The sequence below is a fragment of the Xiphophorus couchianus genome, chromosome 18 (genome assembly GCF_001444195.1).
Source record: "Xiphophorus couchianus chromosome 18, X_couchianus-1.0, whole genome shotgun sequence".
In the NCBI taxonomy this organism is placed as follows: domain Eukaryota; kingdom Metazoa; phylum Chordata; class Actinopteri; order Cyprinodontiformes; family Poeciliidae; genus Xiphophorus; species Xiphophorus couchianus.
The window spans coordinates 16071942-16315734 of NC_040245.1; the positions used below are offsets into that span (position 1 = coordinate 16071942).

General features: G+C 39.2%; 3 protein-coding genes across 16 annotated transcripts; all 3 read left to right on the forward strand.

Moving 5' to 3' along the window:
• Positions 1–34217: 34217 nt before the first annotated feature.
• On the forward strand, positions 34218–48428 carry scn2b (sodium channel, voltage-gated, type II, beta). 2 transcript variants are annotated; one of them, XM_028044930.1, is made up of 6 exons: positions 34219–34471; positions 43041–43201; positions 43294–43510; positions 45232–45424; positions 46408–46464; positions 46619–48428. In XM_028044930.1, the coding sequence occupies exons 1-5, from the start codon at positions 34396–34398 to the stop codon at positions 46418–46420; spliced, it is 660 nt and encodes a 219-aa protein (XP_027900731.1). In that variant the 5' UTR covers positions 34219–34395; the 3' UTR covers positions 46421–46464; positions 46619–48428. The 2 variants fall into 2 exon arrangements, with proteins under 2 accessions (XP_027900732.1, XP_027900731.1); XM_028044931.1 differs by lacking the exons at positions 46408–46464; positions 46619–48428 and having other exon boundaries at positions 34218–34471; positions 45232–45428.
• Positions 48429–58166: 9738 nt separating this feature from the next.
• scn4ba (sodium channel, voltage-gated, type IV, beta a) lies at positions 58167–73703 on the forward strand. Its single transcript, XM_028044929.1, has 5 exons — positions 58167–58953; positions 63320–63483; positions 64967–65186; positions 65289–65418; positions 66607–73703. Exons 1-5 carry the CDS (start codon positions 58860–58862, stop codon positions 66698–66700), a joined length of 702 nt encoding a protein of 233 aa, XP_027900730.1. The 5' UTR covers positions 58167–58859; the 3' UTR covers positions 66701–73703.
• A 6570-nt stretch (positions 73704–80273) lies between these two features.
• Positions 80274–241971, forward strand: mecom (MDS1 and EVI1 complex locus). Of its 13 annotated transcripts, none has more exons than XM_027999039.1 (18): positions 80275–81319; positions 136042–136367; positions 212180–212314; positions 219703–219805; positions 219911–220024; positions 220854–220965; positions 221571–221718; positions 221842–222022; positions 224865–226257; positions 226366–226456; positions 227796–227822; positions 232866–233032; positions 233181–233258; positions 235524–235693; positions 236800–236944; positions 238553–238786; positions 239049–239253; positions 240223–241971. In XM_027999039.1, the coding sequence occupies exons 1-18, from the start codon at positions 81283–81285 to the stop codon at positions 240355–240357; spliced, it is 3801 nt and encodes a 1266-aa protein (XP_027854840.1). In that variant the 5' UTR covers positions 80275–81282; the 3' UTR covers positions 240358–241971. The 13 variants fall into 13 exon arrangements, with proteins under 13 accessions (XP_027854847.1, XP_027854849.1, XP_027854850.1 ...); XM_027999040.1 differs by having other exon boundaries at positions 226369–226456; XM_027999041.1 differs by having other exon boundaries at positions 221845–222022.
• Positions 241972–243793: the final 1822 nt, after the last annotated feature.

Sequence of the window (243793 nt, forward strand, 5' to 3'; positions counted from 1 at the left end):
GGGACAAGCTGGTGAAAAATGCTCTCCTTCAGGCTCAGAGTCTGAGGAGTAACCATAGATAAGCGTACCACTTTACCTAGAGGAAGAACATTGCTTCCACTTTTGGCCTCTTTTTCCTCCATCTCCCTGTCTTTTGCTATCACTCTCTTGTGGATAAGGGTGTAGAGACAGATCCTCTTTCATGCTCACTCTTTGCCTGTACCTTGTCTCCCTGCGTTTGCCTCGATTTGTCTTCTTTTTGTTTTCTGTCTCTCTTTGTCTCTGTTATGCTTACTTCTCTCTCCTCATCCTGCATTCCAAGGCAGAAGCAAAGATTTCACATACAACATAACCCCAAAAGCCATCTTATCTTTTTTTATACTGCTCTATTCTCGCTGAGTCTTGAACCTTTGGAAGGATTTTCGGAGCAATATTTGTCAGAATGTGTGTCAAGCTGGGTGGGTGCTGTCAACTTTTGCTTTTAAACTTAGCTGAGACTGAAACGCATCAAGCCTTACTTACTGTCACTCACACATAGGTAAACAGTGGAGGATGACACTTCTACAATGATGAGAGGGATAAATTGTTGCAGTCACAAAGTTGTAAACAACAGCAGAACAAATAAGTGAGAAGAAAAAATAAGTATGTATTCAGACTCGGACTTCTCAAGTTTGCCTATTACAGTGTGCGACCCGTTGCCTATCTGTCTGTTTTGTCCTATACAGTACATGGGCTCATAATTTTCCTATGTACTGTGTAGGACAAGTCCTGGACTATGCAATGGGTAGGATTACCTTGTTTCCTTCCCTGGCTGATTGTAGGAACAGATCTTGGCTATGTAAGTTAAAAGAAGCAACAATGAGTCCAACTTGGCTGGGGTTTAAGTAGAACTGAAGATGTTTTTTCATCAAAAATAGGGCTTCAGAGTCAAGGACATCAACAAGGTCAACAAAATCATTAGGAAAGCCAGTCCTGTTTTATAAAATGAACTACATTCCCTGGACTTGATGCTAGAGAGGAGAATGTTGTCCAAAATCAGGACAATGTAGAACTTTTCTTCACATCCCTTGCATCATCAACGGATCAATGGATTGATTGTTGAATCTGTTGGTTATTCAGATGGCCACAACATAAAAATTGGGCTGTAGAAGGAATCATTCCTGCCTGTTGCAGTGAAATTTTAAAACTAGAACCTATGTTTGTACTCTTAAATTTAGTTTTTAATCAGGTCAAATATTTCTTATTGTGGTTCTAACATCATCTGTGAAAAGAAAAAATTGATTCGCGCATTTGCCATATTTTAATGGCAAGTTCGGATCAAAGCGTCACAAAAGGTCATATTTTTTTTAGTCTTTTTACCTTTAACTGTTGTGCCTTTTTCTATTTAGGTGGCCAGTAGGTATGTCTTGTCGTGCCTTTAAAACACAGTAATGTGCTGTTTTTGAACAATTTCTGAATGTACTGTCTAAAGTGTTATTGGAGCTCTGAATCATACGGACATTAGTTACATAACAAAACATGCACTTAGTCATCTTTGCCTTTTATGCCCAGATCACGCACACACACCTACACACCCCATGTTGTTCTATCCTCACAGGGCCTTTGCATTGTCTTCCATTCATTCGTTCATTTCTATAGCCTAACCTTGACCCTGCCCTAAACCTAACCATTACCAGTACATACCTAACCCTAAACATATGGTAACTTAAACTCAATTCACACCTTAGTCCTAAACTTTACACTTAACCCAAAAACAGCGCCACTGCCTGGGCTTTGGACCCTATAAGGAGCAGTAGGTCCTTACAGCGTAGTATCTGTTGGAAAAACGGTCCTTACATTGTATCAAGTTCAAGGTCACACACACACACATGCAAAGTGGACATCCTCATGTGCTTTTTAGGGCACATGGGCTTGAGAGACGGAGCAGCAGCAATTAACAACTCACTGACATTTGCTTTTCCAGCTGTGTGGAGGGAATAAGGGGCATGGGGGAAAAAGAAATAAATGCAATTCATTCATGATAACCACACAGGGTTTGCCTGCCTCCTCAGTGGTATATATGTTTCCTTTTGGTGTGTGAGTGTGCTCTAACTTTTCTCTAAATGACCTTTGATGCTTTGATGTTTCAACTATGTGATACAAAAATACCCTCAGTTGCAGTTAGAAAACAACAGCATTTACTCCTTTTGATGCTCGCAAAAAAGCATGTGGTGCAAATAAAGACATGCATGGTTCTGTGATAAATCAATTATATTATACATTACAAATTTCATTATGAATCATCATGACTATGGCTGCGCTAAATTAGTGTGTCAATATGGTGCCTGTTTTGTGGGCACACAAAAACAGGCTCAGCCATGCTGCCTGGGCATTTGCTTAAGACGCCCCCAACACACGACATGCAGACATAAAAGACAAGAAACATTTTGGTTGCTCTGATATAATATCTATTACTGTTCAGTCTTAATTTGCAATTCAGTAATGCAATACAAAAAAGACAGCATTCGTACTTGGATTAGTGCACTAATATTACTGTTCACAGACACCACTGTGAATGAGAACATTTCCATCTTGCATACTGTGTCAATTTCTATGTTTTAAAAACACATTATGCAATCTAAAAAGTTAGTATTTAAATAAAAAAGTAGTAATTTATTTATTTTCTCAGAAATATGCAAAGCATATGACAAAATGAAATTCTCTTGTCCGGTACATATTAATAGAGTCGCATCATACATCACACTCCTTGGTCAGCAAGTTTGTCTGTGAGCCTGCATTCAGTTGCCATGGTAACTCCTGGTCTGGGTGACGGGCAATAGCCTCCCCCACATCTACATATTTAAGACTCAGATAACTAAATGTCATAGTCAGCTTTAGGTACACTTATAAAGGATGGATGAATTAAAACTAATATTCCCTTTTCTATTCTAATCCATACCTAGAAAACACATTAAAAAATGTAATATTTTCCCAGGCCTTTTAATATTATGTAGAAACCCTGACATTTAGGTCATCTATATCTTGTTGTACACTCACATTCTTCTCATGGGTTTGCAGCCTGTCTTATTCAACTAAAAGACATTTTTTGAAGGTTTTCCTTTGTTTTGGTATTTTAAACCATGGTTTGGCCACTGAAAAGTGATTCATTTAATGACTAATCCATGGTGTCCATGCTATTTTCCCCTTTTTGTGAAGAGCGGGGTCATAAAGAGGATAACGCCACATCAAAAATACATTACATTCATCAGAAGGAGAAACTTCAGTCAGAGAAAATAGGGCATCATGAGGAAAGGAAAGTTGACAAACTATATGAAAGAAACAGAGGGTGAGAGACAAGAAATAACCTTATAGTGGTTTACTCAGCCACTTCACATCCCACTGTGTCTCTTCCCCTCAATGTCATGGCCCTCTGCCACTGACAAGATGCTAATGCACATGTCATCAGATAGACATTTCCTCTTCCACCACCCTAAGCATCCACTCTCAGCATTCCTTTTCTCCATCATTTACATATCTGTCATAATGTCCTCACTCTTCTCTTCCTCAACTTCTTCCAGGATTCTTCCCTTGTCCACGCTCTAATCCAACTCCATCCTGCTGTCATTCACTGACCCTGAAGTCCCTTTCTCCATGTCTAATCTAACTGTCTTCCATGTTAAGTTATGAATTAGGTCAGCACATGTTGTGTTTTATTTCATTTCAATGATAAACTGTCATTGGATAGCATGTAAAAGCTAGAGGACAAGTCGTTTGTAAGTTATTCCTCTCAAAAAACTCATACAGTCTGAGGGAACTCACTCTTATAGTTGGATACCATCACCATTTATAAAGTTTGCAGTTTTGCCACATTTGTTCCAATGTCCCACATGTTCACGGCTTACTGTTCCTGTTTCACAACCTAATGGGCTTTACATTTCTCCATCTTTTTCCATGACCTTCATGAGGATGTTACTTAAGTTCACTGAGGTTCTCTAAACAGACCTTTGATGCCTTCATAGAGTGGTTTAATGTATGTTTAGATTATATCAAACACATGTGAATTTTATCTACTGATCATGTTACTTTTGAAGGCATTAGTTGAAATTGATTTTATTCAAGGGTATCAGAATAAGCTGATATCTCACACCCATGTTCTGACTAGATTCTTAGTGTAGAGGAATCCAAAGCACTTTACACTATGTTCAGTCTCCCATTCACACATGCATTTGCACACGGATGGTATGGCAGCCTACCACCAGCAGGCAAGGCAGATGAAGTCTCTTGCCAAAAGTCACAATGTCGGCTCAAGGAAACTAGAGGAACTCTCACAGTCATTGCCCCATGAAGCGATACAAAACAAGAGATATGTGCTTTTTATATCTTTATCAGAGAGTCTATCAAGTTGGGATGTTTATGATGTATTGTACTTATCAAATAATAAAAACATTAACTCTAAATGAATATAAGGAAATAGCCACAGAGAAAGCACAAGACATTCTAAGACTCAGTTGGTTTTAATTTTTGTAAGCCAAACTGAAATTTTAGCAAGTCTACAGTTGACCCTTTTGTAATTCATGATTGCACTTAATAGACATTTAAAAGAAATAATGAAATTTTGGCTCTGCCTGAAGATTTGTTCCTGATCATGACTGCTTATCTCGTGTTCGTGCATTAGAAAAGATGCGATTCTGGCACCCTGTGTGCTTAGTTGGGCTTGCATCACCCACATGGTGTATCATGTGGAGGCAGACCTATTTTAGACCTATCAGTGGGTTCGTGGGGATCCAGCATGACAGAGAACTTGTAGAAGAAGACATTATGGAAAACAGAACAGAATACATGCTGTTCAGTTTGGTGTGAGAAAGCTTTACAAAAGCACTTCAGCTAGACCTATTCTATACTTTCAAACAGTAAAGTATATAAAACTGTTGTAGTATGCATTTGTAAAGTGAAAAAGAAGACTGAAAAATGTTTACCATACACAAAGGGTTATTGGTTACAACTTTATTCTGCTACAATTATAAATCTTCTTGAATAACATATAGTGACAACAAATGTCTCTACTCTTGCTATTGCCAGGTCATATTTAGTAGTTCATAAGCCATTCCTGCATTTATGCAAACACCTGCAGGCTCTGAGCTTTCCTTGTCCTGAGGGAAGTTGTGAATATTACTTTCCCACCTCATCTTTGCTAAACTTAGTGTTTTCTCAGCAAGGTCAAATCTCAAGACACCTCGAAGCTGAACAAATTCTGCATATCCCTAAATATTTATCCTGCAAGAGTTCTGCATATAGGATTTATTTTTTGTCAAGACAATTGTCACAACAAAAAAACCTGACATTGTCACGACATTTTTCTTAAGGGGTTATATACATGTTAGATTTGCAGCAAGGTATTTGGTGTATTTGTTGATTTTTAAGTTCAAAACTGGCATGTTTAATCACTTAACATCTTAACATCAATCTTTTGTTAAATGAAAACAGTGTACAAATCAGATAGTAAATAATCCATTAAAATATTAAAATGTCAATAACTATTTTTAATTGACTGATCAGGTCTTTCTGAAGAGTCTCTTTGCCTGCTAAATCCATTTCTTCTTCATGTCTGATGGTCACACTCAAAAACTGGGCTGCTTTGAGCAAGTAACTGAGGATCTAAAGGAAGTAGAGGCTATAAAGCTGTGAAAAGATATCAAAGCACCTCTTGCTTGTAATTTCCACGGTCTAACAAATCATTAAGAAATGCCCTAGAAGGGAAACTGTGAAAGTTTAGACAGGATCAGAAGCGCCAAGGGAAAAGTTCAGAAATGGTTCAGAGACTTTGCATGACTCGGACTTCTCCACAAGATCTGGCTTAAACATTTGCGCATGTCAACATTGTGTGGTAATTTTATGTTTTGGTTTTGTTTTTTGTTTTTTTAGCTAACAACCAATGCAGACTCTCTGCAAAAGTGGTAATCTTCTTGGTCAGTGTTTGCATTAAGTATTGTGAGAACAACATTAAGGGAAGAAGTCACATAAAAACTAATTAGCAAAACTTGTAGATAATTCCATGTAGCGTTCTGTTTCTTTGTGGCAGCTTTATAAACTGAAATAGGGCTTTCAAAATTGCAAGACAAAGCATGTTTTTTTCAAAACAAGCTTGTTCCTATTTTACCTTTACCTTTTTTTGTGAACAAATAAAAGAGTATTTGTGTTGGTCTGTTCTTTTTTGTGTTTAGGTGTTACCATATTTTCTAACTACATCCCCATTAATTAACATATATATATATTTTTAATTTCCTTTGTTTTGTTATTTATTGTAAGTTGGCTTTTTCTTCCCAATAATGTAATTGGAAATACAGTGAATAATTGATGTCATCTGTGGCACCATGAAATGTCTATTTTTGTGCACTTCTATCTAAATCAGTCTTATAATATAAAAAAATTGTAATACTGGGGCTAAGTACATAAATAACATTGATAATATTAATAGTGATTTATTTCAGTTAAAATTGTTTAAAATAAAATAAAATTACTTTTTAACTAGTACATGCATTGCTTAATTTGAAAGTCAATCAGTTAGATAGGTAAAAAAATATATTGTTAGTGGCAACCTCAGTATCTCTGCTACTAAGCACATTATTATATCTGAGTAGGCATGGAAGGATCATGAAACTGAGTCTTTTTAAAATAAATATCCTTCCCTAGCAGAAATTTGAGCCTTGAAACCTCATTTTCTCCAACAGCACTTACAAATTTGAAATTCAGAGGTCTGGGTCAGTTAACTCATTTAAAACTTTAGTCATTGTTTCTTTATCTCCTTGAGCCTAAAACGTGCCTTTGTTCCCAATAAAAAACCTAAAATATCACCTTGCCAGAGCAGCCTTGAAGAGGAAATGCAATCTCATGAATGTGTTTAGTGAGGTAGTGCAACAGGGACCTCTACAGGACATATAGGGAATGAATTATTTCAGGAATCCGACAGGAGACAAAGAGCTGCATGCCTAAAGACGGTCCTCTCAGTCACTGTCACAGTTTCTCCCTGTCTGTGAGGAAGCTCATCAGCTGTCTAACAGTGACACACACACGCCGACAAACATGCCTCATTAATAAACACATCACACAAACAGTAAGCCTCCTTATTTGAATGTACGGTGGAAGGGACAGGGTGCATTGTAAATCAAAGGCCTAACCTTGCAGAGGAGAAACTCAAACAGAAGTTGCCATTTTAGGTTTTTTTTTTTTTTAGCTTCACCAAAGATCAATAACCGACCTATTAATAAGGAACTTAATATTCAGAATTTAAAGCAAAAGACAGATTGGATTAAAGTTTTTATGGTCTTGTCAATTTTGTCAAAATTATAGATGTTCAGAATAAAATTGGAAACATTTAGTGAAGAGCAGACCTTTTATTTTTATTGTATGTGTGTAAAATCTGCTTATTCCTTCTACTCTAAAATGCGGTTTGCAGCCTCAAGGTTATGACCTCTGAGAGTTGGCAAGACAACTTTGAAAGGTGATAAAGTGATTAATGAGACAATAAGAAGAAAAACAAAGTTTTTCCCTCTCAGCATTATGCTAATTCTGGAGTTTTTTTAACATATTAATTTGTCTGTTTGGGCTTGAAATTTTATTCAAATGAACCAATCTTTGACAGCAACTTGCTTTCTAGCTGCACTGCACACAACTATCTTGTGACAGTGTAAGCAATTGTCTCTTTTTCAAAGAGTCACAAAAAGGTACAACTAAAACTTCTGCCATTAATGACGCAGTTAGCTTACTCAGAAATTCATCTGCCTTTGACAAATTACATCTACCTATAAAGAGAGTTTCACTCTGCATGAGAGTGGTGTCTGGAGGCTTCAAATTGAAAACTGTCCAAGTGTATGCATTTTTCTTTGTCACTGATATGGAAAAGCTTTCATATATGCAGTTGTTTTGGGGGCACGTGTCCAGCATGGGGCACAATACTTACCTTTCTTGCACTATTTATATTATTAGCAACACAGATTGCGTATATAATATCATCAAGAGCTGGTATTTTGGAATTTAGACTATAGAAACTGCAGTTTATGTGAAGAGTCTGAAACTCTTCAAAGGATGACAAAGGTAACTGTAATGTAAAAATAGGCTTGGATAACTATTACCAAGTGCCAAAGGTAATTATTAGCAAAGTCAGTATGAGAATCCTGAAGCACATGAGAGCTCACATTATACGCCTGTCTTAAAATCTTCTCACTACCTTCCTGCAGTATATTACATGAACTATAAAATCCCGGTTTTGACATTCAGAGCTCAGCATGAGCAGGCGCCTCTCTATATCTGTGATTTGATTCAGCATTAGTTTCCAGCTTGTTCTCTGAGATCTTCAGAGCAGCAGCTACTTATTGTGCCTCACACTCAGTTTAGCACGTTCGCGTTTCCAAAATGTTTCTTTCATTGTGTTTTTACTATGAAGCACTTTGTGACAACTGTTTGAGAAAGGTGCTACATAAATTACATTTTCTTACTTACTTTGTAATTTTGATTAAAATTATCATGTTGGTAGTTGATATAATAATTGCTGTATGACATCAGATGTGGAAGACATTGTTGGATTAATTGAAAAATATACAACTGGGTTTAATTTTACACGGTTTATTCCAATCGACTAATCCTACTTTACTGAGTAACATGTCTTTTGTCTTCTCCTAGTTCATATGGCACTATAAATGAATGGTTTTGAATGTCTTATCCTCTACATGCACCTCTTATTTTAATGGTAAACAAGTGTCCACAAGGAAAGTTTCCAGTTTTGCCCCAAGTTTATGGAGGAGCAAAATCTTCATGAAAGTTAGCTGATTAGACCACTCCTGAACAGGAGACAGGCAAAAAGGCCATGAGTGTGCTTCTCGTTTTAATGAAAAGCTCACTTTGATGTTCGAGGCATATGTTGATAAGATAATTAAGGCATGGTATTTGGATATCTTTGGGAGAGTTTATTACGCCACGGCACTAGCTTGAGAAGATTTTCCTTGACTCTGTGTGACATTTGCCTTCATGTTTCCTTCTCCTTCGTTTTCATCTCTTCACCTTATGAAGAGGTATCTTGATTAGCTTAAGGTAAACAGACAACACTCACAGTTCTACATTTTTCTTTAGTTTTTAGATACATCAAACCTGTAATGCATCTAAAATTATAATACATTTTGCATGAATCTAAAGTGACAGATATAGAGATCTATTACAGTAAAAACTTTTTTGCCAAATTAAAAGAGAGGGTCATTTGTCTATTTTAATAAAGTTATGATTTTTAAATGTGAGATTAGGATATCAGAAAGCAATGGAAAGTTTTCCTTTTCTCTTGGAGAAACAGAGGTAGGCACATATTTCCACAGATTAAGCAACTTCTCTTTTATTTCTTAGAGAAATCTGTCTTTTCTGTTTGACAGACATAGTTAGTATTGGGTCATAAACCTCAAAGCGGAAGCCGGGGACTTTAACTGACTTACCTCCTAAATGATGCAGGCACTCTTTAAAGCAGATCTGATAACACTGAGGCCTAAACAGCTGTTTATAGTAGATAGTTTGGCAATATTGGAATGTGTGTAGGATGAGAAAAAGATTGATTGTGATTCTGATTGAGTAGTGTCAGTGTTGGTTAGTATGTGTTCGGATGTATTAAACAGATATTGGCATGTGCCACGGCAGAAACTGCAGCATTTTGCAGACATTTCCTATCTGTGATCTTTAGACTTGATGTTTTGCCGAAGATATGGACATAAGTAAATAATTTATGGGTTTGTGTGCTGCTGTGTGGGTGGATATCTGCATTACATTGCCTTACATCACTTTTTTTTGCCTTTTTGCACAAAACAAACCGCCTGAGCTTGACTCCAACTTGCATCTTTTCCCAGCCTTGTGAATGCTTTTCCCTCAGAGTGGCCCAAACTACTCAGTCTAAAGCACTTTGTCCTTCCCTGTATTCTCTTCATCTCTCAGAATCCCACTTGTCTCTGTTTCAGTACTTTCAAATCCAGCTCGTTTCGTTGTCTGAGCATTTCAAGACTGATAAACTGCCTAAAAGATCATAATGGTCTTTTATCTTGTTTTGCACAAAAGTTAAAAGTTCACTCACTGTCACCAAAAATGTGGGTTTTATTTAGATCAGAATCTTCAGTTTGAAACCCACGTCTGCTTTGCATGTATGGTTTTGCTTTGGTAGTTCTATTTGTAACTTTAAACACAGTCACAGTTTTGACATAGCATGATTGTGTTATAACATAAAATACCAGATCAGAGAAGACAAACACTCAATTTAAAAACCTTTTTCATGAGCAGGATTTATATCACTGGCTACAGGTACAGTTCCTTGAAAACGTTTTCGTACCTCTTTCATAATTTCCCATCATAATTCAGGAGGACTTGCAGAAATCTTCAGTTTTTGACAGGACAACTGGTAGATGTGCTGGCTTCATTAAATCTGGCTTTTATACAACAGTGGCAACAAGAAAGATGCTGTTCACAGCAAGCCCTACGTAGTTATGTTTGTAGAGTGCCACAAGAAATGTGGAAAAATGTACTCAAATTAGAAAACACCAAAGTGAAATATCTTGGAAAAGCAGTATGTGGCAGAACACAAAATCATGGTGCTGGATTGTTTCTTCTGTAGGATCAAAGACTATTGACAGGATGGATAGTGATAATTTCAGGGCCATGCCAGTGGGGGTGAGGCTCAAGGACAATAATTCAATATACAACCACAGCTACAACGGACTGGTTTACGTTCAAGGGGCAATATTATGAAAGATCAATTTTTCTATATTAAAATTGACTAATTATATCATATCAATTGTATTCTCTTGTTAAGAACATACCTGGAGTGTTGCTTTGATTCTTTCATGCATGCTTGAGAAATTCTTGAATCTTCTGTGGCAACCATTGAGCTGTGCAAAACGCCTGGGTGGACGGAGCCCCAGTTTCAAGGACAAAGCTCCTCCTCAGAGCTGAATATTTCACAGGTGGAATATGTCTCACTATCTCACCTCTGGCAGCCAGGCAGACCTGAAACTCAGGAGAAAGCTCTGATCCCTAGCACAGTGACCATAACACTGATGAATGCATAAGAAAACTGATGAATATAATGTAATTCCAATGAAATCTTAAAAGGAAAGCTTTAACATTGTGTGCAGAGTGTAGACCAACTATTGGTAAAGTGTTAATGGAGGAAGAACAATGTTGTGATGACTTCCTGAAGGGATAAAGGCCCAATTTCAAGGCATTAAATTACAAGGTCAATTTCTTTTAAGACATATTTGATATATAGCATCCAAACATAAGTTAATTGTACTATAAATAATACTACTTGGCTCTGAAACACATTGTACTGTCCCTTTATACTATATTGATGTGTCAGAATGGCAAAGCCAAAGTTTAGATCCACATTCAATTGCCAATCTGTTGCAAGACTTAGATTTTTGCAGTTGTATTTGCAGTGACTGGTAATTTTGCAAAGAATAAAGCTGAATATATGTGCACACTACACCATTCAAGCTTTAAATGCCACAAAAAAATCCCACTAGGTTAAAATAAATGACATGTCTGAATTTTTTATGTGACAGTGTGACAAATTAGGAATGCCATTACAAATACTGCCAAGTAATATATTAAACAATTTTGCCATGTTGTTTCACATGACAGAAGTTATTGATATAAGTCTGACAAAATAAGTCGCATTTGATGTGCATTGCACATCATTGAAGCTGTACAGATTATGCTGTGGAAACATCTTCTTCTGTTGTTAGTGTCATAGTTTGTAGTTACAGGCTCAGACAGTAGAGCAGGCGTTCAAGAGGAGTATAACATCACATGCGTGTTTGTTCTCCTGCCACTGAAAACATTGCATCAGGATTGCAATAGAGTCTCTAAACAGGCCTTCTTGGTTTACAGACTGTGTTTTATTCCTTCTTCATTTTAGCATTTGTAGAAATATATGACTTTTACTTATAAACTCTGATGAACCACTATAGCTTTGTGATTTATTTATTAATCCATATCAGAATAGCCTCTCAATTCCAGCTAACCTCCTCACTGCATGATATTCAGAGGTACAACCTAATCACAGCTTGTCCTTAAGACGATGGTGAGGAAGGTGGTAAAAGTTTGTCTATAAATCAGTACGTTGTTGGTTTGATTCCTGCTCCATCCGCAAGATACTTCACCCACCTTGCCTGCTGGTAGTGGTCAGAGGGCCCTTGATGCAGGGAAGCTGTGGCTACTATGCAGTAGCTTACAACCAACAGTGAGTGAATGACTGAATTTAGTTTTTTTAATGCCATGTTGGCAACTTTGAACATGAGACTTCAGTGCATAAACTGAAAACAAATGTAGCAGTGACGTGCAGTGAGGGGAGTCCTGGACCTGGACTTGTCACAGTCCAGGTCCCTTCATGCTTTTCTTTGCTGGACCATATTTCCTGTCAAAATAACCTTTCATTCCACCCATCTTGGTGATCCAAGATCTTCAAAAAACAAAAGGCATATGACCCTGAGGTGTGAAGCTCAAAAAATGTTTTGTCTGACTGCCTGTCAATATATGTCAAGTTGAAGGTTTTCAAATAATTTTATTTTGGTAATTGAGAAGGTTACTGAAAGTAAATTTAGAAAAGAAAATCAACAATTAGTCATAACTTTAAATATTGATTGTTTACATGTCAAAATGTAAATCTGATGTTTTATTTGATGGTTAAATGTTTTAGAAAATGTGTTGTGCATAAACAGACTCAGTAATGAGCTATAAAATCTTTTTTTATTTTTCCCCTTGAGTCCTTTCTTGGCATTTCAAGCACACCATATGGAGATTCTTACTGCCTCTATATGCCAGGGCAATTTTGCTTTACGAAAAAGATATTTCAAGATGGTGTCCTAACTGCGATAGACTTTAATAAATCGAGACTGCATCTGGCATCAAAGCAGACAGGCCACATTGATGGAACAGGAACGTATGTTTGTATGAACTTCAACCATTTGAATAATTATGTGTGTGAGCTTAGCTTAACGCAGAGCGTGAGAAAACTGATAAAATTCTTAACGACGGCAGATGGCATAGGAGGGACATAATTGATGTAAGAAACAATGGCACAGGTCATAATGTTCTGTCTAAGAAAAGCCACTTTAGCAGTGAACAGTAAAGGTGCACTCTTTTATCGTCATGATGATTTATAGGCCAGATGATTTCCGTAATTTTGGGAGATTGGTGATCGGCCAATACTTACATGTGAAATTCTGTATACAAAAAAGGAAAAACATCTGCAAGATACAGCAAGGATGCAAACCTTTATAATGTTTGAGTTTGTTGGGAGCAATAATGATTATAAAGTCTCAAAGTTGCTGCAAGGAAGGATCTGTGATAACGCTCCTTTTTCCACTTAGGATGTTCCAAATTACACTTTTCTTCATCCACCTGAGCAGACGCTCAGCATCTTTTAGGTTGCAGTTTGTAGGATGAAGGCCCCTGGCATAACAAGAAGGACAGCTGGAGTACCACAACCAAAACAAACATCCTGAATAAGAGTTCTGGGAGTTCCACTCATATTGTAGCTTGTTGAACTACCGGTAATTATTTGCAGGTGTTGATGCAACATGATCTGCTGTACCATTACAGAAATCAGCTTCACAGGAAGAACAGAAGACAGAAGAAGAGGGTTAGAGATTGCGCTTGTGGTAGAATGCAATCTCTACCCGAAGATCTTACTGAATATCAAGTGAATTACAGCAGTGTTTTTACAGTAGTCCTTTTTGGCTGTTGTTTTTTTTCCTTTTATTGAAATGAACTGTACATTACTTTTTCACGAATTGTACCTTTAACATTTTCAGTTAAAATAATCTGTGACCTTATGGTGAGGTCTTTGCTTGGTGGCCTCTTCAACATAACAATGAATGCACAGTCAACCTAGCAACTCTTTGAGGGTTAAAAAAAGTTAATAGATTCCCTAGTGCTACCATAATTGGTCAGAAACATTTCTAACAGGCTACTTCAACATGAGAACTTGATACTCTGAGAGTGAGCTCTTTATGCAGCGGCTGATGAGCTCCAATATATCTCACCTGTGGCAGTCAGGCAAAAGTGAAACTCAGGAGAACGCTCTCTCATGAAGGGGATCCCTGGAGATCAGTGACCATAACACTGATGCTTGTAATGCATAAGAAAACTGGTGAATATAATGCAATACCAATGAAATCTTAAAAAGAAAACTTTAACATTTTGTGCAGAGTGTAGACTAAAAGTTGCACTTTTAGTGACGCCTACTGAATAAAGTTTGTATGCCTGAGTAAGCATGACAAGCTATGACATCAGTGCTTCTACCTTGATGTCCTGCCACAGCAGCAACACTTTTAAAATGTATCAATATTTTAAAAGTCAGCTCAAGCAACAACTGTTCCATTATGCAGGGCTGTCTAAATGTTTCTGTATTCCTACGGACAATCAGAGAAGTCTTTAATGTGCTGCTGAGGTTGACTTGTGTGGAAAACAGAAAAATCAAGAAGAGTTGAATCACTGATTTCATCAGCAAATTTCCTTCTCTGAATTCAGTTCTGCTCTTGTCCTGGCACCATCATGCATTATGGATCAATATGCGATACAGACATAGACTTTGTATTGATTTGTCATTGTTTTTGTGTGATTGTTTCTGTGTTTGTGTTTCAATTTTATTTTTCTCCCACCTTGCTGCAAGAAAAAAATTTCTCAAGGGGACAATAATAAAGTGATATATTGTGATACGTTTTGTGATCCTCTGAAAAAGACCACCTAAATTAATAATACCTGCATCTCCAAGTTAAATTTTCTTACCACAATTGTTCTACCACCATTGTGTGGCTATGAATGACAAGTAAAAGAATCGTCTGTTTGTCCTCCAGCATTGTGAGCATGGGCAAAATTTCTCTGTGTAAACACTAACATTTAAAGTGCCTATGAAAACACTTGAAAAGATTGTTTTTTCTGGACATTGGGTAATTCTAACCTAACCCTCTCATGCTTGTTTGCCTTCTCTAAGTGAAATAATAATAAAAAAAAACTCTTTGAAGGCCAGATTGAAAAGAAAGGAAGCAAAGAAGGATGTTGAAAATCAGAGGAGGAGAAGTAAAATCGATATCAAACCTGAACAGAAGGCTAGTCTGTTCCTCTTTTAAGAGAACAGCAACGTCCGTGATGTAACACAAACAGCAGCCGTCAAGGAGAACTTTGAGCTTGTGTATGTGTCCATTTAGCGTTGCACTGCACCTGATGGGAGGACCAGCTGGTCATCCTGATGTGTGGGAGGCGGAGGGCCTGGGCAGATGGATACAATTTGCATTAATTTCAAAGGGAGACATTTAAATGCAAGGTGGAAACAGAATCACGTTCCAAAGCTTCTGGAGATCTACAGCAATCTATTTATTGCTGGTACCAAAAAAAGTACAAAGATTATAAAAACTCTTTCAAAACTATGCACTAATTTCCCAAAAGTCTTGAGGGATCATCAAGATGTGATTTGGCAAATTGTGTAACTGGCTTTGGTTTTAATTTTGGTCAGCAGTAGTTTTTACTTTGGAAGTCCCTCATGGACACAACATTTGCCCCCGTCTATTTCCTGTTGTTTAATCATAAACATTGACCTTTGCTCAGGAAAGTGACTGCTAAAAGCCTTTACTGTTGCTCTTACTTATAGTTGTTGACCTCTGGGATGAATTGTCAATGTGCTGCTGAAATCATTTTGGTAGATTGGACATTCCTAGAAAGTTTCTCCATTTGTTGATAAAGAGGGGAAAATGTTTTGTTCATATAGAGCCAGTTTGGTTGGGGTAATTTGTTTTCCCCTTAAAAAATTGAATCTTTCCTTGAAAATGCCTTTTTGTATTTAATTTTTATTTATTATTAATTTTATGTATTTATCTTGGCGTGGTATACAAATCTGTGGATCATATGAGAAAAAGAACAAAAGTAAGAAATCTGTAATGGGGCAATAATTAATTATTGTTGATAATTATATCACCACAAGAATCCTATCCTGGCCTCTGCTCTTCTCACTCTACATAGGAGACTAAATGAAGGTTTAGAGCATGCAGCATCTAAAAGGAAACAGTCCATTTTTATTTGTTTGCATTTTGTGGATTCTAAACTTTGCGAAATGTAATCTACTGGGCCTTTAGGCAAAGTAGTAATTCCTTTGTTATACTTTGACAGAGATGTAAATAAAACATGTAATGGGCTCTTATTTTCTTCCAGAAAGTATCAAGAGTATTTCTGTCAAGTAGGTAGACATGCTGCACTCATACAACTGAAAACAAGAAACAATAATTGGATTTTTTTTTTTTGGTCTTTGGTTGTACATGTGTATTAGGGTAATATATTACAGAATAGCAAGGGGAATTGATCAGTTGTTTTTTGTCTGATTTATTATTTGACATGTTGGGATTTGGTGTTATTAAGTTCACCATTGTATCACTCAGCTGTGAATACTTTCAATATTTTCAGTGTTAAGGGTGCTTTTGAAAAGCCACAGGCAAAATGAGAGAAAATCTATTTTCTCCAGCTAAATGAAATTTGAAGCATATTTTATACATACCTCTCCTGCACTCATTTGACACTTTACATTTTTCAAAGGAAGATAAACTTACTAAGAATGTGAATAATAAATGTTGGTTCACAAAACTAAACACACGCACATTGTTAATAAATAAAATAGTTTGTTTAACGTTTCCATAATTATGTGAAGATATTTTTTGCATGTCCCAAAAAGTAGAATCCAAGAATCAAGTACTACTATATATCATCATAAAACCAAAGCAAACCCAAAATACACAGGTTGCAACTTAATAAATGCATTTCAAAGATAGAAAAAAAGGACAAGCCTGAGACTTGCAGCACAGCTGGATCATCTAACTTTCTGAGGAAAGAAAGTGCATTAAACATTTACCTTCTGTTTCGCTTTAGCACTGTGTCTCTGTCTGAAGCATACAGCTGAGAATAACTGCAGGGCTTCCTTGTCTACTATCAAACAATTGTTTGTTCTCCTTATAACTCATTAATCCTGATCAGACTCAGTCCAAGTAGCTTTTTCACAATATATTTTTTTTTTCGTCTTCCTCTTCTTGGTCTCACTGGTACACTTTGACTCTAACAGATACGCAGAGACACACTATAAACCACCCAAACACACATACTGCTACACACACACACATATGCATTTGTTTGCTCTCCCTATTTATAATTCATAGATTGTGATCAGACAGAATGTTTGATAAGGCTTACGGTCTGGGCTTGCCCTCGCAGAGAGGGAAACAGCAAAAATAAACAGTCATAAATATAAACATGCCAATACCCAGTGGATCATGTAGGAGGAAGAGTTAATGTCATGATACAAGTGAAGAGTGTGATGCTGAGCTGCAAGAGGAAGAGACAGCCATAAGAATGTGCAGCTGAAGGTCTTTAACACTGCATTTTCTGAGAGGAATTTCCAGGAAATCAATACAAAGGGTGACACCAGCATTTTGAAAGCTGCACTAAAGGATTAAAAAATATTGTGTAACTGCGGCTCTTAATATTCACGTAAATCAACAGTTCCTGATTACGAGTCTTCTCTGCAATTTTTAATGTTGCCTAAAATCCCAAAGGGTCTGCTTATTTTTGATCAAACTTTATCACAAGTAGAGCTGTGTTAACAAATTAAAAAATATATTTTATTTGCAAAACACAAAATGACATGAATCATTTGGGGATGGCGATGAAAAAAATTAAAATTGGAAAGTTGCAGGAAAATGTTTTTTGCAGGAAAATGTTTCTTGCAGGACCTGTCAGCAACATTCTCCACCACGGCTGTGGTAAACTCTGCCAGTCTTTTACTTAAACAAAAATCTCTAAATTGATTGGCCTCTCTTGCATGTGCTGTTTTTTGAGTTCTATTTTCATCATTTTGATGACTTACGTATTTTCATTTTCCATTTTCTTTAATGCGTAATGTTTACCTAAGAATGGGTGATGTTGTCTTTCATCTTTAAAGCTGCTTTTGTTTCTTTTATTGACACCGATGCCATTATTATCATCATTTTAAGCAACTCAACGAGCGCTCACCCTACACAAATGAGTGAATTTTTAGCATTGAATTGTTTCAGCATTTGGAATCTGTACCTCATTTTGCACTTGTACTGTTGTGTCCAAATAAATCATTTTTACCTTGACTCAGTTGGAACTAAAATAGAATATACAACATTATCAAATGCATTAGACAGGAGTGTTGAACTAATTTTTACTTTTTGCCATATCACGATCACAAATGTCTACAAAGAGCTGGTTGTGAAAGAATGTATTGATAAAATTACCCATTAACAAGCTGTTAAAATATGAATTAATATCCATCTCTTCATTCGATCAGTACTTCTTTAAATTAAATATTTCACTTCAAGACACATTGATGTAATTTGGCAGTTTACAGATCTGTTTTGATTTGATTAATAAAATAACATTTAAACTTGTGATTTGGATTAAAATTACAAGGTCAGGGCACCACTTGATTATTGGAAAAATACTAGCCAAGTAGTTAAGTTTCAGTTATTATCTATAAATACCTGCCTGATAAGGCATAAGTTTTGAAGTAACTTTGAATAAATACATAAGCCAATTCTTTTCACACCAAGATAATAATAAACACAAACACTTCTCTCCATTATACAAGAGATCATTAAAAGAAAACATTGAACCTAATGACCTTCTTATGGAAATAAATCCCATTTACATGTGTTGTCCCTGGTGGCATTATATTTCACATTAAGTCCAGCAGTGTTCAGTCTAATTCCACAACTCACCGCTTACCAGTCATGAGTGATGTGGCCTCCCAGTATTGCAAGGTTTGATGTGTTTCTGAAATGACCCTAGCACATATTTTTGAAACATATTAGTAGTGTCTTGAAGCCAGAGAAAAACACAGTCAAAAATATACACATTTTGACTTAAATATAAAATTAAAACCCCGTAGAGTTTCATATAACAGCAGCGGGTAACTCTTAGCTTTGGCTCAGGCCCATCTGTGATCCACCAAATAAAAACATGAAGACCCAACAATAAAACAGAAAGGAAAATAGTGACAGTGATGTGCATGAATATGACATGAATGGAGCAAGACTGAGATTGATGGGAGAAAAGCAAACCCATCCCAAAAATAAAGGCTAATCCAATATGAGTCTGATGGATAAGTTGGTAAATTGAGTAAACAAACTCAAACCTCCCTTTATTATGAGGTGCCAGGAAAAATCTAGTCAGTCAAAATGGAATCCCAAACAAGACAGCCTTGTGCAGAGGGGGGGTAATGTTGGATAAACATGAGTGTGAGTAAGTAGAAGCGAGAGACACACAGAACACCCAATAAATGGCAATTCCAGCTCAGTTTGACAGACTTTGAACTCCAAAAAAGTTGCTACAGCCTGAGAGGGATGGAGAGAAATAAGGAGACAGATTAAGATGGACAGAAAGAGAGCAACCAAAACATATAGGAAAGAGGGCAGTGTGAACCAGCCACACTGAATTTTGTAAATTGAATTATTTTGGATTAGGTATTTAATCCTCTCCTTGGGCTGCCACCTTATCATGGTGGACGGGTTTGAGTGCCCCAATGTTCCTAGCAGCTATGCTGTCTGGGGCTTCATGCCCCTGGTAGGGTCACCCAAGGCAGACAGGTCCTAGGTGAGGGACCAGACAAAGTGCAGCCCGAAGACCCCAATGATGAACGGCACCATTGGACTTCGTGTTCCCTCGCCCGGACGAGGGTCACCGGGGCCCCACTCTGGAGCTAGGCCTGGAGGGGGGGCATGACGGCGAGCGTCTGGTGGCCGGGCTTTTTCCCATGGAGCCCGGCCGGTCTTAGCCCGAAGAGGAAACATGGGCGCCCCCTCCCATGGGCCCACCACCCGTGAGAGGGGCCAAAGGGGTCGGGTGCATTGTGAGATGGGTGGCGGCCAAGGGAGGGGATCCTGCCGGTCCGATCCGTGGTTGCAAAAGCTGGCTCTTGGGACGTGGAATGTCACCCCTCTGGTGGGGAAGGAGCCGGAGCTAGTGTGTGAGGTCGAGAGGTACCGGCTAGAAATAGTTGGTCTCACCTCGACGCATGGCTCTGGTTCTGGAACCAGTCTCCTTGAGAGGGGCTGGACATACTTCCACTCTGGAGTTGCCCAAAGTGAGAGGCGTCAGGCAGAAGTGGGCATATTTGTTGCTCCCCATCTCGGCGCCTGTATGTTGGGGTTTACCCCGGTGAACGAGAGGGTAGCCTCCCTCCGCCTACGGGTGGGGGGATGGGTCCTGACTGTCGTTTGTGCTTAGGGGCCAAACGACAGTTCAGATTACCCACCCTTTTTGGAGTCCTTAAAGTGGGTACTGGAGAGTGCTCCTCCTGGGGACTCCCTTGTTCTGCTGGGGGACTTTAAAGCTCACGTGGGCAATGACAGTGAGACCTGGAGGGGCGTGGTTGGGAGGAACGGCCCCCCCGATCTGAACTCGAGCGGTGTTCTGTTGTTGGACTTCTGTGCTCGTAATGAATTGTCCATAACAGACACCATGTTCAAGCATAAGGGTGTCCATATGTGCACTTGGCACCAGGACACCCTAGGCCACAGTTCGATGATCGGCCTTGTCATCGTTTCATCGGATCTGCGGCCATATGTCTTGGACACTCGGGTGAAGAGAGGTGCGAAGCTGTCCACTGACCACTACCTGGTGGTGAGTTGGCTCCGGTGGTGGGGGAGGAAGCCGGTCAGACCTGGCAGGCCCAAACGTGTTGTGAGGGTCTGCTAGGAATGTCTGGCGGAATCCCCTGTGAGACGGAGCTTTAACTCCCATCTCCGGCAAAACTTCGAACACGTCCCGGGGGAGGTGGGGGACATGGAGTCTGAGTGGACCATGTTCCATGCCCCCATTGTCGAGGCAGCCGATCGGAGCTGTGGCCGCAAGGTTGTCGGTGCCTGTCACGGCGGCAACCCTCGAACCCATTGGTGAACACCTTCGGTGAGGGATGCCATCAGGCTTAAGGAGTCCTACCAGGCCCTTTTTGGCCTGTGGGACTCCGGAAGCAGCCAATGGGTCCCAGCGGACAAAGCGGCATGCGGCTCGGGTGGTTGCTGAGGCAAAAACTCGGGCGTGGGAGGAGTTTGGAGAGGCCATGGAGAAAGACTTCCGTACGGCTTCGAGGCGATTCTGGTCGACCATCCGGCGTCTCGGGGGGGGGATGCAGTATGGCACCAACACAAGAGCGGTGTGGTTTTCGTCCTGGTCATGGAACACTGGACCAGCTCTACACCCTCGGCAGGGTCCTGGAGGGTGCATGGGATTTCGCCCAACCGGTCTACATGTGTTTTGTGGACTTGGAGAAGGCGTTCAACCGTGTCCCTCAAGGGGAGCCCTGTGGGGGGTTCTCCGGGAGTATGGGGTACCGGGCCATTTGATACGGGCTGTCAGGTCCCTGTATGACCTGCGTCAGAGTCTGGTCCTTCACAGCCACTGCTCCTTCACATCGAGAGGAGCCAGTTGAGGTGGCTCGGGCATCTGGTCAGGATGCCTCCTGGACGCCTCCCTGGTGAGGTGTTCCGGCCACGTCCCACCAGGAGAAGGCCCCGGGGAAGACCCAGGACACGCTGGAGGGACTATGTCTCTCGGCTGGCCTGGGAACGCCTCGGGATTTCCCTGGAAGAGCTGGAAGAAGTGTCAGGGGAGAGGGAAGTCTGGGCCTCCCTTCTGAAGCTGCTACCCCCGCGATCCGACCCCGGATAAGCGGAAGAAGATGGATGGATGGATGGATGGATGGATGATATTTAATTAACAGAGGGAAAATACACTTCCTTCTATTGCCCTATAAAATACTGATTTCTCTATATAAGTCAGATAAATCATGTTTCTTGGGGGAAAAAATATTCCATATTCTGTAAGGGTTCTGTAAAGTCACACATTTGTTTGGTTGTGGCTCAGAAGACTTTGAATAAGATGACATAGAAAAAAAAATATGAATGAAAAACAAGCATCAAGTTCATTAAAAAACTAAATGTCATAATTTTTCAGCGCTACTATACATTTTAAGAACTTTAAACTTTATATCTTACAAATTTTGTACAGTTCTTCCCTATAAAGTAAAAAAAGCATTATGACTGCAAGGTACTAGGAAGGCATGTAATTAATCCTGCAATGATATTGGCTGATAAATTCACATTTTCCTCGCTCATGCTGTTTTTTGTTATCAGATTGTTTTATTGCTCTCTGTGAGCTTTGCTTTCTTTGTTGCCGTCATCTAAACTAAGTGTGAGCATCTGTTGCAGCGACTCGATTCGACTAAGCAAATTTATCAACTTATACATGCATTGTACATTACCCAACCCAAGCAGTCCTTATGACACTGATATTGTGCAATGTAAACAATATAACAATATAGTATATTGCTTTAATTAGGGCCAAGCAGAAATGTAGAAAAACATGGAAGAAATTACAGAGGAAGGAAGACACTGTCTGAATGGGTGCTATTCAGTCTTTGTTTCAGAGTAAAACATTTCTCTGCATATTTTGTGATTGATTTGCACATCTCTATTACTTTATTTTGCAGCTATTCCTAATTCACACATGCACAAACAGACCCAGTCAAATACAGTTCACATAAACATTCCAAAGGAAAAGGTTCCAGTATTGAGGTACGCTTGCCAAAGATAATCTGCCATATGGAAATTCCTTATTTGAGAAAACTACAAAGTGAAGAAGATGCATATGCTTTTCAAAAAGCTGGTTTTACTGAGAAGGGAAAAAAAATCTAATTTTGTTATTTATTTTTGTTTGTTTCCTGAATATCTTGACTGTGAGGCAGAAATGCATTAGCGACAGAATAATTATGGGGAAAATAATTATTTTAGGTTTTTCCTATCGTTTACAGTTTGTCCCTTCAACAAAATTAGAAAGAATTGAGACTTGCAGAGAAGAACATGTAGCATATACTCAAGTGAAAACCTTAATTTAGGGTAGAGGATTGGCACCCCTTGTTTGACTGATATTAACATGCTGTCAGAGTGGCACTGGCAGAAGACAAGTGGAGCACACTTGGAAAGCACTGCTCACAGGAGAATTGCAGCATTTCCCTTCCCACTGGCCATCATGTCTGGACTGTGTTATAAGGAACTAATATATGAAATGAGAAAACAATCTTGATAAATGGGTTTTATAAACATTTAAGCCAGAGATTCCAACACATTTACTTTTGGCAAATTGTGGAGATGAAGAAAGCTATAATAGAATGGACAACAGCAGCACAATACTAAAGTATCTAACTGCCAGAATCTTTAAAAAAATATTAAGAAAATAACAAATAAATACGCCTGATATGTAAATCTTTAAGAAATATCTTATACTCTGCTCTGCAGCCACATTATGCAGTGATCTCTGGGCTTCTGAAAAATAGTTATCAGTGGTCAGTGTTTTAGTGTCTTACCTGCTGCAGTGTAGTTCACAAGTTTTCAGTAGGAGTTCAGATTATTTTTGTGATTACTGAGAAAAGTTATTGAGTCTATTACAATACTGTAATATTACAATAATCTGGTCTGGACTTACTGCTGTACCTCAGATGGCGCTACGATGCCATCAAAACCAGACTCCACTAGGGTTCATCAATAGTTTGCCCATCTGGATTTCTTATTTATGTTTCTTTTGGACATGGACATGAGATATAATCATGGGAGAGTAGTTCTGAGAGTGCTCCATAGTTTTACAGTTCACTTTCTCTCAGAATGCGAGAAGTCATTCCAGTGCCCACACTGAGAAAGGATCTTCCTTAGATTTGCTGAAACAATAAATTTCCTCCAAAGCACAAGATGTTCTGTTCTTAATATTCCTACAACACACTACAACATTTCTGAATATTTTTTGTTTGGGTTTTATTCAATTAAATATTTAAGATATTTTTTACACAATTAATTGTGCTTAAGACAAAAAATAAAATTTTCATTATATGCTGCTGGATCTTCATACATGGACATAAACATACACTTTAACCCATCAAACTTGTGCCAAGACTCTAATTTGAAACACTTTCTTAAACAGAGAAAGTTGTTGCAGAAAGCTAATGTGCCTGACTTCATAGAGTGCATTCTGCAGCTTAAAATAACTTGCTGGGATTTTGTCGTTCCTGTCAGCTATTCATTAACCTCTGGATGTTGTCTCTTCAGATTTTCATGCTTTGCTTGTGCTGCTGTGCGGAGCATCCAACCTTTTGTTCATCTTCCCTAACTTGAAGCACTCACATGCTGTAGACCCCTTTGACCTTTGAAAACTTTGGAATGCTTTTAGAGCTTATTTGTCAATAACAGCAATGCTTTATCCATCATTAATGTTTTCAAACCAGAGCTTGGATGAAGCTGACCGGTGACTGCAGATGAACTCAGCTGACATATGTAGCACACTTACACAATCTTCCATCATTGATGTTTTTTTTTTTTTTTTACTATGATGGAGAAATCTACTAGCCAGCATTAATTTGGCAGATTGCACTTTGGTTTAGACATGCAGGCAGTTTAAACTTTATGCAAGGAGGTCACTAAACCAATCAATATAAGCAAAAAAAAACCATCAGAGTATCATCTCTGATCTGGACGCTATCTGAGAGCTGACAGCGATGCATTGATGAGTTATGGACAAGAGGCTTTGGAGAAGCCTCTTGTCACAAGCCACAGATGTGGGATTATTCTCCCTCTGATCATGCAAACACTCCCTCAGAGTGTTTGCATGATTGGGTATCGTTCAGAGAGTCTTGCCGACTTCTGATCACTTTAGTTGATAAAAGGTTATCCTTTCAAACCTTTGTGACTGTAGAGAAAACGTTAAATGGCATGATGTGGATTATCTATTCTGCTTGTTGAATATAAAACAGAATGAAAATGAAATGCAATTAAATGGCATTATCTTTTTACTAATTAATAGGTAAAAATAGATTGACAGAGCTTTTTTTTTTCACTGCTCTGAAGTACAGACATTTTTGCCCTCTACCGCCATCTGTCTTCTTCCTTCTTCATCTTCAGCCAGAGTGCATGAGGTTTGGGTAGTAGGTAGTGTTTGGAACTGAAGAAGGCCCTTGGCGGACTTCTCGCAAAGTCTTTTCTAGCTTACGGGATTTCATTTAGTGGAGGTCGATGATGTACCTGGGGGCAGAATGCCTGAAAGTGAGTTAAAGTTGGATTGTGTCATGGCACCCCTGGCGAGATGCTGCCCTGGGCGGTTGCCCATGTCAGAAACTGCCTCTTCATGTGATGAATTGTTTCTTTCACCACTTTAAACTGTTAATGCAAAATTTTTAAATAAAAGTTTTTGCAGAAAAATGTAAACTAAGGTAAAATAGTGTCATCAGGGGATGAGGGACCCACTCATAGATAAAATCAGTTGTTATAAACAACCAAACAATGCTGTCACTTAGATTTACACATCCTGCATGCACAGAAGTAAACAAAAACATTATTAATGGTTCAATTCTATTCAGCTATTTAATTAGGAGATGTGATACCGCCTCCCTGATCTTGCTGCTTCACTTGAATAAATAACAGAAATCATTAATGTCAATATGATGTTTCACAAACCGTAACCCACTAAGCAAGAGACCTGATTTAAAAGCTAAAGCTACTCGTACAACTCATTTAGACATGAGTAAATGTCAGTCCTTTACATAATCCAGGTTTAGATATTTTTTATGTTTGTCATGTTGTGCATTTAGAATTTAGTGTAATTATTCACCAAAATCTAAACAAAATCTAAACTTCATATTGACAGTCAAGTATATAAATTCCACAAAAATGGCAAAAAGCACAAATTGACTTTTTTTTTTATTGTGTTGAAAAGTGTTTTTTTTTTCTTCAAAGATTTTTTTATATTTTTTATGTAATATACAATTAAATTGTATAATTTTGTGCAAAAATATCATATTTTGATTTATTTTAAAGGCAAAAATTGAGAGAATCTAACCCCATGTAAATATATTTATACATTGATGCTGTACTGGTAAATGAAAACATACACTTTTGTCTAAGATGTTAGAAAGCTTTTGGGTTCTTCTGAACACATTGGTGAGATGTTGGACATTGCTCCATGCCTGCTGCTTTATATACATCCATTATCTAACACGCTTATCCTTCCAGCGGTCAAAGGGCGAGAGGTACAGTACAACCTGGACAGGTCACCAGTCCATGGCAGGGCAACACAAAGACAAGCAGGACAAACAACCACGCACACACACATTCACAGCTAAAGAGAATTTAGAGAGACTGTGGGAGGGGAAACCCAAAGATGCACAGGAAGAACATGTAGAAAGATCCCAGGGTTTTAGTCCTTCTTGCTCCAAGGCAACAGTGCTATCAACCGCACCACTGTGCAGCCACTGCTTTATATATTAAAACCCTACTCAGATGTTGCAACCATCTAGTGCTTTGTGACACAAGTTTCACAGGCACAGATGGAGCCAAATATTGTAACCCCATGTCATACTGTTGGCTCCATGTAGTTTTGAGGAAAAAAAGACTAATCATATCTGAGTATTGTAGGAAGAAATCTTTGTTTAGAATGTGGCAGAAACAAGTGTGAAGTGGCAGAGGAAAAAGACATTTGCTATAAGGTTTTTTCAATTCATTTTACCTGCTGCGGCTGACTCCGGCTAGCATTGATAAGAAAGCACCTTTTTTATTTTTCTTCTTTCACAGCTGAGTGGAACTCCTACTGGCAGTGAGTGCTTGATCCTGAAATTAGATGTGTTTGTGCTTTCAGAAAAAAGCAGGTATGTTAAGTAAATATCAATAGACCGGCTTAGACAGAGGAATCTGACATCCATAGATGCAGTAAGTGCTGCAATTTCCTGAAGTGTTTTTAGCTGGAAGTTAAAAATGCTGATCATGGCATTTGCTGAAGTTGCTTTGCTGTGGACCTTTTAACCTCACACAGTGGCTGAATACCACAGAACCCCAGGAAATAAATTGCATCTCTGCTTGTCATTATCACATTAACTCTGCATCAGCCGTCAACAAAGAGCCACAGCACACTCAAACTCGCTCACAAACACAGCCTAGTCGTCTTTTCTTCTGCTTGACTCAACTCCAAACAAAGCTATGGATGTTAGCCTCTAAAATCCTTTCACTTTGAGTTTTATTGGGGAAAAAAAAAACCTTGGAGAAGAAGAAAAGAATGATGATGAATGTGAATAAAGACATGAAGAGGCAAGTGCCAGCCAACTCCTGCTGTGACTTCATTGATAGATGCAGAGTTTTTCAAAGAGGATGTTTGCCTCATTTGCAAATCTTTCCACAAAACTTGCAGACATTTTGTGTGTTTGAAAGTGACTACATGTGCGTGTTTTCAGTTATTCCGTGTTTTTGTGAGCATGCATAAATATACAAGATACTTAATAAAGTGCTGTGGAAAACTATTTACACTCTTGCAGATATCCACTCCTTTCTTTTTTCATGATTGCATGTGTTAGATTATTTCAAAGTGAGACAAAAATAACTTAAAGGAATTGATAAAGAGTTTGGAAATAATGCTTTAATTTATTATAGGAAAATAAATCGACCCAAACCAATCTAGCTCTTTTCTCCACCTTTTATACCTCTCCAAAATGTGTTGCTAGCTTCAAACTAGTGTCCTTTGTCTTTCAGACGTAAATGAATTGCTGACTCTTGAACTGACAGATTTGCTCTTCTGTGTTGGACCATCCATTTATGTAACTGCAGTTTAGTTTATCTAATGTAGAGTTATGAACATTTCTTGCTGTCCTGGACTGCACACGTTTCTGTATTCCAAACATTTCAAGGGAAGACTGCCATAGACACAAACTATGAACTTTTGTCTGTACAGCAGCACCAGTGTGCCATAATATTATTTTTATAACTCTTCTGCAAGATGTTGCTGTAGATCTCTGCTCTCATAGTGGAGTGGCTGTCAATATTAAATGTGATCTAGGAGCCCTTTATCTTCCAAATGCCCAGTTCTTATAAAACCCTGTTGTTTGAAGAATACCAAGCAGACTGACTGTGGGGCTCAATATATGTATACTAAATTGGTAGAGAGCAGTGTTGCTTTTAATCTATTTAATATAAATCTAATCTAATTTACAGCCAATGTTAAACATATTAAATAACCTCTTGCCGGACTATCCTGTATACATATATATATATATATATATATATATATATATATATATATATATATATATTAACATTAATTTAACCAACACTGAATGGACTAAAACTTTTCCTGGATAATATTGAGTTCCATTTTTCTGACCCACAATTTCTGATTATGAGTCTGTGACAACTCATGGGAAAAAATGTGCTCCATTTTCACTGGTAAAGGTAGTTTCGTCAACAAACTCGTGTAAATGTTTAAATTCGCAATAAAGTAGAAATCTGAGTTTGACGTCTAAGCTCTCATCACCCCATGGCCGTGGTGCTCAACATGTACTGAAGTGGTGAACTCATCTCTTCTCTGTAAACTTGACTTGTGCTTGTCAGAATGTGAGGAGGGGGTCCCTCACCTCAGAGCCCAAGAGGTGTGTCGGGGTCGTGGAGGGGCTGAAGAGAACCAAACTGAAGCTAGCAGCTTTAGCAGCAGGCATGCAGGATGCAGAGCATGCCATTTAGAGACCAGTAGGATGTTTTGGAGCTCATATAGACCCAAATTGTTAGGGTTTGCTTAATATATTCAGTAAAGTGTTTGAGTGAAAGATAGAGTGAATATCAGCACCCCAGCTAAAGCTAACTGCCTAACTAGTTCGCAGGCATTGTCTCATTAGTTTGAATAGAAATGAAAATGAAGAAATTACAAGTTTATACCAATTAATGCATCAAAGCATATATCCCTACACATTCAGATCTTCGGTCAAATAATTGGTACATCTCTAAAAAGCACAGATTTGCAAGATTAACAAAATAATACAAATTGGCCTATATCACAGTTTTGCAAGTAAAGCAAGCAGACAAAAATAGGTTGTAACTTCAAAAGATTTGTAGCTGCACAGCTTGCTGAGGCAAAAACGTATAAAAGTTGTTTGACTGAAATGGATCTGGTCCATTAAAAAAAATAACATTTAGTTCATCATAATAATGAGTGAAAGACAGATTTGAATGACAATTTCTTTGAATAAAACTGCAAAACTTAACCGAGTCCTGTTGCTTGCCTCTTTACTGCTTTACTCCTTCTTGGTTAAAAATGTGTAGAAGTATGGAAATGAACTGAGTATATTAAACATGGCTTTTCATATAATGTAATCCTTTCTACATCCAGCATTGCTAAGTGAAAATAAAAAGGGAATATGTATGCAATGTAACATGCATTCACACTTGTTATGAACCATTATTCACCACTTTACCCAAAAAATGGACAAGATGATCTCCCTCCTACAGTCCTCCTACATTCTCTTCATATCACTATTTCTGTCTGTTGCAGCGCTCTGTTTAGCAGATGGTGAAATAGGCCACCATCGTTGTGCATGTATGTGAATATGCAAAGCCGACACTGCTGCACTGCACGCTGCCTTCTTATCTTGGCATCATCAGTGTGTTCTGTTGTGGTCGAAAAGGTTGAGGCAGCATTAACAAGTCCCACTGTGTTTCTGAATGTATAAAGAATTCATTCCGATGTTGGTCTCTGCAGCCTTACCTGTAGCCACATCAAACTTTGCACTTAACCTCTGTTTGAACTCAAGAGGACACAGAGTAAATAAATCAGCAGTGGTATTTATGGTGAAAGAAGTTGGCAGCTGTACTTCTTGTCACCTTGACAGATGAATGACACGTCTCCTTGTTATCCTATTGAAGATCGCTCCTTTCATCATTCTTCTGCCTCTGCTTTATCCCCTGAACCTCTGTTCTCATTTGTCTTCATTTCTTCCTCTTGCACCGGGTCTCACTTGTATTCTTTATTTAGCTCTAATGAATTCTTCCTTATATGTTTCTCATTTCTTTTCCCTTCCCAGCTGTCTTTAGTTCTTACACTTCCTCTGTTTCCTTTTCTTTTTTTCTTTCTTCTCTGTGCTTTTGTCCTCACATCCTTTGGGCTGCTAGAGGATGTGGATCAGCGTCATGTCTCAGGCCACTGGAGGACTTTTAGAAGTCAACATGAGAGAGGCTGTCGTGCTCTCCGGGGTTCTCCACATGCATGCTAGAGCACCCCCGCCCCCACACACACACACGCGCGCCCACACGCCGACACATGCACACACATATTCTGTTACACACATATCCCTGCTAAGCTCTTGAATTTCCCTCAAAGAACCAGGCTCCCTGAAGGCAAGATGCCACAAAAAGAAAAACAAAGAGGTGGAATATTTTCTGTCTGTCCCCCACTTTCCATCTCCTTCGAACCTCCTTGCCTCCTGCTGCCATCTTTAGTGGTGCTCTGCAGTGCAGCACAATCATGCAGAGTGATCAAAGAGTCCTCGGCTTTAGAAGTGAGGGACAAGTTGAGCGTGTGTGGAAGATGAGATGAGAAAGGAAGGCAGGGGAACAAAGCTGTCAATCAAAACGCTATCAAACTTGTTGGGGGTTGTCTTCCCAGTGACATTCAATACCTGTGAAGGGCCACAAATACTACTATAACTGTACTTCTATATGCCTTAGTATCTTGATATGACAGAGAATGGGAAATGTTTGTGTCCAGTAACTCTCTCTCGATATATACATATATATGTGTGTGCAATGCATAAAATGCATATATACACTCTTAAGTGAAATAGTTATGTTATATGTTAATTAGTCTACCTGCCAAAGTTATGGCAAAGAGGATGCTCCTCTAAAAGCTTGTTGAGCAACTTTGGTTTGAACACAAGCTTAACTCCTTCTGAGTAAATTATGTTAGTTAACACAAGTGACTCACCATGGAGTCACAGCGCCCTCTCCTGGTTTTACTGTGAACTGTGTGTATATTTTTGTATGTATGTAATGGCCATGTGTGTCTTGTACTGTACAGTGCTGTGAAAAAAGTCTTTCTCCCCTTACAGATCAAGCTATTTTTAAAAAAATCTAAGGTAACCTAAGTATACACAAAAATAAGCTTTTGAAATAATAACTTTTGTTTACTAAGAAAAAGAGCAGTCACACCAAATATGTCTCCATGTGAAAAAATCCTCCCTGCAGATGAAACAGAACACACACAACAAAAAAACTTTTGGGATGTGTGTGTGTGTTCCTTTTGTCTTTTCAGCCCAAAGGCTGCAAAGATCTTGGAGATTATAAAGATGCAGTTTTAAGAATTGTAAGTAAGGCCTTTCTGTTCTGGAGGGTTTATAGCATTGAAATTTAGTAGTGATCATGTCCAGTATTTGACAGCTTAGCTGACAGGTAAAGGGAGACCTGCAGCAAATGGCATAGATAGGTTGGGTAGCAAGATGTGAGGCTGAGGTCTTTTGGGATGTAGGACTCGGTCGAAAACCTTCATTCATTTTGAGGTGGCATCAGCCATATTCTGTGGTGCAGACTGTTGGAGCGGCAGCTTATCTACAGGTGAGATGAGCTCATCGGGAAGGTCAGCTCTGTGCCAGGTGCACCTCTGACCCAGTTAGGTGGTGGGAGACAGAAGGATTCTGGCTAAAATAACATCACTGAGGAACAATGACTCCCAGCCATGATGCTGTTGCTGAGCTGGAAAGCTCTTTCAGTACCAGACAGCTGCATCCTAAATGCATATATAGAAAATCCTTCCTCCCAGCAACTATTAGACTCTATAACTATTACTGCTCCAAACAAACTCAATATGTGCTTACATGCCTGTTGGAATTTGAACAGTTTTACTCATTTCAAATAACATTTCTGCTGGTATTTGCACATCTTTTGCTTGCAAAGTTTTTTTTTAAAATTTATTTTCATTTATTGTAAAAAAAAATAATAATAATTTCTCTTCATTTGTGGAAAATTATCCTTCCCCATGCTAAGTTCTTGATGTGTGAAGTTGAAGAAGAGTCAGTGAGTTGAATTCAGGAATTCCACTTATTAATACCAAATACCAAACTACAGCTGGTCCATAGTTCATGCTATTCTACCAGAACAAAATGGCATCAAACTAAAGTTTTTTATTCTCTTTGTTAGCCTCTATCTAAACTACACCCTAAGAAGGGCGTTCCCTAGTGTGTCATATTCTTTAACCCTAGCTTTGAGGGCGTTTCCTAACATGTCATTTCCTTTAGCTTTAGCTTTGCAACTAGTTAAAAAAGATAGAAGGAAAACACAGAATTACTTATTCTGAACACAATGCAAAATTACACATGGACATTTTGTAAAAACTTTTTAAATATATCTTAGTCACTTGCACATTCCTTGGATCAGAGTACCGTACTATATATTTTTCACAAGTGCATAGTATTTTATGATACTATTGCTCCCTTCCTTCACAGTATATTATTCTTTGTATTATATATTTGTAATACTTTTGACTTAGTGTAAACGTTCATGCCATAATGTCCTGCCCCTTTGCTGCTTTTACGCCTGCATTTCACCACTGTGGGACAGTAAACAGGAGAAACTCCCATTTCTTTAATTCATAGTTAATTTTAGCAGGCTCAGGAGACTCTTATTCATCCACATGCTTTCTAACAAGCTGACATAATGCGAACAAAAAACAGAAAGAATTAATGAAACACTGTGCATGTATGAGAGCCAGTCTCAACATCTGCTGAATCACAATGGCTCTTAAAAGTGTTCACAGTTTATAGATTATTTAGATGGTCTCCACTTATGGCCATAATCTCTATGAAGAAGGAAGGCTTGAAAGCATTATTTTATAGCAATCAGTGGTGTGATAAAAGCAGAAGAGCAACCAGACCACAGACCACTCTGCTGCTAATGGCTTAATAGGCTCAACTTTAAGCTTAATTCCACTTATGACTTCCTTTCTCCTAGCTATTATATCTGGCCCAAAGCCAACAAGAAGCACAGGATAGATCTGTTAAACTCTGAGGTGGTAATGCATTCTCATTGCATCTGTACAAAGCATCTAAATTTGGATAATAGTAAAGGAAAAAGAAAATCTTGCCTGGTTTTCTCTCTCTCTCTATATATATATATATATATATATATACTGTATATATATAATGTGGAACAGAGAATGTCAGGCTCACACTGTTATCAGTATAACTCTAGTTTTTGACCTCAAGCGTAACTTTATTTTATTTTTCTGCATTGACCAAGGTCTGTACCACTATTCCAAATCATACTCAACTCCTTGTGAATTTAAAAGCCTTTTCAGAGCCTGTTTAGTGCTGTTAATTAAATGCAATGACATTACCACATAAACATGAATTTTGTGAGTTCCATCTGACCACAGTTTTGCACACACTGCAAAGAATAACAGCTGAGTGAGTTGATGCTTTCTGCGGTGCTTAATGAAGTAGGGAAGACATTTACCACATGAAACCCCGTAGTGGCTACACCACAAAATAAAATTTTATACTTCTGTCTGACATCCAGGAAGTGTGGGAAAGATTAAAGGTTGGGGATGGGCTCTGTTTAATTTTGTGTTTCACGGCATGTCAGACTGCTTCTGCTAAGCAGTGTGTTGCTTCCAAAAGAGGCCCAATGCTAAACATCCTTGTTATTGTTTACGTAATCTTTTTTCTGTATGGATTTCTTCCAGTCTACGCACCTCTTCTACTGTATGACTTTGCTGAACTATGATATTCTGAAAATGACATGATCTGAAAATTATATTTAGAAATTTTTATGATGTTATTGATTTTATGCTTCTGATATGTTAATTCATAATTAATTTTAATTGGAGAACATCTATGGATATATCTCTCAACATACCCACAGATGTGTGCCATCTTGCTAAGCTCTTCTTCTGTGTTGTGTAATGTGAAAACTCACTATTACACTATTGCCACAAAAATTCTCTCAGGAAAATATTTTGTTTTATTAACCATATCTGTTCAAAATTCGTAGGGCAGCCACCATGATGTTCGTCTAGGATGTCAGAATAGAATGTAAATATTATTAATAGGCAAAATATTATTATGTGACATTTAATTAATTATTTTTGTTTTCCCGTGAAGAAAATGTAAATTTCTGCCTAAAGACCAGATACATTCTGTCACACAGAGTTCCAGAAAAGTCAAGGGAAAAACATAAGATTACAATAACATAAATTATTTTCTTATTTTGAGTTGTATGGTGTAGAAGCACACAAACAATTTCTCAAAAAAAATATTTCCAACCTCCAGGAGGAGACATTCTCCATCTTAGCATCTGCTCTCGCTTCTGTTCTCCATCAGGTAACGGACCGACAACCATAAGATCAACCGTTCCAAGGCTACAGACACTGCCAGCCATGTTCTGCCTCGAAAAATAAAATACAGTTTTTTTTAGCATTTAAACGCGCATACCAAGATCAGTCTTGGGGGGGTATATTTAGTTTTTAATTTTTCCAATCACATAACAGGATTTTAAGGGGAAGGATAATAAAATGTCTTCGCCCGAGCAGGAGATGAGGTCTGGCGTTCAGCTGGTGAGCGCGCTGCTGCTGCTGCTCTCGCTCTCTGGTAAGACGCAAAAACAGAAAAGCATTTCACATCCCGACGCCGATAATTAGCGGATCAATCAGTCAATACGATGGCGTGGTCATTGTTTTTTTTTCACTGATATTTGATTGTGTGTTTCATTAGAAGGCTATGTGGAGACAACAGATGGATAGATGGATGGGGTGAGGGTAAATGCAACATAAGACAATGCAACCGAATGAAGCCATTTTATTTAATTAACCGACAAGGCCAAACATTAAAACCCAGTTGCCCCTCCATTGCTCAACTGAGCTGATTTTTGACCCTAATCAAGGTCCATATGCATAAATCACATCTTTATTTAGTCTTGCAGTTGCACCGCGTTTAAATGCAATTGTGACGCACAGCATGGCAAAACATACTTGTGTAATGTTGTTTTCTAACATAACTGAATATGAATCCACTGCTGTTGCATAGAAACACACACAATGGGATGAAGCAACGCAACAACACACTTGCTGTGTGTTATTACTCTGCATGTTTAGCCAGGGCCAGACCATGGCTGAATGGTCTGGCCACACACACATTTTGCTAGGGAGCCCAACTTAGATAAGACTACTGCTAAGCACAAAATGACCACTCTGTTTGCACAGAATTAATATATGAAAATTAGAGAAATCAACATTAAATCCTTTAAATTGACTGCATGTCAGTTAGTTTGCATTAGGCAGATTACAAGTCTCCAATCTTACACTTTTTCATTTTTCTGTGCTCGCTATCGCCAATTTGAGCAGTTTGACAGGTTTCTTTTCCACTAAAGGCTATTACTGACTTTTCTGTTCAGTCTGTCCTTCACTTCTTAATTGACATTAGGACTGCCATCTTCAACACATTTTAAAAGGCCTTCTCAATTTTATGACTTTCATGGCAGAAATAGGAGAAAACCTTAAGGAAAGCATTTTCTAACTTGACAAACATTATACCCTGTAACAACTACAGGTTTCATGTTCCTTGACTTACTCCCTGCTCAAATACCTGCAGATGTGGCATAATTTATGTTGTATTTTAATAGCTAAGACTTATTTATCTCCTTAAACCCAACTTCTCACTTTTTATACAGTGGTAAAAGAGTTTCCATAAAAGAGATTGCTGTGGTGGGTATGGAGAAATCTGTTCTTCCACTTTTGTTTGCCTCCAAAAAGAACATCAGTGTTTCCTGCAAAGATGATCCTTAAAGAAAATATGCTCACTGCAAACTTTTTCCTGCAATACCAATATCAACTCATGCATTACTCATGCATTCTGCAAATTTATATTAAAAGATCATTTTTTTGACTTGTATTACAAGCCTGGCAGGCCATCAGGCTTTTAATACACTGGGGGAAACATTGGCTTTAACTTACCTACACTCACATTTATGAACATGTCAAGTCTGGTTTCCATCTCCCATACCGAAACTGCCCTCATAAAAATCAACAGTCTCCTGCTGGTAGCTGTGGTCTACCTTCTATTATCATCCTCCTGGATCTGAGTGTGACCTTGGATACAGTTTCTCACTCCATCCTTGTCCACAGATTATTTTCAATTGGCATTGCTTGCCGCTCCATGATTACTTTCATTCCTAGCTCTCCATTCAACTGATGTTCTTTTGTTCCCATCCTTCCCCTGTCCCAACCGGTGTGCCCCAGGGCTCTATCCTGGGACCACTAGTCTTTATCAAGCTTCCTTTTGGCAATTCTGTGTAACCGTTAAATAAATGTTAAGCTTCAGACAATATTAGAATAGAAATATCTCCCATTGTGATAGATACCAGCTCCCTCTTTCATGTAAAGCCAAATGCCACACTCCCACTCTCTTCCCCAACCTCCTGCTTATCTGAAGTACAATCCTGGTTCTTCTCCAACTTCCTTAAGCTAAATAGCGATGAAGCTGAGATCCTCCTTGTCGGAATCAAATCTGTAATATCCAAAGGTGACAGTTTCTACCAATCACTTGATAGTTCTACATTCTCCCCTCACCTGAGATGAAAAGTCAGGGTATTATCCTCAACAGCACGCATCATTAATAAAACTCCCTCTTTTCACTACATGACCTCAGTCTTACAGCAGCTCCACTGGCTCTTTGTCAAATTCAGAATACATTTCAACAATTTCCTGTATGCATTCAAGGTTATTCATCATAACTTTGTTCCTCCCTACTTTTTAGATCTCATTCATATTTGTACAGCTTTAGGGCTTCCTTCTCTATTCAGCAGAGCGAGAGAAAGCTCTGCTCCCAAATTCTGGAATTATCTCCCTCCAGACAATATTGATACTCTGTTCAAATCCAAACTTAAACCTATCTAAGATTGCTTGCTCCCTGTGACTGCCTGTTCCTGTGTAACTGTTTATGTTTAGTGTTTTAATTTGTGTTTCCTGTTATTCGGCTTGTCCTGAAGTGCTTGAGTGCTTTAAAAACACTTCTAAATTTATTACTTTTACTCTGCTTTGGGCAACATAAGTTAGCTGAAGAAAACAATGCAGTTAGGCAATTTATTCTAATATTTTAAGGAGTACCCAGTGAGTTTACAGCCTCGTGCACAACCGAAGACAGCTATCATTCAACAAGCAAAACTGTTTATTCATCTTCAATGAATGAACACATCGCTTTAATTATTCAGGGTATTCCTTTATAATTCTGTCTAGGCATTTCAATAACATAATTCAAACAACACCAAAGTTTTAGTATTGCCTGCAGTCAGAAATCAAAGTGGCTGATGGCAAAACTGTTGGATGAATTTGTTTTTCATGGTCATCATCTAAACTTCGCTTAGCAACTGCAGAGTCACAATTCCTCAGACAATACACTAGAGGGCAGCAGCTCAAAGACATTGGCACAGTCAATAACTATTCATAACAGCAAGTCACTCAGCATATTTTCACATCATTGGGAACTATGCACTTTTCATATGTCATGGAAGTATTTTTGTAGTTGCTATTCATCATAGCCATTTATTTTTAGCAGGACGTAGGAACTTATACCTGAAATTGGAAATTAGAGGATAGCTGGAAGATGTCTACAGCAGAGATGGGGTTCTGCATGATGCTGGAAGTAATGGTGTAACTTGTGGAGATGTATTTAAAAACAAAACAAAGAATTTGCTTCCTGTAGTTATTCATATCACATTTTTAAAAAGCAACATAAACGCCAGGCAACTCAAAACACCTGCAAAGGGCTTTAAATGGTCTCTCAGTCCAGTTCTGAAGCCTACACAAACATGGGGAAGACTTCAGATTTGACAGCTGTCCAAAAGGTGACCATCAACACATTGCACAAGGAGGGAAACACACAAAAGGTTATTGCTGAAGAGGCTGGCTGTTCTCAGAGCTCTGTGTCCAAACACATTAATAGAGAGGCAAAGGGAAGGAAAAACTGTGGTCAGAAAAAGTGTACAAGCGATAGGGATCACCGCGCCCTAGTCAAGATTGTGAAAAAAAACCCATTCAAAAATGTGAGGGAGATTCACAAGGAGTGGACAGCTGCTGGAGTCAGTGCTTCAAGATCCACCACCAAGAGACGCTTGAAAGACATGGGTTTCAACTGCCGCATACCTCGTGTCAAGCCACTGTTGACCAAGAAACAGCGCGAAAACCGTCTCACCTGGGCTAAGGAAAAAAAGAGCTGGACCAAAGTCATGTTTTCTGACGAAAGCAAATTTTGCATTTCCTTTGGAAATCAAGGTCCCAGAGTCTGGAGGAAGACAGGAGAGGCACAGGATCCACGTTGCCTGAAGTCTAGTGTAAAGTTTCCACCATCAGTGATGGTTTGGGGTGCCATGTCATCTGCTGGTGTCGGTCCACTCTGTTTCCTGAGATCCAGGGTCAACGCAGCCGTCTACCAGCAAGTTTTAGAGCACTTCATGCTTCCTGCTGCTGATCTGCTCTATGGAGATGGAGATTTCAGGTTCCAACAGGACTTGGCGCCTGCACACAGCGCAAAATCTACCCGTGCCTGGTTTACGGACCATGGTATTTCTGTTCTAAATTGGCCAGCCAACTCCCCTGACCTTAGCCCCATAGAAAATCTGTGGGGTATTGTGAAAAGGAAGATGCAGAATGCCAGACCCAAAAACGCAGAAGAGTTGAAGGCCACTATCAGAGCAACCTGGGCTCTCATAACACCTGAGCAGTGCCAGAAACTCATCGACTCCATGCCACGCCGCATTAATGCAGTAATTGAGGCAAAAGGAGCTCCAACCAAGTATTGAGTATTGTACATGCTCATATTTTTCATTTTCATACTTTTCAGTTGGCCAACATTTCTAAAAAATCCCTTTTTTGTATTAGCCTTAAGTAATATTCTAATTTTGTGACACACGGAATTTTGGATTTTCATTTGTTGCCACTTCAAATCATCAAAATTAAATGAAATAAACATTTGAATGCATCAGTCTGTGTGCAATAAATAAATATAATGTACAAGTTACACCTTTTGAATGCAATTACTGTAATAAATCAAGTTTTTCAAAATATTCTAATTTACTGGCTTTTACCTGTATATATATATATATATATACAGTACAGACCAAAAGTTTGGACACACCTTTTAATTCAATGAGTTTCCTTTATTTTCATGACTATTGACATTGTAGATTCACACTGAAGGCATCAAAACTATGAATAACACATGTGGAAATATGCACTAAACAAAAAAGTGTCAAACAACTGAAAATACCCCTTATATTCTAGTTTCTTCAAAGTATCAACCTTTTGCTGTGATTACTGCTTTGCACACACTCAGCATTTTCTTGATGAGCTTCAAGAGGTAGTCACCTGAAATGGTTTTCACTTCATAGGTGTGCCCTGTCAGGTTAATAAGTGGGATTTCTTACCTTATAAATAGTCATGAAAATAAAGAAAACCCATTGAATTAGAAGGTGTGTCCAAACTTTAGCCAGTTTTATATGTACAACAAGGCCAGCATAGATGAGATTTGGGTATTTTTGGTGTTAGGTTAAAGCACTCAGGTCCTCACCACCCCTAATTGCCTACATTTAAATAATTGACATTGTCTGTTGAATTATCAACTTGCTCCAAGGCTCATATGTGTCTCTGTAATGGTCAGGGACATATAGATATATACTGTATATCGAAGCTCTTTAGTCAGAGTAACTTCCAGGAACACAAGCCTGGTATATTTTGAATATATCTTCTTGTGTGATCTAGCAGTCTGTTTAAAAAGGCTAAAGACCGAATCAAACGCTGGTAAAAATGTTTATTGTGAAGTTAAGTTGTTTTAAACTCCTAGTCTTTAAGTACAATGCAGTACAATAATTAATATTTTAAACTACGGAAAAAATATATAAAAACAACTTTTTGTAAACAAAAGTAGGGTGTTACATTTAAATTATGTCGGACAACTTGAGTACTAAAGAATTAAACACAATGGGTGCATATTTCATCAGAACAGTTTTGTGCTGTCCTCATATGTCACTGCTACTGATGAAAATACAGGTGGAGTGATTTATTCTGTCTCTGCATACTTTACCGCAACCTGTCCAGTATCTGCAAATATCACAAAGTGATGACGCACCAATTTGAACCAATATATTTGCTTCAAATATGCCAGCCAGCTGTTTGTGCAGACTATTTGTCATCACTTCAGAGGCATAACACCTGCAGGTTGTGTTCAAACCTCTTTTCCATGTTGATTCTGACAGAAAACATAAACAGAAAATAGAAAACATGTACAGTTGAAACCACAAGATTACTTACATCAAATAAAAACACACAAGCACCTTCTTTTCTCACCGTCTGAAGTTAAATATGACCAAACTTCTCTGGTTTTACGTGAGTGACAATATACAATTAGCTAAACTTTAATTTTCCTTTACTATTTTGCTGGAGTAGAATGTTGTGGATGAATGAACATTTTGAGCAACAAATGTAAATGCATCCAATTGCAGTCTATCCCTTGGAGTAATGTGTTCTTCCTTGCTGAGTGGTCTTTCAGGCCATGTCAGGAAGGGACACACTTCACTGTGGATAATGACGCTGTCTCATCAGCTTCAGACAGCATCTTCACAAGGTCTTTGACTTTTGTTCTGGGGTTGATTTGCATATTTCAGTCTAAAACACATTCATCTCTGGGACGACAGAAGCTAACGATTTAATTTCCTACTATGTCAAAAGCAGTTTGTTTGAGATGTGACTTTAAAAGACATTCAGAGGTATGCCTCCATTTTATTAGTTAACTTCCAAAGCCATGACGTCTTCAATTGATTGCTTAAAAATATAGTTATCATTCTGTATGCAAACTTCTGATTTTGAAACCTTTGAGAAATAAACCTCTGATGTAGTCATTCTCTCATTATTGTGGCATTTGGCAAATCTAAATAATTTAGATAATTCTAACTTACCTAAAACAAGAAAGGTTTGGGGTGATTTAACTTCATATAGCAAAGAAAAAAAGATTTCTGTGTCTTTTTATTTGATTTTTATATGTACCCTTTCAGTTTCAACTGTAAGCCCCAGCCTGAAATGGCTTCAAAGAGGCTGATTAGAAAAATCCAGGGGTTAACCCTCTTCATAATTTGAAGCATACAGAGGTCTGTGAATTCCATTGGAAGTGAACATCACTTCCAATGACTGAGTTGAGTGGAGGTAAACTGCTGTTGAGTTTCCAGCTTCCCACTTCATTTAGGGTCCTGTGTCCTTGTACCAAAAAGTCCAGAGGCACCACCAGGCAGTCTTTTTCTGACCTTTTCCAATTATGAAGCATAAAGAAGAACCAACTCAAAATATGCTGTCTCAAATGAAAAAAAAAACAAACATCATTATTAGTGGAATCCCTTACTATGAAAATCCTGATGTGAAAGGGAAAAAAAAAAAACATGTTACAGACCTGTCTTCTGATACAACTGAACATTTTAGAAATGCATAAGCTAAAGAAACGTAGGGAGTTCTGGAAAGTTCAGATGCTAATGGAGTGAGAGGGCTGAGGGCTTTAGAAAGCTTTCAGGATGGAGGTGAGAGGAGGAAAGGAAGGTGGACGAAGATGGGGAGAGTAAAAAGGGAGAGGCAGAGGGAGGGAGGAGCCACATGAGGGGGCCTCACTGCAGTATTTCATGTTAGGAAGTCTCTGCATTTGCCTCCCTTTTTTACTAGCCACATGACTGCTGAGTCAGCAGGAGTCTGAACCAAAAGGTTTCTCGTGCTGTATAGCTGAGCTAAACTGGCTGTAACAAGGGCACATATGTTTGCAGCACTTCACTTTGTGCAGTGCACTGACAGAGGTGTTTGCTTTAATGCATCACTGTGAGGTGTGTGTACATGTAGGCTTGTTTGCAAAGATGACATTGACATAGCACATTTAGAGAGGTGAGCTCACTGCTGATGATGCAGACCTAGAGGGTGAACTGTATGCATGTGTGTTTGTGTGTTAGAGTCCTCTAAAGTGCCCTGACCCATCACGTATGAAGGCGTGTGCATGTGTAAACTCTATATACTTCGAGTGGGTGGAGATGGGGGGTAGTGGGTTGTCTGACTGTGTGGTGCAGAGATGCAGGCTTATGAGTGGTGCAGCAGCTGTGGGAAGGGAGCCAGAAACACTCGACTGCAGAGGAGAGATTGGTGCAGAGTCCCATCGCACACAAACACAGCTGAGAGAACATGGGCTGGAGTTAGGTGGGGGTTGTGAGGAGGTCTGTGATGAGACAAAAGGCTTTCAGTAGAGGAACAAACTTGTACAGCTAACAATAATCTCAATTACTGTTAGTAATTACTTCTATTATCACAGGTAATCTTGAATTGGCATGCAGAGGTTTGGGTCACATAAAATATCTTGGATATCATTACTTAATACATAACGATATATAAATGATATCATGTTAAACACATCTTTCTTTCAGTTCAAGTGTGCTTGGGGTTCTCCTGAACACTTAAGTTGGGAAGTTTGTTAATCCCCAGAGACTATTTTGTATTTGTAAATTTGTTCACAAGGATGAACCATGCTTCTGAAGCTCCACACAATATGTGTTAAGATTCACATCTTACTGAATAAGACCTAATCGCTTCATCTTGTCCAGGTTTAAAGGCTATTTAACATTTGCCTCATGATGATGTGATGAAAAATAAAATTTATCCTACTTACCACTTATGTTCGACCATTCCTTGTGTCTGAAGAGTAAAAGGAAGAAAACAATTACTTCACTTTTGCTACATTGTGAAAAAGCACCAAAGACAGTCAGTCATTCTTTGTTTAATTTAAGTTAGATTTTGCCAGTAAAAATATTGACTAAGGTTTTTCTGCAGTGAATTTGTACTATATGTTCTTTACATTCTGGCTTCCAGTTACATTCCAGCATACTCCACTTTCATCTGAGTGCATTTGTGGGCCTGCCTGCCATCCATCTCACAGCGTACCTTGCTTCACACCTGATGGCTGATGGGCAGTATCCTGCAAGTTCACTGTTCTGCAGAACTGGCCAACCAGGCCCAATTCAACATAAGCTTTATGTTACGATGGCTGAACTATGGGTTTAAAATCAAAATCTTCATTTTTAAAAAGGCCACTAGTTTAAGAAATATTTTACTCTTATTTGAATCATTGATGTCATTTGTTTTTAAAACAGGTTGTTCGAGCATGGATGTACTAGTGTCCAGTTACATCAATGCACTCAATGGGACAACTGTCACAATCCCCTGCACCTTCACTTCCTGCTACAAGATTGACCGGACCAAGTTTGCTATGAATTGGACTTACCAAGAGACCCTAAACAATACAGAGGAAAAGGTGAGCTGCCAAATCCTTAAATACATTAATACCAAGAATACTTGCCTTCAAAACTTAAACCTGCATTTAAGCCACACTTTCTTTTCCCTTAGTTCATGACTTATGATAAGAATAAAGGAATGCAACCAGTACCTTCAAACCGGTTTGGAGACAGGGTTGTGTTTTCTGGTAACCTGGAGAAGAATGACTTATCGATCACGCTACAGGACGTTCAACTGGAGGACGAGGGGCTTTACAACTGTTATGTGAGGAACCCCCCAGATCGCATCCAAGGACATGGTGTCATTAACTTCAATGTTGTCACAGAACGTAAGATGTGACATAATATTCTTCTGTAAATACATAAAGCATAACCCTGTTTAACTGTTTCCATACTTTTCAGCTAATGACATAAAACAACATGGGCAGTGGTTTGTATCTCCAACTACCACTGCTTGATGTAGACAATTATTGAGCCTAAGTGACAATAAAAAAACATCTGGCCTCACTCTATGGTTTTTATCCATGTATGGTGACTATATGTAATAATTAGAGGAAAAAATACTCTTAAAATTCATTTCTAAAATTAATTTTGTTTTCACATATCACCTTTACACCTCTAACTTTGTTCATCTTAACACCTAGGTCATAAACTATGGCTCTGCAGGACATATTTTTGTGGTTCATGCAATAAATGTTTGTACATTGCAAGAGTGGCAAAACTGCATTTTTAGAAGATGTCAAACCTAAAAAAAGTTAAATTTACTTTCTGAGATATTTCATTTGTACAGTGATAATAAAAAATATGTACCCTTTTAAAGATTTTTTTGTAGGATTACATTTCAATATCAAACAAACATAATAAGACTAAGTACACAAAGCAGTTTATGAATGATGGACTCTTTGAAGGACAAAAGCTATCCAAACTAACCTGACCTTCTGTGCCTTCCTGTTATTATCAAATAAATTTCATAAGACTTACCCAAGTCTTGTTACTGGAATTACGATTTAATTTAAACAGATTCTGCTTAAGTGATCTGAAGTGAGATAAAAGATTTCAAAAAGCAACATAACAACTCCCAATATACGAAAATGTGAGCTTACATCTATCAAACTGGGAAGAGTTGTAATGTTATTTCAGAGGTTGTGGAACTGCAGCAAACCACATTTAGAAACATTATCCAGAAATGAAGAACATCTGGAACAATGGTGATCTTTAAGAAGAATGGCTGGCCTACAAAAATGACCACTTCAGAGTGCATCAAGAACTAACCAGTGAATGGCACCACACTCACACATCTACCCCTGGATGGCTGTAAAAAAAACGAGGCTTTAGAATGGCCTTGCTTTGACAGAGTTGCTTTGGCATATTCTTAAACAGGCTGTTTATTCCTGTAAACAGCTAGTTTATGCTAGTTGTCAATTTAGGATGATGTAGCAATTGCTGTTGAACATAGGATCAGCTTGGTTTGGATATTTTATTTATAGAAATTACCATATGCATATTGATTATGTCATATGGCTTTTTTTTGATAATCAAAACATTTAATTATGATTGAAAGCAAAAGCTGACAAAATCATTAAGGAGCCACTACTTTTCCACTGGACTGCAAGTTTTCAAATGTGACCTTTCAAACTTGGTCGCATTTGACCAAACGCGTCTGTTTTGTACAGACGCTTATAAACAGCGTCTGTTTTGTTTGCTGCAGACGGGTACTAAACATTACTTTCCATTTTCCATGACAGAATAATTTTCATGTGTATACATGCAATTCAGATAACATTAGTGTCTGAATGTGTCTGTTTTCCTGGAGAGTTGAGATCTACTTGTGATGAGTCAGCTTTTTACTTATTTATGACTAACAAGAAGTTAAATTTTGTGCATCACTCCTGCTCTTCCACACACATACACACACACAACCCACATCATATACAGGCTAACTCAACAGCACTTTCTTTCCACTTGTTTAATCAGAGCTTTTAGCGAGCGATGCACTTGACTTCATTCTATTTCTGCAAGAAAAGTTAACTCTCTCCTCTCCTTCTCTCAGTTCCCCCTCCAAGAGATTCAACCATTGCTGTTGCTATTGGGGCATCAGTGGGGGGAGCTTTAGCTCTGCTAATCCTTTCAATGGTGGTGGTGAAATGTCTTCGCCGACATCGGAAGCAAGAACTGATTTCAGAGGAAAAGATGGAAGAGGAGGGAAAGCTCGAGCCTGAAGCTGTTGCAGAGGAGGGAACCAAGTAAGAAATCAGAACATAAAATTCCTAATTTAAAAACTGAAGCAGCTTCATTGTCAAAGAAGAAGCTTTTAATCCATCAAATCTGTTAGTGCCATAATCAAATCTATTGTGGATCAGCAGCACCTGCTCTATGTGGATTTGCTACTTAAAAATGTAATTCAGCTGTGCGCACTCTAAGCCAGGACAACCATTAGTTCTACTGTATATCAGATTAGATACGTATAGAAGCTTAAAGGGGAAGTATTATGTACTCTGCAGGCACAAAGTGCTATTTTATAGCATATCATGTACCTATGCTATGTTTAGTTGTGATAAAAATTCTGTATATATTTCATAGAACTTTAAAAAGCATTTGACTTTGCAATTTAACTCCTTTTTCTTGTAAAGTGACAATGTTAAAAGTTGAATGAGGAATTAAACATTTTGTAAAACACAGTAGCCCTACATTCTTTCCAAACACAACCAAATAAAAACACTGAAAGTCAGATTTAGTTAGCCTCCATGTTTCTTATGAACAACATCTCAGCTATAGTTTGCAAACATTGCGCATCCTTATCATGTTGAGTTGACGGTGGCTCAACGGGATGAGTAGTGGTGTTTAAATAGGAGAGTTGCTGGTTCAATTTCAGTTTATCCCTCTGCCATTTGTTGATGTACTGCCTGGATATATCTGTGTATGACTGTTTAATACATTTGAATGACTGTTGCTCAAGGGATCTGATTGATCAGTATGTCTAAAAAAGTACAAAATGAATTTATGTAGACACTTTTTAACCAAATTTTGCCACTGTGTAAACAAAAAGTGACGTTATATATTTTTTAAAATTTGACAGTGGAACTTGGGTCTGAAAGTAATATGTATAGTTTAACTTTCATTGTACAGAAAAAAACACTTTCCTAAGTTTCACACTTAGGAAACTACCAAAAACAAAATAGCTTACTGCTAAAATGTCATGTTTTCCTTCTCTTTTACTTTATTTCAGATTACCACAGTAGTCCGAACCAGTCTCTGGATCTTTGACTTCCTGCTCCTTGTTTTGGTAAATAGATGTAATAAACATATCAAGATGAGTTTTTTTATTGAGCAGTAACTTATTTTTCCTAATTTGGGTTTTATCTTGAGGTTTGTGCATGCCGACGTTGAATTGGTTTCTAAAATCATAATGTTCTTTCTCTTCTCTTTTTTTATTTCAGAGCTTTGCACCACCTCCTTCCGAAACTATAGTAACCACTGCTTGAATCATCTCACTGGCCAAACCTATTTGCATGTGTCTGTCTTTGTGTGTCACAAGCACAAAAGAGAGAAAATCTTGTGTTTGTAAGGACTGAATGTATTGGTGTACATGTACATATTCATCAATGAAATGGCTGTTTTTGGCTTTCTTCCTTTAATCATGGACTAAAAACTCCTGAATTAGTTTATCTATATTTCCAAGATTTCATCAACAATAATAATGCATTTCCTGATATTTCCACATCCTCTTTCCCACCATTGTCAGGTCAATACTCGATAAGTTAGAATTTACAAATGACATTTCAACATGACAATATTTTTGCTCTTCCTTTGATTTTTCCAGCCTACACTACAGTAGTCTGGGAATGTTACATTTTACAACAGATATACATTTTGGTATTTCACTCCCAAATTAGCTAAATTAGATATACAAACTTCCAACCACTAGATGGTTCCAATATGATTTTTGGTATGTGTTGCATATGCATCGACTGTTAACAGTCGATGCATATGCATAAATCACCTTGGCTGTAGGGTAATTTGAGTCAAATTCAAGAAAACAGTGTTTGAGGACTCAAAGCCGGTTAAAAGTCACTAGAATGCAATAACACAGAAATAACATATCTTTTGGCTAAAAAATTATAATGTATATATTTATTTATTGTTCTTTATTTTATGGTACTCAAAGTTTACAGCAGAGTCTGAGGCATTACGTTCAGGTAAGGTTCAGGATAGATCAAGCCAAATGAAGAAAACCAAGATTTATTTTTATCCAGAAGCACTGCTGTTCAGATAAGACAAATTTCACAAGTACTTCAGAACAAAAATAGAGGTTTACATATCAGGCTAAAAGATTATTGGTGGTAAAAATGGCACTTCATGTTACCATAAACTGTTTTCAACCTCAAATTTTAGATCGTATTGCAATTTTAAGGAGAACAAATAAAAACATCAAAAGCTGTAATCTTACCAATGTCTGGTGATAGGCTTATGAAGGCAAAATGTTGATATTTTGAATTTACATAATATAAGCCCAAGGGATCCTACATTGTGCTCAGCTAAGCTTTTTTCAGTTCATGTCTAGTCATAGCTAATGCAGTTAGCGTTAGTATTGCTGACCGGCTGTAATTACAGCCGGTCAGCAGCTGCTTGACAGCTCAGCCAAACTATGTTTTTGTGCCAGTAATGTCTACTTATGTCTGAGCCAGAGATTATTCTCGAACATTCCAACAATTGTGAACTTTTGACAAATCGGATGCCTTTATTCATTTGGCCTTTTGAGAGGAAACAATTTGTTGTCACAGTGGAAAAAGCACAAATACAGCTAATCACATTTGCATCACATTTAATCAAGTTAATGATTATAGTACGCTCTTTGCACTCTCGCCTTTATCTTTGAGTCTTTAAATTGTTTAAGTGAAATAGACTTCTTACCTTTTTTAGATATTTAAAAAATAAAAATAATTTTAAAAGAGCACAGAAAAACTCCAGAGGTGCACTGTGTCTAATATAGGAGCTTTGAAGGTGGCATTTTAATGACGTTACTACAGTCAGCGGGAAAGAAGCAATAATAGGAAGAGACTAAAACTTTTTGGACCTGTATGCACTGTCTTCTTTCATTGTCACTTTTTATTAATTGCCTTTGTTAATGTTCATTCAGAGGTTAATGATACATTAATGTTTTTTATGTAATAAGTGACCTGGTTGATATTATATGAGTTGTGGTTCAGAGCACTTTATCAGATTTAATACAAACAGCAAAACAATGTCTATGATATTTCTGGTGAAGATTATTATTATTTATTATTTTATATTATTACATCATGGCCTAAACCCACCACACAAAAAATTCCCTTAAAGTTAGGGTAATTATTTTATAAAAGGAGATATAGATCTGGACAAATGTGTTGCCTGTCTTGTAAAGTTTTATATGAAGTCTAGAAGAAAATGAGCTTTTCCTGCAGGAATATGACCTTGCACTGACAAAAACAACCTCTATTTTGAATACATGGATGCAGTGGGAAACATATTATAGGATTATTCCCATAGTAGTAAATACAGTTAAGTTATTAATACTTAACTGTATTAAGTATTAATAACCTGTCAAATTTATTAAAAATTGTCAAATTTAGATATGAACTTTATTTATGATACTAAACAAAAAAATGCTCTCAAAATATAACAAAACAGTCTAAAAGATGATTCCTATAAATACTGTCCATCTTTTTACAAGGCATTTTGACCATTTATCTTTAGTAATGAACCTCAAGTTATCACTGTAATCTTGATTTAAATTGAGTCTCTGGCTGAGCCACTCTGAAACATTAACTTTCAGGCAGAAGAAATGTTGGTAAAATTATTGCTTCTCATGAACTAACTCTACCCCACAGATGTTCTCTGGGATTTAGATTGTGGTATCCGTGGAAGAAAGATTCTTTTGTGTACAGTAAATTATTTCTGTGTTTTGTGAGACCCAATGAGAACCAATTTTTAACTTTCTGGTAGAGTCCAAAAGATTCTTATTTAAAATATTTTGGTATTTCAATAAGTTCAGAAGAGAAACGGGCTAAATGGATGTCAGATCCTCTACTGTATTTGAGTGTGAACAGAGTGATATGTATTTTTTGTTTAATGACAAAGGGTGATTGTTGTTGAAAGGCTTGATTTCGGTCTCTTGAATTTAGCCAATTGGAAACATTAACATTTGTGATTACAACTCACACAACTAATTAACATGTACATAGTGTCTGACTTTCTTTGGACTAGTGATTTTGTCAAAAACAACTATTTACCTCCCTTCATATAAATGACTAAAATTAAAGATATGACTTTTACAAACCTTTCTATGACAGATGCTACTGCAACAAAAGATGAATTTATTTTAGGCCTTTTTGCAGAACTTTACAAGAGTTCCTTAGAAAAGACACATTTGTATGTGACAAAACTGATTTTACACAGTTATTTAAAGAACAAAACAACTTTAGAATATAAACTTACTATACTATTACCTGGAGGTTCACTGAATTTAACAGTCACATTATCATTTCACTCAAAATTATTCTCATTTGTTCTTCCAGGAAGGAGAAATATGTAGTGTCAGATTAAGTGAAATATTCAAAACCAGATTACTTTTTTTTGCTAGCCAGAAACATATCAAACAAAAAAAATGTAAATTGCGCCCACAATCATGTTTCATAATGGCGTTAATAAATGTCGTAAAATTTTATAAAGGTCAGGAAATAAAGACACATAAAGAACGGTTATTTAGTAATAACAATGCATATCAGGGACCCATAAGATCTTAGTACTAGCAGTGGTAATTTTACAAAACAATACCAAATGATGAACAGCAAAATGTTTTACATTCTGTTGATTAACTGACTGGAAAGACAGTGTAGTGCTAATAAGCCTGCATATCTGTGAGATTTAATTATCCACCAAAGCTAGTAAAATTTATTGTTTTGGCAGCTGAAGCATGCACATTTTAAAGCACTGCCATAAATGCATGTCACATTCCACATATCAAAAGAAATATCTAATATGAAGATAACAACACTTCTTTTTGATATACAGACATATAGCGATGTGAGTCACAGCATGTTTGCTTCAGCAGTCAGTGGTGCAGTTTATCACTCTTTGTAAATTTATTATTTATTTTTTTGACATGCATTAGCTGCACATATAATTTAGTGTCAGTAACTTATGTGCACTTTATTGTGATTAGTTTGCCTCTTGTAACTGTTACCTATGAAACTGAATATATTTGAAAATATTTAAAAAATCCTATGAGCTATATTGTTTATTTATTTTTAAAGACTGAAATAAAATGAGATTCATTGCAAAAAATCAGAAATGTATAAAATACTTGTGAAGTTCAGCTGGTAATAAGATATGGCAAGAAAATGTGAGCCAGGGGAAACTGGATTTGCAAAAGAGCAAATAGTTTAAACTTTACTGTTAGATTTGAAAAACTTGAACTGTAGTTCTAAGGGGGAAAAAAACAAGAGTTCAGTAGCTAAGATTAAAATAATCCTAGCTTCCTTGATTGATAGATTCTAAATGTTTTTATTACAAAGCCACTCCTCTAAGTATAGAAATAAAGACAAGTAGTTTAATAGCTGGTACACCCAGCTATTGTATTTAGTGACTTTATGAAATATCGACTGTTGTTCCATTAGAATCATCTTGGAACTATATGGTATCTTGTTGATGTCACTTGCTTATTAGCTGAATCTCAGTGATTTCTTGTTTTCTTGGGGTAAGGTGAAGTTTGGAGTTTAATAATAAGTCATTTGGAGCTGTTTTTTTTACAGGAAGAGAACACACTTTTCCATGGAGAGAAAATCTATGAGTGCAATTCAAAAAACAACAGAACTGTACACAATAAAAGAGAGCAGCTTTCTTCCCCCCCTATTTTTATGTAAAAACAATAGTAGAAAAGGTTGGGAAAATCTATTACTTGAAAAGTGGGTTGAACGTATGTATTTAAATTTGCACATTATGGTATAACATTGATATAGTCTTAATTACATGCAGTTTTCAAATACATCTAATTAACATTAGACAACTGAGCTGTTAGCAATCAGTACAGAGCTGTGATTTGTTGACATGTTGAATCGTTTCTGCAGAGTTGTTTCAGTAGGAAAAACTCAAATTTGTGTTAGCTTGAGGACATCGCTTCCAGTGTATCCACGCATGTTCTGTAGATCAGCTGGGGATGGCAGAATATTATGTGGAGTAAATGATTGTCTATAATGGCTGTATGATGTCATATACCATACTGTTTATGATGGGATGTCTTGTATTTCCATGCAGAAAGAAATAAAAAAATAAAAGATAAAATATTATTACTACGATAAAATTTTTTGGTTTTGTATTATTGTATCTCATCTCTGGCAATGAATTTCCACAAACTATTTTTTATTTTCACTTTGAATGTCACTTGACACCAAGGTAATGGTTGACTTGTGCTGCTTCTAAATAAGTTCCATCACATAATTAGAATGAAGATTAAGAAACATTCCTGTGATCATGTATTGTTACAAACACACCACTAGTTTCTCATGATACTCATGATGTTCAGTATTAAGCTAACTATCCTGGCCATTAACTTCCTGTGCAATTCCACTAAAAATAAAACAAAACAAAAAAACAAATTCTTGCTTCTAGCACAGTCTGGGCTTTCTCCCCTTGACTTTGATTGTCTTCAGTAGATTTTTTTTACTTGGCCAATCAGCAAAAAGAAGGAGAAGTTGTGAATGATGACGTTGATTTTGTAGTGAGCCTGTAGTTTTAGCAACGGCAGTGAAGGAAGTGAACGAAGCCGTTCAGTCCGTGTTGGTCACACTTCCAAATATTGACTGAACATTAACAGCTGTAGCTTGGCCTTTTCTCTTTACAGTGGAGGATGGTTGTTTACAGCGCAGAGAATTTTCAGTAAGTTTCTTATTGTCAAATTATTGGCAAATTACATACGTTACCGGCAAACATTAGCTATTGGATAAAATTTAAAACTTCAATAGAGCCCACGCCTCCAGGAAGCAGTCCTTTCTCAATAGTCTCTGTCTAGGCTAGGCTCTGTTCAGAGCGTAGACCCTCTGAACAGGGCAAATAACTTAGGGGCTGATTTTTACCAGACTAAGCTAACCAATATTCAGTTCCAGATGACTGGAAATATTTGTGCATTATGCTAAAGCAATATTATGTACCCAATTCAGTCCTGTTTTTTTTTTTACTATAAGCATTTATCTCCTTCGAAAGAGAAAATTGCACAAACAAAAATATAATTGCTGTAATTAAATAAATGAAATTAATCTAGACTCCACAAACAAGTCAATCTCGTTAGTGAGATACTATTTTTTTCCCCCAAACTGGTTACAGAGCTAAACCACAACCGACGCCTTTGTAGTACTCTTTCTATTCCCATAAGCTAAATACTGGGTCAAAATAACTATGTTAAAAACCAATTGATGTTTAAAACAATATTTATACATTTTCTTTAAACAGGTATTGTATGATAAATACTACATTAACTGAATAAAATGTGTCCCTGCCTGAAAAAAGCCTGCAAGTGGTTAATGACGTTCACTAATTTGGGAGTCTAAAAGTTTAGTGTGTAGTTTAATTCAATTCAATTCAAAAATACTTTATTGATCCCACGGGGAAAGTAAGGGACATTACTGTGTGATGGATTCCTTCACGTTGCATAAAAACTTGCTATCGGGTTGAAAATAAGACTCGATACGGTTGATGTTTGCACGGTATCGGTAAGACCTTTACTGGTGCATCAATAAGCATTCAGAGAGAGCTCTGAATTTTCTGTCTGTTCTAAGGAGGAACAAAGCAGTCGGTGAGGTTGGGAAGATTTATTTTTGTGCTGGTAGTTTATCAAACTCGGAGGTTCAGTGAGTAGAGTTGTGTGGCAACAGTGGCCTATTGTCCATGATCTGTACCCAAAACACACCAGCATTGATTGGTGATATGATAATTATAGGGGGGACTGGCTATGCTGACCTCATATGAATATTACAACCTTTTTACAACCATAGCAATGACAATACTCCAAAAACATTGCAGTGCCAAGAAAAAGCATTTGCATTATTTGTATGTTGCTTTTTTTTGTCAAAGCTGACTCTTAAATACAATGAGTAAATTTCTTTATATAGCCAATACAAACACTTTGTATTGTTGCTGAAAATATGCTATATACATAAAAATTACCTTTACCTTTATCTAAATTTCCTATTTAGTTCAATTCAGTATATTTGTACAGCACCAGTTCCCAACAGATGTAAGATACTATATAAACAAGTTATTTGTATTTTCCAATTGATCCTAGTTATCAAACACTGCAGTACGCTCAATTATTTAAAGTAGTTTAAACAGTTTCTAAGGAAAACCAGCAGATTGCATCAAGACATTAATGTGCAGTGTTTTTCCTCCTGAATAAGCACAGAGCAACAGCAGAAAATCAACTGCGTTGAGTCGCTGACTTTACAGTAATTCTTCATACTGAGCACTCAGGTAACGACAGTAAGAACAAAAACCTGATCTTTAACAGGAAAAAAACTCCAGCTTCAAACCTCCATTCTTATTTCCTTTAATAAGGAGAAAAGGTTCATCCTGGGCTTGTGAAAACATATAATTATCCCCTTTGCTAAATAGCAAAATAACTTTGAGTCACCTTTTTTTTGGTTCAACATAACTGGTGACCAGGCCTGATTACGACCAGACACGTAGAATAAAAAAAATCACTTAAATAGAATCTTTGGAAATACGAAACAGTCGTAAATCTTCGTAGGAATGACTAATCTACCAAAATTAGACCAAGATCACGTTTATGACTCAGCCACAAGATCTCAAAAACTCCACAACATCTAAAGACCAGTAGTTCTTGCCTAAGTTATAGTCAATGCTTATGAGTTTGCTCTTTCAAAAACTCAAATTCAAAGAGGTCAACAATGTGAGTGAAAAGTATTCAGATGAACAATAAAAGGCATGGTTATAAAATCAAAAATTATTAAACAACTTTGGAGTCCTGCTGGGTGTGAACTTTTATGCATAGTGTTCATAATCTAACAGTAAGAAAGAGATTTGGCAAAAATTAAATCTCCATTGCAGACTAAAAAGACAACAGAGAGAACATTTTGAAGTGACCTAGTCAAGGTGGATTGCAAAATAAATCATCATTTGACAACTAATTGTATTAACTCTGGTTATCTTTATTTGATATTAAAAATTGCTTGCTGATCGTGAGTTTGAAACCAGCAGTAAAACAGAAATGTGTAAGGGGGGCATGTACTTTTTCAGGACACTATGCTATTCGGCATGATATAAGACTACTGGGGTGAAGGACAAACCACAAAACAGGTAAGTAGAAGACAATCCTCTCTGCCAAAGCCTCAGGAAGAAAACAATTTTAGGGTTTTGCAGATTAAACAAATAACTTTATATCAAAGAAAAGTTAGCTGTGACTTTCATATTGCATCAGTCTAAATGCTACAGACTGGACCAACAGCACAGGTGCACAAGAAAAGTAGGACAGTCCACAGACATCAGTTTGAAGAAGAGAGTGCAAAAAAAACAAAATCTAAGCATGAATTTGAAGCGACCAACATAAATTATGCACATGAAATAAAGATGCCATACTTCTCAAGAAAATATATTACTCTATATTGAAATGTAAATATAGGTGTAGCTGTCATTACACAGCAAATTCCAGTGTTTTAACTGAATTATGTAATAAAAGAAGAATTCCCATGTCCTATCACCCTTGGTCTGAACATGCACAGACACCCTGCAATATAATACATTGACATCCTTTTGCCAAAAACTTTTGAGTACAAGATAAATTACAGGCGTTTTTTTAAATAAGTCCAAATCAAACCTCCAACTATGAATCTACAGCTGCAGATTTTTCTCATATGTCAGCACTAACATTGAGCACTTTACAACTCCAACTTCCAAAGTAGGTTTGAGAGTGCACTAACCATTAAACTTCAGATCTGCTCTTAATGTTGGACAGGACTCACCTCTGGTTGTTGTTTCCCATCGGCAGACACACAAAACGACAGATACAAACACAAAAGCAACACAGGACTGTGGTACAAAAAAAAGACACACAAAAATAGAACAACTGCCAATATGATTATTGGCACTGAAAAAAATTAAATGAGGTTAAAAAAAAAAAAAAACTGTTTTAAGAAATACATAGAGTGACAGACCGATCGTCACAGAGACATAAAAGAAGAACAAATGAAAAAGACAGGGAAAAACAGGCCCACCCTACTTGTTCTCAGATGCGTTGTGAAATCTGCTCACTCACCGGTTGGCGTTAAGAAAAAGAGACAGAGGAAAGGGGGAGGAGATAGCGAAGGTCGAAGTGTGGGGTGATGTGAAGGTTAATCAAGGAGGTGCAGATGGTGAGAAATGAAGGTATGAGGGGAAAAAAAGGAAAGTGCTGCAACTCTCTGAGCAAGTAGCTGTATACGGGCCAGCTCATCTGGTCGGCTTCACTGCAGCATTTCGCTGCTTTGGCCGTCCCAGAAACAGCTCCTCGACTCTCTACATCTCTCCGCCTCTAAACTCACCTCCCTCCTCTTCCTCCTGTCATCTCTCCTCCCCTGGCTCTAGTTGCCTCCATCCCCCCCACACTTCATGCTGCCCTGTCCACCCTTCTTTTTTTTTTTTTGTACCCATTCTGTCTTTACCCTGAACTCTTATTTTCCCCTTCTGACTCATATCATCCACTCTTGATCTTTTAATGATTTTTTCCCATCACTTAACATCCTTTTATACATAGGCTCCAAGGTCATCCTGTCAAGAGACAGGTGTTCACAGGCGACTGAGTCTGTGTCAGCATGAATATGCAAAGACAAATGCCCCCTCATTATTATGTGCAAGCATTTTACTGTCTTTATCTTTGTTATGCCAAGTGTTAGTACAATATAATATGTTTAGTTTCACCTTGTGTCTGCAAAATTGCCTGTAAGCTGCAAAAGGGAGTAAAGCATTCATGTCAGCATCTATCACTGCACTCCAAATACGCTTGAACTTGGAAATGACATTAAACTCCAAGAGATGGATTACCTGACAACTTATGGATGTGTGAGCTCGGAAGGTCATGAAAAGAAGCAAAGAAGAAAGTGCCTTGAAAAAGTATTAGCCTGGCCACTGGCTTCCTACCTACCATCCAGGTAGGTAGGATTGTAATCTTCCTTCTAAGCACAGTCTAGACTTCTCCCATTCATTTGGATTCTTCTGGCAGAATTTCAACCAGGCCAATCAGCAAACAAAAGTTGAAGTTGCGAACAATGACAACAACTTTCTATGCTCTTTTAGAATTGTAGTCTGCCTGCAGATTTAGCATTGGTTTTAAGTCAAACAAGGTATTCAGTCCGTGTTGGCCACGCCGCGCCTCCAAATATTAAATTAACATTAATGGCTGTCTTGTTGAGCTGGCCACTTCTTTCTTTGCAATGAGGGATGGTTGTTTACAGTGCAGGCCATTTCAGGTTACATCATAGCACCGAATTGGCGCATACGTACCTGACGGGCAAACGTCAGAGAGTGGATTATGTGGAATTGTTTCTCAATAGCCGAGAGTTCAGATCCTCTGTACGAAACGAAGCGCAGAAAAAGGAGCTGATTTTTTACCAGGTTGCAAAAGTATTAATAACTCCTGAACTTTTTCACATTTTGTCACTACCTAAACTTTAACATGCTATACACACAGAGCATTGTCTTTAGCTCTTTTGCTTAAAGAACCAAAAGAAAAATGGATGTAGTTCTGATGGAAGGGAAGGTGATATCATTACATCTAATCCAGTGAAATCATGGAACTCTTTGGTAGGTTTGCAGCTTTACCATATTCTTTGCATTTTCTGATGATGAATTGACAGTTTTCTGTGTTATTTTTAGATTTTGGAATATCATTTGCAATCTAATCCTGCCAGCCATCTGCTCTTTGTTAAATATAAATAAATAACTGTTGCAAGTGCCACCAGCTCTATAAAGTCAGAGGTTTGTTGATTTGAAATATATATCTAGATTTAAATATGGATTGCTATATTTGTTTGTTCTTGACAAACAAATATATATTATATAATATACTGCTCAAAAAAATAAAGGGAACACTTTAAGTGTTAAACACCTGTTTAAGTGTTCCCTTTATTTTTTTGAGCAGTGTATATATATTTGATATACAGTGAACCCTCGCCATATCGCGGTTCACCTTTCACGGTCTCGCTGCTGCAGGGATTTGCATCGTGCATTGTGTTCTGCATTCTGATTGGCTAAACAGTCTCTTCGCTTCTTCTCTACCTGTGTAGAACACCTTGCCAAATTTAACATAATCGATGGTGGCATGTCAGTGATAACGGTGATTGTAGATCCATAGTTACATAGTGATAAACTGATTATATAAATCTACATAGATTTATATTTGTAAAATTAAATTAATTATTTGCTGGTAAATTCTATCTGGTGCCATCTTTAGCAGGGACTTCTTAGGCCAATTTGAGACAAAAGTAAAAAATTAGATGAAGATCAAATGAAAACTGCATGCTGACACTGGAAGAATCAGTGTTGTGCTGGTGTCTACCAATTATGAAAGTAACAAATACAACTGAAGAGAGAAAAGAGAAACTGGAGATAAAACTTGATTTATTGTTTGAGAAAATGCCAGGTGACAAAATCAGAGCTTGCCAATGAATTATCCTGCCAACATAGGAGTACAGTAGAAGTGTGAAATGGGAGAAGTATGTAAGTGTTGCCATGAGTTAAGTGTCCAGCTAAAGGACTGGCGTGTTGTAAGGGAAAAGCACCCAGGTCACGTCCCACGGTGAGACCTGATTCAGCCTTACTCTGCAGGATAAGTACATGTGTGTGCCTCCATGTGGCAGCAGACGTCACCCCCTCACTCACACCGATTACTGTGTTCCCCTCCTTCTCTCTCTCTCTCTCTCTCTTGCTTTCTCTTCACCTCCATCTCTGCAGTAGCTATCTCTCTCTCTCTCTCTCTTGCTCATTTCTCTCTGTGCCGGCTTTCCGTGCACTTTCTGCTTTCCTACCCTCGCTGCTGGCTCTGCGCCAGCATCCCTCTGTGCCTCATGCATGCTCTCCTCCACCCGTCCTGCAGCTTATGTTTCCCCCAGTGAGGTTTGCTGGCCAGGCTGCTTCTCTAGCTGTTGCTGCTGCTGGAGCACAGGGGGCTACTTGATACTGCACTGTTAAGGCGCTGCTGCCGCCGCTCTGCCTCACGTCTCATTTCTGCCTGTTCCCTCACAGTGTGATTTCTTGGATTTTCAGCCCTCCCGACCAGCGGCAGAGGACAGAGAGGAGGGAGGGGAACAGACAGAGTCTCCTCGTTCTACTACTGCATTGTCCCGCCTGTCTTTTTCTTTTCCCTGGCTGCTGGAGAACAACTGGACAGAGGAGAGCTCTTCTCTTCAGTGCTTCCCATCTCTGCTCATTCCTGGGACAGGGTGCAGGGGAGGAGGAAAGAAGGAGGGACTGCAAACAGGAGTCCAGACTCTTGCTCTTAGCTGCACAGCTCAGTGTCCCACCTTGTTCTAGAGGCACATAAGTCCAACACAAAACCTATCACTGGTGGACAAGAAGGCAGCTTGTCAAGGACATACACTGTGGGCTTACAGAGGAACAGACGGGACCACAGTCAGACAGGCAGGTGGTGTCGGTGTCATGGCGTCAGTGGACAGCACCGGTTTGAGTGTCTCTGGTCGGCTGCGATCAGGGGATCTGCTCCACATTGGTCTTATACTTGTGCTACTGCTTGGTGAGTTGGACCCTACTCCCCTCTAAACATTTAAGTGACATGGTGTTCTTCTTTTCTAGACCTTTTTACTTTACACTAGAATATTATGTTTCTCTTTCTCTGTATTAGTGGGTTCAGATCAAGTTACTCAACCAGTTTGACTTCCCTTAATTGATTAAATCAAACTTGGCAGTCTGTTCTTAACCCCCATAACATTTATTCAGTTTGTTTTGGCCTTGATGAAAGTGGGTGGGAGGTTCACTTTTGTTGTAATGTATAATTCTTCATTATTCTGTGCTCTCATGCTGTGGAAGATGATCAGGACAGCGAGATGAAGAACATAAAACTTTGAGTCTTATCTGAACTTGTACATGCTGGAATTTAGTTGCCGAACTGTATTACCAACTGACTAAAAGGTTATCTTTGTATGTCCTTAATTCACAAGTGCTACCTGGTGAATATAAGAAAAGGGAAGCTAACTTTCAATACGCAGTGGATGACTAAGTGCAATCATATTACTGGTAGTGACGTAGTGGTGCAGTGATGTTCTGAGTTTTTGTTCATCCCCACCCTGATTTTGTTTTACATGTCCACCAGTGACCCCTCATCCCTAAATTTGAGATTTGAGGCAGGGCTTCTAGATCATAAAATATCTTATGATGACCTCATGAGGTAAAAACAGCCTTTAAAGATGGACTGACACAGCTGTGAAAATGAGAAGTTAAACCAGCTCAAACTAGCTGTTCATTTGTTTATGAAGTACTCTTAATTTTGCTGTTCTTAGATATAACAACTGCCTAAAGTCCCTCTCACTTCATAAAAACGCCAAGCCTTCTCAATTTTTGAAAATGTTTCATTAACATTACATCCCTATGCTCTGCTGTCCTACAGCACGTTCTGTTTATTGCAGTGTGAACATAATTTATTCACGTAAGGGTTCTCTTTTTTTTTTTTTTTTTACAAAGTTTCAATGTTGTTGTGTTTTGTGAGAGAGCTAATCGTTTTGCTATTTGGACTTGTTGTACCTTTGTGGCTTTGGTCACATCTGAGAAAGTTGGGTATGAAATAGGACTGACTACTGTGGGATGTTCCATAGCAACCATGTGTCATACCCAGCAGAAGGACATTTTATACCTAGTTTAACAACCTCCAGTTTGATGTTATTTTCTGAATTGTACTCAGAAATGTGTGTGAAATATATGGAAGTATATACATAGTTTGGTTAAAAGATACTTTCACCACCCAACCATCCATTCATATTTTTCCAGTTATCTGAGATCAGGTCGGGTCCCCAGCAACACAGTCTGACTTATTCTGTTATCCCAAGACATTCCCAGGTGAGAAGGAATACATATCTCGTCTTGTGTCTGTCCCACAGTGTCCTCTTAGTGGGATAACCTCATAAGGAACGTGTCCAGGAGGCGTCCTGATAACATGCCTTAAACACTTCAACTAATTATTTCAATGGGAAGGAGCTGTGGTTCTACCTTGAGCTCCCTTCAGGCGATCAAACATCCTTTCCCTAACGCTTGGACCCTTTTTCTCAGACATGTTCACACTTGTACTATATTTTTTATTGCTTTACTCATTTATTTATTACTTTTTACCCATGTAATACAAATAACAGAGGAGTTACTGCAATAACCAAGTATTTTTAGTTTTAATATCTAAACCTAGCTAAGCAAATCTCATTTTCTGAAATGGGATAGAAATTTTTTTTTTTTAGGCTTAGATTTTTGAAAAAGTTTCAAATAATTAGACTGTGTTCATGTGTTTAGTAATATTCTGTCAAACTGTCACAACATTTTATCAGCACTTTGTACGTTTAAGAAAAGTTTTTACTTTTTTACAAAAATAAATTATAAATAAAATATTCCAAATGTTTTTGTATTAAAATAGATTACATTATCAGTATGAGAAGCTACACTATCTATGAGTAGCTAGACGTGTACAGTAAATGTGATCTACTACATGGCGGAGGTCGTTTGTGCAGATATAATATTACACTCTCGTAGTGTGTTGATGCGATGAGTAAATGTGAACTTACCCTGTCCAACACCAGTAGTTCCAATTAAGCGAGTTACTTAGCTGCTGCTGCTGCTGTAATGATTTTGCTCTGTCAGTCATTCATTTTGGTAAACTTCCACATCCATTCCAATTCAGAGACTTCCCTCACACTGTACCACCTCCATTGCCTTTTATTCTCTGTTTGTTTATATTTTTCCTTGTCTTTCTCCCCTTTCCCAACATTCCTATCACTTCTGCCTTTTCTCTCCCTCTCATAGAAGTAATAGTGTCCTCAGCCAGTTCTCTATGGGTTCACTCAGAAATACATTAACCCTTAAGTCTTTGGCCTACTTGAGGAAAAAAAAAACTCACCTTGATATTCAGTGAAGGACACATGCACATACACACAGACAGCTGCATTTCCTCCCACCAGTGATTCACATATTGATGTTTCCCAACTGGGACAAGTAGATACTTGATAGTGGGGCTAAAAATATCAAACATGCCAGGGTATATTACAAATGTGCACAAGCTCATAACTGTGAATATATGTACTGCCTGTTCACACACATGCAAGTACGATCAGACATACTGTACTGATGATGTAAGTCTAAAGGTGATATCAGCACAGACTCTGAATAAGGCAGGAGAGTGCGGCAAAGAGAAAGGGAACAAGGAGATAAATGATAGTGAAAGAGCTCTGAAGCAACAGGGGCATGAAATCTATTTCTGAAGGGGTGGCACGCTTTTCACATATGTAAACGATAATGCTTCCACTTGATGATAAGGAAGAACTTATGTAAGACTTAAAAATTAGACTTTCGCTTGGTTTCTGATAGGTTTTCCCTCAAATGAAATTGTTTTTATTAATCATTTTGATTTCAAATCTGCTCCCAAGTCCTTTGCAAATAATTACTCCAAATGGAGAATTGCTCACAGCACATTTTAAAAGTGAGATCAGCTGCTAAGGCCTTTTTAGTCATCTAAAATCACTGACTTTAACTTCTCAGTATAATCTTCACCTTTTGTTTGTTAACAATAATTTCAAAATCCTTATTTTGCGATATTCACAGGTATTGTTTCTTAGGCTACATGCTACAAAGTAGAACATGCACAGTGTAAACAGGTATTTTGTAATAATAAAACTCTAAGTGTGCTTTCAAACAAAAAATAGACAATACACACCATATTTAAGGTAAATTAATTATATATTGACAAAATAATTTTTAGTAGTAACATTCATAAATCACACAGATTCCATTCATGAATAGAAGAGGAATCCCAAAAATCAATACCAATATGATAATTTAAAACATGTTATACAAGTTTATGCACAGGATGAAAAGACATCCAGACAACATGTTCTCTAAACATGTCCAAGTGCAACGTGATGCTGCACAGTTCAGTGTCGAGGACAGCATTTATAAATAGATCCATGAGAGTAGGAGAGACATCTGAGAAACAATCTGTCATACCAAAACCAACATAACATATCTGGCAAGACTTGAATGCCAAAAGAGTTCACCCAGCGCTTTTGGAAATTAGAGAAAAAAAACCCAAAAGCTAAACACCACAGTACCATAGGACATCAGCATAAATTTGTTTGCAGTTAATTCCTATTTCGGGGATTCTGATTGCTCATTTTTATGTCACTCCTGCAAGTTAGCATAATACACACCTTGACAAAAAGGTGGTCAGTATTCCCTCCAGCAATCCACGTCTATAGCAGCAAAAGTGGATTCCACATTTTCTGCTCTCAATAGGCAAGCTCTTTGAAGTTTCCACCATTATGGGAGAGGATGTTTGGATTTTGTGATTTCATTGCAGCTGTTGAACAAGTTCACATTAAGGGTGTTAAACAACACATCTTCACAGTAAGCTGTAAACATATCTTCTTTGGTGTGGTTTTCACTTCTAAGAGTGTATTTTGATTTTCTCTTTGAATTTAATCAGCTTATTATCTCATGTCATATTGTCTTCATTTTATGACTGTTAATTTAATTCTTGTTTAGTTTGTCACTGTGCAAAGCAGTTTGGGATGTACATTTTTCAGAAGTGTGAAATATTATGACCTGTGTTTTAAAAAAAGTTTATTTAAATCTAAACATTTAATATTACTTTGAGGATTTGTTGGAATAAAAGTTTCTGGTGAGTTGGTTGCTAGACCCTGGTTAGTATTACTTTTAGATAAAGAAATGTAGGTTGTGAAAAAATGTGACTCAATCTAAAACATTTAAAAATGTAGTACACAATGTGGGGTTTTTATACTCCAATAGCGATTCATACTTCCTTTTTTTTCTTCTACGGTTAAGTTTAGTACTAATCAAACTCTATCTTTAGGTATTGTTCTCTGAATGTTGTATTCCTGTTTGTCGTTCAGGTGCTTGGGGAGTTGGTGGACTGGAGGTTTCCACGGGTAAAGTTTCCTCAATAGAAGCAATGAATGGCTCCACAGTTCTGCTGCCCTGCACTTACTCATCTTGCATTGGCATCAAAAACCTCTACTTCAACTGGAAATACAATGACAATGGAACATTTTTAAAGGTATAACTAAAGATTATATGTACGTACAACCACTCAAAGTAAAAACTGCTTTTAAACTGAGACAGAACTGAAACTACAGGCCTGTTTTCGGCAAACACGTGAAAGTTGATTGCCTTTGAAATGTTTTCACTTCCTTTTACCACTTCTCTATGTTGTTTCTGCCTTACAACTAAATGTAGAACTGAACTTGGCTTTGACTAGACCAGGCCTTTAAAACATAGTACTCCATTTTGTTTTTTTGTTTTTTTTCTTTGCCTTCAAAAATATGGATATATTTACTACCATCAATAATCCTTTAAATTTTAACCTCATGTTCTAGATCTCAGTTATGTAATAATCACCACAACCTAATGCCACAACCAGACATGTCAAAATAAAATTCTTTTACTGGGGAATTAGTTAGTGCCACATGAGTTATTGTCCTTTTTTTAATTTTGAGCTCTGTTTATTGCAGTGGCTGTCTTGAAGGTACCTTTTTAAAATGCCAAGCAATACGTAGTAAATCATTTCAAACCCTTTTTTTGCATATAATGTGACACTTATTCTATATAAATCATCTGACGAACAATCTATTTGCTCAATCTCATTTCTCAAGTCCAAACATCCTTAAAGCAGAAGTGTCCAAAGTAAATCCATAAAGACTGGTATCCTGCATGTTTTAGTTCTCTCCTTGCTTCAACACCCTGGCCGTACTGAGACAACTAAAACATGGCGGATACCGGCCCTTGCAGACAGACTTTGGACGTCCCGGCATTAAAGTAATATTTTGATGATCCACATTGTAATTAATTTTCAACATTTAATCCTCTCACACCTAACACTAATAGTAATAAATATGATTTACCCAAAATAAAGTTCAGCCTATGTTGTGCTTGTATGTTTACATCTTGTATCATTAGCTGAAGACTAGAGATTACAAGAAAACAATCACAACAACAGACAAAGACATGATTATTTATTTTGTCATCACATGGATACACACAGAGTAGTTTTGATATTTGAGAAGACATAGTGTTTTTATACAGAAAATAAAATTATTGTTTTTTAAAGTTATGGTTCCCCTTTTGTCCGTTTTGCGATCTGAGAGTCCAGCCTGTCTATACCTGTGACATGTTCAAATCTTTCTAAAAGAACATTGTGATTGACTGTGTCAAAAGCAACACTGAGACCTAACAAGCAATTTTTAACATTTCTCTTCCAACAAATGTATTTGTTTATCATTGACTTGGACACGATAATTGTCATTTTATACAAGGGGAATATTTTTGAAATGATTTACCATGCCCTTTTTGTTGCATCACAAAAACAGGCATTTTAAAATACCTGTTTATACTTTTAAGTATTTCTTTAACCAGAATTCATGTTTAAGTTTTAAGTTGTAATATGCAAGAAACAATGCCAAGAAAACTTTAATTTTTTACAGTACTTGGAAATAAAGTGGATAACCCATGCTTTTTGTCTAAGTAGATGTTTATGTGTACAGTTGTGTGAAGCAGAGATTCCCACGGAGAAAGTGGAGCCAAAGGTCCATGTTTTCCATGAACGTGTTGAGTTTGTTGGCTCCTCAAAGACAAACAACATCTCTATCTTGTTGTGGAACATAACTTTTGAGGATGAAGGAGAATACACCTGTTTTGCCAGAAACCCAAAAGAGAAGAATCGCAACCACAGTGCTATCTTCACGCTTATAGTGGTCGACCAAAGTATGTGAAACATGTAGTGAGGTGCATACACCTGGAACACATAAATAAAGTTGTATCTATGACTTATAGAGTTAACGCCATTCTTTCTCTTGCTCTTTACAGTGAAGGAGGTCGACAATACATTGACAGTCATTATTGTCTCAGTTCTGGGTGGAGTCATTGGTTTAGTTATCCTCATCATGGTAATAAAGGCAGTGGTCCTTCATGTTCTACACAAGGGTAATGAGAAGACGTGAGTATGACACTAGCGTAGAGTCCACTACTTTGCAAAACTACACTTTTGCATGTTGTCACATTACTACCTCAAACTTGATTTTTCAGTTTATTTTCTTGTGGGTTTATATCTGGCTAACACAAAGTAGCACCTAATTAAAAGAAGGAAGAAGAAAAATAAAAAGTTTTCAAAGGTATTGTGCATATATTCAGCACATGAGCCAATCCTTTGTAGTCCCACTGTTTAACTTTAATTGTAGTTGCAAGTCTTTTGCCTTTTTCCCCTCGGGCAGCTGCACCAAGGCCTAAAAGTTTGCCTTTTGTCTTTTGTCTCTGCCAGCTTTGCACATGTAGATTTCTTTTTAGAAAAAACCTCAAACACTGTGAAATAGAATGGAGAGTGTCTCCAACCATCCATCGGTTGTCTCCTGCTGATCTGGGGCCGGATCACAGAGGCAGCAGCCTAAGCAGAGAAAGGCTGCTGCCTCTCATCCTAAGCATCAGCCGGGGAATCCTGAGGCGTTCACTGACCAGCAGAGAAATATAGTCCCTCAAGCATGTTCTGGGTCTTCCTACCTCGGGCAGCTGCATCGAGGCCTAATAGTTTTCATATACATGGATTGGCTGTTCTTTCTCTACACCATGCATCGCCCCGACTGGGCCGCTCTAACACCTACATTAGTTTTTAACTATCCATTGTGGTTTCAGCAGTATGTCTTTTGTCATTGTCTGCTAGTAGGTGAACCCATGTTGTCCCTGTTCCAAGTGTTTCAGAGTGCTAACCAAACTTTATGTCAGGATCTTGGGTTCTTAGAGTTGTTTTGGGTTTTGTAGTTTCTGTGATCTTTAGTTGCTTTTCTTGATTAAATCAGCCATGTTTCTATTTATATTTGGTTCAGTCCTGTCCAGATGATTCTAGTTTTATTAGGTGTCTTTCTTGTGTAGTCCTTTCTTAGTTTACTTTTATGTTTCTTATGTTTAGTCATTCTTTAATGTTAGATTAAATTCCTAGTCCCCAATGTGCCTTCCCTCACTCCCCTGTGTCACTTCCTCTTCTCTGACTCCCTTCACACCTGCAACCCATTAGCTCATCATTAATTTATTCTATCTCTACCTTCCTAGTCGTTGTTTTCAATGCAAAAGAAAAAGAATAAAGCCTTAATATCATGCTTGTCTTTTAACTTTTGCTTCTTTCTCTCTTCTGTAGTAAAGAGTGCCTGGTGAGCTCCTCAGGGAACGACAATACAGAAAATGGACTTTCAGGAGCCAAAGCTGACAACAAAGCTACACCAAAGGCTTAAGTGTAATGTAATGATTGTATGTTTGTAAATATGTTAGAGGATTATACATGCTGAAAGAAAAATGCTCTTATCAATGGACTGTTTTATCCTACTAGAATCTAAATAATGCAACTTCTGAATATCTATTTTAAATTGTGCTTGAGATTTGGGTAGTGTAGACTGTGCAAGAAGCTGGATCACTCTGTATCTATTGTGAAAGCCCAATAGGCACACAGTGTGCTGCCTGTTCTATAACTCATCTGTATATTAATGAATCCAAAGTTTGAGAGGTTTTAGTTATGGTTGTCTGTAATTGTAGAATTGCCCATTCCATTACTACTTTTATCCACTACATCTTAAGCTAGTAATCTGTTTAAATTATCATCATTTATATTATCACATCATAGCCACAGACATGGATTAAACTGTTAGTTTGAATTTATACCTTTTAATTGAAATTCATACTTGAATCCAGACAAAACTAACCAACACAGTCCACAAATCTGCTGGTGTTTAATCTATAAGTCATAAATAAGAAGAAACCTTTCTCAATCATTAGCAAAAATAATAAAATGAAGCGATACATGTACATTACTGCCATAAATGTTGTTAGCATTAACAACTTGATATTTTGCAACTGACTGAGAGTTTGAAACCATAACTTACTGTGCCAGTGAGTAATGGGGCAACTGCACATTTCTCTTTGGTTTTTCATGTTTACAACCAGGGGCAGGCGAGATCCACATTGATTTGCTTCACTAATGAGAGTGAAAGATTGACAGTATATCTGGCTAATCACTGTGGACAGCTCTTCTCGTGGGACAGAATGATCCAGTTGAGCACAGCTTTTAAGGTTTTGGTTTGGATAAACACTGGTGCCTGTTCTGCTTTTGCTCCCTCTGCTGATGGGAGGATAAAACTCATTAGCATCATCAAATTCCCCAAACCCTCCAAGACAATCCTGAGAGTACCATGCTCCCCATAAAGACGAATGAATTTAATCCTGCTGCTTCTAATACTCAATGCAATTTTGGCATGTGTGCATTTTGTATATTCTCACATGAGCGTATGCTGCACCATTACACACCAACAATAGTTTGTGCCTCATTTAGCATTTCCAAAACCGGCTTAATTGCTGAAATAAACACTTTACACTAATATAGGGTTATTTAAATTGTGAGAAGTCACTTATCCCCCATTTCTGTAAAACATCAGCCTATTGGAGGAGTGTCAGATGTTATTTTGGTTAGTTGATCTACATTTTTTCAGTCTGGATTCCAGCTTTAACCCTCAAAGAAAACCTAAACAAAACATCTTTAAAATACATTGCACAGCAGAAATTATTATTGAAATTCCAGTAAAAAGAAGGTCACTGAAAAACAATCTTAAAACTATCAAGTCATACAGTTTAAACATAGTTATTGTTCCCATTTCATGGAGAAGTTATATAAACTTTTTTTATGTTCTGAAAGGAATTTATAATCATACCACAGGGCCTGTGGGTGGTTTACTAAGAAAAAATAACATTCTATTTAGAGTTGACGCATTAACAGAAGCAAGATAGTATCTGGTGTCCATGAGAGTATGTGGTACCTGATGTGCACCAGATACTTTCTCGTTCGCACCAGATAGGGGAGCCCCAGTAGGAGCTTCTTAAAGAGACAGAAGCCAATTTCAAGGTGTCAGATTGTAAAGTCAAATTTCTTTTAAGTCATGTTTGATATATACAGCATTTTTATAACAACTGAAGGTAACACATTTACTTGATTGTGCTATAAAATGTTACTATATGCCTGGAGAGTACATAATAAAAGACAATAACAGAATAGAGAAAATTTGGGCTACAACTGTCACCATAAATACTAAATTATTTTTGTACAGTTTCACTGATTGGAGTAAATGTAAATAAGCATAAGCACAGGCGGGTGAGTTGGAGAAGAAAGCAATTACACTTTTCAGTTTTGCAAGTTTTTAGTTTTTTATTATCCAGCTTGAAAATTGTTTTATTTTTATAAATAATTTTGGTAGAGTGACATGTAATCTATAAATATAGTAAGAATGCAATAACCAAAGTACATGATGCACTTTCTGTATATTATTTAAATCAGAGGAGGTGGCTCCACTGTAGGCTACATCAAAACTTGGTATACGTTTGACAAAAGTCTTGTAGTAGAGTGGCTGTCCTCTCTTAGTTTACTGGGTGTGAAATTTTAGTCATTCAATGTTTACAGTATTTACACAAAAATTTGAAACACTGTCTAATCACTTTTATTAATAACAAAAAATAACAAGTACAATGTATCCTCTTCTAAAAAATAATACAACATATTGGTAGTTAAGGTTTATTGTTTTTACAATTTGATTTTGATAGACACAATTAAGCAAAAATATTGAAGAACTATTTTTCATATTTTATACCAGTTCCACAGTAGTTATTCAGCTAATTATGTTATCTTAGTTTGGCTTTCTGCTTTGGTAGCGACCCTGGAGTACGTTGCTTAACAGACCCGGGTCTTGTAACGTGAGTGATAGGCGTCACCACTTTTGTTCCTGGAAACAGAAATGATTCATTTAGCCATATTTTTCTTTCATGTAGGCAACAGAAAAATGTAGAAACTTTAATTTAGCTAGCTGACTGTCAGTGCACAGATGGGAGAATGGCAGTGCTGTGATACTTTATGCACCATAAAGTCATTTTAAGGACCCTAAACCATAAGAACAGTATGATGGATAATTTTAGTAGTTATGAAACTTTCACTTTTTGAAAAACTAGATATAGTTTGATATTCATATACAGCCCATGTTTCTAGCATATTCCACATTTCAGAGTAGTCAGTAAGTTTCATTGGTCAGTTACTTTAAAGTTTGGGCACTGAACATCACAAGAGGTTTCCTTTTAGGTTGTAATTATTATGTAATTAGTATCCAGTAAAATTGTAAACTTTTAGCAACTTTTGATGCTAAGTAGTTTGAAAAGTAAAAAACACAGAAATGCAAAAATGCATGCTGGAGCATGTCTTCGTAAAGTAATATTGACAAAAGTCCTATGAAACTGTACAGTCAATAAAATCTCCATTTCCCCCATTTCAAGGTTACCATAGCAAAACATTGTGTTGAAAGAATTTAGGAAACCAGAGAATCTATTTTTTTCTTTCAGATTTACAGCTTGAGGTCACTGCTCTGCAGCAGGCAGACTTGACCTGCTGAACACACATTCAAAACTTCAGCAACTGAAGGTCACACGCATACAGAAATCCATCCACACAAAGACTTGCATGCTCCTAGCCACTTTAATTCTACAAGATTGTAGACCGGCCTTTCAAAGAAAAAAATCATGCACTTTATTAAAGCAAAATGCAACTTTGTACAAAGTTATAAATGATGTTTATAATTTTTCCCCACATTGTATTATTTGATTTGATCATTTTGAATTCTTCATTTGTACCAGTTTTTTGCTCTCTTTTATGAGAGTGCCGCTCTTGCTTTCAATGGAAGCAATAAGGCAGACATCAGATTATGCAATAACCTGTTGTAAGGCACTTTATTGATGTGTCTGGACAGCCAGGCAGAGCTCTGTCTGTCCTCGGCATATCTCATTGCACCAATGTGTATATCGATACCACACAAATGCATTTTCATCTAATGTTCTGGTATTAGCATCAAATAGCTTGATTGATTTGTGCTAGATAAAGGAAACTGCATTCCATTTACACTTAGCATTAAATTCACTGTGCAGATTTAAAATCTGCAATTAGCCTCAAAGCCATAACAAGTTATAAAAACAAACCTTCTCATTGTTTCTTTATTGTGGAATTGGCATGAATTAAGATCTAATTGAACTGTGCTTCATGTACAGCTGCCAAGTAAATGGCTTCAAAAGAACTGATGAAAATCTGAGCTCATATACTTACATACTTTAACGCCACACAAAGCAGCCAATGTCCTGCTCTTGATATTATGAATGGATTGCAATTATCTGTTTCACTTATCAGAAGCCCATGTTGCTGAAGCAGTTAGCATTATTAATATCCAACTCAGTCTTGTAGTACGCCATTGACAAGATCCTGTTTGGCAATGTGCAATGCTGTATATTAAGAGGACTTTTTGTTGTGAATGTCTTGAGGAGACAGATGTGTTCACTTGAATACCATCTGGATAAATGTGTCTCTTACTTTCCTAAATTAGTTCAGGCAATCAGATTTCATTCAGCAACTGCATGCAACACAAATGCTTCAAGCACACGAGACGCGACAGGGTTAAACAAAAATGGTTTGGATTATCCCTCACTTGGCAGTTTTAAGTGCAAACTGTCTTTAGGTTGGAATTATTTTGCTTGGTGTAAATGGAAAGGAGAATGGTTGATATTCCTGAAGCAGTGATTAGTTGGATGTAACCAAATACTGCAAAAATTGTGCAGTTCTGTATGTAACAGTGTCCTTAATATGCTCTAAAATGTGAATGTTATGGATGTAGCGATGCTCTACTGACACACATACTAACATCCAGGCACAATTGTAAAACCCTTCCTTTACAGATCCCTCAAAAAATAAGGTGCATATCTACTTCCAATGTCTTCGTGCAGGTGAAAGCAATACTGGGGAGTTGGTGTGTTTGTTAGTGTTAGTTTACCCGATATGTCTTAACCTCTCATTAGCATTATGGATACAGTACTTGTTTTCACAAAAAAATACTGTTGTTCTATTTTTTATTTCATTTAGGGTTTCTGCAAGTTAAGGATTCTTGCTAGTGCAAAATGTAATTGTTGGATAAAATAAGGGGTAAAACAAAGAGCAAGTGAAAGCAGTAATGTGAGCACAAATTTAGAAAATAACTTAACAATTTCAGACTTGTAAAAAATAATCTGGATTTATTTATTTTTTTACTTTCTAAGGATCAAAATTCAGATTATTAAATTTGAAACTGTTGTGACCTGCCGAAACCCTGTAATCTTTAACCTTCATTGTGTGTCTTCTCGAATGAAGACTACTGGCTCCAGAAAACATGACCAAAATCTGCCCGTTATTCTGGACTTGTTTGTTTCATGTACACAATAATATTTTTATAGTGGTGCTCGGATTTAGCCAGACAAAATTACGCGCCTTGCTTTAAAATTAGTTCTGATTGTCAAAGAGCAGCCTCTATGTCTGTGGACTTTGTATCAACCTCCACGCTAATATAAGCAAAGTTATTTTGTTTTCTCATCCTGTTTTTGTATTCATGTTGGTACTTTGAGGTGTTTTCTCTTCTCCTCTGAGAAACATCTGCTCTGACAACAGCATAACTCTGTATGTCAACGACCTCCTCATATTGACTGCTGCAGTCCAGATAGTATTTGTTCAAAATTCCACCTCTGCAGTGGTGTAACAGAGCACAGAAAAAAAAGGAAAAAAAAAAAAACGATTGCCACCTCGTGGCAGAAAAATGCATAACATATCTCCCCTGAACGGCAAGCCAATGTGATATGCCAGGTGCATTTAGTGTATCTCAATTTGCAAAATTAGGATTGCAGCATGTAAAAAAGCGGTCATTTATAGTGCAAGCTGAAATATATGTTTAATTATCTATGTGATAAGATCACTGACTACTTCCACCACACTACACAGATATCCACAGTGTTGCATTTATTGCTATTGCTTTGTGTAATAATTCGAGTTAGAGCAAAAGACCCATTACTTTTTTATAATAAATTAAAGGAATATTCATATTTAATAAGTTTAAAAAGATGTCTAAGTTTACAGAAAATCCATTTAATAATACAGACATCAGTTTCTGCAAATGTTGGACAATTGGCAAACTGCTGCCATTTGACAGCTAAGAGTGAGAAATGAAAATTTGTAGACACCCTGGGGTCAGTGTCATGAGTTCTGAGTGGCCACTATAATTCCTTAGGGTTAGTATTGCTCTTACTGCCAGAGCAGCTGAAACTCGTACTGCCAGTCCAAGAGTCTCACGTCTGCTGTTGTTGCATCACTATTCCTACAACACAACTCTCAAACTACGTAGTTAAAAACCCACAGTAACACTGTCAGCTTCCGTATTGTATTACAAATATTGCTCAGTACAAACTGCTGCAGTATGAGCAGGTGAAAGTCTCACTGCCACGCCGAACATCAGACGTCTAATTCTCTGCCTCCCACATTCCAGTCCAGAGCTGCAACGGTTTGTGAGTTAATCCCTTGGTGAATTGCAGGAAAAAAGGAAACTGCCAAATATTTTAATTTGTGTTTTAAAACTTTGAGAAAATTAAGAAAAATATATTTTTCACGGTTTAGTAATGTCACTTTTATTTGTGACTCTTCCACAAACCTATTTATTATATAAGGGTGAAAATATTTAGTAATGTCTATTCTGTTTTGATAAGCTGTAATTGGCATTTTAGTCTGTTTTTGGACATTTAAAAGACCAAAAAGAGTAAGAAAAAGGTAAATAAATAGTACAGTAGTTGTACGTTGCAACTCTATTCCACAAAGATTAAAAGATTAAATCATTGATCTAATTATGGTTTAAAACATAATAACAATTTGCTCTTGCTTTAAGAGTATCATAAATGGAAAAGAAAAATATTAACTTTAGTAAAAAATAATAATAATAATACTGATAATAATAATAACAAAAGGAGAAACACACAGACCAAGGCAAGCTAGCTCAATGTATAAAAAAACAAGCACATGCTTAAACTGACCAATTCCCCTTTTCAGACAGCAGCTCTAAATTTTGGACTTCTTTAAAATCTTTTACATATCTATCTGAAGACAACAGTTTCATATATTCACAAGAGACCAAACACCTTGTAGAAATGTTAGAACTTAGGTGTATAGCTTGAAAATTGTTCATAGTTTAACACATGTAAGCAAAGCAAATCTGCAACTCTGTACCTCTGGGTCAACTTTCCTGTGAATGTTCAGCTGTTTGTCTTTGTGACCATGTTGCTCATGCTCCCTTCATGACTATGCACCTCAGCGTTTTGACTTTAAAGTAATACAAGCTGAAAATTATAATAAAAACTAAATATAATAATAAAACACTCTGGAGTAAAGTGTGGCTTTATTTTGTGTGATTTTCTTTTCAGTCTCTACTTTTTTCATGAGGTTATTGGAAAAAGAAATCAAAGTAAAGAGGATTTACAGCATATATTCCAAATATGTTGGTTTTCTTCTTGCAAACAGCTTTAAAAAGGTGTGTATGTAACCATAATAAGATTCTTGCAACAGCACAAATGTAGGAGTACAATTGTACGGTGACATCAGCTTTTTTATTCTGTGCCCTACGATTATGTTCTCAATTCATAAAGACCAACTCTTTCACAGTGAAAAGCAGAGCTATTTGTTAAGAAATAGCTTTACTTTTTTCCAACAGTAATCATTGAACAAAGCTGCCGGTCTAATTTGTTTATTGGAATTGTGCACCTGATCAGTTTGTTTTGGCTATTTCCTTACAGTTTACTTTTTCCTAAAATGCTTCAGAACTTGTGACTTTAATTATTGCAGAAAAAAAGTAAATTCCTCTACAGATTTGTGTACAATTGGCTGTACACAAATTTGTACATACTTCTTAAAGTTGTAACAATTTTTATACAAAAAAATGTTTTACATATTTGTTGAAAATGTCAGTATACCATTACAGTATGAGACAGATATTCTGTGAAAGAATTGAGCTCCTTCGTTAGCATGTTGAGCAGTGAGCACATAGGATGATTGACAACACTAAGGCCATTCTAATGGCTCTGATTGGTTGTTTTTGGTTGACAGTGGTGCATTTCTGCAGACGGCAATAGTATCTCAAGGAAGAGGTGGAGGAAACTGCTGTTCTCACAGATTATCTTTCTCATACTGTTACGACATGGTAAGAGTTTTTACAAATATGTAAAAAACATTTTTTTATAAAAGTTACATTTTGTAGTTTTAACTGTTTGCAATGTTTTGCTAAATTATGTCACAATTTGGTGGTGCGGTGTAGGGTGAGAGGTGGTGAGGCAGACGCTGTAGACCCAGGTAAGATGAATAAATGATTTTAATAAAGCAACCACAGTCCAATCAACGGGCAGCACGGCCGAGCAGAAGCCAGGGCTCGACGCCGGTAGCAACCGTTAACACGAATGGACAACACGACTGAAGGCACGCACATTAGACGAGGACCCGACAAAGAACAGACACACAGGTGACACTAAATACACTGGGGGTAATCAGGGAACAAGAAACACCTGGGAACTAATCAAGGGGAGAACAGGACAACACGGAGACACAGAGACACCGAAAACTCGAAATTAACACATAGAAAACACAGAACACGACAAATTATTGATTGTATTAGTATTCAGCCCTCAGGATATTAATTTGTAGAGGCACTTGAAGTTTGTCATTGCGTTATTTGTAGATTTTGAACATTAAGTTTTTGCCTATTCTTCTTCTTTGATCAGCCTGAGCAGTAATGAAAGCCCAGACTGCTTAGGTCATCTGCCTTGTTGGGTCTGGTGTCTGTCATTTCCCTCTTGACAACCCATAGACTTTCTATGGGGTTAAGGTAAGGGAACATCCTGGTCATTGAACCAGCCAGCTTTTGGCACTTTTGTTAATATGGGCAGGTGTCAAGTCTTACTGGATAATAAAAACAGAATATCCATGCAGCTTGTCAGCAGAGGGAAGAATGAAGTGCTCTAAAGTTTCCTGGTAGATGGCTAACCTGAATGTGGACTTCAGAAAACACAGTGGATCAGCACCAGCAGATCTTGTCACAAATATGGTAAAGAGGGAGCATTTTTAACATTTGGTTCAAAATAAGGTTAAAAAAAATTTAAATCTTACCATCCTATTTATTACTTGAAGCTCTTTGTCATATATATTGTCCCTTTATCTACTGCTCCTTTCTAATTGTGTCAAAAGAATATGCAGCACAATAGCAATCCACTTGATTACAAAATAAATATTATGTATTCATATTAGGTGATTAATGTAGTGGTGCAAAATCTTCCAAAGGGATGCGTTTCATTTTGTTAACCTAAACCTGGTAGATGAGTTCACACCTTTTTTAGCCCCTCAAACCTCATCTGACCATCTGACTTTTAAATAGCTCTTGCAGCACAGTGGAGCCTTCTTTTCCAAGTTTGATATGTGTGTACACTGAGAAAATATTTGGTTGCATGTTGAACCGCATGGATGCATATTGCATGTGTGGGTGCTCTCCAGATACACTCATTGTCCTAAGATATATGCATTAGGTTAAGAGTCCTCCTTTAATTGCTCTCAGTCATGTGTGTGAATGTGAGAGTGTGTGTGGTTATCTATCTTGTCTTGTGCTGCCCTGTGCTGCTGAAGTGGCATCCGTCCCATGATGCACTACTCTTCTTGCTAACTGACATCTAGAGACTAGCATCCAAAAAACAGCAGAACATGTTGTTATGAGACCACAACCAGCCTGGACAGTAAGTATGTACAGGAAATAAGTGTTAACTACTTATTTTATACAATACACAACATTTTATTAACTTTTTAAAAGGATAGATGCATGATACCAGGTTTTAGCAAAACATGCTAATTTCCACCTGAGGTCCTTGGACAGGTTTCTGGTAATCAAATATGATTTAACAGATTATGAATTGTTGAAAAGCCAGCATAACAATTAATTATATACATGTATAGTAATTCATTATTTACATCTCATAACCAATCAAACTACAATCCTACAGACAGTTCACAGAAACATTCCTTTTCCTTCATCAATAATGAGTGCAAATCTGCTTATTTAATTCCTGTTTTTGCCAAATGTGCAAACATTTTATAAATAGTACATGTTACAATTTCATTTGGCAAACTATTTCCATGACTTGTCAAGCAAAAGAGAAGGAAGTTTGATTAAAAACTGTCCTGCATTTTGTGATGTTGCGTTCACCTTTGGAGGTCACCGTTGTGACGCTAGTAAATTTATCTGATCACAAAGTGACAAACCTTGTTAAAGGTGGAGCAGACATGGACATGTCTGCAGCTTAATTTTTTCTTCCTGATGGAAAACAATTTAGTCAAGTGTGACATCACTCTGATCTCAACACATCTGGGACCAAGAAAACGAAGTACATGACAATTCACAAGTCGAGTCAAATTTATTTGTATAGCACATTTGAGGCAGTTGTCTAATTAATATTTTAGGCAGACCTGTGAAGACAGTTTTACAGTAATCAATGTTACTAAAGATAAATGCATGGATGAGTGTCTCAAGATCTTGCTGGGACATTAGTCCTTTAGTCCTTTAATCCCAGAAATTTTCTTAAGGTGATAAGGCCGACTTTGTAATCGTCTTTATGGTTATAGAAGCAGATGATTGCCATTTGTTCCAGATTCAGTGGTAAAAAGTAGTTTCCTCATCAAATACTACATAAAAACATATACCTTTATGTCCTGTTCCTTTATGTTCTAAGTTATCAGCTGTCAGGAGACAGTGACATACACTTGAGTATCAGCTAGTGTCTTACTTGAGTTTCTTAAGGATCTCATTCAGTTATATTACTCTTTAATTGCCTTGCAACCGGGAACTTGACATGATCAGGCTGTCTGCTGTTACTGGAAACTGGAGTAAATAACCCTGTTCGACTGTCCCATCGATTACTTGTCAAAGGCCTTTGTTGACGTTCCTGCAGGATGAGAAGAACCTCTCATCGAGCAGTCCTCAGAGATAAATATATCCAAAGCCAACACGAACACTGTCAATACTACTTCCACAAATTGTCTCTGGAGTGTATCGTAATCTGTCTTTCATAGTGGCACTGGCCACAGCCGTAACTGCAGTTTACATCCTCAAAGAGGCCCAGCCTGGTAGCCCTGGTAACCACTGATTGTTAATCTATTTGTATCTGTTGTGTTTCTGTAGTAATTTGACTTATCTAAAGTAAGTATCTAAAGTATTACTGTTGCATTACCAGCTGTTACATACAAAGGCTGTTCTTCACCTACAACACTGCTGATAGACATCCACAAGAGGGCAGTATAACATAAAGAATTCTCACTGACGCTCAGTGTTTTATTACAGTTTTTGACTCTTGCGTCTAATCGCTAGAGTGACGCAAAATAAGAAGAAATGAATAGACTGTGTACATATAGACCATATTTGTATAATGGTCTATATGTACCATAATGGTTTTCAGAATTTGTCTTTTTATTCTTCTTAAACTAATTGAATTACGCATTACATTCAATATTTGAGGTTTTCTGTTGTAAAGATAAATTAATGTTTTTATTCTAGTTACTGCTCAAGATTTAAACACAATGTTCTTTTAAAGCAAACAACCAAAGTCAGAGTGTTTCTTTTTTTATATGATACTCAGTTTTTTGTCCACAATGTTCATTAAATATATGCATTTACCTTGCAAATGTGCAGCCTATTTACAAGGCAATACATACATACAGTACTGTACGTACATACATAGTGTATAAACAGCCTACTACCTATACGCTATATTTTTATATAGCGTAAAAACTTTTATAGCGAATATTCACCTATATTTAATCTTCTGATTTTATTGGCTTTCCTGTCGTTTATTAGTTTCAGGAAGAAAAAGAACTAAGTGCATAACAACTAGCTTGTTTAATTTATTTGGCTCATCTTTTTGGGGGGGATTACTCACTGTCTTTACCTTTACCTTGCATGAACTCAGTAGCCCATGCATTAAAGTTTGTGGCGGAGAACTGGACCATTAATGACTGCAAACTGCCGCTTCTGATTGAACGGATTATTCTCCACAAAGGGGCAGCACGCATTAGACCAATAGATCCCTGCGGTATTTCTTTTACACCCACAGAAGTAAAGGAGTTAGAAGAGAAAATTAGAAGTGATTAATAGAATTTTTTTAAACAGTTTTACAACTAAACCACTGTCAAAAGGTATAACCAAGAAAAATAATACTATGGCTGAACCACCAATATGGCTTATTTGTGTGTCTTTTGAATATTTGATTTTTGCTTCCAGGAAAAGATTGGATAAAGCGGTGATAAATATCCCTGTTGATCATTTGATTGATTACCTCACCCAAAGGTCACGCAGGCCCGGGTAATTTCCTTGCGCCCGAGGCTCCCTTTTCACTTTTAGTCTTTCTCTGCTGCTCTCGCAGCGCAGGTCATGTTATTTTTTTTAACCCCTTCACAACTGAAGAATCTACAGGAAACAGATATCTGCTAACATACCAGTCGTTCTTTGAAACTTGCTAGACGGGGTTGTTTCGTTTATTATTGTTGTTATTATTATTATTATTATTATTATTATTAGACATTTCCAAACATGGGGATCTCACAACTCCAATTAATTTCCAATAATTGCAACCCACACGCAGGGCTCACGCACATGCACTCCGCTCCGCTCCACCGCCTTATCGTAATAAAACATTTATCTGGGGAAAGGGGAAAAGCAAAAAAAAAAAAAAAAGAAGGAAAGAGAGGAGGGAGTTATTGTGGTGAATGAAAACTGTTTCTATTCAGACTAATTGAGCGCTCTACAGTTAAACCTCCTCCCCCATTTTCCCCTGCGCTTGGTGGGAGTTTGTGTTTGTGTGCGCGCGGTGCGCCACCTTTTCAGACCCATCATTAATATTATTACAGCAGAGGTGCAACAGCATATAAAGTCCCAGTTTACTCGAGCTGCAAATAAGATAAAGATATTTCGGGAGAGAGCTCTATAGTTTATTTATTTATTTTATTAAGTAGACAGAATAACTTGCAAAAAATCATTTTGCACGTTTCATATTCGAATCTTTTTTTCTTCTTCTTTTTTTGTGCTCAGATAAGAAAGTCAGCTATAAAATGGAAGCAGAGGGTGCAGACACTATCTGAGGTGGAACTGGCGGTGATTTTTTTTTTTATGGCAGTCCAGAGGCGCCAACAAGGGGTTTCAGGAATCTGAGGGTGCAACAGCCAGCCCTTTGCTGAAATATGCTGCCCAGACCTTCTGCCCCACTTGGCCAGCCAGTTTCTTTATCATCCATAACCTTTTATTGATATGAATCTAAAACCTGGTAGAACACACTTAAAACAGTTATTTGTTGACTTGTGTTTTTGTCGCCATCACATAATGCCCATCATTCTCCCAACAACCTAATAAATATCCTTAACATCTTTTAAAGCTTCAGGTTCCCACGATGTGTGTCCCCCACCTGGCCACCCCTTTTGGAAACTTTCTGTCTCTGTTTCAGCTCTCGTGGGGGCTGAGCAGTTCGCGTTTGCACTGTCAGCAGCATCTCCAGCTGATGTCATTAATTGCCAATTACTTTAATTACATCCCGTCGATGCGTCTAGGCAGCCAAGCCACACCTTTAAGAGATAATGATTTAGCTGTATTTTAATAGGCTGAGGCAAACTCGTTAAAGAAGGCCGAAGCGGTAACAAAAAGGGCACATTGTATGGTGTCTGCATCTTATGAGTCTATGATGTATGAACTGCGGTTTACTGTGATTTCAGTGGCTGTGCCGATTATGAGTGAGATAACTTCTTATTTAAAAAAAAATAATAATAATAATAATAATAATAATAATAATAATAATAATAATTATTATTATTATTATTATTATTATTATTATTATTTGTATAAAAGGAACAAAACCGACCGAAACAAATCTCATTAAAAAAAAAAAAAAAGATTTCCTCTCTTAATGGATCTGCCCCCTTTTCAGGTCAGATCACGTAAAAACACTTTTTTTGAGCTCTGCGGCAATTAGCAAGTGATGGAATATACACACAAGCCGATACGTCTCAAATGGCCAATAATACTAAAAGAACTTAACATATTAATAATTGTCTGAGCAAAGAGAGAATGTAGAGGGAGGAAAACGAGGAAGAAAAAGAAAAAAAGAAGAGAACTCTCATATTTAAAAACATGGATGGAAAGTTTTCATTCATTTCCTGTGCTTCAGTGATTACAACGCAATTAAAACACGTGGAACCTCTTAATGGCTTTGACTGCGCATCTGTCATTTTTAAGACAACGTTGATTAATGTGACTTCATTTGAAGAGAAAAGGTGGTCTAGATTGTACCTTAGATCTTAGAGTCTGCAAAAACAGAAAAAAAATACCTGTCTTCATTCTGAGAACCTTTTATTAAGACACTAAAATTGCGTCTGTAATATTAACTTATTACATCCGTAATATTAGTTTTAAAAAGTGTTGTTAAAGATATTTTCATCATTGAAACATTTCTCTCTCTTTTTTAAAGTTGATGTAGGTTAATTTAAAGTTCGATGTGCAGAAGAACCAGGATCTATATTTATTTATTTTTCAGCTCCTCCCGCTCACTCTCATCTTAAGAAATAAGCACGGAACGAGATGTCCTCGAATCTTTCCCCGCACATCTTCACCCGATCGGTCCAATATCAAAGTAATAAATCGTCTCAAACTTTTTTCTTTTTTTTTTTTTCTCTTTTTTTTTTCTGGCACATGCTGCCCGGCAGATTCCGCGCTGTGCGCATGTGCGAAGGTGTCCAGACTGACAATGCCGGAGAGATAGTGCGTTTGGACCAAGAAACCCAGAGAAAAAGGGGACAGAGAAAAATCAAAAAAGAAGGAGGACAAAAAAGAAAAAAAAAGATTCAAGAAAACATCCAAACAAAACCCACGCCGCAGAGACTGGCACCATGAGGTCCAAAGGCAGGGCGCGGAAACTGGCCACGAGTAGGTGCAACATCCCTTTCTCCTTTTTTTTCCTTCTCAAAAATGCCATTTTATATACCTATAGGTTGTCGCTGTTATCAGTTCATACTTTCTGTAATGTCTTCATCTCCAAACAAAAGCGCGTAATCCTGTCTTCCTCCCGGTAGGAAAGAACACATCACGATGTGGTTGTGAAGTGAAATAATAATTTTAAAAAAAGAAGTCAGAGCGACTGTAGAGGAAGAGCAAAAAGTTAAAAAGTTGAAGGAGCGACGAGAGAACTTTCTGCCAGGCTCCGCTTTTAGCGCTTCTGCTTGCATGTAGTGGGCGCTGTAGCGTAGAGTTGAAAAGTCCCGTGTCCTGAGCATCGGCGCTTATTGCATCTGCTGCGCTGCTGCTGCGCACCTCTGTTTCTGCCTGAGGAAAGTTTTGGGGAAAAGGAAGTTAATGGGGAGAAATAAGGAGAAGATAATATTTCGAGGGTGAAGATCAAAGCAAGTTTATTTCGACTTGAAACAATGAACGTTAAGAGTTCGCGTGATCTTGAAAATGACCTAACTCCGTTTTTATTTCTCTATGCACAGCTCCGGAACTTACAGACTTCAATTTGCATGTAATCTCGTTATTGCAGTTTATTATTATTATTATTATTATTATTTTATTTTTATTTTTATTATTATTATTATTATTTTTGCAGAAAAAAAATATTTCGGGTAAATTAAAAGCTTGGCATGTTTATTGAAAAATGATAAAAGTTGCATATTTCGGATTAAAATCGATTTGAGAACTTACAACCAATTAGCTATATGTGAGGAGAAGAACGGTGCGTCTGCGGAGGCATTGATTTGCGGCAAGAAATTATGGCGCATGCTTTATTCCAGTCTGACGTTTTCTTAATCAGATTTTTCAGTTTGATTCATGGCGGGTGTGGCATTGTTGCTTTCTTGTTGTGTCTTTAATTGCTACCCCCCGAGCTCTCCATCAGGGACTCTTTTATTATTATTACTATTATTTCAGGTTGATCTGTCCCTGTCTTTATTTAACTCCGAAAAATACATCCTCAGTTGGAGTTTGTCTTCCAGACTTTCTGTACAAACCTAATGCAGTTGACTGACCCTGACAACTTTTCAACCACGTCAGGTGACGTTTTCATTTAGATGTCTTTTCATATATCACATTTCAACCACAATGTAAAGTTGTTAACATCTTTTTTTTAATGTCCTTTCCACAAGATGTTGCTCGGGGCAAGACAAGTTGTAACATGCACCACGTGAACGTTTGATTAAACGTTTAATATTGAAAAATACGTTTTCCCTCTAAACAACACAAGCATTTAGATGACTCCGACTTACACGTTTTAGTTTTGTTTTAAATGTTAACATTTTACTTTAACCACAACATTTATCCTTCTCTTGTTGAAAGCAGATTTCTATTTGATTTTTACTTTGAAATGATCAATAGAGCAGAGGTCAGAAAGTGGTTAGAATTCCTTCATCCCTTCATCTAATGCAGGGTGCCCAGTAAAAAGGTGATAAATTATCAATTAATTAAACAAATACAGAACACATCAGGCACATTAACAGGGGCCTAAGTAGAGTGGGGGCGGGGTGGGGAGGACTTAAAATTCGTTTGCTGATTTTTTGGGTGTAGAAATGCATCGATTTTTTATATTATTCTTGTAGAGACGAACAAGTATAACGATTGTGGTTTTGCAAAGAAAGAGAAAGAGTTCTGCTGGTATGTTTTAGAAGAGGGACAGTACGAAGCGGGCCCACCCTGGCCCTCAGCCAGCTCTGCACAGTGTCAGCGGTGAATATTTAAATTCCCAGAACCCTCATAAGGGGCTCTGCTGGTAAATGCGTTCAGTGAGTGCCTCCCCTCCTGTACAGAAAAGTCGTGTGATTAGGCAAAAAAGAAGAAGAAGAAAAAAAAAACTAGAAGGGTGTAATAGAGAAGGTGATGGAGAGGTGGTAAACGTAAGCGTGATAGATGGAGGCTGTCTGATTAGTCCGCGTGTCCAGATGTGATGCGGTGCGCCACAGAAAAACTTCCCACTGTATGCAATGCCAAGGCGAACAGGGCCGCACCCCGCGGTGAAGAGGGAAGAAGAGGAGGAGAGGGGGAGGAGGAGGAGGGTGGTCTAAAGTGACTCCTCCTGGGCCTAATTAAAACTCAGCACATTTGTGTTTCAGAAATATCACCGGTTTTTTATTGTCCAAATAAAATACGGTTACAATTATTAACTATTACAGTTCATTTTTAAGAAACTCTCCATTAACCTAATAAGAAAACTTAAGAAGCAGATGCAGCGGCTGTTTCCCATCCGCTTCAATCATCGTCACTCAGTTATACAAATATCCCCGGAATTTTGTCTTCTTGTCCATTTCTTATCTTAACAGCCGACATCTCTGATTGGCAGAGAAAAGGCGCGTCTATGCGAGTGAGAGCGTGTGTCGCGTCCGTCAGCGCGTCAACCTCTCTAATGGATTGTTCAATGGGCCATGCATCTCGCGTTTGTTTGGCGGAGCTCATTAAAACGCTTAATAGATCGGACCATTTGAAAGGTGAGAGGAGCGGCCCGGCGCGATGAAAGTGAAATAGAGAGCTCATTAAAGGGCGCTTGCTGTCCCGGAGCAGCGCTCTCTGTCCCTGTTTCGTGCCAAAGCTGCGTTAATACGAATGCCTTATATGTCCTTCAGGAATAATCGGGGTTTGATCTTTTTTTTTTCTTCTAAAAGCATAAATGAATTTTTATTTTAATTTTTTGTTGTTGTTTGTTTGATTCTTACAATTGACATATCAGTGTTTGCATCGGTTTGTAAGTTGTTTTTTTTTCTTTTTAAATTACTTTAATTGTAACAAATTTGGTTACACTGTGCGCATTACAGCGATTGACCAGATTAATACAAACGTCAGTAAATATACATGATGAAACTGCAATAACACAGGGCAAAGACTTTTTCTGTTGCTTGAGTTCAGGAGGCACCTTTGAGGTTATTAATGGCTGGTGCTGTTTTTTTATTTAAAGGTCTAATTTGATCAGTTATCTGTTTTGTTGCTGTTGTTGTTGTTTGCTTTACTCATAAAAAAGAAAAGACAAAAGAAATGTAAGGAATTACAAAAATCCTGCCCATTTATGTGTTAACCTTTATAATTTTTCATCAAATAAAATTGAACCAAATGTCATGCTCTTGGTTGAGGCTTTTCAGATAGGACGTGGTAATGTTCTTAGTTTCAATGCATTTGATTAACAGGAAATTGATTTTCTTGTATTTCACCTGCCGATCACTGATCAGAGAGAAAATTGACTGGCTCCATTGTCTGTCTCTAGTTGCAATGTCAACAACAATGAAGCAAAATAAAATGTTTTTTTAAATTGACTTTGACTATGCATTTTTTAAAAAAATTCAAAAGTGTGACTTGGAAAAAAAAACTTTATAAAATGAAGGGTTGTTGAAGTTTTTCACCAACCCAAAGCTCAAAATTCAATATGGCTTCCTGGCATTTATTATTTACATAGATACAGTAATTATTTGTACTCACTGAATGTTTCACACATAATACTTTACAATATCCTGTAGTAAATGGTGCTACAGTATTTTATATTAGCTTCAGCAGGTAGACAAGCCACTAAACATATAAGCTATCAAATCCTGTTGTTGTATTTTTGACTTGGAAGTGGATCAGTTTAGGCAGGGTTTGATGTAATTTCATGTCGGAGATTTGATTTCAATTTTAAAGTGGAAAGCATCCACTGCTGTCCCATTTTTCTTAGCCATTTTATTTTTCTTGCAAATAAATAATATCAAAATCTCTACTGAGTACCACTAAAGGCAGCACAGGTATCACATGTGGTGTTCATACCACAGTTTAATAAACATGTTTTAAGACTGTCAAACCCTTCTCTATGCATGTCAATGTGTTTAAAGGTATGTACATACACATATCTGGAAAGAGTCTTTATGTTATGTATTTAATTAGTTCTTTATGGGCTTGTGCACAGTGTTGCAGCAGCAGTTTTGACGGTCAGTTGTTGTGAGACCCAGGACTTTTTAATCTATCAACAATGTATGAAAATGGCTCTTTTGGAAGGTCTCTGATGTTAATGAGTCATCCAGGAATCAGGCTTCAGGCTATAAACAGAGAGCTGATGAGGTTAGTGGTTTGTTTGGGCGCTGTTGTCACCCATTTGAAGGATGGCCTCTGTCCTGAGCCACAAGGGAGCGTCATAGATCCCTCCCGGGGGATTCTTCCCCGTCTTTACTCCCCCTTTTCCAAAATGCAGTTCCGTCTCTCCAAGATCATTTTGTACTGGGGGAATTTCATAATTCATAAAATGCAATGTTTGGATATTGGTGATGATGTGTATTTGTGTTGGGAGGGTGGTGATGATGCTCTGACCCAGACAGGCCAGTGTGGGAACACTAAGGGCTGGATGCAGGGAGGGTGGTGGGGGTGTAGTTGTGCTGCAACATGTCAAGCCTGGGAACCAGTGTGTGTTTACAGCAGGGAAACTGTACCAATACAGAACAATGAGCGAGCCTTACCCCTTCTAAATAATAAAAAAGCAATTCTGCTTTCTTCCCCCCCCCTAAAGGTCACAGAGTTAGAGATAGAGAGTCAACACAAAAGCCTCCAGTCTGTCGGCAGTCTGGTCTGGCAGAGCGCGGTGCCAAGGCTGAGGTCATTATCAACAGAGCCGTCCCAGGCTAAACATATTTTTATAGATTGTGTGTGTGTTTTCTTGAAACCGTGTGCTTATTCTGTTGTAGTATCTACATGCAAGTTTTAATGCACATCTAAACAAAAAGCACTATTCAGACTGAACCGTCAAACTGTAAAATGTGAGACGTGCCAGCGCTTTCCCATCACAAATTGGTGCATGATTCATGGCAGATTGCTGAGTTTAAAAAAGTTTCCATCAAAGTGATTTGTGTGTCGTTATGATGTCTGAGGAGATATAACGTCAGCAGATTGCTGATGGCGCACTTCACCATCAGCAGAGATTGCTACAGTAGCATTGTGAAGTTAGCACTCCTCTGGCATGCTGTGAGGAGCCTGTACCTCTGTTAGCTAATTAAAGGTTCTCAATCATTTTATGTGCTCCAATCAATTACCTGGAGAAGGTGGTAGAAACAGGGCCCAGCACTCTGGCCTCATGTCTCACATCAGCTAACAAGCATCAGTTACTTTATTACTTTGTTGAGGGCTTTTATGGGAAGGAAAGCAAAACAAGATTTGAAATTATTTTTTATTGTTTGCTGCACTTTGATATTAATCGCAGTTGCAGCCATAATGTTAGTTTTACATGATAAGTGAAAAAAATGTAGCATGACCGGCTTACGGTGCCATGAAAAAGCATTTGGCGCCTTATATATTTCTTCTATTTTTTGCTTTTTGTTGAAGATTTGAAGATCAGGCAAAGAGAAAACGATGAAAAGATATATTAAAAGTTAAAGCTTTTTTGTGTCACGTTGTGTATAGATAGAAAGTGGACCAAAGTGCAAACCAGAGTGTTGATGGATATGATGAATTAATGTTTAATTAAAATCCAGAAAACCTCTTACATATGTTAGGACGAACACATAGGAAGCAAAGGAACACAGAGACCAAGTAACAACTAATGAGGTATAACGGACATAACCAGCAAGTGAGAGAGAGTTAGAGAAAGAGAGAGAAATAGGTAGAGAAAGAGAGATTTTAAGAGAGAGAGAGAGAGAGAGAGGCACAAAGGAGAGAGGAAGATTAAACACAAGCAGGGGAACTAGGTCTTCGAATTTTATGAAAAAACGACTAAGCACGGGGAAAGAAATAAACATAATTTAACTAGAACAACCAAGAACAGACTGGACTGAAGTAAAACAGAAACAAAGCTGATCTAATCAAATTAAGATTAACTGAGGAAAACAGATAAACCAAACTACAAACCCAGAAAAACCCTAACAACCCTACACAATGTGAAGAAGGCCAAAAGGTCTCACAAACCAACAAATCATGTCCTGATCTCAAGAAATTTAAGAACAGATAAAAGTCTGTCACATCTTTCAGTCTGGAAGTGGTTACAAACGCATTTCTGAGGCTTGGTGTCTCCAGCAAACCACAGTGAGAGTTAATACCAAATAACGAAAACAACACGGAACATTGGCGAAAGTTTCCAGGAGCGTCGAGCCTATTACAATTTCTCCAAGAGAATATCAACGACTTGTAATTCAAAAGTCACAAAGTATCCAGAATAAAATCTGAAGCTGTGCTCACAATTCAACAACAAAGAAAGAGAATAGTCAAAATGACATGCATATGAGACCAAAACTGCTGCTTAGTGTAAAGAATGCAAAGGCAAGTTTCATATTTACTTAAGATTAACCTTAAAACTTTTAGGAAAATATTCTTTGGAGTGAAGACACAAAATAAATCTTTTACAACTTTTTGAATGATCTGGGTGTTCAGAAAAAGTACATCATACCAACAGTCAGACATGATGGTGGTAGGTGGCAATATGTGGTTGCTCTATTGCTTTGGGACCCGGACAACTTGCTTTAATTGGTGGAACAATGCCCTTCTATAAAAACCCTAAAGAAAAATTCATTAAGACAATGAGAGAAAGCAAACCACCATGTGGCACACGCACACACACACACACACACACACACACACACACACACACACACACACACACACACACACACACACACACACACACACACACACACACACACACACACACACACAAAACCCCAAACAAAAACAAAAGAAACATTTTCGAAAGACCTAGTCAAAGTCTGGTCTTTCTGTGGCATGACTTCAAACAGAATGTTAAAATTCAAAAATAAGCCAAAATGACTAAATTAAAATAATTTTATAATGAATAGTTGACCAAAGCCCCTCCACAGAGACATAAAAGTCTTGATTGTCACAAATGTTTAAAGGCAGTTTGTTTCTTCCAAGCATAGCACAACCAGCTATCAGGTTTATGGAGTAGTTAGTTTTTCTTAATGCAGCAGGTTAGTTTGGAAAGTTAAAATTAATTAAAAATGCTTTGTCCATTTACTCAGGCTTTGCTTGATATGGAAATGAATCTGATCACTTGAAACATTTAAGTGTGACAAATGAGAAGAAACAGAATGGACATGTAAGCAAGCAAATACCTTTTCATAACCCCGAACCTTTTCTTGTAGTTTTGTGTTTTCCCCAAGTCCTTGACTTCGTTTATTCTTTATTTGCCATTAATTACAGTTCAATTAATGGCTTTATTGAACTGTAAATAGGCATGATACCGGGTGAAGAGAGAGGAGGAAGACATGCAGCAAACGGCCCGAGGCTGGTAATCAAACCCAGGACGACTGCGTCGCTGACTGTAGCTCCTGCACGTCGTGCGTTTGCGCTACCAGCTGAGCCACCCAGAGCCACCTCGGCCTCTTCTTTATGTGAAAACTGATTTGTGTTTACCTTACTCCAGCAGAGCATGCTTTATTGATTCTTCTGCGCATTTTGGAAGTGATCAGTGTTCTTTAAGAGTTGTAGGAACAACTTTATGCCTACAGATGGGATTAAATGGAATTCCTTGCTTGTGAACACATTTTGATGGTTGTCCTGGAGGGCTGATGGGGAAAACAGTGCTTATACACCAGAGGGAGTGCATAGCTATAAACAGGAATTACCCAACAATCGTTTTGTGAATGTGGTGATAACAGTGTGTTCCAGCACCGCTTGGGGATCTCCCTGGGTGGAGCTGGTTGGACCAATGAAAGGAGGTAATGAGAGGATCGTCATTTTAGATTATTAGTAAGGAACAAATAAGCTCACACAGGGAAACTAGAAGTGGGATAATGTTTTCATGTATGTGTTTGAAGGTCATGCTTATTTGATTTTGGTTCACCCTTTTATCTTTGCTGTAACTTGCACTCCTTCCTTGTGCTCCACCCTGAGGCTCATTTACCTGATGACCTCTCACCTCTGCAGGATGGGAGTATAAAGAGGAGAGGTGATCAAAGCTGAGGTCTTCCTCACGAAGGTTGGACTGCAGAACTTTCATGTAATAATACAAGAAGAAGGTTTTTAAAGAGGACATAGCCATGAAAAATCTGGACAAGCTGAGAGTGCAATATCTACCCAAGCAGAAATGCTCAAAGATCTGCAAAACAAGTAATGGTAATTTGGAAACACAATCTCCATTTCAGTAGGATTCAGGGAACCTTTTCACATTTTGTCATACTGCCTTCATTGGGATTTTATGTGATAGGTCACCACAATGTAGTGTCTGGTAAAGTGCAAAGGGAAGGATACATTGCTTTCAAAACCTTTCACAAAGAAATGTCAGAAATATGTTTTCAGATTTTTAGCTGTAATCAAAGCTAGAAGTCTTTTTGAATACTTTTCCACCAGCTTTACATCTCTGGAGACAGTATTTGTCTTTTTTTTTCAAGCTGAGCTGTAGCAGATGGATAGAGTCTATCTACATCAATTGTTGTGTTTTCTATGTATTCACATTCGGTGTGAGGTCTAGATTTTGACCGAACTGTTCTAACAGATTAATGTGCTCTAAATTAAACCATTCAATTGTTGCTCTGGTGTTATGTTTAGTTACTGAAAAAAACTTGCACAAAGGTAAACCTTCTGCTAGAGTCTCAAATCTTTTGTAGCCTCTAACAGGTTTACTTCTAGGATTGCCCTCATCTAGCTTTCCTGCCCATGCTGAAGATATACTTTTCTACAGCTCATTGCTGCCATCACCAGGCTGCATACCCTATATGGCTTGTTGCATTTTTCAAGCGGGACTTCATTTGGCTTTTCTGCAACACTGGCGTTCTTCCTGTTATTTCTCCATATAGGCCACATACCTGGAAAAGCATGACTTTTTGGACCAAAAAGTCTCCCATCGGACCTCGTCTTTTCTTCTCTGGTTAAAGTTCTTCTTACCTCATTGTTTTCTTACTATCAATGTAGGTAAATGGCCATGTCAATGTAGGCTATCAGTTGGGGGCATATTCCTTTAATTTTCCCTCAGTAGGCCACATGTGGTATGGCTTGAAGCAAAATACAAACAAGATTTTATGGATCTCTGCAACTCCTCCAAGGATATGGACTTGCACACTGCCTCTCTGCTCTGGCCTTGTTTTGGTTGGTTTTCCTTTGCTATTACTTTTCATTTTTTGATGATGGATTGAACAGTGATCTGGGAGATGTTCAAAGCTTAAGACATGGTTTATAATTTGTCTTTCTTACTCACCTGTCTGCAGTTGTTTGTGGTGTTTGTGGTACTGTTTGTTCACTAATGTTCTCCTAAAATAAAAAAACAAAAAAAAGCAAACGTTATTTAGTTACAAATTTTGAAAGTCATTCTACTACTTCACAGTTATAAACTACTTTGTGTTGGTTCGCCACATAAAATCCCATTAAAATACATTGCAAATTGTGGTTGTAATGTGACAAAATACTTCTGTTTCAGGCGTACGTTTTTATTTGACTTTGCACCACAACTAAGTAGATTCTTTGTGTTTGGTTGAGTACCTTGTTATCATTAGTGACACATTTGGTCCATTATTCTCCTTACTCATCCACGTTTTTCTCTGAGGAAAGGAAAATTCACATCCCTGCCCTTACAGTTATGTCTTGATGTCTCCCCAAGTATGTATGAGGCTCCTTGCTGTTTGTGTATGTGTGTGCACTGCGCACACGTGCTGCTGGTCATCCAGGGTTGTGGCAAAGGAAAGAACATGGACATGGAAAAGAATGTGGGACTGATTAGTGCCGCTTACCTGTGTGTGAACTGGATGCACCGGCGTGTGATGAGACCTAGGAAACAAGGGAACAATAGGACAGTAGAGATTCCTTTCCCTGTCACATACCAGCAGTCCTCTGGCCGAGGCCCCCCGCCTGGAGCTTTGATGAACCCTCCTCACCGCTTCCTGGGATTGTCGCTCCTCCACAAACACAAAAACACGAAGAAGGCCGACGAGCGGGACCGGGGAAGAGAGAGCACAGCCCTCTTCAGGATGTCCTGTTTTGATTAGTGTTAGCATCCTAAAAGCACCGTAGGAATATTATTTTAACACGGAGAAGAGCTTAATGGTGACACATACACTTCTTTCCACTCTGTGACCTTCAAGGTCAAATTCACTACAATGAGCTGGGAATCAAAGAGCTGCTCCTCACTCAGTTATTTTGTGGAGGAAATCAAGAGAGGAAAAGGAGTCGATAAAATGATAAGGAGAGGTTACAGGCTCTGTCAACAGGTGTAAAGAATTTGTCATTTCGGTGTTTGTAGAATTTTCGATGAATATTTAATTGTATATGAAAAGTGGAGATAAAAAGTGTACACTGGCCTTTTAAATAATTTATGAAATATTTGTCCTGTACAAATTAACTGGAAAAGAAATAAATCTGTTTGGAGGAAATTGCAAAAAAATTCCAAAATCCAAAAGTGTACAGTTAAGGTACACTTAAGGTTGAAGAACCTTTTGAACTTTAGCATCAATCTTCACAGGTTTGAGTCTACATCCCATATATTGACTTAATTTTTGCTCCCTCTACTTTGTGAGATTACTCCAAATCTGTTTTAACCATATCACTTGTCAGAAACCTTTTGAGTCATTACATAGATTTAGTTCTGGAATAGTAGAATACAAAAACCTTCATTTTCCTTTTATGAAGCTGTTCTTTTGTCGATTTGGATTCATGGTGCTAAAAAAGTAAAATCTCACTTTAATCTCAGCTTTCTAGCAGACAACTGAAGTATTAGGGTCTGACTATCTCATATTAACAATCATTGAACACACACAGCTTCACAAAACATTTACTTCCTTTCGAAGAAAATGTTTGCTACCACCACCATAGTTTACTGTTGGCGTGACATTCTCCTACAAGGTTTGGTGATATTTCAGCTTAGTCTGGATGGTTTGTTTTTCTTTAAAGATTTCTTTGGTATTAGCGGGCCTTTATTGAACAGTAGAGAGACAGGAATTAGATTTTAGAGAGAAGAGGAAGAAGTGCAGCAAGTGGCCCGAGACCAGGAGTCAAATCTAAGACAATATCACAGAGAACTACAATCTCTGGACATGGTTCACACGCTCTTCCAACTGAGCCACAAACAGGACCATCCCTGGTCTGGATGTTTTTGTTGAAAGAGTTTGGTTTTACAATCCATTTTCTTTGTTTAGAGATAAAGGTATAAAGTATGCATTAGGTTGTTCTCACAACTAGAACATGCCAGTATAACCTTTAGTGGTACTGTTGGCCTTTGGCTGCCTTCTGAACCAGTTCACATGTTTTCATTGATTTTCGTATAATGTATTGATCACTGTCTTCGCAGCAGCATGATATGTATACATACACTGCTGTTTAATTGTTTTGTGTCCTGTTGACTGAAACCTCTGTGCAGTGAAATCATTTTTAGCCATTGTAATTGTTAGGTTTTAAAAAAATACTGTGCATTTGTTTAATTAAGGAGATGTGAGTCAGCTGATTCTGCTCTAAGACATTTATTAGAAGGATCCACACAGGTGGTACTATACAAAAAGCAATGCATTAACAGTAACAGGTAACACTTTTATACCTTACTATGACATCAAAACCAAATTACAGTTGTGCGTTATTTCCATAGCTATTTCCTGACCTAATTTGATACATCTCCAATGCATTGCATATCCATTCTCCATTGATGCAATTCTTTACCAGACACTGCTCTGAACAACATGCCCTTGGAGAACTATTTTCTCTGGTTATGTCATAGAAACTACAAATCATCTAACGTCAATTTTGATAAGCACTGAAGTTTTGCAGATGACACATACCAATGATGAACCCAATCAATTCTCTAAAGAGACATATATTTATTCTAAGATTAAATCTGCAAACAACAAAAAAGTTAGTTTTATGTTTCAGCAATCAGACTCTTCTTTGCTCCAACTGTAAGTCCAGCAGTTTTTTATTCTAAAATCTGCATCTTCCAGCAGTCGCTGCTCCATCTTCAACGTGTCCTTTTGGAATCAGAAAGCAGTAAAGCTTTGCTTCATGGTCTGTTGTTCTGCGGGTGCTTGAGGACTTTAGTTTGACAGGAGGCCACCACTTTGTTCACCTCAGCATCCACATGTGACCCCGGGGGACCTGCATGTCTCAGTCAGAGCCTGCAGCAAGACCAGGGGCAACGGAGGGGCGGGGAGCACTGTGCTCACTGGGTCAGTGGACAAGCTAATCGATTTTATCTCAGTTTCAAACACCACACCAAACCCCTGTTGGCCTGATATTCACATGTTCATTGTTCAGAGGATTTCTTTTTCTCATGATCTCTCTTCTGATATTTTTTTAGTTTTGCATGAGTTTTTATTCCCTTCTGCACTCATGTTACTTTTCATGTTTTATCTTTTTCATCATTCTTTAACCATCTTTGATTCTTAAGGACATCTGCCCTTTTCTTAATTACCCACCTTTTTGTTTCCTTGCTCCTTCTCAGTGTACGAGTAAATCTATTTTTCTGTCAATACACAAAGATAAAGGTTGCAGTAAATTCATATAAGTATGCTTGTCCCTTATTGATAAGTTGTGTCTTATGAGATTTTGTTTTTTGAATAAATCAACTTTTGAACACATAAGATGTAGAGATACACATAAACTTTAGAGTAGATCCCACATTATCCTAATCAGAAAAATACTTGAAACCATTTTCTGTAACAAATTGGTAGGATTCCAATCCAGTTTTGTTTATGATACAGTTTAAACAACCACTGAGGATCAAGTAATACATACATACAGTAAAACAATTAGTTGATAATAAGCTGAACTGCAAAAACAAATTTTAGCTTAATTTAACTCTTAAATGAGTGCTACAATATAAACCCAGTCAGTAAAGTGAAAAGCCAATACAACTTTATCATACAGCAATTTACAAACTGACCAAAGTACACAACAGATATTAGACATAAGTAATAAAACACAAATCCAAAAATATACTTATATGGGAGAAAGATTCTAAGACATGTGTGCATTTTCAAAGATATGAAGATGAACTGAAGACCCATTAGCCTCCACTTAAAGTGCATCACAGTAATCCAGTCGAGTGGTAACAACGCCATGAATTAATAATTTTAGCCAGAGTTCTCAACTGAAAAAAGATCAATTTTACACTTTTCTGATTACATCGTCACAAGATCACCACGACTCTATTTGGACAACTCAGAAATGTAATTTTAAACATTTTCCAATCATTCCTGACTGATTAACTAACTCTGAAATTGCCCTTTTACTTATTGCAGATAGCAATAATAATAATACTAGCATTGTTAGCTCCTAATAGATAGTTAATTAGTTGTGACAACAAACTGTATTTTTGCTGGCTTTGTCGCTGTTTGTTTTGTCTCATGACTATCCAAATTGCTGTCACTCAAAAAATTCAAAAACAGTCTTTGGAGGCGTCTTCAAAGTGCTTGCTGTTGGCCATCCTCAAAAGACATCTTAGCCAACTCTTTTAACACTTCAAAGCAATGGAAGAATTACATCATTGTTACTTCAAATTAAGAGTCTCAATCACAGATACAATAGGGTGTCAGATTTCTGACATGATAAATGGAATGACAGAGCTGCTTTTAATACATTTACAAAACAAAACTTTGTTATTATCACTGCCTTACATTTTTAAATGATGACGGTGCAGTGCATGGTGGACTTACTAGGAATTGTTGATGCTTTAAAAAAAACTGAATCAAAGATGAATTTTCAATGCCTACTCAGAGTTTATAATAAAATCTTTAAATACCCAATCTGATGTTTACCTCTCAAATGTCATTGTTGGAGAAGCAATGACATTTTTATATACGTATAGTTAAACATAACATATGCAACATCAGGCTATAAAGCTTTCAGACCATGCTGGAAATTTATCCTCTGTGTTCCTCTGTTTGATTGTTCTCCCCTGCATGCTGGTAGTTGGGATGAGAAGTGGCAGTTTTCTTGTCGGTTCCCCTGGATAAGCATTGCAACAAGGGAGCAAAAGCTTTAGGAATGGTTTGGAAATGTTCTCTTCATCTGTGTAAGAAGATACTGCGCTGACAGTTAGCAGACTGCTAGCCAAGCACAACACGAGACAGGCCCTCTGGAGCTTAACAAAACGGACAAACCAGACGAAACAATCCACCCCTTGCTGTGCAAGGGAACAACATATTTTAGTTTCACGGGTATTTCTAGTTAAGGGATGAAGAGTCAAGAAGATGAATCACCACAGTAGCAAACACAGGCAGAGGCAACTGAATTTAATAAGTTCTTATCTAAATTCACAATTTTGGCAACTTTTCTATTAGCACTTGTTTAAAATAATTTGTGTTTAGAGATAATTTGCTTGTTCATTTGTTTGCCTGCTTAATCTTACTTTTGCATATATTGTGTATAGAGTGCCATGCAAAATGATTTGCAAAATTCAGTACATTATGGAAAGGTTCCATAAAGTATTGAATTTTAGGGGTGGAAAACCATTCTATGCTGTAATTTGTAGGCCTTTCCTTCCAACACTCTAATATTCATTTTTGTTGGTATATCACGTAACTATTCCAAGTAACCGATAGATGGTTTGGTTGTAAATTTATAAATGTAAAAATACTTCAAGGACAATGAATTCATTCTTGACTAAATGAAGGTATTTGGTCATGCGTGTTTGAGAATGATCTTTGAAAAAAATTAGCTTCTGCATCCTGTAATATTTGGACATTTAACTTAGCCAGAAAGATCTAAAATGAGATAGAGGATTGGCAGGACAGCTTGGACATTGCAGGTGAGAGTCCGTGTTCCTCCACCCAGCCATTAATCGCTCCCATCTGACAGTTCAATCTACAAGGGGGTCCAAGAGGAACAGCCGGCTGGTTACCACTGCAGGTTATTACAGAGCACGAAGTCAGCCAGTCGCATCAGTGATCAATGACAAAGGCGGGGCAAAAAAAGTGAAGGAGAAGTAGAATGAGGTACAGTTGAGAAAGATATAGGGTTAGAGAGGCAATGGGGATTCGAGGATGAAGGGTGCAGAGAGGGAGAAGAATGGCAGGATAATAGTACTTATGTAGCTGAAGGTCAGCTCTTGATTGTGGACTGGATGACAGACTGTTAGTTGCCAAGAAATAGAGATATTCATCCAATACTACTGAAACAGAAAACATGGCCCCCTGGCATGTGCACATGCATAAATGTACAAAGACACAGTGACTGCCAAAGCAGCTTGACTGAGACCAAAGCGATGGAGTTTATACCACACCTACAGTATGTTGGCACTTAGCAACTCCATTCTAATTTTGGATTTTGTTTAGGTAGATGTACAAATAAAATCAGTTGGGAAAAGCAAAGTATTTCTCTAAATGTCCCTGTAGCCTAACATGGTATCATCCGCCATGTTAATGTTTACCGAGCCTCAGGAAGCCGAGCGCCATTGGTGCCAAACCAAAGGAATTCCATATGCACTAACCATATGCACTTTCTATTTCACACTTAGAACATCATTTTCGCCTTCTCAGACATGTTTTTCTGTGACTTAGATAAACCTTAAGAGAGGGTTAATTGACAGTATTTGGCCAGATAAAACAACAAGAAGGTCTCCCTTGTGTCCCCAGAGGAGTGGAGCAGCTAAACTGGTTGTTTTTACTACTCTATCTACAGGCAGATCCACTGGCTCTCCCTCCCCAACAATGATTCACACACACACCCCTTCACACACACGCGAACCATCCCAGCATGGACACCACTGAGTGATGATGAGTCATTACAGAGCGACTGGCCTTTAGCCTCCTTCAGTCTTTATGGATCGTTCTCTGGCAGAAACATATTCCCTAATGCCAAGTTTGTGTCCATCTGCCTGCCTGTCTGTCAGACAGTCAGGCCCCTTAGTCTCTCCCGTTCTCTTTCTCCCCCTGACTTTCACACACGAGTACATAGCAGACATCTCGGCCTCTGTTTATTTTAATAACAAACCAGAGAAATATCTCCTTTTCCCATTATAGCTATACATGACAGAATTCATGTATTCCCCCATTGGGAATAATGGACAGAAGTGTTGATCTTTGTTCTAAGATAATTTTTAGAAGAGCTTGAGAAATGCTTCAAAAGTTTTCAGTTATCCAGAGGTGTAGTACTATGAAATATTAAATATATTCCATTTAATCCAAATTTCTATGATGACATTGGTTATAGAGAATCTAATAAGCTGAAGTCACTGTAATCCATCACATCTTCTTCATCTGTAGTTGTTAAAATTCCTCAGTGTACAGATGTGCAGCACAGCATCAGGGAAGCAAAAGAAAGAAGTCAGTTTGGATTTCTAAACATATTTTTCTCCTATTCCACATTACTTCGTTAATCCAATACTATCAGTCTGCCAAGAGAATGCTACGTAGCGCCGGCTGCTAATATGTTTGTTGTGGGTGCTACCATTTGATCCTTCTCTTGACAAATGCAATTTGTTTGAGCTGATTTGATCAGTTGCAGCAGCACATTTCGTTGCAGCCAGGACTTGGTAAACCACTTTTTTTTTTTCCAAAAGGGTGGTTTAAATGTTTTTTTCGCCTGTGACAGAGGAAACTCTATTACAGGTGTCTTGGGCCATGGGGCTCTGTTGGTTCTGATGAAATGCTCTTTGGGTGTTAATGTAATTCTGATTTTGCTTTGCCAGGAGACCAGCCATCTCTAGGGCTTTGAAACAGGTGCTGAGTGGCAGAAAACAAAATCTGGATATTTGCCCTACAATTACAAAGATGGAAACATTGAAGGATTTGTCTTAGATGCAACATTGTATATCTCAATAGGGATTCTGGAAAATTTATTTAAGAGATTTTTTTGTGGTGTATGTTAGCTGAGTGCAGCTTGTAATAGACTGATGAACATAGCCCACAATATATGCTTTGTATAGATTTAACAATAAATATGCTATATAAAAAAAACTAAGAGCTTTTGTGCAGTAGTTGTTTTTGATGGGTAATATGATTTACTACCCAGGGTCTTATTCTGTGGAGTCAGACATGGATAACAGAATTGTGTAGTGCAAAGGATGAGAACTATGAGAAGACACTGTTATAGGTTGTGGCTGACTTTGAATGCTTTGGCAGTAACTTCAAAATTACACAAATACCTAATTAAAATACTTTTCAATATATGGAAAAAAGTTGCTCTGAATTACAGCTGTAAACACCAAAATTCATGGCTGGTCCTGATACATTATCTATTGAAAAATGTTTTCTTTTGTAATTTGTGACTAACTGTGTTAGGTTCAGAGCGCTTTCTATTGCTTTTGAAAATCCATTTAAATAAGACCTAAGCATAATATTTATCAATGCCAGCTTGCCATCACACCTGGGGATTGTAAGATTATATCAAATGCTGTCTGCTCTAAGTTTTAAAAGAAAACGTAACTATGATTAAATATTCACAGAAAACTACATCTTTAAAACTGAACAATAAAATACAAGTCCTATCCCCAATAATTACCTAAGGAGGAATTAGGCACTTCTGGATGTCCCTTAACACTCAGATCTGGAATAGCATCTTAATAACGTTTTTAGTCATGTCGTGTGTCATTACTACAGATTAAATACACGTATGATTTATGTCCCCCGTCTCAGCCTACACACTGCATATTCGCTGGCGGTGGAATTGTTGGTCAAAGTCAACAGCAGCAGTAATTTGTCTCTGTATGTGTGGGAGGTGAGGGCAGAGGTCAGAGAAATGAAAATGACCAGACCTAGCTTAATTGTTGTATCTATTTGTGGTTTGAGACAGGATGTCTGTCTTAGGGTCCCTCTGTCTGTTCGCCCATGCGTCTTGCTGTTGTCCTGGCGCCATGTTTTGTGTCAATGGGTCGAGACCGTTCAGCTTGCACTTGGGCCTTTGTGGACACTGGTCAAATTGAGGCGGAGCTTAATGTTCAGCGAAGAGATCTCTTCAGAATGATAGCATCCCTATCACAACACTTTCTCATGGAAAGTATTCTTCAGTCTTTCCGGTCCTGTTTTTCTTTCCCACACAAGTTTGTCATTGACAGAATCTTACATACCAGATTGATATGAGCATGTACATTTGTATTCTGGTATAGTTGCTTTGAAAGCAGGAATTATTTTTGCTAATACTGTAAAATGCTTCAACAATGTTTTTGTCAACAGTTTAGTTTTTCTGACAAGGTTAAGCCTGTGAATTGAAGGGAGAAAGGCTTCCTGTGCTTGATGATTGTATTTATCTCGCGTAATTACAAAGCTCTGCTCTGTCTACACATCATGACCTCTGACCTGGAGTGTGACAGTTGTGGGCGGGTGATGCCAGACACCCAAATGTGCTGTCCAGGTTGTGCTCCTCCAGAAAGTCTGGTTTCTGTTGAAGGATCATGTGTCTTAGCTTGTCTTTTCTTTTTGTTGATTTGGAAAGCATGTTTGGGAGTCTGACTTTAAGTGTGAAGATTTGTTATTTCCGTGTCTAAAATATAAAATAATTAAGCAACACCAATCCACGTTAGCTTGTTCTGCTTACATGTACCTGGGTTAGCGTAATGATGTCTGTTTTATATTATCCTTTATCTCATCTGATTGCTGGTTAACTAACTGGACTTTGCAAACAAAAGTAACAATATTTGTGTATGGATTGCTATTATTTCATCAAATAATTAAAGCTGTTGTTTAAGTTGTTACTAAAAGAGCAAACTGTTCGACGTTTTTGCTCCTGCTCCTCTATTTCTCCCAGTATTACAAATATTCACAAAAACTTTTTAATCTGGGCTCTTTTTCCTAAAGACTGCCCTCACTTTTTCCTCCTTTCAACAATCTATTCCTCATTCTGTCTGCTTCTAAGACATTTCTTTTTCCTCTTCCTTTGCACTTGTGCCCTCTTTGTGTTCTAATTCCCACCTATTATTTCTGTCCCAGGCCTTCATTAGTCATGTCGCTGTCAGCTGCAGCCACACACACACACATACATTCGCACCCCAGCATGCAAAGATCTGCACATATTTCCCTGCACATGCACAGATATGGAAGTCATCAAGGTGGGGTCAAAGGTCTGGCTCATTACCCAGCTTTAGCAAAAACTTTTGCTGTGTTTTATGCCAGCATCAAAAAGATGGAGAAGGGGAGTCGGAGGAGGAGAAGTAGGGTGGATGACGGGTGTGAAAATGCAGAATAATGAACAGGACTCATTCGGCGTTATTTACACACTACTTAAAATGTCACTGATATAAAAAGAATTACACCATATGGATGTAAAATCATCAATAAAGGTATGCAGTAATCTGGTTTTTAACTAATACTTGTCAATAACAGTGAATGAAATTAACTTGAACTTCAACTTGTGTTGAAGGATTATTATTAAAAATTCTTTTTGTAATTTACATCCCATTTCGAAGCCATAGATTGCAAGTCGGAAACTATGCATTGTAGCACAGTGAAAGCAGTCATCTTCCCGGGGGGCAAGACTTCGGTGCGCTGAGACGGAGGTATTTAATTATTTCTTGCACGGTCCGGTACCAATTGGTCCACGGACCGGGGGCTGGGGACCACTGCTATACAGGATAAGTATGACCTTAAGTGTTAACAAAAGTTTATCTAAGCAAACATATATATATATTAAACCAGCATTTTAACCACATGTGAACGATCTTGGATCCACTTTGTAAATTTAGTGTTAAATATTCAATTTATTTCTACTCATACCCAGTAAGAAGATAAGAAAAAGCAAAGGCTCAAGTTTGATAATGCAGTCAACAGCACAGATTTAGCTGGAAGCATACACAACTTGTGTTTCCTGCTTATAAGCACATCATCTTTGAATAAATGCATAAGTAGCCCATTAGGTAATTAATTCATTGCCTTTTTTTTACACATGTGCACACAACCTCACTATGTCTTTTCTTCCTCAAATACAATCTCATGCCTACAGCCAACATCGGACATGATACGCAGAAAGCAAAGCAGGATCATGTGTGTACATCAAGTTCAGGCAAGAAAGTCAAAGAGGTGTGTGTGTGTGTGCGTGTGTGTGGGTGGAGGGTATGTCAGCTGCGAGCGGTCAGGGGGACACTGGTGATGCAGACTGACGGGGGACATAAACACTCTGCAGTGCACTGAATCAGTCCATTGTCTCAATTGCCGCCATGTCAGTCCCTCTGTGTAATAGAATGATCTTTTTCTGTGTGTTTGTCTAATTGGACAATCTGCCTCTGTTCTGACCGTCTTCTGATATGTCTATCTTACCACTTGACTGCCTCTTTCTTTACCTCATTTTTTTCCCCTCTGTGTATTTAGGCTTACATTTTGGGCATGAAGCAGACCTTCTTGTATCTAATGTCTTCAAGATGATCTGTCAGTTCATGAATGGATGTGTCTGTTTCTTCTGCATGTCTGCCTTTAAAGTTGGCGTGTGCATGCGTGTGTGTGTGTGTTTCTGTAACAGTGCTCCTTATTGAACAAAGTTGTGTCAGTCTTTAGGATGTACAGTCTAACACTAAACTTATGTATTTGCAGAAGAAACCACAGTGATAGACAGGGGTTAATTATATTTGCTATTCAAACCAAGATTTTACAATCATGGGCCATTAAAGAAGGTAAAGGTGTGTGGAGGATATGAGGTTTTAGGGGTTGAAGTGTTAAGATAGTGATGAGGTGTATCAGACTAATTACCTTTAGGTTGTAAGAGAAGCAAAGAAAGTAAAAGTGGGGAGATGAGGACATATGGGATACCATTAAAGAACCTTGTCTTCATATGTGCAGGTGTCTCTCAAAAAAGTACAAACATTGGGGTGTTGAAAACTATCACATTTATAGAAAGCAAAAAAAAAAACAGTGATGCTCTCTCCTAAAGTGGAGACTTAAAATCTTTAACTTGGTGGCCTGAAACGTCAACTTAAAATTCTGCTATGTAATCTGAAAAGTGTCTAAAGCAGTTTTATTCATTATGCAGTAACATTTCGTACAACCACAACTTGTTTTATGTGGGGTTTTTTTTAACAATTGTCAGTTCACAAAGCAGCTGCTGTGAACTTAATTTTGTGAGTTAGAAAGCCCAATATTTTTTTGTTGAAAGATGAAGATTGTTAAAAGCCACTTATGAAAACAAAAACATCACTTTCCTTATTTCCAAACAATTATTTTAATTATACTGTAGTTTTCAGGATATTGTTTTGCTAATACAAAAGACAAATTCTCTTTTATATATTGTACAATTATCTACCTTGATGTACTTCAAAACTTATTCCCCTCAATGGGAATGTAGTTTTGTGGGATATATTTGTATTTTATTTTGATAGAGCAACATAGTCGCATATAATTGTGGAGTAAAAGTAAAATTATACAGGGCTGTCAACTATTTATTTTTAAAATAGCAACAACCCCAACATTATTTTTCGTTTTCTATCTTAGGTTTTTTTGTGTTCTTTCAGTTATTCGATTCCCTGCCACCGCTAGGGGGAGTCTGTCGCTTTAATGGGATAAAGAAGGTTGGGCACACAGAAGAAGAATAAACCTTCCTGTTAGATGCTGACTAGTCTTTTCCATAACATGGGTCAGTAAAAATGTATTTAGATGCATACAGTTATCTTTAAGAGTTGAAGAGGCTATTAAATCGAGCGTCAACTAGTGAGTCACATTATTCAGTTTGTGATTTGCTAGACATATTTCTTAAAGCTAGTTAATGCTAGCTGGCTGACGTACTTCTGTGTTCACTTTGAACTTATATTTTAAATAGAGACGTTCATATTCTCTCTTTGGTCTCAGAGACCAAAGAGACATGATTTTGGTCTCTTTGTCATTTGAAAACCCTGTTTGATCATAAAAATCTGTTACTACAAGGCATGAATACTGTTTAAAAAATTTTCCTCTTCACAAAGTCACCTGCTAGAGGTGCTGGTATAGCCACATCCAGGAACAGAGAGGCATACAGAAGCCCAAACTGTAGCCTTAATCCAATTAGAGTAATAAGTGGCCCAGTGATTGACACTGAAGGAGTTTTTAAGGAACGTCTCTTGAAAGGCACATTTCCGTATGGTGGCCTCCTGTTCACACACTTATGCAAACACACAGACGCAGGACCACAAATGTCTATTTGAATGACTTCAGCTTAGTTTCTCGTTCCCTTTCAGTATTATGAGGTGTCTGTTTATTGTAGATGATTTGTGGATGTTTACACTATCAGGGGAGTAAAACAAACTAGTCTGAAGTGTGAGGTGACTCTAAAATTATTCACCCATCACCTTGGCACACTGACACTGTGTTTTTCCTACTTGTAATATTTGTTCATCTTGGGCTTAAAAATATACTTTGAAAGTGTACGTTTCCATCATATAAATAGTCAAGAAGCAGTATCGCAGTATCTCAAAAACTTTGACTATTGCGTAAAAGTGCAATATGTCTGGCCAGTCATGTCAGAAAATGAAACAGAGATTATAGAAATTTAGGGTAACACCAATCAAAACGGATGTTTTTAAGCGAAAATGTCAGTCTTCTGAAAAGTATGTAGATTAATACACAGTCAATAATTGGTTCCAATTCTTGCCTGAATTACTATATGAATGGACTGGCATAGAGAAAAATGTGACACTGCATATGTTTAATGGAAGGCCAGATTGCATCGATAATTACATTAAGGTTATCTGCCTTGTTGGGTGTGGTGTCTCTCATCTGCCTCTTGACAACAGTCCATAGATTATTTTATGAGGTTCCGGTAAATGGAATTTTCTGATCAATCAAGAATGGGAACATCATAGTCATTGAACTAGTTACTGGTACCTTTGGCAGTGTGGGCACATACTGTACATTCAAATTGATTTTGAAAACTTTTTATCTTCAATAAATAAATTGGTCTGATATTAAAATGACGTAGATGATCTGAAACGGTTTCAGTAAGTGTGACAAAGTAAAAGCTTTTTCTCAGCACTATAATATGCTGTAGTTTTTTCTACTACATAAACTGTGATTCAGTGTGTATAAAACTCAAAAACATTTTGCTGTACTTTGCCTATTAATCTAACAAATTTCTTTTATGTCAAAGTTTCACCAAAGTTGACTTAGTTTGTACAGTATAACACTTGGGGTCATCCGAGTAGGTTCTGGGGTTACAATGTATCATTAAATCTGAACAAATTTCTTTTCACACCATGTTAACTTCTTTTTTGTGTCCAAGCCTGTGCATTATTGTGCACATAAATAGATCATAGACGTTTAGACAATAGCCGAGGAGGGATGGATGTCAGTGGTGGGAGCAGATAAGAATGACAAAGCTTCGCTCTAAGCCACGTCACCAGCAGGCCTCTCACCTGCCTGTCTGTCACACAGATGCACTCAACCATCACCAGGGATTGTTCATGCCCATGTGTGTATATGTGCGTGTTTGCGTGTGATTGATGCGCTTTGCTTTTCAGCCCTCCATCCCATTCCACCTCGTCGTACTGCCCTCTCTGTCGTCCCACCTCTGTCTGGACTGTCAAAGAAACACGGGGGCCTTCGCAGATAGCGGCGCGCTCTCCCAGCCGGCCCTCTCTGTCTCTTTTTCTCTTACTTGTGCCAGTCACCTACTGCTGTGGGAAAAGCAGAGGAGATGAGGCCTTAAAAAACAGATCATTGTCCGCCTCCTAGATTAAAGCCATAGAATGTGAGCATTGTCCGGTGAATGGCTAAACCTTCCTGCTGTCACTCAAACGCAGCACTGAGCGCTACTTCATGTCTAAGAGGCTTATCTGCACTGAAAGGCCCCTGGCTGCTCCAGGGAGAGAGGACGTAATGAAGCGTGTTTTTTTTTCACTCTGTAGGAGGAACCTGCTGCTGCTGTGGGGGAAAAGGGTGGCAGTGGTGGAGGTGGTGTTGGGTGGCTGGGGATTCAGGGGGTGGACACAACCAGTAGGACAGCTGCAGTACCAGCTAGTCCCCCTTACTCCAGCCCAAATCCCTCCATCTCACTACCCTTCCTCGAAAGAAACGTTACTTATCTAGTCTCACGTGGGAGCAGGGTATACAGTTCTTTACCCAGCGCAAGATGGACGGGGGCGGTTGGGATATGAGGACATTATGAGGGGGACGTGCCTAGGGACCTGCCTGTTGTCCATGCTCAGCCATCTGTGGGGATGATCAGCAGGCCGCTGATGTGGTTCTCCCTTTGTGCTTTGCTGTTTGAAAAGGGTAAAGTTTAAGTGCTGCTTGTATTCAGCATTGAGGGCTGACGGTCGAGCTGCAAGAGTTAGCTAAGCCCTAAGGCCTCGCTCAGAGTGTCTTCAGTGTGTTCATAGTTCATAGCTCAGAGTAACAGATTTCTTTGTCCCAAACACTTTTATAATGGTTATGCCTTGCTATGACTGTTAAAAAAAATAATTTGTGCAGCACTGACAAGACATTTGCAAACTACTTGTGGATAGTGATAGTTTTCTTTTGGGAGCATTGGACATACTCAAAATTAGAGACTCAAAAAGACAGAAAATTGTCATGAGGTGGCAGTGATACCATCACGATCAGGGTTAGTGTTGCTTCCAGTGATGATGATGAAGAAGGAATACCTCCAAATTTCCATTCAACAGATATTTAAAATTTTTACACAACTGGGTGATCTAAATAGAGAATGACTGCAACCATACATCAGAATTCATAAATAAATTTAAATTGAATCTTTTAAAATAGTCTTGATCTCAAACCATACTTAAAATTGCGGTCTATGCTCTATTGTACAAATTTAAGTTAACTCATTTAACTTACCAATTTTAAGTTAACTCTTCCAGTGCTGGCAAATGGTTCAATAAATTTGTAGTTTCTCTGCATGAGGGGTGTATATTTGCGTCCAAGTCTGTATTTTTTGATGCGACATCTGAGAAGCAGAAAAATTCACAATAACTTTTTGAAAAAAAATTGAAGTTTTTTGTGATCATTCCACTCTAAAAAGAATGATTCAAATGTGTGTTTGTTCATTTCAGCATACTCACATGTTCCTACCAGAAATAAATGAAAAAGAGTATTTTTTTTTCTCAATTTTAGAAAGTTTCTCCAAAATGCTTTTTTGTTTTTTTTGTTACTGTGAACTCAATTTTACTCAGATTGGAGGGGTCTAGGGCAATAGACCACTCCAGTCTATTGATTTAGTTATTCATTTTCTGCAAGTGTTTCTGATGATGGTGTGACATGCCATGTGGATTTCTTCCCTTGAACTAGAGGTTATGTTCATGATGATGTACAGAAGCTCTGTTGTCCTGGTCTCTTTGCCCTCTGAGCTCCTGCTCATCTGTCTCCTTGTCATGACAGACACATCTGCATCCTTAGCGCCCCCTCTGATCCCTGATCAATTTTTGTTTTCTATAAACTGCAACATTGCCCCTCACCCTTCAATTTGAAAAGGGCTGCCAGACTTAACACAGCTCACACAGCTCAAGGTAAAAATGACCTCACAATGTTCTTTAGCCCCTTTTTCTAAACAGATATGTAGGTCGTAAAAGGACGACTCACTTTTACAAAGATGGCGTTTGCTTTCTTTTCCCTCGTCCAGACCACGGGCCTTGCGTGCACTCTTCAAATCTAACCTCTGACCTGGGCATCTTGTGGGGTTAGTGCTTCCTGCGCTTATTCTGTGGCGTGTCGGGGGGTCGAGTGGACTGGAGAGCTTCGCAGTCGAGTAGAGGAGTCATCACCGGAGGGGGGGTTGGGAGACAGATGTTAAGTGGTGTGGCCAAGCTGTGATGGGTGGCCCAGTAGTCCATTTAGAAATCCAAGCTCATGCTGGGACACGGTACATCCTGACAGGATGACTGGACTCCTGACCCTATCAAAAATATCTAAATATGAAGGTCAATTTGTTAGAACATCACTTGTGCAGCATGTTAAACTGGAAACTCCTTGTGTCCCGTGGTTCTCTATCAGTTGCTTGTCGGTTTCAGGGCATCAGTGCATCATCTAAAGCAGAGGCAGAACGACTCAGGAGAGAGGGAGGAGAAATAAAACAGTTTCATCTTCTCTCATCCTCAAAACTTCTATGGATGCACATTTGCAACAGAGCACCAATATTCAAATGATGCACTTCATGTCACAGAATGTTTTTGTCCACCTCAAGAGGATGTAAATCAGATTCTTAAAGGCTCTGAATATTAAAGAGAAAATGATTCATGGGAATGATCGCTACATATCACAGAGTTCCATAACACAATGTGTCCATGCACCCAAGAGTGATAGGTGCCACATTGAGAAGGAGATGGGAGAGTGGATTTGAAGGTTCTTTTTCAGTAAACATTTAAAAGAGTGGAGAAGTGAACAATGGCGTTAAGAAGGAGCTGTTTTGTTGCCCCTTTTTTAACCTAAATAGGCGGTCGGTCCGACCGAGGCCTCGGCTTCAAAGTATTATCCCACACATGCAATTACCATTTCTATCAACTGGGAGAAAGATTATGCTTTTTGGGTGTTCTTCTGTGTTTCTTCCAGTGGATTCACTTGGTGAATGTGACACGTTTTGTGTCCCCACACCCCCTATTGAATCTAAAAGTTCTCTATTCTCAAAGTGAGCCGAGGAGAGTCCTACATGCGGCCTGAATAGACACTAAATCTTTCAAGGTTAGGACTTAACCTTCTCTCCCTCTAATTCATCTTCAAACTTTAGTCTGAAACCAATCAATATCAGATGATTGGTAAACAATGTGCAGTGTCTGATAGGCAGGTACCAAGGACTCTCAATGGGATTGCAAATGCTTTGTGTGCTCAGTCGCTTTTGCTCTAAAGCACTGTCACAAAAAGTGAAATTACCATTCGCTTGGAATGATGCCATTCATCTTTGTCAGCGCGCCAAGCTCTGTGCGCTTGCTGCTCCCCTCAAATTAATTCCTTGTTTTGCATCAATTGAATTTGCCCAAATCCAGGAGGATGGCTCAAGCTGCCCCTTGACTGGATTTTTCTTTTTTAATGTGGCAATTCCAGATGATTTGACTATGCAGAAGGTGCGGCGCCTTTATATTATCCCTAATCCACAAAGAGAAGAGCTAGATATGAAAAGAAGTTAGGAAAATAAGACAAATTTGGGAGTGAAAATTTTCAGGCAGTGCATTCTCCGACCAGCAAAATTAGAGCTTTATGTGCATAGCCTCCTGAGAGTTTGGTGTGATGCTTTTGTCAATTTGTCATTTCATGTTACAAGAGCTCCAGCACAAAGGTAATATCTTCCCAGAGGCTCACACCCGTGTAGTGTAATGGGAAAACAGTGTAGAATGGATGTCTGAAAAATGCATTTGTTATCCTGCATAATGCGTATTACCACATGTCCCAACAGTTAAAGTGTAATTTAGAGACCAACACAGACGAAATGGTAAACAAAACACAATGATTTATTTTCTCTTTGATCAACTTTTTAATGTCCAACCACAGAGGAAACTGTAAGTTGCTAAATCACTCTAAGTTTATTCAGAAAGAAAAGAACTTGTGCCTGTCACAGTGCTCCTAAATATGTTAGGACCATTATTATTTAAATTTAAGACAAACACAAATTATTAAACGTAACTTAAAAACACTTTAGAAGTAAATGCAACGTTGTTATCATCAGTGTTTTCTAGTTCAGGGATGTAACCAAACTTTACTCACCTAACTTCAATGGCTTCCAAGAGTATGTTTCAAAAGTGTGGTGCAGTGTATGTGCTAGATCTTGCAGGCTTGGGTTGGTGCCTATCTCCAGGAGTTATCATTAGGCAAGAGGCAGGGTACGTCCTGGTCAGCAATCCATCACCTGTAAACACAGAGACACACAGGACAAACAACTAAGCATGTGAATACTTTTACTTAGGAGCAATTCAGAATGATAAGTTTGTCCATAAAGAAGAACCGTTGCTGCAAGGTAACAGTGCTATTAGCTGCGCCACCAGACAGTCCATTCTGCTTCTAGATATATAAAAATAGAAAAACAAAGAGTAATAGTTTTTTGTTCTATTTGTAAGGAATGGATATATAAATGTGAAAAAGAAGGTGCTGTAATCAAATTCAAGTCAAAATCTGAGCATATTTTAGACTTTTCAAAGTGTAAAATTAAGATAATGCCTTTTAAAGTTCTTGCAAAAGTCCTATGAAAAAATAAACATCTATTACTCTTGGAAAAGAGAAAAACCTTTTAAGTTTAATTTATTCCTGCCAGCTCTGAACTAGTGTCCAAACGCCAGCTGGCATTTTAGTGGTCAACCCTTTTCCTCTTGTTTGTTTTGTTTTTTTTCCTCTACAACTCATGCAGTTGCTGCCTTGGCGTTGTGTCACGGTGACCACAGTGACAGATGTGATGAGATTTTAAGAGAGGGTCATTTCACTGTCCTCTGCCTCTCCAGCTTCGTTGCTAAAAAAAAAAAAAAACCTTCGGAGGCTAATTTATGGTTGCAGATGACTGTGACCAGTGATTTGTGATTCCTGGTGTTTGTTTATGGAACATACAGGCTTGTTTTCTCCATCTTATCTGGCGGCAAACAGGACAGTACTGTTTGACAGGATTTATTTAGATGCTTGCAGTTTCCAGCAACAAAGTACGATGGCGTGCAATTACTAGGAACATTAACTGATGTCCCCTAGGGTTCAAAGGCCTTTTCCTGTCTCACTCTCTGTCTTGAGTGCACCAATTTTATGTTCAAAACGTTTTGTGTGTGGATATTTTCTACGTACATTTTAAGAATCAAAGTCTTTTGTGAGAACAGAGCAGGACTAAAAAGAGAGAAGAGCTGCTGGTGAAGAGAGGGTCAAGCCTGAGAGACAGCTCTTCACCTCAGACACCTGCATCTTTCCACAGATCCCTCATCAATGACTCACATTGTCCTAAGGCTCTGCCATTGTCCGATGAAGGACCCTCCAGACTTGCTCTGAATACCTGCATGCTCCATTCCAAGTAGACCCAACCCGGCTCTACCAGAAACAGACAAAACGGTGGATTCCAAAGAGCTGGCCTCTTGGCATTCCCCTGTCTTTGAGAGATAAAGAGCAAAATTTTGGCCTGATTCACTCTGCCACTCTTCATCCCTCTTGAGAGAAAACAGGAGATGAGGAGAAGCACTTGCAAGGGGCAGTGGAAGGGTGGTCTTAGGGTCACAGAGTGATTAGTGAGGAGTAGAGTTGTGCTTGCTTTTTGTTTTTCTTTTTCTCTATGGTCCTCCTCTTCTGTGGTCACTGAGAAATGACTTCCACTGGGTTTACTGGGGAGTGTGGGTGTAGAGGGAAGTGAAGGAATTATTCCCTTCTGTCTGTCTGGACTCTATATAACCTGCCTGACAAAATGGATGTTATTTTTAGGGAATCCCCTCCCAACCATCAGCACAAATGAAGCTATTGTAGTCTCTTTTCTGGTCTTCTCTTAGGCTTCTTGCTTACTGCAAAGGAAAACTTTATAAATAAAATTTGAGCTAAGAACCCAAACCATGTTTTAAAGAACCAGTGATGAATACTCCTGTCCACATTTGACTAGTCCATATTTTGCTGTGTTTATTCGTGTCTAATTCTAATGAGGTCCAAATGCCAAAAAAAATAAAAAAAAATGGACACATTTTTCTTTTATGTGTATTTACAATTACAAGGTCTAAAATTCTTGAACTTTAAAAAAATATATTTTCAGTATAAAAGTCTCCTGTTAATTTTTGATGTCTTTATTATTTTATATTTTGTTCTGCAGTGCACAAAAGCTGCCATACCAACTTTACCAGACAAGCACATGATGACAGCAACTGGATAGTTCCTCATAAGACACACTTCAGTATTAGATATACAGTATATTGTCCATTTAATATTGAGAGATATTATGCCACAAGATCTTGCTTCATGCCTATTATTTTGTGTTAGACACTCACAGAAATATGGGTTTAGATTTATGGTGCAACAAATACACCCCAAGAAGTGCATACACTTTTAACTCATACTTACAGAAGACCCCTGCTGTAGATCTGGTGCTACCATGCACACAGGACCGGAGAGAAGTTGAAGTTGGAAGTGATTAGGAAGAAATATGCCCTTCTTCGAGTAATGCCAGTAATAGGCAGCAGCACATCAAAGTCTAGGCCCTGTCAGAATGATCCGGATCAAACCAGCCCCCATCTGGAAGCCATAACAGACTTTTCACTCAGTTAAACACTCTTAAAACACACTGAACAGACACGGAGCTCCCGTCTCTGCTCGCCACTCACCACCCCTCATATCAGCACCCTGTTCCCTCAGCATCTGTGTGTGACTGTATGTGTGTCACTATCTCAGTTTCATTTATTTCATGTATTTTCTTACAAAACAGTTAACCCAGTTTTTCAAGTTTGTGAAAGTAAGGCTATTTTTGTGCATTAAACAAGATAAGCAACGTCAATGTCCTTTGTAAGAGACATATATGGTTTTTGCATCATCTTGTCTCATAAAAAGTACTTTGATTGCTCTGAAATGTTAAGCTCTATTCTTAAACAGCAAAACAAACTTCTCCCCTCCTGCTTGACTGGACTTCTGGACACATATTATCTTTGCAAACACAAGTCGGACACAGTTTTAAGTGTATTTTAATTGGCTTTGAGCCGCCTTCCTAAAGTAAACAGCTGGCGATGTAACCTGGTGGTAGCGGTGCGCTCGGTGACTGACGGGTGGCCCGCAGTCAGGGTGGAGTGGAGTCCTGTTCCCTCTCTGTCTGCTCTACCGACAATCAGTCCAACACAGGAGCCCATTGTGTTTGTGTGCTGGCGTGTTTGTTTTATTTGACTAACCGGGGTGTGTGCGTGCGTACTCATGCCTCACCGTCTGGATGCGTGAGAGTTGCAATGAACGTGTCACTTTAAGGGGAGTTTCTTGTTTAAGCAGAACACACTCGCTACCGTAAAAGAACGTAACACCCAGGGAGATAGCATCTTGAGCTAAAGTGCAAGTGATTTAACACCAACAATTAAAGTAGACGTGCCAGCAGGCGGCAAAGGTCCCGGCTGAGACTGGACAGGGAGTAGGCCCTCACGTCTATCTCCTATCTCCACCAGGTATAGACGTGGGAGGGGGGCCTCTGACTCCTCAAGACACTGATGCTTTTCAGACTCAGTTACTTTCATTCATTTACCTTTTAGATAAACCATCTTTTTTTTTTCTTTTTCTTTTTTTTGAAAAACAGTACACAATCTTTTGATCAAAATGCACAAGCAAAATGCACACACACACACACACACACATATATATATATAAATCTTAAATATGTACATTATTTCACCACTGTCTTTAAACTTTTAAGAGTTGTGTAAACAGCTGATTTTGGTTGTGGAGTCAAAAAAAAAAAAAAAAACTCTAGTTTTATTCATTGCATAAGTGGATTTACAGTAAAAATGCAGAATGGATGGGAAATGTCAGAGAGGTTTAAACTGGAGCATATGGAGAAAAGTACTAAAAACTTCTAGTTTTTACAAGATCCGAGGATCTCGCTCCCAACACGGCCAACTCCTCTCTCATAAAATCTATGGACCATCCATTATAAAGCACCCAGGCCCTTATGAATCGCTCTGCACAGACCCAGCAATGGGGCCTTTTGCCTCCAAATCCCCTCTGGAAGTGTTTGAAAAACAAAGCGGGGCTTCACTTCAACCTCATTAACTAGTTATAATAAACAAAACAATGTGTTTTTAATGGATGGTAAGTCCTCCTCCCATCCAACTCAACTCCCCCCTGCCACCTAGCTCTGGTCCAGAGTCACTGGCCAGCGGTGGGTTTCCCATGACTGCAGCTCGTGGTGTCACGATGATGGATGGGCAAGGTTGGCGGGGGTTGCCTCTTGCCCCTTCTCCTTTGGGATGTCCCACAAACTGACAGGCGCATTGTGGCACTCGACCTATTGCCGACGCGCTGCTCAGCCGGCTGGCACAGTCACGTAAAGTGACAGAAAATGCCCTATTTTCTACTTCCATAATCAGATTCTGGAATTACACATCTAGAAAATAAATAGGGAAACATGGTCAAATAAGTGAAATATGATTTTCAGGTACTTGATTGTTTTGTACAGGTGTAAAACAGAAAAGTTAGACATATTTATCTACTTGTGAAGTGAGAATATATTGCGTTATTGTTATTTTAGTAAAGATGGATGGGGGTAGGGAGACAGCTTATTTGGTAAAGATGCAGAGGTAAAATGTTTTGAGGCCAATTTCGAATCAGTAATATTTTACTGTTCAATCTCGGCAAAACCAAAGTTAGCAGATTCTGAGCTATAATAACATAACATGTTTATTGCAATTCAGACAATATTTCTTTTAACAAAACTGCCTCTTTGCATTATTGAAAATCGTCCACTATATATACATTCTCCAGGTTGTGGGGCAAAAGTATCTATATAGAAAACTCAACTTAAAAGTATTACAGCCGTTCCTGTTTATGCCTGTACAAGACAGATTCCCTTTCATATTTTTTGCACATAAAGCCTGAACGTTTTATGTGCCATAAAGCGTTCAGGCACATTATCACAATGCATTTAATTTTTTGTGCAAGGCCATTTCAAAGTATGTAACAGTGGAGAATATTCCTGATTTATTCAAAAAAAGTAATAAATTAGTAAATAATTCATTTATTGCAAACATAAACCTTCCACCTACTTCCTGAAGTTTTTACCCAGTGCTTCAAAGTAGCAGACTGAGTAAATATTATGCACAATATATATAGTTTGCATGTAAAACATGTTGAGTTTACAACATTCCCCCTGGAATGTTCACTGTGAACACAACCTGTTAGCATTTTGGTATGGTGCATCACGGATCAGAAAATGTTTTTATGCTTATAAATAGCTGATCTCTTATCACAGCCAGGGAAGTGTAAAACTGACCAATTCCAGTCATTCGCTGATTACTCTGTGCATCTCCACTGTTTAGCTGTGCACACATCAATGGTGGACTGCAGAAGAGCAACCAAAGTCAAGATAGCCAAAGACACAACACGTGTTAGTTAGTATGCCCCCTCTTTCACCACCTCCTCTCTGTTTTTCCCTTTCATACTCAGTCACACACTCGTCTCACCACACAGAGAGCTGTCGAAATAAAAGTCTCTAAGCTAGAGTAAAACAATCCAATAACAGCCAGCACCTCTCAAAATAAAACAAAAGCTCAGTTCATGCTGGTGTTGTAAAACAGCTCAGCCTATTACCCGCACATGTTTGTATCTAAATTGTAAATTTGCCCTTTGGGTAATCACACATTTTTTCCTCCACTTGGTGACTTTGGGATTAGAATAATAGCAGCGTTAGTGTAGATTTGTGAATGTGGAAGTATTTCTCACACTTATTCTTACATTGTGTTCTAGGCTCACGTCTTTTTCCATTTAGTACATACAGCCGTCTAGAAAGGATCTTTTTCGTCTGCTTACTTTTTTTTCCCAGGGGTAACCACATTGTAAGCTTCATTAGGTCAAAGGTTATTTGAATAGAAGGAGAAGATATCAGCCTGGGACAGACATGGTGTGAGGGTGTTAGTGACCATGACCTTGGTGACACTGTTCAACATGTTTGTAAACAGGATGTCATTAACACTGGGAACTGGCCCGGCTTCACAATGACTTTTGTCTCCTCTCGTTTGAGCAGAGAGAGTCGATTGAGAAGGGGCGGGGCGGGCCGGAGAGCAAAAAGCGAGAAACGGGGAGCAGAGGGTGATGTTGATCAAATTTCAAATAATACACTTCACGTACTTCCACTGATAAATCAGCGCCGCAGAACCGCCCCTCTACTGTTCTGTCCAAACAACATCCAGGTTGACTTTGTCACATCAGATAAGCATGGGGCTAATGTGATGAAATTTATGGCTGGCTGTGCTAATACAGCTGTGAATTGTGCAAAGCCTTTTCTAACTGCACTCAAACTGTCAGCTCTTATTGTGGTGTCAGTCCTTCCTTCTAATTAGTGTCCTCAGCAGGCAGGAAGTGGGCCTGGGCTGGACTAATCTGTCAGTGAGGCCAGACCATCCTCGCCCTAGCGACTGTTTCCTTAGATAAACTTGCAGCCCTTTATCTAAAAGTGTAGCAGCACTCAGGGGGTCTGGGAAGCCCCTAGTGATTTTGTTATTATTTCTTAGATGTGGATATTGAATGTTTAATCCTGAACTGGATGGAATGTGTGTCGTCACAAGAAGTTTGTTTATCTCCTCCAGATGAGCATAGACCACATGAGATGGAGGATATTTAAATCGGAAAGCTGATGAGGGAGGTGACAGGTGTTGATTGAGCATGAGAAGGAGGAAGTGCAGTAAAGGACACTTCCTGCTAGACAATTTTATCAGAAAGTGAGCAAAGAGGTCGGGGAAAGGTTGACTGGGGTTATCGTAATCATGTAGCCATGCACCGTTATATATTCGGCTGAGGCTTCAAAAGCCTTTGTAGGCCCAGGAGCAGACCACAGTTGCTGACCAAGGTGACTGTCTCTTTAATATAAACATTGTGTGAGTGATAGGCACACTTTTGGGACTGTGAAGTGCAGAAGCTGCGTTTTCTTTTGTGGTTCAACAGGTCACGGAATAGGAGGAACTGCTGTCCGAGGGAGCTGAGGTTATTTGTGTATTGTCTGTGGGCACCAACACTTCCTGGAGAGATAGAGCACGCTCAGATGGATTGCCAGGCTGTGTTTTAGAGGCTAATGTATGAAGTAAAAACACACAATGTGAAAAGCAAGACACACAGCTTAGAAACTTTGTTGGCACACCCTCAAACTCCTCAAAACAACAGATGCCGACCACACGTTCAAACAGGAAAAGAGAAAGTGAGCAAAGCATAAATAAAAGGAGAGTTCTGTGTTACCTCTTTAGCTTCCTTCATCTCTTTCCTCTTTCAATGTGGGCCAAAAAACTTATTTCAAAGTTGTGGTGACAAGTAGATCTCAATTAGACTTAGTGTAAAAGCAGTAAGGACCGCAAAAAATCTGCCCATCAAAAATGACAAAAAAATACAAATCAAAACCTAAATTTTAAGACCTATGTTTAAAAAACCCCCAAAGATTCCAAGTGGGATCTTGATTTACTTTGAGACCAAGCAATTTTGCAGGGTCTGAACCTAGGCAAAATTTATAGGCTTATGTCAGCGAAATAAATGTAACATTGATTCATGCCTAAATGAGTTATAAGTGCAGCTGTAATGTCAAAATTGCATCTGTTGCTTAAAAATCACTGTGTGGAATGAAAGGCAGCATTTCTTTTATTTGAGAGGTAAGCCCTGTGAGAACTGTGCTAAACATGTCAACATGTTTATGTATTTGTAGTGCAAGGGCAGGAGCAAACAACAGCTATTTTTATCTAACATGTCGTTGAACGTTGTACTGACTACCGGCTGCTTTCTGGGTAGAAACAGAACTACTACTCTCTATAGTAGTGGAGCACAGTGATGAGCCAGAGATGCCTGTGTGGTTTTGAAGGAAAGTTTTTCTTATAATAAAGTACTGTAGTTGATATGACATCTTCAAGGCTGCTGAGAAAATGTAGTTTAATTTGCATTTGTTCATAAAACTTATGAATTCTCTGGTTTACACAAGAAGATCCCTGATTTGTCCATTATTTATTTATGTACATTACTCTTGCTAAATCAGGTCTACATTTAGGATTCTAATAAATGTCTAAAGCTCTTAGCTTGATATTTTGTAAACTCCCATTTTTAGATCAAGTACAATAAATCTCAGTTTCAGCCTAGGTATCTGTTTAGATATTGTCCAGATGTATTTTTAACCAAACAAAAATAAAAGCGCTCACTGGGTTCCTTTCCTCCGTCGCAGACTGATTAGACCCACACCCCCAGCTGCGCCCCTCTGACGACTTTGCAGCGGCAACACTTCAAATATTTCTCGCTCCTGCCACCCCGAATAAAACCTGCCTGTTCCTATTGGACATGTTTTAATCTCTGCGGGTTATTTGAAGATTTCTCCAGCCTCGCTGCTGGCCGTAGCAGAAGCAAATTCCTCGTGCTTTGTTGATTAGACTGCAGCCTCTCCACCGTTGCTTATCGTCCAGCCACGAGTCGCTCTTTTTAATTAAAAGTGAGACACCACAAGTGTGCAATTAACAGCTGGTAATTATAGAGCTCTTCAGAAGTGCTACACTCCACCTTCATTTCAATTATATAATGGACAAGTGGCTTTTTGATCTCCAAATTAGTGAACTCTTGTAATATTTGTTTTGTGGCAGATTTGGAGAGTTAATCGTGGCCCATGGTGGCCTACCTCTTCCATGATTGATGCAGGAGTGGAAAGAGGGATATTAAGAACCGAAACAGTCCATCAGGAAATGCAAATCGCACCTTCATGTTAATGAGCAGGCAACGTACCAGGCTGCCCAGCCATGGCGTTTCATGTAGAAAAAGCAAGCGCCCACTCTGCCGCCAACTGATTAGTACATTTCAATTTGAAAGTTTAATTAAGTGCCTCTAATACAGATTGTTTTGGAGAGTGACACACAACATTAAATTGTTTGATACTTAATTTGAATGCCTTTGGATGGTAAAAGAAATTTGCTATGCAAGTGTGAGCGCTATCCCAAAGGAGACAGAAGCCGTGGACTTTGTTTAAAACTGATAACTGATGAAAACGATTTTAATGACCAGTGCACTCTTTGACTGTACAAAGCACAACACTTGTTCACTTTTAATTACAATTGATCTCCATCTGTGTACATGGTTGTGGCATTGTTACTTTAGAGTTTGCATTTTTTCCTCGGTCTGTCTGTATAAAACATAGTAGACTGAGATTGATTTTTGGCTGCATGAGTAAATAAGAGAGTTTGTTATTAAATTACAGCTGCACGTTAATTTCTTTTGGGAATGCTAAAGACTTTCATTGTGTCAAGTAATTTAAAAGAAGTTTATCTTTGAGGTTTTCTGAGTTTTAATTGGTTTGCATATGATGTCAATATGATGCCTACAAAATCTTTCTTCCCACAACAGCAAATTATTTTTCTTAAGGATGCTACAATCAGGAGTTTTTGTCCCTAATACCAATCCAGTTGAGTACTTCATTAAAATCAATGTCTTTGAAATGTAACGAGCTACATTTGATCAAGTCTAATTTTCAAATATGTTAACATATCATCCACTACCTCACTTTTGATCTTTTAGACTGATGTGCCCATTTTCTTGACATTTACAGATGTATTGTCAAATTGTTGCACATACTTCAGTATTAATTTTGAACAGATGAATGTGGCACTGTAAGGTTTCTAGAAATCATACCCCAGGATGATGCAGACTTGTGGAGGTCCATAATTCACTTCTTGATGTCTTGGATTTTTTTTATTTTCCCCCTTGATATTGCTCAAGGAAGCAGTGTGTCAGACATTATACCTTAAAATGCATCCCAGGTGTACCACCATTTAACACAAATGTTGTTGGACAGCTTTTCCAAACTGTTAAGACAGTATAGTAATGAGCATGCCAACTTTTTAATTTGAAGAAAGGAGTAAAGAAACAAAGAAATTATTTCTCTCACTCTGTTTTCATTATTCCTAACTGGCCTTACACAGGAAAAGCTGGGTCTTAGTCTTAATGTTGGTCACTGAGAAAAATAAGATTATGGGGTTTTTGCAAAGCATGTAAATATCTGGGTCAACACATACAGCAACAGACTATAGTAAAATATTTGCTTTTGCTGACAGTTCTAGGAGTTTGTTGAACCACTAACATGTTTGAATGACTAGATAATCTTGTGATTCCAGTTAATTGTGTACTGACACAAAAAATACAGTTGTCTTTGAATATTCACCAATTTTGTATTGGCGAATATGCACGGAGTTAGTGTTTTAACACAGAAGTTGTAGCATATAACGAATAGTCTTTCAGCTTTACTCGATGTAACTTCTCCAGGGTCAGCTTGCGATAACTTAGCACAGGAGAGCAGGTCACATGATACAAAGAGACAGGTAGTCACTGTAGGCAAAACAGTGAATCTTTTACTGTGTTTATAAAAAAACCCACAAGATCTAAAAAAAAGAAAACACCAACTTCTTAACAACACCAATAACATAATGTGCACTGCTTATATTTGAAAGATGCAAAAATAACCAATTGCTATAAACAGTACAGTTGTTTCTAGGATTCCGAAACAGATCGTTTAAAAGAGCATTAATCACTGAAAATTGAATCTGGGTGTTTCTAAATCCCAAATAAAATGGTTTACTTTCACACATCTCCTGAGATTTTGTCAAACTATAATTTGCCATCTAAAAATTGTAGAGGTCTAAATCTGCATTTGAATGGTGGTAGAATTAGTGTAAAATGTTCCAAGTTATGATGTATCAAATTCAATAATTCATGCTCACCCATTTACTTCATGCTGAAAGTATTACATGCACATATTCAGGCAATCTGTCATTAATTCCCAGGTCAAGCTGCATTAAATATGTACCAAGAAGGAAAACCCCTGACATGAAAAAAAAAGGACAAAAAAATGCATGAAGTCAACAACCTTTGAGTCACTCAAGCACATTGGAATTTTGCATTGGTGAATATAGGCAGCTCATTGTGAAATAAACACGGAGTATTTAAATTCAAACCAGGTCAATGCAGATGGTTCCCTAACAAAATGTCAGTCATTAAAGAGGACCATGTGGCTCTCCTTACACTCCCTGTTTGTTTGAATTAGGAATAAGAAACAGTGGATTTCTGTGATCCTTCTCATCTGTCCCAGTGACATGCCAAACACACTAAGCGCGTGCCTACAGGACCTCAGTCTAATCGGAGCTGCTGTTACTGTCATGTTCCTCTCTGTTGCGGAATGCCCTTCTGCATTCCCATCTTAATCTTGCCTGTCATTTGGCAGCTGTCGCCCTACATTTATATCCCACCTGCTACATTCTTCAGAAACACATTTACACATTCCCAGACTAGATGAAGGTTTGGATTCAATATCATAATTGTACTGCATGTCATATTATGCTTAGAATTTTATTTTCTTGCTGCAGATATGATTTTTATATTTAAGAAAGAAAAAAAGAAAAAAAGATTAAAATTACCCATCTGGTGTTAAAATGTATATTTCTTTTGTAGTCAAGTTGATTACCCTGTTAGTTTTAACAATGCCACGTAGTGTTAACATCCAGACTCCCATTGAGAACTGCATGGTGTGTTACACAGGAAGACAACAGTCACCAAACTAGGCTGCAATCCCACTGTATTGTCCTGTTAATTCACCTCCTAAATGGAGGGAAATTGACATCCATAACAAATAAACAGTTTCAGTGCTCTGAGGGGGATTTTGTTGCTCAGCATGCCGGACTGACTGTTAACCTTCCAACAATCATTAAACAAACATCCTCTCTGGGACCTTTCCATGCTTGGGTCTGTTCCACATGTCGCACTAAGGTTTGGAAAGTTTCTGCGGCTGCAGACATTATTGTATGCAACAAGTCTTGTAACAAAGTTAAGGTAAACTGGCATACTGCTGCAGTAGTGCTCAAGGCACCGAACCCTGAGAAGGAAAAAACAAGCCTCAGACAAAGTCCATTTACATTCAGGATTATAAAATGGACAGTGTCAGATTGGTAGTTGGTGGTCAGCATGTTACATTAAAATTATGTATTTATGTATATTTATACATACATTTGAGTCTGTGTATATTTGAGTCTGTCTGGCTCTTGCTTTCAACTATTTTATGAGTTTTTTTTCTGAATTCAGGTGACCCTTTGTGCATGGTAAACAATGTGGATTGTACTAGTGATGACATTTCTATTGTCACTGCTTCAGAACAAAATAACTAGGGTTTTTTTATGTTTCAAAAAACGGCTTGAACAAAGACATTTAAACAGTGTTGCACACACATCCTCCGATTCCTCATGGTTCCTCCTTCAATTTATGCTCTTTGTGTTCCGAATGCGTGTTCCTTCCTTGTGAGTGAGCCCAAGTGATGAGCTTGAGTTTGTCAGATGCCTCAGCCCTAAGTTGAGGGCCATTTGTCATTGGTGGGATTCATTACATGTGTCCGTAACCTTCTCGACAGCCGGGCGCGGTGATCACCGCTGACCCCGGTGACAGGCACAGCACCTTCATTATGTCACCACGGCTACCCTGTCACTACACAAACTCTCTAACTGTCTGGGTGACACCCTTGGGTGAGACTCCAATCTCTCATCCAGAGGCCTGCCTGTCTTGGAGCTTGTCAGTGTGTTTGAGTGTTCATCTCTCTGTTGTGTGTGCGTGTGTGTATTTACACAAGTCTCTTTGTTACTTTAGGTTGATATATGCAGGATTTTGATGCAGTTTGGTAAAGTTTGGATATTTATGAAATTTTTAAGGTTTTCCAAGCGTGGATAAGGATGGAAAAATTAGAGCATTAAAAAAATCCATCCAATGAGACTCAGAAAAACTAAACCTGGAGACTATGGAGTTTAGACCTGACAGATTTTATTAACACTGGCCAGGTAAGTTCAGTGTGAACACTGTCTGGCAGAAACACTCAGACATTTTTACTCAGGTGCTGTCCTGAACGGGCAACAACCCTTTCCGTTTCCCTTTAATAAATATTTCAGTCCTTTAAATAAACAGTCCTTTAAATTATCAATCATTTCCTCCCAGGCACATCAGATAAAAGTTTTTGGAGAGCTGTTTCTGGGCTCGTATTGTCCTTCCCTGTGGGATCATTTCAGATAACACGCTGGACACTATTATACTATTACCTCTTCCCCTATTTTTCTAATCAGCAATTATTCAATTATGTTCCATCAGTTGGAGGGTGTTGCCAATGTCACCGCCCCAGGCATTTAGCCCCCTGCTCTCTGTCAGGAGGAGATCCCCCAGGGCCCCAGAGAACGCCTGTGATTAGTGTTGCGTCTGCAGAGAGGTGACAGAATCCCTCTTCAAATATTTTGTCTTCATTTTACGGCTCTGAGATGCAATTATGGAGCAGCAGTTCATTACAGCAGCATGCGGTGCTTCATGTTTTATGCATGCTGCCTATTTAGGGCCTTTATTAACGAGCCAGGGCCAGCCAAGCTGCCTCAGACTGTACTGTGGGGTTGTGTAATGGCCACCAGTGCTTGTGTGTTTGTGTCAATGTGTTTGTGAATGTGTACTGGGAGTGGAAGCAAGCAGAAGTAAGAAGTAAGAGAGTGGGCAACAGAAAGCGAGCGAGCCACAATAAAGGCTAGGTGGCCAGTAGAAAATAAAAAAAAAAGTGATTGAGAGCAAACCGAATGAGGCGGAGAACGTGTGTGGTCAGTGCGGTGGTCACTTCACCGTCATGCCCTCTTTATTCCCACAGCTAGCCTCATAACAGCGCGATAGTATTGGCGCATACTCGTTTGGCTTTAAGGCGGTGCAAAGCGTGGGTAAGGGCTGCAGGGGTGACTAACTACACCTCCCTCAGCAGAAGAAACTCCATCTGCATTCAGCATTGAGACAGATGAGGCCAATTTGGCTCCTTAAATTTCTGGGCTGTGATGGATGTTGGTTAGCCGTGGATGCTGAGAGGTTTGTACAAGAGTGGGGAGCGAGATGGGAGACAGGTGAGGAAAGGGAGAAAGAAAGGAGAGATCCAAAGTGAGGGAAAGAAAGAGAGTAGGGAGGAAACAAGGGTGAAGGAGACTCAGCTCTGAGCATGAGTGCGTGGATTGCTTAAATTGATTCTTATTGGAATTTTTGAGTTCCCTAGTATAGCATATTCAGAGAACTGAAACACAGAAAAGAGATTTCAATGGTTGAAACGCTTATTTGAATGCACTGAAATGTTGCTGCCTATATGAGGTCGATTTTTATTTCTGAGCCAACAGGGCAGCACCAGGCAAGTTAGGCTACAGCACCGACAATATATGAAATAGGGCTACCAAAGTAGTTGTTCCAGCAAGAAATGAAAGTAATTGAAAAGGTTTTCTGTAAAAACATCAACAGCTTAATACACTCAATTCTCTTTTTATTGATTCAGTGATATATTAGGGTTTTCTATAAAAAAACTGGTTATTTTCTGTTAAGCACCTTCTTATTTGCAAGCGTGGTCAACTAACATATGAAATATTACAGTGCCTTGCAACAGCAGTATGCATTTGTGAAAAAGAAGCAAAATGATACACTGTTTTATATTTTTGAAATAATAACCTAAAAAGTTGGGTGCAAATTTTTACTCAGCCTAAGTGAAAATTGTGAAAAGGACGTACAACTTTTCGGGGTATGTTTCTACCACTTTTTCTCACCTACTGAAGGTTTTGCAGATCTTCCTTTGTAAAATAGCTGAAGCTCACTCAGATTGGAGAGACAGCATCTAGGAACTGGAGTTTTCTGGGTTTCTTGGTTGTATGCAGAAACTTTCTCTGACTGGAAAAGAATAGAACCTCCCAGTGTAAATTAATTTGCAAACTCTCATAAATTTTCATATATGATTGCTCTGTATTTAGCTCTATCAATTTTCAAATTACCTCTTACCAAAGGTCTGGTTGTATCCTACAGAATGATGCTACCACTTAATAATATTTCAGGGAACTAGAGTCAAGTGGCCTCAATAGAAATGGGTGCCACACTTCTCAGATTTTTTTATTTGATAAACGTCTCCTTTTCACTTCATAATTATGCACTACTTTATTTTGACCCATCACATAAAATCCCAGTAAAATATGTTGAAGTAAATACTCTTGCAAGACGTTGTATTTTCTTCACAAACACAAACTTCAAGATGTCAGACTTTATTTGCGTACACATTTACAGACTTTGACTGGCTAATTGAGCCCCTCTGTTGTAGCGTGCCGCTCCAGCTGTACTGTAGAGCAGCTTGGTTTGATAAGAACTACTATCCTCGGGCCTATATAAATATTTGATCAAGTATAATGGAAATTGTCAAATCAATCTAATTGTGTAATGCATTACGAAGACATCAAACTGAAACAAAGCACATATGCTATCATTTCTTTTAACGACTGGCCCAGGCTGGGCCGGGCCGGGCTGAGCAGGCGGTTTGGTACCCAGGGGGCTTTCCTCCAGGGCTGGAACAGCTCGCGGCAACTGCTCTGGATATACATCTCTCTCTCTGCTCCGCCTGGTCCTACCTCGCTCACATTTCATCAAAGGAATCAATTTCTCAAATGTGCACACAACTGTGAGCCATAATTATATTAGGAACCAGTGGCAGTTAGCCATGACATGAGAGGATGAAAGAAAAAAATAGATGGAGGGGCAAATGCTCAATGTACGCATATTGGCATTACCTGGATATTTGAGTTTCAGTTTATGAACTGTCTTTCATTATTGCAAAATATAATTCTGTATCACAATTTTAGAGATAATATTGTTAAAGTATTTAATATATTTTTACTGTTTGATATTACTGACAGGATGGATGACTTTTCTGAACATCCAAGATAAAAATATTTATAAACATCAATATCTCACATTTAATTTTTTATCTCCCAGTTCCCAGGCACGTGAACGGCAGTGTAATATCACTTATGGCAAACAAATTCAGATTATACAGATTATTGTATACATGTACTGTACATTGTCTTGTGAAAATAGCTATGCAACTTGAATTTTTTTCACGTCATGATGAAAGAAACATATTTATATGGGGGTGTATTAAAGGCCAAATAAAAGAAAGAAAATGTTTTTTTTTCTACACTTTTTCTGAAAGGTGTGGCGAATCAATTTTCAAGTATTGCCAAAGTTCCTCGATTGGATTTAGGTCCAGCCTTTCATCATTTGAAAGCGCATAATCTGAACCAATCCGTTATAGCTCTGGTCATATTTTCATTGCAGTTTTCCTGCTGGAAGGTGAACTTCTCAGGTCTTGCTGCCTCCATCAGGTTTTCTTCCAGCATTGCCTTACATTGAGCTCCATTCATCCTCCTGTAGCATGATGTTCCCACTATGTTTCATTACAAGGATAGTGTGCTGAGGATGCTATACAGTGTTAGTTTTCTACCACACATTGTCAGTTTCATTTAGCCCAGAGAGCTAATTTTTTATATTTGACAAGAACACCTTTTTATCCACATTTTTGCTTTAACCCTATTTAAGTTATGGCAAAGTATAAATGAAACTTCTTAAGGCTTTCTTTTATTAATGACTGTCTTCTCGCCATTCTCTCACAAGCTGTAGATCTCTGCAGCACCTTCAAATTTATCTTAGCCCTCCTAGCTTTTTCTGTCTTCAAACCAATTTCACAGACTGTCAGGATAGGTGCACGTGCAAATCCTTTATATACTGCAGGAGCTAATTTAGGTTTGTATATCCTTTCTTAGTTCTGACGACATTATTTGGGCAATATTAACACATGAAAAGACATCCATCTATCCAGCCATCCATTTTCTTACACCCTTGTCCCATTGGGGTCGGGAGGGTTGCAGGTGCCAATCTCCAGCTGTCAAAGGGTGAGAAGGGGGGTACACTGTGGACAAGTTGCCAGTCCATTGCAGATATGAAAAGACATGATGTTCGCTGTAATGACTCACTAGAGGGACCCGGAAAACCAGCAATGACACAGGAGTGAGCAGAAAACTCAGATTTATGAAAACACAGCTCAACTCTGGCCTGGCGATCAGGTACTGCAGTGATCAGCCGAGGGATGAGAAAGAGGGCAGATGCTGCACCAACACAGGGGTCAGGAGGGAGTGACTAGGGAGAAGCGCTGATGCAGGGTAGCGCACCAACTCCGCTTCGATCCGTCAAGACAAACACTGTCCTACTTCACGTAAAGCAGAAGTACCAAATTCAGATCCAGAGCCTTGGTCAGACTAGCCTAGGTCATGCACGATGAGGCCGAGAGCAGAGAAGGTATCCGTGGGAGTGGGCGTGAGTGGAGTATCCAAAACAGGAGTGGGTCGAGCTCATGATGGGCAATCAGAGACAATCGGACAAAGGCAAGGCAAAGGGGCAAATCCAGGGAACTAGAGTGTGGTTGCAACGATGAGGGCGAGATGGGAGTGCTGTAAAACTACTAGCTGAAAGCATTAGATAATCTGGCAGCGTGGTTGTGACTGAGAGAGGCTTAAGAAGGGAAACAATCAGGGAGCGACACAAATGCAAGGAATAACGGAAATGAGGGACCTGACATGGATCGGCTCAAAACAAACGACACAGAGCACCATGTGAACATCACAGTTCGCAATAAATGTCGGTTGAAACCCAAGAACAATGTTAAGTCCTGACTGAACTAGAAAGGAGTAAAAGTCTTATCCTCGGATAGGTTTGCAGTTGTGTCAAACTCTTTTTAATTTGGGATGATTGTACAGCGCCGGGATAGTTGGTCAAAGATTAGGAAATTCTTTATATCCGTCTGTCCATCCACTGGAAGACTTATGAGTTCCTTGGTCTTCATTTGTGTCTGGATTTAATTTGGGAGATGGAAGAAGCCAAATACAAAAACACATCAGACTTCTCAGATTTCTTTTTGTAATTAAAAGTTGAAAACTATGGATATGTTTTCATTCAGCTTTAATATTATTTGCTTTAATTTGGTGATTAAAATAAAATAACCGTAAACTCAGAAACTTCAAAGGGTATAAATACTCTTGCAATGCACTGTAATTCTCCATTCTTACACTATGCTCCTTGTTCATCCTCCTCCTTTCCATTTTCACTCAATCTCTCTTTTCATCTCCAACATCTGGGGTGTGAGAATGTAATCCCGAGTGCTCTCCTTCTGCAGCTGATGTATGGCTTTCGGAAACAATGCGAGGGCCGGGTTATTATTCTGTTTGCTTTGCATCTGACAGGCCTGAGTTAGCGTCCGACTGGGATCCTATCTCATTAGGCCAAATGCGGGGCTAAAACAGTCATAAAAATCATTTGGCAACTGGCAACCCCACTTAGGAGTACCTGTCAACATGCCGGCTGAAGATAAACTCCGCAAATTAGAGTCGGGACCTAGATTGAGTCAGGGAGCAGGGGTAAAGAAAGAGAGATGTTCATGTGCTCTGTGTTGCTGGAGACTTAATGGTATGAAGTGGTTTGGTTTATGTGAAGACTTCCTTGTTGATGATATTGATTGTGGTGTTAGGACTTAATCTGCGTGTGCATTGGACATCCATCTCTTTGTTCAGGACTTTATTCATTAGCATTTCATTAAGAATAAATGTGATTTGTTAATCCTTCATATTGATTATTTTGCTGCTGTGATTTATCTGTTGACACAAGTAGATCAAGTAAAGAATTGATCTAGAATCACATGCTTCTTCATTCAGTAATCTCACCAGATTTTGACAAACCATGTTTTTCTTCTGTTATCCAAACAAATATTCCCTTGATTTCTCTCTTACCCCTGCAGACCCTTCTCCTTGCCTTTGCTGTATCATTCCCCTGTCCCCACCCAGGCTCAACATACATCTTTATCAAGCGCCTGTTGTCAGACAACATTAGATAATTAATAGGCCATTTGTCAGGCCTGTGAGAAACATGTTAAAATCCGCGTGCAGCTCCCCAGATAAATCCTGTGGCGGACACACAGGCGCCTTTGTTGTGTCAGGCTGCCGTAGGAGCTGCAGATTTACCAATAAAAGACGCTCATTATTAATCACAACTAATGCTAATTAATTACAGTAGCTCTTTGTGCGTGTGCATGTGTGTGTGGGCGTGTGCACACAGAGGGACCAGCTCAAAGTTTATAGTCGTTGCAAGATGTTAATTGGTAACTCAGTGCAGGGGCCTTAATGGAGTGTTTTCCATTTGGGGGAGTAGTCAACAAGCAGAAAGGTGACAAACGGAGACAATGCTCTCACTAATTAAGATGGTGCTTAGAGCACTCCCACAATACCATGGACTACGCATGTCTGTGTTTTTATGTTTATGCTCATAGGTTGTGAACATTATGGATAGCTGCTTAAAATAATGTAAATGCACATATGGCACTATTATCTGTTGTTATCATGGTCTAGGATGTTATATTTCCAGTGGCAATAACAAAATAAATCAAATTTTTTGTACTGTAATTTTTTTGCACCAAAATTACAGAATACAAATGCACCGTTCCTTTAATTTATCTTTAGGTATTTATATCTAAAGCTGTTTATGTTTATAGGAAATCTGAGTTCTGTTTCAAAACATCCTCCTAGAATTCAACCTGTTTTGACTGAAAAAATAATATATATATATATAAATAATGGGATAAGTAATTGTCATAAAATTGTATGTGTGTTGAACAATCAGCAGATTTGAGTGCTTGTGGTTTGTATCAGTTGGTTCCACAGTCACCCCAGTGGACCCATGGACCAAAAGACTTCCCAAAAGCGGTGTTAAGGCCTCCATTAAGCACAAAGACAGAGTTAATTAGGAAGCTTATTCCCTCTCCTGAGGCCACGGGGCTCCTATACGCCCTGCTGGGGGAATGTAGGCAAGCACTGACACACTGTAATTAACAGGTCTTACCAAATCAACAGCAGTCAGTGAAAGATAATTTTTATTTTGCTGTATTTTAGTCCCAGCCTCTCAGGGTTTCTAGCAAAAATACTTTATAGATTACGAGAAAACAAATTTGAGGCATTTGTGAACTAAAACCGAACTAAAACAGTGAGCATTAGACCTACACGAGACAGTTTCAAATCCACCATTCAACCACTTGATGCACTTGGATACATTTCAGCTTAAAGAACAACATTCAAACTGTAAACTTTGCAGGGAAGAAGTTAACAAATTTTACCCCTTTACTATTCGCTTCTGATTGACTGTACTCTTACTGCACAAGAGCTAATTATTCAGTTATGTTAGGAGGGGGTATCCAAGTCCAGTCTGGGAGAGCTGCTATTCTGCAACGTTTAGCTGCATCCGTTCTCCAGTACACCTGAATTAAAGAAGTGGCTCGTTTCCAGGCCTCTAAGGAGCTGAATGACTGAAATCTGATGAGGGAATTCAAGCATTTGATTGAGCTATGTTGGAGCAGGGATGGATCTAAAAGTTGCGGGGTGGTAAGTTCTCCAGGTCTGGACTTGAGCACACCTGTGTTATATCATTGTTTATTGGTGAAAATGCACATGTGCTTCGGATAAAGACAAAATGTCTTTTCTGGGAACAAAATGTTCAGAGCACAGCGATAAACATAGATGCACTTATCTGTTGTAGCCAGTTTCTCAACTAAAAATCTTTGCTTTGACCTGCCAGAACCAATTCTAGCCAATTATGATTTCTCTGTAGCAAATAAGACAGCAAATAATGCAAGAAGACAATTATGAGGGCCAGCCCACTTAAGGTTTGGAGTTCATTCTCATATGTCATTATAATAAGAGACCACATCAGTTGGTCATTACACATGTTTAAATGAGGATCGGCAGTTTATGCACTGCAGCACATCCAACACAAACATGTGCTGCAGTGTAAGCAGAAATATTTTTGAAAGTTTCTAAAATGTATGCGCTTGTCTTCTTGTTTATGAATATCATTGCCATAAGTTAAAACACAATATTTCAGCTGGTTTGAATATAGAGTGAAGTTATCATTAAGACAGAAAGAAAGACAAAGCAAGAACGATGAGATTCACGGAACAACAGAGAAAGAAGAGGTTGACTATGTCCACAGGTAGGTTATTCTCTGTAAACATATGTATCCATTTGTCCCGTGGGTTCGTTCCCCTGGCGTCCCGTCAGCGGTGGCTGGGTCATACCTCCATTAGAGGCTTTGTCACAGTGATTAATAGCTCTTTCTATCATCTTTAATTCACTCCCTCATGATGGCGGCGCTGCTCGCTGCTCGGGGTAATCATGTGATGTATGAGTCTGCCGAACACCTTGTGGCAGAGGTGAAAATCATTCCACCCATGCAGATAGCAGGCCTGGGAACAAATGTTTTCCACCCTTAATAAAAATTAATGCATTTGATATCAAGTGTGAACACTTGAATGCATGATATATAAGCATGCGAGTGTGTGTCTGTGTTTATGCAAAGTGTCATGATGTATCGTCCTCTGTTAATGGCTAATTTAGTCAGGGAGATGAAGTTGTTTCTCTAACTGTTTCACATTAAATATTTCATGTTGAATCATTTGAATATCTGCATCATATTGTTCTGCAATGCATTTTACAAGTGTTAGTATTACATGAGCTTTTTTCACGTCTTGTCATGTTAAAACCATAAATTTAAACTTTGACATAAAAATCTGATAAGTAGTTATAGGGTTGTTGTCTTACTGCAGTTTCTCAATAATTTTCTTTCATGCTACCCCTAGGGAACATAAATTTGTCACACCCCACCTCATAACGTTCTATTGAGAACATGATAATCTTTATTTATTATCAAACCACTGTAACCACTGTACAAACCACTGGCTCCAGCATTTTGCATACAATCACCTGATTACCAACACATTGTTCAAAGATATTTTATTATGTTTCAAATTTAAAGATAATACATATTGTTTCCTTGTTAGATGACTTTAAAAAATGGGTTGCACTGCATGTCATGTTGATGTACCAGAGTATCACATAGACTATATTTATCAAGGAGATACAGAAACTCTGATCATGGCAGACCTTGAGCACCAAAGCAATGGAGGCCCAAGCAATATTCCAAATACAGGCTGTAGAAAGAAGCACTAGGTACAATCCAGCATCTCACACCAGGGAGTAAGATACTAGCAGGAAAGGAATACATGAAGCACCATAATCAAGTAGCTGGCAGTGTACAGAAACATCTATGTGGAACACAAGCTGGAGATCCCTAGCACAAAGTGGGAATTACCTGAGAAGGTGGTGGGAAATGGCAAAGGTAAGATGTGGGAATTCCAGATTCAAACCAAAAAATGGTAATCAACTATTCAGATTCGGAAATTATGATTGTTGATAAGTAGCAGACGACAGCCGTTCTGATCGATGTGACCATCTCCAATGATTGAAACAGAAGTAAAAATAAAAAAAAATAAAAAAATAGAAACTGGAAAAATCCCAAAGTCTCAGAGAGGAGCTGGAAAGAGCCTGGCAGGTAAAGGCAACTGTAGGTACCCATACTCATCAAAGTACTTGGGGCAGTGAACCCCTCCCCTCCCCTCCCCCCAACACACACTGAAGACGTGGCTCCAACAAATACCTGGAGAAACATCAGACATCTCAGTCCAGAAGACAGACCTTAAACAACTAAGAAACACTCAGGCCTCTGGTAGAAGACCAAAGCCAAGGGGGAAGAAGGGGCGGGTGAGAGAGTTTTTTTTTTATGCATGGTGCACTTTCATCCATCCATCCATTTTCTGTTCACCCTTGTCCCTAATGGGGTCGGGAGGGTTGCTGGTGCCTATCTCCAGCTACGTTCCGGGCGAGAGGCGGGGTACACCCTGGACAGGTCGCCAGTCTGTCGCAGGGCAACACAGAGACATACAGGACAAACAACCATTCACACACAACACACACCCCTAGGGAGAATTTAGATAGACCAATTAACCTAACAGTCATGTTTTTGGACTGTGGGAGGAAGCCGGAGTACCCGGAGAGAACCCACGCATGCACAGGGAGAACATGCAAACTCCATGCAGAAAGACCCCGGCCGGGAATCGAACCCAGGACCTTCTTGCTGCAAGGCAACAGTGCTACCAACTGCGCCACTGTGCAGCCCGCATGGTGCACTTTCAGTTTCTTATTTGGAAAAAGGAATAAATAATTTTCCTTACTCTTCCCAGTTGCATGCTAGTTTGTTTAACAACATAAGTCCCAAGAAGATACAATATGATACAGTACGGTTTGAGGCTGTAATCTAACAAAATATGAAAAAGTTTAAGGGGTTTGAATAGCATTCCTTTTTTTCCATCAAAGATCCTAATGCATCTCAAATGTGATGTTGCTCTCAGCTGGAGTTCCCCTTCTTTACCCTGAATTCCTTCTTTAATGAGGGGCGTCAGCTTGCACTAATCAAGTAATGTCCATCACTGAACAAACAAATTGCTGTACAGAGGTCGGGACACAGAAATATACGCACACACAAACGCACACAGCTATCAGATCATCTGTGCAAACTGTCCCAGTTGCCCCGTGCAGCCAATGCCATGGTCTTTGACTTCATCTACATGTGAAACCACAAATTTTAAACCTCCGAACACAGCCTACTTGTTTTCATCCAACGTTTACCGTACAGAAACGTATATGTTTATGAGCTGAAATGCTCTCATTGAAGCCAGTGGACCAAGAGAATATCTGGCCTGAATCAAATATAAACTTCGAGCCCAGCACACAAGGGGAAATGTCAAGAGGAGAAACAGCAATGGAGGGATACGGTTACCTTTAAAAGCCCTTGTCCCTCCACCATATGGCAGACTCCTCATCTAGGCTTGTAACCATGTTACACAGTCTGCACGCTGAAATTCACTGCTCGGGCTCCCAGAGCTGCAGTACATTGAATTTCATGCCTGCCCCAGCTCAGTCAACTATTTAAAACACTTTCCCCCTGAAGAAAGCTGGGCGCACACATTGTGTGTGCCAAACACAATGGTTGCACAGACCCTGTAATCTGGTGTTGCATCAAAGAATTACTTTAAGAAATATTCAACTTATAGATGTAGTATGTTTCTATAAATGCTTTTTACGCAACATAAAAACACTGACATACGTTTGCAATCGTAAGCTGAGTCAGCACTTTGCGCTCTTGCAGAGATTTTCCTTGCAGCAAACAAACTTTGACAGCACTTATGATTCCTAACTGGCAGAGGAAAACAGCTTATGTTCTACTTATTCTGCATTTGACACCTTTGCATTCCTTCTGGCATACTGTGTACACTGACCTTGAAGTTCCACTGGCTGATGGATATGTGAACACAGTGCTGTGGGCTTTATTTTATCTTCCTTTAATATTAAAAGTACAGTAATTTAGTGAAAACCTTGAGGTAATTCCTCAAGTTAGTGCCTGACTGCTTGTTGCCAACCAGGGTGACCTTTTGAGGCAATCAGAAGTATTGTTCATTAATGTCCAGTGAGCACAAAGTTTGTGTGTGTATCTGTTTGGATTAAAAATCCACAGCTGACAGCACAGAGGTACAGTGTCACACAGGAAGCCCTTTAGGAATGTTCCTTCGAGAAGGGATGGGTTGTTGAGCCTCATTAGCGGAGCCCCTTCTCCCTGTGACCTGTCAGCCCACGTTAGGCACAGCTCAACGCAAAGCGGCAGATTCCTGCGGATCATTTCCGGCTTTTAGTGTCCGTCTGTCTCGCTGTGTGACACCTGGCCAGCAGTCTGTCTTGTTAACTCCCTTGTTCATCACCTTGCTGATTTGTCTGAAAGTGTACTTGGCTTTCAACTAATCTGGTGCCTTCCCTGTGGTTACATCTGGGATTGATTTTCTGCCTGTTCTTTTATTTTCACACTCAAGCTGATTGTCCATTTTAAATGTTTCTTTCAACTTACATGCAATATAGCAGCAGTATTAACCAAAGCTCTGAACTGGGATACCTGGCTCCGTAGCGGGCTGCCAAAACTGGGATTTAATCTCTTTGCATGCGAGCAGACTCCCTGGCAAATAAACTCCAATAGAATAATGTGTCTGATTTTTGGAAGGATATAAACTTCACTAATAACAGTAAGCCTCTGCTTCCAGCAACTATTGAAGGGGTTACTGGAGATAAGAATATTGCTGAAATATGGAAAAGCCATATTCTCTCCATATATGCTTCTGACCAGAGGAAGCATGAGTTTCTGTTGAGAAAATGACATTAACTAAAGCATGCATTCTTGACCAATTATCAGCAGAGCACCTGAGGTACGCTAATCAAAGAGCTTTCACTGTGTTTTACAGGTTTTCTAAAACATGACATTTTACCTGTGTCTATGTTATCAGTACGTTTAGTGCCAGTAGTAAAAGAAAAAATGGAAAGATATCTATTAATGATAATTACAGACCAATTGCTTTGGCAAGTGTATTGACTAAACTTTTGGAAGATATTCTAATAGAAAGAGTTCAAGAGTGTATAACACACTTTGACATCATGCTTAATCTTAAAAAGAGTTGTGTTATAATTGCTACAACTAAGGTGGATCAAAAGAAGAATGCTCCTTCTTTTTATTTATCAAGTTTTGAGAATGAGATAATATGTTGGCTTGTAAAATTACAATGTGTAGAGATAAGTTTAAAGTGTCCCTTTTTCGAAGGGACACCTCCTTTTATACGGCTCACCTGTGGTTAAAGTATAGTAAAGATATAATGAAGAAAATGCAAATAGCCTCAGGATATTTATATAATCCTCCTCAAACGTCCAAGATGGACATTTGCAAGTCAAATGTCTGTCATGAGCAGCATTCCAACTTTTCATGGGTTGATGAGGAACTTCGTGTATAAATTTGTGGATGCTTGGACGTATCAAAAAACTTCATAGTAACAGCTCTGACAACTGCAGCATATAGCAATATTAGATATACCTCTAGCTTTTTTAAATATTGGAATAATCGTTTGTGTGCTTTGCGATGGATGCATTCTTTTTCTAACTTGTTTTATTTATTTATTCTTCTAACTGGTATGAACTAATTTTTGTCTCAAAATAAAAACTTTCTTTGCCACCATTAAGATCCACCTGCCTAATTTGGCACTCTGAAGAAGCCCAGTGTGGATAAAGGGGTCAGACTTCTACATCCTGTTTTATTTTATTCACAATTAACCCTCATGTGATTCTGTCTGTTTTTACTGCATGCTGAAGAAAGACTTCAGGAAAGGGAAATATAAAACAGTCAACACTGTACAATGTTTAGCAGATCATTCTAGCCAACAATGACATCAATGCAATCCAGTAGCAACCATGACCTATTTTTACTGTAGGGCCACCAACTTGTTATTTCAATTAAAAAGTGATGGCTAAAGAAAAATAAAATAAAAAAATAATTAGAAAAGCATCCAAGAGGCTCATGGTAACTCTGGAGGAGCTACAAACATTCTTAGCTCATGTGGGAGTATCTGTTAATTGGGCAACCACCAGTCGTGCAAACTACAAACTTGGCCTTACTGGAAAATTACTAAATGAAGCTTTCCAGAAGCCATTGAGTGGTTAAAAGCAAACATGTGTCAAAAGGTGCTCCGATCAAATGTGACTACATTTCAGCCTGTTGGCTTACATGCAGAAGCTTATGTGTGATGGAAAACCAACACTCCACATCACCTTTCAGCACATCACCTGAAATATGGTGTAGGCAGCATTATGCTGTGGGATTTTGTTGATGGTAAAATGAATGGAACTTAATACAGAGAAACACTGGAAGGAGACATGTTGGAGGATTCAAAAAGGCTTTTGATTGGGGCGAAGCTTCATCTTCAAGCAGAACTCTAAACATGCAGTCAGAGCTACAATGAGATGGTTTACATCAGGGGTCTCAAACTCTAGTCCGGGGCGTGCCATGGTGGCATAGTGGTTAGCGCGACCCATATTTGGAGGCCTTGAGTCCTCGACGCGGTCGTCGCGGGTTCGACTCCCGGACCCGACGATATTTGCCGCATGTTTTCTCCCCTTTCTTTCCCCGTTTCCTGTCAGCCTACTGTCATTTAGGCGACACTAGAGCCCACAAAAAGACCCCCTGGAGGGGTAAAAAAAAAACAAAAAACTCCAGTCCTCGAGGGCCGCAGTCCTACAACTTTTAGATGTGCCTCTGCTGCACCACACCTGAAAAGAATAATTAGGTCATTAGCAAGGCTGGGAGAACTGATCTACACAAGCAGGTGGTAATTAAGCCATTTCATTCCAGTGTTTTTTACCTGTGGCACATCTAAAAACTGCAGGACTGCGGCCCTCGAGGACTGGAGTTTGAGACCACTGGTTTACATGATGGGTCTTAAACATCAACCCTAAGTGAGCAGTATCCTGAAACTTTTACATGTGTAACTCCATTCAATAGACCTAAATCAAACTGCTGTATTAGTTCAATAGTCTGCAATGAAATATTACTAATGAGACAATTATTTGACTGTTGAGTGACATGTTTTAGCAGCAATGTGTCTAAACTTAGTTATTATGTCATTCACAGGCGATGGCAACGATGACTTTGGCTTCTTTCCAAGCAACATGTTGGACAACGCATGTGGCTCCGACGGCGATCCTACACCTTCTTCAGCCCTGACAGATGATCCGCTCTCTGACGATGAGTTTTCACCTCAGTCACTTCAACAAGCAAGCATCTTTTTTCCTCAAGGCAATTTAACCATTCCTCTGGACTTTGAACTGAGAGAGTCATCAGTTCCAGGTGCAACTCTGGGTATCTGGAGCCGCAGGAAGGTGAATATAGGAGAACGCTTTGGACCATATGAGGGGGAGCACGCCCCATGTCTCCAAGACCCTACGCAAGGCTGGGAGGTAAGAACATGCCACCATTGCTTTTGTTCATCAGTTTAAATTTTAAGTAACAAATACATTTATGAAATGAAACAAGGATCTGTTCAGCAATTGCAGGGCCCCAACTAATGTCCTGTCCATACTGTAAAGAATATTGTATAAAACAGTTTTTTCTTCCATCCACATGTAAATCAAGACATTTTTGATGCACAGGGTGCAAAGGCAGGGACAAATAACTTTACATCAGTGCTTCTTTTACTGAAAGAATCTAAAATCACAGGTATGATTTTCTGCTCCAGATTCTTTGCTTGCAAACTTTGCCAATCTTGTGCTCCACAGAAATTAAAAAAAAAAAAAATCAAGAGTGTCGTGGCTAGAACCTAAAACAAACAAAGAAGGAGTCTTGTTTATTTGGTTCCTATTTTAATTTTTTTTTTTTCAAAGTCTACATAGTATTTTGGCTTTGCAAATTCAAGCAGTCATAACACATAAAAAAATCACTTGAATAGATTTCATGAATCCAGGTTAAAGAAATTTGTACTTGTAATAGTGTGTTTTAAACTTTACTGCTAGTATAAACATGAACATTTCAGCCACATTCTTTTTCGGCATTGGCAGTAGCTTGTTTCTGACAAAAAGGGGTTTTCCTTGGCCAGCATACAGTTGTAGCTTTCACATAGGTTCTCTTTTTATTTCCTCCCATGTCGTCATGTTCACATTTAGCCCAGTGACCACAAGGCTGTTGCAGTCGTTTGTTGCCCAGTGAGGTAATGTTAGCTCCGAAAGAAAGAGAGTTGAGGTTGTGCTCTTAGCTCAATTAAAATGAAAAGCCATAAAGCCCTCCTTCGTCCCAGTTAGGGACCCAGTGCGACCATTGCCAAATCACATATTGGTCAGCAGGCACAGAAAAAAAAAATCGAAGGCAGGGTCACCGGACAAGGTTAAAAGGTTAGACGCCGGCCCTGTCCGTGTCAAGCTTGCTTGGTTTTATGGAGTGGCGAGAGGGGGGCTTGCAGAACACCGGCCTCATTTACTCTCCCTGAATAGATCTTTTCTAATTTAGACGAGATGGGTTCACATTCAGTGCTTTTTCTCCTTGGAGACACTCATAGAGGATAGCTGTCCACGCAGAAGACAAAGTAAGAAGTCAAATGTTTCTTTGACAAGATGTTTCCACATAACTACCCCTCCTTATTCTTGTTTTTAGCACACATGCAGTATGAGTAATTTGTGAAGTGGTTTTAGCTTGATAATAATAAATGTACCTTTTTATTCTTTGTGCAATTTATTCCATATTTATTAGCTGATAGATGTAGCATAACATATAAATGTATTTTTAATAGTAGTATGCGCAAACTTTCCATTTTATTCAGTTTATATTAGATTTGTTGTAGAATTGTTATGTCCTTCTGTCCATATAGACTTAACTGCTTGAACAAGTCCTTTTTTAATTATTACTTTTTTTCCCTGGGAAGAATAAAAAAGAGGTTTCATGAATTTTTATCCTGTTGTAATTTATGTGGATCCTGAATAATAATATGTATTTAAAAGGCTTTGACGTGTGTGCGTGTGCATGCATGTGTGTCTGTATGTGAGTGAGGGTGTATAGTGGGGGGCAGAGAGGGAAAGATGGAATCCTGGTGAGGCAGCACTGTATCACAGTGTTTAATTACCATCCTGACAGCAAGCAATAACTCTTTCCATTAAGTAAATAAGTTGTAAAGAATTTATGATGAAATGCCACATTATTCAGAATGGATATTCAGTGATGACATCCCTCTGCATTAAATATGGTAAATGCCATTAAGGCCCGGTGAACCACCCCACCCCCACCCTCTTTTCCCATGGCCGCTCCGTAAGCACTCGCTCAGCCCCCCTCCCGCCTGCAACACGTCAATATGCCAATAACCTTACGAAGGGTCTGTAAAAACAAAATTGATTTGGTAAATGTGAGTGAAGACAGATATGTTTGCTTTCATCATCAATTCTATGCGGCGCAGCACGGTGATGTCACCAGCCTGGGAGCGATAAAGTGGCGCGCCCACCTGGAGCCTTTGATGTAGTGCCCCGTGCGGCCCGAGCCAGTGATGACAGACAAAGGGAAGTTTGTCACCATGGAGGCCACCGGTCCTCAGCGCCATCACCATAAATTTAGGAGCTTTATTCATAAAGGGGACGAGTGAGTTATGGCATCCGTGATGCTTTATGAATACAGGAATGGTGACTTATGGGAAAGATAGCTTCTGTAAATAAGGGGTGGAGAGGCAGCTGTGAGGGGTCTGTCAAGCTCTCCTGCACTGTCGTATGCAGAAATGAAGTGCTGAGCATGCCAAAGACTGCACACTGTGGAGTGAAAGTTGGCATATGTTGTGTGTCTGCTTCTGGGCAACGACAAATACTTATATATATATATATATATATATATACCTATATTATTTTATATATCTATTTATATAGATATAGCTATATATATATATATATATAGCTATATATATAGCTATATCTATATACTGTATATCTATATATATATATATATATGGGGGGATGGGCGTGTGTGTGTGTGTGTGTAAAAATTAAAGCAGGCTTGGCAAGTTTAAAGTTAAAGTTGCAGTAGCGAGACCACCCTATCAATGTCATATTGCCACTATGAAGAAACTACTATCAACAGCTGCTTCCAGATACCTGATTAGACAGATGGTAAAAAACATTTGACTAACTACAAAATGCCTGTAGTAACTCTGGGTTTCAATTTGCATAGAAAGACACATATTAAGCTCTACAAAACTATATGAACAAGCTAGAGAGGTCTGTCCTATGAACTGATTCATACACTAAAAAGAACACCATGCATACAGTGAAGCGTGGCAGTTGATCAGTTATGCCTTGGAACAACTTTGCTTTATCTGGCATAGGAAAGCTGCAATGTGTGGAGGGTAAGATGGAGTTTATTCATGCCTTCTGTGAGGAAGCTGTAGCTTGGTATCACTAAACCTTCAAACAGGACAACTGTATAATTTTTGGAGAGCAGAAGTCGTTAAAAAATTATGTGATGTTTTATTCAAAGAGAGCCCTTGTAATGTTAGTTTAGAAGTGTTCATTTTGATTTGCAGCTAACAAGCCTCTTCAAGTTTGTACATTTTGCCCAATGCAATAGCTTTCAGTGATATCCGTAAGTATGAAGACTACCCTGCTAAATTGACTACATGTGTGATCTGGAAAAAGAACAGCTTATAAATAATGACCAAAACACCACATAAAAAATAAATGTCTGCTAATTTTCAGCTTTAAATCTTCATATAAAATATAGTTTGGTGATGACATTTTAGTAAATCACATTTGGAAGGTAATGACCCATTTTATGAAGTAGCCTTGGCTTTGATTTATATAACAACTCGGATGGATTAAAACAAGTTAAGTTACCTTTTTTTTAATTAAATTTTTTTTTTTTTTTTAAAAGAACCATAAACACAAATAATTGCTATTATCAGGGTTGGGACATGATGGCCTACACCACTTAGCATATTTGCATGTGTTTCTTCTTAGCCTTCTTTAAGTGATTCTTAATGCCTGGATTCCCACTAGTCCATATTCTGCTGCCCCTTTCTCTTTCAGTCATTGAGACACATTGAAATTCAAACTCCATTTGTGTCTATCCTCTTCTCAAGGAGCAGCAACAATAGGACAGGGAGTCTGAGTGCAGGAGAGAGCTATCCAGCACTGAATAAGTATCTGTGTTCACCCCAAACTTGCAACCCCATGGGATGGGTTTAGAAAGCTGGGTGCCTCCTGCTGTAAGGGGGCAATGGGTGGAGCAGGTTAGGCATATGAGAAGGGATGGGTTGGTGGGACAGGGGAGCGCTGGGTCTTTGTGCACCTCTTGAGTGAGAAGCAGAGGTTGAGGCAATAGTGCTGGTGGTAATGGTGGTGGGGAGGTGGTGAAGGAGATTAGCACTGATTGTGAATGGATGTAGAGGATTAGTCGGCTGGGCAGGGCCTATTCTGGCTCTGGCTGTCTTCTCAACCTCCTAGCCTTGAGAGGATAGGACGGTAGAAGGAGGTGCAGTGGCAGATGCTTGACCAAGAGGAGACTTATCTTTTCAGTTACCACTGACCAAAAACTTTGAGTTTCCATAAATCAACATAAAAGTACAAATACTTCTAAATTTATACTAGTGACTTCAAAAAACTAGTTTTGAGATGATAATAAAGTAAAACGTTGTGTGATGAAACTATCCCTCACATCACGTTTTATCAGTTTAAGGTGTACTAATGTATTTTACTGCTTTTGCCGTTGACACCGTCATCATACGCACTTGCAACAGTCTTCTATGCATGTATGAGTGTGAGAGTGTTGAAGGTGGGCGTTTTGAGTGGGCGTACTTTTGTGCATGGATAAGCCGCTGTCCTGAATGAATGCAGATGTCTCTGGCTCGCTGTCCGCCTGTCCCCTGTACACTGATGGCCCGTCACCTCTCTCTGTCACTGGAAGAAAGAGCCACTCTCAGTCTCGGCCAAAAGCCCCCTCTCTAATCCTTCAGACCCCACTACCTCCCCGTTCACTGTCAGCATAGATGGTCCTGCCCACAGCAGCGCTTAGAAAGACAGGCAGTAGGGATGAACCTCTCTGTCACTCATGCAGTCTCTGAATGGACACACATCCTCACTTTTTCACACACGCAGACGGACATAGACTTTTCAGAAATTCAAAGTGGAAAAGTCTTGCATCTATAAACACCTTGTGAATGCCTGTTGTCAAATGGGCTGTGGCACAGGAGCACTGTGGGAACTCGTGAGAAGGGAACAAAGTGAGAGTGTATGAGTAATCATGAAGGAGCAGTTTATAATACACACTTTGTTGTCATTGGCACCAAATTAATCACAACACAAACAAATGAACTCAAATCCTGTTGAGCTGCACAGGGAACCTGTATTTGTTAATAACTTCATCAATTCATTACATTACTATATCTTTGAGCTCTTTGTCCACAACCATTGCTTGGTCTAATTCTGGATTTATTTCCATGATTTATTTGGTATTTTCATCATCATTTGAGGAACATTTGTTTTACAGTTACCTTTTAAAACCAATGCAGGAAGAACTCACATTAAGCACAAGAGTTGGTGTTTATGATGGTTATTTAAATACAATATTGCCAATCTTAGAAAATCTTTTAATTCATGTGCCATTTATTGAGGTTTTTCCCCAGAATTTTAGTGAAACCACATAATCAGGGTGAATTAAGCCGTGCTCAGCTATTGTGGTCCAAAAACCTCTCTCAATGTTTATTTTGCTACACTACTTGCAGTTTTCCCTCAAAAGATAGTAGTTACCACTGTTAATAATATCACTGTTGAGCAGGAATGATAGGATCTTTCATCTGGACAAATTAGACTGAGTTGCGTCTCTACACACTCATCTAAATTGATATGAATAGGTTCAGCTTAATTTCTCTCAGCTGTAGACTTGCATCTAGAGTTGTACTTTTTAACACTCTATTGCATTTTTCTGATCAACTCTGTGACAATCATGTATTGAAGAGTTTAGTCAATAAAGACAAATCATTAACTCATTGCTTGTAAGTGTATGTATTATATTTTTTAACCTGCTAAGCTCCCAAAACTGCCATGGTCTGTTAATTCTGCGCAGAGTATACATCATCATCTTTATTAAAACTACTCCAGAAATGTCGTCAGTCATATGTATCTGCCTTTGTCTATGAGGAAGATGAGCTTCTAGTCCACTCTGACTGAAGCTTGATTTCTGTGGATGGGAGTGATGCCCATTGAAAACCCCAAAGACAAAAGAAGCTGGGGCTCCATCTCTATGCCCCTCAGTTGACTGATAATCCCTTTCTTCGGGTTAATCTGTTGTTTGTTGGTGTTGTTTGAGGGTTGAAGCTGTCTGTTTGTGTGTGTAGAGGGGTAGTGATATCCTAATCTCATGTGAGATGAGGCATATACTACCAGAGGCCCCGCATGTGAAGCTTCTCCTGTAACTAAACTCCCACATTGTTCAGAAACATTTCTAACTAAAGCAAAGTATAAAATAAATTATAAATAACTTTTCGTTTCCTTCTTGCCTCATCCTCTGCCTTCTTTCTCTTCCCTTTTTTTCTCAACTCATTCAGTGTCTGGGATCTCAGCGGGAAGGGGAAACTAGATTAACTAACTGAACAAAGTCAGAGTGAATTGCAGGAGGACAAAGGCAGGCATGAGTGGGGGCCATGCCAGTCGGAAGGTGAAGCCAGAAGCACAATACCAGGTGAAAAGGGTTATCCTTAGGGGTCTGACCAGGCAGGGCAAAGGTTATTGGTCCTATTAGATCTTAAATGAATGCAAGTAGTTTGATGGAAAAAAAAAAGAGGGTCAAAGAAAGGTTTTCAAAATGTAGAATAGATACTCAAGATATGGCATAAACTTTATGCCATATTTATTATGTATTGTCCAGGCACATAGTGCCAATTTATAGCAAGAATAATTGATTATGTTAACTTCAGTTGTTATTAAAATGCTATATATAACAAATCTAATTTAAAATAACTGACTCTGTAATTTAGCGCCTTGAAATTGCGCCTCAGTCTCTATAAAAACTTGCGAGTTTCAGGAACTGTTGAAGGCAGAGTTTCAGGAACTTCACTCTACTATCAACCCTTTAACAACATTTTTACCAGTGTTGCACTGAGAAGTGGCTTGTACAATGAGCGCAGATGACAGCAGTTCCACCAGGTGTTTGCTAATTGTTGCTGGCTAGTCTAACGGAGCTGAGTGGGATAGCTGATCTGTGAGGGGGAAGTTTGGAAACCGCTGGTCCCAAGAGGAGGGCACCTTGAAGGCAGCGGTAGGGCCACCAAGGCAGTTTGCACAGCTGAATGGTTGCCACAGGAGATTAAGGGATTTCTCAAACATGCATGAAATAATCAAAGGAACACTCCAGGTATGTTTTTGATGAGCGAATAACATTTTAACATTATGTAAAGCTCAAAAAAGTTGATTCCACATAATGCTTTCTCTTTAATCATAGGAAAGGAGAAGGATTTGATCAGAGCTGCATTGCTCAATAACCCAATGACACATGTCTAGACAGCCATAGATATACCAGAGTTTATATGCAGGTGCACTGACTCATCGTCAGGATATAAAAGCTACTGCCTCGTAACACACATTTACATCATTTTTCTGGAGCTGTTACAGCCCACTGAATACTCAGGAAGGAGAAGGAAGCCCCAAAGACATTGTCAAATCACTTATTTTAAAACTGGGTTTTTTTCCCTTTTAGTGGCAGTTCTAAAGAAGAAAGTGAAAGGAAAAATTTGAGAAAAAAGTCCCCTGGCTGCAATGTAATGATGAAAAATAAATTTTCCAAGAATTAAATGTTTCTGCTGCTGGCCATAAAAAAAACAACAACAACAAAAAAAAACCCTCATAGCTGTTCTCACATCTAAAACCTTACAAGAAAAACTTTGTGTTAAAAAAATATAAATAGAATTTTATTAACATACAACAGTGTTATTAATAAATGGAGCAGCATGAGATAATGTGGGGAAAAAGAGTAATTGTTTTTTCTTAGCAAGTTCAAGTCAGACGTTTGCTTACATTCATGGACACAAATCAGATTTTAATGTATGACTTTTCTAAATATGTTTGCACTATGCTTCATTTATGGTAGTGTATAATTCTGCAAGTTTAAACATGGTAAACATGCAAATGACTTAGTAGTCTACAAGATTACTAAGTATTTCTGGGTAAAGTTGAGTCAGCTATTAAAACGTTAAGCTTGAAAATTAAAAGTATGGCAGGTATATGACAGACTAAATATGCGAGGCTGAAATGAACTAAAAATATCATAATTGTATCAAGCTACTGGACAGAAAAGTTTCATCAATAAGTAAATAAATGAATTGATAATAAAGTTAATATGCAAATAAGAAAATGGTTAAGTAACTGAGTAGATAAATACATTTCTTCAATTCAAAATAAATCTTGCCTATTATATTGGTGTGTTTTCTCAATGTACAAAACACACACCTATGTGGTAAACCACATTGATTTTGTTCACATTGGCACACACAGACTTTGGCCCCTGCACTTCTCTCCAGGCTCTCCAACTTCGTCCCACAATCGAATAACATGACTGATAGGTTAATTGGTGTCTCTAAATTCTCCTTAGGTGTGTGTGTATGGTTGTTTGTCTCCGTTTTGCCAATGGACTGGCGACCTGTATGGGGTGTACCCTGCCTCTCGCCCAATGATTGCTATAAATAAGCACCGGTATACCTTGCACTCTGCAAGAATAAGCGATTTAGATATTGGACATATGGAGTCTAATTCATGTTTAATTAAGCTGTATTGTTTGGTTTCATGTACTTTTTAGTGATACAGATTGATGAAGTATGTTTCAGTCCTGAATTAAACCAGTAAGATTTCAGCAACTGGAGATTTAAGAGGGAAAATACTGAGAGACAAGTAAGCCCTCTGTTCCTTGTTAACAAACTGGCAGAAAACTTTGATTTTTGTCAATAAAATCCACAAAGAGGAAGCTGAAAAGGTCTGCTGATGCTATCTACCTACCGCCTTCCTTGACATTTGTTATATATTACGTTATACATGGGCTCACATTTTCCTCCAGCGATCTCTGAGACATGGTAGAATTCATGCTAAATTTTACGATGCTAAGCTAACCAGATCCTGCTGCAGAAAACCAGTCTCAAACCATGACACATCCAGTTCTAAGCCATACTATTGGTGCAAGGTTCTTTCTGTTCCTTTGATAGAGCAAATGTTTGCACACTTCATACTTGTTTCTTTCTGGTTGTTTACAGACATGCACTTTCACATTAACAGTAGTAAGAACACTGCAGTAGGTGCTGTGATAACATTTTAGGGTTTTGGGGTCTGGTCTCCAGGTGAACTAGCTTGGAGGGCCAGATGTTTGCATGTTAGCAGTTGCTTTGAATCTACTGACAGACTTTTTTCCATAAAGAGGTATGGCTGATTTCCAATTCTTCTGCAAACTCTTCAAATCCCTTACCAGACTTAAAAAATTTTTGGATCTCACCAGGGTGCTCACTCTCACTTCAACAGTCAGGAGCACACCAATCTAAAGTTAGGTTTTAACAGGCCAAACCCCTTAAGAAATTAGAATAAAAATGTTTGACTGTGTCCATGTCTGTTCATGACTTTAGCCATTTCAAGTGGGAATAAATGTGGAGGTATCCTGATGTATTTCTTACCAGAAATAAAAAATTTTAAACCACATTTTAAGAAGAAAGGTCTTATCTTCTGTTTTAATTGTCTGGTTATATTACTTGTATTGTGTGGTATTGCTAGAATTGAAATAAATATATGGTAGAATTACACACAGACTTTTATAGCATGTTCCAAGTTTTGACAGTAGGTGAGTATAATGGTATAATGTTACGAGACAGATAAGTCTTAATTAATAAGTAACAGAATGAGCTAGTAATCAAGTAAAAAGCCAATAAGAATATGGTTAGGTAACTGAGTAGCAAAATAAATACATTTCTTCAATTCAAAATCAATCTTGCCTTTTGAATTGGTGTGTTTTCTCAATTTACAAAACACACACCTCTGTGGTGAACCACATTGATTTTGTTCACATAAGCACACAGCAGCACACTCAGACTTTGCCCCCTGCACTCTGCTCACGCTGGAGTGAAAATGAGGGGACCCCTAAACGGCTTACAGGAAACAGAGGTGATGAATTCCGTGTGCTGGGCCAGAGAGCCCAGCTAATAGATACCTTATCTAGGGGGATTGATAGGGGAAGGGCCTTCTCTTTAAACACACTGTTGATTGTTTCCAAATGTCTTCCCAATGGGGCAGGTCAGAAAGCAGTAGAGAATGCCACTCGGGGCAGAGCTGATAGATTTTTATTGGTCCAGTTTGAGAAAACGAAGAGGGGAAAGGCCACTTTGTCCTGGCTTTGCTGCCCCTTTTTCTGCTAGTGCTTAACTACCAGTCAGATCACATTACCTAGGCAGTAAATCTGAGCAATGGTTAACACAAATAATCAAGAGCTAATATTACCGTACCAGACCACTTTTCTCTGTTTCTGTGATCAGAGTTGTGCAAAGAGGGACTGTCCTGTTAGCCTCTGGCAGATGTCCCCTCACACCATCATTCCTCTACTTGTAAAGTCTTAACCTCCATCATTGTATCTAGTAGTGGGAATCTCTTTGCGCAGACCTTGTGTCACATTGTTCTGGAGTAATATCTGTATTGTGTCTTTGAGCAGGAGTTCAAAGGGTAATGGGATGGTATGGTCTGGCTCGAAAGCTTGTTACTTTGTAAAATGTCAGGAACACATGCCAGGCAATATTCATCATAGCAGCACAGTACCTCTTTTCCAGTTAAACTGAATTGCTGCTCCAATTAAACATGATCAGGTCCAAAACCAGAACTGGGAGCTTCCAGGACTAAGGAGAGTGAAAGCAGAGGCCAAGATGGCAGTAATGAGGTCTTAACCTCAACTTCATTCTATGTCATAATGCTTTAATATGGGCCATATGATAGGCTGCTGTGCACTCATCTGGTATTGGAAAATCAATATGAGCTTTGCCTGCCTGTTTTCTAAAGATAATGGCATAACACAGTGAAGAACGTTAAAGAGGCTATTCAAGAGAAATTGACTGGTAAAAAAGATCAAGCTAAATATTTGATCTTATGCATAATTCTTCCAAATGGTAAGCAATTTTGACGGTTTCCCTTTCCAAAACTGTTATGAACAAAAATCAGGGGGGAAAAAATCCAGAAGAATATAACATCTTTTAGTTGTACTCTATCAAAAGTAGTAGTTTTTAAAATCAAAACAATATTTCATTAAAAAAGAAAGTGGAGAATGATGAAATAAGTAACGTTTAAATTAACTACAAATTGTAAAAATAAAAATATGTTTCTGTTTCAACCCAGTTTCTAAATGTCAAGGTACCTTCATTGTTAAGATGCAACTCCCTTAAGAAGTTAGTGTAGTTTTTGTTATTAAAATCTTTGAGATTAAGACTTAATTTGGTACAAGTTACAAAATTTTAGAAGTTCATAGCTCAGCAAATGAGGAGCTCATCAGCTAATAGGAGCTAAAGCTAATGCCAACTCTTCAAGTAATAACTGAGCAATGATAAACTTCAAAAGTAACATAAGTGACATAAGGTTCAGAAGACCCTGTCAACCTTATGTCAGAGAAGCTGACAAAGTTAGCACTGTAACATGAATGTTTGCTCAAAGTTGTGAATAAAGTGACATCACTACAAATGATGCTGACAGGAAGGGATAAGAAGATCGCTTTGCTCGAGGAGAGAATCAATGAAGGAGAAAGAGGATTTTATGATTACAGGGCAAGAACCTCGACACCAAACATGAGCCACAACTACAGCCAACGCGGATACAACAGAGGACTGCTGTCACTGGAGCAACAAGTGGCAGATTCTCTTCAGAGTCAAGACAATATTTACAAGACAATATATTTATCACAGAGGAAATCTGAGAAACCTGGAACTGCTATTATAATTATATTCATTGGCAGGAAACAAAGGTATTATATCTTAAAATAATACCTTTGACAAAAAAAAATGGAATGGAACAAATGTGTGAAGATTTAACAGAAAAGAAAGGGGACATTGCAAGAGAAGCGAGGAGGCTAAGAGATCAGAAAAATAAACAAATAAATAAACATGGACTAGGAATAGGAATGCATGGATTTCAGATTAATTTGGATTTGTGAAGATATGACAGAACCTGATGAGTATAAAGAGGAAGGTCCAGGAGAATGTAGTCTGCCCACGAGAGGAGCTGGAATAGAATAAAATAGAATAGAAACAAACTATCTTCAGAATGCAGTACATAAAATTTGATGGAGTTCAAACCACTGTAAATGTTTGTTGGTAAATGGGAGTCACATTAATTGTAACCCTTGCACAGGTAACATTTTTTTTCCAAAAGTAGACAAAATACTGCCACAAGATAAAAAGCTAGTTAAAAAAGATTTCTGAATTTCTGACTGGACAATCATCATTCAAGAACAGGTAAAAACTGCTGATTCTAATTAACAAAAAATTGTGGGATAAAATTAATTGCCCAGGAAAAAAAGGGTAAATTATCTCTGTTTTAACCATCTACAAAATTTAAGTTGTACCCATCGATACATTAATTATTATAATATAGCATTTAAAAAATAATATTCTGAGAAACCTTCTGGTTTGAAGCAAATATAATTTTCAGTAATACATGTACACTTTCATTTATGATCTAATTATTTTTGTTACACCATCTAGGATCATATTTCTAACCTAATAGTTTAACATGATTTTCATCTGAGCCCCACGACTTTATAACTGTGCAATTAAAAGCAAGGTTTTTTTGTTGTGCCCTGTTTAACACTAACTGCCCCTTAGTGAACAGTGTGTTTGAAGGTCATATTTTACATTAGTCTGGCTCTCATACTTAATGGGGTTAATTATGTTGGCAATAACCTCAGATCACATCCCAGTCAATAAGTGTTTTCTAATTGCTTTCAGGATGCATAATAATAATGTAGTCCATCAGTTTCTGTCACCACTTAATAACTGTGGGGAGTGTTAAATTATATGTAGGATAAACATGAATTATTTTTTGAAAAATTACAGATCATGTTTTCTTCACAGAGCACATATATTTTTTAATCTGCCAGCTTATGTACCAGTTTCTTTTTACCCATAAATGATGTAGTGAGAATTTAGTGGTGAATTTTACTGGACTAGTGTTAAGAAACAGCATGTCAGTGATGGCTTTTGTTCTGGTCATAAGATTACATGCAGTCGTTGTAGATATGAATATATTATTTTGGTTGTATACCATATGGAACAGCCAAACAGATTTGGAAGATTATTTTCATGATCAGTGTCTGGTCCAAACTTTAACTCTGCTCTGTGTCTTTCAATGGAGGAGAGGGGCCAGATCCGGGTTGACTGTCTTTTATTTTGTTTGTTTGAGATATCACAAATAAACAGCAGTGAGCAATCCACACAATCTGGCCCAAAATCTGGTCTCTTTGCAAGAAACTAACATCAAAAATAAAGAAACATTAGTAAAATCAAACAAACATCCAGGAACAACCCACCACAGCTGCATGAAACCTAGCTAACATGACTCACATTACCTGTAACACAAAAACTAGCATAAGCTTGCTGTACATTTAAATAAAATCTAATTTCGGTTCATATAGAACATATAACATTATATTGTCAATGAGAAGACATATCCCTTCAAATATAGGTACAAATATACAACTTATGAAATGTGAATTAACCAAGAAAGATATTTTACTTCTGGGTTGATAGTGTAGCAGGCGTTACATCCTGCTAGCCCAGTGCTAGCACAGCGCGTCATTTAATCTCCTCCTCCATGCGTCAATCTACGTGACTTTGCTGCTTGAGGTGCGTTCAAGTGCAACAGGAAATACTCCCCTCTCACTTCAAACAGGTACTAAGGTAATAAATAACCAATTTGCATAACAAATAATGACTGATTTGGTGGAATCCAAAGCTTAACTTAAAATAATGTAACGAACCAGTTACATTTATCAGAAAAGGCCACTTTAAACGTTGTATTATCTCTTAGAAAGAGGAACTACAGTAGTTGATGCATACAAACATGTAGGTTGTCTAAGGCAGTGGTTCTCAAACTTTTTTCAGTGATGTACCCCTTAAAAATATATTTTTAGTCAAGTACCCCCTGCCACGGGCAAAACATTTTTGGAATAAAAAAGAGGTACAGTGCTGTAAAATCACTGTCTGATTTATTAAAGCCAAACAACTTATATCAGTGAACCTGACAAATACATCCATATTGCAAACATTGCATGGTTAAACAAAAAAGAAAAACAGAAGACGGTGACCACCAGGAAGGTATAAAACCAGTCAAAACTGAAATATGCAAAACGCTGCTAATTTATATTGGTCTCTGTAATGGTACAAAATTAAATATATACATAAATAATAATTCAGTGCATGAACACACATTTATATTTTATCGAACTTTTTACAAACTAATTTTTCCCAAGACTTATTATGAGGAGCCTACTGATTTTTTAAATATATTTTAAAAAGCTTCACGTACCCCCTGCAGTACCTCCACGTACCCCCAGGGGTACGCGTACCCCCATTTGAGAACCACTGGTCTAAGGGACCTTAACCAAACATTGGTAGATGATATGAATGAGTTTCAGCCTGTATGTACAATGTTAACTATGTGTGAAGAAGAGAAAATCTATAATAAGTCCAAAGTTTGTACCAAATTCTTGATTTTTTAAAATCAGTGAAAGTATTTGTTATGAATTTTATGTATTTTAAGAAATTATGTATTTTATGAAATGATGGACACATGCTTCTTACCAAATCTGTGTATACATGTCAACATATTCTCTGTTTGGAATATCAAGATTATGTATTATGTTTTCTTTCTTAGAAGTGCAGTCAGAATAACAGTACTTTTAATTCAAATCATAGGATTGACTTTTGCAATAGGGAGGGCAGACCAAGACAAATAAAGCAAGGAAAATGAGACAACTAAATAGGGTAAAAACAAGACTGTTAGAAGGTAATAGAGCATACATAAAAGCCAAAAATTAGACTGAAGAGTAAAGAGTAGGACAATCATTATTAATGAAAAAGAGATGAAAAAAGGTGAAATGAAGAGAGGGGAAAAGGTGTTCTTTTTCTGAGAGACAGATCTCTAGATGGAGAGTTCCCAAGTGTCCCACAGGAAACCCTAATAGGATTTTCAAGGCTGCAGCAGGTAGTCTGTGAGGGAACTTTGTTCATGTGAGCTTACAGATGAGGGTTGACACAGACACGGCACTCTGGGAGTTGGTCGCTCCCTCCTCATCTGCCTGTGATGTCAGCACCAATCCGTCACAAAGGATTTCTCCCTATGAAACTTAGTGGCCATTTCTGACATCTCCAACTTACTAATTGTAGTCTCTAGCTCTGTGAAGTCCTAACGAGTTAGTGTCTTCAAACGTATGAGAAAAACTTCCAGAATCAGTTTCTGGGCTGGATTAGAATCTGTCAACAAGTGTGGAAAGGGAAGGATCTCAAGGAAGATTCTTACAGCATTTTTTCTCCTTCAATTCTTCCTTTTCACCAGATTATTGCAGCTTCCATTCGCTCCAAACCACTTTATGACATGCATTGTAACGTCTTTAGAGTACTGGGCAGCTTTGACTGGGCCATGCCATGCTTCTCTCTGCTCATAGTGACAGTGGGACCTGGTCCAACTGCCACCCAGGACACAGAGCCATAAATCATCCGGCTGGCACCATGCTCCATTTCCTCAACAGCTACTAGTTCCTGTAGGGGACAAAAAGGCTTTTGTGGGCTTTAGAGAACAAAAACATTGCCTCTTTTTGTTAGCTCTGAAGTTCATAAGTGACGGTAAGAAAGGCTGTAAAATAAAGGAGTTACCATGCATATTTGATCCTTATTGAAGAAGTTTAATAAGGCTATGACTAAACCACCACTGACTAAATGTAAACACCTGTTAAACAAAGGACACAATCAAATTAGTCACTGTTTGTTCATGTGCCATAAGTCACCATGGCAACTTATGTCTGAAATTATTTCATGAAAATAAAGTTATGAAATCTGAGTTCCTGTCGGAGCCTAACCCCATGATTTCAAATGTGTTAATATAAAGACACCACAATACTAGAGCTGCTGTGGCCTTATCCAAAGGTGGCCTCCTTCCCTCCCTCCCTCTTTTCCCCACATTCCTTCTTTTCCACCAGTCTCCGTCCTCCCAGAGTGTTTGGATGGCTCCACCTCACTGTCAGACTGTGAGGGACGGCTGTTTTCCTTGCAGGCCAAGATCAAGACAGGAGATGGTCCCCAGGGGGCCTGAGGATGTGAAGCCTCTGACACGTCCCGTAAATCTAGGGCGTCCCATCTCCACTGCTCGATCTGTGTGCAGCAATGAGAACACCAATGAGGCGTGAGGATGAACATTCCTCGGACTGTTCGCACGCGCACACACACACACGCCTACACCACGCACACACACACATACGTCTCTAGATTTTGCTGGAAGAATAACACTTTGCCCCCTCTCATTTTTGACTTCAACCTAACTGTCCACATCAGCAGAAATTGTGTCTTTCCACTCTTAAGTAAATTCAGTCATTTTAACCATTAGTTTTTAGAAGGCTATTAGAGTGAAACCTTGTGTTTATGTTAGACAATGAAGATTAAGCATATTGTTTTAGAGTTTTTCACAAACACTTGCAGACTACTAATACCTGATTACTTAGTCCAAAAATTATGATCATACATGCTTTTACTTTGCTTTATTGGTAGTTACATTTTGGAAAATACAGCTATTTCTCACTTATAGTGCTCTGCAAAAGTATTTATACCCCATATACCAATGTGAACAACTGAATTTTACGGGATTTTCTATGACTAACATAAAAAGAAATTTTGGAAGTGGATTTGCATTCTGGCCCCTTTATTCTGATACTCATATGAACTAACTGCCAGTAATTTAAGTTCATTACACAGATGTTGTGCAAAGGTTTTCTCAGTTAGAGAACATTAGTGGACAAACATTTTCATAAAGCCCAACAAACACATTATACAAGCCAGGGATACAGTTCTGTATGGCTTGACTGCAAACCTGGCCGTCCAACTAAAGTGAAAGGCCAGGCATAAAGAGCATTAATCAGGATCTGCTAAGAGGCCTCATGTAAGGCAACAAGAGCTAGAAAGGAAATGGTCAGGTGGGAGAATCTGATGACAGGACAAATATTAGTTATGAACTTCACAAATCTGGTGTTTTGGAAGAGGGGCAAGAAAAATGCCAATGTAAGTCAAAGTAAGTGACTTTTGCGGTTTTCCACCATGGAAAGGGACCAGTCAAGTTGGGGGTAGAGCAAATGTGTAAAAGAAGGTGGTCTGGTCACATAAGAACAACATTGACCTTTTTGCTATACAGTGGTGTGTGTAAAACAAATGAACAAACCACCTCTGCTGTAAAACACGGTGGTGGCAAAATCATGCCTAGGGGATACTTGTCTTTAGCTTGTTTCAACTAATATTAACTTGGATGAAGTTAAATAGAGGGTACTCCTTGAAGAAAACCTATTAGAGGCTAAAAAAGATTGGAAGGTGGGCAGAGGTTCACCTTCCAGAAGGACAATGGGATGGTCAAGTCAAAGTCCAGATGTACAGTACGTATCAATGAAAAATCCATGCTCAGTGTGATTGGGGGTGACCTATATTGCCATAGGCAGTTTTTTATAGGACTCAACAGTGGGGCCTGCTCCACAGGGGCAAGAACTGGTCCTAGACCCTGTTATGGACCCTTAACTGAAGAGATTATGCACCATCAATTTTTCATGGTGATACAGGTTGGCAATGAAGCTGTAGCTAATTGGTCCCTTGCAGTAATAAAATTTTTACCTTCACACTTTTACTATAACAATGAACACTGTTAGCTTTAGTTTTATTGAGATAAAATCAGTTTTCATTTGCTAGATTAGGCATCTGCAACCTGCAACTCTGTAGCCACTAATAGCTCTTCTGCTCTGTAACTTGCTTGATTAATTAAATGTTGCCATGTTTTTTGTTTCATTGTTTTGTTCTGTGCTCAATATAAAAAAAACATAAAAACTGGCCCCACTGGTAAACTTGGTCTACAACTTTCGCTGTGTTCTGGAAGAATGGGAACAATTTAAGTGTCGTACAAAGCTTCCAGACGCTGATAGAGCCATACCAAAAAAGACTTGGAACTTAAAATGCAGCAAAATAGGGTTTGTGTAACGTAGTGGTGTGTCTCTGTTTACCTGACCTCATTAGAATAAGTCAGTTTTTATAGAGCTACATTACATGGATACAAGAGACAGAGAAAACGATTTAGATTATAGAGATTCGTTGAAAACTCTGACCTACAAAAATGTAAACAGCAGATATGCTGGGCCATGGCCAGCCCATGTCGCCCCTCTTCCCCTCATCCATGTTACCCACGTTGGCCAGATTTTTCACCCAAATGGAAATGTGGCCTGTCACTTTCACGCAACCTCCAACTGCTCCGTCTGTCTAATCTGTCATAGCGCGCCAGCAGCCGCACAAATAGGCCTGCCACTCTCACTGTCATCTGAGTAACGGATGTTCTATCATTACCGCTGGGTGGGACCAAGCACAACTCAGGTCCACTCCTCCTCAATTTTTTTCGCCTCCATCCTTTTCTCCTCCTCTCTCCTCCAGTAGCTTCATCCCCAGTCATGATTTTGGACCTCTATGAGTTTAAGTTCCCTTTGAGAATACAGGCATGCGTATTTATTCGTCTGCACAATGAATGCTCCCTCTGATCTCCCATCAAGACTCAAAAGCAATGGTATAATAGGAGCAGGGGTGGGATGAAATAAATTGTGTCCTGGACTGGTAACCTAACAGCCATCATAAATAATGTAGACCTATTTGAAGGGGAAGATGGGGCATTAGAAGCTATTTACACTGCAGGAGCTATGCTATCGATCAGCATGGGACGTCCCATAGATAAGAATGGGGTGATGTCACAGTTATTTATACTGATTCCTGATGGTAAGGCTACAAAGGGGATTTTGGGGTGACAGGATCATCAGTTTTTAGGGTGTGGGGGATGTGATGTATTTGGTCATCAAAGGTACAATCCGCATGAGTGAGAGAGGTGTATGCCTCTGATATTCACATAACCTCACACATCTCCACCTATCGTCTTATAGAGAGGGTCACACGAACATTTTACTTTTAAAGATAAATGCTACAGCTATGATTTGGTGCTACACAGAGCAGTAAGAAGAAAAGAGCTCACACTTGATTCTGCATGTATTCTTCCTCCTCGTGTGGCAGCATGCTCCATATATAAGGAGAGAGTGCTATAAAACACTGGTTTTCCACTGGTGTGCCATGAAGTGAGCCAAAGGGCATATTCAATAAGAGTCTGAGACAGAATTACCATTCAGGGATCACTGGTCAGGTCAGATGAGTACAAGAGGCACACTTGTATCAGGATGAAAATTTAGGAACTGCGAGACATGGAGACTGGCTATGATGTGCCTTGGGAAACCATATATATTGCAACAAATAAGTGGGAGACAAGCTGAAAAAGAACCGCAAGTAGCCAACAGCTACATGTTAGAGATGTTTGGAGGTTAAAAGTGTGATATTTTGAAAGTTTAAAGGATACTATGGATTTCATGAAGTGATATTCTGAAACATTATTATCACGTCTGATACACATATGTGTATTAGACGGATATCATATGAGTTTGTAGAAAAGTGAAGAAATCCTTATAGTGTTGGAAGGCTATCAGCTAGTGAGTTGAAGCCGCTGTTTTAAGCGAATGTTTGCCATTTAACTAAAACGGTTCATATATAAGGAACACAGCACCAAAGAAGATATTAATACTACTTGTTTTAAAGAGACAGGTTTTTGCTGCTATTCATCATACCACTGACAGTAAACGTTTGAATTTTGAGGCAGCAGTCAACAACCAGCAGTCTCTATCAATGTAAGAGGCACAACAGCACAAATGTAGTGAGGCTTATCAGTCTATGTTTATCTGTAGTTTTTCTTTACTTTTGATGAGTTTTCTCTGTAGTTGTTTATTCATGTAGGTTGTATCTTTTATTCATTCTTTGTGTTTAGTTATTCTTTGTTATGGTTAGATTTATGTTTTTGGAGCTTCTCTGTTAGTTTTTATTTCACCTTCCTCCTATGTGCCATGTCGCTCTCTCTCTCTTTCAGTCTCTCTTTCTGTCTGTCTCTGTCTCTCCCTCAGCTTGCCTTCTGCTCTACCATTACAGCTGCACCCAGTTAGTAATCAGCCCCAATTCATTGTTCCAGCAATCACACTCCCAGTCCTTGTGGGTCTCATCCTTTCGCTCTCTGTGATCTGCTTGTTTTTTGTAAGTTATTGTCATATAAATTTTGACTGATACCTTATACTTATGCTTTCCAACCATAGATAAACTTTTAGCTTTTGAGTCTTGGCTTTAGGCAAATGATACTAATCCACATTGTGGTCTACCTCATGCACTACATAAACTCATATTCAGTAAATTAGAGCATGTGTTCCGTTGAGGATCATTTGTCAGATTAAAAGTACCATTGAACAAAATTAAACATAGTTTTATGTTTTCTCTCTAGGAAAGGTGTGTTTTATTGGTTTGCTGTAATATTTAAATTTTACATTTCATGTTTTTATTGTAAGTAAAAATTTCTCATACTTTTCCGAAATAAAGGCTATCCAACATTAGTCTGTGCCTAGTTATTATGTATAATGTGTTTCACACAGAGATAAAGTTTCTGAAGTAGATTGGCTTTTCAATAATCTAATTTATTGATTTGGTTTGTATATTGATTATCATTAAAATATTATACACCGGGCGTGCTGTGGTGGCGTAGGGGATAACGCGACCCACGTTTTAAGGCCTTGAGTCCTCGTCCCAGGTTCGATTCCCGGACCCAGCGACATTTGCCGCATGTCTTCCCCCCTTCTTCTCCCCCCTTTCCTGTCAGCCTACTTTCATATAAGGGACACATATAGGGACACTTTCATATAGGCTCATATAGAGCCCACAAAAAGACCCCCTGGAGGGGAGAAAAAAGATATATTATACACCTTGAGTTTTACAATTTTTTTAACGATCTAACATTAAATCAGACTGAAGTTTTCCTTTGTCTTTTGTATTACGTTATTAAATTATTTATTGTTTTGAAAGACACGGAAAGTGGTTGAAAGCTATTTTTGCTAAGCAGATCAGCCATAATGTTCTTTTGCACCATATTAACACCTTTTGTATTGGGTCCACAGTCATTTGCATTTCCACAAAAAAAAATTTGGGACCTGGATAGACTTCAAACACAAAGGCTCACGTGCATGAACAGACACAACTCAGTGATTGATAAGCTTATAAAATCGTTGTCAATCTGACAAAGAAAAACTTTGTCCAGTGTTTAGTAGATGTGGAAACAGGAGTAAAAGATGTGAGGGGAAAAAAGCTGGAACGACTCCAGTTTTTTTTTGTTTTTTTTCTGTAGCTGTCGTGGGAGCATGAACATTGTCGGGATTATTAGTCCAGAACTTCTGGCATCTATCCAGACATTGGACTGTGCCTTTGCTGGGGGGATTTACCAGCGGGGTTTTAGCCCCATCACATGCATGCCCGCACAAACCACTATGTCCATTAACCACCAACACTTGTCTCTTCAGTTCCTCCAAACAAGAAAGACTGCACAACAACAACAAGATGTGTGGAGCCCAAAGTCCTGCCCAGCCCTGATAACAAGTCTCGGCTTTATAAAAATAAGTAAACACATGTGGCCGTTTGATGTCTCGCTTATCTGTTAACTTGAAATTCTCTAAGAGGTTCCGTTTTTTCAAGCGAGATCAAATTCAGTAATTAATCAGCTCACTTTTTTGTGTGAATTCCTATTAGTAAGAAAAACTTTTGGTTAACATAAAAAGAACACAACTGTGTCGGTGCATGAGTGAAGTTGTAGACTTGCTTCTTTCATGTTGTTAATGAGAAAGTGCCTGCAAAGACTTGAAAAGTTCTTGTTTTCCACCAAAAACACTAAAGTTTTGTATCCACAAGTTTATTTGTGGGGCATTAATAGAAAATAACATACTGATCGATTGATATCTATTTGTATGCTAATAGTAAACATATTATTCATGCACTTTTAGAAAAATAAATCTCTAGATTACTACACAATTTCAAAGTCTGCCTCATGTCTTTTACAACCTTTGATTTATTCCAGGATTTCGTTGTTTTAACTCAGTCGACTTTTCTGTGAATTCTAATAAGCTTTCATTTTCATGTAGAGGAAAAGCATCTCAAAGCATAATTCTACCACCACCCTGTTTCGCTGTGTCAGTACTGACGATTTTTTTTTGTTTTTTTTATATAAACTTAAGAAAAATATTTTTGCTACTTTATGACTTCCACTATTGTGCATACCTCTGTATTCTTTCAGGGACACAGAAGATTGATCTTAGGTATTTTCCCTAGTAAACTGTAATAATGATGAGTAAATTGCGACATCATTTAAATAAAACTTGATTAATTTGACCAACAGAAAGGTCCCAGGACAGATTATTAACAGTACAGCTGTAAGAGTAAAGTTGAAGTTTGTAATCATGGAAAGTGCACCTCCTTTACAGAAAAGGCAGAGTGTTCATGGTTTGTTTAAAACAAACAAGGAGGGTCAAAAATGGGTCACCAAAGTCCATGAACTGCAGGATGCAAGTGGTGGCAAGCAGCAAACGAACAGCAAGATAGAGACAGGTGTGTCGTAACACAATACATGGAATGTATGTTATAGAAATGCTTTGATACTTTCTGAATTTGTTTTGGCTTATTCACACATGTTGCTCTCATGAAGTGACGATGCCAGAGAGGTTCTATTAAACGCTTTTTTAAGAAAACCGCCACAAAGGTCATGTATCCATGAGCATTGTTTTGACCTCTCACCCATGACCCTTCTACAAGTCCAGGCACCAAGGGAGAGGTGTAACAATGGCAACAATAGCGTTAGGCCAGGGATGGGGTGGGTGGGATATATTCTGTAAACCTAAGAGTGTTTTAATGACTGACGATTTTTCTTTATCCATCTCAAAGTCTTTCTATATTTACTGCAATGCGGAGCCTAAAGAAACACTTTGAGAAACAGACAATTCTGCCTGTTCATCCCAACATAGATGAAGCAAAGACATCCTGGTACTTTATCTCAGCCTGCATGGGGTGAGAAGAAAAGATGGAAGTTGGGGTTTTGTCTCTCACCCCTCTTTTGTGAAAGCAACCCTGTGTAATAAATCTGCATCTGGTAAATAGCCCATGAATAAAGGAAGATTTTATCCTCAGTGGCAAATAGAAGATTTAGTAGGCTGCGGCAGCATCGCCCCCTCTTCTGAACAAGTAAAAATTGGTCACTCAGTGAGCCTTAAGAGGTATAAAAAGCCTGCGGTAGTTCATTAAATCTTCGGCATGAAGATGGGGCTGCTGTGTCTCTGATTTACCACAGTCAGGTGCAGGGATCAGCAGCGGCGGCACTTAGCCCCACCTCTCATTCTCTGTCTGCCCCAATGAGGAAACAACTGAGCTTGACTTGCGATTTATTGGTGCCGTATTGGCACTTGGAGAATAGAGGGCAAGGAAGACTATTTAATTTTTTTTATTTATAGTTTATTTTTTGTTATGGAGTCTGAGTAGGATAAAGAATTGAACTCTTTGTCCATAATATGTTTTTCACTTTCATACAGTTACAGTATTGAAATGCATGCCACTTGTTTCCCTGACATTTCATACATTTCCTTTTCACCCAAAGCTTTATATAATTTCCCTTAATAATGATTAAAAACATTTTGTCTGAATGTTTTCTTATTTAAATATATACAGATGCATCTCATAAGTTATAATACCATTGAAAAATTTATTTATTTCAGCAAGTTATAAAAAAAATAGACAAATGTATAAAAGACAAAAGATATTTCATTTTATGGAACAGTTATAAAAACTTTTATTATTTTTTTATCAAACAAATGACATGCTTTGCTCTACATTAACATAGGAATGACCATGAGCTTGAAAGTTTCAGGCAGGTTTTCACTAACACTCTGAGCCTGACTGTTCACATAATTCCTTGCCCAAGCAAACGCATAGAAAGTTGAGTGGAAGAAAAAGTGGCCAAGTAAATGTGTACACAATCTTGTAGAATTGTTGTTTACCCTCACTTACTCTCAGGATATGTGAACGCAAGTGATTAGAAGGAGTTTTCTGAATAGAGTGGCATTAGAGATTGGGTTAAATGCCAAGGTAAAGCCAAGATCAGAGCTCCAACCACATCCAAAGAGGCTATTTGAGTTGGTTTGAGTATCTGATCAGACTGTCACTGGTACCTTGCTTTGGACGTTTTTCCAGACATATCTCACTAGGAGGAGACCCTGCACCAGGTACATAGCTCAGTTATGCATCCCTGCTAATCCGAAAACACTTTGACGGGCTTTTAATGAGTTGGAGACTATGGCTCAGGTGGGGACATTATGTCACCTTTGCAATTTAATTTTTAGGTAAGGAGAAAAGGATGATTGGAATGAGGAAATTGATTCTAATTGAATATGTACCTGTAATTCAAAGATGTATACAAAGTTGTGTTTTATTTTATTTTGTTGTAATTACAGTACTGCAGCTCAGAGTAGATAAGTATCCCTGAAAATCTTTTGTTGCTGATCTGTTCTACTGCTGATTAAATATTTGCTCAAAGATTCCTTCAGAGTTTTTGTTTGTCTTGTTGAAACATTGACAGTGCACATACCAAGGCTGTGCCCTAAGACAAAAGGTGTGGCGCACATCATTGTAACCTTTGGTATAAAAGATTGAAAGTGCTGTTATGGAAAAAAAAAAAAGAGCAATGTTTGGAATTTTGTTCAGCATGTTTAAAATAGGCAGAACAATTAACATAAAACTGTGTTCTCCTGTAGAAAAGCCATTATTTGTGCAGATCCTAAAATATCTGTTTAATATCTATTATATATCTATATGTATAATACATATTTAATATCTATTATACATATACTGCAAAAGAAAGTTCTAGCCTTGAAACAGAATTTCTAAGTCTGATTTTGCTCTTACAGGTCAGAGATAATTGGACCATTTTCACTTCATCATACTAATGAAAACTTCCTCTAGTTTTTTCTACAAGTTTTTTTTTTTTTCTGAGAGGAGGTTTATTTCTTTATAAATTGCTCGCAAAACTTACCAAGGAAAGTCATTCCCATCTGTTTCAGAAGGTCGTGTTCTGAACAATCTGCAAAGCAAATCTGGTAATCTCCTCACTGAAGGACGGCATAAGGGCAGATAAATGCCATTTACCATGGGAGTAGTAGTGCTATATGTCTCCCTAAATAGGATGATTTAGACTTGTATTAATCAAATTCAGAAATGTCAAGTTTCCCTCTGCGTTGCAGAGAACCCCTCCTTTTCCCTATTTCTCTTCACTTTCATTGCACCCATTCCTCTTCTCCTTTCCCTTCATCCACCTCTTTTTCTCCCTGGTGTCAGTATAAAGACGTAGGGCCTGATCAGTGAAAGCTGATGTCCTAATAGAGAGGTAATGAGAATAGATCTGCTCTATGTTGGGCTGTCTGTGTGTTCCTGCGTGGCGTCGTGTTCAACCAGTTATGAAAGACGCAAGGAGGGGAGAGAGTGTGATGTCCTCCGGCCCTTAGCACAAAGATAATATTCTCTGTTTTATCCACCTCTGCCGACAAATGACTATCATTAATCAGAAACCTCACCTAGTGTGTGTGTCTGTGGGTGTGAATAGGTGGGGAGGTTGGGGGGGAAATGCAAGATGGGGATGAATACAGAGCACGAGTCTTTCTTGGTATTTGCTCAAGGAAGAAATGCAAACATGGATACACATGGAACCATGCTGACCTTGCAGATTATTCTAGAGATAAAGGACACACATTTACAGGTAGAGGAGTTTGAGAACGTTAGGCAATTCTACACTACACTATTAAAAATGAAACAGACTTCAGGAGGGAGTGTGGAAACTTTATGGGAGCTTATTTTCATCTGTTTTTAGACTGTCAAATTCTCCAGCCTTATTGCCAGGAAATGGCTGGAATGATTCACTAATTTACTGGTCAGGAAATTTAGTAAGTTTTTTTTTTTCTCAATATATCAAGGAGGAGCTATAATTAAAGTGAATTTGGATGAAAAATATTTGACTAAAATAATGTAATCATGAAATAATGAGAAGATATCAAAATAAGAACCTTCCAAAAAAGAGGAATGGATTGGAAACATAAAACAAATTTACAAAGTAAAAAAGATATTTTTACGAATATACACCCCACTCATGTCATGAACAAAATCACCTGAATTCTCTTCACACCCTCAAAATATCTATAGAAAAAATTCTGCTTAGCTCACTAAAACATGATGCGCAAACCAAGAGCGGAGATCTGTTGGCCTGAAGATCAGCAGTGCTACAAAGGTTCCACTCTGTGAGATGGCTCACAGCCCTGGTCCTTCCCTCTGGCCTCAGCTTGGCCTCAGTCTGGGGCCGGCCTGGCCAAACCTCCACCACATCCCCACAGGAGCATCTACATCTCTGATCTGCGCCACTCTGTTGTGTTTGTGCCAAGTGCATACTCCAACTGCTCAGCCTAATCGAGGCATGACCTGAGAGGCACACTGGCCTGACTGTGAGCGGAGGCTAAACCCAAATACAACTTACCTCCCCCTGTGATCATCTTTTCCTCCCTACATTTCAAAGCTAGTACCTGATTTTTTTTAATTCGTCTTCATCTGCTGCAGTTTTACACACTAAATCACTAGACACACAGGGGTCTTTCACATCCATATTCACGGTTACACAAACTTACCCTTCCCTGCATTAAATATATATTCCTCTAACATTATTCAATCAGAATGAACACCGGCAAATATAGTTTTGCCTCTCGGCTTGCTTAAAGCACTCACGACCTTCCACAGAAGCACGTGTAAGCCCACAGAGTGTAGTCCCAACTGGGATGTGCCCACCAGGGAGCAGCCTGATACTGGAGCTCTGCTGCAGCAGCGGAGCTGTTCGGCTGCAGGAGACCACTAGCCTACTGTGGTCATTCACACAGGAGACTGTGGCCCCAGATTACAGTCAAACAAGTCAGAAGGGCGTTTCAAAGGGAACTCTGCAAAATAGATGATTGTGCATCAGTAATGTGTGGTAATATGCAAAGCATCTGTTTTGGAGCAGGTTCTTAAATTGGGTTTTTTGGGAGTGTTTTCCAGTGTTCTGTAAAATGACAGAAAATCACTTCTCTGCCACAGACCAGGGTCACTTCCTGCCCCTCACCAAGTCTTGCATCCTGCTGTTTGTGTGTCCATCAGTCAGGCTGTGTCTTGTGAAAAAAAAAATAAAAAAAATTGTGAGGACTCCACATATGAGAACGTTTAACAAGGCTGTAGCCGTCATGTTTTAATAGTTCTGGTGATGATAATTGTGGGCTGCGTGATGGCTTGCTCGTTAAAGCTGCTGCAGTAAGACTCGATTTCAGGACTGTAATTGCAGGTTGTTAGGATAATGCCAATCAGGAGCTTTGGCATCTGAATTCATTAGGGCCTTTAGTCTTTTAGGCATTCTGTAGTAGTACTGTAGTATAAATGGAGCATGTTGTGAAAGGAAGGGAAAATGATAAATGATATTTTGAATTTTTGAAATTTGTTCCACAGTGGGAATGCATTTAGTCCAAAAGTTAAACTTTGTCTCATTTGACCAGAGCACCTCCTTCCACATGTTTGAGGTCACGACTATTTCTAGCAGTAATGTGACAAATTATATAAAAGTTCAAGGTTTATTTAGTACTTTTGGCAATGTATTGTAGCCCACATTTGACACAATGTGAACATTTCTGTGATATTTAGAAAGACTTACGTTAGCTCCTTTTATTTCCAGCCATACAGAGGATTGTAGTAATTTTTATACATTATAGGCTTATTTAGCAGAATACCCCATTTTCAATGAACTCATTCGAAAATAAAAAAGATAATCATGCTTGTAAACTTTTTTTTTCTTTTTCTTTTTATACCTAAGACTACTTTGCTTTATTCACCACTGCAAATTGCAGGGAGAGGTCATTTTCTTCTAAGTATCCTAATGTCTATAAAACTGAAACTTTAAAGCTCTTATTTATTTTCAAATAAAATTAGTGTTTGGACTATAACAGTTCTACCCACTGCGATATGTTTTAATGCTTGATTCACTGCCAAGAACAAGAAGTTTAGACTCTGGTGTGGCATCTGTCCTCTGCTTGTGTGCGCGTGCGAGGGCGTGCGCGCGTGTGCGTGTGAGGGAGAGGGTACATTGCTGCACATGGTTAGTGTATAATTTAAGATTTCTGGTGAGCTAAATGGCTCTCCAGCTCAAAAGCCATCAATATGGCTGCTTGTAAAGAATGTCTGAAGCCAGTTGGAGGCTTTCAGGCTTGTTAGATATTAGGAACATTTGAGGCAGGTGGTGGAGGGGCTGAGGCCAAGGTCCATATGGATCTGATCACAGAACAGTAGTGGCAGCTTATGGGCTTTTGTTACTTTATTCCAGCACTTGGGATGTCTGAAGTTCCTAAAGTCAGTGGCAGTATTTTTTTATTTCTTATTCCTTATTGTTCTAATATTTTTATCTTTAAAGGAAGAAAATATCCTTTTTTAACTTTTCTAGCAGTACTTTTTTCTTAATTCTTGCGTTAAACTCAACCAATCACTGCCTTTTCCGTTAATAGAGCATTCACATTTTATTTAGCTGCCGCTGCATAGAGAAGAATCTAAAACAAAAAAAATGAGAGGTTATTTTCCAGACTCCCTGCCTTTTAATCATAATGTCATGTTTTCAAATGAGCTAAATGAATCCCTTCTCCCCTCTTTGTCTCTAACCTCAAATATTTACTGTTGGCGTTGTCTGTGGGCGGCAGGCGAAGGCAGCAGGCGGGCTGAGGGTTGGAGGAGCGCAGAACTCCACAGCGCGCCTTGGCCTAAGAGGCAGAACGTGGGCCCGGCTCAGCCCAGCCTCGAGGGCCCGAGTGTGTAGCCGAGCTGCCTAATTGAGATCTCAACGTGACACTGAGTGCTTGTAAATTACAATGGGCTAGCCAGACGAGCTGGAGGAGCCTTGAACTCAGCAGCAGCCCCACAAACATATGTGAGGATTTTGTTGCGTGCTTATAAGCGGAGTTGGCTATTCTTTGATTTGTTGTGTGTTGTTATTATTAATGCTGTTCTGTTCCTTGAAAGGATGCTGGATGAATACTAAAATATCATTATCAGGTTGCAGTGAGCCTTTCTTTCTCTGGTAAATCAAACCAAAGGCGTTTTCTTCTCCCAGCACCTTTTTTTTTTAACACCAAAACAATTTTAGCGACAATGTCATGCAAATGTCTATACTATTATGTCTAAATGTGGTGACTATTTAGTTTTAATAGCTGAAAAAAAAAGTCTTGAAGTTTCTAATATTTGTTTTTGCATAGCTTCCAAAAAGCCAAACTTTCTTGTGATATTTGAAGTAATTGATTACTCTAAATTGCCCTTGGGTTGTGTGTTTGTGGATTGTTGTTTCTCCTGTATGTTTCCATGTGACGGACTAGAGATCTGTCCAAAGTGTATCCTGCCTCACAGCCAGTGACTGCTGGTGATCGGCACTGGCACCTGCAGGGACAACCTGGCATGGATAATAGATGGATCAAAGACAGAAAAAAAATCACGACATATGAGCTAATTGCGGTTAATATTTGTAAATAATCAAAATTTTGTTTCAGCACCACAATTCCCAGAAAATAAATGATGTGCAACGGTTAAGTGTTCGGTTATTAAATAGACAGAATGGGAATACTTGGATACGCATTTGATGAAAAAAAATAGCAAAGGATCAACTGACCAAGAGCTGTCAAAATTATTTTTAATTTATTTTATTTGCACTAATTTTTATAGAAAGAAATGGCAACAAATGGTGTCAACAAAGTTACTTAAAAACGGTCAGGCACTGACCGGAAAATAAGTGGAAAAGCAACTTTGAAAGGCTTCGAAGGAAAAAAATAGTCTCTTTCCAGACATTTTTCATAATATGAATTTATATTATAAATAAGGTCTGGAAAAAGACTACCTTATTTTCTTTAAAGGAAAGAAGAATGACCCAAGATCCTGCTTGGTTAGAAGAAAACAAGAAAAGCACATTTTTTCAAATAAATGAAAACTCTGCTATAATGGTTATGGTGAATACCTGCTGTGGGTTTTAAACCTGTTTGTACATTGTAATAAAACGGAAAAACTAAACAGGGTGAGAAACATGCCCAGTTAAATACAGCATCTGTAGTTAGAGTTCCTTTATTGACTGGTTAGGAAAAAAAACACACCTACACACACTTTTACTCTCTAACCACATTACAGGAGTCCCTTGAAACACACTCAGGCGCAGATGCTGTATACAGACTTGTCAGTCAAGCAATGTGAATGCTTATATTTAGAAGTTGTAATGAGTGTGATGTCATTCCTCAACACTCCAGAGAACAATCTGGCAATCTGGATACTGTCAATCACCCCTTGCCTGCAGGCGTTACCAGGCCGAGGTGGGTGCTTGCATGCGTCCGCACAGACGGAGGGGGAGGTCTAGCAACGATACGTGTGTGCTTGTGTTAGTTTGGTGTTCTCAATGAGCGTCAAGGACCCAACATATGAGCTGCACATGGCGACTTTTTTGAGGAATGGGCTTCATCATTCTCACCTCATCACCGTACAGCGGCTGCACACCCAGACATGCCCACGCAGATGAGCACACCCTCACACGTCCACACCCTGCTGCTCTTACACTACGCACCTCTTCATGCAACATACAGTACCCCCTAACCTTTTTCAACAAGTGGAAACATTTTGAACTTCCCTTTTGGTTGTTTTATTTTCCCTAACTGTGGTCGGGTAATTGTGCGAACATTCCATTGAGAAATCGTTGATTTTCCCTCCATAAAATCCCATGTTTGCCTCTATTGTTGAGAGCGCTTTAAAAGCTAAGTGTCTCGTTTAGTGAAAACCTCAAGCAATTCTCATTAGCATAATAAAGGAGCCATTACCAGTGACCTTACAAGTTTCTTTTGCGGAGCTCGAGGTAGGACAGACGGAGACCAAAAACTCTTGATGAGGCAGGCAAACCGGCCAAGACAAGTGGGAGACTACAAAGTGACCAGTCAAGCGACCGCAACTGTGTCTGTGTCCTTGCTCTTTTTGTCAAGTGCATGTTAATGTATTAATGAAATGCAAAAGAGGACAAAGAGGTTTGGAAATGGGGGTACGGGCTGGGGGGGCGTTCATATAAACGGCTAATTAAAATAATGGGGAAGGAGCGAGCATGTAGTGCAGTGTCACTACTGATTAATTCATTCATAAAGAACAGGACAGGCTCAGTGGGCGTTGGCTTTAGAGTTTTCCCAGAAACTGATGCTGCCTGGGAACAGATGTAGGCAAAAAAAAGTATTCACACCCCCTGACTTTTTACGTTTTGCCGTGTTGCAACCTGTTTATCAAGGATGCCATGTGATAAACAAACGCAAAGTTCTGCAGAATTGTAAAGTGGAAGGAACATTTTTTAAAACCATAACATAATTTATTGTTTTATAATCAAGAAATAACCAACCCCTTTACTTGGGGTTAACCCCTTTACTGCTTCCAGCAGTTATTTGTGTGCAATTTACCTCCACATGCTCTGTGAGAGACTCAAAGGTTTGTTAGCAAACACTAGTGAACACACAGCATCTTGTAGACCAAGGAACTCAGCAGACAGGTCAGAGGTAAATTTGTGGAGGATTTCGAAGCAGGATTATATTTCAAAAAAATATCTCATGCTTTGAGAATCTTGCAGAGCATTGCAAAACTCATGCTCTCAAAATGGAAAGAACATGGAAAAAACTGCATGCCCATCAAGACATGGACATCTGTCTAAGCTGACAGACCAGGCAAGTAGAGCTTTAATCAGGGAAACAACCAATGAGCCCATGTTAACTGTGGAGGAGCTTCACTTGTCCCTAGCTCTGGTGGGAGAATTTATTGACAGGACAACCTTGGGTTGTCCAAATTTAGGCCATAATGAAAGAGAGGGGGTTCAGTTCACAACAGGATAATGACCCTAGACATATATCCAGAACTACAAATGAATAATCTTTATCAAAGCATATTAATGTCTAGGAGTGGACTAATCAAATTCTAAACATGAATTCAATCAGGAATTTGTGGCAATAAACTCTCCTTCTAAAATTACAGAGTTTGAGCCTTTTGGCAAAGAAGAACAGGTGGAAACTTCTGTCTTAAGATATGTAAAGCTGGTACTGACAAACCCAAAGCACCTTCATCTATACAGTGTAAGGGAATTCTACAAACTGAAAACTCGAGTTGATTGGATATAAATGCATGCCACAATTTTAAGATTTAGAGAAAAAAAAGCTTATTGTTTTCCTTCCAATTCACATTTTTAAGCTATATTTTATTAGGTGACCATATGATTTTAGGTACAATGCAAAGTAGACAATGCAGCCTTGGAGAGCATGGTTGTTTTCTTTTCTTTTTTCCTTTCCTGCCAGAAAAGTTTAAATGCCAATCATCTATGTGTGCTTTCAGTGTACTCAGTCTTCATGTTTCTTACAGGCTAATTAGATTCTGATTCTTCCCTGTATCCTTCACTCTCCACACTATAATGTGTTGTACTCATATCACATCGCTGTGATGTAATTTATCTACTTTTCCTCATGCTACACAAAAAAAAAAACCACACTCAATCTTCTGCTGTGTTTGTGTTTCATGATTGTGCAAGGATTAAGTAATGTGTCTTACCCTCAGGAAGTTAATTTTTTAAACTGAAATGCATCATGCATCCTCCGTCACCACAGTTTCATAAGCTTTCTTAGGAAGGAAAAAATAGTTATGTTGTCACACATTGTAATCAGCCTCTCATAATAACTCATATGATTTGGTCTGGTTTTTAGGTTGTGTGACACATTTCATATTTCCTCTTCTTTTTCATTCCCAAAGACTTGATTTTCTTTCTCCCCTATGGTCTGTGTGGAGTCGGCAGCAGGGCGGCTTCGGTGCAGACGTTCTCTGCTCCCTGCAGAATCAGAGCCCATCCATCATGTTAACATGTTAATTAGTGGGATTTATTTTATTCAGAAGAAATAACAGTAAGGATCCCATTACAGAGAATGGCCTAAGGGCTGAATGTGAGTGTGTGTGTTTGTGTGTAGGAGAGACAGAACGAAAGAGAGAGAGAGGTGTGTGTAAATGTTTGAGTTTGAGGGGTAGTTCCTCTGGGAAACACCTCCTTCTGCTCTTGCGCAACATTCAATATCTCTCAGGGACACAACTAACTAACTAACTGACTGACTAACTGACTGACTATTTGTTTTATTAAAAAAACTATTGCGTAAGTTGTGACTCGTGATCATTACATTTGTCAAGCTAATTTTTCTTAAAAAACACAAACCGAAATGTAAATATCAGATTTGCTTTAGTGAAGTAATTGTGTTATCCGTAGCCCTCTTTAGCTGTGAGGTTTATTTCTGTTCAGATGCAACCAGAGATCTACACTTCACTGCTCACTTTCACACTGTTAATATGATCAGCATGGTTTTTCATGGAAAAACATGGTTTTTCATGGAAGAATCCAAGTGACACTCCAGGAATATTTTTGATGAAAGAGCAACATTCTAACATAATTTAAAGCTCAAAAAAAGTTGATTTCATATAATAATGCTTCTTTAATGCAAATAAATCTGAAATGCTTTTTATTGGCTGGAGAATGTGTTTTAACTACAAAGCCATCACACTCCTAAGCCTCCCTTGTAAGGCCTATTCAGGGGTTCTGGAAACGAGAATCCACCAGGTACTTGAACCTTGGATTCAGGAAGACCAGTGTGGTTTTTCGTCCCGGTCGTGGAAGTCTGGACCAGCTCAGCATGGGGGCAAAGGGGGTGCATGAGAGTTTACCCAACCAGTCTAAATGTATTTTGTGGACTTGAAGGTGTCCCTCAGGGAGTCCTTCGGGGGATACAAGAGATTATGGGGTACTAGGCCCTTTAAAATGGGCTGTTAGGTCCCTGTATGACCCGTGTCAGAGCTTGGGCCGCATTGCCGGCAGTAAGTCAGACTCGTTTCTGTTGAGAGTTTGGCTTTGCTAAGGTTGCTCTTTTTCATCGATTCTCTTCACTATCTTTATGGACAGAATTTCTAGGCTCAGCCAAGGTGTTGGGGGAATCCATTTTGGTGGCCCTAAGATCACGTCTTAGTTTTTCGTAATATTAACATTCTTGTTCAGATAAATGAAATATCAGACAGAGCAGAATGTGTGCAGCACGGCTGTTTGAAACACAGTTTGGCCATTCTTTGCGCAATTTTCTCATCGTGTCTCCATTAGCTGAGGCAGGGCGTGTGCCGCTGACACATTAAAACAAGGTGAAAGGCAGGAAAGAGAAACAGGAGCTTGGAATTTGATCCACCTTGTCTTTATCTGCCCAGTAAAATAACACCACGCTCCATAGTAATTTATCCAGCTGCAGACATGCACGTGCAGATTTCTCTGTGTTCCCTTCAGTAAGAAGGTGTGTGCGCGTGCGTGCAGGCGTGTGTGGGGGTGTTTTCCCCATGTGTACATTTCCATACATGCCTGAATTCACTCCTTTGCATTAAAAGTGTTTCTATGCAAGCACTTCTGTTGCCATCCATGTTTGTCTTATTTGTTCACTCCTGTGCATTTGGATATTTTGAGCATGTTTGTGTGCATTTTTGTGTGTGAGCGGGCGCTCGTGGAAGACTGTGATTGTTTCACCACCTGTGTCTGTCGTGTCCACAGATTAGTGCCTCCCACCCTGACACTCAAATCAAACATGTCTCGGGTTTCTCAGCTGTCTTTTGTGTTGAGTGTGTTAAGCGATTTTTAAAGTGGTCCTATCCGGTTTCTCCTCTGGGCTGAGGGGACAAAGTCTCAGTTGATCTATCTCAAACTTTCCTCTGCAGATTGGTTTTTGTTGCACCATCTTTTTAAAAAAATTTTTTTATTTTTTATCAATGTGACAAATAGAATCCAACATCAAAGTGAGAAAGTGCATCCTTTGTTGTTTTGGAATGCATTCCAATTGAAACTGTGAGCTTCAAAGCTGCTGGAAAGATGCATTTGTCATCTGTGGTGTCCATTCTGCAGATGAGTAAACCCCACTCGTCTACTGATTTAGTATTTCACTGGCATTCTATTTGCATAGCTGAGGAAAGAGGAAATGGACAGGGAGGTGTATGTGCATGTGTATTTTTGTGTGTATGGTGGCTAACGAAGTGGCCTGGAGAGTGCATGGATGGATACTTGCCAAGCAAAAACCCCGATGCTTATTCCCAGTTGTGGGCTGTCCCTCCACCCCCTTGTGCATTGATGAGTGTACCCACTCTAAAAGCTCACAAATTCTGCTCTCTTTGACAATGGTTAGGTCAGCTTAGATAAAGCATGTCCATTAGAGGCAATTGAGTTGGGGGACAGAGTGACAGAGGGCAGAGGAGGAGGAGAAGGAGTACGAGGGCTGTGACAAACTCAAAAGGTGGCCATAACTCTAGTTGTCTTCATGGGAAATTTTCACTGTTTTAGCTTGATAAGTGGCTCTGAATCACATGGGTTTAAATTAGCAGTTCCTCTGTAGTGATACTCATTAGGAAGCTTATTAGCATGCTGACAGTCAATGGTATATATAACTCTGTAAAGCATTATGCATTTAGAGAAAGCAAAAGGAACCAACTTACACCATTCCCATTTTCATACCTATGTTTTCCATTTTGCAATACTTTCATATTATCTTCCTTTTCTCCCCCTGCTTCTTCTTCCTCATTTTTTATCTCTCCCTCACTTTCAGGGTCTAGTTTGTGGCTTTGTGGTGATGCGAGTTGATAGCTGGCGGTCGGTGGCTGATCTGTACGGGCTTAAGAGGAATCCATCTGTGACCATGTGGTTGCGGTTGACTCAGGCAGTTGCAGACCGGCTACCCGAGTGACGTTATAGAGCGGTACTCAAGATGAAAGCATGGGACTTGGTCATCACAAGCCATCTTGGCAGCTCAGGCAAAATATGTGCTGGCTGCTTTTTATTGAGCTCAAGAATGTGCATGGAAATGAATCAAGACAGCTGGCTGATTGGTGAGGATGGTTTATGGTGACTGGAAGTCACTCAAGATAAAACTTTAATATGCCAATTCCCACAGCTGATGTTCAATCAAAAGAAGTACTTAGTTATTACAAGTGTTATCAGTAAGTGTGTCCAAGAGTCCACATGAGCATGATACTATTACTTCAAGTTACCCTAACACAGTACAAAGAAGTTAAAAATGTAATATGGGTGAAAAACTATAAAGGAACACAGAAGCACAGATTAGAATTAAAGTAATACATGGATACACCAGTGTGTCTAATGAATATTTTATTTAGAATTACACCAATGGGGTGTGCCGTGGTGGTGTAGGGGTTAGCGCGACCCATATTTGGAGGCCTTGAGTTCTCGACTCGGCCGTTGCGGGTTCGACTCCCGGACCCGACGATATTTGCCGCATGTCTTCCCCCCTCTCCTTCCCTGTTTCCTGTCAGCCTACTGTCATTTAAGGGACACTAGAGCCCACAAAAGACACCCTGGAGGGGTAAAAAAAAAAAAAAAAAGAATTGCACCAATAAATTGACCAAAGAACAAAATCAGTTAAGGTTCCCAATGGATCAGCTCTAACCAATGAGTAGTTGGAATCCTAAAAAATTTATGTTTCCTTTCCTTAAATGCATCAAAATGAAAAGCTTTGCAGAATCTGTGGTACGTAAACACATAAACTGTACTTTTGGTTTGCTGGTTTTGAGTTTGACAAAAATCAGTTAATCAAGCAAATTCCTCATTTTCTGTTTTACTTCTAACTAACATCCCAATTGAAAGACTTGAAACCTCAAAAAAAAAAGAAGAAGAAAATTGGTAGTGGCTAGGAATAGCGCAATTGGTGCATCTCTAAATTTTATTGAAAATAAACAAAAACATACAAACTTTGACTTGTGATTCAAATTGTGTTAATTGTCCTTACTGTGAAGTTAAGAATGTCAGTGAATCTCCAGAAATTACTGGGTAATGTGAAAACAATCTTGTGGCTTAGCGAGATGAGGGCAGAGATAGTTCCACTCCATAAAGCAATCACCTTCATTGGGTTCTAAAATCAGTTTTTCTCTTAACTTGGTACCTGTCATGCTGGCTTCATTTCCTAATTTTTATTCCCTCGTCCTTGCATCCTTTCCCTCCTTTTCCTCCCCCCTCTTATTGTTTCTTCCACTCTGACATCATTCCCTCCCTATGTGGTAATGTTCTAAAGTTGGCTCAGTCCAATACCGACTACTGCCGACACAGACTGATTAACTATAAATCTTACTTCAGTGGACAGTTAGCTCATAGGGGTCAGGCAGACAGTAAGACAGGGAGGAGGCTGGGTAAGTGAGTGGGTTTGTTGTGTGTGGATGTGGCTGATGTAAATTGTCTGACCTTCCAGGCATCATTAATCAGCGATAGCTGATAAAACTCACTTTCTATCCATTCAAGAACCCAGTTTAAACATTAAGCCACTGTGATGGGCTAGGGCGTTAGCCTCAGCTTTTCATGCTCAAAAGTCTGCTCAAGTAGATAAAATGCTATTTTACCTAATCCCTTAAAAATGTGTTTAAGCGTATCAGTGTGTTTTCTTTCTGCTTTTCTATCACCTTCTTGAACAAATTCAATTAATCAAAATCAATACAGTTTTCAGGTAATATAGCTGCCCACATTACTTACACCCCAGGTAAACATATGCAAAGCAGTTTTATATTACAGAAGCAGTTTTTGAGAAGTGATTAAGACATGTCGTTAAACTGAAAAGGCTGCGAAACTTTACTTATTTTTCCAGAATAATCAGATTAAATAAAATCCATTATTTTCACATCAGTCTCAAATTAATCAAAGCTCACACTGAGTGGTAAATTATTTTACTTAATCAGTTAGCCCTCGCTCGACATTTTACAGAAAGAAAGTGCATAACAACGCAGGAGAGATTCTGAAGAAAAGTGAGAATGAACATTCAGATTATTGTTTGAGAATATTAACCTGAACATTGAATCTAGACAAATTATGCAAAGAGTGGTGAAAGATCCCCCTCTCTGTATGCTACAACATTGGATGGATGGATGGATGGATGGATGGATGGATGGATGGATGGAATATCAGAGGCCAACAACTTTTCACAGAATCAGTGAATTAACAAGAATAAAATGAAAAATCAACTTTTAGAGTCTGAATCTTGCTACTGCTACTTAGTTTGAAAAAAAAAAATTCATATTAGATTTCTGCCAACATCAGGGAGGCGATGATCAGAATTACAAGCGTACAGTTTGACCCAGCACTCCTTTGGCGGCCTTGCTCTGGTGAGCTAAGAGAATGGCCTGCAGGTACTCCCACAAAATGTTCAGCACAAGCCAATTACAGATTACATTACAGGAATCTGAAGTAAACTCCACTATATCAATTCTAACAAAATAAATCTGGATGTGTGTCAAATGAATTCCATGTGCTGTGGTCCAAATAGCTAAGTAAAGCAGGCTGAGGTATACTCTTATATTTCTATTTTGAACAGTTGAAGCAATTGCATTTGTCTTCCGGTATAGACTGTCACATTTTTGACATTTTATAAACTCTGTCTTTATTATTCACCTCTTTTCATTTCTCTGTCTATAAGTATTCATAGACAAACTAAGCACAGATTCTTTTTACTTGGAAGCTGTTTTATCACAAAATTGGATTGAATTCAGTTGCTAAAATTCCAATTCAGTGAAAACATTTACAACAATCAACAGCTACCAAAATCTACTATTACACCGCATTGAAAGTCAAATGCGGCTCTCAAGCCAGGCTCATGCAATGTGCATTAATAACAGATTGAAACCTCGTGTTGAAGTGACAATGCATGAAAAGGGCCCGTCTCAGGGAAGGCAGTCTTGCACGAGAGCTGCGGGCTGGGAGAAGCACGTCTGGATCGTGAGCATGCTGTTACACTCAACGCAGACAAGCCCCTTTTCACAGAGTGTTTTCCAGTGTCTGTTTCTTTTTCAAATTACATTAATATTAATACATGATAATGAAGGCCCGAACACAGACAGAGAGGTCTTTTCTCTCCTTCACTCACACTTGCTTTTTTTTCTCCCCCTGAATGTCTCTATCTCTCTCTTCCTGTGACAATCTAAACCAGATGCCATGGGTCAAAGAGTTAAGGGGCCGATGGTGGTAGTGATGTGTTCGTGCACGTGTCAATGGCCAGATATGTGGGTCTGCGCGTGCATGATCTGAAGGTGATCAGAAGTCAGAACGGGGGGACAAGGAGGAGGAGGGGAAGAGAATAGAAGAGGCAACGAAAGGACGTGCCAAACCAGGAGTCAATTGTGAAAGACTGGTGCTGAAGGGAAAGGGATGGTGGGTGTGTGTGTGTGTGTGGGGGGGGTATTGTGCGGGGGATGCTTGAAGGGTGGGTGAGGGGGTGTTGGGTGGCACGGGTCATTAATTTGCTGTCCTTTGTTTTGTCAGTTTGTTTTCATGAGGCCCTGAACGGGACGAAAGTAAAAGCAGTCAGCCTGAAAATTGTCTGCCTGCTCTGCAGCATGTTCTCCCCTCAGGGCTGACCAAGCTACCCCTGGGATGAGAGGGGTGCTGAGAAAAGAGGGAACTGGAGACGAGGAGGGAGCACAGAGGTTGGCCCCTGCTTCCCTCTCGCACACTAGCCACTTCGGCCAAGATTGATCACAGATTACAGATAGCAATCCTGCCCACTTCACTGACTTCTCTGTCTCGCACTCTGCTCGTACCACTCCTGTCTCTGTTTCGATTTGCCTGCAGACAGGCAATCAGATAAGACCTCACCCCACCAATTAATATCAGGAAATGAGTACAAGCGGTAAAGCTCTAATCAATGCACACTCATGAACATGCGGTTACTAGCTTACTTTGACCTAGAAAATTAAAGTTACTGCCGCAATTGTTCTTTGAAGTGCAAAGAACATACACTTTTGTTGTGTTTTGAAACTTGCATTACACATTTACCTCAACAACTTCCTCTTTAAATTTAGGCACACTGTGGGTGCAAACCTTTATGCATTCTAAAAGGTTTTAAAAATATTTATCTATGAAAACAATGCAATCATTATTCATTTTTGTCTTTGACAACAGTACAGATTTTTTCAAAGGGTTGAAGATTTTGGACTTTGATCTTAGGTGCAACAGTGGCCAAAACTAAGCAACGTAAAACCACAAAATCTTCTTTTAAAGCTGTCTGTTGCGGCCACACATTTAACATATTTTATGTCTTACAGCATACCGGACACTGACATGATGCCTCGAGCTCATGAGACAAGATTATAGACAATATTAGGAATGTTGAGATTTTAGCAAACTGTGGAGAGAGATAAAGATTTACAAAATTTAATCAGTTCTAAACATCCAAGCCCAGGTTTGCCTAGTTTATGTACTGAGGTCATTTTGTGGTAACACTTTATTTGACGGGTTGTGAATAAGACTGTTATAACACCGTCATAAACATGACATAACACCTGTCATGAACATGAGTAAGTCTTCATGAATATTTATGACTGTTGTCATAAAGTGCCATTCGATAAATCATGACACTTTTAATACAAAGTTGACATTATTCAAAATGTCTTTGTTATCACCACTTGACATTACCAAGAAATTATGATCTGACATAAGTTTCTTATGAAAGCATTACTGATTAAACTTTAAAAAAATATGTAGCTTTATGTTATTAAAGCTAAAGTTCAATGTGAAGAGATTATTAATGTGCTTCCTGAAATTGTGCTTTCAGAAATCTATCACAAGAATCCTTGTTGAATGTAAAAGTTTTCCAGTTATTGGTAGATTAGCCTAAGAATGCTAGCTTTTGAATTTAAGGTGATGAAATGCTACCCACAGACTCATTATAAAAAAAAGGCTTTTAGTTTTGAAATGCCATCTGGTCAAACACACGTTAAACTATGTGTGTTATTCTGAGAGTAGCGCACATTTTATGTACTGTTTCTATCTGTCACCACTTTTATTTTTCTACAAAAAGTTGCCAGGTAAGTTAATTAAAAGAGAGAGGCTATATTTCACGTTAGCTTGTGATAAATGACAAATCATGTCCATAATACAAAACACAAAAACGTATTTGTGTACTTATACAATCATCTGCAGATTTGTGAAGAACAGTAGGTAGTTTGCAAAGGACTCCTTCCTAAGCTGATTTGTGCAAACTACAACTTTCTTTGGCAATATTCCAGGGACATTGCAAGCAACAATGAAGCCACGCAGCTCTGGTCTTCACGACTGGGAGAAAATACATGAACATGTACCCTGCATTGCAGCCAATAACAAAACATTTTAATTTACCAGCAGTCATTGTGCAGCATAAATCCAACAGAACAAACTTTGAGTCATTTTGCAAAGAAGTGGTTGGAGCTTCACTTTGGCTTACAGATTAGGGGTTGGGCCTGGCTTGAAGTTGCTTGGTAAAAAAAAAAAAATGTAATGCAAAAATTTCGAGGTTTTTGAAATTCCTGACAAAATATCAGGATTTATTTATTTACTTATTTTTTGTTTGCTTGTGTTTTGCTCTTGGACTGTTTCTAGAAGAAAGTCTAAGCTATTACTGTAAGCCCCAAAGGGAAATATAAATTTAAAATCGTAACTATATGAACAACCTTTAAAAGTTTCTGGGAATCTGTTTCTGGTGTTAGGCTATGGAATAATCTAAGTGAGGATCTCAAACAAAGTCCAAATGTCAGACAGTTACATTTTTTTTATTTTTATGAAAATGTGTTGTTAGAAGCATAAAATTGATAAGACTGCTCATCACAAATTGTGATGGCAATAATATGGAAGCCACGTATTTGTAGAGGCATAAGCATATATCAGTTTGTTATGAAAATATGTGTGTGCAAATATGTGACTATGTATCTGCATGTAAAAAATGTGTTTATATATGTAACACATAGCTATATGTGTTCATAAGGCTAAACAAAGGGGTGGGGGACAATAAGCTATGCTTCTACTCACTCCTTTTTAATTAGGCCAGCTATTTTTCCTTGGTTATGGCATTGAATAGCTATTTTGCTTTCTTCAATTTTTATTTGCTATTGTGAGATGTATGCTACTATGCAACAAGTGGGAAGCTTGGTGTTATTTGTATATTCAAAATAAATTAATAAATATATGGTGAGTCCTTCAAGCTTGACACCCTGTGCTACGTTCCAGAAGTCAGAGTTGGAAAAACTTTTGAAATTTCTTTGCTGTGTTAAAGTCAATAAACAAAATTGTCCATTGGATTTCCTAACAACATTGATACATAAGTATGCATAAACAATGAAGAGCACTTCAGCACTTTGTTTGGCAGCTTTTAAGTAGCATGAGAACACAAGGATTGACACTTAGGCTGCTAAAAATGCTGATGACAGCATTTAGTTTGGAGCTTCCTATTCTCACACTGTGTTGTCAGCTTAGTGACTCTGTCTCTATATTTAGCAAGTTGGCCTTTTATCAAGTAATTTCCAAAACGCAGCTAGCCGGATCTAGCGACTTCCTTTTGGAGTTATAAGAGACTAAGATAAAAGTAAGCAATTCTTCTTTTTTTCAATAAGAAGTGGCCGATGATGCGGGCCCAAACCCTGCCCATGTTGAGCGTCTTCCACTGACAGCCAGTAATGACTTGCTTTACTGATGAATTGAAGACCTTGTTGAGGCTAATCAAAGGTCTGTTGTACATGGTGTACATGGGTCTGGACTGTGCATAATCTTTTGCAGTTCATAATCTGAAACACTCAGACTGATTAGAACCTAGACAAATCTAACTAAATAGAGATGTTTTAAGACACAGTTGTTGATGTAAAAACACAAAAAGGGAAAGTACATCAATGCATTTCACGTAGAATTTGCCAGACATAGAAACAGTCATACGTGGAATTATCAAAACTGGAATAGACTGGAATGTTTTAAACCGATTAGAGATTTCATAAAATACAGTTTATAATTAGTGTACATTTTATTCTCTATGTTAAAACAAAAAAATATGCATTCTTAGTTTTCTTAATCTAAAATCTTATTTGTTACATTTTTATTTTGAAGAAAACAACTGTTTTATGATTTGTCTCAAAGCTGACTTTAAATGTTCTATTCACTCATTTTTATTTATGGGTCACTAAGAATATAAAGTAAAGACAAAAAGAACCAAAGTGAATTCACTTAAAATATTTGAGTGTGTGTCTGTGTTTTATGTGTGTGCTGCGTGCATGTCCGCCCGTGTGTGTGCGTGTGTGTGTGTGTGTGTGCAGGCAAGCAGCCCTCTGCACACTGAACCAATAAAGCTGAAAATCTGTGGAGTAAAACACTTTTGTTCTCTGATTTCACCCCCTGCGGTTTTTTGACTTTGTGCTGGAATTCCCGCCTCTGCGTTCCCCAGGTCCACCTTGATTTCTTTTAGCGCACCGTTTGGTGGGGGACAAATTTCCCGACGCTCTGTCACTGCAAAAGACGGAGAAGTAGAAGAGAAAAGTCGGTGGTTGTGGAGAAGCAGGGAAAAGGAAGAAGTAGAGGAGGTGAGATGAGAGGAAAGCAGATGAGATGGCAGGGTGGACTTAAAGGTCACTGGGTAAGCATGTTTAACTGCCTGAACGATGAGGTGGGTGTGAGGAGATGGGGCTAACCTCACTCCCAGATGTCACCTTCTCAACCACCAGACTGATTAGCTGAGTATTACCGAGAAAAAAAAAATGTTTTCAAACATATTTTCTGGATGTAAAAGAGCAGTGCACGCTCAGGCTTGTGCTAGGAAAGTGTGCGCCTGCATTGCCTCGGGGTTTTTTGGAAGGCCTTATTCAATGCAGCCTCATGGCAACAGAAGCCCATCATCTGGGTTTAGGAGGGTGGAGGGGGCGCAGTTTAGTTGTTCTGAGGATGGAGAAAATTAAGAGAGAGGAGGGTGGGTGCAGAGGAGGCACATTTCACAGAGGCACCCCCACTGAGAGCTGTGTACCCACATTGTTATGAGCGCACAGATCTTTAGGCCTGTAAAAATACCAGCTCTCCACTCAGCAGCGGCTTACAAAGGAGCACTCTCGCGCTTTGTTACTCCTTCTTAAAAAACAGCAAATGACATCAGCCTCCCCTTCCTTCTCCCTCCCCTGCTCTCTACTTTCATTTCCCCACTCCTCACAGTTCTTCCCTCTCTCATACTCCCCTGCACGCTCTCTGTGTCTCTTTCAAAGTGTGTGTAATGGTGCTGTAATTTCTCTGTCTGTCGATGCTCCGAGAGGCCCCGTAAGCAGCCAGATGACTGCGGGCCGCCTAAAGTTTCACAACATGTAATTAGGGCCTAAGTAGCGAGGTCCGTGCTGCCTGGCCTTCTCACCCCTCCTTCCACCCCTGGCTTCAGCTATATCGCTCCTCTCAATCTTTCCCTTCCATCCACTTTTTAATTATGCCTTTTTTTTCCCTGCTTCTTTCTGTCATCTCTGTTGCGCCTCCCCCCCCCCCCCCCCTTTCCTTAAACACCCCAGCTCCGTCTGTTTCACATATCCACACCATCTCATTTAGATAAAGCCTGCCATCTTCCAAAAAAACAGACGGGAACGATGCAAAAGCCCCTTTATAGAAACTTTTTAATTTAATTGTAGTTTCTCCTCTTATAAATGGTTAATTAAAATGCCGGAGGGTAGTCAGGCTCGAAAGTCAATAAAAAGTCCTCAGAATAGAAGTTTATAGGGGTTGTCTATGTATGTAATTAAACCCTTCAGGCCCTTGAGAGGGAAGGAGGAAGGAAAAAAATCTGTAAAATAAATGGTTATGCAAGAATGGCCTGCTGTGAGCGGGGATCTGCAGAGAGACAGATAAAGCGGAAAAGACAGACGGAGGCTGTTGGGACGGAGGAACACACAAATCAGGGGAACCTACAGACACCTTAGGGACGCCTTCACGGTGGCTGACAAGAGCAATACTCTCTGGTGCTCTGCCTGAGTGAAAAAACAACAGAGAAGACAGAATAAAGCATCCATTGACATTTTTTCAAGCCAAGTCTTAAAAACAGGGATTCTTTTATTAGGTGAATTGTACTTGAAGTTATAATATGTAAATTTAAATTAATGAACTTTGCTTCACAATCCACTCGAAAGTGCTGCTACCCCTAATTTTCTGCAACTTTTTCCACCAGATGTTTTCCTTCCACTTAACTTTCTAATAATATGTTTAGTTACAGCACTTTCCAAGCAGCCAGTTAATTTATTAATAATCTTTTGTGACTTACCCTCCTCGTAAAATGTGCCAATGGCCGTTTGCTGGACGACTCTCAAGTCAGCCGTTTTGCCCGGGCTGCATTGTGGCCACAGCACAACAATTTCAGGTTTGCTGTCATAAACTGAACAACACAAAGTGTTCGTAGAGCAGCATCTTCAAGGTTAATGGGTTGAAACAGTGTGCACTAAATAGGCAGTGGGGTGCACAGGCCGGTTTAAGGTCACACACACACATTCATAAACAAATGGAACTAGCACAACTTGTCTTCTAATGACTACGGCACACTTCAGACAGCCTATTAGGGCCTAGCTGGTCCTTCAGGACGATGCAGGGAGGTCTCGACGATCACAATTTTGTTTGTGTGCACTCACAAGCCAATATTTCACTGCACATGGAGTTTTATTGGTTTTTCATGTGCCACTTTTAATGACATTCATATAACCCCCACATGTGTTTTACAGCAGCACATCTCTTATTTTAATGCTACTGTGCGTTTGAAAGCGTAGCAGCACACCAAGCATAATTTTTTTTGGATGTCAGTTTGCATTATGTTACTGTTCTTAATGGACATCCACAAGCCTGCTCTGCCTGTGCACAACTTCTCACATGTTCCTGCCGGTGCACGTGCTCTTGTGCCTCTAGTGTCGACCAAAGAGGTGGCCCTGCTCCTCCCGACTGATGATAAATGACAGCACCAGGAGCAGATAAGCCTCCAGGAGTCTTTCGCTTTGGAGAACAGCAGTGGAGAACATTCTGAAACTCCCCACTGACCTGACACACACTGCGGCCTCTGTCCTGTTTGTTTTTTTTTCCTGCCTCTCTCTCTCTCTTACTCTCTCTCTCTTTTCATTCAGTTTTTTTTCCTTCTTTTTTCTACCATCTCCACTTTTGCCCTCCGTTCACCTTGGCCCATCTCTCCCCGCTCTGGTCAATGATAGAGAAAGGGCCCCTAGCGACCCGGCTCACTGTGGGCAATGCACCATTCTTGGCGCCAGCAAGTCGCAGGAGCCCACACCCCCGCCCCTCTCATCAGAGATTTAAGAAGGGGGTGCTTCTGCTGCCTCTCTTTCGTCAGTGTCATGTACAGAGGGGGAGAAGAGAAGTCTAAATAGAGATGTTGATTTGTTATTACATATATGGCTGTGAAGCTGGTCAGGATGACTGGCTGTTTAACTGCATTTTGGGGTCTTTGTTCAGATGTGAAATTAGAAGAATTAAAAATGAAAGTTGCAACAAAGGAGAGGACATATGCACAGTAGCTTGAATCCCTGGAACCAACAACAGACCAGTTGCTTTTAAATGAGATGTTCAAACATTAAATAATGAGGAGGAGTGTGGAGGTTTATAATGGGGCTGTGAAAAAAGGGGGAGATGGTTAAAAGGAGGTGAAGCAGAAGGGGGCGGGGGGAGGTGTTGGGCTGCTTTTACAGCCCGGGCAGCAGCAGCAGGCTCTGTTTAATATGAAGTAAAGAACAGATCCAACTGCGTCATTAACTCTCAATTACAGCCATGAGGCTAGCAGGCCAAGCTGAGCTGAGCTGAGCTGGTGCACGTGTGCATGTTTTTGTGTGTGCACACGCAGGCTGGTGGCAAGCAAATGTGCCATGATGGAGAACATACTGTCTCACTTAAAAAAACAAAATGAAAATTGATGTACACAGTATAGAGATTATTAAATTCAGCTTAACAGTATTTGTTCGTAGTCAATATGCGCCTTGTTGGTGGGTTTAAGGAGAGCTGCTCATTTTATATGAATCTCAAAATCATACACTGGCTTGAAAAAGTATTCTCGCCGCTTAAAGTTTTCCATGATTTGTCAGGTAACAGCCATAAAAGTTTGTGGGATAGACCAACACAACTTAGTGCATGTAAGGAAAATGATACATGGCTTACAAAGTTTTGCATAAATAAAAATATGAAGAATGGGGCATGGAATTATACTGAGTTTCCCCAGGTCAATAATTTGTAGTACTTTGCTAGTACAGATTCTTTTCTGTTATGTTTCTTCCAAATGTCTTTAGATGCCTCTCAGTGTGACAGGTCTTCTAAGACTAGAATGATGCTACTACCAGCAACATCAGGTGTGGATGTTGTGTTTTGGGTGATGTACTGTGTCTCAAACATGTCTTGTAGCAAAGTGCAATAAAGTCTGCCACTCCTCCATCAAAGATAGATTCATGAAAGTGAGCCTCCCTTTATTCTTTTCCACATTCCAATAGATTTTCTTCAATGATTTCGTAGCTCAGTGCATCTTCCCATAAATTCTGAGCACAGCATCCCTGCAGGAAAAGATGGCGGTGGCAGTAACATGATGGGGGGATGCTTTTCTATAGCAGACTCAATTAAAATTTTCCTGCTGAAAATATGTTGTTATGATTACTTTGTGCTGATCTATGCCATCTGTTTGTGGTTACACATGAAAAATTACTTTGAAATTGCAAAAAACGTTTTGCAGGACCTCGCTGATGTTGCCACGAAGTGAAAACTTTTTTTTTGTTTTGTTTTTGCAATGGTACTTTAAACTATTCTCTTCCTCTTTTTTAGCGACACTATACCATTTCCAGATAGAATTAATTTACAGCTCATACACTTTTAGGAATAATTTGAAAATATATTTTTCACAATCGGTTATTATTCTGAACCTTTTATGAGGGATTTCAGGTCAGTTTTAACATTGCTGCCATGTCCTGAAACTATCAGCCAGGCTACTGGCGGAGGACAGAATCGTTGAGTAAATAAGGAGACAAATGTAAAATCTATAAATCTGAGACAGCCTGAATAAAGTGGAAATGGATTTCCCACACACAATAAAGGCAAATGTGAGAGCAGGAAATACAGCTGCAACCTGTTAGGATCATTGTGCTTAATTAGATGTTTCTATTAAAACAAAAAGAGCAGATTATGTTTCCTTGGAGAGCTGTCACTTCAAAAGCTAAAGCGGAGACACTCAGTAAATACTCATCTCCCTCTGTACCACTCACCATATGTCGGAGAACTTGTCAGCCTTGTGAATCTTGTAGAGGGGAAAATGTTGTAAACCAGTTGGTTCTTATGATCACCACTCACACAGCACTGAGTTTTGCCTCGGTGTGTTCAGTGTTATGAAGCAAATCCTTTGCTTTATTAAATTCAGTGAAATTTTTGTGAACACTTTCTGTTCTATTTATTCTCTGTGTTTGATTTAATCTGCCTTTAAAGAAATGCTTAGTGAAGGCATTCAGAGGTTTATGAACAAAAAGGATGATTAAAATATCATGTCAACACATGAAAGATCAGGACACGATTGTGGATAAATTTTATACAGAGCTAGGTCATGAATTAACATCCTTAGCTTAAGATGGTGTTTAATCCACCATCTAAAGGTACACAACTTCAAATAATCTAAAGCCGCGCATGCAAGTTCACATAGAGCACAAATCAGAGAAGCAACATCAAAGCCCACGGTACCTCTGGAGCAGCTGGTGGTAGTCGCAGCTCAGGTAAAAATATTTGGATGGGAGAATCATTAATTGTGCCCTGCATCAATCTGGCTCTTATTAAAGAGTGACAAGGAGAAAGAAACAGCTGAAAGAATGACATAAGAAGTCCTGATTTCAGTTTGTATGCAAAAACATGCAGGGGACACAGCCAGCATGTAGAAGAAGATGCTCTGGCCACAGAAGATAAAAAAAACATCACTTTTTGGCATACATTAAAAAACTAAAACTGGAAAATTAACCCTGTATATCAGCATGAACACAATATCAACAATTATGGAGGTGGCAGCATCAAGCTGCGGACGGTGGGTTTTTTTTGTTTGTTTTTGTTTCGTTTAGTTTTTTTCAGGAAGGGCAGGCAAGCTGATTGGAATTACTGGAAAGATGGATGGAGCTAAATGTAAAGTGATCCTGTTCACCTTTAAGCAAGACAACAACCTTAAACATACATTGGATTGCAATAGCAAGATTCAAAATTGTCATCAATAGACTCTCTCCAATCTGATCAAGAAAAAAATGTAAGTCTCCAAATGTGCAAAAGTGGTAGAGACATAACATAAAAGACTCCCAGCTGTCATTCCAGCTGAACAGAGGTTCTCTTGGAATGGGGGTATGGACAGTTGCAGGTAAAAATGTGAAATCATGTATCACTGTTCTTTCTCTTCAGTTGGGTGCTGTTTTTTGAGGATGTTGCAAGGGAGACAAAGGGAGACAAAGCTCATGACAGTCCTAAGGGCAGAATGTCAGAGCGCATATTTAAAGAACATGCCAAGAAAACAAAGAAAGTACCCAGAGAGTAACCAGATTTGCTGGGATTTCTTACGCCTTGCATATGATGAGTATTTTTATATTATCGTTACATGTACTGTAAACCATCTAATTCACCAGAGGATAGATGTATGCATTACAAAGTCCATCTGAACTAGTTGCCACAATGACAGTCTTGTTTTATTGGTTTTCTTTGAGGACATTCACATTTGGATTGGCTCCCTGTCAGTGTTAGGGTTACACGGAGTTCTTCTTGGCACCCAAAAGAGAAGCTGGAACCGACTTGCATTATGTTCTCCTTTGGCGTGCCAGGAGGGGTTACAACGGCAGGCAGTTTTGGGCTTGGCAGCAGGCAGCTTGGCTTGGCACCGCGCAGGCCGGCGTTTCCATCAATACAGAGTTTTAATGAATGGCAACTACATTCACAGTGCTCATCAGTGGCTACCATGATGATGGTCTTTAAGCAGATGAAAAACAAAATTGACCAAGAAAACAGTTCACTGATATAAACTGATACTGTTTGGGTGAGTGTAGAAAACAGGGACAGCAGCTGCCTGACGTATTATCCGTTAGTGACAACGGACGCTCTCTACTACAATGACTGAAGTATTCAGTGTCTCGTGTTCTCAAATTTTCACACTGTCTTCCAAAGCTTCCCTCTTTTTTTATCTATTGTTGTGCTTCTCTGTCCCATCCACTCATCCTCTCACTGTGTGTGTGTGAAGAAGCTTGTACCCCTGCTGGGCACAGGGTGAAAAGCTCCATATAAGAATGCTTTTTGAACCCCTCTTGTCCTCCTGGTTTGATGCAGTGCATCTCTCTGTTGTTGAACTCTTTGTGCAGCACTGCAGGAGGTCTATTACTTCAGATCCTTCCTATGATAATGTTTGAGTCTCCCTCCCTCCTTAAAATCCCATCCTTGTAATGCCACTGTCCTCTGTTTTCTTTAGAGAGAGCCAAGGGGAAACTGAGTGTCTCAATGTATTTTCTGTTTGTCGTTAGAGAGGCAACAAGTCTGCATTCTTGTTTTCAGCTGAATTCTGAGACAGGGAAACTAAAGGCAACCAATGCCTTCTTGATTGAAAAAGTAATGGTTAAAGTTCCAGTAGCTAGAATACTGATTCTTTAAACTTGCTGAAAATAATTTAAAATATCAATTCAATTTCCTTACTTGCTTCTATATTGCTGTCATAGAGATCCAGACAGTCTGTAGATCACATGGTAAAGCAAGACACGTCTGTCTGGAGACAACTTTGTAATTTAGCACCGGTGCTATCTAAATCAAACCATTTAATGTGAATCGATCCCACATCCATTCTGAACAAGCAAGCTGCTTAAGATTGTTTTGAATGCCTGAGGCCTTCTATGTTAAGGCTTCGGATGGATGGCACAAAGCTGAGGGTTAAGGTAGCACTTGCTGTGCCATTAAGGACTGACTCCCTGGGTGTTTGCTGAGGAATTAGACTGTTTGTTTTGGTGAATTAGGATGTTCACCAGGTCAGAGGGCAAAATTATGCTCAAGAGTCTGAGGTCAGCTATTGAAAACCTTTTCTGACAACTCTTCTCAGGTTACGCTGGACCCCAGCCTTTAAGTCAACAGGAATGACCATGCTAGAGGTTGTTCACTATCCACTCTGATTGCGGCAGTTTTGGAAAAGGGAAACCCAAAAGAGTTGGTCTGTTTCAAAGAAACGCCTTTTGACTTCTGCTACTACTTTCTCTACAGTTTATTTTACAATACTCTGGTCACACTTAGATTTATCAACCTTTTGTTTTAATGTCATTTGAAGAATTGCCCACAAATTTGTTTGGATTTGAAAAGACATTCTGCCACATGAGAGCTGTAGCTCTCCATATCAAGTATTTTGCACATCACTGTTACAGAAACAAGGCAACTGCTGCTCAAACCCCACAATCATAACCTGATAACAATTGGGCTAATTTGAGCACTTTGGGGGGTAAGGAACTAGAGCAGTGGAATCATTTTGAGTTATATTTTTGCACAGAATTGCAGAGTGTAGTGATGAAAGTGCACAACAACCTGGATCTCTGTCTGCCTTTTCATCTCATTTCATCTCATTTCAATCAACAGATGTCTTTTGAAAAAGCTGGTACACCTGCCACACTATGAGGTATTTATGCCGCACTAATGTTCATAAAATACCTCCTCAGTTGGAGTTTGATAGACTTGAATTTCTAAAATGATTTCGCAGTAGTTCGTAGTTTCCACGGAATATATCAGCAAACACCAAAACATTTTACAATTTCTTAGCCTCAGTAAACTTCAGTCATATGCCATGACCTTTTTTTATGTCATTCCTCAGAAGTTGTGGGTCTTCCCCCTGCGTGACCGCTGACAGGCCTTTACCGTAAAGACCTGGAGGAGCTGAAAGGCTGTGTGTGGGTGTGTGTGTGTGTGGGTGTGCACACAGGGACACCCTGGCTACCCTGCTCTGTTCATGTGAATACATTAATTCATTTACCACTTCGAGGTCGCCAAACCCAAATATTTGCCCCTGCACGTATTTAATATTTATGATGACGAAAGCAAATATTGCCCGTTGGATTGAGTGACATGGAGAGGTCAAGTGCTGGGCTTGGCTGGCAGGGGGCAGCCGGGAATGTTTTCAGTGTGTGGGTGTGAATGTGTGCGTACTCTCTCTTGAGAGAGCCAGTCCACATCACAGGACCAGCACACACTGCTCTGTTTGCCTTGAAACACACATGCAAATATAACACGGTTCAGCAAACAATTTGCTTGAATTTGTCTATTGTGGATTCATGAGCTTAGATTTCAACTCATCTTCTGAAAATGACAGCATGTTGATGAAAGCTTGTTAAAGTGTGTGTGTGTGGTTTTACCTGACAGTGGAGTGTGTTGATCTTTTGGTCATGCACCCATGCCCAGGTGTGCACGTGCTTTCATGCTCTCTGCATCTGTATGAGTGTATGCATGAGCAATGCACGTGTTCCATTGAGGTGATCCATTAGGAGAGACAGTTTTATGAGCTGGACTCAGATCTGGATCTCCTCGGATGAGATCCTGTTTCCTTTGGACTGATCTCCCTCACCACCGATTCCGGCTCAAGAGCTGCATGACTAAATGATGCATACCTAATCTCTTTTGAACTGCAACCCAATAGAAGCAGACTTAAATTGTAATATCAAGTTTACTGACAGGCTCTACTTTCAGACTAAGTTGCCTGCAGCTTTTGTAAATTTACAGCTTTTTTCCCTAAGAGAGAATGGGTCAAACGAGATGGAATTGTGCTACAAGTTCAGGTGGTTCTCACACTTTGGTGTATGTAGGTACATGTGCATTTATGTATGTGTGCACATGTTGAACTATGTACCCAGTATCTGCATCCCACCCAGTGTTTAGAAACCCCACAATGACTTGACTAGTGCACACAGATCCCCGTTCTACTGTCCTCATACCCCTATCTTCCCTCATTACTGCCTTTTATCATTTCTTTCACATGAGCTACCTTTCTTTTTTCACCCTTCCTCCTTTTACTCATAATGAAATGTTGTGCAAGACTCAGGAATGCACACATGCCAAGGATCTCAATGAAATGCTATTGTCCTATTTGTTTTCCAAAGGTCCTGCTCCTCTGAATATGACCAGGAAGGGTTCAGAAAATGCCCTCATGGCAGAGTGAAAAGAATCTTTATGTTAAAGAGACACAAGTTCCTGAGGAAAGAAAGGAACAAAATTCAGAGACAATATTCAGCGGTGATTCACTTGCAGTTTACATCAGATATGGACTTAACAATCTAGTCAAGGGGAAAGCAGGTGTAAGCCTTTGCCCTAAATAATTAACATGTTTGTCAGAGGGTTTATTTCTGTGTGAGAAAGACAGCGTTAGTTATTATTCTAACATTTTTACAAGGCTTATTTGACTGCATTTCAGAGTTTTAACAGACACAATAAAGGTCTTGCCACAAACAGTGACGATGACACAATAAGAAAGTTAAAAACTTAAGGAAGATTCTCATGTAAAGTCTCTTGTACAACAAAAAAAGCCAAGCATAATAGTGAAGGAAACACAAAATAGCAGAATCATCAAAGATGGATAAAGTGGCAAAAAATCCAACCTTTATGTTCATTGCACAGATGTAGTGAAATCTTAAAATTAATAGTGTTGCACTTGTTAAAGTCATATAAATTAAGCATTTTTTTGACATTTACACTATACATTTTAAAGTTCTTACATTGACTAGTAATCTTTAACTAGCAGCCCAAAGCCTGATGTTCCTCTGGATTAAAAAACACTTTTCAAAATGGGTTAAGCAAGTGAACATGCCGTCCATATAAGGGAGCTATGTCTTTATCTTTAGATATACAGTACAGACCAAAAGTTTGGACACACCTTTTAATTCAATGAGTTTCCTTTATTTTCATGACTATTGACATTGTAGATTCACACTGAAGGCATCAAAACTATGAATAACACATGTGGAAATATGCACCAAACAAAAAAGTGTAAAACAACTGAAAATACCCCTTATATTCTAGTTTCTTCAAAGTAGCAACCTTTTGCTGTGATTACTGGTTTGCACACACTCTGCATTTTCCTGATGAGCTCCAAGAGGTAGTCACCAGAAATGGTTTTCACTTCATAGGTGTGCCCTGTCAGGTTAATAAGTGGGATTTCTTGCCTTATACATAGTCATGAAAATAAAGAAAACCCATTGAATTAGAAAGGTGTGTCCAAACTTTTGGTCTGTACTGTATGTGAGGAAATAGCAATAACTTAAACTTTCTAATATCTACAATCAAAGCAATAAATGAAAGGTTTAAAATCCAAAAGATGTGAAAAATAAGGGCAATAAAGTCATGTTTTTCTTGCCACCACACATAATAAGGACAATGGTAAAAAAAATATAAATATATATAAACTCTCCCCAAGCACTATGATGGAGAACAGCAGCAGGGAGTACAAGTTTGTTTCTGCAAATCTAAATCGCCTGGTACTCAGGGAGGACATGCCAGCTGTGAAATGCAGATCACAGTGCTGGGTAAGGTAGCTACAACCAATCTCAATGCACAGTGACACACTGGAGTCAAGGACTGTAAACAGCTGCTTGAAGCATAGACAACATCACTTCCATCAAGTTTCAGCATTTAAAATTCACCAAGAGCAGCCTGTAGAAATTCAGATGCCTGAGCAATTGAATTAAAAGAGTAAATTACACAAAAATCTGCATAGAAGCGGTATTGTTTATTGCTAAAGTTTAAAACCTACTCATAAGTGAAAGCAAATAGATTAATAAATAAACATAAGCATCCTATCCCAATCGGCAAAGACACAATAATGACCCATCTAGAGTTAAACGATACAACAAATAAGAATATATCTAATCTAAATGACTCAGAGAACTAATTAAAACATCAGACTGACAGCTTTAGTGGGAACAGGAGATGCATGCCATATTCCAAAAGACACCAGACCGCAAGCACTTCAAAGGACAAAGGTTGATTAAAAGTGAGATTTTAGATGTGTCTAGTGGATAATTCTAAAACAGACAAGAGGAGTTACTTTGTGTGAATTAGTTGAATAACCTTATTGTTGTGAGGGCAGAGGGGTCAGTGCCATGTTCATGGTGGTGGCGTGAACCTTCATGACTCCATTGGGGCAGCTGGCAGCGCTCCCTCTCTTCCTTTGTCGTCTCTAGCCATTTGATGCTATTAAAGTGGAGCGAGACACACAAGGAGCAAAGGCGAGTGTTAATGTGCGGGTGCAGAGCAGCGTGATGCAATGTGACACAGCAGCTGAGCGAGCTCTCTCAACATGTGTCCGTATGTATGTGTGTTTGTTTGCGGGCGATGAAAAAAAAAATCTGTCCTTAAGCAATAATTGTCCTGTTATATATTGTATGCATTAAATGTTCATTGCTAACTCTCATCTTTTCATCCTTCCAACTAATTTTTTAGAAAACGGAGAATAATAAAGAGGTTGGCAGAGGTGATGAACATGGCATAAGAGAAGGGAACAATAGGTAATGTTTTCAAGGCTTTGGTAGTTTCACACCTGTGGGTGTAAGGACAGGTCGTAACCTTATCTCCTGTGCATTGTATGTCTCCCTTTTCTTTGACACTGGATATGAACAAATTGAGCATTGTGTTTAGGCAGAGGCCAGAAGGATTTCGAAGGAAGGAAGCCAGCGAGTCCAGGCTCTGCACAGCGGTAGCCTGAGACAGGAGATCAGGAGTGATTCCATGTGTGAGATTCCTTCCTTCTCACGGACAGTGCTAATGAAGTGTGTGCACCCTTTGTTGGATGATCTGCGCAGAACGGGACCAGTCACTCCCACAGATCTACCCAACAGTTTCATAACGAAGGCTTACAGAAACCCTTCCCTGAAATGAAAATGCAACTGGTAGTTTTTATTTTTAAGTTTTTAAGTATTTGACTAAGCAAAGGGACAGGGACACTTAGAACTGACCTTTTGTAAACTGCCTTGGAAACTTATTTATGGCCCTTAAACTCTCCAGTCAAGTGACAAGTGTATCTTACTGAGATTTTATGTAATAGGTCAGCACAAAGAGTGTAGCTGGAAGGAGAAGAATACACGTTTTCCAAGTTTTCTTTTAAAAGAATAAATCAAACCTTTGTTCCCCTTTGTTTTGAGTCCCTATTACATTAATAACCCTAAGTGAAATGTGTTTGTTAATGTCAATACAAATTCAGATTTTGTGTAAAGGCCTCAGAGGTTTGTTGTTGAATGTTAGTAGGCAAACACAATCATGAACACCAAGGAACCCAGCAGGCTGCTCAGGGTTTAACATTATGGAAATTAAAACAGGCTTAGTTTATAAAGCACTGTTCCAAGCTTTGGGAAAGAACCTACCAAGGTATCTATAAGAACAGGGTGACCAAGAGAACATTAGTAAGACAATCAGGATCTATGCAGCTCTTCACACTGGAAGAGCTGCATAGATCTTCTTAAGATTTATGGAAGATCTATGCAGCTCTTATTGATTTATCGTATGGAAAAACTGTTCATTGGACAACTATTTGTCTGTGATTCTACAAATCTGGCATTTTGAGAAGGGTAGCAAGAAGAGAGTCAGTGTTGAAAGAAAGGAATAGAAAATACCATTTGCAATTAGCTAAAAGCCATAGAGGGGTTGCAAGAAACACGTGGATAAAGTTTCTCTAGTCAGATGACAGTAGCACAGAATGCATCACAATTAACCCACCATACCTACAGTAAAATGTGACAGGCTCACAGTGTGGGGATGTCCTCCTTCAGCAAAAGCTGATCAGAGTTGACGAGAAGAGAGGTAGAGCTAAATACAATGTCATCCTGGAATAAAAGACCAAAGCATATTCATCTGTTAGAACGACTAATTCATATCCAGACCTATAGTAAATCTAATTAAGAATATGTGGCCATGCAATCTGACTGAACCTGAGCTGTTTTAAAATGTAATGTAATGCATCAAAAAGGTGGTTGTGCAGAACACTAAGTGCAAATGGACCCCAAACGTTTTATTTCTTAAACATAAGACATTTAACTCCAAATGCTATATTTCTTACTCTTCACAGCACAAATTTGCATTGACCCAAAAATCACTGTAAAATATATTTAAGTTTGTGGTTGTCATGTCACAAAAAGGTGGAAAAAGGTACATAAGAACATACAGTCACATACAATAAATTAGAATATGCATTTCAATGCGTATTGAAATGCATATTTCAATATTCAGATTAAAAGAACCTCTTACAAATAACTTTTAAGCATGTATTAAATATGAAAACATTTTATTTATTGATCAGAGGTAATATTATGTTAGCATTAGTTGTAAGCAGAAAATAAATATCATCATAGCTAATTACGTGAAGACATCAGTTTGTGTGTAAATAATACATGTAATGTGTTTCCATCAGTGAAATGAGTTATTGAAATAAATACATTTTTCATTAAGAGAATAATTTATAGAACATGACTGTACCAGAGCACTGAAAAACAGCTAACTGAACTTTTCCTTCTAAAATTAGTGAAATTGTCTCAGTCAGATTTAAATATGGCTTACAAATTTAATTTTGTAAGCCATTTTGATCCTAAATATAAAAGTATTTAAGCATAGGTCTGTGTTTTATATAATGATGTGTCTGCAGCTGTCATGGTTTCTTATTAAATTCAGATGAGAGTGGAAATTAGCGGTTGTCGGAATATCAGAAGAGACAGATACCCGTGTCACTTTGTAGCCTAACTGAAACACTCCTGTTTCCAATTATAGCTGGCTGTAATGATAATGTGATGTGAGGAGCAGGACAATAGTATGACTGCCCGTCTATTAGCTCCTCGCTTGTGGTGGCTGGGAAGGAAAAGGGGGTAGAGAAAAGGGAGAAAAAGAGAAGGAGATGATGGGCTGTTGAGTAAAGAGGAAGCAGAAAAAAGGAAAGATGTGAACAGCAGAGAAAAATCAGCAAAGAAAGACATTGTCAGGGAAGGAATAACATTTAAGTATTTTTGTTCCATCCTTTTTGTGGATGTTCACTTGCTGCCTTGTGGGAGGAAATTTGCAAACCAAGATAAAAAAACCTTCCCAGATACTCTTTTGAATTATTTTATGTAAAATGTACTTGTGTTTTTTTGATTTTTAAACCTGAGGTCTTTGTCTCATGGCATCTTGTAACCTGAGAAGCTACCAAGAGACTCCTTGTACAGCTTTTAGTCATTCAAACTCTTTGATTCATACTCCACAATTTATCTTTCTTGTTCACCACAGAGTGACCCAAACATGCAGCCAGTGAATTCCCTATTTACTATGGACATTTGGAGAGGGCATAGAGGCTCCAAACCAAACCTCACCCATGCCAGGCCTACAAGGAAAGGAGAGGCCCCTTTTGAGGAAGTCATCCCACAGTCCAAATAACAGGGCCATCCCCGCCAGGGGCCTGCTGTCAGGCCAATGATAGATGGTCTCAGTCTCCGATTCCTTCCTCAACTGGCCAGTGGTAAACAAAGGGGCAAATATAGAGCTTTAGATAGGGTCATCCCTGCCACGGAGGGAGTGATTGTCAGCCAGAGGGAAGGATTGGGAGAGCAAGAGAGCAAAAAAAGGGAGAGAGGTAGGGTAAACCCCAGCACATTGATTGCTGGGCTCTTCTTTGATTCACATAACAGACATGTTGTGCTGTTTTATTTCGTTTGTAACGTGTCCAGAAATCGCCCGGCATTGAGACAGCGCTACATTTTAGTGATTGCAGCTCCCACAGCTGCGGCCACAGGAATGCTGGCTGCCCTCTATGCCTCCTTCATTTCCCTTCCGTCTCTCCATCTATCTTTCATTCAAGTCTTCTCTCGTTTCCTCACCTCAGTGCGTATCCTGCGTCTTTCTGTCCTGAGGCGATGACTCTGGCTCTTTTGGGAAATCTCTGATTAACACTGAGGCCTTTTCTTACCAACAAGGCCTCCTTCTCCCTTCCTTGCCTCCTCTTTCGTCTTTTCTAGCACTCAACATGCCCCTGAGGTTTAGAAAATCTCTGGATTGGCTCTGCCAGGCTCAAGAGGAGGACTAAGTACATATAATCTGATCTCCACATCAGAATGTATACTTATTTATTCTTACTTCACCCATATTTCAGGACTAGAAGTTTTTTGCATCTCAAATAATGTCAATAACTGGTATCTGAAGGATAGGATTAGAGAGACATTTTTGGTTTAAAAATGTTGGATGTACACAATGTACAATGTTTCAATAATATTCTTAAGGGACAAGCCAACAGAAGGTTCTAAAGATGGCTATTTAAAAGTTTCCTTTGAATTTTTATGGTAATACATTGGGTTTATTGTTTTCAGCAGTTTTGCAAGGTTTTTGCAGTGTAGGGTACAACAAATTGAACCTCTGATTGTCCGAATGGTTCTTATGAGCACAGAAACAGATTCAATCCACAAATGAAAATCACTCTTTTTTCTCTCTCTTTGTAATCCAATTTTTTAAAATTCTGTTTTATGTTCTAGAAGAGTCAATAGTAAAAGCTTGAGATTAATAATTGGTTCTGCGGTGAGATGGTTTATTATTCTGAGAGGTTGAAGTTCACTTAAAGTCTATGCTTCCTGTAGTCACCTGCTAAATACTAACTTAAAAAGTGACCGCCTTTTTCCAAATGCTTGGCATGGAAGACTTGTCGCTAAATTTTTTGAAGTAAGCCAACTGGCAGTTCAGACTAACAGCGTGCCATGTGAAGGAAAAACTGTGAAACCCTTTAATGTAAAGTCCTTATTCCTACACCAAATCCAATAAATGTTTCACCAGGTCAAATGTTCTTTCTAGTGCAAATTGTATTGCAACCTTTTCTTTGACAAATGACATTTAGTGACCAATATTCTCATTTTATACAATAGGTTGTTTGTAATTGAGAAAGGTGGGAAATCATTCTTGATTATGGGCTGATGATGATGACTCTGTATGTGACATTTTATTTTATGGGCTTTTACAGCCAGACTTTCTTAAACTCAGCAAAACTACTTACATATGTTTATATCCTGATCTGTACATTTGCGTGATTAATTTGAAAAGGTTACTTGTTAACATCAAAATGATAACTACATCTTATTTAGTTTTAATAATAAGTGGGACACTGTCATGCAGGAGAGAGAAGAAGGAGAGAGAAGGCTTTTATGAGAACAGCCTGGAAGCCCCCAGCACACAAGTACCGATTGTTGTCTCTGGTTGGCGAATAAGTCAAACTAAGCTGACTGAATGTACTTGACCCTTCACCTACTCCCTCTTTTTGCTCAAACTCCTCCACTCTTGCTCTTTTTCACTCTGTTGCTTGTGTTGGTCTCTGTTTAACTAGCTGTCTATTAGAGTATTCCATATCTCTGCTACCAAATAATTCAACATGCTTTCACAAACTGGAACTAACTCTAGATGGTTATTCATGCCTTCCTGACGCCTCAAATCTGGTAATGCAACCATTCTGTTTACACCCAGGGTGCTCTCTGACGTTTGTTACTGCAAACGTCAGTTATGGATTTATTTGGAAAATCAAACTCAAAAACATTGAATATGACACCTCCCGTAAAATCTGTCATGAAACCTCTGAGCAGACATAGTGTTGGGTATGTTTCAGTGTCCGGCAATCAAGACTTTCAGTTTGATCCACTCTCTTTTGTTTGTCTCAAAAATGTCAAACACATTAGAATTGTTTACATTTTTAGCAGGTGTCAACAAGAAGTTCCTTATATCCAGTTCCTTAATATAAGGCTGCCTACTCTCTGACCACAAGCACTGTGAAGTCCAGATAAATGTAGAAACTTCTTCCACTATATAGCAGAGGGGAATCCCCTGTAGCATGGTGTAGAGTAACATTCATGGCTTGAAACTGTGCCATGTTGATAACCAGTGGTAGTGGTGGCTCATCTGTCCATTGTTTAGCACTAAAATGGACAGTGGTCCTTGTAAAACCTGGATCTGTCCTGAAGCTCCCAGAAATCCTTGAGAGCTTCATCCACAAGCCCTGTACTGTGCAAACACTTTAAACCTCTTGGCAGGGCCCCCGAAATATATTGTTACCTATAGTATGACTCAAAGTCATTACATTCCTTGCTCAAATGGTCTTCAGCAGTGATCTAACCATTAGTTTGTCTAAACATTATATTCATTACCTGGGTGTTCAAGATCTCAAAATGACCTCTTTAAAAAAGACTTTATGTTTCCATCTGTTTTAGAGGTTTGAGCATCTCCTTGTTAACTCACAGGAATATTAACTTGAATTTCGATCGGTGGGTCATCCAACTTTTCCTTGATGCTACATCACGTCTCTTCATTAGTAAGCAGCTGGTTAACTCAAGTACCACAGGCTAGACGTGTGTACCTCCTCAGCCAAACTTGTCATCCAGTTTTGTTTTTTTTTGTCCAAGACTTTAATATTTCTCTAGTTAACTCTTTTGGAGATGCAGGCATTATGAGACTTTCCAAATATGTGAATGTGCTAAGCAGTGGATACACTTTTTGTATGTGAATAATAGAATATCAAAATCCCATTCCTTCAGACTCCATGAAATATTTCCTACATTACACACCCCTATCACACAAAGGAATAGCCATTATTTAGTCAATTACTTACACACTTGTGCGTTTCTATAAGTACAAATTTGCTTGTTTTCTTCAGAGCGTTGATGCATTTTCTAGTCACATCCTTCATGATTTTTATTTGTGCATCATGACCATATTGTCACAAAAATCCCTTCTTTCTCTCAAAAAAGCCAGACAAACCTAATTAACATCCAGGAAATGACTCATATCCATGCAATGGTGAGGATGATGTTCAGAGGAAATGACTAGGGATGAGCAGTTGGAATAGGAGGGCGAAAAAAAAACAGGGTAGGCTTCAGGCATGGGTTTGTGGTCCACCATGGAAGCTGTGAACCATGTATGAAAATAAAAAATGGCAGCTTCTTTCTTCCTGTTTCATCCAAAGCCAGAGTAAAATGTTACATACTTGTTCGCAATGAGTGTTGGAAAGTGAACTTGAAATTTTGAATTGAGTCAATAAATCTAATGGTCATAACAATAAAAACAGTATCAATAAAATAAACTAGAATGTTTAAAGGTACATAAAAATTGAGTACTTCTAAATTACAAATTGAATATTTTGAAAAGTTAAGACATAAACACCTCTCAATAATACCATAGTCAAATTCCTTGCTTCAAACTAAGTGCTATGTCCTCTATTCTCTGTTAAGAATAAATACATTTATTTAATGGATTCACTACCTTCACTGGCTGTTAAAGCTAACTGATAACACACTCATTCCTGTATTTTACTCACTTTGTATGTGTACCTTTAAGTCAGCTTTTTGCACCCTCACCAACAGCACAGATCTTTAAAGCTGCCTTAGTAAACTACAGAGGAAACCTTGATCAAATGAGATTTTGCTAAAGGTCCACGCGTTGTTTTCTCTTCGTGAGGTGTGTTTGTGTTATTCCTAACCTGAATCATTTGGTCTGCTGCTTTAAAACAAAAGGGTTCTGATCCAGTTTACTCCCAAGAGAAAACGAGGGGAGAGAGAAAGAGTGAGACCGAATGACACCATGTAACTTGTTGGGCTCATTCCTCAACACTATTTTATGGGAGGAGGGGGTGGGGTCAAGATAGTTAACTAGTGGCAGGCCTTCAGACCAGGTTCTGACTTCAAACAGGGAACATTATGGGTGTGCACACTCACAGGATATTGCACTGTAAGGCCGCTGAACAAGGCTGTGTTGCAGAGAGGAGGTTTTGTATTGGGCCCATTAGAGCTCTAAACTGATACTAATGAAGCCGTTTCCTGTACAAATGGAGAGACTCAGGGGAAACTAGCTTTAGGTTTTAATAAGGCCCTTTCCAGTCCCAGTTAAGATGGTGCATTTTTTTATCTGGGTACTGAGTGGGTTGCCACTGGTTCCAAGCAGAACCTCCCTTTGGAAAAGTTAATTACGCATGATTAATGGAGTGTTTTCCTTCCAATGATATCTGTGACAGCACAAAGCTGTCGTAAGGCTTGTCAAGCCCAATTCGAGCTGAATAAGTACTTATGTGATCGCATGTGATGGGCCTCCTCTCACCAGCACCAGGCCTCATCAATCAAGCCCTGCTGCTCGCAGTAGTGGGAAATTGGTCTATCAGCGCAGCTAGCCCACCACCCCCTCACCGCCACTGCCACCACCACCATCGTCACCTCCCTCCCTCCCCATTCAATCAGGCCTGGGGCTACAATGCTTCTTTAGCTCTTACTTCTGACCAGCGCAGGGGTCACGGGGGGGAAAGTGGGAGCCAGAGCCGAGCCCATCCATTACAGCTCTTGTTTCTCTCGGTGGCAGCCGGACGACAAGATTCTATTAGGAGCTCCGTCTATTCAGCACTGAGATTACACCAGGGCCCTCTCTTCAAGCACACCTCACCACCAACCCCTGAGCACTCACAAAACCCTTATACTTACCTTGGAGGCCTTACAGCTCCCTCTACAGCCACTGTCTCAATCCCATTCTACCCTCTTTTTTCAGTATTCCCTTCGTAGTCTTTTCTTACACAGTGACAATAATCACCGAGAGGAAGAAATAAACAGAAAACAAGACAGGAAACTGGAGGAGAATGAGAGCAGACACTTCTACATTGACCTGCTTCTTGTTTGGATGTGAACAGTCTGGCTCTTCAGGCAAAATCTAGCCAAGGACTGCCACACAGACCAGCTGTGAACACACACGGGCTCCAAAGCTGTAACCAACTTACCATTTGACTTAACATGTAGCTCCAGCACATGGCTAAGTGTAAACACACTGAGATGGGTAACCTCACAAACACAAGCTGACATCAGTTCAAACTGCCATTTTTTCAGTGTTTGAGAAGCTCGTTTGTCTCCTGCCGGCCTGAAGAGACTCTTCATTTACTTATTATATGTTGGCATTTGAGAGGGAAAAAGAGAGGCGAGAGCTGCTAGGGTCATGCCCCAGCTTGGATGGATGGGAGTCCTTCCTGTGAAGAAGCAGGAGGGAGACAGTACTCCTGTCAAACAACAAAAATGTAATTCTTCTCCTTCTATGAGGATGTCCGCAGTGTGTACATTCTTTCTTTGGCTCAATTATGAATTACCTCCACCCGTGTCTTGTAAACAAAAACAGTGAAGAAATCCATCAGGAAAGAAGGGGGAAGGTTGTCAAGGTGGTATGTTGTCTCCTTCTCTAAGAGTTTCCTGCTTTTATGGTCACTGATCACCTTCTTTGTACTGGGGATATACTCACTTCATGACACACTAGATCCAACAAGATGAAATAAACATTCCTCAAAAATTTAGTTTTGTATTGATACAACAGCATCACAGAGTCACATGTCTGTTATACAAATACCTCATTCCACTAAAATGGCAAATGGCATTGCAAAGGGAAGATCTGGTGACTGTGGAGGCCATTGGATTACAATGACTTCATTGTCATGTTTAAGAAGGCAGTTTGAGAAGATCTGAGCTGTGCAGCATGGTGCACTGTCCTTCTGGCCGTAACGGTGGGGCGACTGTGGCTGTGTGGGTATAGTAGTCGTCTTGCGATCAGAAGGTTGTAGGTTTGATTCCAGCTTCCTGCCACATGTTGATGTGCCTCTGGGCAAGCCACTTAACATACTGATCTGCGTATCGGTATGTCGGTATGGTGTATAAATGTGTGCGCGTTTGTGAGTGCGAATGAGTGACTGTGACTCTAGTGTAAAGCGCTTTGAGTGGTCAAAATGACTGGAAAAGCGCTATAGAAGTTCAGTCTGTATAAACTGTAACCTTAGTGTCTTGTCCGAAACTGAATGTAGTGGCCCCTAGTGTGTTCTTCAAATGCCATAGTCCTTTTGATTCAAGGTTTGACATGTTCAGAGATAATATACCAGAAATCTGAGTTAGTATTTGTGTTAACAAGAAATTCAACGGTGCCTGTTAGCACAAATAAAGTAGCAAGTAAATGTGTTTCTGCAAAGATAATGGGAGTAATGTCAGTATTACTCTCATCACATGAGAGTACGAGACAAAATATTGGAAAATAAATCAATGAAATGAAAGTAAAGGGACAAAGAACTGGTTGAAAGTCATAGAAGAAATTGGTGTCTGTTTATCCTAGGTTAGGAGAGGGTACACAGGGTGGGGCCACATGTGGTTTACAATCCCACAGCTCTGCTGCATGGTTTGGAGTTGGCAGCCAGCATATGTTTTAACAGGATCGGAATTCTTCTTCAGTGGCAGCGTAATCAGCACCAACTTCCTCCGATTCAGGAGCTGCAGGCCTCGCTCCCTGCCTCTTTTGTTTCAGCCAGGCTCCGCTGACAGCACAGAGGAAACAGCTATCCGAGGAGATGTTAAATGTGCATAAACAGTGTATCTAAGGAAAGGGAGCTGAAAAGAGCGAGACTGACAAACTTCACTCCCCCTAATGTGTCTGTGCGTTGATGGGTGCTCATGCCATCTGCACACGTACATGCACACTTTATTATTTGGCTTGGCAGAGTTTTGCCCGTGTTGTCGGCCTCTCCCAAGGGAAAATGTGAAAGAGGTTGTTTAGGAATACTCCGCACACTAGCTGTCAGGCTAGTCATCTCCAGCTGCCTGCCTGAGACTTCTGTCTTTGTTAAATGTTGTGTGACAATGAGATTTTCCAAAGTGCCATCTAGATAAAGAAGTGGATTGAGAGAGAGCACACAGGGGGGAGAAAAGGGGAGACTCCAATTTGAGCTGAGATGGTCTGGTCATAGTCCAGCAGCTCTTCATCACCACTACAGCTGCAGATATATCTTCTCTCTGTGTCTGCTACACACACACACACACACACACACGCATGTGCACCTTCATCATTTTGTCTCACACTGCGCAAATACACATTCCTTAAAGCTGCCCACATCTCAATAACGCACACAAACAAACACACACAGAAATACACCTCTATTCCATCACTGGAGCTCTAGATCTTCGATCGATCCTCACAGTGGCCGAGGTGCCGGCAGACACCGGCAGGTGATTGATCCCCAAATCAGTCCCTCACAACTCCTGTGCTATAAAAACCATAACAACCCATCATAAAGCTGATTTATCTTCACCTGGTGCAGGGCCTCAGGGTTGGAATATTAACCCAAAAGTGTGTGACACTAGACTGATTGGTTTGGAATTGATAAAGCCTGGGGAGCATTGATCAACATATCTGATGGTTCAAACAAGAGTGGACAACTGAGACTGTATCGTGTAAAACTTTCCATGCTGCTCACAAACCAGCGGTCAACGAAAGGTTTTTTTGTTTTTTTTTCCTGTCACAAAGTGTTTCTTTTAATATTTCGCAGATTTCTATATATACCTAATAACTAACACACAGAAGTTGTACCTAATTAAACAATAATTATTTCTGTTCTACATTGGAATTGCGTTGTGAAAAGTATTTAGGGATATCATTTTGTGTCCATTATGTCAGCAGGTTCTTCTCCTTTTTTAAAAACGATTTTGTTTTTCTTGTTGTGACTGAACCAATATGGAGCTGTAGTGTAATGCCCCACTCTGCTGCCGTATCGTCTTCGTCATTAAAGTATTGGCTCTCCAACTGGACAAAGAGCATGAAAGGCAAGTTGTCCAACTATTACCGCAGAAAGCAAACGTTAAACATGAGAAGAGGTCTCAATAAATGTAATAAATGTGAGTCACTTGAACATCTGAAGGGGCCATGTACCACTTTACCAGTCGGACATTAAATAAAGCTCTTTTAAAGATGATATCTATGAGTGCCGTAGAGCCAATTTGTTCTCCCTGTGGCAAAAGGCAACATGCTCTAATTACGTCCCCATTTCTCCTCTGCAAGGCTGCGCTGAGTTGTTTGAGTTTCCACTCTGTCTGTATGTATAGGAGCTACATGCCCGCTGAATTTATGCTTGGAAAACGTGACCTCTTGACTCATGTGCAGCTTTATCGCACCCAGTAGCTCACATACAGTGCAGGCCTGTGTTCTGAGGCTCTGCAGAGGAAGTATCTATGATTACCAAAGCCTGCGTACGTCACTGATACCACTTACCATCAAACTTCACCTCTCCAGCTTTCTCTGAAAGACCCTTTATCATTCTTGGCCATGCACCTCCAAACGACAGCATGTCAATCTGTAGTGGCTGCTTATTCGCTCTTACACAATCCATTCTTCTTTTCATGATATTTTCATTGATCATGTTGTAAAGGGAGGGATTAAAAGTTGGGATCTAAAAATACTTAGAGCATATCCTGCTGCTGAGTTTGTGACATGGAGTGCTATCTGCAGAAATCAAAAAAATATTTCAGATATCAACTTAATGCATCAATAAATATCTCAGATGTCTTTCAAATGGCACCTCTAAAGAGAATGTACTGTATATAAAGTAACTACAGTTGCACAGCCTCACAATGAATATTTAGAAAAGTTTTCTGCATCGTCAGTCCCACCAATGGTTAAAACATTTTATTCAGGCACTAACATAAAATAAGCAAGATTTTTAGCTGGGTATAAAGTTTCCAGAGCTCACTGATGGATAACTCCATGAAATAATCCCTTCATGGTGTCAGCAAGGCATCTATATGCAAAGGGAAAAGCCTTTTCAGTCCTACCATCTCAAATGTAAATATGTTCAGTTTACTAAACTCTATTTCATATAATTAGAGACATGTACTTTGGGATGAAGCAAGAAATGTCAAATGTCAACTGGTGATTGTGATCTTTAATAATGGATGAATAGACATAAAATACCTTATTCAATCTGTAATGTGCGGCAAAGGATCTGTGATGCTGTGGGCTTGTTTCACTTCCAAAAGGTGATTAAACCTTCATTCAGACTGCTTAGCATCAACTCCTTACAATACCAAGACATTTCTGCTAAGTAGTGCATATGGTGGCCTCTGAGTCTGACAGAAAAATGTAATAGTCTGATTCTGTCAATAGGATGACCATCCAAGACATAAAGCCAAACACAGAAGTAATTTAAAAGACCCACAGTTACCTAATTCTATCGCTGTCTCTGGTTAAATTCTTATAAATCATTGGGTGTGATCTGAAGTGACTCAGGACTGAGGATTATTTGGAAACATCATGCATGAAGGAAGGTCAACAATCCCTCTGTGCTTCAGCCTTCTGAAATGCTAAAGATGACTAAGAGCTGTTGTAAGTGTATTAACTGTGTGCTTTCCAATAAGTGTGACACTGGGAATTTTATATAGAAAGTAATAGAGTTTTAACCTGACATTTTGTTTTACTAAATCAATGCTGTTAAACTAAAGGTTAGATTTGAGAAAAAAAAAACATTTTACAGGTTTACAAAAAGTGTATTGAAAGGCTGCGCAGTTGGTAGCACTGTTGCCTTGCAGCAAGAAGGTTCTGGGTTCCATTCCCGGCCTGGGGTCTTTCTGAACGGAGTTTGCATGTTCTCCCTGTGCATGCGTGGGTTCTCTCCGGGTACTCCGGCTTCCTCCCACAGTCTAAAAACATGACTGTCAGGTTAATTGGTCTGTCTAAATTCTCCCTAGGTGTGAGTGTGCATGGTTGTTTGTCATGTATGTCTCTGTGTTGCCCTGCGACAGACTGGCGACCTGTCCAGGGTGACCCGCCTCTCGCCAGTAACGTTAGCTGGAGATAGACACCAGCACCCCTCCCGACCCCACTAGCGACAAGGGAGTAAGAAAATGGATGGATGGTATTGAAATTTTTATTATGACAGTATAGATTCCTGCAGTTTTCCCCTTTTTCTATTTTGCCAAATTTCTGATGTAGGCATTAAATAAAGTTGTCTATCTAAATGGAAAAGATTTTGAGATTTAGGAATAAAATTGTCATTGTATAAAAATTGGCTGTTACAAAATATATGTTCATTTGCGCCAATTTGAGCATAGTACTGAGAATTTCTATTTGTTTTCTATGAATGAACCCTTTGAAATTCATTGAAAAAAAAGAGAAATGTCTTTGTTTATGAAGATCATTTGTATAAATGTTTGCTCGGGTAAGTAACTACTGTCATTTGTGATGAAATGTCTGCGAGGTCTGCAAGACGTTGTCAAAGGGCAGAGACAGACAAAATGACCGTGTGCTAATTCAGCAAACACGGCACGCTTGTTCCTGAAAGGCCGCAGAATTTGTCAAGAAATCATCCTCTCTGCGACTCTGCCGGAATGCCTGGCTGACCTCCGGCAAATGAAAATAATCCAAAGTAATTAGAAGTGAGCCGCTCTGGTCCTGAGGGCCCCCGGGCGGCCGGGTAAACATGGCGGAGGGTCCGGGAGGGGCCAACTGCAGCAGAGAGAGAGAGAGAGAGACGAGGAGGGGGTCGCGGGGGGGGGGCGGGGGGGCGGAGAAGGGGGTGCTGACCTTGTCCACATAAAGCAGTGATTTATGAAGTGCAGGCCACAGCAGCAGGGCTTCTGTCTTCTCCCGCAATACCAGATTACCGAGGTGGAGATTAACACGCCGCTCACAACGGGCCCGCTTCCAGAGCCGAGGAAATTTCTTATTTACATTTTCTCCTTTCATTTCCGCTGCTGTGTTTTAATGCTAATTGGGGATATGCGGACACCCAGTCTTATCCTTTAATATTGGGGCCTAAAAGTTGCACACTTAACGCATTGTGAGCGCCTAGCGGCTGATGGATGTGCTAATTAAAGAATAAGTTGCAGAGTGTTGTGCAAACCGTTCGCTTTGCGCTTTGAATAAGTTCCCACCACTTGATTGAGCCGCCCCACATCTAAGCAAAATAAAACGCGTAGGGAAGTGGGTGGAGGGAGAGCGTCTATACAGACTCATGATGAAGACTTAATGCAGCTTTTAGTCTCTGTCAATAGGAGGTCTGACTGTGAATGGTGGGCCTATTTCATGTGGATTTGGCTGCAATATTTTCTTTCTTTCTCTCTTTTTTTCTTTCTTTCTTTCTTTCTTTCTTTCTTCCTTTCTTTCTTTTTCGTTTTCGCTCTCCTGGAGGATGTGCAGGAATGCACCGCGCAGGCCTTCACCAGTGTTTCCATGTGGCCCCTCGGCTGCAGCAGTGCAGCGGCACAGGCCCTGCAGCAGCTCACTGTGCCGGAGTCAGTTTTCAACCCACGCGTGGACCCCCCCCTCTCCCCTCTCTTCCCCACGGCCTCTCTATCACCCCCTCCCGTCTGCCATGTCCAGCCCGTTTCATCCCACTTCACCCAAACCATTTTCGCGCACCAGACAATTATTGCCTTAAAGCTTTCCAAAGAGTTAGAAATAAAAAAGGCCCCATGTAAGGCAGAACCTCAGATCAAGCAAAAAATATGAAACTATTTGATCATAAAAAATGCTCGGCATCCATGTATGATTTTTTTTTTTTGTTCGTGACCTTGCACCTAAAATAAACAAGTAAAGCCGCAAGCAAAAATAAGCATCTAAGATGTTCAACCCCATTTGGAGAATTTCACAGCACTTTTTCATCCCAGTGCAGCATGCTGTAAAAGAATCCTCCTTAATACGTATGAAATGCTCGCCCGATACAGCCGAAACTAACGCACCCTGAAGCCTGCGTGCGTTTTCTTTGTATAATTCGTTGATAAACAGCTTTTCCGCCCTGAACAATTCAGCGCGTCACAATCGTGGTGACAAAGGCATGGCGTAACTCAGATAAAAACCAGACCCGTTTCATCTGAGCACTTCAGAACGTATAGGAGCGTTTATGGCAAATCTGAATGGGGAATCAGAGCGGTGCCACTGCAAATCGGTCTCCCGCCTCATTAACTGAAACAAGAGTTTTAAATTCACCCCCATCGTTTTTTCTTTTCTTTTTTTTCCCCTGCAGCTTTACTGCGTCACGTTCGGATGATTAGACGTTCCAGCACGACGTACAGCTGGATCTTTCATGTCCCATCTAACAATTTGACGCCTTGTTGCGGATGTTCTGCTCTTACAAGGAGGAAAGTGTAAATTTCTTATTGGAAATCAGAGAGCTGCTTGTTAGAGTGGACTACAAACTGAGATATGGCAGCTGAAAAAAAAAAAAAAAACAGTACAGCTACAGACAGGAAAAAATATATTCAATATATCTGTTTTGTTTGATGGTTTTGCCTGTGGGGTAAGTTTACTCAGAACTATTTGAAATTAACAAGACCCACAAAACTGTTGAGGGACAAACCAGGTACAAATTAGACACTGGTTGCTTTTGCCATGAAGACACACGAAAAATACCGCCAAGATATTACTCTCTTTGTGATTCAGTTTATATTTGAAATATTCACAGTTTCCATCATCTATCTCATATGTAGCTTGTGGAAGCTAAGGGATATACATTGCAAATAGTTTGTGGGCTCTAGTGTAAAGTAGGCTGACAGGAAAGGGGGAAGACATGCGGCAAATGTCACCGGGTCCAGGAATCGAACCCGCGACGAGGACTCAAGGCCTCCAAACGTGGGTCGTGCTATCCCTACGCAACCACAGCACGCCCCAGGTCAGGGGTGTGGACATTTACCCTTCTAGTAATTGATTTAAGTAATGAAAATGATCCATGTTGAGAAAGCCTCTTTGATTTAATAAAGGATTGGTAATTGTAGGATATTTAAATTATTCTTGCAAGAATAAAATGCTTTTATTTCACATTTAGATTTGAATAATATTTACGTTTAAAATTTAACACAGCCTGAATTTCGTTTTTACAGTGTGAAAGTGACTGGTATCATGTCTAGGTGTATAAAGTTGCTGTCTGGCCAGTGCAACAAGCATTTCTATATATAAAAAAACATGTTTCTGACTGAGCTTGTTTTCTGTGGCTGTGATGATTGAATGCAATGATTGCTTCAAAGCAGCAACAAATTTGAAACCATAAAAATGTTCTGAATCACATTGTCACCTTCAGATGTCAATGTGGCGTATTAGAGTTGCACTTTAGTTAACCACGCCATCTCTTGACAGGGCAAAGAAGCGGAACTCTTCCACAGGTTGCCCCTCTTTACCCTCTGTGATGCCACAAACTCTACTTGCTTATCCTCAAACATTTCCTCCCTTTTTAAGGAAGAAAACAAAAAAAGAGGAACGCCCCCTCACACCGCTCTCCCCTATCAGAGATCCTCGATCAGACCGAGAGGCCGCCGGAGCAATCACTTTCCCAGATTACTTGTATTTAATACACAATGCATCATAAAACAAATCCCTCATCCTGACAGGAAGAAAATAGAACAGCTCATTCGACTTGAGCTTTCCCAATTTATGGCTAAATTAAAAAGGCTTCCAACAATGGACAAGTCGAGCACAGGCAGGAAATCAATGACCGGGCGGACCGGGGGTCTCTCTGGCGGTTCTCAAGGAGCGCGACATGATGGGAATCAGTGGCGGGGCCCCTGCCTTATTTACACATGATTTTTTCCTGTCCTTACTCCACGTTTCTGCTCTGTGCTTTACAAAAAAAAAAAGAGGGCGTGGGGGGGGGGGGACAATGGGCATTATCTGGGATGGAAGGTCAATGTCGCAGAGTGAGGAGTTATCCATCATCATCTGCTCTCATCAGACTCTCTCCTGCTTTATGGGCTCCTTAATAAACTCACTGACAAGGAGGATGTTGTTTTATTATTATTATTATTATTATTAATATTATTATTATCTCACAATGCTGTTGATTTGAGTTCCTGCTTTTAAAAAAATTGACGACATTATGCAAGGACTCTCCACAAAGTAGCATTTTCATGTCTTATCTTGATGAGACAAAACCAAGAACAAAGCCGTTTTTAATCAAACATTTCTCCAAGTGTTTTCTTTCAAGCGGGGAGATTTGATTATTTGAAAGAGTTCATTAACTCTTTTTTGTGCTGTGCTGTGAAAGAGAATGAAGGGGGAAATAAACTGCCAAGAACAAAAAAAGCAGGTGATTAGGTCAATGTCTCCCAAAAAAAAGTGGGTTCTAATGGTCCATATGGAGTTTCCTGGAGGTCTTTAACAGGAACACTTAAGTCTGTGGTTGTTAAATTGCTCCCCTGACACAAAAAGAATTGGCTTTGAAATATAGTCCTCCTATTTTTTACCTCATTGTTCTAACATGTATGCATCATTCCTACTAAAAGAAGAAGTAGTGGTAGAATTAGTTAGGGCTAATAGGGGAGGCAAAAATCAACAGTGGCATGCAAAATGGGGGACAAGACGGGGTTGATATGACCACCTCCTGCCTGTTTATGAATATGGCTAAAAAGAGAGGCTCTATGCATGTTTTGGTAAGTGATTACCAAACCAGCAGTACTGAAAGAAACAAAAACAGAGGCTGTTTGATTTTCTTGTTAAATTGTTAAATTAGAACAAGCATGTTTTGTAGTCCACATAGAAAGATAATCAAATATATATTTTTTAAATATTTGACATAGTAACAACAAAATCACCAGTATATATATACAGTATATCATACAGGTATCATTAACAGTGATGATGCACATATTTTTTCATGGTGGAACAGACTGTCCACAGTCCTGACAGGTTTTGACAAAGTAAGTAGTCATATTATTAATATATTGTTGTTGCAATTTTTTTGTTTATTGTTTTTTTTTTAGCCCTATGCCACCGACACTCACCCTTACCATTTAAGGGAAATGACGTCACGTGGTCAACCATATACTTTGTCTTGCTAAATTGAGATGTGTGTTAAATAAAACCCTAAGGGACTTTTGTGTTTCTTTTTGCTGGTGGATTCATAGTTTTGTTTTATTTTTATAAACATGAAAAGAAAACGAAACAAAAGAGAAAAAGCTTGCATCTTCGTGTAATATTTTGTATTTCAAACAAAACAAACTTACCACGTGATGTTCAGGTTTCTACTAATGGATTCTTATGAAAGTATAACATTCCTAAAATATGCACAGACCAGAGAGGGCAATTTGTTATTTATGTTGTGCACTGTCACTAATTTTACACTTTTTATTGGGAAAAACAATCCCAATAAGTCGTTCAGGTTCAAATTTGAGGCGCATAATAACATCAAATCTTCGAAGAAAAAAAGAGAGAGAGAGAAAAAGTTGGGGAACACGTGGATGCTAAATCATTAAAGTGTGGCTGTCTGTCTGTGTGTGCGTGGAGTTCATCCCTCTCATAAGCCCCCATCGCGACCTCTCCCTGACCCCGCTCACCCTTTCCAACCCCGGGCCCCTGTCACTTTAAAATTTACTGCGGAGCCGAGTCTCTTCCGATGGTTGTGGTGGTGGGAAGGGGGGGGTTGCACAGACAGACCCCCGCGAACTGATTTGACTCTCGTGGGGGAGAGGATGGAGACTGAGGCGCGGGATCCCTCTTTATCTGAGCGGAATCAGAAACATCGCGCAAATTGTCCGCCTGCCGAAATCTCCCCCTGCTGTCTCACAGACGACACATCCCGAGCTGTCTGAGGAAGAGAGAGGGGAAGAGGTGGAGGGGCTGGGAGGGTGGGTGTGTGGGGGGGGGGGGGTGAGGAGGAAGAGAAAAATGAAAAGTTGAATGGCTTACTGAAGGACACCTGGGCGCGTCAGGACAGGAGGGGTGACAAGAGAAGGAGAGGACGAGTCGAGCAGAAGCGCGCAGAGCAGACACAGTGAAAAGTTGGCAGCGGACTGATGCGCCGGATGGGTTTTAGTTCCGTCCCACGATGTCTGTAGGACAGTGAGAGGAGAGCAGCGCCGTCTGGATTTACTCCTCAGCCAAGCGCGAGCGGCGCGGCGACCGAGAGCGCACCGGCGGAAACTCCCGAAGCTCGGGGAACTGAAGAGGCACCGAGACACAACGCGATGCCACAAAGCTGGCGAAGCGACCGCAGCAACAAGAAGTTCTAGTTTATTTTTTTTAATACTTAAATCAAACTTTTTTGTTTGCTTTTTAAAAATTTTATTATTATTTTTATTTTTTATTGTTTTCTTTTTCTTTTTTCCCCCCTTACTTTTCCGGAGTTTTAATCACCCAAGAGGCTGTAACACGAGTTTGGACGGTAAGGTGATTGATAATTGTCCTCAAATAAAATATAATTTTTTCTGCACTGATTATTTAAATTAAACCACTGTTTATTTGCTCGTTGATTATTTAAAACTTAAAGTTTTATGGCTTCATTTAAAACGCGCCGGATCCACTCTTGATTCCCGATTCTTGCTTTTTTATATGTAGATATATATGCAAAATATTTATTCAGTCGAAGACTAACACAAAGGCGCTGAGGCAGATTTGTGACCCTGGAAGAGAATCTGTTTTGCATCCTAACAATCGGCTTGTCTTCATAACTCTTATCACTCGGCGGTTTCCTGCAATTGATTTGCTCCCCTGCAAAAGTTTACAACCGCTCTGCCGAAACCAGCAGCATTTCAAACGCAACGTTATAACATTTTATGCTGCAAAATTTAGGAGCCTAATGATTTGCTTAATCAAATTTTTTTTTTCGTAAATCGTTTTCTTTAAAAGTACACCTCTTAACCAGAGCAGAACAGGCTTTTTTGGTATAATTTCTATTAAAATTTTTATTCTATTAACAACTTTTGCTTTTGTTGTGAAATCAGTAAATGCAGTTCTGTAAATGCATTTCTTTAAATGAAATTCGCTAAGCATCAGTATTAGATAAAATTCGAGGTTGGTTTCAAGTTAAAATAATATGGACATTAAAATAAATATATTTGTATTTTTTGTGTTTTGGTGAGATTGTTGTTGTATTTTGTTTTTTGTTATTTTTTTGTTTAATTCGTTTTGATTTTGAAACATTAAATCATTTTTAAAATCTTTTTTATAACCAGCTTCTCCTTTTTATTTTATTTTATTTTTTACTTTTTCGATTTGTTTATATTATGTTACTGAATTTCAGCTCTTCTGTGGTTGTTTCAATCCATGACATCACATATTAAAATATTTTCTTTAAAGTGTGGAAATAAAATTAAAGCTAACATAAAAAATGCTGACTTTTCTTTATTTCATTCTTTTACTTCCTATCAGCTTTTATAATTCCTAAAATAATATTTACTGTATTTTTGTTCAGCCTTTTTGTGCAAATTTCTCAGTATGCATGTGTGTTTGTGTGTGTTCGTGGGCGTGTGTGTGTGTGTGTGAGTGAGCGCATTGCCTCACAAAGCAGCTCCTAACATTTAAGTGGGATTTCTTAGTGGGAGGTATGCGGTTAGGCAGTGTTTGGACACAGTAACCTGGTCTGATACTGATCAAAGTCTGATCTCTCTCTCTCTCTCCCTCTCTCTCTTTCTCTTTCTCTTTCTCTCTCTTTCTCTCTGCAGATCTTGGATGGGTCAGGCCATGTAAAGTTCTGCCTGGATGCCAGCAAACCAGATGCAGGGAGCTGGCTGAAGCACATCCAGTTTGCCCCTGCGGCCACGCAGCATAACCTCAGAGCGTGCCAGACAGATGAGCAGGTATGTGGAATCGTGTCCTCAGACGCGCCGTGTGACATGAAATCCATCTCAACAAAGTGAAAGAAACCAGAGAAGGAGAGAAAATTCAAGCGAATGACTTGTTCTTGAAATCCCCAGATGATGATGTGTCTTCTGCCTGGCAAGATGAATCAGGGTTTTTAAATTCCACCTTTTTTTTTTTTTTTAAACAACTCCAAAGCCATAATTTTGTATCTGCACTTTTCAACATCCAGCCTGCTGTGTGCTGTCAAATGATGTTATTGTGATGTAAGCCAGATAGTCTTATGAGTGGCTGGCACTCTCTGTCCTCACCTAACAAACACATGGACACACACGCAGCTCTTCATATTATCATCACTGCATGTTTTACCTCTGTATTTGTTTGCTGCCTTCTGCCGCACAAAGACCACAGGGAACGATCAGAGGCGGCCGCCCCCGGGATGATAGTTCCGCACACTTCCCGGTCACGCTGGCGATATAAACGCTTAGATATGCCAGGAATGCCGAAGCCCTATTGCTGTTCACCTGGCTGTAGAGAGGTGCGTGCTGCACACATGAGGGCCTGTTCAGCTCAGTAATCCTCACAGCCAGCAGGCTCCCAAAGCAGGAAGACATTGGGCCAAACTTCACCTGACGCGTGTGTCGAGAGCACGATCGCTTGACCCAAACGGAAAACATCATCTCACAGGTGGTCCAACTAGATAACTTTTCTGCAGTGTCATCTGACACTGCGCAAAAACTACATTTTTGCGCAGGATTAAATTCAAATTGCTCGACGAACTCTTTTCTGTTTGATTTGGGGGTGTATTTTTTTTTTTGTCACATTTAGCCTTTGGGTTTAATTTTCTTCCAAAAACTATATGGCTCAGCCGCCAAGGCACTTATCTTCTGCTCATCTTTCACACATCTCAGTGACGAGAGACAGCAGGAGGGCCTCATAAAGAGGAGCAGGAGCTCTTTCATGCATGCTTACCTCCCCACTCTGGTAAAAGACAGAGACAAACAAGCAGAGAGAGCTTTCCCTGAGCTGCTTGCGACGCGAGGTGCGACTCGCTGTCAGCGTCGCGGTTCTGCTTGGGTGGCTGTGTAAGGCTCCCACAGGTCACGGACATGGCTATGATGAGGTGATTGTTAAGTATCACGCTCTGTCACAACACTGCACAATGCGCTGTCTTTAAGCCTTCCGGCCAACGCCGGTGTTTTCAAAAACACACTGTAGCCTCCCACAATGCCCGTCTGTGCGTTGGAAAATGAATAGACTAAACGGGGTGGTCTTGTAAAGCTGCTGTCAGATTCTGCCAGTGTGCGTCTGTCCCTGTGTCTCTAAGCACATGGGGGCCCTTTTTTTGCGAGTGTGTCGAGTGTTTCATTATGTCTCCGGAGTGTGTGTGCACACACCTGTGTGTTGCCTTTGTTTGGGCTTTTGCCCATGTCCAAACCAAAGTTGCAGTGCCTGTGTGTGTGTGGGGGTGTGCAGGCGTGTGCGTACGCAGGGCTGTGAATTGTTCATTGAGGTTTCGATGACTCCCAATGCTCCTCATTCCGAGCTGGAAATGTTGAAGCCGCACAGTACCTGATTCCAGCAGGTCTTTTTTACAGCCACAGAGAAAGCGCTGAGTCCAAACTCAGCCTGAAACCGCTGATTACGCCACACATTACACACACCACCGCCAGATTTTCGCAGAAGAGCCTCACAGTGTTACTGAGGGCTTCAGATGAATTGGAAAATCTTCCCTCGGGATCAAATTTAAGGGACTCTTTCTTAGCCGTCGGACAGAAACGATTTGTCGCATGATTTACGTTCGGACGTTGTCCTACAACGACAGCAATTTCCAGGTGTGTTTGGTCGTTATTTTGTGCAGGGCCTTTACAAGCACCTCTGCCTGCACGAGAGTAAAACTGGCTTCCATCCTCTCATTTTTGACCCAGTTCTGTTTACTATAAAAGTTTATGAGTAATCTCAGAAGAACAGGGGAGTGGAAGAGGAAGGAATGAGTGAAACAAACCCTGTTTTCTTCCATTTATTTCCCCCTAAATACAAGATTTGTTGTAGATTATGCTTCTTCTTACTATTTCAGCTTCTTGTTTGCTTATCTATGTATACTACATAATTTGAGAAGGTATAATCTATAGTGAACTGGATAAAAAACTGAAATCAGAAAATATTTACAATAGACAGCATGAGATATGGTCTGTTGTTTATACCTCCTTTAATTTATCACACTTAGCTCTAAATAAGAGAATCATTTCACAATAAATTGGAAGAGGAATAAGGACACTATTGGAAATTGCAATGTACTATTGAGTCATTTAAGGATTGATTAGGTTTTTGTTGATGAGCTCTAATCAGTGAGCAACAGGCCAAATACTTAAAACAATTATCTTTTTTTCCCTCTACAGTATTTTCAAAACTAAAAACTCCCACAGTCTATAAGCCCATCACTCAACTGTGGAATTTTTTAATATTAAGTTTAACAAAATCTGACAAAGATTAGGAACATATGCTTTGATGTATAAATTGACATAACCTTATAACACCTTCATTTTCTGTCGGATTTAAAAGCATTACTCTATGGAGAAACTATGGCTTATTTATAAAATCAATTATTTGATATATTTGGCAGGAAAAAAATTTTATTAGCCAACATAATCAGAATCAATGTCAGCCCTCAAAGAAAACTGAAAATTGCTAAAGACAAAAAAAGGAGGGACCTTACTTTATCAGTCACACTGAACTTTCCAGAGGTTGTACTTTTTTCACAGGTATATTTAACCCTTTTCTTGTATTTAATTTCCAGCACAAGTATTTTTTAGCACTCACACAATCCAGTTAATAGTTTTGTGGCTGCTGTTTGCGCTGATCATGAGCTCTTGGCTGTTTTTGAGACAAAGCTGAAGGCTTCAGAAAGCCCCTAAACAACACGCTTGCAGCTCTCTGAGCACAGATCCCCTCATGTTTTGTCGTGAGGATAATTAGGGGCAATTAGCACTTAAAAACCCTTCTCTGCGCTCCTCACTCTACTGATTCAACTAAATGGAAAATTGATTAAAAAGTGTAATTAACATCATCCAACGAGGCCCTGAAGAGCCTTTCATAATACAGTACAGAGGGATATGAGAGTTAATCTCATCTGCTCCATTGATTGTCACTCAGTATTGAGTGCAATGAAGTGGCTCTGGAGCATGTGGCAGTGTGCATACAATGGAGCTGATTGTAACTCACAGAGATAACAGTTTGAAGCTTATTCATTAATAAACTCTTATTGTAAAATTGAAATCTGATGAGCCCTTTATACAAAAGCAACTCTCAGCGTAAGGGTTAATATGAGAACAATTGAGTCATGCTGACTTTTCGTCAGTTTCAGGCAATGTGCTGGAATTGTGTGCAAATTCTCTTCACCCCCTTCTGCATCATTTCATATGATTTGATATGCCTGTCTGTGTCTGAGTACACGATTCGCCTGCAAAATCTGAAAGTGACTTTTTTCATGTTTTGCTCCTGTTTTGTTCATCCACTGTCTCACAGCTTTCTCTTTTCTTAATTCTTAAGCAGTGTTCAATTTAAAGATTTTTGCATGACGTTCTGCCACCAGTAAGTTTATTTCGTTTTGATAGCGTTAGCAAATGGCAAACCTGTGGATATGAGGAAATCAGCAGGCAAGACACAGCAACGGCAGCGTAACAAGTAGTTCAACCATAACACATTACCTCTTTATGAGCGCATAAGAAAAATAAATAGAAAAAAATTATACACTAATACAGGGAACAAGGTCAAATATAAATTACACTTAAGCCTTTAACTTGTATGTGACAATTTTGTAAAAAAAATAAATTGGTGAACTACAGAATGTTGCTCACTGCCTTTTAAGCTGAGGCAGCAGGTTACCGCTGCTCTGACTTAGTAAGCCTGGATTTTTGCACTCAGTGATTACTTAAAGCTATTGTTAAAGTGTTGTTGGGATTGTCTTTGTGTGTGTGTGTGGTTGTGTGGGAAGTGGGGGTGTTTGCTGGTGGTGCCTCCACACTCGTGCAGAGTTGCTACCTGTTTGTGTTTATCCATGGTGATCTTCGTGGAAGTAGTAGAGTTCCCCTCCCGTTCATAATTGCCATGCTTTACCCACTTGTGTGTTCTTAAACTATTGCAGATTCCCTTTTTTTTCTAAAGTAATTCATTTATCAAAGATGACTCATAGACCACAGAGTTTCTTACTTGTGGAAAGTTCAGCATGCAGGACATCTGTGCCTGCAATTTGTTAAGAGTTTCCTTCACTTATGGATGTTTATTATGATAAATTTATTTTTGTTTAAACACAATACTCCAAATGTAAAAACTTGCCTCTTTGAAAAAGTGTTATTGACATTCTTTGTGATTTTGATATACCTACTTCTCCTTTTGGTTTTCAACAGCTTCTGTCTTCAGCCTCTGTATCAGCGTCTGAGCGGATTTTCTACAGAATAACAAATCTGCTTGAACCGCTGTTTGATTGTTTCGTAGTATCAATATTTTGGTGACCTCACAGAGGTGACGGCCCGTTGGAGCTAGGTTCTGTTTGTCCGCTCAAGCATGTTAAGCGTTCCATTTATGCTCGCCTGTATGTTTACAATAAAGTTGAAGTAAACATGGCAAAGAACGAGAACCCTCACACTTGAGTTCCTTTAATTCTTTTGGTGAAAAAGCAAAATGTTTCTCTTGTTTCCCCCCCATATTATTTTTCAGTATTAAGATTTGACTTAAAAACACAAATCCTGAAAACAAAACAAACAACCCCGCTCAATATAGTTCACCAGAGTTCTTCAAATATCCTTGAACTCCTCTGATGTCCTTTAACCATGTAGGTCAGTGTTTCTAACACAGTGCAGGAGGCTATCTCTTTTATCCACATATTATTTTAAAGCATATTATTTTTTTTCTAGGACAGGGTTATCACTCTCCTGGGAAGCGAGGCTCATATGCTTGCTCATATGATGCAACGATATACCCTTGGTTCCTGATGGAACAAGCTGAGATTTTTGCAAAACTAAGAACCCATTTCTTTTTTTCCACAAAGTTTTTTTCTAAATTACAAGTTATTTTTAGGACTCTGGCACCAATATTGGATCTACATAATTCATGTGTGTCCATACCAAATTTAATTAGTCCAAAAATGTAAGTTTTGTAGTTCATCTACAGTCATAATAATGGGAAAAAAATGATTTGAAATGCTTATTTTTTTAAATTTATTTAAATAAAGAATTTGGTACTAGAGATGATCAAATGCAGCACAGACTAATTAAAAATCTCCTGTTGGAGGTTTCAAAGCTAGTCACTCAGGGTATGTGTCACTTAGTAAGTGCCTGTCAATCTGTCACCGATTCTTTATCTAAGCATGCTGGTTAGAGTTTGAGAAGGACGCTTCATTGACTTTGCAACTCAGTGTTATTCAATCAGTCTGACAAGCAGGCATTGTTGGACAATACTCTCAAAATGTCAAAACCATCTCCAGCCTCAATGTAGCCAGGGTGCCACATTTATTTCACCAATGCCTGTTGATGCATATTCCACACCTACCAAAGATCATATTTGATTCCCTTTTCTGCCATCTGGTGTTATTCCTAATTACTTAGCCCAGTGGTTCCCAAAATGTGGGGCGCGCCCCCTAGGAGGGGCACAGTACCATTGCAGGGGGGTGGGGCGCAAGAAGCAGTATGGATGAATGAAAAAAAAAAAAAGTTACACAAAAGTGTTTCACTATAAAGATGGTTTGTAGTGTGTTTTATTCCAACCTGAAGTGTGAAATAAACTTCAGTGGAGTTTGAAAACAAAATATGTGTATAGGTTTCTGTCTGGTTGAACGATGTGTGTACCCAGTTGATTTTTTTTCTTTTTTGGGGGGGTTTATTGAAATCCATAGGGGGGCCCAGAAAATCTTTGGGAACCACTGCCTTAGCCTATTTTAGCTACACCAATACTTATACACTACACATCACATATATTCAAATGATCAATCTCTATTTGATTTAACTTCTACTTGACATAAGTAATCTTTTCATACAATTGTAAATAAAGTTAGGCAGTAAGGTGTTAAAATGCATATATTCCTTTTCCTGACTTGCTAGTGTAATTCTGAGTATGATGTCATTTGCCAGACTTAGGAACAATGACAGACACAACAGCGCTATGTGCTACAGAATACCTCATTATCCTTATTTCGACAAAGATACTTATCGCAACCTGACATGGAGCCGCTGTGGCTCTGCTGCTGCAGTCGCGTTATTCAAGAATTCCCTTCATGAGCCGCCTACCTGTGATCCACGGCTTCCCAGAAGCATTTTCTCACCCGCTCCACATCAATCCCCCAATGCATTTCTAATAAATTCCTCCATCATCATTGTCATGTTGACACAGCAGAGGAAGTTGATATGTTTAACGTCCAAAGCGTGCTGAAAATAACCCCATGTGTGATTGTTTTGCAGAGAAAGGCCATTGTGTGTCCATGGGAAGCTCCACAGTCGCAGGGTCTCTCAGCTGATTCTTTAATGTGACCGCCCCCATCTTTGCCTAAATAGACACTCACCTGCTCAGCAGGCCTTTGTGCAGTACATGCCATATTGTTTGCATGTTTTGGAGAAGAAATTTGTGGAGCATGTCTTGGTTTAAAATGAAAGCATGTAGAGGTGGTTTTACTTTCCTGCTTGGAGATTCTTCCTTAGCTGATGAATTTAATTTAACTCAACCGCTTCTTCAGCAGTTTGCCTGCTTATTTTGCTCGCTGTTGAATTAGCAAGCTTTCTGTCCACACAGTAATTTACCACTTCCTGCCCACGGTAATTTTTTGCAGTGCGTCGTCATGAGGCTGTGTATTTATTCAGTAGGATAGTTGTTTGTGCTTTCATTCATATATTCAAAGATGGATGTCTCATAAGATGATTAATTACAAGTTAATGAGTGAGTGTATTTTCATGTGTATGGTAATCCTTTGCGGTAGCTTTGTGGTGTTTTAACCATGTAAACAACTGCGGAAATCTGTGTGTTTATGTGTGTGTTTATGCACCAGGAACTACCTTGAGGGACATTCGCTGCTGCTCAACTGTGGTAGTGTGTAAAAAATATAAATTGTGCTATAAACATTCAACCAGTACGGAAGAAGATTAGGGCCGCTGAAAAAAAAGGAAATTTTGATTTTCTCTCAGAAGGTTTACTGTTCTTTTAACTTTAATCTCAGCATTTTGAGATTAAAGTTAGAATTCTTTCCCTTTTTTTAGTAACACTTTTCCTTTTCCATAGACCAGGACAAGCTGCAAAAACTGAACAAGTTACATCAGTAGCTTTGTTCAGTGCTGCTTTATCTTACCTTTATCCAAAAAACATGTCTTTTAAATCACTAAAATATATATATTGTGTGTTACAGATATTCTACAAAGTCACTAGAGAGATTTTTCCTGGCGAGGAACTATTACTTTTCATGAAGGCTGAAGAGTATTTCTGCGACACAATGGCTCCTGATATTCATGGTATGCATCAAACACACAAATACACAACTTTTTCCACTTTCAATGCAATTTTTTTTTAGACATCTCACTTTGTATTCAAAAGCTTCTCTTTTTTTCACAATGCAGAGGAGAGGCAGTACCGCTGTGAGGACTGCAACCAGCACTTTGAGTCCCGCAACGAGTTGCTGGATCATCAAAAGGAGCCGTGTGGGATGCCTCCCTCTGCTTTCCTCAACCCAGGTTTGAATTCTGTTTCTAAACAGGCATGCCTGTTTTATGCTGCTGTAAACTCTGAGCTGTGATGAGTGACAAGATGGATGAGCGGCTGGAGAGGGTGAACAGATATCTGTGTTAGGTGCTAAAGTTGAGCTCACAGAGGAATAAACTGTGAAGGGATGAGTCTACAAATAGGAAGCAGAGATTTATCTAAACCTATACACGATAGATGTTTAACAAAGATCGTTATTTCTTGAGACTGGAAGTAGGTAATATGGAAAAATAATCACATTTTATAGTAAAATCACAATTAGTCTTCATTTCAATTGTTCTGTGGAAAAAGGAGCAATTGAGGTAAGACATATACCTTAGGTTTTGGGTCAAATAACCTTGTGGAACAAAGCTTCATTTATTTGTGTAATTATGCCAACTTGTTTCAAGTATAGGCAATGCATGTTAGGGTTTCAAACCCTCTCAGATTTCTTATGCTGTTCCTATGGGTTAAAGTACTTTTTATGAGTTGGCAGACAGCATGAGGGAGTGATCAGAGTTTTATTTCACTGTAAATAAAACAAACTCCCACGTCAATTGAGTAGAGTGTACCCGAATGTCAGATGGATATTTAAGAAATACCATTCAAATACGATAAAATGTGAACATTTGATAGAACTAGACATAGAGAATCATCTGAAATATTTGAAGAAATAAGTTGGTATGAGATTTTAGAAAGTGTGAATCAGGGAGGAAGGAGACTTACGAATACACCTCGTAAGTCTTTATCTTTGTGCAAGTCTGTAAATCTTCTTGTAGAATTCATGGATAATATGTCCTTATGTTCTTCTTTTGTGCATAGGAGGGGACGCTGACCTGACAGCTCAAGAACCTCAAGATTTGCGGCCCCTTCATATGTCTCATGGCCTACATGAGTGTAAGGAGTGTGACCAGGTCTTCCCTGATGTCCAGAGGTATGAAGTGAACAGAAATATCCAACCACCTGAATTACCGTAGAAAAAAAAAAGTGTCCTTTTCATTTTTATTTTACAAACACCTAAAAAGTCTGGCATGTGCATGTGTTTAGCTCTCCTTTCCATGATACCATTAAATAAAATTTACTGCTTTCAAAAATCACCCAATTAGGAAAAAGAGATTTATTTATATGCATGTAAATAAATTTCTTTTAAATATGGCTGGTTTCTGACAATATTAGTAAGCTACAATATCATCAAGACCAAGGAACACAACAGGCACATCAGTGGTAGAGTTATGGAGAACTTTAATGGGGAGTAAAGTTATGATAAGAATTTAAGCCTTGAATTTCTCACAGAGATATGTTTAGTGCCTCACTTTTAAATTTCATCAGAAAAGTAAACAAAAACCAGGGCAATATTTGTCATTAGAAGATGTGCTTAAAGTAAGGAAGGAAAACTTTGATGGGAAGATAGAGTGACTGAAATACAAGGCAAATAATAATGACAAAATTTGAGAAAGTTTGAGGGTAGATTCTTTTGTAAGGCACCCCAAGCAATCTGACAAATTCTGATTGTTGGTTTCTCATTTTGTCTTCCTCCAGTTTGGAGAACCACAGTCAGTCGCACTCTGAGGAGAGGGAATACAAGTGTGATCAGTGCCCCAAGGCTTTCAACTGGAAATCAAACTTGATCCGACATCAGATGTCGCATGACAGTGGCAAGCACTATGAATGTGAAAACTGCTCAAAGGTAAAGTGATGGAAGGGACTGTTTAATAAATGGCTCTTTTCTACACACTCCTTTTCTTTTTCTGCACACTTCAGCTGAATCACATAGTAACTCCCCTGTGTGTCTCTTTGGTTGCTCCCCCAGCAGGTGTTCACAGACCCCAGTAACCTGCAGAGGCACATTCGCTCTCAGCACGTCGGGGCTCGGGCCCATGCCTGCTCCGACTGCGGAAAGACGTTTGCAACGTCTTCGGGCCTCAAGCAGCATAAGCACATTCACAGCAGTGTCAAGCCCTTCATGTGTAAGTCACTAAGACCCTACCTATGTAAGTCTCCTCAGTACATTATAACAATAACAACACGACTTCATGACAAAAAAATTATGATTTTGCAGAAACTGTAATTGATCTTTTTTCAGCTTTTTGTAATGTCATTTATTCTGACATTTTTTTGTACTATTTATGTCTAAACAAGAATTGTGCAGTTTGTTTTCTTCCTGCCTCAGCACCTTCATATTCTGCTTGTATAGTAATACCGGCCTGCCACTTTGTCACAGTGACCAAGTGTGATCTGGTGAAGACAGAGGGGCTAACAGCCTTTTTTTTTCTAGGATGCCTGCTCACTTAAGCATACACTTACGCCCCCTCTCGTCAACACCAGCCAGACCCAAACACATTTTGACCTTTCACACTTTCACTACCACAAGAGATCTGATCTCCTCTTTCCCCTGAAGCACTGTGATCTTTCCCCTTTGCCCCTTCAGTCTTTTTCTTTTCTTTCCTTCTTTTATACTTATGCAAACTTATACAAACCTGTCAACACACTTAATGCATCCTGCGTTTCAGGCACACACCCACACATATACACACACACATATAAATATATATATATATATATATATATATATATATATGCATAGGCAGGAATGACTGCATCTCCATTGAAGACCTCATTATTCCCCTCTCTCTTTTTCTCCTCTCCTGCCTCCTCCATGTTCACCATTCCTCATAAATAGCAACCACATGTACAGCCCTGCGAATAGTCCATTTGCTGTAATCAGCAGGAAATATGCAGGTTTAAAAACAACTAATGGCTCTGTTAAAAAAAAAGACAGAGAAATGTGACAGCTGTCTGGACAAGATCATGTGTGTGTCTGTAAGATGTTTGTTTGACCGACTGCCGTTGAAGGACATGTATGTGTTTTGGAAAGAAGTTCTGTACATTCACAGGATTCTGTTTGTATCTCAGTGCACGCAATGTGTCGAGGATGTGTGTGTCTTAACACTTTTCTGTGAGACGGAAGCACTCAACTCTCTATTACTCATCTCCCATTCTTCTTTCCTGAATGTGTTTACATGATTGGTCCTCAGTTTAGTAATGGCTGATTACGTCACTTAAGCTATGGATCAGATCTCACGTTCGGTGTGTAATACGTGTGAGCTGTGTGTCGATAAATGTCACATTATTTATGATTTATGATCAAGAGACTTTTGTTAAAGTTTGTTCAGGCCCTGTAGCCCTGCTTGTTAAACACACACTTTATAGCTTCTCTGACTTTTCAATGTGATCTAAAGGAACCTGACTACCTCAGTGGCCATGTCTGCTGCAAGGGAGGAGTTACAGCTAAGTCGTGGTTCAAAGTGCACTTAACCATCTGCCAGACTAGAATGTTTTTGTGATATAGTCTTTATTGTCTATACATGTAATGTCCGTGTCTGATGGTTGCTTGGAGAGAGAGAATTTTACAATTGTACAAAAATGTGCAAAACATCAAAACTCAAAATATGGCGAAAAATAGTCAAAAAATAACAAGAAAGATTATGAGCAGTTTAAGTGACAAATTGTCATTTTGTTCAAAATGTTTTTGGCATTTTGACTACTTGGGCACTTGAATACTAATGACATAAAATGTTCCTTCTTTAAAAAAATTGCTCTCTAAAGCACATTTGCTCCAGCTCTCTAGATCTATGAGTCTTCAAAAGACTGTTTATGTAAATGTGCTTCCCCAAATACTGCTCTTCCTCTCCATCTTTTTCATTTGCCTCTCTTGCCTGGAAGACATCCAAAGTATGCAGAGGTCTAATTGGAGAGTGAGCCATAAAATTTCCCTTACCTCTACTTCAACATCCAATACCAGTCTGAGCTAGATCAATCACACACATATATATGCCTCCAATAATCAAATTCTTATTAATAGTCTGAACAACACATCTATAAAGAATCCTATTGCGTGGAAGCAGACAACTAGGAGCGATATGTATCTCAAAACTGACATTTGTGACTTGCAAAAAGAAAATAGAAAACAATATAAACATGTCTTTTTCAACTCTTCCAATATCCAATAAAATGTCAAACACAGATAAGGTTGACATATTAATAGTGATGACAGATAAAATCAAACTTTGGTTTGTTTTTGGATCGGGTGTTGTTACTGTACACCGGTGCCAAGACAGAGTGACAGCCCAATTGACTGTGGGAAGGTCACTAAGCGCAGGATGACATGGCCTGAGGCATGGGGACAAGGTGAGGGGGCTGAGGGGCTGACTCGAGAGGCCCAGAGGGGGGAGAGGGAAGAGAGGCAGCAGAGGACGTGAGACCTGTCCCTGGGAACTGGACTGCAGGATAGGATTCATTCAACTCTGCTTCCTTTACAAACTTAAAATAGAGCCATTGTACTGCATGCGGCTGAGAAAGTGTGTATCTTTATGTCTACATGCCTGCGTGCGTGGTTGTGTGTGATTTCATTTCTTTGTGTTATGAGAATATTCTGTGAATGTGTCTGCCTGTCCAAATGAGTGTCTACGTGTGACTGTTTGTGGACTCCTTGGGAGCGTCCCTGGGAGGACAATGGGCCAAAAGATTCCTGGGAATCTGGTTTGATGTGCAGGTGATGAGTGGCAGTGACTGACTCATATCATCAACCAAGCAGATTCCTTCACAATGCCAGGATCTGGACACACCTTTTAATTTTGTTTGCTGGAAACTAAACGGTCACAGTGATGGGAAAATGAGCATAAGCACTAATGGTGTTTTCTCCTCCCCACACTTAGTCATTCAAATGGATATCGATTAGAGATGTGAAGACATGTTATCTTTTCCACACTAGTGTTTATGGTTCAGTGTGTCAGGGCATTAATGCATTCTCCGTCTGTCTCTGTGTCCCTGCAGGTGAGGTATGCCACAAGTCCTATACCCAGTTCTCTAACCTTTGCCGGCACAAACGCATGCATGCTGACTGTCGCACACAGATAAAATGCAAGGACTGTGGGCAAATGTTCAGCACCACCTCGTCCCTCAACAAACACCGGCGGTTCTGTGAAGGAAAGAATCATTTCACAGCAGGGGGGTTGTTTGCTCAGGGTTTACCACTCCCTGGTACCCCTGGCTTAGACAAATCAGCTCTCACGCTCGGTCACAGCAGCGCTGGACTTGCTGATTACTTCGGCGCAAGCCGCCACCATAGTGGGCTTACTTTCCCTGCAGCCCCAGCATTTCCTTTCAGCTTCCCCGGCCTGTTTCCTTCTGGACTATATCACCGGCCACAGCTCATTCCTGCCACCTCCGCTCCTATTAGACAGACAGCTCATGCACCTGTTACAGGGCCTGGTGTAGAACTAAGGAAAAGTCCTTTGCTTCCTCCGAGCCCTGGTGCTCTGGAGTCTCAAGAACTGTTAAAAGCTCTGTGCAAAAATGGCAGTTCACCTGGAAACGACATACATGACTCAGAACTTCCCAATCAGGGCTCTTCGGTGTCCACAAAACAGCAGAACAAGCAAAGTGACCAATCTGAAAGCAGCGATGTGGACGACGTCAGCACACCAAGTGGGAGTGATCTTGAGAGCACAACGGGCTCTGAACTCGAAAGCGACATGGACAGTGAAAGGGAGAGGGGAGTTGCTCGAGAAAATGGCAAAGGTCCCAGGAGAAAGGCCACTGAGAGAGACCCTCAAAGTCCCAGCTTGATAGGGAGCAGTACTGCTAAAGGCTTTCCAGGCCAATCCCTTATGCAGTCGTCACTAGACGAGCACACGGCTGTAACAGGGGCTGTAAATGACTCTATTAAGGCCATTGCCTCTATTGCAGAGAAATATTTTGGCTCAGCTGGACTGGCTGGCTTGCAGGACAAGAAGGTTGGGTCTCTGCCCTACCCCTCTATGTTTCCACTGCCTTTCTTCCCAACTTTCTCTCCACCAGTTTACCCCTTGCCAGACAGGGACCTCAGACCAACAGGCGTGAAGGGTGAGCCACAGTCGCCAGGAGATGACTGCAAGAAGGCTCAAAGCAAGTCATCTGAGTCACCATTTGACCTCACTACCAAGCGAAAGGAGGGCAAATTGTCCCAGTTTGTTCCCACCAAAACCGATGTTGCAAATGTTACTGGTCAGGACCAGCCACTCGATCTAAGCCTGGGTTCCCGGGGCCGTGGACAGATTCCATGTCAGGAGGAGACCAGGAAGAACAAAAGCTTTGAAGAGGCGAAGAGAGCAGTGGATGTTCCTAAAGCAGACACCTCCTTACAGCATGCCAGGCCCACACCTTTTTTCATGGACCCTATCTACAGGTATTGTTATTCCCAGTATCTCCATTAATTGCATATTGTAAGAGCAAAGATGGGCACTTCTGTTTATGGTTATGCAGTCAACACGAGCTGATAGAAATCTACTATTAGCAGGGTTGAGAAGAGGAGAATGAGCGATCCGTTTGAGACTCTGAAAGACAAGTACATGCGGCCAACTCCAGGCTTCCTTTTCCATCCACAAGTAAGTTCTGACTATAGCACTGTAGAAGCTTGGGCAGCATAGAGTAAAGGGGGTATTAGTACTCCTCCCTTCTGGTCATGTTTTGTAATGACAGGAATTCAGATTAATTTGATTAAATCAACTAAATTCTGGATGACTTTAGCCACACTACAACTTGAATCTTAGATTCTTGGAAACTAGGTTTAGAATTGAGAGGGCAATTGCTGACCCTGTCTGTGAATATTATGATTTTTTTCTGAGAGGCTCCTATTCACAATGGGTGTCCCAGACTGGCCAAACAGAATTAATGAGGATAAGTATGCACCCCCAGTTTTATACAAGCTACTGCCTGTTAAGCCCATTGTTGACTATCTAAACCAGATGTGGCACAAAGAAAGGCCACATTGTGACACATCTTCTCATAATGTGTCTTTGATTACAATATAAAAAAATGATATGCTCTTAAAGCAATGATTTCTGCCCCTGCCTTTTCTGTGCCAGCATTTTCAGTGTGAGGCTCCACAGAAGGCTAGTGTCTGCGTATGTACTCCAGTGTGTGTGCGTGTGTGGGTATATGACACGTCGCTTTCACGTTCATTTGTTCAATCTTACCCTGCGGGTGAGAACGGTCCGTCGGAAAGTGAAAACACCACTTTCTCAGGCGTATGGTTTTTTTTTCTTTTCCCTTCCCTTTTTTCAGGCCGTTTCAGGTCTGGTTTTTACAGGCTGTTTCATTTGTCTGATTTATGTCTCCTGTCCAGACTGCGGCATGGCCCAGCCTGCAGCAGCCACATGGTCGTCCCACACGCCCTAATGAGGTGTCCTATCAGTAGAAACACTAACAGAGTGCTTAGGCCATCTTTATGACTTTATGATGTCTGGACACACAAATCATTCCCACAAACGCCTGACTTGCATAGGTCTAAGCCAGACTAGGCGAGAGGTTCTCCTGTAGACTTTAGTGGGGGTTCAGTATCGGTCACCTGACTCAGTTGTGAGCAGCATGTTAAAATAGAGTTTGCAAAACTTAAGGGACTGGGGATACTTTTCAAAACCTTGAGTGATTCATCTCATTATTTCCTGGCAGGAAATTTTACTGCGAGCCAATACTGGGTTAGATTATATTCTGCAGTTGGAATTGTAACCTCCCATAATGAGCTTATTGAACACCATAGCGTGTTGGAAACTATTAGTCTCTCCAGTCAAACCTCTGCCATAACACAAGAGACAGACACTCCATTGCTCATTCAGACTTAATTGCACCAAGATTCCTCCTTCCTCTCTATAGCAATATGTGTTGATTCATCCACCACGCCTTGGTTCTGACTGCCTTCTTTTTTCCCTCTCTTCCGCCCCTCAGTTTCGTTTGCCAGATCAGAGAACTTGGGTAAGTTCATTTTTGACCTGGAGTGCTGGTCCTCTACCAGTCAGACCCTCAATCGTAACTCATGCATGGGCTGAATAGGAGTTTACACAAGGACATTTGCATGGCTTCAGCCTGTCACCATCACACACAAGCAGAGCACAAAATTTAATCACTGACATATCACTACGATTCTTATTTGTGTATTTAATTTGTGCATTGCGTGATATTATGTTACATGTACAGTGCCTTGCTAAAGTATTCAAGAACATTGAAAAGTTTTACCTTCTGTCTCTTTTTAACCCTTTTTTTTTTTTACTTTTAATATTCGGTAGACTAAGACAAAATAGCACATAATTAATATAATATTTTATTTTATAGTATATTCAACCCTATCAGTGTGATATTTCCAAATAAAGACCAGTACAGCCATGTCCCTTCAGAAGTCAGCAAATTAAGTAGGATCCAACTTTGTGTGATTTAGCCGATGAAGGCTTTAGAGGATTGGTTGAGAATAAACGCTGAATTTGCTTTGGTTTGATTAAACCACAATGAAACTTTTTTGGTCCAAATGGGCATCAGATTTCATTTCAACAGTGATGCATTGGCAGCATCACGCTGCAGGCATGTTTTATTTGATCTGAGACAGAAAAGTCCATCAGAGTCACAGCAAAAGGTGCATATGATTTGATATGCCTGTCTGTGTCTGAGTACACGATTCGCCTGCAAAATCTGAAAGTGACTTTTTTCATGTTTTGCTCCTGTTTTGTTCATCCACTGTCTCACAGCTTTCTCTTTTCTTAATTCTTAAGCAGTGTTCAATTTAAAGATTTTTGCATGACGTTCTGCCACCAGTAAGTTTATTTCGTTTTGATAGCGTTAGCAAATGGCAAACCTGTGGATATGAGGAAATCAGCAGGCAAGACACAGCAACGGCAGCGTAACAAGTAGTTCAACCATAACACATTACCTCTTTATGAGCGCATAAGAAAAATAAATAGAAAAAAATTATACACTAATACAGGGAACAAGGTCAAATATAAATTACACTTAAGCCTTTAACTTGTATGTGACAATTTTGTAAAAAAAATAAATTGGTGAACTACAGAATGTTGCTCACTGCCTTTTAAGCTGAGGCAGCAGGTTACCGCTGCTCTGACTTAGTAAGCCTGGATTTTTGCACTCAGTGATTACTTAAAGCTATTGTTAAAGTGTTGTTGGGATTGTCTTTGTGTGTGTGTGTGGTTGTGTGGGAAGTGGGGGTGTTTGCTGGTGGTGCCTCCACACTCGTGCAGAGTTGCTACCTGTTTGTGTTTATCCATGGTGATCTTCGTGGAAGTAGTAGAGTTCCCCTCCCGTTCATAATTGCCATGCTTTACCCACTTGTGTGTTCTTAAACTATTGCAGATTCCCTTTTTTTTCTAAAGTAATTCATTTATCAAAGATGACTCATAGACCACAGAGTTTCTTACTTGTGGAAAGTTCAGCATGCAGGACATCTGTGCCTGCAATTTGTTAAGAGTTTCCTTCACTTATGGATGTTTATTATGATAAATTTATTTTTGTTTAAACACAATACTCCAAATGTAAAAACTTGCCTCTTTGAAAAAGTGTTATTGACATTCTTTGTGATTTTGATATACCTACTTCTCCTTTTGGTTTTCAACAGCTTCTGTCTTCAGCCTCTGTATCAGCGTCTGAGCGGATTTTCTACAGAATAACAAATCTGCTTGAACCGCTGTTTGATTGTTTCGTAGTATCAATATTTTGGTGACCTCACAGAGGTGACGGCCCGTTGGAGCTAGGTTCTGTTTGTCCGCTCAAGCATGTTAAGCGTTCCATTTATGCTCGCCTGTATGTTTACAATAAAGTTGAAGTAAACATGGCAAAGAACGAGAACCCTCACACTTGAGTTCAGACAGAAAAGTCCATCAGAGTCACAGCAGAAGGTGCATCTGCTGGGTTTTGACTTGACAGGCTGGATAGAAATGTAAGCCGCACGTTTCAGATATTTTTCTCTGTTAAAATTTTCAAGAACAATTTATCTTGTTCTCTCCATTACATAACCATGCTCTACTATATATAAGTCAATGACATCATACCATGAAGGACATAAAGTACTTTTGCAAGACACTGTAACTGAGCATGCTTTATTTATTTGAGGTAACATCTTTACATTTACTCTCTACTCTAATTAACGTAGAACATTTTAAAGAGGGAATTTCCAGCTGAGTTACACCCTCTCCATCTAACAGCTCTTAACACGTGTTTGCTTAGCTGGTGAATGAAGAGAGATTTATTTTCCCCTACATGAGTGGATGGGAGGGATAAATGCAAGGTGTCCTTGTTTGTGTGTGTGTAGTGGTTGGTGGGATTGGGGTGTGTCTATGCTGCATTAGAGAATGGGTAACAGTCTCTCTGGGATTCTGTTGGGGTGGGAGGGAGGTGAGGAGGGGCAGACCCTCCCTCCAAACATCTGGTTCCCGATAAAGATCAACAATTGAGAATGCATCTCGCTAATTAAGGCCCTAACAGCATCACTGACATCTGAAGATAGCCAATCAAGTCCTGGTCCCAGAGTGACACTATAGCAACAAGCAACTTCACAGACACATTTGTGCTCCCTCCTGGGAAAAGACAGGGAGTTTCGGGAGGTATGAGTTGTGTTTATGATCGCCCAAAAGTGTGGGTGGGTTCGTGTTGGTGTCTTGCACAGAGATGTAGGTGGCCAAACGGTGACCTTATCAAACTAACTGACATGCATATCAGACTCTGAGGGAGATTTCTTAGACTGATTTTGTACAATCTAGCTAAGAAAATGTGTAAATTATTTACCAATAGCAGAAAATGAAGGCATAGTAATATTCATGTTTTATGTGAAACACATAAACTCTTAGATTTGAAAATCCTGGCAGAGATGAAGATTTGTGGTACTAAAAAAACAGTTTGGAAACCGTTCCGAATTCCCCAGTAGATGGAGCCGAGAGTGAGCTCAAAGAAAAGTCTTATCGGACAAACATGATACCGCCGACAGCCGTAGAGGCCCTAGTGTTCCCGAGATTTATGGATTCTCATCAAAAGAGGCAGGCAAACTGACTTCTTCGCAATTTCTTAAACAAGCCCGATGAGATACACATTGTATTTCCAGAAAAGATGTGAAAGCATTTCATCTCCGTCGAGCTCGCTCTGGCTTTCTCTCTGTCGCACTTTGATTCATGCCGTGTAACGCCGGCATATTCATAATCAAACAGTCCTGACACTCCACATCCTCCCTCGGTGGGACCGTCGACGGCTGCGGCAGGAACTTTACACTCGGCCGTCACTCTTAATCACTTGCTCCCAACTCTGAACTTCGGCGCCATCCATCAACCATCAGTTCCTCTTTCTTCCAGACCCTTCACTGCCTCGTTTGCATGTTCTCTTTTTTCTTCTTCTTCTTCCTTCTTTCCTGTTGCATTCCTCTTTTTTCCCCCTTCTGTAATCATCAAGTCCTCCATCATATTCTTCTTCTCCAGTTTTCATCCTCTGTTTCTTCTCTTCCTGTCTTGTCATTCTTGGCGAGAAGCCCCAGAGTGACAGGGGGTGAAAGCGGGAGATGGAATGTCAGAGTTGGAGCAGGGCTCCGGTGGAGGACCTGAATCAACACTGATTTGTCCTCTTATTGAAATAAGAAGAAGAAACAGGCTGAAAATTCAATACACGTAAAATAATGCAAATTTGTGTGGCCCCTTTAAAAGATGGAGGAAAAAAGAAAAACTTTGTGTGTGTGCATGTGTGTGTCTACGATGGTCTGACAGGCCCTGCGGCCTACTGAGACCCCCACCTCTCACTCCCCCCTGCAGCCCTCCTCTCCTCCCCAACATCCCGCCCCTCTCAGCACAGCGATATCATTATTACCCGTGTCTGGCCCTTGATCAGTAATGTCAACATCTTTCATATTGACGAATGTGCTGTCTGCCCACATTGTGCACAGAATGGTTTACAGCCCAGCAGTGGACATGAATCACTCCTCTGCCACACACACGTTCAAAACACACACACACACGCCGGCACGCCGCTCTACCTGAAAACACACAGATATGCACTGAGCTGGTAGAATCACCCTCACATACAACGTACATGCTCTTTACTCATATAAATAGACGCACATAAAAACACATTATAGACACATTCCTCTTTCTCACACACATACGTATAGTTTCCGTTTTGTGCACATTTCCAGGCAGTTAATCAACTAAGACCACCAGAGCTTTTTTTTTTTTCTGCTCATGTGTGTCTACCCAGCACACATTTCCTTGGAGAGTTCTGATGAAAGTAAATGTTCAGTTTCATTAGTAGATTGGCTGTAGTCTGTAATCCCCTGTGTGTGAGTAGGGGTGTGTGTGTGTGTGTGTGTGTGTATTTATTGCATGCATGCTTTATGATTATTTGTTGGCTGCATTTAACATTTAGATTTGCACAGCTGCTTGCTGTCGATCATAAATGGGAAGATGACATGTGTTTGTTGCAGAAAAGTTATGAATCAGTGTCAGATCCACTTGTCATGCTCCATATCAGCTGTTTCACCTTGTGATGCATGAATCATTGATGAATGTCATGATAAAAATGCACCTAATACCTGTTTCACTTCTATTCAACTTGTATGATGCCGGTAAACAACACACATCAGTCAACGATGTAAACAAATCTGTAAATGAGCTGCCAGTGGTCATTCAGAAAGTTTTAGGTGTATCATAAGCAATTCTGTAATTGCTTTTTTGTCTTTGTTACAAGAATTACATGGCATATAAAATATAATGAAGTTGTATATTCTGTATCATTTCCATTAAGCATGCTGTTACACTATATTGGGTGCTACATTTTGTTGTGTATGTTTGGTTGGATGTTGCAATCAGATTCAACAATGTCCTAAAAAGAAAATCAAGTAATCTTTTAAATTTGATAAAGAATTTTCATGTCTATAGCAACAAAAGCGGACACTCTAGCTTTGCATGTACAAAACACTGCTGCATTTCAAGACAGAAAAGGCTTCAGCCCTAATGTCCTTCCAATCGCCTCTCTCCGCAGATGACGGCCATTGAGAGCATGGCGGAGAAGCTGGAGACATTTGGCTCCTTGAAGCCAGAGTCGGGAGAACTGCTGCGCTCCGTTCCGTCCATGTTCGACTTCAGAGCTCCACCCTCCACTCTTCCAGAGACACTGTTGCGCAAGGGCAAGGAGCGCTACACATGCAGGTAGCTCTGGCACTGATCTGATAAGAGCAGTTTGATTATTTATTTCGTCCGAGGACGGAAATGTACATTTGTTTAAAAAAAAAACAAAAAAAACACTTGTTAAAATTGCATATGTTAAGCACTGCAAATGAATGTAACTGTTTTGTAGATACTGTGGAAAAATATTCCCTCGTTCTGCCAACCTGACTCGCCATCTCAGGACTCATACTGGAGAGCAGCCATACAGGTAATCCTGCTGTATGAACTCTAGAAACCTTTAACTGTTGTAGAGTCGGCCCGAGGCATAAGCACACTAGGAATCTCAGAAGCAGAAGACCTCCAAGAGTGGAGGGATTTTCAAAGAAGACCACAAAATTAAGTTGTAACTTTTATCGTTTGTACAAAAAGAACTTTCAGTTTTATGCGTCCCCTCTTCTGCATACTTTCAGAACCCTAACTAGAACAACAAATTTTGTCTAAACAAATAAAATATATGTATCTTTGTCAAAAGGACAAAAAAAAAAACAAGTTATCCTGGGTGCTATCAAAAAAAAACATCATTTGAAATGACTTGGAGATTAAGCTGTCTGTAAACACATAGTGCCCTATTTCTATTCATTAATTTAATGCAGAAAAGCTTAATATTCTTAATGTCAGACATAGAAGAAATATTAAACTTATATGATATAAATAATATGAAAGAGCTATAAATGAAGCCCTGTTGAGCAGTGGTACTAATTAAGGTTGTCAAATGACTTGTTCTGTTTAGGGCCCATTGCAAGCTAGATTTGTCTCTGTCTGTATGCTATGACCTTTTTTTTTTGTGTTTTGTCTCATCACATCCACAAGCTTAAGTGTATGTTATTGGAATTCTATGGACTGCATCAACACAAACCTTATAGTGGAATGGAAAGATTATCAGATTTTATTTACATAATTAGCAAATCTGCATGTGTGTGATTTAATCTCTGTATAAATCCAGCTGTTCTTTGAAAGCATTAGAGGTGTGTTGGAGAAAATTAGTGAACCAGAAGCGTCCTGAAGGAACAAAGGAGACAACTCAGGACTAAAGTGTGAAGAAGTTTAAGGCAAAGTTAGGTTATATTACATTATTTCAAAGTGTGAACATCTTGCAGAGCTCTGTTCAGCCGAAAAAAAAGAAAGGAGTGTGACTTAGTGTTGGATGCTGTCTCTACATTTGGGTAACAAAGAGGCGAGTTGTGCTTTGAAAACTTTGTGTTAGCTTCTCCATCTCCATCGGTCTTTCTGCACTTTATGAAACTAACAGGGTTTTTTTTTCTCTCACCGAGAATTTGCACAAAAACATATTAACTCAAATCTGAAATAAGGAATCTAACATTTCCTCTTCTGCAAAAGAAAGCAGCAAATTTCAGTTCGAACAATAAATAAAAGTACAAAAAAAAAGGTCGTTTGTTAGCAAGACACAGACATTTTCCCAGGGATTACCAGACCACAGTTTGTGTGTTTTCCTATACCATAAGCTTGGAATAATTATCCCACTGCTAAATAATTTACCCAATGAAAAATGATAACTGTTGCTTTGGTGACAGAACTGTGGGGTGGAGAAGGGAGGGGACAGGGGGCGCGGGGGTTGTGGTGAGGAGAAGTTTGTCGAAAATTGGGGAGATGAGAAGTCCAGACTTAGCAGCTGTGGTCATTTCTCTTGCAGTTATGAGGCCAGACTCAAAGCAAGCTGCAAGCTTTTGATTCAAGTGAGACTTTCTTGCTGTCCAATGGGGTTGTCATGATATTAAGGATTCCCCCCCTACCCTCATACCCTCATTTGTGTTACTGTGGTTCTTAAAACAAATCTTTCTCACTTTGTTTTGTGTTTATTTCATTGTGAACACAGAAATTAATTTTTGCACCTTAGCTGTATTTGGATAATGAATATACCCTTGCTGAAGTTATTCAGCTTTGTAGTTACCAAGGTGGAAGAATGTTGGCCCAAAGTTTGGAGGAGGCCTATTGACCACAGGGGAGAGAATAAGACAGATGTAGGCCTTTCCTGCCCCAGCCTGATAGCCCACAACTCTACGTGCTGGCATGCCATTAAAAAAGATCACCGCTGTTTATTGTAATTCCTTTTTTTCTTGTGTGGAGATAACCAGGAGGGTTCCTGAGGGACAGCCAAGAGAGCGAGCTAATTCCACCAGCAAAAAAGATGTAATCTTCTCGTATAATTTTGCATGAAGAAACTTGGCAGGAGCCCCTAATTTTGCAGGGCTTGAACCAAATCCGTTGCGTGCTTATTTTGTGAGAGAAGAATGCAGCTTTATTGCGCTGGCTGGAGATAAGAGAGCAGAGCTGTTTCACCTTAAACAGGCTCTTCCATCATGTGTGAGGCTGGGGGACTCGGCATGTGTGTGTTGGTGTGTCCGGCATTACCGATTTCAGTTCTGTTTCCCACAGAAATAAACGCCAGCTTCATTATCCATCTCCTCCTACGTTGCTGTTTGTTGTTGAACGTTTTTATCCGCTCTCTGTGCAGGTGTAAATACTGCGACCGCTCCTTCAGCATCTCCTCTAACCTGCAGCGGCACATTCGCAACATTCACAACAAGGAGAAACCCTTCAAGTGCCACCTGTGCGACCGCTGCTTTGGCCAGCAGACCAACCTTGACCGCCACCTCAAAAAGCATGAAAACGGCCACCTGTCAGGTGAGCCCCATATCACACGGATCTTCACATAGAAGTCTACTTTTTCAAATCTCCTAAAATTTATGTATTTTGTGAAATAAAACTGATCTGCTTGCTTTTAAGACTCATAAATAATTTTGTACAGGAGAATAAAATTAAACTGCCTTATTTGAAGGAATCTAGAAGATGACAAATTAAGCTATATAAATCTGCCATCGTCGCCTCTGCATAAATTGGCTCTGGATTTTTTTTTTTTTTTTTTTTTACAATGAACTGCTTTCATCAGCATATCACAGCTCACAAGTTTGTTCGGTTGCATCATTCTGAATCAGCAGAACAAGTGGTGACAACTGGTCAGAAGCCAACATCAGCAGGGGAGGCGGCCACTTAATCATGCCTAATGTTCTATCAAATACAAATGTATTTATTAGCTAAGCTTTTTCTTTTGCGCATGAGACAATATATTTTCTAACTGATTAAATAAAAGGAATTTAGTTTCTACCACAGTTCTGCATTTACCAATGATGTTAACTGATCCTAAACAGCAGGAATACTGCCAAACTGATATATGGTGTGAGACGAACAGATAATATTTCACAACGGAGTAATAAATGAGAATGCACACAGCGCCTTGCAAAAGTATTAAAATTTTGAAACATTTCCTCATTTTGTCGTGTAACAATCTCAGTATAAACTCAGCTGTTCTGTTAGCGAACATTAGTGAACATTGGCGAACATTAGTGAACATTAGCGAACATTAGTAAACAAACAGCATTTAGAAAACCAAGAAACATAGCAGAAAGGTCAGTGCCAGGTTTTGGACAGTTAAGTTTTAAATCAATATCTCACACTTTGAGCATCCCACAGAGCTCTGTTCAGGTGAGACAAGTTGAGGTTTCACCAAAGCTGAAACTGAACTTTGTAACCCAAATGCAAAATTTTGCAAAAACAGCACTGCTTTTACACCCTACATACACCCCATTTTACACATATAGTGGTGGCAGTGTCATGCTGTAGGAACAAAATTTATGGCAATTCCAGAGGAGATAGGACAAGAAAAGAAAAACTGAAGAAGAGTTTTATCATCCAATAAAACTGACATTTTGCTTTTTTGTGTTTTTCTGCAGGAACTGCAATGTCATCCCCGCAGTCGGAGTTGGACAGCAGCAGTGCCATATTGGACGATAAAGAAGACTCCTATTTTAATGAAATAAGAAATTTTATTAGCAGCGCAAGTCAGAACCAGACATCACCGGACCCCTCTGAAGAAGGGTAAGCACAGCTTCACGTGTTTCCTTTGTCAGATCTGCAGCTACACCGAAGGTCTTTGAAATAATTATTCCCCGTTTTATTAAAGCACTACTCAAGTAGCTTTAATATGTAACAGTTACCTCTTATCACCCTATTTATGTTTATATTATTTTTTACTCTCAGGCAGTCTCTGTTATTAACCACACTACTTTTAGGGCTCCTAATGAGAGACCAATCATCTGTGATAATAAAATCCTGGATTTTGGAATTCCCGTTGAGCTTTTAATACTACTTGCCATTAGGCCACAGGGAAGGAAAGATATCTTTTTGTGTGCAAAAATGTCCGAGCGTTATGCAAATTGGTTCTTGTTGTGGTGATTAGATCAGAAAGCAGTTAGGAGGGTCGTTTGGGTCGCTCCGTTTGTTTTTCCATGTCTCACGTTGGTGGGATCACAGATTGGAGATCGCGGATAAGGCCTGTGAGAGCCGGACCGGGTGGTAAACTATCAAGAGGGGAACTGGAGAAGAATGGAGGAGAAATGGTGGCGGGGGTTGTGGGTGAGGGGAGGTTGAAGCAGAAAGACCGCCACATCTGGAACCAACATGTCTGCCTACAGGAAAAGTGTAGATGGGGGTGGGTCAAAGGGTCGGCCTGTGTTTCCTTTCAAACTGCAGTGCTCCTGACTGCTCCTGATAGATACTTTATCCTCAGCAAATTACCACGTTTGAAAGCGTAATTAGCGAATCTGTTTTCTTAATCACAGAGTTCTCGCTCTCTTCTTTGGAGTTAGCTCCTTCTTGCAGCTGTGCAAGCTTGGGACGGCACGAACACTGCCCTGTCAGTGTGCCGTTCTAAACAGGAGCTGCGTTGCAAGAACATCCGCTCCTGATGACTATCAGTCCACAATTCTTCTAATTTGTAATATTAGCCCCTTTTTTCAGACAAATCCAGTTCAGGTATCCCATTTTTTTTCTCTCTTATACTGTTGGGTTGTGTTAGACTTTCGATATTCTCATTGTTCACTTCTCAGCGTTTTTTCTCTGAAGCCTTTGTGCAAAGAAATGGCATTTTTGCAAGCTGACGAGAGATGTCCTAGAGTGTAATTAGTGAATCAGTCTTAATGTGGTTCCAGATGATTTGCCAAATGGTGGTTTCCTGTGGTGCTGAGACAGAGGGACAGATTAAGACTCCAGCAGTTTGGATAGCTGGCCCCCTCTCCCTCTTCGGGGATAGAGGAGTAGGCCGGTTGGCAGCTCTCTCATAACTCTCCCAGCAAATGGGGCTGTCAGCTAAATATTTGGCCTATTAGATGAATACGAGATAGTAGAGAAAATAAACAAAGAGAGAGGCAGAGCACTCCATTTAAGTGCCGCAGTGATCAGCCCAGTGCTGCTGTGCCCAAAGGGGCCCCAAAAGCTTGATGACAAACTGGATTCCGGCTTTACTCGGCAGCAGATCCTCCACTTCTTGCTTTGTTTATCTCGTAACTTCCACAGTTTATGGTTTAAACTGAAAGACCCACAACAGCACACAAAGCTCTCTATACTTACTTTCATTTACAAAGCAAAAAGACCAACCGTATAGATAGGATTTATATTTATTGTTCTGTGAATGATCCTAATCCACAGGCTAAACGGAGGCCTGTTGGAGGAGGGGAAACCCCTGATGCCCAGCCACGGCTCACGTGACCTGGAAGATGAGGAAGGCGAAGACCTGGATGCAGAGGAGGAAGAAGCAGAGGAGCCGAGAAACAGTCCTCAGAAGACAGACGTCAAGGTGCATCCCAGCAGCGTCGGCGACGATGAAATGGACTTCATTGAGCCCAACGATTTAAACCTCAGCTGCAAAACCTCTCCTAGGAGGTAAATGTTACATGAGATCATCCGCTTATTAAGACATCTCTTGAAAGCCTTTTTTAATTTAATAATATTTTAGAGGTTTTTAAAATATTTTTTTACATACTTCATTAAATTATCGTGTTGCACTGCTTGAATATTGAATGAATAATTTGCTGTCTGATTTTAGTAGCTTTTTGATTGAACATTTGTGCTTGTAGAAGCACTCTTAAATCCTATATTTAATATGACATTCTATTCTATTCTATTCTCTTTTCCTAACTTCCAGGTATTCACATGAAGAGGAACAGAGCAGCTTCTCAGCTTTGGATCACATCCATCGTTTCTCGGATCTGCGCAAAATGGAGGAGAGCGAGCTGAGTGACGGAGATGGAGATGGAGATGGAGATGGAGATGAGGACGATGGATCCTTCGCCTCCCCATCACTCGCCAAGGCAGTCAAACAGCCACTCTTTAGGAAATCCAAGTCTCAGGTATGAGGAATAGTTCCAGTTCTCTCCAATCCTCCATTCCTTCTGGGTTTCCTGGTAAAGATGTGCTAAATGCTTAAACATGAATACTTCATGTTTACTCCCACACTGAAACACTATTTAAAAAAATCTACCTCATATTTAGTAAAGAATAACAATCAAACATTAAGAAATACTATTTTTGATATGTCTTTCCAGACAAAGCAATTCTTATTAAGATGCATTTGATGTGATGTAAACCAGAAATAAGAAAACTGTTAATTAATCTTAAAGCTGCATTATGTAATTTTCATAACATATTACAACATGGTGACAGATTTAACAAATAGGAAGGAGAATAGGTACGTTAAATTAGTTTTATTTCTTTTCAGTCATAACCACAAATTATACATATAATGTATGTAGTTACTTACAGCATTGTTTGCATGTATTTGTGTGTATTTGTGTTAAGGGTTTGGAGTGGCTCCAGCTAACAGCTGCCCATCATTCTGTCTGATCAATTTAGCTAAAAGCTAAAAGAGTGTTGAGCTTTCAGATGAACAACTAATTCTGAAATGTTGGAGAAAAACAAGATGAAACAGTGTTGCCACATGAAAAGTGATGTAGTTGGGTGCCGCAGTGATGCAGGGGTAAAGTGTGCGACCCGTGTACAAAGTCCTTAGTCTTCGTTGCGGCTGTCGTGGGTTTGAGTCCTGGTGCAATGGCCTCTGACATGCCCCCCCCCTCTCACAAAGTAATTTATTGTCTAACTACTCTCCAATAAAGGCCACTAGAGCCAATATAATGATGTACCAACAGAGTGGTACGTTGGGGTTACCAAGTCGCCCTAAAAAAAAACTCACCTCAAGGCTTTTTAGCATATCTTTACCAGGGGTGCCACTAATTATATAGGGCTTTGTGTACGTTCTTTTGTTTGCCTCCTCTACACGAATCACTATATTCAAGCTTTGCGTCCCTCTTCTGTTCCCTCAGGCGTATGCCATGATGTTGTCTCTGGCTGAAAAGGACTCTCTCCACTCCACCCCCCACACCCCGGCCACCATGTGGCACAGTCTGGCACGGGTTGCGGCTGAATCCAGTGCCATTCAGTCCCTTAGCCACGTATGATGACACCTAATACCATTGCATTCCACAACCCCTGACCCGATTACGGCAGCGGGCTTCCGCCACAGAGGCTATCAGAGGGTCCCAGACCGTCCACAGAGTGACTGCTGAGCAGAACTATGACCCATCTGACTGCCTTACACACAAAAGCAGGGTCACTGTCCACACAAAACCCTTTGGCAAATACAAAAAGTTAAAATGATTTTTCACAATAACAACAACTAAGTTGCGGTTAAAAAAAAAAGACACTAAAGTAATACAAGTCTGTATTTATTCTTCGGAGTTTCTCTGTTTTGCACAGTAAAGGCCGCTGATGCAGACAAATTACATGACTTTGCTGGTGTGTCGAGGCTCGAGCACATTCGGGAACATTCTTGAGAGCTGGTTTCAGCGTAGCATGTTTCGTTGCGTGTAAAGCATAAGAGCAAGAACGCAAGTCAAGTTTCACCCCCACAGAGATCCGCAGATGTTCAACTTTTGGATGAAAGCTGCTCCTTGTTCAGACGGCAAGATCAGCACTTGACTATTGACAAATATCTACAAGAAACACATGAAAATGAGTTCAACTGAAATAAGGCCAGTCTCCTATTTGTGTGTTCGTGACTGCGTGTGTCTGTACAATCACAGCACTGTATACAAGTTTCAAGCAGCGCCCCATCCTGCCCACCTGCGCTATATGTGAACGGATATAAATAGATTGTCTTTTTAGTGTAAGAGAAGAAACAATGTTTTGTTTTGTACTTTTCCTTGTTTTTGTTATTTACTGAGATAAGTAGCCAGTGCTGACGATAATTGTCATTCTGTAAAGGGCATACGTCTTTTTTCAAAAATTCTTGAAATCATCCTAGCCGACCAACAATACCACTAAATAGCCTGAATGCTAGTTGTTAGCAACTCCATTTTCATGTGTCTTTCATTTTTTTTAGACAATCATTTGTTTTTTGTTTTTTTATTTGGTTGGTGTTGTTGTTATTTGCTGTTGTATTTTTGAGAATTGTATTTATTTCTTGGCAAACTGTAGTTTGTTTACTGAATAGCACTGCTCTTAGCCCAGGAGAAAGAGGGAGATTCCCACCCCGGGCCAATCCTAATCCCCAGTCATGGGGCTTGTAGATTACGTTTGATTGCCGCATAGTATTAAAAATGCAGTTCACTCCTTACTGTACTAATTAAACCAGTCAATTAATAGATTTTGTTTAGGGTTTTTTTTTTTTATGATTCAGTTGAAAAAAGGAAAAAAAATCATAAATGGTTTAAAGGACAAACAATAAGAATAAATCAGGTTTAATTCGATCCGAAGCGCATGGATGGTATGTAAAGATCTGTATCTGACATTTTCTATGATTGTCTGCAAAGCTTGTGTGATGTTCGGTTCATGTTAATCCCTCGTGCCAAACTTATGATAAATAACAGAATACTCTTGTTTATTCTCCCGTTTTGAGGGACCAGACTTCTTTTTGTTTTTGTGCTTTTTGATTGTTTATAATCGATTTTAAAAATTAATCAGCAAGTTGAGGTACTTTGTTTTAATGCTTTCTACAATGTAACTGTTATGCATTTCAATTCAATACTGTGGGAGGAACAACTAAGAAAATAAAAGAATACAGTGTAGATTGACTTGTTTTCTGTTTAGTCCTCTTTTTTTTTTTCATTGTCTTACAGCTTCATGGCAGCCCATCATTTTGGCCCAAACTGGAGGCATGAGTCAGAATACCACCTGGCTTTTTCTCCTGGCGCTCCCATGGCCTCCAGGAGCGAGGGAGAGCCTGAACTCTGCTCCTCTTTCTTTTCCTCAAGGCCTTGGCTCACATTTAGAGAGGGAAGCGGAGAAAAGGCGGCAGAGGGCTTGAATGTGGTAGTGGGAGCTGAGGCAGGAATGCGTCCTCTTTATTTGTGTCCATTTGTGGGGCATGATGGATGAGGTGGGTAGATGTGATGACCTGGCTCATCGCTCAAACACTCAATAAGAGTCCCCGTCCTGCAGCAGGCCTCCCCATCCGGCCAACCACCCCTCACCCCTCTTTGTCGCTGCTGCCAGCCAACGTGGGCGGACATTGTGGCTGCGAGGGTAGGAGCCCTATTGTCCGACGAATCACTCAACTTGGGGGTGGGGTACAGAAATTGGGCATGTCAGTGAAGATGCTTGGTGCTGACGCTCCATATTTACAGTGCTCTTGGCACCTTAATGGATGGGTTGCTTTCTTAAGGCCTTCAGGGCTCAACGTGGCGTCCGGCTTTGTCGAGGTCACAGAGGGTCAGGCGATGCTGATGAGGTCAGTTTGGGTCATCCAGCTTTGATGAGGTCAGCTTCATTATTGGTGGTGATTCCGAAAGTCATGGTCATAATGAAGTGGTGAGGATATTGCCTTTGACCATGTGTTTTGCCACCTGTGGACTAATTTTGCCTTGCAAAGCTGACCTGTACTTTCTCCACGGTAGCGATGTTACATCCGCAGGAATTTTATATAATGAAACCTTACAAAGTAGTACATAACTATAAAGCTGAAAATAATTGTCTATTCTTGGAGACAGTTGGCTTAAGAACCAGAGAAACTATTTTGTGTGAAATTCACACTAGATCAGCACTTTCTACAATCCTCAGACCAAACCAGCCCCTGCCACCAGCTTGAACTAGTCTTTAAAAGTCACTTAAAAATCCCATTTTCTTGTCCATTTTAATGTTCGGTTTGAAGTTCTGCAAGTCATCTTCATGACTGGAGAACTAAATGCATTCGGTTATTCTTGTTATTGCTTAATTTGCCATTTGTTTTACAAGTAACTAAAGTCTATTTATAAAGCACTTTTCACAGACACAAGCATCACAAAGCACTGTGCAACCAAACGACAGTTAAGTTATACAAAGTGTAAAAGCAAGGATTGAAACCACACTAAAATCATGACATAAAAGCATGGGCGAACACAGTTTTCACTTGGTTAGTCAGGAGAGCGAAGTTGCTGAGGCAAACTGTTCCACAGGTTAGAAGCCACAGACCCATATCCCTGATTTTGCAGCAGAGTACGTGAAACAGCCACAAGATTCTCGGCTTGGGATCAAAGGTCGCAAGTAGCAGAGTGTGGACGAATCAGAAGGCTGATCATTCAGACTCCAGTGAGTGAGAACAAGGACTTCAAATCAAATTCGAAAATCCACTGGGAGCCAGTGTGGCGAGTACAAGACTGGAGTGATATGAGTGGAGTTACTAGATTTAGTAAGAAGTCTGGCAATGGCGTTCTGAATAGCTTGCAGACGTAAAACTGATCATCTGTCCAGACCAATAAAAAGAGAACTGCAGTAGTCCAAATGACACAAAATACAGCATGAATAATGTTCTCTAGATTTGCTCTGGAGACCATGTCCAATGTGTAGCTATGACATGAGTTAACATACAATACTGTTAAAAAGCTCACAGACAAATTTTTGTCCAATTTTGTCACAGTT

What these genes read in the sequence shown, in the direction of transcription:
- scn2b (XM_028044930.1), top strand. Translation starts at nt 34,396, where the DNA reads ATGTCTTCGCCCGAGCAGGAGATGAGGTCTGGCGTTCAGCTGGTGAGC. An exon ending in GCTGCTGCTCTCGCTCTCTG is followed by an intron (nt 34,472 to 43,040) that starts GTAAGACGCAAA and finishes TTTTTAAAACAG; the next exon opens with GTTGTTCGAGCATGGATGTA. An exon ending in CTTCAATGTTGTCACAGAAC is followed by an intron (nt 43,511 to 45,231) that starts GTAAGATGTGAC and finishes TCCTTCTCTCAG; the next exon opens with TTCCCCCTCCAAGAGATTCA.
- scn4ba (XM_028044929.1), top strand. Translation starts at nt 58,860, where the DNA reads ATGGCGTCAGTGGACAGCACCGGTTTGAGTGTCTCTGGTCGGCTGCGA. An exon ending in ACAATGGAACATTTTTAAAG is followed by an intron (nt 63,484 to 64,966) that starts GTATAACTAAAG and finishes TTATGTGTACAG; the next exon opens with TTGTGTGAAGCAGAGATTCC. An exon ending in GCTTATAGTGGTCGACCAAA is followed by an intron (nt 65,187 to 65,288) that starts GTATGTGAAACA and finishes TGCTCTTTACAG; the next exon opens with TGAAGGAGGTCGACAATACA.
- mecom (XM_027999039.1), top strand. Translation starts at nt 81,283, where the DNA reads ATGAGGTCCAAAGGCAGGGCGCGGAAACTGGCCACGA. An exon ending in ACCCTACGCAAGGCTGGGAG is followed by an intron (nt 136,368 to 212,179) that starts GTAAGAACATGC and finishes TTCTCTCTGCAG; the next exon opens with ATCTTGGATGGGTCAGGCCA. An exon ending in TGCCAGATCAGAGAACTTGG is followed by an intron (nt 227,823 to 232,865) that starts GTAAGTTCATTT and finishes CTCTCTCCGCAG; the next exon opens with ATGACGGCCATTGAGAGCAT.